Source organism: Cygnus atratus, chromosome 3, assembly GCF_013377495.2.
Source record: "Cygnus atratus isolate AKBS03 ecotype Queensland, Australia chromosome 3, CAtr_DNAZoo_HiC_assembly, whole genome shotgun sequence".
Taxonomy (NCBI): Eukaryota; Metazoa; Chordata; class Aves; order Anseriformes; family Anatidae; genus Cygnus; species Cygnus atratus.
In genome coordinates, this window is record NC_066364.1 from 87,174,808 (window position 1) to 87,463,165 (window position 288,358).

Genomic DNA, 288,358 nt, shown 5'->3' on the forward strand with positions numbered 1-288,358 from the left:
GGTTTGGGTCTGCGTTTTGTTCCTCAGGCACGTGTCCCGCTTTACAAACATAAAGCCCCAAGCGAGCAGGCTCCCTCCTGCTGCTGCCGGGCTCTCTGCCGAGACCTCCCCTCGCAGGGGCTGCGGGACACGCTCGCCTTTAACCCCTGTCAGCACTTTCACGCCTTCCCACCCGCGAAGCCGAGCGCGAAAACCCCAAAACGGGGGCTCGGGGCCTCGCCTCCACCTGCCGCCGGCGGCCATTCGGGGCCCCCCGCCGCTGGCGTAGCCCTGCCGCGACGCCAACGCAACAGGTACGGCGGCCCCGCTACGCCGTCTGCGTAGCGCCCGCACGGGCGGCGCCCCCCGCCCCGTTACCTGGCGCCGGCCCCCGCCCTGACGTCACGGCGGCCCCGCATTGGCTGCGCGGGGCCGGGACTGCGGGGCCGGGGCTGCGGCGCCCCCTCCCCTCTCCTCCCCTCCCCTCCCCTCCCCTCCCCTCCCCTCTCCTCTCCTCCCCTCCCCTCCCGTCCCGTCCCCTCCCTCCTCCCCCTCCGGCAGCGCTCCCTCTCCCAGAAACTCTTAAAAAGCGTTTTTTCAGCCCGGGCCGGCTCCGAGAGCGCTCCTTGCTCGCTCTTACAGCCCTCTCCTGGCCCCACGGACATCTGCTCGCCACCGCGACCCCCCCCCCCCCCCGAAAACACCCCCTACCCTTCCCCTGCTCCTCCTCCTCCGCTCCCCCGGCGATGCTCCGGTGCCCGGCGGGGCAGGCAGCGCGCTGAGCTCCGCCAGCGGCTCGGGGGGCGGGAGGGGGCAGCCCCGGCAGCGGGCCGGGGGCAGCGGCAGGAGGGCGGCTCTTTTTCCCCCCCCTCCTTCCCCTCCCCTCACCCCCTCGGGCTGCGGGGATCCGCGCAGCGGGGGGCTCGGAGCTCACCGCCCGTGGAAAAAAAAAAAAAAAATGGCTCGGCTCGGCTGGGGCTTCCTCCTGTGCGCCTGGGCGCTCTGCTCGCCGGCGCTCGGCGCTCCGGAGAAGGGCAGGCTGAGGAGGATCGCCTACGTGCTGCACCCCGGCCAGGCGGGCTCCTCGGGCAGCCGGCACCAGCGCCCGGCCCTGCTGGGGGGCCGGCAGCAGCAACAGCAGCAGCAGCGCACGTTTAACGTCCAGCTCAACGCCCGGTACAGCGGCGGCACCGGCAGCCTGGAGCGCAGCCGGCGGATGAGCAAGCCGCCCGTCCCGCTCCGCCTGAGCCCCGCCGGACCGCACGTCCCCCCCAACCCCGCCGCCTCCTTCGCCAAGCCGGCCCGCTTCAGCCCGCGGCCCAAAGCTCCGCCGAGCCCCCACGCTAACAGCAGCAGCAGCGGTGCCGGCCTGCCGCTCCGCCAGAAGCACCAGCTGCCGGGGTAAGGCGCCCCCCACCGCCGCCGCCCTGAGGGACGGGGCACGGCGGCGCTCCCCGTCGCCCTCAGCCCCGTTAAGCGACCCCCGTCCCTCAGGAGCTCGCCCCGGCGCTTTGAATCCTTCCCGCCCTCTCCCTCCCGGCCCAGCGCCCGCCCCGCCGCCCTCCTGGGGCTGCGGAGCGGGGCCGGGGCTGAGGTGGCCCCTGCGGACCCTCTCCCCGCTGTGCTCTCCCCGCAGGGTGAACGTGTGCGGGGGGCAGTGCTGCCACGGCTGGAGCAAGGCCACGGGCTCCCAGAGGTGCATCAAACGTGAGTAGTTTGTGATGCTCTTCCTCGGCGTCGCGCAGGGTGCTGGTCCTAAGTCCCTGCTGTCTAACCCTCTGCTGAGGATGGACAGCATCCCTCTTGGGTCTGTCCTCGGCACAAATGGAGAAGGAGCTCGGCAGAAGGTAGTGTTTGGGGGGGGGGGAAGCCCCGAGCTGATGCTTTGGAAGGAATTTTTGTTGAGCAGGGGCGTAATAGGGTAAGTAACCTGCTGGAGAAGCAAAGGTGGGGAGCGGGGAATTGCCATGTGCACACGCTGTCCCGTTGCCAGCAGTGTCTGGTAATCCCGTGTCTAGGCTGTATGTAGTTTTTGAAGCGATGATCAAGGCAAAGGAGATGGGTTTGCTCCTGTATGGGAGCGTGCTGTTACTGGGATGTTTAGAAATGCAACACGTGTCCATAAAATAGCCCTGTGTAGCTAGTGCTGTCGTTACCAGGTTGTACTTTCTGATGCAAAACAGGAAGGATCTCTGCTAATTTGGGCAGGGTTCAGGGCTGACTGCAAATGGCTAAACTGGAGTTATGTTGCCATGGGAAGAGCTGGAGAAGGCAAGAGTGGCATCCCTCTCCAGGAAGCCCCGTTAGGTGTCAGCGAGATCCTGCAGGTCTTGGCACGTTGCTGTAGTCCAGCAGGACAAACTTCTGTTCCTGAGAGAGCTCAGTGCTTTCAAGATGCAAACTGTGTTTGGGAGCTTTTACAGGGGTTTTTGTCTCTGTGTGGGATTTTTCACAATAGGGAGCAATCACATTTGTAATCCTCAGAAAGGTCAAGTACCTTTGACCTGCATGGAGCTGTTGCTGAGGGCTTTATTACAGTAGGCTGTTAAAGACAAAACTTCACAATTTCCATGACCAACCTAAGTACGTATTTAAGGTAGTCCTCAAAATTTACCTCTCTTTTTCTTTTGCTTAACACACCTGACAAGTGCTAGAATTATTTCCTTCAGCTTACATTGCTTGAGACATTACTTTGAGGCTAGTTGCAGAGCTTAATGAACACCTACATTGGATGAAAGACTAACAAAAGTGGGAGAAAACAATGTAACTTTAGGATATTAAAAGTCAAAAGCTATTTAAACTACAATGTTATTGTCAATCAATTTTATTTTTGCTATCTTGAGCAAAAAACAAATCTCCATCTTTGGCTTTGAATCAATCTGTCTTCCAGTAACTTTTCTTTCTAGATAATTTCAATGCATCCTTTTAAACCTTTGCTTACAAGTTAAGTAGTTTTCTTTGCTTTCTCTTATTTAAGTTCCATGTTTTCAACTTTCCCCCCATTGTCATCCAGCTGTTCTTTCTGTCTTCTTTCTTTATTCTTTATTATTTATATTATTTATTATTTCTTAGTCCTTATCAGGACTAAGGCAATTGGATTTTTGTGGGATAGCCCATTTAAATCCATCAGTAACTATGGGAATTAAAGTAGTTCGAGGAATCAGGCTGCAGATAAAGAGTTAAAAGAAAGCTGGGGGGATTTTCTGTTTGACCTTTGTTTCTCATTTTGTGTCTCTGCTATTGGGCCCTCCTTTGCATTAAATACTTTTGCTGCCTGCTCTGATGCCTCCCAGCAGTGGTAAAACACACTTGGCTTGAATCTTCTTGGTTTTACCCCTATTTTGGCAGCCAAGGGAAGCACTAAATGGCCTGAAGTCGTCTGTTTTGTAACTTAGGAAAACCATGAGATAGCATTGACTTGATTTAGCTGTGGAAGATTAGTCTCCCAGTCATAAAAGCCAGACACCTCTTTTTCTTGAACCTCCTGATGTTTTGTTCAGGAGAACAAAAACCCTATAACCAAACAAATGTTAACCCCTTTGTCTCCTATAAAAATAAGTGATTTTTTTTCAAGTCAGATAGCAAACTGTCAGTTTTTGAGGGGATCGTTCCAGTTGTGGATTAATTGTGCCACAAATGCAGGCACACCTGAGCTGACTTCATGCAGAGTCAGTTTGGATCTGTCAGGGTTTATTAGCTCAGGCTCAGTATCGTTTTAATAAGCTATTTGGCCTCTAGGGCCAGCTTATATTCTTTTGCATGGTGCAAAGCCTGAGCTAATAAACCCCAGACCTGTACTGGCTCTTTCCAGGGCCAGCCTCCATTTGTCTGCATCAGGCTTCCAGCACCAGAGTGCTGAGAGCTAGCTCTGATCAGGAGGCTTATTAGCTCAGGTGTGATCCCAGGCCGCAGCAACCACTGCGTGTTTTTGGTCTGCTGCACCTGTGTCAGTAAGCCTGCCTGTAACCCACGGAAATAGGGGGCGGACTGAAGAGGCATGGTCTTGCAGCCCAGGCATTGTTCACCTTCCCAATTCCCTTCCTCTTGCCGGAGGTGTTTGCTGGATCTGTTTCCTCATGCATGGAGCTAGGGTTGCGGCTGCTGTTCCCTGGGGACTCCTGTCCCAGGCGGGTGGCTGCCTGGCTGCTTGTAGCGGCAGCCATGTTGTGTTCCCTGGTCCTGGTATGTGAGATATTTCTGTGCGGGTCACAGCGCAGCATGGAGGAGAAACGTGGACTTTTCAAGTCCCTTTTCTAACTTGTAGTTCAAAGCTGAACTGCTTGTTGTGTTGACAGTCCTCATGTTGAAGTCTTGTGGTCTGTCCTCAGAAGGTGAGCTTCTGTGTTCCTGTTAGCAACCTGGTGAGAGTACCTACCTTACCCAATTCTAGGCATGTAGATTTTCTCCACTCTGTGCTTAATATTTCAGTTTTACGTTGTAAAGCTTTATCATGAGAACTTTTTCAAACTTGGTGTGACTTTGCTTGTGAAGAACTGCGTAATTTTAACTACAGACACGAAATCATATAGCTCAGTCTTCAGAGTATTCAGAATTGCTTTACCCTGGGAAAATGACTTCAAGCCTTCCAAGAAGACCTTTTTGAAATGTTCAGAACATCCACCTTTGGGTAAAGATGAAGGCGGCAAAAATTCAACCATGGCATTCAACACTTTGGAAGGTTTTAGGCACGTGAAAGGGTTTATGACTGATTGTCTTACAGCCGTAGTTATCAGAGGTTATGATCTGTGTAAGAGCAATAATAAGATACCACCAAGGCTGGAGACGCTGTGTTTTGTTAATACTTGTTGCATTACTAGAGCATTATACAGACGTTAATCAGCTCTCCAACATGGCTGTAAGGCAAGTAAAACCTAGAGCGTGGGTTTTAAATTATTTATTTCATTTATGAAAATTGAACCATAGGTTAAATGCGGCCTTGGACAAGTTATAACAACTAACTGGAAGACCTAAGCTGGAAATTAGGAGTTCCTGTCTCTCGACTGCATGCTTATCCTATTCAAACCTCTTGTCTATTTACTTGCTACTAGATTTGTATTGGTTAATATTACTTCCTACGAAATATGCTCTTCTGTTTGTCTTTCTCTTAATGATTACAAAGAATCGTATTTCATGTTGGGAAGTCAAGAAAGAAATTGTCTGTTGTATGCAGGACCTGATATCTCCAAAGAAGTTTTAACAGGACTGCCCCTTGTTGTACCTCATCTTCTGAGGTCTGTAATGTTTTGTCTGGAGTATTAATGTGAAATGTTTGTGAGCATTCGCAATGTAAACTGGATAGTTTAAAAAATAGCACTGCCTGGAGGAGTTCTAACTTCTGCTAAAATAATGCTGTAAATTAATGAATGTTAGTGGGAAGGAATGAGCTGGTTGTTAAAGGAATGCTGAAATGTGTGAGCTCCTGTGCAGAAGAGTAAGGAAGGCTCATATGGGTGAGAAAGTGGGCTTGGCAGGGTTATGTTCAGTGTGAAGCTCATATAGGGAGAGGAATGACTAACTGCAGATACAGAATCCACATGCATCAGCCTTGTCAATTAAGAAAGGAAAAAGGCTCCCATCTTTGTTAGCTGAGGGGGTTGTGTGTGGGCATGCGTGTATTCTATGGATGGGCATGTGGTGAGGATTTGGGAGCTGGAGCCGGCCTAGGTTCTCTGAATGGGGCCGTGGGGTTCTTTCCTTTCCTTGTGTGCCCAGACACCGTGGAAAGGTCATCAGAAAATAAGACAATCTGCTGTCTCTTTAATATTAAAAGATTATTTTGTTTATTCTCTATTCTTCTGAAAGGCTTCCTGACAATGTTAAATAAATGTGCTAGATAAGCAAGACTTGATTTATTTTTTGGAATAAGAAAATATACAACAGTAGAGTCTCCCTTCTGCAGGAGACCAGAAAGCTGTGCTAATACTCGCTCTGAGGAAGGTCCCCTTTGTTCACTTCCCAAATCTGCATGGCCTCTGCTGTGTATTGCTGTTCAGCTGTCCTGTCCCTAAACCTTCAGAGCTATGCTTTGGGCTGTCATGGAGTTCACAAGCGACAGCTCCATTTCTCCTTCAGGGCGAGGGCACGTCGGCTTAGCCGCTGCTTCCAGAGGCCAGTTGTGCGGGGCCTGGCTGCAGTATGCACGAGGCTGCTTCTAGCTTGTGCTCCTGTCTTTTCTTGGGGGAGCTGAGGGAAAGGTTGCATGCTTAGGTCTTGTTCTGACCTAGGGCTTTGATCCACACCTGGGAACTGAGGAGCATACGTGGGTCCCACCCAGTTTAGATGTAAAACTGCGTGCCACTCAGTATTTGCATATTGGTGGCTGAGAATCTCCTCTGTCTTCAGTTCAGCTCTGAGAAGTGGTGGTATCCAGGAGAGCTGTACTTCTGATGACAGCAGCGAGTACTTCAAATGCTTGCAGCTGTGTTTCTTGGAGGTTTTCTGGTCATAAATGGTTCCCAAGGCTTGTTCTTAATCAGTGTTGTGGCTTAGAGTTTTACCAAGTTCTGTTTATTTACGTTGTGTATACAAAGCCCAACTACAACGTACTCTTCCCAAATGTTTCTTCTTCACATTTGGAGATCATCATCTCAGTAAAAACAGTATCGATCTCCTTCAAGTTATGTCTAAAGTTATGTCAAAATTGAATGTTTGAATTTTAAAGAGACATAATGTCTGTGACCTCATGTGACTCACCTATGCATTAGTCACTTATGTTCTTAGATGTTGCTTTAAAAGACCCTGAAATTGAAAAACTGAAAGCCATTACTCGAGTAGCTTATTTTTTTGCCTGTGCTGTGGCTGCTACTATAATATGTAAATAAAACTTTTAGATCTCGTATATGAGGAATAGCCTGGCTTGCGTAGTGAGTCAGCCCGTCGTGGCAGTTCCATGTCACTTTATTGTCACTTACTGTCCTTGGGAAGGAGGAAAGAAAGGGAGGTTCCAGGTTCTTGCCATCGCTGACTTTGTCTACGTGCCAGCGTGGACTAATGGGAGCAGATCTACAGGCTGGAACCCTTGCTTTTGATGACCTGAGGCCCATGGTATACCTGTTTCTGGGTTTAGTATTTATTTTGAAGTAGGTGTAGTCTGTTCTCATGGAGTGAGCACCGCTATGAGGCTGAATTCCATTAGGTGCATTCTTGGAGCATTCACTCTTTTGATGTAGCTGTTTAGATTTCTTTTTCCAAGTATATTTTGTCAGGATCTAAAATATACATAGTGCCTGTGCCTTAAGAAGGCCCCACAATGTGAGTAAAACCTCAGCAAGTGTGACTGATTGGAATTGCTTCAAGAGAGGATCCCGGTGCAAGCTAAAGCCTGGCGCAGGCATGGGGCTCCCAGCCACATGCAGGAGTGGGAGGAGAAACCCACCTACTGTTTTCTTCGTGACCCAGGTGTTATTTTACTGGGAGCAAAGGAGGTTATGATGATATTATGGCTTCTATCTTTTTTTATACAAGTACTATGTGTGTGTAGATTAAAAGGAAACCAAACCCACAACAAAAAATGCACAGAAAAAAGTCTTCAAAGACATTTCTGTAGGGTTTGTACTGCCGTACTGGAGCAGACAACAGATTTGTTGACACGAACTGCTACAGCCAGCTATCAAAGAAGCAGAACATACGGTACAGCTGTGGTAAATCTGCAGTGGACAAAAAGCCTTGAACGCTTTCTCTGTTAAGATATTATCAGAGGGAGCCCAGAAAACTGGTTATGTTTCTTTTTTCCCCTCTTTCCCCCTTCAGATTTGTCAGCTGTGTTTACTTTCAGTGTGTCTGTAGTTTGGAAGTGATGCAGAAAGCTGTGCGGGCTCTGGGTGAGCGCTGTGGTGGACGCAGCGATGCTGCAGTGCTCTCCTGGCTCTGCTCGAAGCAGGGACAGCATCAGTGCTGGCAGCCAAGTGACCCTTATAGTACTCACCTCACCCTCGCATGGTACAGCCTGGACTGTTCCTGCCTTCAACACCTGTGTCTCTTTCGTCCCATTTCCCAGACAGTGGCACTTGTACCGTAGGGCTGCTCTTCCTGGCAGCAGCGTGCATTCTCCTCAGTGTCCCCCCTCTCCCATGCAGGTGGGAGCACAGCGAAGCCTGTGGGATCAGCAAGCCTCCTGGCCTTCAGAAAAGAGTGGATGCAGCAAGCTGTAGGGTTCTGCACTCCATCAGGTCTTGGGAAGAGGTTGGGTGCAGCACCCCTAGTCCCTTCGCAGGCTCCACTGTGAAGTGCTGCATTTTAGAGACTGATCCTGCCTCAAAGCAGGCGCAGATCCCCTAGGAGTTAGGAGGCTGGTGGAGAAGGATGCAGCTGGCCCTCAGCTGACTCCTTGTTCAGATATTGCCCTGCCCAGTGTTAGCAGACTGTGGCTGGTTCATGTTGGCAGGTGAGGCTGTCCAGTAACTGATGTGGACTGATACTGGCATGGGTTTGTTTTTTTCTGCCTTAGTTTTTTTGTTCTGCTTTTAAAAGCATCTGTATTTCCCTTGTGTAGCTTAACTGACTCCCAGAAAACAGATCCTCTCCGTTGACTACAAAAAGAGCCACTATCTCTCCATGTTTGTCACTGCACACAAGAGAACAAGGATTTTGAGTTAGCAAGTTGAGATGTTTGTTTAAATACAGAGCTAATAGTAGTTCTGCTCAGCTGTGCTCTCTTTGTGAAAAGCAGGCAGTAATGTCTGTATCAGTCCAAGGTTCTGGAGAGCTGCTCCCTGATAGAGGGGCATTGATTTGTCCTTTATTAAGACTTGTTTTTTCCATAATCCAAGTCAATTATTTTATTATTTCTAGGTGGCAGTTCAGACCTGGATTTCTGAAGAAGCTCAACTTCACAGTGAACTTGTATTGAGAATTGGTTGGGTTTACAAAAACTTTATTGTTCTTAACATCTTAATTACTCCATTATGATTAATAGTCTTTTCTGGTATTTCTTTTCTGTAACACTTGAGTTGTCTGAATCCTGCATCCAGTTAAAATTTTTCAATTGTTTCTTTATTGAGTTTCTGTTGGTTCATTCAAATTCCAGTGTATTTCTTACAAAGTATTTTGTAACAAATTGAATAAACAGTGTAATGAGAGAGAGGTTAAAACAATTAAAAGGATTGCAGGCTGGAGCATTAACCACTCCAGCAGGCAAGAACAGCATCTAACATGTGAATCTTCTGTTTTCCTTAGCTTAGTCCACTCTGTAGTGAATTATCTTTTGCTGTTGTTGATGTAGAAATTAAAGAAGGATGTATATAGCATGTGAGAAATTAAATTTTGTTTCTAGTGTCAGAATATGTATAATTCCAATCTCAAAATATTGAATATTTAAAATGATCTCCTAGATTTTGCAGTCTAACTTAATTTATACTATATAAACCCCAGTAAACACAATGAAAATGCCAAGTACCAACTAGCAGAATGTGTTCTTATGATTGATAAAATGTGCCCTTTTTCAAAGGCCTAGCTCCAGCAGTATTTGAGTATAGTTGCCATAAATTTCTGATGTATTGTAGCATTTAAAGGTAATTGTATGAAGATATATAGAAAGTAATAGTACGTTATGTGGTCATTGTGCTAGGAGAGAAACTTGATTTTTTAAAAGCACTATTTATGCCAGAGGCATTTTTTTTGTTTCCCTCCTTTCATGGAGTTCATGTTTATATAGTCATCCATGTCAATATAGGAATGCTTCAGATGTTTGAAGTGGACCAGTGAAAAATTCCTATGTGATGCATGCTTTTATTTGAAGTATTTTTAGGGAAAGAATTTCTCTAAGACCATGTAGTTATGATAAGAACAGAGTTCCTGTGTAGGAAGACACAGATGGTCATAATGTTTCCTACATTAGTCATGTAGAGGTCGTGCAGGCTTTTTGAAGCTAAATAATCAGTAGAAATGGCATTAAGTAATTTCAGCTTTTCACAGGGTGCTCTCACAACACTGTCTCACCCTTGGTCACAAGTGCCTCTCTCCTCTGTCTTCCACGACTGTGTAGACATGTTAGATGTATTCCAGCTAAAATTCAGATGTTGAAAAAAGTTTGAAGAGAGATACTCAGATGCAGAAGTAGATCCCTGGAAAAGCACTAGGTGGTGAGCACCAAATGTTTCTTCAGTTAGCTTTTGGGTTTCTAGTTTCCAGTGTTGCATCCTCAATCCTGAGTTTTGCAACACTTACAAAGACTTAAGACTCAACGAGGTATCCAGAATAAAAGCCTAGAGGTATGTGGTGAGCTAATCAGTAGGGCGACTGGGGGAACAGGAAACCATTACAAACTTTGCCCTTCTCCAGGATGTCAGCACCATATTCAGATTTCTCTGAGGGAGCCAGGAAAATGCCTCTTCCCATTCAGAACCCCCAGCTCGTAGCCTCTCAGGAGAGAAGGGGCCCTTCCCTGCCTTTCTTTTGGTATCGGTAGGGGGGTCATCGCTCTGTCTTTCAACACAGCGGGAGTTGGAGGTGCCTTTGTACCATGAATTTTTATTTAGGATGCTCACTCAACCAAGATCTACTTAGGTTTGGTTTTCTTGTGTGCTTGAGGAATAGTAATCTTGAATTAATGAAATAAGAGACAGTATTTGCTATGCCTTTAACAGCCTATTCCTATGTTGAACGTAACCATAAAGGATTAGCAATATGTCATGGGCGGCATGGACCATGATACATACAGAACCAGTGTTTGCAGCAATTTAAGCTGTTGGAAGCTGGTGCTTTCTGCTTAAATTGATGCTTAACTATGTGTGGCTAAGAAGGGGAGAAAAACAACAACCATACATTAAAATTTATGTTCAAACAGAAAGGAAGGATCTACTGGATGGGCTCACTAGACGTGCAACACTGTTCGTTGTAGTGTAAACATTGTATGAAATTATTAGATACTCAGGAGTGATCACGACAAATGTTTTAAGTACAAACCAACAGTACTTGCTTGATAAAGGAGATCCTTAAAGGTGGAGCTGAGGCAAAAAGTTAGATCTGCAAGAAGCTTTTGGGACCATTTAACTTGTTTATTGCGAGTTTCTCATTAGAAAGTACTTTTCTCTAAATTTAGTTCTCCAAATGACTAATTCTTCCAAAATTCTTCTTCTTTAATTCTTCCAAATGAAGAAGATGACGAAATTAATGTGAAATCCAAGTGATGAGCATCTATATGGGAAGGCTTAATGATCTCAATCTGAGAATTGTCAGGAATTCCATATAGAAGTTTCTTCATGGCAAATGGACTTGTACCTTTGTTTTGATTATCTAGAAAGATATTAAAAAGATTTGGATAAAATATTATAACATGTTGAAGTTTTTATACTTACTGACTTAGTATACAAAATTTTGCTTAATTTATTAAGTTTTAGTACATTCCATGACAATGTATTTTCAAGCTGTTACAAACCTTACATTTTAGGTCTTGGTCCTGCAAATATTTATTTTTTTTAACCAAAATGATGTGAATGCATGCCCTGAGAAGTGCATACGTGTAAATCGGTACAAAATACTACATGCAGATGTGTTGGAAAGGTCTTCTAAACTTGAAGCCTCAGGGTAGCGTTGTTGTTTTATGCTTGTTTTTCTCAGAGAATGTCATAAATACAGCCATACCAGGCCTGATAGGTGCCCCTATAGCCCAGTATGCTGTCTGTGATGGCAGCAAGCAGTAGGTCATTAGGGAGAAATGCACAAAGGGATGAGCGTTTTGGGATAATTTCACAGAAAAATGCTTCCAGCATCTGGTGATTCAGGAACTTCAAAGTGATCCTAGTACCCAGGGTTAATCGCCCCCCCCCCTCTCTGCCACGTGTGCCACATTGAACCTGTTGCTAGCTGTGTCTGCGTGGTGCTGTCAAGACAGAAGAGTTGATGTTCACTTTTTTTTTCTGTTACTTAAGAGTTTGCAGCATTTTGCCATACTTTGTTTTCTGTACTGAAGAGCTCTGGGGAACCTTGGCATGGCTCACACAAAAAAGCTGTTTCCCACCTTTGATCATCCCAGTTGCCCTTCCAACAACCTTTCCTGGATTCTCCTGCCAGGAAATCCTTTTCAAGATGAAAGCACCAGGATGGTATGCAGCTGCCCAGGTAGGGGGAGCTATGGGTGCGTGTGTACAAAGGGGCGTTAACAGTGCTGTCCTGCGTTGTTACTCCTGACTCCTTATCCAGCAATTCTTAATACTTGTGGTTTTTTTCATTGTGTCTGAGCAATGAGCTGATGTTTTTATGGAGCTACTGACAACAGTTCATTTGAGAGTGGTAGTGGTCTGCTTGAAGATCAGCAATTTAGTGTGAAGTTAGGATTGCTTTTCCCCAGTGTGTTCACATTTATCTACACTGAATGTTATCTGCAATTTTACCACCTAATTGCTTGAGGTGTAAAGTCTTTCTGCAGTTTTTCACAGTTCATCTGCATCCTTACTGACTCAAACAGCTTGCTACCTGATAAACTCAATACAGCTCACAACTTAGACTTGGTTTGTATTTGCATAGCACTCTTTGTATTGAGGAAGAGCTGGAAGAGCTTTGGCCCCATCAGGGATGGTCAAGACACAGGGATGGGCAATTCCTAAATGGCCTCTGGGACTTCACATCTCTAACTCAAGTTTTGCTGTTGTAGAAACTCTGAGAACAAATGAAATGCAATGGTGTATCAAAGATAATAATGAAATGCAATGATGGATAAAAGCTTTGTTCAGAGAACAATCATAGCTTATAATAAAACCATCCATGGGGGAGCAGGATGAGTATAGTGCAACTCTGAGAGAGAGCTGAGCAATATGAAATGGGCTGGTTAAACAACAGCAGCCTGTTAGTCACTGTTGATTGCTGTGTGCATGACTCAGTCACGTTATGAAGGGATTTAGAACAGGGTGTCTCTGCAGGTATGATTTCCCCTAAAAAAATAAAGAAGTCCTTGATACATATCTAAAAGGTGTTACATGCACAAGAGTATATGCGATGTTGGACGTGTGCTACTCTTCTGAAATTGCTCTGGATCATTTTCTGTTTATCGGAAAAGATCCCTACACAAGTCTCTTCTAGAAGTGCCATTGGGGTAACTTAAAGTAATCGTTGTACTGTTGCACTATTACCTTTGCTGATGTTTTTGCCAGGAACTGTTGGTTAGTGCTGTTTCCAGATGAAAAAGAAGGCAAAACTCCATAACTACACTCTGTGGAGAGTCGCTTGCTGATCCATGGGTGTGCTCCCGTGGTGCAGCAGTTGCTGCGATGTAACCACACAACGAGAAGTCTGTTGTCCATGACCATACCATGGCAGGCAGGTGGGGCTTGCTGCACTGGGAGAAGAAAAAGCAAGGATGTTAACAAGCAGGCATTTATTAATTCTGCTGTGTATGGGTCAAACTTCCTTTATTTTTAGTAGGTACAAATTGCATGGCCTTAAAACTCCTGAGGAAAAAAAAAAGAAAAAAAAGAACAACCCAAAGAAGCCCTGTGTTCCTTCACCAAGTTACGCCTATGGGAGGTGAGGTGAGGTTAGTTATGTCGCCTGTGCCCAGCCTTCTGAAGTGGCCAACTTCCTTGGCACAAGAAGTTTTGGCTGCTGAAACTAACAGGTTCAAAAAGCAGATCAGTGAATTCCTGGCAGAAAATTCTGTTGAGGGCTGTTAAACACAAAAACAGTGCTCTTGCTCAGAAATTGCTGAGCCTCTCATCGAAGGCTGTAATGGTAGAGGCTTTTACTGCTTCTCATCCAGTTCTTATACACGTCCTTAAGTAGCCACCTTAACCATGGGGGAGAGAGATGAAGTGCATCTTTGATCTGACTCAGTAAGGCCAGTCTCATTGCTTGCATCTTGCCAAGCTTCAGTTTTGAATTTGTAGTTGTGACCACAGCACTAAGCCTATTACTTTTTAACAGGGGCGTATCAGCCCATTTTTCAGTTTTCAGCTTAATTCTTCCATACGCCAGCTTTTGGAAGCTTAGCTTTATGGAAAATAATGGTGTTTTGAGTTGGATGTGCCATTATTGTTGTCTTCAAACAAAATAATTAGGTCATGCATTTGGCACATTACAGCTGTCTTGAACGTTTTTAAAAATAAACTGCTGTATTGTATCAATTAAATGTTCATTTTAATTCTTTCCTAAAAATGTGATCCTCTTCTTGATTTTGTGATCTTCCGTTATACAATGTTCATGAAGAACTTTGATCAAAGGGTTGATTGTTGTGAAGAACTAATGGGTCGCTTTTCCAACCTGCTGTCACTGATCACATCATTTGAGACAAACTGAGTCTAACATATTTGCTGGACCTGCTGATGCTTGTTTTGTTATAATGCCAGATGTTAGAGTAATGCAGTTCGTCCTGCAGAGCTTTGTATGCTTTATATATCTAAATAAGAGAAACTCTGCTTATGTTGCTGTCAGTGAAGTAAAACTCTTTGAGTCTGATTTAAAAAAAAATTAAAAAATTAAAAAGTCATTCCAAAACAGGTTCTACTTTCACCTGCATAGTTTTAAACTCATTAGGTTCACTTTATAAGTGATTAAGAAGTTTTGTTAGGCTTCTGCAGCATAACTTTGGTTCCTAACCACAGTTTAAAAAAAAAAAAAAAAAAAAAAAGCCCTGCGTTTTTCTCAGAATTGTCTTTTATGCAGTTATAAATTTTTTTCACATGTTTTGAGAATTAGGAGATAGCAGACTGGATATTTTGTTCCAATTCATCTGCAATTGACACTGTCCATTGCAGATGGACTCACAAGCTTAATCGTATGTTTAATTTCAAGAAACTTGTTGAGAAGCCTGTAGGCTTTATGGATGCACGTCCTTAAACCTCAAGAAATATCCTTTCAATATGAACTTTTTTCATGTTGTAAAAATAGGACTTTTAAAACTATTTTTTTTGCAGAAACATTTCTTTCTTTCTGAAGCACTGCAGACTGTGCCCAAACTGTTTCCCTGTGATCTCGACGCTGTTCCTACAGATGACCAGGGTGATGGGGTCACAGTTCTGGTATCAGAGTCCCTCCAGAGCCTCTTATCATAGTGCTGTCCTCAATGAGGAATAATTCTTTATGAACACGTCTCTTAGATTTCTATTACCTGGTTATTTCTGTTTGAAGATATATATCTGTGTTGTCACTATCTGGTAGCATGTTTCTCTCCAGACTGAGAAAGAGAAAGTCGCATCAAAAACCTGGCAGATGAAATGACCTAAAATGTGGTGCAGATTGTTGTTTTCACTGTATAGCTGTCAGATTTAGCAGCCTGTTTTCAATGTTTTGCACTGCAGTAGAGAAAAAAGTTGCTGATGCAGCTATTTTCATAGTACATGGAGTAGGAGATGCCACGTTCTTTGCTTCCTTTTTATCTAGGCACCAGGAGTAGCAGAGACCTGTTAGCCAGCAGCAATGAGATCTTGTGTGCTCTCTTCCAGTGATGAACATTTTCCTTTTTTTCCTTTTGTCTTTTTTTTTTTTTCAGAGCAATCCTGAAAGGGGACCTCATGCATAGTTGTGGAGGAGGTGTGTTGGAGTGGCCTGGTTGGCCTTCAGTCATACATAACTAGAAATACAGGTGTTCCCTTCAAAGAGCCACATTAAAAAGGGTTTTGAAGTTTTGAAGAGGTCCTGCTGAATGTGTGCTTTCTTTTTCCGCATGTAAAAAGAAATCTTTCAAAGGATCTTGTGATTTTACATATTTAGTTATCCTGAAGTATTTCCTTTCAACAATTACCAGTAGATTGGGATAAGGGAAATCCAAGGGGTGTCCAAGGCTGTGTTCAACAGTTGTGTGGTTCCAAGCCCTGGAAAGGTTGCACTCTGGCTTTCCCAGCTTCCGTGGCTTTCTGGTGCATCACAATGCTTAGGGTAGCTAGTTTCCTCTTTTTTGTTGGCTTTTTTGCTTTTGTTTTCCCCAGGTAGGTTTTTCAGTAGTTACCATTCAATTGCGGCTCATGAAAAATTCCCTTTTGCTCCACTTCTTTGGTCAATGAAACTTCATTAGAATTTAAGGTCTCAGAATCTGTTTTCCAAAGATATAATCCATTTCAGTCATGTGTGAATTTTTACTGTTCGTAGCAAAATCTAGGTCTTAAAGGCAAGATGCAAGGAAGAGTTTGTTTATATATTATAACATATGCTCGTTGTAAATCCCTTCTCACGTTTACAGTGAAAATTTTCAGCCTTCTGGCAGTCGAAGGCAATACACACTTTCCAAATAATCAGAAATATAAAAAAGCAAACGACCACTTCTTGTTCCCAGGGAGACGTGCAACATGTAATTCAGCTAGTTCAGTCAAGTAGCGTTCAAGAGGAGATAAATTGCTGAACAGCACATGGAAGGGGGGTTTACATGTGAGGAGCACACCGTGTAAATGAAGTTGTGTGTACGTAACTCTAGTGCCCTGTGCACAGATGGTATACATGATACATCTGTACCAGCTGGTATTATCAGCTGACAAGTTGCACCAAGTTAACACAGTTCCACCCTAGCAAGTTTTTTCTAATGTGTGCTTGTATGTGTACTTTGTATATAAATGCATGTATAAAAACTTGATTAAAGTTCCAAGTGCTCCAGTTTGACTTTATTTGTAACAGGGCTGTGTACTTTTTTCTAAATTACTTTGAAATTGGATATACCTGAGTATGGTATAGTATCATATGTTATGGCTTATGATATGGTGTTACTTATTTTAGTAAAACCTTTAGCTTTTGATCTGGCATATTGTTTTGTCTATGTAAAAAGATCTGTAACAACAGTAGAGGTATGCTCAGTTTGAAGAGGCAAAGTGTGTTGCTCAGCAGCGTATCTTCTCATAAAAGCTTCATTGTATACCATCTTTAAGAGAAATGAAAAAAAAATTTGATATTTTAATTCAAATTGTATTTTGATATTAAATTTAATCCTCTGGATAAGAAGATACTGGTTTTGCCATCTTTGTTATTTTAACATTATCTAAATATAATAGCATTGTAAAATTAAACATCCAAAATAAATCCTGAAATGAGGCACATACCTTTGTAGTATTATGTATACATATGATCAGCAGCTGCTTTTACGTTTTTTCATTTTGTCTGTAAGGTTTGCTTCTTCTCAATATTTCTTGCTCATCCAGAATGGAACTGATCCTGTTTTAACTAGATCTAGGAGATGGCTGTTGAGAGTAGGCTAATTATTCAGACTCCCTCTGTAGCCAGTGGATAGAGCAACACAAACAGAGCGTAACTAATCCTGTGTGAAGCTGGGTATCTGAAAGTGAATTGTCTTTTGAAGAAACTTATCCCTCTGCACTGGTGGTACAAAAGAGCATACAGCAGCTAGTGCAAGATAATCACAAACACCTGTCTGTCGCAGCCCCTAGGTATAGCTATGTCTTTGTAGGATCAGCTTGTGTGTCTGCTTTTTCTTTTCCTCTTCCTTTTTTTTTTTGTTATTATGGTGTTAATTTCAGAGGGAATTGCATCTTGGCTTTAGAGGGGGAAGGGTTGAATCGTTTCATGCCTCTGCATCATTTTGGTCATCTCTGATGTGACTGTAATGATTCATTCTGGGTGCATATAAGGGATCTGTGATTTTAAATAGTAGAATGAATCCAATCCTGGATCTGCAGTAAAATTGTATAATATGCCTATTTTTTATTTTTCATCAGTATGCATTTTGGTTGTCATAGTATAGGGAGGCAGCATGTAGGGAAAGAGTACAGAAGACTAACAGATTTTAAACAGTGCTGTATTTCTTGATGTTAACTTGCACATTTCCTATTTTTTAGCTCACCAACATTTTACTTTATTAAACTGTTCAAATGTTGTGCATGTATTATGTAGGAGAGCAGTAAAAGCTGTTCCAACTTACAAACTCTTTTGTGAAGCTTAGCAATGTTAATATTACTGCAATTAACACTAGCAATTAACACTTTTTTTTAATTGTGGGGTGGGTTTGCATTTCCCATCATCCTTTGTTTCACAGGTACTTTTTAAAATGTTTTTTCATAGCTAACTGTGCACCACCATGCCAAAATGGAGGGATGTGCCTGCGACCTCAGCTTTGTGTGTGCAAGCCAGGAACAAAAGGCAATTCCTGTGAGGACACGGTCATGCAAGACACGTCTTCCACTGAAGGCCGGAGCCCTGTTGCTCCCCCATGGCCCATACCCCAGCAAGCTGCCCAGCAGACCTTCTCTCGAAAGGTGCAGGTCCCACCAAAGGTTGGCCCTATGACTCAGATGGCTTTCACCATTAAGCAGAAGCCTCCTGTTGGATTACCTCAGCAAATGCAACCACAGTAAGTGCTTCGTGTTTGTTTTCGCTTTTCAAGAAGCCCAATATATTGGATTTATAAAATATTGTTCCTTGCAAATGTTTTCATATAGTCACACTTGGAACCTTTCACTGATTTTTAAAGAACATTTTAACTCTAAGACTTAAGTGGCTCCTTGTGAGCCAGATCTTCTCACCTGAATAGATTATCCCTTAATATCATTCAGCCTTATTTTTCTTAGAATAACAGTGCTATATTAACTTCACAGGAGTTATTCTTAATTTATGCTGCTGACTTCCTGAGTTTAACCAACAACAAATTCCCAACACTGCATCCAACACTGCATAAATGGGGAGAGTAAGCTTTTGTGCATGTGTTCTGGGTTCTCCCTTCTGCTATCAATACACTTGTCCCTCCCCCCCCCCCCCCTTTTTTTCCTAGTTATGTTTTTAGTTTTATTACAATGGATACTTCTGTTTGCTTGCATTTGAGGTTTAGGTCTGTAGCTGCCTGTCATAGGAAGCAAAGAAACACACCTATTGTCAGAGATTTTTTCCTCTGCCTCCAGGCTTCAGTATTACTTTCATTAGATGAAATACTTCAAATCAATCTGAAATTTCTCTAACTGTAATGTTGCTTATTTTAATGTCTGACCTTAACTTGTTCCAGGGTTGCACATAATGTGGGGGGAGAGAGGTGCACAGAAGCCTGGTGATCAAATTGAGTGGACAGTTTTAAGGTGTCTGCAGCAGCTGCTGTACTTCCAGATTCAGGTGAAGTCAGGCAAAATGTGTTGCCCTCTGAAGATGTCACTTTTGGATAGCTGTAAGCAGGATATAGTCCATCTTGCTTCCAGCCTCAAGAGCAAGATTATTGCGACTGGGAGATAAACTGTTATTTCACTTGCCCAGAATTATAAAAAGTGAAGCCAGAAGGGTAATGTGAGATTATACGAGACTGCACCTAAGTAGTTATACGCTCCTGGTGACAAAGTACATCTTGCCACAACTCTCCAAGCTGCTTCTGAGAATAGAAATCACTGGGCACTGCCAGTGATATCTGGTGCTTACCTCTGTTGGGTTCCTTCCTCCTAAACCCTTCTGATTCCTTCTAGTGGTGTCCTAGTTTGTCTAAGTGTGAGGTTATAAGTAAAAACAGGTTCACGCATCTTGTGTGTAATAGGAAGAGGAACTTAAATATTTAGAGTTCCATTGGAGTTCTTAACCCCAAGCCAATAGGTTCTTTGAGAAATGTAGAAGATGAAGGAGAGGGGGCTTTAAGAACAAATACACTTAAAGTCTTGAAGGACAGAGAAATTGCCACCCAGTTTTAGTATTTTGAAGTACTCTGAGCCCACAGTGAGCAGGGTTATTAGAGTGATTAATATGAAAGGGAAATTACCAGTAAAATAATCAGATTGCTCTGCTCCCTCCCATACAGGCCAGCAGGACTACTAATCCTCAGCACCTGGCTTCTGTGCTTAGCCCCACAAAGTGCAATAGAGCAAATCATTACAATGAGGCCAGGCAATTCCTATCTCTTCAGTTCTGATTCCTGTGGAGTATACTGTATGTCTTTCTGCCTCTTTCTTCCTTCCCCCACACAAAAGCATTCCCAAGGAGCTCTTCCTCCTATTGCAAGAAACACTAGTTTTCCAAATTGGGTAGTAAAACTTTTTTTTTTTAGAAAGAAAAAGGCCGTTCTTGCTTGGGGAAAAAAAATCTGTCCTCTTTCACCCACTCAAACTGTCCTTAGAAGGAAGGGGCTTGTGGATGGTTCCAGGGAAGACTTGTTTGTTTTCCGTTATTCCTGGAAAAGCTGGGTTCATGGGTAAAGGGTTCCCTTCATATGAAAAAAGACAATAAACTGGTATTTTTCCATGCTACTGTGGGTCGCCAGGCTTTGATGCTCAAAGTGTTTCTAAAGGGTACTTGCAAGGGTGCCATGCTTTACCGAAGTCTGTTTCTGATTGCATGGGACAATGTCCCATATGTAGAGGAACTGACTTCAGACTGAAAAAAGTCATGTTGTCTACTATCCAATGAGCCTCTGCATGCTTTCGCAAACACTGCAAACCCAGGTGGGCTTTGTTAATGTGACCCTTCTTAGCCTAAGGATTTTCTCCTAGATTTAAGGAGGCTTTTTAAGGTAAATGGGATTGCTAGTCTTTGAGATCACATGAAGATAAATCACTTTCAGACAGTTCAATAATAGAGTGGGAGAAAGGGTAACTGAGTCTTTGTAGTCACGAGAAATCCAGCTTATAGCCTTAGCAAGAGCCAGACACAGGAGCCAGGAGATGGAGAGAAAATGAGCTGTTTGACAAACCTAAGTGGTTGTATAAAACAAGAAGAAGGTGCATGTTTAGATGTAACTATTGAAATTAGTGCTAGCAGTAGTTCTCATGGACTACCAGGGTAATTTACAGGGCTAAAGGATCCTTGTGAGGTCAGGGCTCTACCATTTGTGCAGAGCAAACAGGCTAGTTCCTGTTTCAGTTCCTCCTTTGAATGTCTCGTAATCTCATGTGTTGTATAAGGCTGCTCAAATCTTGTAGGAATGACTTTTTCCTGTTCCCACTCCTAGAAACCTAGGAAAGGTTATGGTAGGAATGGAATTATCCGCTGTTGGTGCAGTTGATACGCTAATATGGGTGCTAAAGTGGGCGCTGCTGCTATGCTAAGCTGTCAAGGACTGGTGAGAGCCAGTGCAGGACCCAACCTGGAACACCAAAATAAGCTCCTATGAGAAGGTCCTTGTCTCTACAGTGCTTCTCTTTTGCCATCCTCTAACTTTTATGTTTTGTTTATGAATGCGGCTTTGCTAACTTCAGTCACTGAGATGTGTTCTTATGTGTTTTCGTGGGATTGTGGTAGCAATGATATTTAGGGAAGGAGGAAGTTTACGTATTTCTTCCCAGAGATCTCTTTTTGAGGAACAGGGTGCTGAACAGAAGGAAACCTGGAGAGAGATTCATTTCCTGGAATATCTTGGATTTAGAACACCCAGACACTGTCATAGCCCAGAGCTGGGGATGGATGTTGTCAGGTACAAGGCCTCATCTTGGAAGAATGTTAGCAAAAGATGTAGATGGCTGTAATTGAAAACAAGTGATGTCTTGGAAACAAAAATCTGCTTCTTATTGGAACCTGTTGGTAATTCTGATCTCAGTAACAGATGTGTTTTCTGGTCCTGAGTTGCTGTGATAGCTCTCCAGGAACTCCAAGTGTTCCATTCGCATCTCATTCTCTCACATGTTGGCAACAGCATAGCACCAACGGCTTGATTTTCTGCATTTACCAGCTGTGGGAGTAGAAAATAATGCCTTTTTTTTTCTTTTGAAGTAAGCTTTCCATTACGGTTTTGAAAATGGTCACCAGAAAGTATAGCATCAACCAGCCAAAGTTCAGTAATATGCTTAAATGCCACAGCAGTGCTCCTTCAGGCAATAGCAGCAGTTTCAGGAGGCAATTGTTGATGAAATGTGAAAGTTTGTTTTTGTACTGGGCAAAGCGAAGGTCATCAAAGGAGGAGAGGTGGATTCACAGCCTTTAGGTGACAGAATTGGGATTACCAGTGTGTCTAATGCACCTGTCAATGCTTCCTAGGAGCTCCCCTCCAAAACTGTGTTCTTGGCCATGTTTTTACAGGCAAGCAGATCACTTGTTAACTTTAGTGAATCTGATCAACCTGTGTATTACTTTTTTCCTTCTGTTCAAGAACGTAATATTTTCTTCCAATAGTTCCTTAATTCTTACTAATTGAATAGGGATAAATGTGAGATTAGTGTGAATTTAGATTAAAAAAAAAACAACTGAGAGGAGAATTGGCCATGCTGTTGTGACCCTACTGAAATCAATGCAGCAATGAACAAATGCAGCTCATGCAGTGTGCTGGACTCGCCTCACTATGTCGGTATCTTTCTTAATTTGGGAAGCCTGAAACTGGATATAGTACTTGAGATGCAGTCTCAAAAAGACCAAATAGAGGGGAATAACAAGTCCCTTGACCTGCTAGCTATGCTGTTGCTATCACAGCCCAATATATGATTGGTGTTCTTTGCTTCAGGGGTGTGCTGATGACTTGTTGAGCTTGTTGAACAGAACCTCAGATTGTTTTCTTTGGGGATGCTTTCCAGTCATTTCAACACCAAACCTGTGCTTTTACACATGGTTGATGCATTTCAGATACAGGACTTTGTGTTTGCTTTTGAGCTTGCAAGCCCATTTTTCCAACCCGTCAAAATCCTTCAGCCCTCTGGTATAACAGCCAACTCCTCCACACTGGAATTGTCTGCATACTTGCTGAGACTATTCATTTCCCCTAGACAAGGGGGAAAAAAAAAGTTGAACAATATCAGTCCCAGTATTGATCTTTTCAGGAAAATGCCTAGTTACTCACTTAACCTCCTGCAAGTTGGACTTCATATGACTGATTACCATCCATACAGCCAGGCAGTCCGGGCAGTTTTTCACCTGCTTTATAATCCAATTATCCGTGTTTCACCAATTTTTCTCCAAGAAAAATAGTTAGAAAGTAAGAAAGATTCTACAATCTAACAGAAGGCTATTAAAGCCCTTGCTAATGTCTGGCTTAAAAGCATCCATCACACTTCTTCCGTGCACTGAACTAGCCATCTCATCATAGAAGTCAAACAAAACCTAAGTAAACAAACCAAAATAACCCAACTTTAAGCTAAGCTAAAACTAGAAAATCTGTGATGGCTTCTTAACTTCTGGAAGTTGTACTTCGGTTGTTTTTATTCTCTGTTGGTGACCCTGATTCCCTTCAAAGCCAAGAAATTGTATGATACCCTACCTTCTTTCTTCAGGAGACGAGACCATCTCTTCTCTCAGGGAACACAGAGGATCTGGAAGGAACTGAACTGTAATTCCAATGATAACATCTTGGAAAATCAATTTTTTTCCTTCTAGGCAAGATATTCCATATGAATATTCTTAAAGCTGCTTTTTTTCCTTTTCTTGGTGCAACTTGGGTTTTAATCTGTGTACTTAAGCACGTTCATGTGTGTGTGCACTTAGGACTGATACACCTAAGCACATACTTGAGGATATTGAGTATACAGAAGGGCCTGAACAAATCCTTGGTTAAGAGTAAGCCACGGCTATGCTGTTTGAGATGCAATTACAGACTTTTACCTTTTGCCTTCAGAGCCAGGCTACTAGGTTCTGCGCTCCTACAGCCCAGTCCTGTAGGTTTTATTCCAAGAAAAGAACATCTAAATGCTGAGATAGGATCAGCACCATGTGCTTTGCAACATCAGGGAACTTCTGCTTCTCAGGCTTCAAAATTTAACTCCAGTGGTCAGAGGTGAGGTTTGTCCATCAGTTCTTGAGCCCACTATTTGCGTCACAGAGAGGTGGAAAACTGGTGGTCTGTCTTCAGTGGTAAGCTGATGGCTGCATCCCTTTAGTGTAGGCTTCTAAAAAGTAATGTACTCCTGCACTTGTTATAGGTTCATTAATGCTAGGTGGCTCCAGGGAGAATCAGGAAAGTTAGTTTTCCATCGTGAGCTATTTGGAATGGATTCTGAGGTGTCTTTGAATAATGCTTGTAACAAGAGGCCTGCCGTAGGGAGCTGCGGTGTACTGAGGTATTCATAGGTCATTAGGTTTTTTTCCTAATCAACTTGAAAAACATATATGCAGGCTGTTTGTCTGTATTGCCCTGTAAGACGCATTGCTTTCGAGAGAGAGTTGTTGTACCCTTCCTTCCCATGATCCCAGCAAATTGAATGCACTCCACAAGGTGGCCTTCACTTTTAAATTAGCTTGTCACTGAGTTACTGTCTTCAAGTGCTACTGGAACATGTTCACATTAATGTTCACAACAGCAAAATACAGACATAACGATGTAGACATGCTCTGTGTGTGTAGAAGTCATTGCCTCTGCTTTTGTAATACAGCTTTTCCGTAAAGATCATTATTTCAAAAACTCTACTGATGCTTTCAGTTTGGTTGAAAACAGGAATATAAGCCACCAATCCAAACATTAGTGTTTTTCAACATTTTTTTCCTAGCTGAAAAACCATGTGCCTGGCCATTCAGTGTCTGCATGAAGATGCATAATAAGTGGATTTAATGAGGAGTTAAATGCTATTTGTTGCTGTGTTGCAAACTGGTGTGTGAGCTTTCAGTGTGGCTTTTCCACTTCATAATTTTTGAAATTGTGCTGCTATTATTCTTTTCTATTTATCGAGGAAGTATTTCAAAAGATGTTGGCAAACAATATGTGGTTTAATGCTTAATAGTCCCTAAAATTGTTGGAGTTTTAATATATGCAGAGCTTCACTTTTTTCCCAGCAGCTTGCTGGGACTAAGGTGCTGCATGGCTTTTCATGGGTAGCATTACAGCACGTTTTCAGTTCCAATAAGGATGGTTTACTTTGTTAAATTTCAGGTTGGGATAATGCTCTTGTCTTTCCAAGACAAAAGTCTTCCCAAGCATTCAAAACACTTGCTTTAAAAAAGGATGGCTCCATTAGCAATGGTTTGTGATACCAAAACATCTATTCAATAATTTTATACTTGCAGGATGCTTTTTAACCTGCTCAGGTAGAAGGAGTGAGACGTTTGTTCCTAAAAGCAAACTACTGCGCAATGACAGTGATATATAGGACACGGATGAACTAAAACCTTTATTTCAACTAGCTGTTACACTTGGAGCATGTAAGAATAATAAGCTAATGGGACTCATTTTCATGTCATTTTCATTCCCTTCTCTACACAGCTGTAGGACTAGATCTCAGGAGGCTGATTTGGAAAACCAATGCCTATTGTTAAAATACATCTGTACCTTTAACATCCAAAGAAAGAAAACCAAATTGAGAATAGGGTTTCTTGCTGGTCTCATATATATGATTTAACAGTATTCTGTGTTCAGAAAAATGTTTTTTTCTTTAGTGTTAAAATAATCAATGAACCAGGAATGTTTTCCTCTGTTTTAGGGATATTAGAGGAAAGGCTTAGTATGTTTGTAGATGTGTCTGCCTTTGTTCTTTGTATCAGCAATTTTGCTTAATATTTAATCTTCAGCCCTTCAAAAATAAGATAAGCTGCAGGTATCATCTGGGGTTTTTTTTGGTCTTGGATATTAGTACAACTTCTGTTGTTGTCTAAACACTTGATCTATATTGAGGGTTCATTCTTAATAACCTTATTAAATAGATAACAAAGACACAAGGAACCCCTCTTGAGGCGTTTACTTAATTTTAGCATTTTGCTTCTGTAGCAGATAACTAGATGGTTCAAGAATCTTTATTCAGAGAATGATGTGGGCTGGCCTTAGACAAAGACAGACATATTTTCAGGATTGGACCTGTCTGATTAATGACAAATGCCTCATTGATATCTCATCTATGAATAGCTTGCTTGGCTCATGACTTAGGATCCCCAAGAGACATATACTTCATCTCTAATAAACTCACTCTTCTTCAGTGCTAGGTCTGAATATTTTTCTTCACTATGAGCCATACTTTTTCCTACTGAAAAGCAGTTTCTATTTTACCTAAGCTCCAAGAAGGTTTGGTATGACATACATCCTTGTACTTCAATAAATTCCTCTCAGGAATCCAAAGCTCTTGGATTCAGTTCAGTGTGTAATCAGTTGTTAATGTAACCACTGTCATGGGGGTTTATTAATCATGTAGTCTTATGTTGGATTTTGAAGGTTACTGCTCATCAGTATACGATGAGTGATTTTTTTGTGTGTGTGACCGTGTATTTAGGACACGAATGCAGACTTTGAAGAAGGCTAGGCAGTTGGAGAAAGTGTAATTTTCTGTGTTACTGTTCAAACATTGGATTTTACCAGCCAGTATTCTGCTAGAGGGAGATCTGCAGTAAATTCTTGTTGATTGCCCGCTCTAGCAAACTTTCCCTGAATTATCTCATAGGGTTTTAACGAGAAAGGTGTTGGAGTACCAGAGGGTGGACTGGTGGTTAATTTGAAATGTCTTGTCCACATCACTACATGTGAAGATGTGTTTTCTAGTGTGCTCAGAAGTTCTGTAAGCAATTGAATACAACTACTTGACTTTAAGTAGCCTCCTATGTTATGCAGAGGACCTACTGCTATTCAGAAAACACCATTCTCCTAAAATACTACATGCAAATAACTGTAGGCCAGTAGTTCACCAAAGCATTGCAATTATTTAAGAGAATTTCCCTGTGCTTGTGAACAAAAAGAGACCCATTTCTTCAGTTGATACATCGAGCTTGCAGGTTGAAGGAAATATTTTGAATAAAGTAGTCTTCGTTACAGCCCTGTTCTCTTACTACTGCAATCTATAGATAAAATAAATCTCCTCTATAGGTGTGTACAGGAAAAATATTTTCTTACAAGTTTTGTCTGTTGTAATATATATATTTTCTATTTGACGTATGCTCTATACAGAAAACCTACCATCCAGCAGAAGACAGTCTTTATTAGAGCCCATACCACCACTGAATGACATTAAAAGGAATTCTCTTTCAGTGTAGGTGCTATGATAAAAGATGCTTCAGACTTCTAAGGGATTTCATAAACAGCTTAAAAACAGTTGAAACAAAATACTGCTTTTGGGTGCTTTGTGTTTTCTGTTATTAAAAAGACGACGGAAGATGAAGTTCTGTACGTATTGTGTCAGGGAAATGAGTTTCAAAAGCAAAGTCTGTTAAAAGGAAGGATAGACAATACTAGTACATACTATTATGTTGTTGGGCAGTAGGTGGCAAGCTTTGCTTTTCCTTCTACTTAGAGTTTATTTTCATGTTGCAGAATGCCAGAATTTTGAAAAGGGTGGTTTGAATTCCCTGGAATATGTCATTTATTGGCAGCACATTTTTTGAACCATCTATGTTGTTCATTGTGCATAATTGTCTTTCTACTGAATGCTGAAGTGAATCCTCTTTTCTTCAAATGGCAGATGGACACAAATCAATACATGAGCTCTATTGTATTCTCTTATGGCTTCAGTAGAAAGATTACTAATACCAAAATTAAAACCAAATGAGATGCAGTCACAGTCAACCCCGAATTATTTGCTTTGTATGCTTCTCCTGTTCTACTTTTATTGCAGAGCACATTGCAGCTAGAGAGGGAATGGTACATGACACCTTCTTTTAAAGAAACGAGTTCCCCAAAAGGGGCTTATACTTCTATTTCTGCAAATAATAACTGAGAAGGAAAATGAACAGAAAATTTAGTTTGCCTTTTTCCTGGTGCATGGTGTCTGTCCCCCCTCCATGAATTGCTGGTCTGGTGTAGCTGTCTTCACAAACTCAGCCTGCAATGCTAACGTGTGGGGTTAGGCTTGGGGGCAGTAAAGCAACAGCAAAGTGCCTGGCTAAAACTGTGTGTGTGTAGAGGAGGAAATGCTCAATGCTCGTCCTTAGGTACTTTCTGTTGTGGGTTGCTGTTAATATCACATCTCTGCTCAGACTTCTTGCCTAGAGCCCATCACCTGACATCCCATGGGTTAGAAGCCAGCTGTCCGTCTATACCAAGGATACTGGGGCACAGCACCTTTCCTCTTGTGTAGTTCCTCACAGCTGTTGTCCAGCTGAGACATCCTGTGCTGCTCTCCAGAAAAGATCTTTATCTGTTAGACAAGTTAATTTTTGCTGTTTTCCCACTGTGGGTGAGTTGGAGTTCTCAGTGCTTTGCTATTAAAGTTTTTTAAAAGTTTATTCTGGATTAAAAAAAAAAGTGACGCCTCTCTCATTCTCCTTCTATATCTGCTGCACATAATCATTCTTCTGAGAAAAATCAGCTGTGTTGGATCTTGATATCAAACTTAAACGTAGTAATATAGATGGTTGTTTAATTAAGTCATGCTAGAAATTACAAAACAGTAATTTACATTTTTTCTTAATATGTCAGGGCATTCTGCACAGGGGTCTCCTTATGTAAATAGAGGCTCTGTATGAGTTTACATTTTCACTGAGAGGCTTTGTGTCCTCACGTGTTCTGATGAAGATCAGAAGCATTTGAGGACTAGTAAGGTGGTGCTGAGAAGTTAGTTGAAGGCATGATTGATTTTAATTGCCGCAGCAGCCCTAGGCATATGTCAAGGATCTCTGGCATCAACCAAAGTTGAAACAAAGTCTTTTGAGACCATTCTGATACTGCAGCTATTTTCGCTTCTGTAGTCTTTGGCAGTACTATTGATGTATGTGTGCTAGAACAAAAACTGGTTCAAAGGTAGTTACTCATCTCTTCCCACTGCCAGGCACTGAGTCAGCCCTCAAGAGCACCTCCATTCATCATTCTAGGGGAATGCAGTCATCGGGCTGCAGGAGCTGAATTCACTGTTTAGCTGGGATAGCTGGTCACCATCAAGACTGGGATCATTTGCGTTGGCAGCGAACATGGAGATGATTTTGTGATGACGGTGATATCAGTCTGAGTCGTGGTGTATTTTTTGAGCTGCATTGGCATCCATTTCAATGCTCCTGGCCACAAGGAGTGAGAATGCTTATGAAGGTAACTGCAAGTTCCTATCGTGATCTTCAGACCTCTTTGGCTTTCTCACCACTGCAGCACAAAGACACGGGGTCTCTTGTTCAGCTTCCTGAATTAGAGAACCTTACTCCAATGAGGTAGATCCTCTCTGTGCACTTCAGTTAATTGCCTTTAGTGGTTTTAGGCCTGGAGTGAGTCTGTAAGCTGGTGGGTAATTTGTAGTTACCTGTGTTGGACTGAGTATTCTTGCTGCCAGTTAGACTGTAACGGACCCAGGTCTGAAGCAGAGTAGTGGACCATAACCTTCCTTAAGTGTTGTGTGAAAGGTAAACAGATCTAAATTTGCTAGAAAATAGACTAGCCATTTGATAGGTTTACTTAGCTCACGGTGGTAGAAGTGCGCAGATCATTTCTGCAAATTGTTTTGAGGGAAGCCTCCGGGTGTTTTGGTGGACAAAGTCCAGTGTGTTGCTCTGGCTTGTTTATAAGACCTTTTAGATCTGAACATTTGTGATTTTTACCACACCTTTATCCTTTCAAAATTCCTTTAAGTATATCTTTGTGTTTTTCTGGTGAATAGAAGCCAACGTGCTGCTGAAAGGTCACTCGCTGCATGTGCAGAGTACTTCACGTGGCCAGATGCTTTCTAGCTCCAGTCCATCAAAAGGAGTCTCTGCTGAACTCAACAACATATGTAAGCTTTCAGACAAAAAAAATTCAGTCTCTATCCACCAGAAAAACAAACATCTTGGAAGGGATTTTGAAAGGATCAAGTATCACCACCACCACACAAGACATTAATGAGTTTGAGTTGTACAGTCATACAGTTTGGATTATTACTGTTCTTGAGATGGTGCAGCCTATTGGTAAGGGAACACATTGTTTTATCCAGACTTGAGCAATCATCTAGTGATGTGAAGGTCTTACAAACAGGTGTTAGAGGATGTTCAGTGTTTTCATTACTATCTTTAACAGGAAGAGTTCTCAGAAAGAGAATCTCATTTTGATGCAGAGGCTTAAATTATAGGGAGCGACTGGAATCCCAAACCACCTTTAATCTGGAGGTTTATCTGTAGCATGAGGTTAATGTGTGTGATGGCAGTAGCTAGTTGGTTTATGGGTTCACGTGGCTTTGTGCCACCACTTGCCTGAGGAGAACTTTGGTGCAAGAAATGGCTGGCCAGTCCTGGTGTAATATCGAGGAAATTGTTGTCTGGCTCTTCAGTTCTCCTCTACTGATACTGTCTTCAGTGGGATGGAAGGATCAACTGAATGGGTTAAGGGGCATCCTCCAGCCCCTGCCTTGTTGTTCAGCCATGTCTCAGCTAAGCTAGGAAGCCAACTGAGTCAGTCTTCATTACAATGAGGGGGAAAACAGCTTGAGTCAAGATCTGCATCAGTCTTGAAGAGCTCACTGTTTGATTTGCCTCTTCAGGCATTGTGCATGGATTGTGACAAGCAGTGTTAAAAACATGTCCCATACCAATAGTAAGGCAAATAAAACCCTGTCCGATGCTTTTTTTATACAGTGGACGAAAGTTACTGTATTCAATATATATACAATAGAGAACTATTGGCTTCTGTTGTGCCTGAGTACAGCGTTAGTAGATGGGTAGAATTTGGCTTAAATTTTAGAAGTTTGGGGTGAAAATTTTCAGGTTTAATGACCTCTTGGTGTTGACTGACTGTTCCACGACCAGCTCTGTGCTGCAATTTGAATTGGATTGTGAGAATCCCTCATAAAGAAAGGCATAGGAACCTTTCTAAGCTTCTTTATGACGAACATAGATGGGAAGAATTGAGATTTTCTTCTCTGGCCTTTTCTCTGCGTGTTCCTTTAATACATAGCTTATTGGGTTGAAAGACTTTTGGGCAGGCTTTCAGCTCATTGATTTTTTTTAGTTAGCTTCCATTTTATGTTCATTCTTTTTGAAACTAAGAACTGCTGTAGTGAATCTTTTGCCTTTTGTTCCCCCTTCAGGAATGTTAACTGTAAGCAAGTTTTGCTCACTCTTGGAGCATCTCTTCTTTGGTAACACTTGAATTGGATTCTATACACAAATTTGGCTAAACCAAGACTTTGTTCTCTTCTGGGTTCCTGACTAGGTGATCCATGAAGATGTTGTTAATCCCATCTAAAAACTTAGTTTTCGTGCTTTTGCTTGGGTGTAACTGGAATTTCATATTATCACTTCCTGTCTTTACAGCTTCAGTGATATGATAGCTGTTGCTGTCTTAAGCAGCTGCTAATACAGTCTTAATGCTGTGTTTTCTCCATAGGAAATTACAGTCTACAGAGATGCTCTGTTAGTGATTGATGTTTTTAATTTGCTGACCTATTTTGGGAGGCTACTCCTTAATAGGTAACATCAGTCTTACAGCTTCCACTGATTTTTCCTAGTCCTCCTGTTTTCCTAGGTAGTGATACTTCCTTCCTAATATGCCTATATAATGCTGGTCAGTCTTGACCACTCACTGACTTGAACTTGTGCTGTTTCATGCAGAAGCACAGGTACTTACGTTTTGGTTGCCTGCTCTATACCTGTTTAAAACATACTGCTTGTTCTAGCTCTTCTTCACTGTTACCTGTTTGACTGGTACCAACTTTTGCTTTCTTCTTTGAGTACACTGGCTTCACTAAAAGTATGACTGTGTTCAGAGCTGTATACTTTCTTTCCCATTCTTCAATTTAAAAATTCTACTATGATATTCTTAGACTATGATAAGCCATCGACCTAGTTCTGTTAAGCTTGAAATGAAGTCTGTCTCTTCTGTAGAGCTTCCTCCATTCCCGTTCCTGACAAATATCCCTCATGTTTATACCACTTAGAGCCACACAGTGAAACAAACAGTCTACGTCTCTGGCTCCTTGTTTTTGCATTCTGTTAGCAAAAAGTTTCAGACTTTAGGGCATAAGACAAATACATAAGACAAACTTGCTGCTTTTGTAATAATCTTCAGTGATTACCTCTGGACAGCAGTATCTGACTCTAGAATCCCTTTAAGTACTTCTAGAGTGCGACAGTTCTGGGGAGTAAAAAGTTTAATTACCTATCTTTCTCTGTATGGGTTTTGTACTGGGAGAGCTCTTTCCTTAGACTATTTTAATGTTTTATAGCCTGTATATGCTTCCGAAAAAAGTATCAATCAGATGTACAACCTGTACAACTGATGAATGATCTTAATGACCTCTTTGATATGGATTTTGTTCTGGATTCTGTGTGATGGGTGAGGATGGTTGTAGAATTGATGCTACTGGCAAATTAATAATTACTGTGAGGCTCAGCATGTGTGCATTTTGTACTTAAATTGTGATAATCTATTACTGCAGCAAAAGCTCAAGTGTGTCTCTTGCTTCCTGCACTAGAACCTTGAAGCTCTAAAGCAGAGGACAACTGCTGATTGCAGTCCCAGCTGTGCCTCCTTATTGCTTTGAACAGCTTTTGCTTTTTGTTATTATATAATGCTTGTTTGGGAATTCCAGCTGTTGCACACATGCAGGTCCTTAACAAGAAGTCAGCTTCCCCTCATCTCCTCTTTCACTGTCCCAGAGGCTTTTTGCTGCAGGGAATACTTTGCATCCTGAAATGTTTTTCTTCTGTTGTACACTGGAGGGCTGTATCTATCACTTTTTTGATGGACTATTTAGAAATCCAGTGAATTCATAGATTGGATTGTCTTTTGATCTGCTTCTGGAAGTAAGATTAGAAAGAGATGTAACCCATAGCTGTACACTCAGAACATTTCTAATGGGAATTCAGGTGATGGAGACTGAAGAGAATGAGTTTGTATAAGGAAAAAGGTGTATAAACTTAGTATTTTTTCCCATTCCCATTCAGTGCCAAATTTTGCTATTATTAAAAAAGCAAAGAGGAGGAACAGCTAATTCTGTGTGCAGTGTCCCTGTAAGGAGATCCTCTGAGGCTGATTCCAGAGTAGTCAGTCTGTCATTGCTTTCTGTAATAGCTTGTCTTTTGAGGAGTGACATTTTACCCCCTTTTTTAGTTCCCAATGGAGAAGGGAGATGCACATTCTACCTAGCTGGGTGGTTGTTTTGTTGGGGAGCAGACTTTCTTTCTAGCTGCTTAGGTGATTAAATGCTGCATCCAGGTCTGGAGCCCCCAGCACAAGAAGGACGTGGAGCTGTTAGAGCAGGTCCGGAGGAGGGCTACCAAGATGATCAAGGGGCTGGAGCACCTCTCCTGTGAAGAAAGGCTGAGAGGGCTGGGGCTGTTCAGCCTACAGAAGAGAAGGCTCTGGGGTGACCTCATTGCAACATTTCAGTACTTAAAGGGGTCTTGTAAAAAAAATAAAATAAAAAAAAATAAAAAAATAAAAAGATGGAGAGCAACTCCTTTGTTCAATCAGATAATGACAGGATGAGGGGGAATGGCTTTAAACTAAAAGAGGGGAGATTTAGATTAGAGGTTAGGAGGAAATTTTTCACTCACAGGGTGGTGAGGCACTGGAACAGGTTGCCCAGAGTTTGTGGATGCTCCATCCCTGACGGTGTTCAAGGCCAGGTTAGATGAGGCCCTGAGCAACCTGATCTAGTGGGAGGGTGTCCCTGCCCATGGCAGGGAGTTGGAACTAGATGGTCTTTGAGGTCCTTTCCAACCCAAGCCCATCTGTGATTCTACGATCAAGGTCTTACAGGAAGAGGATGTATGTACTTCTTCACAGTCTTCTTGACATTTCACTGTCAAGCAGTTACCAACACTTCTTTGGAGAACTGTTGCAGGTGTACATTGCTGTTTGTTCTTGAGTGCTATGGTATTAGAGTGCTTTGAATAATCTGTGGTTGCAGGTGGAGTCTTCCACCCCAGATCTGGGCCCACTGTTACAAATGCAGTTATTCCTGCAATGCTTGCATGTTTTGCTCCTTTTGGAGATGTCATTGGGGTTAATCTTCAGGCTTCTGGATTCTCCTCTGGGTCATGAAATGAACCAGGGTAACTGTATAAATACAATCTAGCTTCTCTAACAAGTGCTTTAACTTTACCCAAAGGTAAGATGCAGCTTGGCCTTGGATGTATGGACAGAGACCTAGAGTTCCTTTAGCTTTCACAACATCCAGATTGCTCTGTATGTGGCAGAGCCGCCACCAGGATGTTGCTGTATTACCCTTCTCTGTAACATGAACTGCACCTTCTTTTTGTATGAGGTACATTGTTTGTTCATACTAGGATGAGGTGATGCAGCTGCTGTCTACTTAACTGATATTTACTTATATTGTGTTGTCATTGGTGAAAATGGAAGAAGTTACTTATAAAAATGACCTGGGGGAGATCTGCTGACTAATTGTTGCTCATCTTCTCTTTTGCTTTGGGAAGTCTGTTCCTCTATTGGAGCTCTTCTTTCACTCCAACTTCTTTCTGTATTTGGCCTGTGTTATCCTTGCACTGTAATTTCGCCTTGCTGTGTATTTCTGAAGTGTTTCGCATGGCAAGACTGGAATCCTGTTTGGGTTATCTAAGGGTTATGCTATATTCAGTAGTAATATTTTAAAAAAGGTAAATGTTAAAATATAAGCAAACAGCAGATAATACACGGCTTTTCTTTTTAAAAAGTTTAGAACAGCAGCCACTGTTAATCATTGTACTTGCTTGTAAATGCTTTCAAGTAGCTTTTTCTTAGAACACCTATTTTAGTTATTCATAGTAAACAAGGTTGTTCTAAGAAATGATCAAGCTTACAGTTGTTTAAAAAGTAGCTATGGAAACTAGCTGATGATTCCCAATTTAAAAAGCATTCTTTGCTTTCATTGGCTAAGCTCCCTTCTTGAAAATGTTATTCTTCATGTGCACTCTGCAACATTTTAAATTAATTTAATTTTCTTTATATGGGCAAAATATTCATCCTTATTAAGATTATGTTAGAGTATTAAAACATAAAGCTGCTGTGGGTTTTTTTGTTTCTTTTAATTTAAGGTATGCAATCATAAAAATAATCTTTTTTTCTTTTCCAAGCTGGAAATGCTAAAATCCACTCCTTTTCAAGTTTGGCAAAAGAAAGCTTCCTTCTTGAAACAAGACCAAGTTTGCCAAGTTTTGGCTTGACTCTTTTAAACTGAAGGATTCTTCTCAGCAACTGTTACAAAACATGTCCTGAATGCTGTAAGAGTTGTGAACCTGGGCTTTGAGGTGCAGAGCTTGGCAGGCATAATCTTCAGCTTGTTAGACTACACTGTAGACAATGCATCTCTATAGCAAATGATTACACACTGCCATTTTATTTAGATTATGGCCATTTAAATATACTTGAATAGTCTGTTATTTTCTCTTTAAATAAAAAAAATGGGGGAAGCTATCCAGCCTAAAAGAATGAAACCAAAGAGGCAATAAAAGCTGGTGATTGCCACATGTTTCTGTTCAGTCTTTGGTGGCTGCACTGTTGTAGATACAAAATTCTGTGGGAATGCTTGTGAAGTGTTTCTCTTCCCACAAGTACAGTTCAAAGTCAAAGTCCCTTTTTGATGCTGAGAGGGATATGTTATAAGTCTACATAATAGTTGTCAAGTTGCTTTAGATACTGAACTCGATGTGACTTTACTAAGTTTGTGTCTCTTGATAATATACATAAAGTTCTAAAGTACCAGTGACTCATGTCGGAAGTAGTTCATATTCTGATTAAGCGTCTTCCTGGTACACTGAGTACCATACAGCTGTAGTAATCAAAAATATTTTGAAACTTTTCTATCTGTATAGAATACACTGCCCATGTGTTTTTTAAAATCTTCAGCTTCTTAAAATGATATTTAGTTTCTTGCTATAGAGCACTTATTTTTAGAGCTTTTTAGCATGCTTGGCACAAGCTTTCAGAACTTCTTTCAGTTGTATGTTTAAACACAAGCAGTTGGTTATAGGGAGCCATAGCTGGTTTTGACCTTGTTTTTGTGCCTCAGGTATTGGTATGAAACTATTAGTTTCAGTTTGAGTTACACTGAGTATTACTGTGATGTTCTGCTGAAAATATATCAGTTTAATTGTTGAAGTTATTACATAGAGTTGAATTTTATAATGCACTCATTTCTTCAAGTGTCAGCTCCTGGCTTTTCTGTTCCTTCCTGCTTCTCTTTTTCCTGCTTTACTGGGGAAAAAAACGAACCAGTTTCAATCAACTGTAGTTGTTTGTACAGTCTATTTGTTATCATCTTTGTCTCAATTAATTTAGAGAGCAGGCCTGAGTTAAATGAAATCAGAGTTTGCAGGCAAACTAAAAAAGAAGTCAGTTTGCTACAAAAAGTCTTCATAGAAGCTACAGTTGAGAAATCAAGTGATCAGTAGTCAGGAAAAATAGTTGTGGCTAAAAGCTCAGCCTGAACTTTGTCTTTTTGAATGTTGTTTTTAAAATGTTTTTCTTTTTGATTATTATGCATTATTTTACAAATAATAATAAAGCACTTGGAACTGTGGCACTACGAAGTTTCATGCAGCACACTGTAGAATGGAGAACTGCAGGCCTTCACACAGTAAGAAGCAGAATAATGCAAAAATTTTTAAAGTTATTCTTTAAAATCTGAATATTCTCAAGATCCACCTGATTCATTTTCATTTTAGTAGGAAATTGGGCTTCTGAAATTGGGTAAGCTTTTCAGATGCTTGTGGATTTTTGTCTTCGGTTTTATGAGGGAAGAGACTTGCTATAGTTTTTTACTCAACAAAGTGCTTTAGTGTGCTTCTGCTGCACTGAAAGTTATGCTAAACTGGAGAAAAAAAAAGCTGCTCTTTAAGAATAACTGTGTGTGGAAGATGATATTTTGGTGTAAGTAGATTGCTTTAGGTATGAAAAAAAGCCTTTATACTGTAACAGTTTCTATCTACCTGTATGCAGAAGTGAGGAAAAAGCTTTTCATAAGTTAAGAAGCAGCAAGGCTGTAAGGATTATAGAAGGCTTGCCTGTCTGTTCTGCTCGTGGCCATCCTTGGCCCATAGCATAAGTGTACAGTGGCTCCTGTGTATGTTATTTTTTCTTTTTGTCTTTTTTTTTCCTCACAGTCTGGTCTCCCTCTCCCCATTTGTTCAGTTATGAAGTTAATATCAGCAACAGAGCCTCCATCCTCTGCTCACTAACACCGTTGGTACAGCTGCCTCTCATCTTCCTGCCTACTCAGGCAAATGCCTGATGTGAGCTCATGCTCATGGTGTTCCCCCTGTCCTAGTATTGTTTCTCTCAGTGAACAATGACTGAGGTTTTATCTTCTCAGAATTTTCACATTCGGAGCAGATGTGTTGGTTCTCCTTGCTCTGTTGTGTGAAGCCAAACCAGCTGCTCACATAAGATATCCAGAGAAGTTGTAGATGCCCCATCCCTGGAGGTGTTCAAGGCCAGGCTGGATGGGACCTTGGCCAGCCTGATCTAGTGGGTGGCATCCCTGCCCATGGCAGGGGGGTTGGAATGAGATGATCTTTAAGGCCCCTTCCAACCTGAGTCATTCTATGATGCAGACATCTTGCAGGCCCTTGTTTGCAAGCACACAGCAGTCCGGTAGCCGCTCTGACATGGCTGGCTGACAAAATTGCAGACCCAGGGCCTGCAAGATGTCCGTATATCCAAGATGTCCAGTCTGGTATTTGTGGGTGCTGTGCTATTCAACACCTTTCTCAAGGCTTCTCCTTCTCTCAAAGATGCAAATGAGGAAGGAGAAGAAAAAAGTACAGAGCCTCCTTCACAACTTCATAAATCTCAGTTTGAAAGCTCCACACGCAGATCAGGTATATGTTGAATCTCATTTGTAGTCCCTTCTTCAGAAGACCAGAGATAATTGTCTGTGATGTTACAAACTAGCTGCGAGGAAAGTATTAGTTGGCCTTCAAGGAAATAGCAGCAGGAAGGAAAATCCATGTCCATTGTCCTTCTCTTCCGTTTCTTCCCAGTGATAATGTCTTTTGGACACAGATATGAGAGCTGCAGGCTGGAGAAGCCAGACCTAGCAGTATTATGCAAGGATTCAGCTGATGTGGTCTATCACATGATGGCTCTATCCCAGCGTGAGAAAAAATGAGGAGTGATTGTAACACAAGTATAACGTTTTCTGCAATTGGAGGCATGGGTTGAAATAGAGGATTTTCTGTGTTTACAGTGTCGCTGATCTGTGCTTCTCTCTGGTATAATGGTGGTTTCTCGCCTAAGCTCAGTGGCAAAAAGCAGCGAGTGTTAAGCTTTCAAGTATTTCTTGAAGTTGAACTTAGTATTTTTTTTCAGTGTCATGCTTCATGTCATGTATATGATATAGATACTGGTGGGGGTGGGAGTAAGTGTGTGTGTGTGTGTGTATATATATATATGTATATGTTGCCCTTAGGAGCCAAGACTGCCCATTGTTTCATGGTAGACATTTGCTGGCTGAAACCGAAGGGAAGTTGATTGCTGTACTAGTCCAACTTTACACATCTCCCTTGGAAGGCAGGCTACAGATTTAGAAAATCCCTATGGATGATTCAGCAATTTTCCCCATCAGAATGGGAACCTATCTCAAGATGGAAGGCTGCCTGACCAGCAAGTACCAAGGAGAGATCGTAGGACTTCTGCATCCTCTAGTTAGCCAGAAGGGGTCAGATCCAGGGTCTTGCATCACTCAGACCTTTTCTTCGTGTAGTGCAAAATGGAAGGTCCACCATGTACTCTTTCCTGGTTACATGGTACATGATCTTGTGTGCTTGAGCCTAAGTCAGCAGCAAAGGGCGGAGGCATTTAAATAAGCTAAACACAAAGCAGCTTTGAAAGAATTGGAGATGAGCAGTGACTGCTCCATCTTTTACCTTTCTTTCAAAAGTAGTACGTTAAGCCCTGGGGTTCCACGCTGCTATTCCTTTTCATCATTAAATGGTGTGTAAAGGTAGGTACCTACACTGTTGTTGGAGTTGCTAAAAATACCTTCGAGCAGTGAGCACTGCCAAAGGACTCTAAAAGTATTGAGAAATACCAGGCAGCTACAGGAGTGTTTCAGTGCTGGAAACAGGAAGAATGTCTTCTGCATCATCATGATTCAAGGTGGCTAAGTGACCTGGAAACATAACTGTGAATCTGACAACACCTTGTGTCCACAACTTTCTGAAATCTTTGTTTTACTAAGGTAAATTGTCAGTTGCTTCCTGTAGAACCAAAGGACCGCAGAGTTTCTAGAGGCTGTTTGGAAGTGGTGCTAGGCACCAGCCTCAGGAAGGTCTATTTGGCAGGAGTGCCAGTTTCCAAAAGTTCAGTGGAACGAGTTCTTCAGGGCTGCTGAAGATGTGTAATTCACAAACCAGCTGACGCTACAGAATTAGATGTGATTCATGGTTTTCAACATGCATGCTTTTATCAGAGTGGTCCTGAGGTGGTGCAGATTTATCTTGTTTATATTTCTACCATGACAAATTATCTCAGCAGATTGTTTGCAAGATGTGTATTTTCTAGTATGTGTATAAGGTCATTTGATTTGGTTGTGCTTCAACATATATTAGCCAATACAAAAAAACAGATCGTTTACAGTATTTGTGTAGTTGTTTACAATATTTGTGTAGTTTCTGATAGTAGGTTGTCAGTGTCAATTATTTGATTTGAAAATGTGTGTTTAGATTTGGTTTATAATTAAGCCCAAAATTTAGCTGTATCAAGGATGTTTTTTTAGTTGTGTATAATTTTCTTTAAACGTTAAAACAACAGCAGTTTGAAATCTTGTTTTTAAATTTCCAAAAATTCTACAACAGGACTCATCCTTGTAGATGGAAATTCTGTGCTTAGATTTTGTTTTTAGTTAAACTAACAAATCCAGATATACCAGATGCTAGTTAAAAATGATACTCAGAACTGATGAGGTTGTAATTTGAATTGCACTTCTGAATTGCTTCATAACAATTTCCATAAATGCTTGTTTTTTAACTTTATTTTTTTCCCAGGAAATACGAGAGCATAAATAGTATGCCATGAAAAAATGTTTTGGGTAGTTTTAGGTATTTTTTAATTTAGTTTCACGCTTCTAGATTACAGTGGGTCTGTAGCAACTTTTAACAAACTCATACATATATGTATGGATGGTATTGTTTAATTAACATTTTATTTTTAATTGTGCATGTAGTTCACTAACTAAATAGTATTTTTTTTTTCCAGATACAGTCTGCTTTTTCTGGTTTGCTGAGCAGTCACTGGGTGTTTAAAGATAATTTAAATTAGTTTAATGTATTTAGGAGTTCAAGCATGTATTTCTTTGAAGTTATTAATGAGGAAAGAGAAAAAGAACTCTAGCAGACATTTCAATACTGAAGCACATAAATTAAAAGAATGTGAAGAGAAACTGCTAAACTGAGCCCCAAGGAAGTAATTTCAAACACCTTATAACCTGCCTTTTTACAGTTTAGACTTGTTGGAATGACAGTATTCAGCTTACATTTAAAAAAAAAAAAATACTTATGCAACAGAGGGGGGGGGAAAAAGTTTAAGTACTGTGAAATGTGGTTTGCCTTATGCCTCTGTATAACATAACCTGTAAGTCAAACTTCAGCGCCACAGAATGTATGCAGAAATAAGGCCTGGGACCAAAATTAAGGACTGGGATGGGATTGGAAAGAAGGCATGGACAACAACTGCAGATTTGCAAAAATTCACACTGAAAAATATTTCTTATAACTTGTAGTTCTAGGGAAAGCAAAATTTTAAATGTAGAGGAAAAGAAGCAAAGTGAATTTTTGAGGAGAAATCGGAGACATCCTTAAAAACCAGAGGAATGCCTCACAGACTTCAAATTTACCTACTGCAAATAGGAAAACAAGCTATTCCTAGACCTCTGGAATGCAGTCTGGGCTTTTGGTCACAGTATTTTTTTTATTTTTTTTTTAAGTAGGCAAAGTGGTTTGGAATAGGAGATCAAGTTCTTCCAGACACTGTTGGTTCAGCCGTATGTCAGAAATTCTTCATAGCTGCTTTCTTGCAAGCTGAACTGAACTGTAGTTGGGCTTCTTTTTATAATAAGGAATTAGATCATTTTCACATACTTTATCCGTGTTGATCATGGGCTGAAGTGAGGGATATAGTGTTAAGTTTGTTTGCATTTCACTGCATTCCAGGGTGACAAATGTGAGTTTCAGGGACTAAAACGAGGAACCAAGAGGAATCTCTACTTCGGATTTGAAGGCTGGCTAAAGGCAGCCGAACGTAGCATCTACAGGTTTTAAGTCTAAAGGTGCAAAGTTGCGTTTGACAACTAGCAAAGTCCTGGGGTGAAATCACAGCCAGCAATGAAGTAAATGAGTTCTGCTGTTGACTTCAGTGGAATCAGGATTTTATACAAGCGTCTGGGCAACAGATTATATTAAAAACAGTTTAACTGTTTCATATTCCTTTACATGTGTATAGACCACTGTACAGTCTTAAAACCTTTCACTGTTAAATACTTTGCAACATCGTACTGAGTTGTGATGTAGGTCATTGTTTTACAGATACAGAAGTGGAGATGAGGAAAAAATGCATACCTGTCCTAACCTTTTTATCCGAGCTTCTCTGTCTCTGGTGTAAACTGCATTTCACGGGTAGTGAGATCACTATTCAAATTGAGATATGAGACAGTTAAGTTTTCATCACTGACCTCAGTGCACAAGATAAGCTTACATTCTACCGAATTATTTTAGAAATAAGAACAATGCATGATTATATTGTTAATTGTAACATTTATTGGATTCATGACCAGTGTAACAGTGAGTCACTGTTCAGTTGAAATCTATGGTCAACTTTAGCCATATAATTTTTGCTAAAAATCATGAGCCTTTCTCAGAAATATTGCTGTCTTTGTATTATTTAGGTTTGCTTTCTGAAACAAATTTAACGCTGTTCTCAAGCAAACTATTTTTTCTAGTATAAAATTAAGCAAGTAAATGAGAAAAAGACAGTCTATATTTAAATAAAGATTTTCATATTTTTTTATTTACTTGCCATATGAAATGTAGATCTATATACATGCTGGGTTAATGTTGATGTACTAAACTTTTTTTCTTCCTTTAATATCTGAAGTTAAAAGGCATATATTGTGCATTTCCTGGTTCTGGAATGCTAATCCAATAGAAATAGTCTTTAAGTGCTGCTCCTGCTAAGCCTCAAAGTAATTAGCTATGTAGGTAAAATCAGCTATATCTGGTCTTCATTATTAAATAAGCTGATAATAGATATTTGGTAGATTTTGATATAATTAAAATCCACCAAAATATATTTGGTTTGGTATTTCTAGTAGAAAAATCAGCATGCCTTATTTATACTTTTTAATCTGTTGTCAAAGTTCTTTGTCAAGATTCTTTCTGCAGAGGAATTTTCCAGGTCGTGACAGTGAATAAATCTTTATTAGTTCCTGTAGCTTTAGTCGGATAGCACTGCTTTAGTTGGTTCTTTTGCTCTGCTCAAGTGACCTTTCTGTATCAGGGATCACGTACCAACACAAACAAGATTAAAGCTACCTCTTATTTGTCTTTTAAAGACACAATACCATGTAGTATCAAGCACAATTTCCCCAAATGTTATTCATCTGAAAATCCATGATAATGAAAACAGTTATACTGCATAACATGCATGCACTTCGATCAAACAAAGTTATATGACAATGTCAAGAAATAACTAAAATTCATTAATAACTTTTGGAAATTGTTGTCATCTTGTCTTGCATGAGTTTACGACCTTGATTGCTTAGAAAATATATTTGTGTGATTTTTGTACTCAAACTATTTGTAGATGTCACAAATTTTTGGAAGCTACATATCCCTAGAGTTAGACTTCCCAGTAAGTGTAACTGCTTGTTGTTGTCTCCCCTTTCCCTGTTTCTTACTGCAAATAGAAACATTCCGTTTTTGTGATGAGTTTAAACAAAGATAATCTTTGTTACTCAATTTTGTGGTATAAAAAAAATACACGGTCTGAGTTGTTTATCTAGTTCAGCTAAGAAAGTAGTTGTACATTTTGAAAGTTTAGATGTTAAAAATGTTCTTGGCCTAATATAAATGTTACTTTTACCTCCAAAGCTTTTCATCACTTATCTTTTCACAATCAGGACATATACTTTTTTTCTTCCTTCCTTTCCAGACTTCCCAGATGTGGCTAGCAGCATGCTGTTGCATCACTTGACTTGAGGTGGCCACTCTGGAGGAGAACTTGTACAAAGATTTTGATTCTGCTCTTCCCCCTCCTTCCTTCTCCCCGCCGTCGGCCTCTCCGTCTTTAGGATTGCTAAATTCTGTGGCATTATTTAGTAAGAGCAGTCCCTGGGGAACTGCAGGGAGTGTATCCTTTAGCCAGTACAGTCTGTCAGAGCTTCTTGCTGCTGATATAATATGCCAAAAAGAGCTTCTGCTGAGAAATACGCATACTGAAGCTGGAGTCTGGATTTAATCTTGAAATTTTCTAAGCTTGCCTGCCATAAAGTACTATGCATTTTTTACTCTTTTTTTCCTTGTCTATTTAGAAAGCCTTCAGTAAATGTGGTTCAGATGGTTGTCGCACAATAACATCTCACTGTTCAAACACATGAAGGCAGAGTTTATTCTCATATAATGAGCACATCGCGCTTTCTGTGTATAACACTTGAGAAAAGTCAGTGTCTTACTACATCTGTTAGTAGTTGCATACATCTGAAGTCAATGTGCCTTACAGAGGGATAAAATGCTCTGACTTGCACATTCGTTGGCACATCCTTACAAGGAGAAAATTAAGGGTTATTTACATTGTCTATTATTTAGGAAACTCATTTCCTTAAGCATAGGAATTTCTGTGTTTTTTCTGCAATCTTTTCATAATAAAATTCTAGCTGTGCTCATCATCCATTTATATTTGTTTCATCCTCATAAGCAATTGCGATCTGTATCTTGTGATAGTTCTTTCCACAAATTGTGCAGTATGTCAATGCAATTCCTTTTTAGTCTTGTTTATTGCATTTTATTTGGAATTAAGGGTTATTTTATATTTTTATCATACCTTCTGTGAGGAATTTTATCTGTAACCGAACAGTCAGAGTCTGGCTTTCCTCTGCATGGGTTCTTCATTGCCTTTGTTTTAACTTTACTGGTATAGATGCCTTTGAAGTCGTTTCTTATTTTCTCTCAGCCCTTTATATATAGTAATGTTTTGAGTTTTATCTTTTCATCCAGTTTTGTACACTGGAAACTTTCACCACACTGATGTTGGAGACTCTTGGTTGGTTGCAGTCAATGTAAGTGTCAGTAAAGCACATGACAAGTTTTCATCGTTTCTGATGATTGTGGTTCTGATTTTCGTGATCACCAGTGCTTAATTTCATCTACAGTCCATGTACCCAGACTGAGTTCTTCTCTGTTCCTGTTTAACTACTAGTAATTGCCTTGTCTTTTGTGCATTTTTCTATTTGTACACAAGTCTACTTTATAAACAGGTAATAAACCTATAAAGTGTTCTCTTTTCTGACCTCTTCCGAGAAGCTGTGCTTACACCTGTGAGATCATACTTCTGAAATAGTTTCCTTAACATAAGCTGTAGTGACAAAACTTTGATAGCACATCTGTATCTACACAAAATCCTGATGGTATAGTTACTTGCTCATTGCATTATTTTTTTCATAATCATGACTCAAACTATCAGAATCTCAAGGGTAGACAAAGTTTTTTCATTATTGGCGTATTTACTTTTATGTAGTTGTTGTATTCCTATATGACAGACTTCTGCTTAATTTAGACAAGGCCATAAGCATATTCTCAGAATCAATTTCTCTTGCTTAAATGAATGTTATATGTAAGACCAAATTAGATTTGAGGATTTTCTGAAGTACTGTAACAAAACTTCATATACTTCTAAATGACTTATTTAACTGAAGTGGGGCGATACCAAACCATGTATGTGGTGGCAGACTTCAAAAGGGCATACCATAATGTATATCCAAGAAAAAAAATGTGCATCTGTTCTGTCCCATCTTTTTGCCCATTTTAAGCTTGCAACACTGTTTTATAATTTGGTGTTTCTTACTAGCCTCTTGTAAAATAAGTCTTTTAAGTGTTTTCAAATTTCAAGTAAATTATATCAACCGACTGAGCTCTTTGTCTGCTGTTTTATTTAATATGCTAAAGAATTTGAGTAGATTAGCGATGCATGGTTTTCCTTTGCAGCAGCTGTGCTCATTTGCCTTTATTGTATAACATCCATCGTGGGAGTTTGCATTTCTATTTTTAATTGTCATTTCAGCATACTTTTCTAATATTTAAGTCTGTCTGATGGGTGGGTAGATTAGAAATTGTCACTAATTAATGCATCTTTCTCAGAGTAAATTTTTTTATTACCTATAACGTCAGCATAACATTCAATAACGTGCCACTAGCACTATGATAACAAAAGCAATTTTCCAATAGAAAATGAAATGTGTATCAGGGAAAAGATATCATACATTCATTTAACTGAAGATTGTGTATTGAACTTGCAGTAAAGAAGCTCTCAATCTGGTTAAGTATGTTTGCCATTAACTACTGAACTTCATATTGAATCACTATTGCAACATAGCATTGAAGGACAAATTTTTAATGCAGATATTTGTGCAAATGCAAATCAATACAAATCTTTTAAAATCCGAATTAATAATGAGCTTGATACCCTCCCAGATTACCAAAAAAAAAAAAAAAAAAAAAACCACTCACAAAACATCTTATGTGAATGTAGTATCATCAAACTTAGTGCTCTGGGGGAAGTAAGTAAATAAATCAACCAGAACAAGTCAGCAAGACACCTAGGTGGTGTTTTTTTCCTTTTTTTGTCTTCTTGGATTTTGCTGGTAAGAGATGCCTGGCAGGATGAATATATATGTATGGCTGAGAAACTGTATAAAATCATTTGGATATTGAATTAATTCATACAGAATCATGAATAGTTTCACTGGTTAAATGTTTGTGAATGTATGCATAAGATAATGAGTCATTCATAGCTTCTAGTTAACCATTTGGTATGTGAAGAGGGAAGTTTGCAAGTTGTTAGTGTGAGACCATGTACTCACGTCTATTTCTTGTTTATCTTTGTATCATAACTGATTTTTCTGAACTTCGCACATACTGTTACCTTATGCATTCATTTCCTTTGAGGGTAGTTAATACTCTATGAAGATTTTGTAGATTTGCCGGAGTTGTATCTTGATGACACTTTGGGAAGGAGGTAGACCAAACTTTCCATGCTCATTCTGATGAAAAGATCTAGTAGACAAACTTTTTTTTCTCCAATGATAAATTTAACATCTATATAATTTAATGCCTTTTCAGAAGGATTGTTCTCCAAGTTTAATATTTGCTTTTATTTTTGTGAGAACTGTTACCTGCTGTTGCATAACCTGTTTGCAAGAATGGTAGCTTCCATTGTGTTGTGTGAATATGCATATCTATTTTTATTTTGTATATGAATATTCAACCAACGTTTCTTTTGCTTTAAGACCTTTTTCTGATTTTTGACATTTAGAAATCATTGCTTATGATTCTGGAAAACTCAGTATACTACCTCTGTTTAGAAACCTGGAGGAATGTTTGTAAATCTACATGTTTCAGTTTATCGTGTTGTGTGCAGAAGACGTGATGAATCAATGGAGTCATAATTTCCTAGCTTAGTTTGAAAACAGTTAGGTCATAGAGCTTTCGTTTGGCTACTACACCAGTTCATGCTAACAAAAGGGTTCTAACCTATGAGCAATTCAGGTGAGTCTCCAAATACAGGACTAGCCTTATTAGTCAACACTTAAGAGTAGGTAATCCCTGCAAGAGTCTTCAACAAGGATTTGACTGCTGAAGTTATGTTTAACTAAGTTGAGCAAAGCTTGTAGTTATGGATGAAAATTCATGTTTTACAATGTTTGTGTGGGAATTTTAAAATAATTGTGATTCCGTGCTTACCTCTCTTGGTGTAGATGAAGTGTCTTTATTAATCTCTAGTAAGATTTGTAGTATCGTTGTGTTCAAGTAAAATCTAGCAGGTGATGTAAATAACACCTTAGCCTATTTAGTCGAGGCGGGGGGAGCATCCAACCAACTAGAAACTATACATAATTTGAAGGTGTTGTTTGAAAACAAGTTAAACAAGTTGGTCATATCCAAACAATGATCTCTGCAAATTTTAGCCTGGGGAGAACTTTATTACAAAGACATAAAGCTAAGGCAGGTTTATAACGAAAATGCAAATGTAACCCAAGTTATTCTTGGACAGGTAGTTTTCAGTGCCAGCTTTTCAATGCTCAGCCTATATTTTATTGACAAGATTTTGATTATGCATTAAAATACATTTTTGTACATAAAATCAACTTTTGCAGAATCTTTGAGATGGTGAGAAGAAAAAGCTTGAACGCTTCCTCTCTTTCATCTTTTGTGACTGGTAGTACATTGTGAAATAGGCCACGCTTGATTAATGTTGGGTATGATAATGTAAAGGGCTTTGAAGAAATCCCATATGTTCATCATCAACTGGGAAGTTAAACTTTTTCTTGCATCTTTAAAAAAGGAAAAAAAAATCAGACAAGAAACCTAAGGAGGAAACAGCTGGCAAAGGTCAGGCTGAACTAGCAACTGAATTTTAATAATTTACGGGGCAGGGGGGATTTTGTTTTATTTTCATGCCTTTTAAACTGTCCTGCATATTTTCTTTATTATCTCATAATTTTAGAAAATGCTAGGTTTTCTTCTCCATTTGGCTGTTCATTCTGAATTTGAGAAGAGGTAAAGAAGGAATTTCTAGGTTTGTATAAAAACAGTATGCTAGCAATTCAGATTTTTTTTTTTTTTAAGTATTGCTAGCTAGGAGCCAGGAAAGGAGCATCAGACTTACAGTAAATAAAATGAAGAAAGCAGCCTGAGACAGGCTTGTCTTATTTAGTCTAGACAGTACTTTTCATGCCAAACGTTGCTGGTCTCATTTCTGCTTGCCAGAGTTACTCTGATACATAGCATTCCAGGTCTGCTTGTATCAACCAGAGAGCTTTCTCTTTGCATGATGGCTAGTTGCAAAAGTTTGTTCTCCTTTTGCAATGCTGTTATTAGTGTCTGTAATTTTGTTTGTTGAAAATGTGATTAGACATTTATCTGCCTTTTGTATACTTCAGCTATGGAAAGTTTTTGTTAAGTTTATTGAAGTTAAAGTCAGTTTGGACCATCAAATTACAAACTACCAGATAATTTAGTGACACAAGCCTATGTAATACAAAAATCTTGTTTAGTTTTGGCTGTTTTGTGCAAAATGTAAAGATTGGAGCTAACCATTGCATCTTTTTAATCTGTGTGACACAGGGAACGTTAGTACTACTTCAATATTTTGTATTGCAACGAACAGGGGCTCAAATTAGTTGTGTAGTATTCAAGTGTGCAGTAAGCAACATGGTAAAGCTGGGAAGTATTAAAATTCATTTGCTTGTGGTGGTGTTGTTAATAGATGAGAGCTATTTCTCACTTAACGTTAAGTGTAGTATCTCTAAGTCGATGAGTATGCCTTTCATTTCTCTGTTTTAAATTATAAAAGTCTAGTGGGGAGTGTCTGTGACCTACTTTGAATATCTTCTTGTTGGTTGTAGTAACGTAGAACCACCTATTCCTGGTGGCCTTGAACCTGGAGGAGTTGTAAAGAAATCCTTCTATCGTGCTACTTTTTCTTTAATTTGGGGTATTCAAACAATGGCACAGCTAGTGCCTGGCATTGCTACTCAATGAGCATAGCAGCAGGCTTGGATTTTGCTTTGGACCAGGGGTTCCTGGTGCAGCAGATGTGAGCATGGATACAGCGCCTGGGCCCCCACACAAAGACAGGACCCCTGTGAGGCGCTCAGGCAGAGCTCCAGAACTTGGCAGAGGCTACCCTTTGGGAAAGGGAAAGAAGCGTTTGTACTTGAGGCTGGGAGGAGAGTTATTTGGCAAGCTGGCACCAATGGTCATGGCACCAAATGCTTCTTCAGAGGGTTGTAGTAGAGCTGCTAAGATCTTTTCTGTAATAGGTGGTGGGGTGATATTTGTTACCAAACTAGGCCTGAAATGTTTCCTTGTGGCATCTTATATTTGTATTAATCTTTTTCAGTGTTAACATTACGTGCCTTCTCTCTGAACCAGCAAATCTCTCCTCTGTCTTCTGAAGTCAATTAGAAGGGATAGTTCTGAAGGCTTCTTTCACAGGGATCGATACAAGGAAAAACGTGCTCTCACTGTGTTCCTGAGCCCACCAGAAATCACAGTGTCTTACTTAGAAGTTCTGCAACACTGAAGGATCCCCTCTGTGCTGCTCTAAGAAGAAGAAAACTGGTTTCTCCACTAGCATCTGTACCCAAGCCGTTGATACCAGAGCTATGTGCTTGGTCTCATATGGCTCTCATGATGTAGTTGAAAAATAGTGTCCTTGATTCTAGGGGAAGATGCAGCATCACAGTTAGCTATGCAATGTTCTTTTCATTATAAACTTAACATCTTTAGGAACTAGGTCATGTTGAGAAGAATTTGAATATCAAAAGAGCAGTCAGAACAGAGGGATCTCATAAATGCTTTGATGTTTGACCCCATCAATCTTCTACTGGAATTGCACTTGAGCAAAACTAGTTGAGATGGTCAGATGACTGGCGAAAACATGCTGCCAGTTAGCTTGCATCCACACTAGTAGTGGATGCCCAAGACTGAGTTGTTTTTAAACATGTGGAGTACTTTTATGCATACCCGAAGATCCTTGGTAGTTATACACCAAGAAGGTCAAAACTGAGAGAAAATGTTCAAGGGTCTAGACAACTCTTAACTGAAGTGAAATGAAAACTTGGCATCATCTTCTGCTTTTCAGTTTTATGCTGCAAACTGTTGTAAGCATGCACCTTAATATATGAGTAGGGGATTTACTCCTTGCTGAAACTAACAGTACCAACTCACACATGAGGCAAAGGCATTTCCTTTAAAGAACAAGAATTTCTGGAGCAGGGATTACAGCTTTCTTAAGTACTTCTAAGTAAACCACTCTTTGCAGAGCAAGGCATACTCTTCTACTGCCTCAGTATTAATTAGCTAATAATTAATATAAGCTAAATCAAGGAAGAAAATTGCAATACCTAGGAAGGAAGGACGAGGCAACATTTTTAGATTCTGACAGTAGATCTCAGCCTCTGAGATCTGTGGCATTCCTTTGGTACGGTGCATGGGCTCTTTGTTTCAAGTGTCACGATGGACTCTGTAGGTTGATAGGATTGGGCTACAGTGTGGCTGTATATGTGATAAAAGGTGATATTTTTCATGTTATAGCCTTAACAGAAGACAAGCAGGCATTCAAATGGCAGTGTCTGTGTACAGTCAAGCAAGGAACATCATACAACATAAAACACATATAAGTAACTTTTAACAGGTTGCTGTAATGTGGACTTCTGTACTATCTTGACTTCTGCTGTCAAGTGGTGCTTACACATCCCATCGGAAAGATTCAGCGTAAGCCCTCTAATGTCTGGGTACAGAACTAGATGTTCTTATACACAGGCCTCAAACTAGATCTGTAGAGACACCAGGTTGTGCAGGAAGGATTGTAGTGACTCTTCAAGGAAATTCAAGTCATTAGGTAAACAGTATTGAAGGTGGTGTCTTCAGCTTTCTCTCCAGCTGAGGTATTCTTGCTGAGAGTGTCAGCTTGTTTTGAGTTCTGAGCCTGACCTCCAACATTGCTGATGCCTCTCTTTGATCTGGTATGTAGGAAGCCTAAAGACAACACTGAAAGTATTCTGTCTTAATTTGGGAACGGACTTTCACTGAATATAATGAGACTGTGTAAGTACTGTATTAAAAAAATTTGGTTTGGAGATAGTCTGAGGATTTTATGTTTCTGTTGCATGTGAGTGTCATAGAATTTCTGTACTAACAAATGCACTTTTCTAAAACTGATCCAACTTAATAAGAGTCTGTGTAGGACAAAACCCTATTGTCTGTTCTAACCACAAATCCACTGGCTACAGCAGTTACTAAGCATCCTCAAATAACATAACTAAGGAATCAGGCTTTGCTTTGGAGATAGGGTCTGGCTCCGGCTCCAGATGTAGGAAAACAATACTGTAGTCATCTGTCTTCTTGCTCAGCTGAAACTTCTTTAGTCTCATCACTGTGGGGAAGTGCTGCCCAGCATCTTCTATGATTTAGGGCCCATGCCTTATTCTGAGGACAGCTATTTGCTCTACAGAGCTCTGACTTTTTTGAGGGATCTGTTAAAAAGCCGTAATTTTCCCATGTTTCCACTTCTGCTGACCAAACATACTACAGACCCTCAGTTGAGAAGAGCATGAGGGATCACAGCATCCAACTCCTTGTGCCTTCAGTTCAGCAAAGGACAGTGTAATCCTAAATAGCCACTGCTACTAGGTTAGTGATTGATAATATTATCTTGAGGAATGCGTATCTCTGCAGTGTGATCTACACTAGCTACAACTTCTTGATGACTTGCTCTCACTCAATTTGTTAATTGAAGACCTGTTATGACTACTTGCTCGGCAGTGGCACCATGCAACCCAGTGCCCCAAAATAGCTTGCGGTTTCATTGTCTGTGACTAACAACTATGTGATTTGCTCCCTTGCTTGTTCATCGTTGGGTGGTACTGTGGAGGGTGGGAAAGACAGCTTTTAGGTTAGAAAAGAAATGGTTCCTACTTCTAGTAGTGTATGGGTAAATAACATCGGTTTTGGGGAATAGGAGGGGGGAATTTCTACTGAAAGTTGGCAAGGTCTTGTGCAGTGAGAAGCTAACAACAAAAATAAGGAACTGGTAATGTCAATGAATCAGTGAGCTTGAAGGAATAATCTTGTTTGACACGAAGGGGAAAGAGTTTTGCTGTAAAGGGAAGTCATGTGGTTGTGGGACATCTGTCAGATGTTCAATAGTGCAGGCAAGGAGAAAGTGGATGGGGGAAGTAAAGTGGAGCTGGGAAACAGGGATGGACCTTCTGAGGAGATGGGGAAAAGACTGAAGAAGGGGAGGAGTAGCAGTGTTCTTATGGCTAGCGGGGTATGGTGGGGAACGGAACAAGGTTTCTGGGAACAGAGGGAAAGTCATCTGGGCATAGATTTTACTTTCTGTATTTAGTGTAAAATAATTTGAAAAAATTTGTAGGAAACGGGTTTAAATGCACTGCTGCTTTTCTGACCAGTACGGAAAGCTATGTGTCTAACAAAGCTGAGCTCCAACTCATGATTTTGAGGAGGGCTTTTTCCCATTCCTCCCTGTTTTCTGAGCTGGTACTTCTTATCAGAAAAGAGTTATCATAATCCCTGTAGTCTGTATCGGGTTACGTGTTTGTTGAGCTGACACAACAATGAAAATGCTAAATGCATGGAAAATCACATGCTTAATCTGAAACTAGTAAACTTCCCAAATCATCTTTTGAGAACTTGGAGTACAGATGAATGTCTTTATTTTTTTACCAGTTTTTTTAAAGTCTAATTTATTAATTCTTACATCATTCTGTCTCTTCTGTTTTTTTCCTAAAACAGGATGATACCCCTTTCATCTCAGACGTTGATGATGAATCTTCATCATGGCCAAACACAGGAATATGTGATCAAACCCAAATATTATCCAGTAAAAAAAGTGATTTCAGGAGAGCAATCCACTGAGGGCTCATTACCACTGAGACTGGGCCAGGATCAACTTGCATCACCTTTTCAATGTGAGTACAACTGCAGAAAGCGTACTGTAAGCTTCTTTTTTTTTTTTTTTTAAGATCTTGAAAACTTCTGTTCATCTGATCTGAATTGCAGTAACGCTTCAAAAAAAAAGTCTAAATAATTAAACAATATAATTTTCAGATTAGCAAATACGCTTACGTTCTGTATCCCGTTGAGATGCAAAACAGATTTCCTGTATGGGGAAAAAAAAAAAAAGCAACCTGATTCACTGCTGGACTGTCATAAAGCTATTTCTAGATGATAGCTTTTCCTTCAGATAAAAGACGCTTTGTGAACACTTGTTGAAGTAGGCATAGTTGAGAGTGTATTCCACTTAAGGTGACAGCTTCCCTTACTTCAATATGATGGATACCCTTCTAGGAAAGCTGGAGTCCAGGACTGTGGTCTTACTGGCGACTATTTTTCTCTATATTTAATTTATTACGTGTTTATGAACTTGTGCACAGTATGGAGGCTGCACTAGCATTTCTGCTTCATATTTATTAAAAAAAAGATTGTGAAGGTGCCCAGCTTGTGGCCTTGGCTCATGCTCCATTGTACGGGGAGCTTGAGGACAAGTTTTGGCTTAAAGATGAAGAGCTTGATGAATTATGGGTTAGGTATTACAGAGCGTCTGCTGGCTTGATTTGGAGAAAAGTTGCTGTACTAAAATAATGGACTGATTAAGATGGAGAGCTAAGGTACTCACAATCTCCTGACAGACTTCTGCTACAGCACAGAATCCTCATGCTCCACTGAGGATTTAGGGAAGAGGGTTTTCTTTTAAATTCATAAATAAAGTTTCCTTTTGTAAGTTTGCATCTCCGTATTGCACATCTTTATGGTCTGTCCATTTATATTTAAATGTAACCCTCTGCTTGCTTTTCTGAAACAGTAAATGCATCGATGTACCCATGTACCCAAGAAGAATCTTGGCCATAATGGGAAGAACAGTGGGCAGCCTTGGGCCTTTAGATTAACCTTTTCAGAGCAGTGACGTATCATGCTTGCAAAGCCTGACATCCTTTTCTCAGAACCTTCAGAGAGATGTTTAATTGTATTGTCAACATCAACCAATAGTTCCTTTTGTCAAGAAGGTGCCATTGCTTTTCTTCCAGCCAGCTGTAATTTTCCAAATAAGATATTAGTAGCCACTAGTATTGGATTGTGTCCTATTCTGACTCTTGCTAGCCAGTGAGCATATAAATTCCAGGCTGCATAGTTTTCCAAGTACTTGGAGTGACTGCTGCTGGTTGGACTCTGGTCAAAAAAAAAAAAGTCTTGCTTTTGTCCTTGTCCTTTCAGGCTGTTTGACTGAGTCAATTTATCTTAGATATAGTCAGTGTTACTTGCAAGTACCAAACTGCCTCTAAATAGCAAATGAGTTGCGTGAGACTTATCTTCTATGATAAAACAAGGAAATAACTATGTGCAGCTATATGATGGAGGAGCCAGTCAGGAGCTTCTAACTTATTGGACCTCCTCTGTTAATTTCAGTACTCAGAGGGACATGACTGGGAGAAGGACAGCCAGGAGCCGAAGACAGAGTATTTGTTATAAAATCCTAATAAACCCCTCTGTGAGTGGTGGGTTAATAAAATATTCTACCTTTATTGAAAAGGCTATGATTCTTAAACACTGAAGGGATAGGTAATTAAACAGATTTTGTGGCCTGATAAGATCAGTCACAACTTAAATGTTGCTTTGGAGATAAAATGCAGGATTAAGTCTAAGGCTATTGTTGTGGTGGTGAAATTTCTGATAATGGGCTTTTGAGCAGTCTCAAAAAGGTGACTTAACCAGATTTGCTTCTCACTTCTACATTTGTAAGTTGGGAGTTGGTGACTGCAACTTCTGACAAAATGGCTTAAATATCTGCTAGTACAGAGAGCAGTTTGATCTTTGTTGATAGAATTTAAACCTGTATTTCCTTTTTTTTTTCAGGGAAGAGATGAAATAGCCAGATAATCACTCTTGAGTGATGTCACCAAGTCTTTAATTGATATCTATAAATTAAATAGGGTGCAAAACAAGTGATTCAGTTATTTTTCACCATTTCTAAGCATTTTATTTTGAAATGTTAACACAGTGACATCTGCTCAAGGTGCACTCCATAGAACATATCTATTTTTTCTATCCGTAGCTTCAGTTGATGTTGATTTTTCTGAACCTCTGCAGGTGATTTTAATCGTGTGACCTGAAATGGATAGACTTGAAACTGGAACAAGTGTTAGTCCTGAAATGCCTTTAGAGATTGGTGTGTTCTGGTGGAGGGGGATGAGGTGTAGGCTAATGGTGCTTTGGGAGCAAAACTGCCAAATGTGAGCCAGGTGCTTCTGGGCATTTTCTGATTCACAGACTGGCAGTCATGTTTGAATTACCTGTGACAGTGTTGCCAGACCACCATTTGGAGATACTACAAAGAAAGCATTAAAAAGTAGTCATGTTTAGGTATTTTTCAATTCAAATTTGTTGGGGTTTGTCCTGGAACGTTTACTTTGGTGTATTTCAACAGTTTCATATTTCTGATGCGCAATATAGTAGACTTAAAAAAGACAGCAGAATGGTCTGTTCTTTTTTGTCATTTAAACTGAATTCTACTGTAAAATGATGTATCATATCAATGGAGCTTGAAAATTCAGTAAGCCATCAGAGTTTCAATAAGTCAAATATGATAAAACAGCCATAAATATATTATAATTTTAAAACACTTTGTATTTAGATCTCAAATACGGTTATGACCTATAATTTGCCTGAACATTTGAAACCTTAGGAGTAAAAGTCATCTATGATTCCAACAGTAGCAATGACATCAGCACAGAAACTTTAGATGTAAATTCTATTTGCAACCTAGTAGTCTGTAAACCAACAGGAAGATGATACTTTTAGTAAATCAGGTACATCTACTTCAGACGCTTTTAAAGGCACTGTTAAATAATAACCACCAGTCAGCTTGAGCTGAGCATAGATCCTATAAATATTAGTGCTGGTCTCCCTGGCTTTATAAATGTAGTTAAAAAAAAATCAGTTAAAGAAATTGTTGTTTCTAACAGTCTAAAGTGTATAAATATATGATTATAAGCAAATTCTAAACGAAACGTGCAATTTCTGAATTTCTCCTCAACACAGTTGTGAGAACTGTTTATTAGACTAGTAAGACAGTAGGCCACTCACAGCTTCACTCTGTCCACTTCTGGTGTTAAATAATTTTAAAATATTTTTCCCAGGAAAGTTATGTTATATATTTTTCTCTTAAATTTGAATATTTTATTATTGTCAAGTTCTTATTATTTAAGAGTATGAATAAAAGTAAGTTAAGTATCTTGGGAATACAATGTTAGGTTTTCACTTACTGTTGAGTTATTCTTCATTTGAAATCCTTTTTTAAAACTTATTTTAATACAGGGTGAGGTAGAATTAGTTGAGGAAGGCTGTTGAGAATTCCAAAAACACTGTCTATTACTACTTAGGGAAGAAATCTGTTTTGAACCATTCATTCCAAATAGACAATACACGTTTTTTCTACGTTGGGAATATGAATAGTGACAAAGCCAAATTTGATTGTCTTTTTTAATGCATTTTGAAAAATACAGTGAGCCTGTATGGGGGAGATTTTCAACTTAGGTGTAAATTTGGATGTTTATAAAGGATTGTAACTGAGGAGCTTCTGCTTTTCTTAGAGTATCCAAAAAAAAAAAAAAAAACTGAGACTGTCAGAGTAGTGTTAAGCCACCTATATATATATTTTCCTTCTGCCAAAATTAGTTCATGTTTTCTGGGTAAGGCTGGTGCATATACATATTCCTGCTCTGAAGACTGCTGAATCCCATACAAGCCATGGTTATTCCTCAAAGGATTTTGAAAGAGCTATATGATGTGATTGCAAAGCCACTGTCAACCACTCCTGAGAAATTCTGTCAATGTGTCTCGTCTCCAAGGCCAGGTTAGGAGTATGGGAGATCAAGGACAGCTATAATGCAGCTCTATGTTGCAACAGAATACTCTAAAATGTCTTGGGCTTCACGGTTCAAGAGGGATGTGGACAATATACTTCGTTTTCCAGCTCAAGATAGTTTTGTAGAGGCATTGTACATCTTGCCCTTTCTTCTGGAAGAAGTGGAATTTCTAAGTTTGAAATCACTTGCCTGGTGTTGCTGGAGTTAGTGTTGCTTTCATGTATTGAACACTTTTGCAAGCCCGCACAGGGCTCCAGTTCCACACGTGTAAAATGATGATGCCACCATGATGATCCCTACATTACAGGCATGTTGTGAAAATATATTAGTTAGCACCTGAGGTGATCAGAAATGACACTAAAAACAAAATTTGAGAGGAAGTGTAAGGCATACCTTACCCACAGCCAGAACTGCGTTCTGTGAAGTAAATAAAACATGTTTATATAACAAAGTTATTCCAAGGATAAATATATATTTAAGAAGGAAAATTATTCTTATCTGGCCTGTTTATTCAGGAAGATGATAGGAAATGCCTGTGAATTTTGCAATTGAAACTGGATGTTAAGTTTACACAATTAAATATGATTGAAGATTTTTCTTTTTAGCCAGATGAAGTTTTTCTTGGTCTTCACTAAAACTCCTTATACGGTAAGGAGACTTGTCTGTGCAAGAAAAAATAAAGAATGATTTTAGATAAAATTAAGTCTGGAATTTAAGTAGCATGGGTTACATAATGTTTAGAGAGTACAGAATTATACTTCTTACTTTGACTTAATTGTGAGTGTTCTGGCTTGAAGTTGGTAAGTCTGCATGTATGGATACCAGAATTTTAACAGTCTGCCTGTGATTCTGTGGGCAGCACCTAGATTTTTGTGTAAAGATGAAGCAGAAACAATCACGTTGCCCAGAGAAGCTGTGGATGCCCCATCCCTGGAGGTGTTCAAGACCAGGTTGGACGAGGCCCTGGGCAACCTGATCTTGTGAGTGACAACCCTGCCAATGGGAGTGGGGTTAGAGATAGATTGTCTTTAAGGTCCCTTCCAACCCAAGCCTTTCTATGATTCTATGATATTAAAGTCATGTATCATGTGTAAAGTCATGTGTTTTTCTGTTAAAGAAGTGGGTTCAGAGATATGACACGTTCCATGTAAATGCCTCTGTGTGATCAGATGTTCTACCATGGTTCGGTATATGTTACTTTAGGGGAGAAGCACCATCAGTTCTTTAGAGGATCAGATTTTCTTTCCATCCTTCTTGGTATTTGTTTGTGGAACAGCTCTACATAAACTACAAAATTCTCTCAGTGGCTTGTTTTAACTAGAGCACTGCATTTTCTGAAACTTCTGCCTACACATATGTGTGTATATTAGGGTTGAACTCTGGTAACTTTCCCTAAATGGAGGTTTTGAGAAAGTGGAAGGTAAGGGAGGAATGTTATGGCTATGCTGTGATTAAATAAGGTATAGCCAGGAGCATGAGGTGGGTAAAAAGAGAATAAACAGAAGACTAACAGACAGAAGAGAAATATTTCAGTAACTGAAGAATCACAACACAGCCTATTTGAAGGGAATGCGGAATTAAATTCACTCCGGTTACTCATGGGAACTGACATTTGCGTGTGTTGCTCCTGAGGTTGTACATAATCAAATACAAATAGGGGGATGGGAATACAAATAGGGGAATGGGGTGCTGTTTAAATGTCAGGGTTTTTTTTCCTCACATGAAAAGCATTTTCATATGTGTGCAGAGCATCTGCTCCCCTTCAAGAGGCTGGGGGGGATTTTTCAGGGACATTTTAAAATGTTTAAGCAAAATTTTGGTGCAGTCAGCATCAGGGTCAAACAACAGTGTAGCTTTTTATGATAAAAGCCAAGCAATCTCAGTAAAGCATAGTTTTCCTCTCTCCCATTTAAGAGCATTAGCCATACTGCTATTCGAAGGCATAGCAATTCATAACAGCCTTTTAAAGTTTGTATTTGATTCCAGTGGGACTTGGAAACAAGAGGCTGAACTCCAAATATAAATTAAGTGCTTTAGCTGGGTTGACACTAATGCAGTTACCTCTGTAGACTCCAGCAGCACATTTACTTTGCTTTTGCTTCATAAAGTAAGGTGACAAAATCTGGGGGAAAAAAAGTTTAACCAATAACATAGTTTATTTAGCAATTATAAAGAACTATGGAGTTCTTTGAAATCCTTGGAAATAGAATAACTGTATAAATGTAAACTACTTCTTTAAATGTACTAGAGCAGCAGGCATTTTAACAATACTCTTTTGTGTGTGTCCATACAGGGTGCATAATTGAGGAGGCCAGTAAATCAGCAAACCACCCCCCCCCCCCCCCCCCCAAAAAAAAAAAAAAAAAGTACTGTATTTTTCTGTTTGGACTCAGAAAAGATTTTATGGCTCTGAGCTCACCAATAATTGAATGTCTGCGTGACAGGCAAGGGCTGCTGGTGCTTTTACAGGAATTAATTTAAATGTTAAATTCACCCCCCAAAAATGGATGGTCATCTATCTAGGCTTTAAAATATGGAGGCCAAGACTGATAAACAGCAGTGTGGGGAAAAATGTTGGAAAAGCAGATTGGTGATCTGGCAAACGGAATTAAAATCAGTTCAAAATGTGTTATAGCTGGGGAAAAACACAGACTGAGACAAATGCTTCTCAACTGCTGTGATGAAAGAGAATTGGCTCCAAATCCAAAGATTTCTCAAGAAGAAAGACAGAAGAGACTTTCCAGAAAATTCTGTAGGGGAAAACCTCTATGACATGTTTCAAAATTGTAACTTAGCTGGGTAATATAGACAGGTTGAACCCACACAAACATTAAAAGTCCCTTAGCCAGGCTAACACCAGCGTTGTTGTGATACCACTTGGATACGAAGAATTAGTTCTGACTGTTGCAAGTAGCTAAGTCTGGTTTTACTCATAGGAGATGTGAAAGTGTTCTTGTCTGATGTCAGTGCTGTCGCCCACGCCAGAAAGAATGAACAAACCTAGACAAGAAAGTACTGTAAGAAGGCCCTTTCGTATCCAGTGAGATTTCTGAATCAGCGACATCCTTATTTCTGTGAACATATTTTTGCCTCTTCTGAAAATTTAAAGAAGAAAGATCTTGGCTTCATGCAGTGCTGAGAGATGACTTTTAATGTTGATTCAGCATGCAGAGAGGGTTGTGTTCATTTATAACTTAATTCCATGACGTTATGTCCTTTTATCAGTGTTTACAGTTTGTTGACTTCCTTAGTGCTTTTCTGTTGCTTCCCTTCAGGAAATTGGATGTTAAATGAATATACTTAGTGAGGCAATATTCATTTATTTTTTATTTTCTATTCTTCCTGGAAATGGTAAACACTTTCAGAGTGTTACACCTAACATTTGGTTTCTTATGTAAATGAATCGCATACCCTGGGAAGGGAAAATTACGTGTCTATCTCAAGAATTTATTTAATGTTTTTCAACTGAAGACTTGTAATTCTATTATAGGACAGCGTAAAGTCTGCTGTCTTGATTGTAGAAAGAGCCTAGATAATATCCTTAGGTGAAATGCATAATTTCTTCTGAAGGAGATCGGGTGGTTGAGACTTCTTTAAAGAGTTCTCTTGATAAGGTAGTCAGTTGTTTTATTTCTGAAATTCTGAAGTGTCAACAATGATGATGTGTGCTTATCTGTGCCCACCTGAACTGTAATGTATAGCTGTAAGTTTGCAGTGGAAGATGCTGAATTCACTGTCTGAGTGTGCAGCTCCTGCAGTATTCCCTGCAGTAGCCTCCATCGGGGAAGATTGAGGTGGACAATAAGGTTGTTGCTGCTTCATTAAAGCTGAGATGAAAGTTGTGCAGAATGGCTTTCTGTCCTAGACATTAAGATGATTATCTGCTCCTTAATGTAGTTTGGGGGCTTTTGTTCCTATATCCCTCAAGTGAATGTTCCCATATCCCTGAAGTGAATACCCATTGGGCCCAGATACCTAAACATGTTGATATCTTGAATGGGAGTTAAACAAGACTTCCATGCCTCGATCTCATGCTGGGTTGCTTACTGTTGATGTCTCCAGTCCCAAATGTGAAGCACAGTTGTGAACTTCGAAGCCTGAAGCTCTTGAGGAACTTGAAGTTCTGTTTCAGAAATGCTTCATGCTGAAGAAGACAGGCCTTCTGAGTGCTGGTCTCTTAATTTCCACCTAGGCCTGCAGCTGGAAGCATTCATCTGCCTGCCTGTCCTTAGCAGGGCAGTCATCTACGCCTTGTTAAAACTATTCCACTGTATTAAAGTTCTTAAGGAATGTTTTGGTGTAGTCATGGTGGTGTTTGGAACCACAGCTGTAATGAAGGTCCTCCAGTTCCTCAAAGAAAAGTGTCTAAGCCCTAAAAGGATTTCAGCCAGATACAGTCTTTTGTCCTTAGCATATCCTGTTTAATGGGTTGGGCACGTTCCTGTTCAGTGTGCTGGTTAGGTTGCTTACCTCTATGAGATTAACTTCTCTCATCTCTTGTACAAAAGGCCTAGGACTGATCAGAGGCATGACTCAAGGCTAAAATTTAAGCTTTTTAGCATTACATTCCTTTGTGAATCTAGTCTGTGTAATACCTTTAAAACAAATAAACATAAACCAATAAAATTAATCAAACAGAATTGAGGCCATCCTGTCAGACATCTCAAACCGCATTGCAGTCTGTTAATTTACTTGCATTGGTATGTTTTTCTGGAACATCTTAAGCTATGTAAAGGGAAATGATAGATATATTTTTCACTATAAACTATTGATCAGAGGTGGTTTTTTTTGTTTATTTTGTTTAACATCATTTTAAACATGGAAAATGGATGTAAGCCAAGTTAGGTTGTTTCCTGCCTGAGGATTGCATGTAGAGAATCATTGCAGGGGGAAAAGAGACAAGGAAGAAAAAAGGTGATTCATTATGCCTGCTGACAGAAATCAGATTTCCAATCCATGCATGAATCATTTGTTATGCACCAGGACAGAAGAAAAATTATTCTAATTGCTGTGAATTCCTCTGACTGCTCTGAAAAGACAATGTCAGTGAGAAGATTTGACAACAAAGGGCTCCTGGATGGGAACATGTAAATACAGCTATGAATGCTCTTCAAAACTATCTCAGCACTTGTGCTTGCATGTGCTCCTTTGATGTCTAAATGACAGCTGTCTATGGTAAAGAAAACACAATGTGCCTGTGTTGCAGACATCAGAGTTTATCAGAATCTGCTGAAGTTGATGAAGAAAGTCTGTTTGAATGAAGCAAGTTTTGCTGTAGCAAATCATTTTAAGTAATGCATTGTGTACCTTTACGTCTATCTTAAACTGAGGTTAAGAGAACTGAAGAATGGTTTACTTGCCTCTCCTTGAATCAACCAAAAATTATTGCTGGGGACTGAAATCATAGAATCACAGAATGGGTGGGGTTGGAAGGGACCTCTGAAGATCACCCAGTCCACCCTCCCTGCCAAGCAGGATCACCTAGTGCACGTTGTGCAGGATGGCAGCCAAGCAGGTTTTGAGTATCTCCAGAGTTTTGAGTATCTCCAGAGAAGGAGACTCCACCACCTCTCTGGGCAGCCTGTCCCAGTGCTCTGTCACTCTCACAGTAGGCAAGTGCCCCCTCAGGTTGAGCCAGAACCTCCTGCGCTTCAGTTTGTGCCCGTTGCTTCTCAGCCTGTTGCTGGGCACAGCTGAAACAAGACCATCTCCATCCTCTTGACACCTTCCCCTCAGATATTTATATACATTAATGAGCTCTCCCCTCAGCCTTTTCCTTTCTGGGCTAAACAGACCCAGTTCTTTCAGCTTGCCCTCGTACAACAGGTGCTCCAGTCCTTTACTTGTCTTTGTAGCCTTCCTCTGGACTTGTTCCAGTAGTTCTGTGTCCCTCTTGTACTGGGGAGCCCAGAACTGGACACAGTACTCCGTATCTATATGGACACAATATCTATATATAGAAGTGTGTAACAGCAGTGGTGACAAGATGACAATAAGAGCAGGGGGGCTGGAAAGGAGCTGTGGAGGCCACTGTTCAGTTACCACCATAACAGATAGCCAGATAGTGTTTTGCTTTTTGAATAGGCCCATTGGTTTTCACAAAGGCAATAGAACTGAATACTTGAAAAGTGACAATATCACAAGTTCATCTGTAATGACCAATTAAATACTTGTAAGATCATACAAATACAAAAAAAAAAAAAGTTACAGAAATAACAAAGTAGAAGGAATGCTGAAATTAATTACATGTCAGTAATATGTAGCATATATATATATCAATGTGTAGCTATCAAAAAAACAGCTTGAAATATTCGTTTCTTGCTCAAAATGTGTGGCTGAGCAGGTGTGTGTAAGTACACCTCACCTTGTGCAGAATCGGGAGAAGTACTGTTAGCTTTCCTAGACAGCGTTGGATCTTGGATGAAATAAAGCTGGGTCATCTTATTTTTAGTTTCATTGCCGTATCTGATTACTGCCAATGCTTGGGAAAAGAGAATCAGGTATGAAGTGTGTAATGTAATGCAACAACATTTCTGATGAGCACAGATGCACTGCCATACGTAAAGGCAGACGTTGTAAATAGAAACTGAAAATGAAGTTACCCAGCAGCTGTGCCTTGCGTTTTTGAATCCATGCGTTTTCCAGACTTTGGCTTGTACTCATGGCTGTTAAATAGAATAAAGCTCATATTCTGACTGGTTTTTAGATAGGCTGAGTTCAGCCTTGCTAATGTCATGTAGGAAAATGGTCCACATTAACATCACGGGGATGACATCCTTTTCCAACCTGTCAGAAGAGGATTCAGGATGTCTGTGCCCCTTTGACTATCATGCAGGCTGGGGCTGAGTATGAAGGATCAATATTGCACTGTTGGGGGAGAGAAATAAGTTATACCAACGTGAGCATTTCAGTAAAGATGTATTAAGTAATCCTGCTTCACTCTCCAGCATCGATCAGAGCTCAGCTGCAATCGTGTCTAGTTTTGGACAGTTGATTTGAAGGAAGACAAGAACCAACTGAGGGAAAATAAAAGCAAAGCAAGAAACAATGGCAAACTGCAAAATATGGCTTGTTAGACTGAAAAACGTGAGATGGTTTTGGTTTGGAGAAAATGAGACTGAGGGGGACTCACAGTAGCAGTCTTCAAGTATGGTAGAGATAGATTTACAGAGGAATAAGATTTTCTCGGAGTTCGCCATAGATAAGACAGGGCATAATACATTTGAATTGCAACAGGGGAAATGTGGGTTAGGTATTACGAATATTCTTTATAGTAAGAAGAGAGACTGAAGCACAGGAATGTGTTCCTTAGGGAGACTGTGAAATCTGTGTAATAGAAGGGTTTTAAGAATAGACTGGACAAAGTTTTTGTGTAGTGCTGTTTTTTTAGCCTGTGAAAAGAAGGGAGAAGAGGTAGGAAAGATTACAGATCTGTCAGTCTCTTTTGGTCCTTTCTGTGCCTGGTAAGGGCTGTATTCCTCTCAAGGTGCAATCAGAAATTTAGGGAAGATTTGCCTCTAGTCTGTATGTGGATCTAGTGTCTTTATCTCTTTTTCTTTTGTTCTTTTTTTTATTCTTTTTTTTTTTATTCCTTAGTTACAGTAAGAGCTTTAAGTATAGGTATCTTCCAGATTTTGGAATACCCAAGGTGTATGGTAGCTATGTTTCAACTTGTTCTGATATTTGCAAAACTTATTTTGTTGTTTTAAACTGATGATTAAGTGATGGTAAAAAAAGAACATCCTCACATACTGCAAGTAAATAAATATAAAAAGGTAATTCAACGATAGTTCTGAAAGCTTATCTATTTTATTTACATGGTTGATTTTTATACTATGTCAGCTTTCCTTTTGGGTGAACAAGCATATCTAGTAGTAAGGACTAAACCAGGTGTAGTGGTAAAATAACTGGGAGACACGTGTTTTAGGAAGTAATTTCCTCTCGTTTCTTTCCTTTTATCCTGTCAGCATTTAATTAAGAAAACAAGAGAGGGGAGGGTAAGGGAGTTGGTCATCTGAGAATTTAAAACACTGAATCGATTTGCCATGTGAAAACTTACTGGCTTTGATATAAGAAGATAGATTTGCATTCCAAAGTTCTCATGCATCATGGCTATTGTTTGAAAACATACGAAACTGTCTTAGATTAAACCCATCATAAATTGTTGTCTTTGGGAATAGGCGAGTGCAATTTTATTTATTTTTAAATAGAATCTTCAGGCTTTATGAGATGCTGTGTAGATACACACAAAAACATACTGGTTTCAGTGCAGAAGTGGGTTGACACACTGAGTTTGTGTAATTTTTGGAGGTATTAATGAAAAGCCTCCAGTTTACTTAATTGTTTCCTCAGGAGATTTTTCATGGGATATTTGTCATAACTGAAGGTATGTTAAAATAAATAAACACCAAACCCCTCCATAATACTAAAAGTAGTTGGAAGAAATTTTTTTTGCAAGGGTTCTAGGAGAGTTATGTGTAAGCTCCACCAGCCGACTCTGCAGTATAAACTACTGCTTTATTGTGAATAAATGCATCCCTTTGATTAGGTCACTATGACGCAGGAGAACATTATACCCACAATAACATATTTTTTTCAACACATTAAAATAGTTTCTTCTTTTTGCCCCACTTGACCTGTGAGACAGTACAGTGTAGTCATCTTTTTAACAGAACAACAGTTCTGCTTTCACTCGTGCTGCTAGCCCATTGTCTTCCCTCAAAACAGGGACATGCCACAAATCTTCCGAGATCCACTACAGCTATTGAATACTGTCTAGTTCAGTCTCTGCAGAATGCTGGAGCTGTGAGGGCAGCCATAAAACTGAGAAAAAAATGTGTTTATAGAAATTCTTCTAGAAAGAAGCGAAGACTGAGCAGCCTTGCAAACAAAGGCACCCAGGAGATTCATAAGGAAACCTTCCCCTTGTATAACTCTGCCCAGGAGTGGTTGCATGAGCCACTGTGGCCACCTGGACCTAAAACCTTCCAGCTGCCTCTCTTAACCCATTCACCTTTCATGCTGATGCAGAAAAAAATGAGTTTGTTGTGATGGGCAGTGGGGATGGAAGGGATTCTATGAAGAAATCCTCTTGCTTATATTTTCCACTTCTCCTGCAGTTGTTGTTGTTGTTAGATCATAAATTTATCTCAGCAGGAGCTTGCCATGCTTGTAATATTATATCATACTTACAGAGATGGAAAGAAAATCATATAAAGGTGGTGCCAATTTTCAGCTAAACTCTCATCAGTTTATCCAGGCATCTTTCTTTTTGAGTCTAGCCCAGAGAATTTCACAGGTTTTGGAAATTATGGGTACATTCTTCCACTGATCTCCTTGGACAGATGTATCTAAGGGTCCTTAGGCGTGAGTGAACCTAGACCAGGAGGCAGGGTGATGGTGCAGTTGGCTGATCCCCCCCCATTACAAGTTTGCTGCCTGCTTCAGGGATGAAGATTAGCTACTACAAGTAATCCTGATTGTCCCATCTTTAGTAAGCCAACAATCTGAATTTATCTCCAGTTACGCCTTTTTTTTTCCAGTCGTTTTTCTGTTGGCTTGGTGTTTATATCTTCTGCTTGTGTTTTCTTTCATTAAGCTCATTTATTTATCTGCTCTCACATTTGTATTTTGTCAAAATCTGGTGTTATACTTAAGAGCACAGTGAGGTGTTTCATTTCCACATGTTTAAAATTGGTTTTGAAGATTTTATGATACATTCTCTCTATATAAAAATAATGATTTCAGGTATGTCGTGGTGCTGTAGCACCATAGTTTTTCTCCAGAACTGAATTTGAGATAATCTATGTTGCAGATCTGTTCATGTCTATGTCACAGTGGCATCATCAGTAAAGCTTCTGGAGTTTAAAGATGAAAATAACCTGTATGCAACCTTAAAATTGTGGTGTCCTTCTTTATATAAACTAGCCCAAGTGCAAAAGAGGTTGAGGCTATGGCAGTAAAGGGCATTTTCTATGGGCTTTCAACGTTCATGCTGCCAAACCATCCAAGAAGTATGGAAGGATATAGTTTCCCATTTGGATTAAATCTTTCCCTCTTTATAGAAGATAAAACACACACATGCATGCACATATACACACACAACAAATACAAACAAACAAAACAAAAATAAATTAAAAAAACCCACAGAAGTCAAGGAGATGATTCAAGGATCCAAGATGCTAACCTTGCAGAGTTTCTGCCGAGTGCTTCCTTTCAGGAGAAGGGTCCGCAGTCTCTTTTTGACTGAAATCTGCATGTGTTATGCTCACTGTGAAGGTCTCTGAGCCTTGGGCTAGGTGAGGATAGTCCTGTCTCCTGAGGTATGGCTACAGAGAACGATAAAGACAGCATCTGTGCCTTGGATCACCTAAGTCCTTCTCATACACTGATCAACTTTCAGCTCAGATTCTTTCCTAAATGCCTTCAGAAGAATTGAGGAAGTTAAAAGCAGTGACCTGCTAGGCGAGGAAAAGAAAATAAGTTTTGTTTTTTTTTGTAAATCTGAAAAAAAAAAAAAAGCAGATCTAATGTCAAAAGAATAAGAAGTTGTCTTATACCTGGCTCTTTGTAACTGATATAGCAAGAATATCCATGAGAATTGAACTGGTTCTCTAGCAAGGGCATCAGTGGATGATGATTCAAGTATTTGTAGGGGCTAGGCCCTGCATCGCATGGTTTTCAGACTTCTTGCTTCCCTAAAAACCTGCATTTAAATACTGTTTCATGGATACTCTTTACCTCTGTAGATACAGGCCAGTGTTTTCAAAGGAGCAGTTCAACTGCTGCTCCTATATTCTTACTCCCGAACTTACATGCAGACGTCTGTTCATGAAAAATGGGTGAGAGGCAAATTTACAATTTCCATTCAGTCTCACATTAAAGCATATCTTCTAGCAAAAACTTAGGGTACAGATTTTTTCTGATAAAATGTGAACTATGTAATGAAAATTATTTTTTTTAAAGAGTTTTTTTTATTAGCATCATGCCTAAATTCTCCTACAGCTTTAGACTCAACAACATAATACAAAGTATTATGAAGGAGAATTAAGTCATGGTATAATTCCAGTTATACTGGCAAAGCCAATTTTTTTTTCAACTAGGCTGGAAAACTTGTGTGGGTCCCCCAATACAGTAGTTTTTGCAGTGTAGGCAGGACTGACTTTTTTGACTCAGCTAACCATGTTTTTTTATTACATCACATCCTAAAGGAAAAATGTTACTAATACATCTGAAGTATAAAAGAGAAAATGGATTGGGCTTTTCTAGGAAAACAATATATCTAGATACATAGATACCATATATACGTGTATGTGTATATATATATATATAAAGATGCAAATAACATACAAGCGTGGTAGTATTGCTTGTGAAGCTTTGTTTGACAAAGGGAAAGCTTAGAAATTCTAGCCTCAGCAATTCACAAGGCACTAGATCTCTGTTCATTGAGAAACGTGTAGTAAGACTTTTATAAGAAATGCTTGACAACCAAGATTCTGGGGTCTCTAAATGAACTGAAATCACAATACTAGCCTTTAATTGAAGTATTTATTTCTGTGTGTTTCTGTGTTGTGCTGCTTCAAAGTATTGTTAGGGAGAATAAGGTGGGAGCATCTGTCATACAGCTACTGTTCAAATAGAGTGATGCCTTTACTGTAGACAAAACAGTTGGCACAATTGTTTTAATTTGTTTATGAAGAGCTAGAAATAAGAGGCTTCATATTCTTTTGAAGTGGGAAGTTCATCTGCATTTCTTGAGATTTAAAAAAAAAATGTCTGGAGGGTATTCTGTAGCTAGGTTGGATGGCGGCTCTCCAGCAACTTTTTTATTTCTATGACAGGAGGAGGAAGGAGATTCTTCTCTTTCTGTGCGTCATTTCTTGGGACTTTTAGGTTTGTTATGAAAGTATTTATGGATAGTTTTCACAGAGATGCTGTAATATATTTACAAGAACTTGCTAAAGTTATTAGTAAGTGTGCAGAGGGCAAAGTGTTTTCTTTTTAAATACTTGCAACTACCATCTGTTCTTTCCCCCTAATTTTACTGATTAGTAGTTTTAATCTTTTTTGGCTTCAGTTGTTAGATGTCTGTTAGGATTAAATACATCTGGTTTTAAATCAAATTCTATAACAAGAAGTATTTCTTCTAATGAGCTTAATTGAAAATTAGTGCTTGCTCAGTCTTCTTTACATTGAAGTTTTTTAAATGACTGTAAGGAAGTACATTAAAATATATATATATATATATATAGCTTTTTTCAACTTTGAGCTCAGAACTAGTATTTTCAGCTATTGATATTTCCTCACCCCTTTCTCTGTCTGAGCTACTTATTACTTAAACAAAGGCTGACAGCAAAGCTCAGTCTATAATATGTAAATCCGTGTGGAAAAACGGTTCCAAAAAACTGTGAAAAAATGGGTCCAGGCAGCTGCGTCACAAGGTTTGACCACTTCGGGCTGGGGTGCCAGGAGATTTGAGACAGATGTTTTCAGACATGCCGCATGCCTAAAACATTTCCAGGGGTCGAGCTACAAATAGTGACTTAATAAGTGCAGAAACAGGAAAAGTATGCAGGAGGACACAAGAGTTTATTCACCCCTAGGTGCACAGCCAGGCTCTTTACATTACATCTGCCTGTCAGGGTTGGCTATTTAAGCTGTCATGCCCTTGGTATTGCTCTTTGTCTGACTGTGAATAAAGTGCAGCATTGTGATTACTAATCCCACTCCAGTGACTTGACTTTAAATGTGGTTTTGGAGCGTATCCCGGAGCTCTGTTTGCTAAGCTTCCTACTCCTGTTTCAGAGACACCACTGGAGATCTATGAGAGAGAGCACTGCAGACTGCCCTCCTCCTGGAGACCTGTCGCCTTTTTCTCCCCCCCCGCCTTTTTTTTTTCAAAACTTTTTGAAGGAAATCAATGGATACCAAAGTGTTCTGTTTATTTTTCTTTTTTTCTTTGCCTCCGCTGACAGTGGGAAATCATACTGGTCGCATCAAGGTGGTCTTTACACCCAGCATCTGCAAAGTGACTTGCACCAAGGGCAACTGTCAGAACAACTGTGAGAAGGGAAATACCACCACCCTCATCAGTGAGAATGGCCATGCTGCTGACACTCTGACAGCCACTAACTTCCGAGTAGGTAAGTACCCTGAAACTGTATTTGTCCTTAGCTGTCCTCTCTTGACTAACAGAGGGAGGGGATATTTTGTTATTAATACCAGTTGTGCATCTGCTGCTCTTTGTTTGGAGGGCTGTGCTGAGAAGGAGCCATTGTATCTTAGACAAGCTTTCTGGTATCCTTTTGAAATTATCCCAAAAGTTCCTTTTGTGTTACAGAAAAAAAAAAAAAAAGAAAAAAAAAAACACTTATTTTTCATTTGAGTTTTCAGCTGCAGGGCTACAATTTGCTAAGCTGAAGCTTTTGGTAAAATCAGTCCCTCAGAGGTTGTGTTGCTAAATAGAGGAAATGTCAGATTCCACAAAAAGTTCTGCGTTTCCTCCTCTTATTTGTTGAATAGGTATCAAATGTACATGAAAACTTAGCTAACACAGTGAATGTCTTCAAAAAATTGTTCAAGAGTTCCTTAAGATTGCAGTCCTTTTTAGAAAAAATTAAAAAGGGTATAATTTTCTTCTTTACTGCTGAGAATAAGTCAGATTTCATATTTGCCATTTTTAAAAATTGAGCTAATATTAAGTCCAATTATTGAAGCTAGTAATTTTTCTGTTAGTGTTTAGTCTGTTTGCTCAATAAACAGTACCAACAGTATGCCAGTCTAAACCCTGTAACTGTTCGATTGTACTAAAACAAACCCTGAAAGCTGAGTTAATGGATTAGCATATTTTAACTGTACAATTTATGATGTTCATAGGAATTTGTGTGCAAATATTAGTCTGGTAAGCTAAATGAAATTCAGATATATGGATGCATACTTACACACTTTATTCTTAACTGCTTGTGAAAATAATTTTATTGTAATCATGAAAATATTGTAAAATATCTTTAGAGAAAATAACTTTAAAAATTAATTATTTTGCCAATATGTACTCAAAGAATGCCAGATATGAACATTGTAATTTTAGTCTCCTTCTAGTATAAACATAATGTCAGGCAGTGCTGATGCTGGCCAATACTGCCCTTTTTAAAGTGCACTATATTTCAGGCTCTGAGGGGGAAAAAAGCTATTCCAAATTATTATTCTTTTCATCCAGACAGACGATACAAAGAGCAGTTCCCTTTCTTAAGACTCCTACTAGACTAGACTGGGGATGAAAGCTCCTGAAATGAATAACACATTCCTTGATAACATCCATATTTGTAATATATAAATGCTTTGGAGTAGAAATAATAAAAAAAACTTTTCAAAAGAGCAATAGAGCACATTTTATTTATGGTTGTTTTGGTGCATTAAAAAAGAAAAGTTTTTTTAGAAAGGAATGGTAAATTAAATATTTTAAACTTGTGTTTACTGTTAAAACAGTTGTTTTATTTTTTTAATCAGTGTTTTGGCAAGAACCCCAGTTAAGTAAGTTTTTGGTTTAATTTTTCAGACTTCTGTGAAAGGATAGATAGGGTTATTTCCCCCTTCTTTTCTTCCTTCCCCACACTTCATATGACCTAATTTTTTACTGAAATTATGAAATGTTGAGAACGGGCGGTCATGTAATTTTTCTGCTATGTAAATCTGTGTTGTAACACGACCTTCCCTCAAATACAAACTTGGAGAGTGGAAATTGACCTGTAAAGGCACGTTCCACACCTTCCTTCCTGGCCTTGGGCCATGCAGGTTGTGATTCACTGTGTACAATAGCCTGCTAGAAGTATTCAACAAAAGCAGTTCATAATAGTTTGATGGAAAGTTAAGGGAGCATTATGTTTAAAAATGTATCAAAACAAGTCACTACACATCTAGTGGCATTTTTAATCTGTCTGTACCTATCTATCTTCCATGTAGCCTTTAAAAGACTAGAAGTATTTACCGTATCTCTGAGTATCATGATTTTAATAGAAAAGGAATAAGAAAGAGATCTGAACTGTGACTCCAAAGCTCTCCAGTTAAAAATGCTGAGTGAACTGAACTTCTTAATATTGGGAGAGGAGAGATCCCACTCCTCTAGGTCGAGTTCTGTTATTGGTCACAGATTTTCAGGAGCTTTTGAATCAGGGTTTAAAATGTCAATTATTGAAATTATTTTTATGTCCTTTCTTGTCCTTTCTTTTAACTAGTATCTCATTAGCTCAGACTTGTCCTGATCAAGATATCTTGTGATACCTAAAGCAGAAGTAATTTGGGTCTTATGAGATAATTTATTTTTATTATATTTTTAACATCTGCGTTATGCTTTGCTTGTGCTTTTTCTTTCAAGACCCAGTTCTAAACTTGTTTACTTACTGTTTATCCAAAATGAATGGAAATTCTTCTTCTGAGCTTTTGACATTTTAAAAGTGCAACCATGAAAACAGAAGGTTGTGTCAGAAAATGCATACTTAAAGCAGTGAGCAGCACGGTTTCGGTAGTTCTTTTAAAGTATTTCTTCTTCCTAAACTCAGAAAAGTTAAGTTCACATGCCCTATTTGGAAAACTAACTCCTATTACTAATAATAGACATCTCCTTTGAATGGGAAATTAGGAAACAGCTTTAGATAGTTAGATTGTTGTTAGGTCAAAATGCATTTCCTTACCAGGAGCAGCTCTCTAGCACAAAAGATTTAATTCAGATTCTCTGATGACAGATTGCAGTTAGCCGTCATTTTGCTTGGTTCTTAAAATTCATTATTTCTAATAGTGAACAGAGTAAAAATTCATGTTTAGCTTTTAAACTTTCTACTGAACTTCAAAAACATTTTTTATTTTTGAAGAAAACAAGCTGCATTGCCTGCACTAAAGCTCCTGAAGTTTTTCCATGGGTTGTTTCAGATTCTTAAGACTTGTTCAGTTGGTCATTTCAGCTGAAACGTGGTACCAGTGAAGCCAGGCAAGGAACTAATCCTGTTTCCTGAAAATTTTACTAGATATGGATAAACCATTAAAAATAAAAACCCACAAGAAGAAACAGATTGGGGAAAATGTAGCTTTTCAGGTAGTTGAGATTTTGCCTGTTTTCATAAAGAGCTCTAGCATTTCAATTGAAGGTGATGAAAACTTGGTATTTAAAAAGGAAGGATCTCCTTGATTGCCAGTATGCTTCAGTGAAACAGTTTTTTTCTTTTATGGTTTCATTTTGTGAATGGGCTATGTTGCACAGTTAAACTAACCAACCTCCCATATTTCATTGGCTTGGAGAATGAAAGCATTTAATCTGACTGGAAACTTCTGCTGAATAGATGATCCTCGTTACTCTATTGGATTGGTGCATGTGAAGGTTGTATGGTATTTCAGTTCCGATATATCTACGGAGGCTTGTAAAACAGGGTCAGTATATGTGCATAGGAAAGGATGCATATAGAATAACACATGAGCTTCCTGTCTCATTCACTGTTGAAGTTACTCAGTGACGTGTCCTGTTTCTCCTCAGAATGATTCCACATTCCAAAATACCCTATTTTTGAAATGAATTTTCTCTCTGTAGGGAGTGGGAGGACAGTGACTAATTTGTAACTGTGAAATGAAGCAGTAAGAAATTAGGAAATGCCCAAGCTAATGTTCTTCATACGCTTTAATTTTTGCCGTATTGTGCATATGTATTTAATTATAGGTTTACACTATTTTTTTTCCACAGTATCCTTACCTCTTTCATTGCATAGGAATGACAGAACTTAGTAAGGGAAGCAGTCATTTAATACTTAGGTTTTTATTCACTGTTCATTTGCAGCTCTGTCTCTCATTTAAAGCAGTTCATTTAAGTTGTTATGAATGGGAAGTTAAAAAAGAATTACATATTATTCAGTGGAAGTGCGTATATTTCTGCAGAAATTTCATGTCTGAGCACTTGGCAGTATTTGCCTCAAAGAGGGAAATAACAGCACTCTGCAGGTGCAGACCAAGAAGAGTTCAAGATTTTTTTTTCCCCCAAGACCATAGATGTAGAAAGATAAGAACTTTGTGGCAGAGGTGGCGATAGCGTTAGTGCTCTCCCCCCCACCCCTGTAGGTCACCCTTCAAGTCTCTCTCTCTCCTTTTAGCATTCCCTTCCTCTCTTCTTCTGATCCCTTTTTGTCCCTTTATAATTGTCAAGATGAAAATGTGTCTGGTCCTTTGTATTTTGGAGACACTTCAATCATAAATTTTAGAACTCTCAGCATGGATCACAGTGATCTGCATATCCTGTGCCCTATTGCAATAATGCTAGAATGATATTGCTTCTCAAATTTTGTCACTTTCCCTACTGGAATAGTATATCAAAGATTTTTCCTGTTCTACTGTGTTCAATCTGTACAAATGTTTTTGAATGGTTGAGGTTGTCCAGAAGTTTCCAATTATGTACAGACAGAAACTTCCAAGAAGAAGCATAAACATTTTACTCAAATTTTATTTGGTCTACCATTGAAAGCAATGAAAGAAAATTTGCCCAATATATTTTAAAACAATAAGTTATTTGAAGGTAGTTTAGTAAAAGAAAGTCACTATATAATTATTATTCTAAGAGGATTTCCTATCTAGGAAACACTCTAGGGAGCATAATTACTCAGAACTTTAAAAAGGTAAAGTGGTTATTGTTTTATGAAAAGTTGATTGAATTTCTGAATTTATGATCATTAATTTCTATCGATACTTTAGAAGTTACTGTGCAACTCCTTATGTGCACTTTCGGTCTTATAAAAAATGACGGAAACCTCGTAGTGTTGGTTAAAACAGGTGATGATCTGTGAGTACGCCAACAAATTATCAGCTGTAGTTTGTGTATGACAGGAGATCCAAGAATGGAATGACTGGAATTTACCTTTTTTTTAAGGGAATTGATTTTGAACTCAGTGTTGGTGTAACCAGGTTTCATTGCTAAAAAAACAGGATGCAAACTGTACTTTTTCTTGTTGCCATTTGTTGTGTAATAAAGTTGTTTCTCTGCTCAGTGTGTTACATACGAGCCTACTGCATTTAACAGGTACTGTAAGGCTATGACATTTGAGGAAGATTCATCAATATTGATTGGCATTAAAAACATTTATTGTAAATAATATTGGAGGGAAAAAATGATGACATGTAAAGGTTTGTGTGCCAGGAAAGGCAGATTGAAAGATCAATGGCTTGTAGAAGCATTTGCATTGATTTGAGAGAATTTACAGTCTCCTCTGGCAGCTTGCGAGGTGTTCACTGTTCAGTTTTCTACCTATTGTAGTTTCACGTTTGTTATCTTACTGTCCTATTATATTGGGTTTAGAGGTGCTAAAATGGCAACATGTTAGAAGAGATGCTTTCTTTTCTGTTATGAAGTGGTATTTACTATTCAGTGAATGGTGTCACCTTGGGCTGATGACCCATGTCTGATCTATGCAGCTTGTCCCCTAGCAAATCACTATCCCAGTGGCTTCAGCTGAGACTTAGCAGATGTAGATGTAGCTTCTCAAACGGCGGATTTAAAATAATTGACAACAAATGTCATGCAAGGTTTTTTGAATTCCTTTTAGTAACATAGCTATGGAGAATTGATTTTTTTTAAATGCTTTGGTTTTGTACTTGATTACATTCCATCAGATATCGTAATTGATGAGGAGGTTATCTCTGGAATAGGTGCTTAGCTCAAGAACAGTTCAATAATTCACAATCTGGTTTTGGTATTGTATTCTCTGTGGGGAAGAGTGAAGTGTTACTTTGAAATTTCCTTGGTTATTGTACTTGAGCTTGCCATAATATCATGCTTTTCTGAAGTAGTTATGATGTAAGAACTTAGCTATTCCCCCTGCATTATCAGTTTGTCTTGTTACTCTCTGTAGAGCGGCTACCTTGTAGCCTTATTTGGTAAAAGCTTTGTTTCTACTGTTCCTGCAATAATTATCATTTCTGGACTGTCAGGCTTTATTGTTTTATGCTCTTTTTGCTGCCAGATGAAATATTTTTTTTCTTTTAACAGACACTGGCAGACACTTGAAAAGTTCAGAATTCTTGGATAACTTGGTTTAAAGATTAGCTTTTAAATTCTCTGCAACAGTAATCGAGCAAGTTGGTCAGCCTGTCAGAGCTGCTCTCGCATTCTCTTTCAGGATCAAGACATTAGAGTTTTTATTCACTGCTTTAGCTGGTAATTTGAAATATAATCTGTATAAATGATTGCCATGCTTGGAATATTTATTCATGCAGCAGCATTGTAACAGCTGTAGCAAAATGAAAGCCAAGTATTTATCCTCAGACACTGGACCAAGTAGGTAAAATAGAAAGACAGATAATGGTGGAACTATTTCATGAATTGTTTACATCCTCTGCCTTATAAAAGATGCTATAAAAAAAGGTATTTCCCAGTTTGCAGAGCCAAAGCAAAACATCTGCAAGTTGATTCTGGGAGGAACCACTTACGAGCGTCAATTTAACAGGTATTCATTTTTCCAACCTCTGTTTGTTCTATAACGTAAACTTGAGCAGACAAGAGAATGAATTCATTTACTTACAATCCAGGTAGTGTAGTGTAGGCTTTCCGAATCTGAACTGCTAGTGGACTTAAGTTCTAGTCTGTAATGCAAATGTACCACTGCAGTTTGGTCAGTGGCTTTTAAGGCAATTTTTGGCCACCTACGCTCAAATTACAAAGAGAAATGCTATCTTAAGGGCTTTGTTGTTGTTGATAACCACATCTGCTCAGAAGAAATGCTTTCTTTCCCCCATATATTTATCAGTACTTGTCATCAACAAATAGCTCTGATATCTACCATACAGTTAACAGCATCTGTGAGCTCTTTCTTCATAATCTTAAACTAATTACTCAAATTTGACGTCTTCCCCTCTGATTCTAACGGAAGCCAGATGCTAATTTAAAGAAAATATATTGTTCAGCCAGATGATCCTAATGAGGTTGAACTTAGACAAGCCTGTTAGCAACCCATTTCCACTCCCTTGCTCACCTTAAGGACTTCAGGCCATCACTGTGAAGCACAAGGCCATCTGCTTTCAAAGCACTCACCAAACTGTATATTATAGAGAACACAGTTTTTTGGATGTGCAGTCATAGGAAAAACCACAAATGGAAATGGTACAAAATCCACACCTGCAGCCATTCAAAAACACATGGAGTATGTTTCCCTCAAACTTAAAGCAAAACAGAACACAAAGTTAAAACGCATAATGCTTTATTTTACTGTATATGGTTTTAATTTATAGGGATTAGTTTATGTACATCTGACTTGAAGTACTGTAAAAAGAGAACTAAGAGTGCATTTATTTGAATGATTACATTGTTGCATATCCAAATAAACACACTACCTTGTACAGCTATAATTTTGTTATTGCTAAACCAAATGTCTTTGCACATACCTCACTGAAGATCAAGTATATGCCAACTGGCATAAAAAAAGAAGTAAGTTCCCTGTGAATTATGCAAGCACAGAAGAGTCTGACAGACTTCTCTCCTGGTAAAAATGTGCCATGTATTGTGGATGTTTTTTTTGTTTTTAATCAAGTGGGTTTGTATTTAATGTGTCCTTTTGGATATGACACAATCAGAAGGAAACAAGCAGTTATCACTGCTCTTTAGTGATCACAGTCCTTCCCAGTTCAGCCTCTCTCCACCATCTTTTTTGTGTTTGTTCTCCTCCAGATAATTCCCCTGTCTCTGCTCAGCGTAGTATAACTTTCACCTACCCATTGCTACCTATAATTAGCTCTTAGGTTTGAGTAGCACTCTGCAACTGAGAGGCCTGGTTTGTAGTACAAACGTGCAGAGAGTTCTGGATCTTTCTTTGGGAACATGAAATACATCTTCACTACGCACACGTTTAAATTCCTTGAGATTGGTATCTGTCTAAAAAAATCTGAACTGTGAAAAGGGAACTGGGAACTTTCAGGCAGGCATATAAAAATGTGAATTAAATTGAAGTCCATGGGAATTTTCAACTTGTTTTAAGTAAACCTCTTACAAAGTCTTAAGGTCAGGTCAATGAATAGAAGGAAAATGGGTGTTTGCTTCTCACACAGGAAGGGGTTTGAGCTCTAAGAAGCCCAGTCACAGAGAGCATTCTCATCTGTATCTTATTTGGCCAAATATTTTGTTAATATGTCACGATGATTATATTTTAGTTTAATTTAAAGATGATAAGCTGAGCTATGAAGTTAAATTTTGTATTTGACATTATTCATATACTTCAAGTTCGGGGAAATGTGCAGCAACTTTTCATTTCATAATTCAGGAATTTAGGTTCTCCAACTCCTCCCTGAGAGGGATTATCTCTGTCTATAGATTGAGTGGGGCAGTGGCCTCCAAACTTTTTTTTTTTTTTCTGATAGGCGTGTGCCATCAAAACAGTTGAGCATGCTTCCCCGATATACATTTGTTTATTTATAATTTATATGCCTGTGCTACTGCACTAATATATTATGTGCATTATAAAGCACACAAAAATGGAAATTAAGAAAGTGATAAGATTTTAAAAACAGTGTTTATTTCATCTTTATTAATGGTAGGGAAAAAGAACATTTTTTCCAGCACCTCCATGCATGGTATTCTATACTGTGTGGGGTGTGTGCACCCCAATCTGGAAACCACTGGTGCAAGGAACCAAATGAGACCAGCTCCATAACATAGCTCTAGTGTTAGTCTCCTGCAGTCAGTATGTGTCCATCGTGTCTGTTTTACTTATTGGTGATTATATTAAATTCAGCCTGTTATGTTGGATGTTATATATGTAGGTGCTGAAACACTGTTTTTCTATATAATTAGAAGATACTTAGGTCCAAGAATGCCTGTTGTGGCAGTTGGGGCAGAGGGATTTTTTGTACTTGCAGGCATTTTAGTGCACTCTGGACCCTTATAGTACTGCGGCATGAAGCTTGGTGAGGGGGCTGCATACAGCTCAGGAGATTGAGGTGCACATTTCATTCCTTGGGACTGTAAGTGACCAGTCAGTGCTGACTGTATTTAGGATTGTGCAGCTTGTGCAGTAATTTATACAACTCTTACATGTCGTTAAAAGAACCACAATGATAAGCGTTGAAGGTGTATGGGTTTTAGTCCAGCTACTTTCTCTGCAGAGTAACTTTCAGCCTTCCTACTCATTAGCACTGCCTATGCTCCTTTTCTCCTTCAGAACTCCAGGATTTGAGTCTCTTGCTTTTCACTGGTCTCCTATGACCTAATTTATTACTCAAGCTCTGAATAATATCCTTCCCAATATTCTCATATTGTGTCACCTCCTCAAGGTCAACTCCCTAGAAAACTTTCCAATTTTTTGTGATGTAGACAGTGCCAGAAAATCTTAGATAGCTTATGTTTTTTTAACTAGTCCAGGAAGGTCTGGATTATGAGCTATTATTTTATGTTAATGGGTATCCACTTGAAAGAGCCTATTCCTACTTTTTTCTTCTTATAAACTTTTTCACACAAAAATGAGCACTATGGTAATGTTACGGTAATTGGAGAGCAGTCTGCTGACATTAGAAATATATTTGTTTGTTTTTTAATGACTGCATTTTTTGTGGCTTTTCTTTTTTCTCTTTGAAACTTAAAGCTGTCTTGTGGTGTGGGGTGCAGTAGATCAGTGCTCCTAGACCTTTGGATCTAAGGCTGGGGGTTCACCCCACTCACCAAGCCATATGGAGGTTCCTGGGTCAAGACATACCTGTATGGCAGATTGTCCCACTGGTGACCCGAATAGCCTTCTGGTTGAGCCTCTCTTCACAGACAAGAGTGGGAAATCTCAGGTATAAACACTCCTGACTTAGTTGGCTCAAAAAGGCACAGGTTAAATGGGATGGATCTCAGCTTACATATCTATTGCTCGGTTGCCAGAAATTGTAATGAAGCTGACATCCCTGGCTAGTGTCAGCTCTACTACTTCTGTGGTCTTCAGAGCCGTTGCATAACAGAGGTGTGGCCACATAGTTTAAATGTTTCTCAAGACATTTTTCCATTCTGTCTGATAGTATCCAAGTAGCTTGATGTCTAAGAGTATCTCTTTTCTCTGCCTTGTGCTACTGTCTGTTACTATTTTTTTTTTACTCCAAGAGTCCAGTACATCTTTTAGAAACAGCCTAATATTCTGTTATCAGAGCAGAGGATCCATTCAGTGACATCAACAGGTTGTACCAGTGCAGAAGCACTAACAGCTTAGTGCCATTATGGTCCAGTAACTCATTAATCTTGTAGTGCTTCAAGGTGGCTACGGCTGCTCAGCTGGCACCAGAAGGGAAGAGTGCATGCTGGTAGGATCCTGTAGCAATGAAGATGCCTGTTAGATATCTGTCCTGTTGAAATCTTTCTCAGTTTATTGAAAACAGATGTATTAAGATTAACTAATACACGTTATATTATGCATGCTCAGGCACACATACGCTCTACAGACTAGCAAGAGCCTTAAAAGTATGGGGAACATAGGAACCATTAGTTTTCATCAGACACAGGGTACGCTGATTTCAGTATTCTCTTTGACAATGGTAATTTATTCTGGACTGCTCAAAATGATACCTGTGAAATATTTATACTGCAGCATACCGTTTTGCAATATATATATACACATTTGTATTCTGCAGGAAAGTTTTAAGAATGATGGTTTTAAACCATGTTGCTAACTTGCTATGTTTTCAAGCCTGGCCTCACTAGAGATTTTAGTTCAGTTGCATGTCTTTAACAAAAAGGAAAATTCATACCAGCATATTGTAGAAATCTGAAGAAATGACTAAAGTACCTTGTCTGTATCTGTTGGCATCTTTATCGAAGGTCTGATACTGGCCATTTGCAATGCATTAATTCCCAATAAACAGCAACTCATGTTTTTTCCTTAGTACCCAGATTCTAGGCATGTCTTTGTCATATTCAACATATCAGCATCAGCGCTAATAAAATGAATAGATTCTACAAGTGTAATCAGGATAGGAGTAAGTCATCCCTTAACACTCTATCCACTTCCCTCCAAAAATAGCGTCTGAGTCATCTCAGATGTTGAAAATATTGGAAGCAGATTTAGCAAAGAGTGACTGTGAGCATCATGGATGTTAGTGAGCCAGAATCCTCCTGTCAATTATTTCTCAACTACCATTTTTGCTATACCCTTTTTATGTTTGGTAACCAGAACTTTAGGCCATTTTCCATGACAGAGCATGCCTTTAATTTTTCTGATAGCATTTGAATAATCTAATACTATTTTCCATCCATCCTATTTCTTCCACGCTGTAATAGCATTGTGGGGAGCTGTTGGTCAGATGGTGTTCATTTCAGTCACCTACACACAGGCCCATGATAGCATTTGACATGCCTCAGGGTAGCAGGCTCCTCATCCAATGATCTTGGAGGTGATACAGGTCCTATGAGAGAGTCAACTTTTGGACCCACATCGAGAGATGGTTGGAACACCTGGGTGCACATCTGTTGCCTCTTGGTTTGCTTTGTGTATATATCTTCACCAAGTCACTAACATCCAGCTTTTCTGCATGAGTTTTTCATAGTACTTGGTTTAAAACTGTGGAAGACCTGTCAGTCGTACAGCGAAATTATATTGTGTGTTAGTTTTAGGTTTCTTCATGATCATGATGCTCACTCAACACATGTTTATTTCTCTAAAATGTTTTGCTACCTTGTCCTTCATGATCTACAACTCCCTCCTCAGTTTTCAGTGGCAGGATCTCCTGATACGTGACAATGTAGTCTCCATTGAAGAACGACTGATAGTCCACTACTGTTATGCTTTTATAATGAAAAATGGACACACAGTGGGACTCAGCTTATAGACTGAGACAGCCTAAACATCAGCATCCACATGTGAGGTGCATGCTGAAACTTTCATTACCATCTGTGGAGGTTTAGAAATTTGTTCAGCTCGCTCTGATAAAGCCACTTAAAATTGGTCAGTTGAGCAGCTCTCTTGGGTACATTGACTGTATTGACTACCCTGGGAGAATTTGTTGTTAACAGTGGGGATTTAGACACACAGCTCCATTAGTAAACACCCAAGACTTACTTTCGTTTTCTGTTCCTTAACTGGCTTCTGCCAGTTCCTTAACTGGCTTCATGCCTTGGCCTCATGCATCTAATATTACTTAATTTCTAGGTGTAAGGCCCTTTCTGAGGACTGGGACCCCCATTCCAGTCCTGCAGTCTGATGTGCAGGTTACTTCCCTCACTCTCTCAGAGCCACACTGCCTTCAAGAGTGGGGAGCTCCAGGGAAGGTGACTGTCCTTCATGTGGATGGTTTGGGGGTCATTGTTAGAGAGCTCGTAAGACAGCTGAGCCAAGCATGCTCCGTGGGAGCAGCCTCTCTGGAATTCATGAGATTGTTCATGTCAATAAGCAATCCCATAAAATAGTAGAAAGAACTAAGGCAACAGAGTCCTAATGGACTCTGACTTTATCCTTGGATAGAATCTCAATGCTTTTCATTTCCAGTAATGACAGCATCCCTTCCCTTTTTTCATATATAGAAACTTCTAGTGTATACCTAATTTGTTACACATACTGCACCTTGTTTACAGTGAGTTGACACAACCACTAAGTGATGCTAATTGTTAGACAGCCTTTCAGCAGCTCACAGAAAGCTCAATTACTCATGGAGATAATGATCATCCCAGAAGCTGAGCCTGTACTTCCCAACTGAGAGAATGGATTTTAAATGGAGAGTTTGCTGTTGGGAGATAGAAATGCATAAAATGCCTGAAGATATAGGTAATCTGATTTTGTGAAATTTTCTTCCACTTGCTTTCCTTGGTAATTGCCATGTAGTAGTGCTGCATTAAGTAGCATCATAGATATTCCTCTAATTAGGCTTTAATGCACTGCATGATTTATTAAATCTTAATGCTGATAGTGGTACATGGAGGAGTTTGAAAAGATCTAGGAAAGTACAATTAATTTAAAGAAATGTATCTTATTATTTAAATATTTCTTATTTTTTCTGTTTAATTTAAATGTATTATTGTAGATCTGTAGTAGAATTTAAAAAATCCAACCGTTATAGTTCTTGGTTGTGGAACTAAGTTTTCAGTGCAAGGAAAATGGAGGTTTGTCTGTGAAAGAATGTAGAAAGTTTATTTTGCAGAATGGTATAACTGCAGCCTGAAAATTGTCATGTCTGCAACAGCGACATAGTGTATCAGTAAGGTTTTTCTGCACCAATGTAAACACTCAGCAATTTTAAAATCTCTAGCCAAAGGCATCATGGCAGCTATTGAGCTTCCTTACTGCAATGTCTTTTTTTTTTTTTTTTTTTTTTCAAGTATGTGCAATGTGGCATTTCATGGAGTAGAGAGAATGACAGAAAGAGAAGGCTGTTTGGGAGCTTGTTTATTTTATCTGTTGAGCAGACAAATCCTTCCAGAGCAAGAGCAATTCCCTAGGATCCTTGGCAGCATATTTTAAAATCTAAAATCATGCCTGTCCAGGCGTCTTAAGCAACTACTATTTGTTATTAGCGACTCACAGCTCTATCAACTTCACGAGACTAGACTGAAGCTAAGAACAGTGCTTTGAATTCAACCCTCAAAGATTCTGGGGTATTTTGGAGGCAGCCTGCTGCTTTGGTCTTCCTAACAGGAAGGAATGTGGTTGCAGCTGGATTAGAGGGAAGTAAAGACAGTTGTCCTTACCGAGTGTGATTCATTCTTTCTCAAGAATTCCCTAATAGTCAGGTATATCCTTTGAATCTAACGTTTGCTTACATCTTTAATGTTAACAATCTTGAAATGTCATGTGTAGTTAGCAATAAACCAATGAAAAGACCCTGCTAATTAGCTTAGCATTAATATTATTTTGTGTGAGGGGGGCATATTAATAGTATGTGAATGGGATATCATTCCTGAGCTATGTCATAATTCTGCATATATCCCTAAGTGGTTTTTTTAATTATTTTAGTAGTGCAAATGTAAGATAATATTTTTACATGCTGAAAATAACATTTATGTACAGAAAAGATTGGTTTGGGAAATGGTGAACTTCAGGACTGTTCTTTGTGGCTAACTTGATTTTCTTTGAGAGAGTCTTTTTTTCTTTTTCTGAACATGCCTGATCCAGACAGGAATAACACCACAAAGCTTGTTTATTTTGGCAATAATTTGGTTTCCTTGTCTGGATGAACTGCAGTACTTAAGACCCTATTCCCAACTGTTAGTTTCTGAAACATCCCTTTGTAATAATAGTTGAAAGATAAAAGACTGATCAACAGAGGCTGTAAACAGATTAATTCTAAAAAAGTCAGTGATCACATTAATTCATGATAGCTGAGAACCCAGCTTAATGGCTGCATATTTTTGCTTATGCAGATAAGTTTGAAGTAGGTTGCTGTTTTGTTTTTCCATCCAGTGTTGCAGATCTTAACTTTCTTTCCAGAGGAAGCTTCTGAAGTTCCTTCAGTATCACATTCAGCTTTTTAGGTCAATTTCTGTTCTTGCATTGCAGCATTCAGAGTAAAAATTTATTTGATAAGATTCTTATTAGAATTTTCACACATCTGTTATAATAGGCAGTATGAAGGTGACAGTATAAGGGAGCGCATTCAATATAGTTCCTCTATCGTTATCTGGCCAAGTCTGGCATAAAGGAAAATACTACCTTGTAACATTCCTCTTGTAAACATTTTTAGTTGATTTACTTCTCTCTCAATAAATGTGAATGTTAAAATGCAGTAGTCGCTTCAGTGAGTGCATGTAGTTTCTTGTACAAAGATTAAAAATTGATGGGATTTTACATGTGGAGGAACACGAGTAACAAATTTGAATGTAGTTTGTTGACAGTAATTATAACTGCAGAAGCTCAGAATAAGGAGAAAGAAAATCCTGGGAGTATGTAAACTAGGTTTTGGTGTTCTTATTCACAAATGGTATCCAGGAAGTCTGATAAAAAACAGACTGATATAAAGAAACTTACTTCAGCAGGGACATTCTTGGAAGTACGCCCTCTACCTATGCTATTTTATTTTCTATCATTCCTACTAGTTTACAATTAGTCATTGTAAACATCTTGCATGTTTAAAGCCATGCCATTTCAGGCGAATCTACATTTATGTAAGCTTATATCTAATTAAACTAGTAATGAACTAATTCAAGTTATTTACTACAGAGATTTCTATATGACAACTCTCATTATATTTCTTTTACTTAACTGAGGAAGCCTGTGCTGTCATTCTACCCACATTTTATGCACTGATTTTCCAGGAACATTTTTATTTTGAAATATGCTTTTAAAAAAGCATAACTGCATGTTATTATGCAAATTATAGTATATTAATCTACTTTATCCTTAGGTCATTGAATACAATCTTGTTTATAAACAACAAAGGAAAACAGAGGAGACCCTCAAAACCAGTTTTCATCCCCTTGTCATTGCTTGAATAATAGCGATTTCATTAACAAGTCCTGTGACAGGGAGAATTCACCCTTCACATGACACTCATTTGTCACTTATCCTGACTCCTCTCTCAGCAGTAGCAGAAGAGTTGGGGCTCAACCCACCCATCACCAGTTCTACAGGTTTGTTTATGCCCAGCACCAAATATGGTGCTGGCCTCACTATTTCAGTGAATTGTGGTGGTGTTTTACCACCACAGGGATTTGTGGATGGTAAACAGGCTATTCATGTGAGCAGGACATCACTTCCCCTTTTATCGATGGTGAGCAGGAAAGAGCATTTTTCACCTGCTGCTGGATCCCCAGCCATCAGTGCTTCTTTGGATTTCTGTTAGTTTCTGCACTTAGGTCTGGAGTGATTGCACAGAACTTTATATAAGACCTCAGCGTTTGGACTTTTTCCTAAGCACCATGTTGCAAGAATATCATTTTATATGGTAGTGCTTCCCTTCAGTGAATATAATGGCTTCTTTCCTATAAAAAGTTGCTTGGAAGATCTGTGTGCTAGTTCTTTTACTTTTTGTATACTTAGTTAACAGGAGGGAAGAAAGATGCACGAACTGCTGTGAGATGTGTAGTGTAATGTTGGATAGCTTTGTAGTACTCAGACAAAATTAATCTATTAATTCATGGAAATATTGTGATCTAATGAGCAGTATTAAAGTTTTCCTTGCAGAGCCTGTTGATGTAATTGAATAGTGCTTACACTTAAACAGTTGATAGCATGTAAGTAGAAAAGGCAGAGTGGTGAGGGGAAGTTAGAGAGAGACTTGCGTGTTCTCTGAAGTGCATATGAAAAGGAATTTGGAAAGCTAGATGAGGAACATTTCAAAAGTTATCTTCATTTTCTTCAACACTTTGGTTACAGGAAGGGAGTTGTCATACATCCTCAGGGTTCAGGGTTCGTTTGGGTACGTATGGGCTTGTTTCTAAGGATTAGGAGGATTTAGGTCCTTGAAATTTGTTTTGTTACACATTATTTTGATTAAACAAAAACATTCAGACTTGATTAAATTAGTTTATTTGGAGCTGTTCAAGGTCGTCTGAGTATCTTGAAAACAAGTGATGTAATTACAGTTGCAAATGGAGTATCAGTGGTTTCAGTTTCTTTGTTCATGATTTGCGCCCTGTTCTTGTGTTTCCAATCCATAGCCATGGCAACTTTATCGGGATTCGTGTTGCAAAGTTTCTCCTTTTTCTCTGCATCTAGCCTTTCAGAGACTCTATATGGGGGCATCTCAACACGGCACCCCACCAAACTGTGCCAGATGTGGGTAATCAAGGCCTTGGGATACCAGAAAAATCAAAGCTTGTTATTATCAATTAATTGCTCAAGAATGAGGAGAAAACTTAAAATGTTTGTAGCTCCTTAAACCAGTCTCCGTATCTCTAGAGGGTGGGTGTTCATTTATATAAACAAACTGTTAAATTTGTTCATTCAAATGTTGGCAGATCCTTAATACACAGCTGAGAGATTTGGTTTACAAGTGTTCACTTGTGTAAAGTGAAGAATCTGTTACCTTTCATAGGTCCATTAATGCTTATTGTTTTGTTTGTAAGATACCCACATGTGAACTGAAATTTCTTGTTGTCTTGTGCAGGCCTATCTCCCATGTTTTTTTTATCAGGCTTCAGGCAGCTATTTCACACCGTAATGGATATTGTTACCCCTCCCACACACATACACACTTCAGAGGAGAAGAGGAGCAGCCCAATGAAAATCTGGCTCCAATGGGCCTTTTGTCTGAATGCCAGTTGTTAACATACGTGCAAGACCAGCATATTCTAATGGTCTCTCCCAGCACCTGGCCTGTGTTTTGCTGAGAATGTCCTCTATGCCTGCTGGCAGCGTTGACCTGTTCTGTTTAAGTTCTTTAAGCTCAATGACTAAAAGCAAAATTTTTTTTTTCAGAAGTTGAGCTGTTCAAACATCCACTGGCTTTGTATCCAGTTCCTGTCTTAAGTGGTCCTTTCCCCAAGGCTCTTTGCCCTTTGTTGACCTGTGATTCCCAGAGCCTTGTCAAAGAAAAGTAGCATTTCCTCTCTCTGCCTTTTCGGAGGCTTACTCCCTTTCAGCTCACTTTTCTTGATTTGTCTGCATTATAATCCTAGCTCTGGTGAAATTACCTGCCTGTGATTTCTAACACCAGCGTTATAATTAAATGTAGTCCTTTCCCCTGTACATAGACTTCTGAGGAAACATCACAATTAACATGTATATGCCTATTATGCCTATTTAAAATTACCAAATATTTTATTTCAATGTGTTTCAGTCTTCAATCTTTTGACAAAGTTCTGCATTACTCATAATGTTTGCAATTCGAGATTATCAAGTTTAGTCTGGACATAACCACATAAGAACAAATAGAATGTATGCATTAGAATTGTATAATTAAGATTTTTTTTTTATTGTATAATTTTATATTTTCAGAATCTATTTCATATATTCCCATTTAAAGTTCATTTCTCATGCGCTAGGCCAGACCCTCAGGAGGTGTAAATCAACACATTAATCAGTTGACTTAGTGATTTTTTTTTTCTGTTGATATGGTAATACAGAGAAATTAAACATTTTTCACTATTTACCTCATACTTGGCCTTTCAGTAGTGTTTGTTTGCACTTAATTGCACAAGTTACTTGTGTGAATAACCACAGCAAACCATTCTGAAGAGGACATGAAGGAACCCTTTTCTGTTGATATCTTCCTACTCAGTATGTTTAGCACAACCCTTTGCTTTGAAGCAAAGCTTTTGGTGCCGCTTCGGGGGAGGAGCACTTGGTCAAGGAGAGGTACCCAGCTACACTGCCTTCCACAAACCAACCGCTTTACAGGAATGGGAGCTCAGAAGAAAAAAAATGGTTTTGGTGGAAATACTGAGTACATTTGTATTATTTTTTAAAGGCTGTATTTCATGTTACCTTGTTGCCTCAGGGCTGGGAAGAGAGGGAAGAAAGTTGATGGGTTAGGCTTTTTAAAGGCTTCCTCAGTGAGACCCTTTGTTTGCCTTTTTTTCACCATACTTCTTTCAAATGCCAAATTGCTATCATCATGATGCTACTTGACGCTGTTTCATTGTGCAATATTACTTCTGCAGGAAATCCAATAGTTTTCCCTGTTTGCTTTCAGCCTTGCTCAGACAGATCTTTACAAGCACCTGAAAATCTTTGTGCATTGTCGCCAATGTGGTAAACCTGCTCATTTGTGGCAGTTCAGGGAGAAATGATGTGTGAGTGAGAGAGAGATCTTGCTTTCATTACTGACGGGATCAAACACCTTTCTTTTTGCCCTGAAGTAATGGCTGTTCTGCAAGGCCATCTTTCATAAGCCTGGATCAACAACGGCCTTCTCCTGGAGAGGATGGTCTTCTCAAGGTGACTAGGCCTCTCACTGCCAATTTGCAGTGCTGCAGCTTGAAGTACTTTTAGTCAGTTTATATGAAATGAAAATATGAGATAAGATGATAAAAATATTAAGCGCACATTTGCAGAATAGAATGGAAAAACATTTTTGGTTGTTTACACATATGTGCCAACCTATCTGGTGATGAGGCGTGCACATCCCACATCTTGTCAGGGCAATCTGATGGTGCTCTGCTCCAAGCCAGTCTGGTCGCTGCATTGCTGTAGCACTTCTCCTGGGCCAAGTGAATTACACAGCTGGCTTGGAGCTCCATGGGCTGCTTTGTCTTCTTGCGACACTTAACACACAGGTTCTTTTTCCAATGCTGATATTTAATAGTGTTAATAATGGCCATAGGCTGTGGTTGTCCAGAGATTACACCACTTGGACTGTACTCCAAGCTCTAGGTTCATAATTACCTTGCATTATCTCATTTTTATTGTAATTCAATATAAACTGAGCAATACCAATTCAGCAAATTGTCAGAATTACTGCAAAGTCTAGATTTTTAAAAAATATATATTTTTACAACCAAAATCTTATCTTTAAACTGAGAACTGGTGAATAGATACTTTGTTATTTTTCTGAAAAAAATGACCGTAGTTTGTCTTTAACAGATATTAAGGTATTTTTTCTGTTGCTTTTGTATCATTTAATTCTTGAAAACGTTGACAGCTCAGCTAGATTGTAGTTGCTTATGAAGTCCCAAATCATATTTTTAGGTTGTGCTGAACCATGTCTATTACTGTTTGTATACGAGTTAAGAAATATTTTTCATTTAATGTTGATAATTTTAATGTTTCATCTGGTAATTTACATTGCTGTAAGTGTGCAAGTAGTGACTGAAACAGAAGTAATAACCCTTCTCTTTATATTGGAGTTAAAGTATCTCTGAAATCGTTTGAGTAGAATTTTTATTTTTACAGTTTTTATAGGCAGGTATACAAAATCTTTTATCTGAGAGAGAAATGTTGAGCAAAAATTTGGACACTCAGTAAGACATGGTTTTTCAGAGAACAGCTAAGGCTTACAGTGAAAATGGAAGATTTATTTCCAGTACTATATATTCTCCAGTGAGGCTTTTTCCCTGTCTTCCTGAGGTGGTCCAAGCTTTACAGAAATGGGAGGATGACTAAATAGGAATACCTGTACAGAAGCGTGAATAAGAGGCCCAGCCAGGCACAGCATTCATTTAGTGTCTTGTAACAGCATAATGAAATAAAATAGCTGGGATCTCTAATAGAAGAATGTACTTGCTGTGTTTGTCATGGAGAGAAGATGTGAACCAGGCAGAGGTCACAAGGAGGGGAAGGGAAGTGGTTCTACCACAAGGCAATCAAAAGCGTGTGTCAGAGGGATAGTTGTTCCTCAGATGTCAGAAGAATAAAGGGCTCCAGCCCTTTTCCCTTCTTCCTCAACTGCTGTGTCAAATGTAGTCAGATAATATTAACTGTAATTACAGCTGAAGTAATTAACTAGATTTTTCTTTCTGTTTCCATTTCAGTTATTTGCCACCTTCCATGCATGAATGGAGGCCAGTGCAGTTCTAGAGATAAATGCCAGTGCCCTCCTAATTACACTGGTAAACTTTGTCAGATCCCTGTGCAGAGTGCCAATACTCCAAAACTGTATCACCACCCACAACAGGTGAACAAGGCTGTAGGATCTCAAGTTATCCACTCGACTCATACTTTACCACTGACAATGTCTGGACAACAAGGTGTAAAAGGTAACTTTTTTCTTGTTGTTTTTTTTTTTTCATTTGGAATTGAGGTTATTTACATTTCAATTTAGTAAAATTTAAATCTAATGTAAAACTAAATATGTAATCTATGTTTATATTTGTTATATCATTTGGTACAGTCCTTAAGTTAATTCTGTGGTCAGCTTTTTAATGTAGGATGGCCATGATATGATTCAATTAAACAGAACAGTGTTTCCATGTAATATAACAATATCATAGAAAAAAAAAAGAGGTTTTCCTACTGCTACATAAATGCTGTGAAGAAGGGTAGATAAAATATTTTCCTCAGCCATGTTGTAGTGTTAGTCCCTACAGATCCCTAAAACTTTTCCAACTTAAAAAAAAAAAAAAAAAATGGGGGTTGGAAAGGGAGAATAAGAGAATATGTTTGTCTAAACAGTTAGCAGAGCAGAAATTTATTTTTGTGGCTATTTGATTCCAGTTCAAATTATTTTAGACAAAATGGTGGACAATAAAAATATTCTTTAACCAGCAAAAACAGTCCTCTCTAATAGCCATGAAGAGCCTTACTTCTTATTCTGTGTCTTTTCCCTGTACATTTACCTGCAATAGAACTTAATTAGCAGAACTTAATTAATCTTCTCCCCTCAAGTATTCAATTGAGTTGCATGTTTTAAGGGCATTTTATGCTTCCATGAAAAGGGGTTTGAGGCTCATAAACAGAAGTACACATTAATTGACCGGAGGTTCTCAATCTATATAGTCATACTTAAAGCTACAACTGTATTTAAAAACAGAAGTATATGAAAAAACATTTCCTCCCTTTTTATCTGCCAAATCCTGAACTCAAAGTTCAGTGAAGGGAGTGGTGGTTTTAGATGGTTGAGATGCTGGCAACTGTTACAGGGGCAAACTCAGGACTTGGCAGGTATATAAAGGTGAAGGAATGAAATCTGAAGCTTTTTCTGTGTTCCAGAGAAAGATGATGGATCTGAAAAAGACAATAAAACTTACTATATATCCAAAAATAACCCAGTAGAGTTTGAGTTTTGGAACTTTGAATGGGATTCTTTTCACAAAGTACGACCACAAATATTAATGTCACACCAGCCAATTTGGACACCCATGTTTATATAGCAGTCTTTACAATCCTATAATGTCTTTCTTTCCTATGTGAAGAGTTTTCATTTTCTTGGTTTCAAGAAATCAGACTCTGTGTTCTTTCAGCTTTCCCTCTAACCCCAAATTTGGGTGTTGTCTGTATTTTTGTCAGTTTGAGGCAATTTATCCAAATTCTAATGTGCAAAAAAGAAGCATCTTAAAGGTACCTGGGATCTCTTGATGTGTTTTATTACTAATTTTTCTTATGTGTTTTTCTTTCAATTACTTTAGTGAAGTTCCCTCCTAACATAGTGAATATCCACGTGAAACATCCCCCTGAAGCCTCAGTTCAGATACATCAAGTTTCAAGAATTGACAGCGCATCAACAGGACAAAAAACGAAAGTACCTCAGCCAGGACATCCACAGGTCTCTTACCAAGGTCTTCCATATCAGAAGACCCAGAAAGGACATACTACTTACACAAATCAACAACCCATTCCTCATGTGTTTCCTGTTTCAGTTAAAACTCAGCTTGGACGCTGCTTCCAGGAGACTATTGGAACACAGGTAAGAAATGTTGGCTTAGATTTTTCAGACAGGTACCTTTAAAACAATATTATGAAAGATTGAAATAATTTTTCACCAATCACAGGGAAAAGATGTATTTGACATTCTTTTCCAAAGAAAATTTTTTTGAGAATGGATTTTAGAATGTTTTAGCAAGTAATATTCTGCTGAACCTTCTTCTTCTTAAAGCTAATCTGTTTATTTTCTGTAAACTTGTATCTCTGATGTTTTTATTTCAGGTATTCTAGCTATAATTTCTCCGTTTATAAGCTATTTCTCCAAATAAAAACACGACTCATGTTGTAGCTTCATCTCCTGATCAAACTACTAAGGTTACACCATCTTCCACAGCTTGGACTGTCCTTTACTTTAATGAACATCTTTGCTTGTGCTTTTCAACAGCCATGGGGGTTTCAAAGAGTTGCAGTTTTCTCCAAAATTCCTATTCAACAACTTTGTATGTTTGACCGTATTGTAGGCTAATGGTTTGAATCTGTTGAAATGTGACCACTGAATGGGGTAGAAAAATCGTGAAAGCCAACTGAGGGTTTGCTAAAGCATTAAAACCTTAGTTCATTTTAAAATAGCGTGTTCTCACCAGTGTCTTATATATGACTATTAAAAATTGTGTATTCTTTCAGCTGTTGAAAACACTTCAAGCAATACAGCATTATCATTTTTCCGTATTTTCATATTTATGTAGCTATACAGAGAGGGAAAATATACATATGAATAGATTGCAAAAAAGTTAGTCAGACCCTATCATCTATCGCTTTACCACCTTGCCAAAATTGTATTTTTCAGACTGAATTACACTCAATGTGTGCCTCAGTCTGAAATTTGTGGGGAGATTTAAAAAAAAAACACTCATCTGTTTTGAGGGTTGATGCTAGAGAATGAATATGTTGTTTTACTCAGGCAAAAAAAAAAAAAAAAAAAGGTGACTGTTACATTGAAGATTTGTATTATCTATATGATGTGAAGCAGAAACTTAAATTCATCAGGAAGGTCAGTTAGCTTTTGGTCTTTCAAGTAGCATGCACATAAAGTTGTCCAACTTACAAACATCTACAAATATATCTATTTCCGATATATTCTGCAGGCAATTGTTAGACATTGGCAGCTAAATTTTCTAATTGTCATAGCATTCTTACTAGTGAAAAAATTAAACCTAGTTTCAGAAGCCATTTTTGTGGAATTAAAAATCCCAAAACCTACTGATGCAATACCATCACGTGATTTTTTTTTAAATAATTAATTCTGAAAAATGCTATGAAATTAACATCATCATGCCCCCCCAATTTTATTTTTTTTAATTTAACTTTAAAATTTTAAAATTTAAAAAAATCACAATTAAGCTAGCAAATGGAGCATTAAAGGTTATTGTTCATTAATTGTTGAATTCTTGATTTGGAATCCACAGTATTAATTTATACTGATGAAATCTTCATGCTTGTCTGTTTCAGGAATAGTAAAAACTTTAACATTTTCTTTGGGAACCTGATTCTGGCAAGTGTTGAAGCATATGTTTAACTGCAAGTTTATGGGTTTTACTTAAAGAAGCTGTGCCTGTGTCAAACACACTTTCTGTTTCCTACGAGTGAGAGCTCTAACAAATATGGCATTATCATGTGGAATCTTAAAATGCTGGAAATAATTTATCATACTTAGTGGTTTATTATTATTTATTCATACTTGTATTTGTGCTCATATATAGAGGAAGACAAAATTCCTTCCTCAGAATGTTAGACTTGGCAATGAGTGCTTCATCTTTTATTTCTTACTTATTACAGTGAATAAATTTAATGTCTGTTCTTTCTGCCACATGGTTGAGTGGGATATTTCAAATGTTGTATCCCAAATGATCAGTGTGCTATGCTTGCCCCTCACATTACACTGGTTTTAAAACTAAAGCTTAATCTGCACTCACTAGAAGACAGTAATTTGCTCCCTTTTTAAAAGGAGAGGAAAGGGGAGATATATTTGTATTTTCTTCATGTTTGATTCAGAATCCTACTAAAATACTTAGTCTCCAATTTTTGTAATGTTTTTTACACTATTCCTGAAAAACTATGCCTTTGCAGTGCTCTCAAGGAGTAGTGCCTCCTAGATTAGAATAATGCATTCCTTTTTTTTAAAAAAAAACTTCATTCATCCATTCAGCATTAGTTTTGGAGAAAAGCTTAGTAAGGTTTTTTAGAGGCCTTTGGTATTTAATTTAATAGTTCCATGTAGAGTTAGAGTTGTAGGGTGGCATTTTGTAGAGCTTTTATTTAAGACCTTCCCATAAATGTAGATTCAAGTGACTCATTCACCTTTCAAATTTGGAACTGAAATACGTTTTTCCTACAGTCAGGCAATGAATATTGTTTATTTGCATATTGTAAATATACCTTGAGCTGGGAAAGACACCTATTTTTCTTTAATCCTGTTCTAAAATAATTTGGTTTTCTGGTTTTTTGATATTTGCTTTGCTAAATATGAGCGTTCTCTAATTTGTTCAGACAAGCTGCTGAACTGTGCTTTCCTTCTAGTGGCAATGTGTTGCAAGTTGTTTCTGGAGTTTAGGCTGGATAATTTTGGTATCCTTACTGTTTTCAACGATCATCAGTGTTTATACATTTTTTTGCAGGGTGGGTTGTATATTTGGCTTCAGTAATGTTATATTAAATATCCTGGGACCAGAGGTGACTTTACTGTCTATAGAACAGAATGATGGGAGGACGTGTGTGTGGCCTCTTGTAGGCAAATCAACCAAGTTAATAAAGACTTGGCAGAACTTGATGTTTTTATCCTGTGTTTTTAGCCTGGACCGAACATATCAGAATCTTTACTACTTGTGTGTGTGTAACCTCTATCATTTTATGTTTCTCTACTTCAATTTATTTATTTTTATTACTCTTTGTTCTCTCCATCTTTTTCCTTGAATTTCTTTAAAATCAGATCATTTGTTTCTAATTGCTTTGTCTTTTTTTTCCACAACCTTCTGTGGAATATTTGTAGTCTCCCAACGCATTCTTCCTCACCCCACCTTAGTTAAATTCCTTTAATTTGTCTTATTCAAAAACAGTAGTCCTGCAAAAACAGTAAGGTAGTTGCTATACTCAAATCCCAAGGCAGCCAGGGCGTGTTTTCTGCAGTTTAGTCAGTGCATACTGTTCAGTTTAGCAGCTGGAGCCATCCTGAAACAAAGCTTGGAGGACATTATGCTACAGACAGTTGAAGAGCCCGGTCATATTCTCAAGCCTCAGTTCACTCCGAATTCAGAACACAGAAATTCTTCTAGGCCTCTTGTTTGCTCACTTGTGTTATAAGTGACTAATAACCAAAGGCAGTTACCATGAGAAAAGGATACTAAAAGATAAGTGAAAATATGGCAGTCTCAAAACTGAGAGGACAGAGGAAGAGGAAGAGAGTGAGTAAGAGGGGCTAGAGGAATGATACTTCCTATTTTAAGTAGGATAGATAAATGAAAACCTATGTTTTCATAAATACAAACACACACATGTATGCGTTGCTTGATTGTGACTGTTTTCTGGAGTGTCCTCAGCATTGGGAAATATAGTGGAAAGAGGAGCTATAGAAGTAGTACTAATATTACAATTTTTTTAAAAATGTAGGAAGAAAAAATAATGTTCTGGATGGCTCTTTTTCTACTCGAGTAAATTCACTTATCCTGGCTGCCTCTCTTCTCTGATTGGCACACTTAACAAGTATTTACCCTCTGGGAGATGTTACAATGATTGCTCCAGGGTTGCTTTCCATGTTACGTGATAGCTTACTATGATACGTCGCATACAAAAGTAGTGGTTCATCAAATATTTTCCTAATATCAAGAAGATTTTTACAGAGTGTATCACGAACTGGTGGTTAACCTGCCGACCAGAAACTGAGTGTTGTCTTAGAAATACAGGGATCAAACTCTTTATACAAAACAAGATATGGTTTTTGTAACTGATGTTGAGAAAATAGAGACCTGAAGTCAGAAAACAGATACAGTGGGAGCAGTAGGACAAAAATCCTACTTCAGGTAAAGGGCAATATATTTGTAGACACCACTGTATGCTACAGTGCCTTCCAAAGCTAGACATTGGGCATGATGTTTTGAAAGGTCCTCTACAGCCATGTTATGTCTGTGTTTCTGAAATCCAAGGAGTTGGTCATCTTAGAGCACTGATTCTATGAGTCCTATTTAAAAAGCAAGCGAATAAGGATGATTCATTTTTTTTCTTTTCAATTCCTCCTCTTCAGCTGCTTTTCATTGTAATTCTAATAAAAATGCCTTTATTATGATACAGAATATCTTGTTATTTCCCAAAATACTTTTACAGTGTCAGTGGTGCACCTAGTAACAATTATGGTTTAATCTCAAGTCCTGTTAAATTTACTTTATTATTACCTTGCATTTAAATTGAGAAAAGAATGTAGATGCCTACTACCTGGCAAAATTCATATGAAGGGAATTAAGCACCAGGGTTTTCTCAAAGTTGTTTGTTTTTAGCTCCCCCTCAGAATTGGTTTGGTCTCTCTTTTGCATAACTGTAAAGAGCAAGGCATTTTTTGCAAAGCATCAAGGAATTGGCAAAGCTCTTTAACTTTTTTTCTCTTTAGCAGATATTTTTAAATATCAGTTTTACTGAAGGAGACTTCTGGTGATCTCAGCATCTATAACTTAAAGACAAAATCAGAAAGACTTCTCATTTTAAGGAGAGACAGATTTGAAGTTGCTTACCTGGCTGGAGGTGACATAGACCAAATGTCTGGAAGAGATGCTGGCTAGGAGTCACATTTGCCTGTGCTTGTTCATTCCTTTTCACTGTCTCGGTTGTGCTGGTGCAACTGCTAAGAGTGGGTGGTCTGCTCTCTGAAATGATCACTGTTGTAACTTCAGTTAAAAGTGCTCTCTTCTGACCCGCTTATTGGAGGTTTCTTTAATTTCACACCAGTTCCACGCCACAGTGTTCAGGGGATGATATGTTCACTTGTCAGTTGTTTGCTGAGTGATGCTTTGTGTTTCCCTTGCAAAAGGCTTTGAGAGGTGGTGTAGAAAAGCTCTACACTTGTTACAGCTCCATTGAGAAGGACGCTTGGATTGGAGTTGTGCTGGTATTGTGAAGTGTGAGACCCCCTCCTCTCTGCTGTTAAACTTGATAGAAAATGAAATAAGCCAAGTGATAGATGGCAGCCAGAAAAGTTCAGAAATTGTCGGTTTTATCATGATAAAGATTCTGACCTCAAGTCATTAGGCGTTTACTTATCTGGATTCACACAAGGACATATATTGACTGTGTACTTAAATTACAGAAAATACATAAAATGTTTAGGAACTGGGCTTAGATCACTGCTGATTTTTGTTTTCCCAATAGGGAATATAAAACAAAGGCATTAAACTCTTGGAGTTAGAAATCAGAGCAGCAAAGTGTGTTGATAGCTCTTAATGCATAACCTAATCTATCTATCCTACTGTATGTAATATGATCATAGTGTCTGTAGTCTGGAGGTGATGACAATAGCAATATGCCAACTGAAGCTACTCCTTCAACCACAGAGATATCCCTGATGAACTTCAGATTGAATAAAACATTTCCTATGGAGTTAAATTTCTTTTTTTTTTTTTTTTTGACAGCTCTATGAAATGAACTTCCATATTCATATTCTTAATGCAAGAAAAATGATACAAGTAAAATTCTGTGCTTCATACTGGTCCTTTTCCCTTAGAGCACTTCTAAAGAACTTTTTTTTCTTTAGAATAGTCTTAAAAATACCATCTCATAAAATAAAATAACTGTCTGGAATTCCTTGAAGCTCATGGTTTGGCTTCTGAAGTTTTTAAACAAATAGACTGTCAGAAATCAGTGTGGATTCATTTACAGGATTAATGTTTCATTCACAATAGGTTCTTTGCAAAATCAATACCCTGAAATATCAGAAGATTAAAGATGTATCAGATACCAAAAACACTAAACATTGTTTTAATTACTCAAATAAAAGAAAGCTGGGTAATTTTTGCTTGCCTAAGAAGAATGTTCTACTTAAGCCAAAACAAATTCTTTACCAGTTCTTTTAGAAAGTCTGGAAGTATTTAAGTTTCTCTCCTCTGGTTATGAGACAATGCCTGTTAGTGCGCCAGTGTTGCAGTGGATAATGCTCTTCATTTGTAACAACCTGTCAGTCAGCCCTGGTCACTGAGCTAATTAAGTGTGTTTGTTAATTGTTTCACTAATAGGGTTTATTAAGTTTGAGGTTTCCTACCCTGTTTGTGGTGCCTATAGGGGAAAGAAAAAAGAAGGAACAATCCAAGGTCTGTGCCTGTTGAATAGTTTACAGAAAGTTAAACAGTATATCCATTCACTTCTGCTATTGTGGTATGTGAAATGCAGCCTTTTGAGCTGAATCCCAGAGTCATTAACTATTAACTCAGGCAAAGCACCTATCGATTTCAGTCATAGTTAATCATGTGACACTCCTTTATTTATGCCTGTATTGTGGTTTTAACTAATAGCTCGTGACAGGGATTTGTAGATGGGTCACGCAGGAGTGGGGGTCCCAGGAAACCTTCTGGTCCCTCAGCCAGAGTCCTTTGTGGTTGCCCTGAGACTAATTGCCAGGCTGGCTCTCTGCTGCACTTCAATGGGGAGCTGAATACATTCCTCCTACTGCCTTAGCAGAGGAATTTTGAGGATATAATCCTTCCTTTTCCCTGGCATTGGAAAATCTTAAATCCTGGTGGCAGTGCCCAACTCAAGGGCTGTTAGCACTGTGGAGATGGGACAGAGGCTGGACAGAAGGAACGAAGAGGTGATGTGGCTTGGGATGGCCTTTGTGCACCAGCACAGGGTCAGCCAAAATTTCAGTCTACCAGTGGGAATATTCAGTACTTCCTCCAGTTATATAAAATATTGGCATAGAAGCCCAGGCACGCATGGGGAAAATATGTGGACTCAAAACAATGCTTTCAGTGTCTGTGAGTGCTTTACCCAGGAAGAACTTAGTTTTATAGCAGTACCATGTGTGCCTCACAGTGCTGCTACTGCTGAGACACTTTCAGCACAGTTCAGCTCTTTTATACCAATCCTTCATGGCTTCTTTGCCTTCTGGACCAATCAGAATCATCTCAAAATTGAGATGATTTCTTGTGACAGATGTATCATTCATGAAAATCTGTTCTCCCTCTGTAAGGAGTTTTCCAGAAGCCCTCAGGAATACCAGCCGGATTAGTTTAAAATGCGTGTGGATGATGGATAGAAAATTGTAAACCTATGCTTAGAAAATGGCATCATCTTCGTGCATAGTGCAAGCTGTGTGCAAGTGTTTAGCTTCACTGCTTATTTTAAGCTCATGCTTATGTGTTGGAGTTGTGTTGAATAGTGAGACAAACTAAAAATAGCTATGGATTCCCCCAAGTGACTTTTCCAGTCACTTGTGACTCAGAGACTGGAACAAACTGTCTGAAGAACTAATGAGTTCTTCTCGGAGGTAGGAAGTGGATAAGACTTGTGAAGAGGAAAGAAATTACCTAAAAGTTTTTGAGACCTGTAGAAACAGAGCTTCAATTCATTGATGCTTAGGGGCTGAGAATAGGAGGAGCGTCTTAAGAAATTGTAGCTGGCTAGTAAAAGCTTGTGCAGTGCCACGAGTGTTGGAAATATCTGAAGCATTATTAGATGTACCAGAGAAATCAGGGTTTATTAGCCATAGAAGAACTCTGTTTCTGCTTGGCTTAGGACTTTGCAGAGCAGTCATTTTTTCTGGTGCATAGCTCCAAAATTACACAGATCTTACACCACGAGGAGCCCCATGTGGCAGTTGCTTTGCCTCGCTGGCCAGTTTCTACAATGATCTGGACACTAACCAAATTATCATTGATTCTTCAAGCTTTAATTCACCATAGAGGCAGTGGGAGCAGCAGCTTTAATCATTGCCAGTTTTTACTGACAGGACTACAAACCACAGTTGCCAGATGACTCAGAATTTGGCATCCTTATTTTTGCTCATGGTTTTTATATGGAAATTTGAAAAAGTTATGACCACAGAGATCATGATTTTCAGTAGAGTGCAAATGCTGTAGCACCACACCTAAACTCGAAGTGGGCTTTAGGCCATCTTCCTCCTCCTTTCTTTTTTACTTTTCTATTTTTTAAAGCTTTGTTTTATTTTCCTTTTAATTTCCTACTATTAAATGACACCTATTCTAGGAAGAGAAAAAAAGGCTAGTTAATGATGGCATGTTGGCTCCCAGTTAGTAGAGTCTTGCCTCTACACATGCACGCTGCTGCAATGTGTCCTTGAGGCCTGTGACCTTGTGAGGAGCACTGGGTGTTAGTTATGTGCCTTGCTGCCCAAATGCTCAGTTTCTGAGATCATAGGGGGAGGTGCAGCATCAGCCTTGATTCCTCCCACTTCTTTTCAGAGCGAGAAGAGTTGTAAAACTGAGGTACAAGGCGGGAAAGGAGAGTTGAATGGAAAATGGTTTAGCTGACTCTCACAAGCTACCACACTATATGACTTTAGTCAGTGGCTTCCCCTTTGGAGAAGCAGTACCAGTTCTAGAAAAGTAGTTGAGCGGCTGTAATTATAAAATAAAATGGTCCTCCTTAGAGCATGCTCACTTGAGATGCAGGTGGAGAAACCAATGTTGTGTACCATGAATTCTGTAAGTTTTTTGAGCAGCCAACTTGAGGAGACGTCATGAGTACTCCTGAGCTGAAAGATTTGGGGATTCTCGGAATTGCAGCAAGATGTAGCATAGTTCACTGTACTTCGTCTAGCTGGAGTTAGTTGAAAAATCTAGTTCCTGTAAACAGCTCAGGTGCTGCAGCATACTGAAGGTGAGCAGAATTCCCTGGTCTTGTACCTTGCTTGCTTTTGTGCTAGATTGAGAGTTGCTTCTGAAAACAGAGCAGAGCGTAACTGAATGATCAGGAATGGTCAGTCATGTGCTAATCCTGCCAGTGCCCACACCAGTGGAGAGCAAGACAGCCTAAAAGATGTGTTCAGCCAGCGTAGGCCTGGGCTTGCATCTAAAAGGTGGTCCTTGTTTAGATTCTTTACTGTTTTAACATAGCCAACTACAGTCCAGGGCAGGACTGTTTCTAACCCATTGGAATATGGGAAAATTGGACACAAGACCCTGTGCAGATGGTAGTGTGAAAACAGACTCCTCAAGTTACACAATAAGTGAGTGGTGACTTCTAACCTGTTTGGGTGCTCTGTTCTTTATACTGTCCGTGTCTCACCCTAAAATGTGGCTCAAGGCACAAGTAGTGCTACCACATATAGGGCTGATGTTTAGAGGCACACGGTAACTTTGCTAAACTGCCCTGGTGCTAAAAGGTCCATTTCATGTATGAGGCTGGTATTCACTGGGGCAGAGGATGCCCCTGGCTGCTTCAGACATGGCGTATTTGACAAATACATGCAGCAAGGGCTAAACTGCTGCAAGTTGCATGTTTGCTTATATGGTGGCGCTTTTGATTTGTTGCTGAGATCTTTCAGGGTGCGCCTGGGGAGTATTTTTGAAAAAGGGGCAGAGAAGGTGGCTGGAATGATGCCTTGCCATCCCTCCCCATGGAAAGAGGGGACCTGCTAATGAGTCAGAGGCCTGGATAGAGAGAACAGTAGTCACACTGTGAGGCCACACAGAGTAACTTTGTACTTTAGAAACATCACTGACCCATGGATGTCAGCACACCCAGAAAAAATTGGTGAAGGTCAGAGGATGCTGTCAGTGCCTGTATATTCAGCACACATCCCCCTGTGGGGTGACCGGGTTATCAGCATAAATGAAAGCAACAACAAGGCCGCAGCCTGTGCTGTAGGACAGGCCAGCTATCTTGAGTTGAAAGAATGATAAGCAGGGGTGAGCGTTTGGTTCAGAGGTTTTCTATGTGGTCAGGAAGAAAAGTTAGATCAGGGAAGGTCTATTCACTCCGTAGTGAGGATTCACACTTGAGCACATTTGAATTATTTACTTGAGTGCCTATTTATATCAGTATTTGCTTTGAAAGTGCACCTGTTGTGCATTTCTCTTGTGCTCTGTACACTTCCATTTTATACCTAGTTCACAGGTTAAGATATACTTTATGAATGTCTGCATCACACGTAGAGAAATATATTTAAACATTGTTAACCACACAAAATGGAAAAAAAGTTGTAAAAGTCAAAAATGCAAAATTATATGCTTCCAAGTGTTAATATTCTTGTTAACAAAAAGCATGATCAGAATATTCTTAATCATGAAATATAGGCAGTATCTGCCTCAGACATGGTTGTAAAATCAATTTAAATATTTGCGTGGAATACTCGGAATAACACAGATATCACTAACTTTGGCTTGAGTCATCTTACATGTTCCTTACTCCTTCAGTATCCAGACAGCAGAATCTTTCATAATAATTTGGCAGTTTTCAGTAACCAGTCATAAACATTAAACATAAGTTGGCAGAAAGTTGTCTTACTAATAGATAGGAAATAACATTATAGAAATCACTCATACTTTTTGTTTATTTCTTTAAGAGAGTGATTTATTTAAGATAATTTATTTGGCTTTTGAAAAAGCAGACAGATATTTTTATGGGGGAGAATGACATACTGTTTGTTCTCTTCTGTTTCTTTTGCCTTCTTTTCAAGTTGAAGCAAAGGAAGATGATAATGTAACCTAACCTGCTCATTCCTGTGCAGAGAGCCATTGCAATGCTTGGGCACTATTTAAGTTCAGCTAAGAGCTCCAGTGAATTTTCGGTATCTCAGTTACACTGGGAAGAGGTTGACCCAGGATGACTGAAAAAGAATATACTAGAGATGAGCATCATACAACAGCACTAACCTGAGTATTCTTTACCTAACTATTCCAGTGTGGCAAAGCACTTCCTGGCCTTTCCAAGCAAGAAGACTGCTGTGGAACCGTGGGTACTTCCTGGGGTTTTAACAAATGCCAGAAATGTCCTAAGAAGCCGTGTAAGTGTTATTTTGTTGTTATTCTCTGAATCAGTTTATAACTTTTTTTCTCAAATCGTATTTTGCTTTTTTGAAAAAAGAAACATGGGAGAAAGAATACACCATGGTTTGATTAGGGGCAGGTTGCAGAAACTGGAATTCTCCTGCATGCCAGCAGAGTTACAGTATGCAGGCACTCAGTAAAGCCAGCAGAGTTAATGTGGTTGTTTTTGTTTTGTTTTGTTTTTTCTTGCTTCCTCCACCTCTAAGGCAGTGATGCACTGTTGCATTTTCTCAGGAAGGATAATGACACTGAATCATGTTGCCTCTTCCAGCTGGATTTATTTTAATTTTTTTTCTTTTTAAGTCTGTGCAGAAATGTTAAATTATAGAGGCGCCAGTTACTGCTTGGAGAGAATGTAGTGACCTCTTGAGACTGCAGATGAACTTTCAAATTTGGAGCCAAAGTTTTCCAGGCTCTAAATTGTCTGTTTTATTTATTTATTTATTTCTGCTCTGTTTTTGAAATATCTTCCTTGACAATTAGGCTACTCAGAGACTTTCCTCACCAATTTATTGTGAGTTGACATTATGTTATAATGAGAGAGAAATTTCAGATAAGTGAAGATAGTCTCTTAAACTTCTGTGAATGAAATAATTATTGCACGGAAATAGTAATACTTCTCTGTCATTTAATATTTTCATCACTAAATGAAAGAATAAAGAAATAAACAATGGGATCTCTGCTTTGCAGATGGAGTAGGCCCCTATTTAATGAGCCAAGAGTAGTGCAAGGAGTTGCAGTCAGTCTTATCGAGGTCTCCTAGGCCATTGTTATTCCAACAGATAGCAATCCTTCAAGCCTGTTCAGTGTTTGGCTTTTGGAAACATTATTGTTCACAGGTCTAATATAGTACATCAAATATAATTCCAGCAGAAAATCTACTTTGGCTTCTACTTCTTTCTCTTTCCACAGTAGAGTTTGCACCAGTTTATATACTGACTCAGTCTGATCTGCTCATTTATGAAGCATTAAAATTTTGTGTTTGGGAGTATGTTTATCTTCTGCTTTGCTTCCAAAAGAGAGTGTACTTAGCATCTTTGAGGGCTGTAGTTAATAGAAGACTTGAATAACTAAGTTTTAATTTCTGTAGCACATAAATATAGTTTACAAGGGACATTCCTTCTGTATTAATGTACCTCCATGAATTGGGAAATGTGTTCTGAATTTATAGCTTTCTCCAAATAAGTAGCAATTTAACTACACTTGAAAGTTTTGTTCATCAGCACTATGTGGGTGTGCAGAATATATTGCTTAGTAGATGCAGGTGTGCAGGGGATAATCATGAAAGCCTCAAATGTGCTTCTACCAAAAACTAGTTGGAACAACTAGGAAGAAATGCTTTACTCTGAGGGTGATGAGGCACAGGCACAGGTTGCCCAGAGAAGCTGTGGATGCCCCATCCCTGGAGGTGTTCAAGACTAGGTTGGATGGGGCCTTGGGCAACCTGGTCTGGTGGGAGGTGTCCCTGCCCATGGCAGAGGGGTTGGAATTAGATGGTCTTTAAGGTCCCTTCCAACCCAAGCCATTCTATGATTCTATGAAGTAATACAAATTTTTGGTGCCTGGTTCCAAGGGAAGCCCATGTGAGGGTTCATTGTAGTCAGGTAAAACACCAGCCTCCTCCACCTGGAATCCACTACAGGCCATGTGTTGATCAGGCAGCAACTTAATGCCAACATGCTCTGTACGCTCTCTTAAGGGCAGACCAATTGGGAAATACTGGGGCAAACCATGTCTTAAATCCTGGTCCCCAGGTGCTTGGTAGGGGGGTACAGAGAAATGCCTTTAAACACACTTGGGATGCGCAGTCCTAAAACCTCTCCTGGAGGGAAGTCCACCACCCTTTTTCAGTGCACTGAGTAGAATCATTTTTTGTAAATGCTAATGAGAGGAGCACTGTCCTTTTAATATAACAGCTTAATGACTAGCACATTTGCTCAAGATGAGGCAATTCATAGTTCCTTTAGCTACCAGGAGAGTTTTTCAAATCTGCATTTTATAACTATGAGGAGATGCCCTAACCCATAAAATGAAGAAACAATTCTTGGAATAGGAATGGGAACCCAGTCTCCTTCCTGGTGTCGTTAATTGCTAATGGTATGAGTCATGCTCACTTCTGCTTTCTGCCTCAATTAATTTGGAATTGTCTTTTCAATGTAACTGTACAGTTTCAAGAGGAGACAATATTGCCCTGCTCTTCTGGTTAAGGTACTCCTGGAAAGTAGTAAGGGTTTGAGATGAAGCAGGATGTATTTCTCGTCTTCCTAGGTGGGAGTTCTCACTGTACATTAACTTTCTCCCCTTCTTAGGGAGGAGGAGGTGTGTGTACTGTCTGTTTTCTCTGGATTAAAATACAGTGTTATCTGCCACAACATTATATCAAGAATGTGATTTGGTAGGGGCTTGCTTTAAGAACATTCACTGACTGAATCTGTCAGGAAGTTTTGATGGAGATATATGCAATTTCTCCATCTGCATTTAATTTAGGAATGAGTTAAGCATGATGCTATTCAGTCATGCCATGACTTAGGGCAATTCTGCATGGGTGCAAATGGTGAATTTTCACGTTTCTAGGGACTTAAGGTGATCTAATTTGGAGTGTTGCAGTAGCCTATGATTTTACAGCATTTTAGAGTTTTATAGATGTCCAGCTTGAACTTAAATCTGGATCCGAGCCTAAGTGTCCTTTGGGCAAACGTGCCTTAAGCTTTACATCAGTATGAAAGTGTTATGCTTCTGTACAGCAAACAATTTCCAAACACAAATGTAAGCTTATGATGAGATGTAAAGAAAGTGTAGAGTCCCTGCTTAAGGATTTATATTTCACCAAGTATTCTTACTTTTTCTTTCCTCCCCCCCCCCCCCCTTTTTTTTTTGGTATTAATGGGAATGTTTTAGTGGTGCAAGGAGTATGCATAGGTATAAAAGAAATTGAACAGACAAACATGGGAGTCAAGTAAATTAATAGTGAGGTACTGGTTAAGTGGGGTCCGTGGTTCCTTCTCACCAGGCAGAGTTCCTGCCATGCTAGTCCTATGTCATTTTTACATATTCTGAGACTTCACTAAATCAGTATTGTCCTTTTTATTGTAGACTTAGGAGGCTTCCTTTTGCTTTTATGGTTCCTAAACTTCATTTAAGTTTGACCTATTATTACAGTAATACTTAAACAGTTTGCATTTAACCTGGGAACTGTAGTTAAGCAAAATACTTAAGCACGTACTTCAGTCTCATTAGCAGGCACTTAACCAGTGTGGTTTCTTGACTTCTGTCTTCAGCCTAATGCTTAAGGATGTACTTAACTTTGTGCCTGCCTTGTTCCCATGGACTTATGTAGGGCTTTGTCACTTTCTAAAGATGTACTAAAGTATTTTGGGTAATAGCCACTGCTCAGTCAGGGCTTCTGTCTTGTTGCAAGGTTGAGTGCCTTGGCCTGAGACAGCTTCTGTGTCTGTAAGTGTATGGGTTAGTCAGTGTTACTGAAAAATAAAGGAGGAATTTTTGGAACAGGTCTCCATTTCTGTGGGCTTCTACAGAAGACGACCTCTAAGACAAACTGTATTTCAATGGTGTATGGGGAACGTTACGATAGTTCAGGTTTCTTGCTAGCAATTAATAAACAGGTTGAGTAAAGGGTAAGTAATGTAGGACTCCATCCAGCTCTCACACTGATGACTAGCCATCACTGCACAACCTCCTTACTCTTCTGTGACCTACCGATGTTGCTGCTCTTTATACAAGGAAGAAAACAGCTGCTAGTAAGCCACTATTTCCTGTTCAGTGTGGGAGCAGGCGAATGAGTAGGGAGGGAGAGGCTGAAGTCTCTGACCTCACTCCACCATTACTCTTTCTAGAGCAGCTGAGTCACCATGGAAGGGAAAATGCATTGTGGCACTGGAAAAGGCCTGGCACAGCTTATGGGCTGGCCTCTATGTACAACTGGAAGAGCTCTGCCCTTCCTCTCTTTTCCCTCTGCTAGACCGTGCTACAGATTACCAATTCTTCCCACAAAAATTATGGAGAAACTGTCTCGGGTTTAGTGTGAATTGAATAAGGTCTGCAATGGGAAATGCAGACAAGTTAGGACATAGTGCAGTTATGAATCTGACCCTGCCAACATTAACATTTCTAAATGTTAAATGTTTTGACTTTTTAGGTCCAATAATAGGTCTAGTGCATTGCACTTCTGAAGATCTCATCTTAAGTTTAAGCTGATTTTACTATGAACATTGTGAAAAGATTGGAGCTGCCTTGAAAATAAATGCATAGCTGCCACATATGTGGTGACAGAGAACATTTTCAAATTTTAATTTGTGTTTAAAAGTTTGTAGCCTGTGGAAAGACGGAAAATGTATTTGTTAGAACTGTAAGAATATTGTTACTGTATTTGTACCCAATTTTATTTTAGTGTTTAACCATTTTATCACATCACTTCAAGCAATCTTCAAAGAGAGTCTTTATGTTCTAATTAAGCAATTACTTGAAATAATTCACAGCAGCTTAAAATAAAACTACCTCACTCCAAAAGCTGCTACTCAGCTCATCACTTAAACTTTTCCAATGTATAGGAAAAGCTTTAAAAAAAGTTGGGGAAAAAAAAAACAACACCTTTGTTGTTTATCCTTATAGTGAACTGGTTACCAATTTGGAACTAAGCTACAGGGATAAGCGTGCAGTTCCAGCATCAGTTGTGAAGCAAAGCCAAAGTTATCTCACTCTGTTCTAATTTGACAGTTTATATACAGTAAAGTTGGAAAATAATGCTTTTTTTTTTTTTTTTGGCCAGCTAAACATTTAAAACACTTTTAAAGGAAAACAAAAGATCTGACCAAATGTTATATGAACAAATGTCTCTGGTGTAGCGCTCAAATTATGAAAAACTCTCTTGACTCTTTGTTAAGGGCACTTTTATGATCACTGTGCTGGAAGTTTTGTTCTGTATATTTAATAAAGTATTGGGCTTTGCCAAGAGGTTAGCTTTTAGTGCATAACGTACAAAGAAGTTACTGGTCTCATTTAAGATGTTAGAACAATTTAAGAATCAATAAACAGCTTTCTGTAGTCTCAAAGGCAACCTTAAGTGGAGGAAAGAAACAATAAACGGAAATAAAAATCTAGTTAACTGAACACTTTCTATTTTTGCAAAATTGAGCTCAGTCTGTATTTTGCAGTGCTGTAATGCCCTTGGCAGATTACACTGATCAGCCAATAAGTGACACAGTCCTCCAAAATTTGGAAACTTTGTTAGCTAAATCACAGATGTAACTTCTACTTTTTCTTTGCTTTGGAGGTTTAGTTGCTTCTGTTTCCTATGTGTTTCCAACAATTTTAATTCATTGTGGTGGGAAAAATGATACACAACAATTTCGCTTAATATTGCATATATTTTTTGCTTTCTAAATCTGCTTTCAGTTTTAAAACCATCATAAATCTTCAACTTTATTTTTTCCCCAACATGGTATTTTTAGCTGGTTTGTGAAAGTAATTATTTGAATATTTGAGAACAATTAGGATCATTTCAAGGATGTCTTCTTTTGAATCAAAAATTCCATTTTGAATGGATAACTGAAGATCTCAGTGGTATACATGCAGGAAGAGATGGAAGTAAGGTGACTCGTATTTGAATTTCTTGACCTTTTATGCTTAAACATACATCACAAAAACTTACGCTTTTTTAACAGTTACATAATAATTTGTCTGTCAAGTTCTCTAAATAAGCAAATAAATCAGCAGTGTTTAATATGTAATTTTTTCTTCAGCATACCATGGATACAGCCCTATGATGGAATGCCCCCAAGGCTACAAGAGGATCAATGCTACATTTTGTCAAGGTACGATAGTGTACACAATTGATTGTGTTTATTGTGAGTTCCAGTTTTGTGTGATCGATTCTGTGATACTTATGACTTAGGTGAATGAATCTGGTCCACTTATCTGGGGAAAAAGTGTTGAGGCTATAAATATATATATGTATGTTTTATTTAACTCTTTCAAAATATTGGCAACTCTATAGGGTGCTTTTTGTTCCGGGGCAAAAAAACTTTTAGAACTTTTATGCATATTCTCATTATCTTTGATGTATAAAGATGACTTCGTACAGATTTGCTTACTTTATTTTTCAGTAGAAATGCATTGTTCTGTCAGTTCTTCTGCTAAACGGTGAGCCTGGAGACTTTATTGGTTAAGTCAGAGATGAAACTCGCAAAAGAGGATAATTTTGATAATCATCCTCTGTATACTCTATGCTATAATGATTATTTTGGACTTCAGTGACGAGGCACTACAGTACTGACTACAGCCAGATAATGTCACTGGCAAGTGGATGTGAAAGTCCATGTATTGCTGGCTCCTGTATAAAGAGGTGAACCACAAACTTGAAGAATGTACATAGTGCAGGTGAGGATCTATGGAGTTAGGGTGCATAGGCAGTGTTACTTCTAAGATCATGCCCTGTATCTTCTGCCTGTAAGCACTAAAGTTATCAAAGCTTCAATGGCTGTGGGAGCTGCGTGATCATGCAGCTAAGCTGAAAAGCCCCAGGGTATTTAGATTCTCCCAGCCAATGGCATCTCTGCCTGAGGAAGCTGAGCAGATGATTGTGGATGTATACTCCTTCTTTCTGCATTTCTTGGAGTGTTGAATGGAAGTGCAAGATCAGGATGTAGAAAAAAAGTTAAACCACTTGTCCAAATTGCTTGGCACAGCTCAAGTAAATAAGAGAAAGGAGCTCTGAGAACATGTGAGCAGTCCTGCAGCACTCTACAAGTAGTTGTGGAGGGAGAGAGAAAAAGTAGTTGGCGTTAAAGGATATATGTAGGCACTTTGGAGATAAAAGATAATCGTATTTAACTGAAAACTGTTAGCATGTAGATGAAAAAATGTATGTCAGCCTGCCACAAAAATGATTTTACCAACCAAAAAAATATGGTTTGTAGATCACTAAACACAAATAACTGTTTTGCTGCTTCCATTGCTGAGGGAGATGTGAGCTGCTGTCTGAAAGTTTCTCTGTCAGGCTTGTTAGCTTACCTAATGCTCAGCTCCCTACCTAGTGGTTTACCAGTTTGCAGGGTAGGGGCATCTTGGAGGATTGTGAGAGAAAATTGGATTAGATTAAAATACTAAAAAACTAAATGGAAGAGAACTGCAAATTGCATCTCAAGAGCTTGTTCTCTGATCTGCAGAGAGAGATTGTAGCATCATCCTAATTAACAAAAGGGTTGGGGAGATTTTGATGGCAACTTACTGATTAGGACCGTGAAGTGAAAAAGTGGAGGTGAATATAAGGCATATATGGACCACCTTTTCACATGTCAGATGAAACACACAGGTGATGCATATATTTCAGCCATTTCAAAAGAGATTGTCTCATTCTGCATATTAGCTACACAGTTTTTCAGAATATGCAAAAGAGAGGATTTCTAACTTAGAGCCCATGAAGTGTCTGAAGATAACATCGTGCATCCCTCTGAACACAGTGTGGGAGAGACAGGAGCTTTTGATATCTCCAGTAGTTGAGCACAAACCTGACAGTATATACAATGCATTCCTAGAGAGCAGCAACCCAGCAGGCATTGAAAGGAGAGTAGGACATTCAGTTTGTTTCAAGATTCTTGTACCTAGGTGTTGGCAAACCTTATTACATGGAAACTAAGATCCCAAGTCAGGGGCTACAGATGGCTAGAAAATGGTCTGATTCCTGTGAAGGTTGCCAGAAGTAGTTTGCCAGGAAGAAGAATATTGCCAGAAAGTTATTTCGCTGAGCAGTGGCAAGGCCGACTGAGAGGGACAGCATATGTTTCTGGGTAGGAGTTCAGTCCTGCCATGGTAGTGTGCAGAAATAGAACAGTACCTGGTAGGCTAGGAGTCGTTTGTTCTATTGGGTTTGATAGTTTTTCCCCTGACACGTTTCTGTACTGCATAACTAATACTGCAAGAAACATTACGATTTAAAGAGTTTCTTTTAATACTGCTATCATCATCTTGGAAGAGAGAGAGCTGTAGACTCTAAATGTAACTAGCAGTTGATAATGGAAACTCATAATCTCGAGTTTAATCGAAGAGAGGGAGTCAAATTATCCCACCAGGACAAAGACTGTTGATGAATTGAGGATGCAAACAATTTCCTACCTTTCTGGAGAGGGCAGAGGTGGTGACTGCTGAAGGTTTCTCCTATGAAGACAGGCTGAGGAAGTTGGTGTTGTTCAGCCTGGAGAAGAGAAGGCTCCAGGGAGACCTTAAAGCAGCTTTCCAGTGCCTAAAGGGGGCCTACAGGAAAGCTGGGGAGGGACTCTGTCAGAGAGTGCAGTGATAGGGCAAGGGGGAATGTCTTTAAAGTAACAGAGGGCAGATTTAGACTGGATATTAGGAAGAAATGCTTTACTCTGAGGGTGATGAGGCACAGGCACAGGTTACCCAGAGAAGATGTGGATGTCCCATCCCTGGAGGTGTTCAAGGCCAGGCTGGATGGGGCTTTGGGCAACCTGGTCTGGTGGGAGGTGTCCCTGCCCATGGCAGAGGGGTTGGAATTAGATGGTCTTTAAAGTCCCTTCCAACCCAAACCATTCTATGATTCTGTGATTCCCGTATTGCCTTCTTGAGGCTTGGGTGGCTTCTCAGTAATATACTCACCAACACACTCCAAAAATGAGGTGCAAATAAGGATGGAACTGAGAGAAGGAATACCCATAAAGCAAAGGATAAATTTAGTCCCATTGAAATATGTAATGGGATTACAGTTTTCTCTCAGAGAATCAGGATTTTGACCTGTGTTTGAGCAGTCATCACAAAAGCTAGCTTCACATGTGAAAGAGCTGCTTGCAGGGTGTATTTCAGTCCTGTAATGGCCATTAGAATGTGCTTCTCAGTGGGTGAAGCAAAAGTGTCCTATTTGTGTTTATCTAAAGCAGACTCACATTTCTAGAAAAGGAAAGGGTTGCTGAAGAAACAGCTATCCATATCAAAAATCTGAACAAAGCAGTAGCAATAACTATGAAAACTGTTTAAGCTACTCAGAGGTGGGTGTTTGTTTTTGTAATAACTGCTACAATTAAATTGGAAAGTTGTGGTGCAGCATGTCCATACGCAAGTATACATTTTAATTAGATTATTTTTTGCTGAAAGGGTATGTGTGCTGTGTCCGTGCTCAGAAAGGGTGAGCATTGCCAGACTAAATCATAATGGGGATAAATACCTGAATCCCTGCCTGCAGCTTACTGTGTGCTGTTTTCACCTAGATATCATCCAGCTTTCACTGCCTTTGAAAACTCAGGCCTAAAAGCCTAATTAACTGTTTGTTCTGTATTGTTTTTGCAGTCAAAAGCCTTCTTAGTTTACAAAGCCTATGTGGTATTAGCATGATTAATAACCAGATCCTGATTTTTTTTCTTTTCAATTGAGTTAGCTAATGCGAATCATTCTTTTCTCTGATGTATATATAGGACAACAAAGAACCATCTGTGGGTATGTTAATTTGAACAGTTTAATATAATTGCTATCAAGAAAGCTTTTTTCCCCTGGTAATTATCTTTTCAATGGGATGATTTATTACATGTACATGCCTGGATGCCCTAAGGCTGTCATTAAAGACAAAATGCAGTTTATCAGAGTTGCAGCTTCTTTGTCAGAGTACATATGCAGTGCTAATTTCTGGTTCCCTGTTTAGAATTATACTTAGTTTCCTTTTTCTGCTAATGGTTTTCTTGGAAAACTAAAACAGAATGAAAAAAACAGCTGGTAAAAAAAGTTTGGATTCATTTTTCAGGAAACTAACATATGCCAGTAGAGCACTTTAAAGATCTTATCTTGAAGAACTGGAAAAATACCTGAAAATTTGTTGTTTTTCAATGAAGAAGAAAGTCGTGCATTAAAGTTGTTGAGAAGTTCCCATTTGCTTAAAATTAAATGTAAATGAGCTCAAAGAGATAGGTACTTATATGTTAATGGATCAAGTTCTGTAATTGTGTGTACTGGGGGCTTGAAGCTTTTTTCTTTAGATTTCACCGTGATTTAAAATATATTTTGAAGGTGTATTCTGTCCTCCTACAATTGTCTCTAAAATACAGTAATAAATTTGCTTTTTTTCTATTTCGTAAATATTTTATTACTTAAAGGAGCTTAGCTTCATAAAAATGCTAATTGTTGTAGCTTAGTTACTAAGTTAACAAACTTCTTTCAAAAAAGTTATTTGATGATGATCATACCATGAAATAAATATATCTCCAGAAACTGGGCTGGGTTGCTGTTTGGACATTGATTATGTGTTTGAAAAGTGTGGCTCTGCAAATTTGCGTTCCAGTAAATTCCACACAGAAGCACAAAATGATTTGGATTGATTTCTCCTGCTGTTGCTTTGTTAGCACACAGAAATCAATAGGTCATTTCTCAGAATAAGAAACATTTTTTTTTCTGTGATTTTAAAAATATATTGCAATAGTTTCATTAGCAACCAAACCTTGTTTTTTTGTTTCTGTTCCCCCATCTTGTTCTCACTAATCAGATTATTATTGAAACAATCAGCTATAGTGGAGGCAGTAAATCCTGGTTGTTACGTATTTCTTAGAATTGAAGATTTTATAGCGGATAACAACACAGCTACAGCAGAAACAGTTGGAGTGGTATTTTCTGAGATGTAGTAGGTACAGTTGTAACTGCAAGTGAATTAAAAAATATGCCTGCGTATTGAGTGTATTTGGAGATGATTCAGTCAGATGGCACTCCCAAAGAAGCTTAAAGTGCACCTACCAAAGTGAGTAGTACTTTCACAAATGAGCCCTAAATTATGTATTCCACTCCTCATTTGCAATATGAGATACTGAACATATTAAAGACCTTACTACATGAAAATCTGCCTGGGCAGATATTACTAAATAACATTCAATGGCAGACAACCAAGTAATTTTTAATTAAGAAGTTGCCCAGTACTTTGACAAATGCTAATTGGTATATAATTGAACTAGACAGTTTGCTTTGCTTAAATGCAGCGAAGTTTCTTAAGTGTCTGAGGTTCTTTTTGAAAGGCAAGTTGCTCACTTTGCATCAAATGCAGATAAACATTTTCCATTCAGTTTTATTACTTAGTTATTTAAACAAAGTCAGTCTGGTTACCTCCTAAAGGTTTTGAAAAATACAGAAATCTGATTTCAGAGCTAAGTGCAGAGGTCCCACTTCAGAAATTTACTTTTCCACAGTGGTTAAGCCTGGAATCAGATGTGGGCAGCAGATGTTATGATTGCTTGTGTCCTCTGGCACCCAGCACTTGTGACAGAGGATATGAGAAAGCCTGCAGTACTTGTTGGCTCCTTCCTAGCCACAAGTTTGTCTGAATATTTCGATACAGCTATCAGGTCTGTGGTGGCCTAACAAGGCTTTCTGCTTTTACAAGTTCCCTTTCTTGGCCCAGTATTTATAAGAACGTTCTTGATATCACGACTGTCCTAACTGGAGTCTGAGTCTCAGGCAAAAAAATAAAATAAAAATCCAACTCAGGACTGTTTGAAAAAGGTAGCAAGAAATTTTTTGCTCTTCTGAAATCTGTGGCCAGTTGACATGCGTTCTGCCAGCTGCTATGCCAACTCACTAACTTTGCATCTTGAAATCTTTTTTTTAATAATTTTCCTTATTCTGGATTCCATAGTAAAAGAAAAATGGTATTTTATGTTAAATGTTTATGGAAAGCTGATTGTTTGTTCAGCTTTTAAATCTCTCTGGGATTTCCTGGGTACCAGCAGAAGGAAGTACATTAAGTACATCCTTTTTAAAAAAAAAAAAAAAACAACTGATTTTCAAACTGTGATCCGGAGTTTTGTTGCCTACAATGGTAGAAGGAGGGAACAGTGGAAGCCAGTGTTCAGAGAAGTGGGAACCCATTCTGTAGTTGAGGAAAGTCTTAAAAATTGTGAAGATTGTAGTTTCCTTCTATTTATGCATACAATGTGACTTTGAAAATCTGAAATTTTCATTATCTTGTGAGGTGATTTGTTCAGGTTGTTACCAAAGTTGCCTACCAAACATGTGAAATAGAAAAAGTATAAAAACGAGATCTACTGTTTCAAAAGGGAAGTTGTTTAAAATAATATTAAATCATTTCATAGTGTTCTTGTCTTGTTTCTGAAAATTTTAAATGCCTTTTAATTCAATATATTATAGATTTTTTAAAAGTCTAGTTGTGATAGCTGGCACTATTGTGCTGAAGTTATCAGTGCTTCTGAAAGTCGACTTCATTCTTGACATGAATGATAGCAATGATTTCTTTCAAAACAAAGACTATTTCAGTTTACATTTGCATTATTCTAAATTTGTGTAGTGTGCTCTGATTGGTTTTTGAACTTGTAGACTCTTTTTCTTGAGTAAAAATATTTTCCTTAAAATGAATGCAGTAGTTTTAAATACATACTGTTACATGATTGCTGCTTTGACCAGAACACATTAATAAACGTGCATTCGGTTCTGGAATTTTTGTTTTTAAGTTAAATGCTTAAATGTGGTTAAATGTTTCAAGCTGTGATGATTTTGATGAGCATAAATTCAGTGCATTAAGCATGGAGATGAAAGAATGAATTTCATTTTCTAGGAAAGAATGTTTCATTCCATTATGTGTGTGACCAAGTCTGGGCCTCTCCTTATCTGAACAGGGGAGAGTGGCCTTGCTCCAGGTGTCCAAACGAGCTACAAGGCTGGAGAGGGAGAAGACAGCTTTACACCACAGTAGTGTTTCCTGTGATTCTGCATTAGGCCAGCTGGGCCTGGGTGGTCTGAAGAGCTGTTATAATGGTTAACACAGCCAAAAGTCAGTGAAGTCCTTTTCCTAAATACTCTTCCAGCTGGAGGCTGCCAAAGAGAAACACTACAGGGCTGATATTCCAACCATCAGCTCATGTATGTTGGTGTCCAGCAGAACAGTTCTCTGCTGATCAACTAATCTCTTTGCATGACCTCTCTTGGCTATAACGGGCATCAAACTCTTTAGGTTGTGTTGAGCTGTTAACATGTTGAAGACAGTAGGCTGTGAAGCATTTTCATATTTGTTTGCAGAAGAATCCAAGTCAAGTATTTCAGTAAAGGGACAAATTATAATGGAGGTTACTGTAGCTTTATGATGCACCCTGTAAATTACTCAGCGTGTCTTACAGTAACCATGTGAAGCATATTGTTTCAGCAATAAGCGGCAGGTATCTTCGTGTAAGTAGGCACAGGAATGTTTCCTAGGGCTGGATGTTTACACTTGGCATGGTTTGTTATCCTTGGAATAGGGATACTCAGGCTACATTATGGTGTCACTAATCCTGGAATACAGCTGAAATGATTCACTTCCTGAAAGTGATTGAGTTAGGCATACCATTGCTCAAGGAAAGGTAGGAGAACTTTGCACGGAGGTTTCCAGTAAAGAATCAAAGTAGTGTCAAACAACAGCTATTGCAGCCCCAGATTGCTTTAACCTACTTTAAAAACCATTTTAACAATTGGAGAATGCAAGCAGAGAATTGGAAGGTAGTACCTATTGCAGCATTTCCTCACTTCCAGCACAAGTTTGTTCCATGCAACAGAGGGGATACCCTTTTGTTCACAAATACCTATACATTAGCCAGAGTAAAACCTTCCATTATAACTGCTTTGTCACTTAAAATTTAAGTACTTAAAATTTAAGTACTGCAGGACAGAACTTGGTCAAATGTCTAACCTCCTATCCTTTTAAAGTTTTGTTCCATGGATTTCCTTCTCAGTTGCCAGATTTCCCCAGTGTGCAATGCATGTAAGAGGGCTGAATAAATAAATCATCCAATTACATACTTGAGTAAAAGAGACTGACCTTCATAATATAGACTGAGGTGTTGAAAAGCCACTGAGCTTTTGAATCTTTAGGCAAGGAAGAACTGTTTGGAGAAAAGTAACAAACAAGGACTAAGTTATTTTTGAACAGGCCTGGTTTTGCTTTCTTCTGGACTATTCAGTCCTTCCCTAAATCACAGTTATTGGGGAAAAAAATAGTTTGTTGTGTTACATGCTGCCTGCACTTAGACTAATTAATTTTCATTTACTGTTGTGAAATTCACAACACGTAATTCCAAACGTGTGTGATCATGGCTAAAAACAGGGCGGTTCTTCACCTGAATGTTATCTGTTTGTGGAACGGGTTTCTGGTAATGTGCTTTCAAAAAACAGTTGTGTTTTGCAGTATTTTTAATATGAATACTTGAAAATTGACTTACTGTGAACAGGAATGAAAATAAAATTTCTTCTTGAACCTTTTTAAAAATCAAGGAGCAAAAGCCATGAGTAAAGTAAATTACGTTTCATTATTTTCAATCCAAGGAAATTTTCAATTTGCTATCTTATCCATACATTTTATCTTCCAGTTACTAATCAATATATGTAAAGGTTTTTGAAGATGAAACTATTTTTAGACTTGGTAAAGCTATATATGACAATTACCATGCTTTATAAGAAGTTCAATGTTGGTAGTTGTTTACACAAGCACATGCTGCCTTAAACCATTCCCATCATCCTCCTTTACTTCTGTCTGTTGTTTTTTTTTCTTTTTTTTTTCCTGAAGTCATGAAGATTACTCTCTTCATATAAGCAGGCAAATAGTTAAGAAAAGGCTGTTTTAGCTTTTTATTTTTTTCCCCGGGAAATTCAGTAGGAAAGAAAGTCATTAATGCATTGCATTTTCTGAGAGCAGGTTCACCTGACACCCAGTAGACGTCAGTAGATACATAAAAATCTGTGGGAAGGTGTCAAACGCTGTCATTGAGAGAGTTTTAAGTTTTTAGTGTGAAATATTGTGGGATAAATCAGCAGTGGTCTGAGTGATGTAGTTGCCGTGTCTGGCCAGGAACACTGCAGTGGCTCTAGAGGAGAGAATGGTCACTGCCATCACTGTATATCAAGGTGTGTGCTTAGGCGAGGGTATAGAAGGAGCTGGGACACCACAACCTAACCTTTATGCTCCTACAGCACCACTGTTAAGACCTGGGTTATGGCAAAGCTGCTGTGCATTTGCATGAATACATGAGAGCAGAGTCACCAGCAAATGCTCTGGGATGGCACATGGCTTCCACTGCCACCTCAACAGATTCAAAGTAAAGCTTTCATTTCTTGTCAAGCTTTCAGAGAGAGGGACTACTAAAGAATAACAGCAAAGGGTAAGGCTGTCCGTGCAAAATGCCATTGCTTCTTTGTGGCCGATGGAGTCATGCCAGTTTATACCCATTGAGCAGGGTCAAATCATTCACATTATCGAGCAGCAACTCTAACAAAATCAACACTTTATCAATTCATTAATTATAAATAACAGCACCTACTGTGAGAGTTTGTGTTAGAGCCACGCCAGGTGCTATGTGGAAAAGCTCCTTGCATAACCTTTTTTTCTATTTCACTAACAGACTTTTCACCAGAAGAACTTTGTTGCTCTATTTTCCTTGAAAACTGAAAATTAGTATTTAGTTTGTCTTTAGAAACCTTTATTTACATATGCATAGTCTTATAGTAGTGCTACAGAGCTCCTTAAAATATTTCCACTGTGTAGACGAGTTTTGATCAAATCACTCTACAAATGTGCTGTCAGTTTGTACTTGAGCACAAAACATTATGAATGGTATGACAACATTCATACCAAATGAATTGGCATTGCAATACAATTTTTAAAATGAAACATTTTAAGTCCATATACAGAAAAAAAGGAGAGGGATTAAAAAAATCTATTAATTTTGAACCAGATTTCTTTTCCAGCTGCCTGAACAAGTTGATTCCGATGCAATTTGCACAGCTGGGCAGGCTGGCAGGTGGTAGGAAACATTTTGGGTAGATGACCTTTTACCACAGTCTGAAATGAAATGATAGTCCATCTGGAAGGGATTTTTCTGCACAAAGTTTTTAAAGACTATTCTCACCTGTTTTTATGTTTCTTTTGAAAGTTTGAAGTTTGTTATCAATTTGTGGCTTGTTTCTGTTGGATCCCTCAATAGACTTGTGAAATTCAACATAGAACGTCAGGTCAGTAATTCTATGAGCTCATTTAGAAAACATGAACTTGGCAAAGAAGCATTAAAGATACACTATAATTAAGTTACACCAAGACATCAGAACATCAAAAATTGGACAAATTTATCAAGAGTAATATCCATATCAGGAACTGTGGAAAACTGCAGAACGAACATTCGTTGGTATTTGCATACATTTTAAGCTAGTGATTGCAGGTGGCAGTGCCCACATTAAATACAGAGTGCATGTGAATGGGGTCTCTGTACTGTAGACAATACAAGACAATATTTTTAAATACTAGACATACAAGAACATTTCATCAAGAGAGTCCTAAAGCAGAGATTGCAAGAGCAGCATCTGTGAATGTTTTCTGTAGAATAGCTGAATCATTTGGAAAGGAAGATGATTGTGTTTTTATGAATTATAGGAAGATCACCATCTATCTGCAGTTTATCCACTTCAGTAAATAATGCTATGAAACCTTAACTATTAGTAGGCAAAACTCCAAAACACAACTATCACAGAGTTGCGACCACTAAATGGATTTGATACATTCCAATGCCAGCTTTTCTCAGCAGTGATAAGGAATAAAGTTCTGGGCTGTTAAAAAAAAAAAAAAAAAAAAAAAAAAAAAAAAAAAAGCATGTCATTTCTACTTAGATGTTATTTAAACTCGATTTACTTTAAAATTCATAATTACAGTTTGTGTGTATAAAGACTTAAATGCAAGCTATGTTAATAACATTTTCATTACAAAATTTAAACAGCACAGTTTTGCCACTAGGTATTCAAGATCACTCAGCTAGTTGGTCTGTGACCTGTAACTGGATTTTACTTAAGTACGAGGCTGGATTATGTGCCCGTTTCTGCAGGACAAATTGTTGTTTTTTTTTTATATCACTGTATATACATGTATTCCAGTTCAGTAGCTAAGTTATTCAGAGTTTAAAAACTTCTTGAGAATTGGAAAAACACCTTTCCTTCTACAACATACCAATAATTATACAAAATTAAAGGACGTGGTTCATCTGAGTAGTGCAGGTAATGTTAATATGAAAATGATAGAAATTCAAGTTAGAAAGCAGTAGAAAGCAGGACTCATAACTTTTTTTTCCCCTCTTATCTATCTGTGTCTTTATAGGTTTTTCTTATTATTTTTTACATGCCCATGACCTTTCAGTATTCAAATAATAAAATTTATCCATGTATAATTTTTGACTGAGTTCCAGATTCCTTCAAGTAAAGTTTGATGCAAACATTGAGTAAAATCATCATCTAGTAAACGAAAAATGCATCATCACTGATTTTAAATATTGAAACCATGAATGTACTCACGTAAAGCCATATAATCACATTACAGTTATACATGTATTTAAGTAAAGTTATACTCATAGATAGGCAGGAAAAGAACCAAATTTTGCATAATGATAACATATAAGCAGATAGCAATGTATTTTAATGGTAAGCAACCAAGTGACTAGGTTTTTCCTTGAAAATAAGAACTTTAAATTTGAAATCAAATTAGTATTATTTAAAATCAGTTGTCTTTTTCACTGATTTAAAATTTAAATGTTGTCTTCACTAGGCAAAGCATTCCTGCCAAGTCTGCATTCATAAAGTGACAAGAAAAAGCAGTATGATTTGTATGTCTTCGGGGAGATATCTTACATTTTTTCCATGTAATAATAGACTAATTTTACTATAAATAAAAATGTATACTTAGAATTGGTAGAATGATATTGCGAGTTTTCCTTTCTTTCAGAATAAATCGGTCTCTTCTTCTAACTTGTTTCCAAGGACATAGTGCTTCATCAAAGCAAGTAGAATTTTTCCTTTGCTTAGTATTTGAGGACTGATCTAAAAACCCAAATTGTCAATAAGTAGAAATTTCAATAGTGGATTCTGAGTGTTACAGTATTTGCTTTATGTTAACTTCTAGGTATTTCATAATAATCTCTTTATGTTCATTGTTTTATCTGATGTTTTGATAATACAGAGTTGGCAATATGTCCATTCCTCCCAACAACTCTACAGCAGTGTCAATATGCTTCTATTTAGGAATGTTTCAATGGTTTTTGTTTGTGAGCTGTTAAGATTTGTGAAATTAATTTCCTCTCAGTAGTCACAAAAAAATATGGAATTGAAACAATGATGGTATTTCCTTCTGGAATCAGTTGGCACTCTATAGATTCCTTCAGTCCTATTTTGAGATTTCAGGACAAAAGAACAAACCTAGTTAGACTAATCAATTAAAGAAGCTGTCTAAAAGATGTCAAGTACATCAGAAGTCCAGCTTACTAAATCTTCTGTATTAGTGAAATCCATAAATAAGGTACTGCTGTGCTTATATGGGACACCTTCCTGCTCAAAGATTGGATGAGTTAAAGGTAGACTGCTGCAGGAAAAGACCTTGAGAGTATTTCAGCATTTTTGTGCTCTTTCTCTTATACCATTCTCCTTTTTCAATAGTCTACTCCCTCTGAAGTCAGAAAGTCACATAGTCTGGGAATTTCACTGAAAAATTCCTTTGCGGCAGAACTGATCTTTTATAATTCATGTGGTTTCCATCATATTTCATCCAAATTTATAGGATATAAATTATCACTCTTTGTCACATGTGGCTACATCTGTAGAGGTGAAGTTGATCCAGGTGGTATCAAGATCAGATTGGGTACAGTAATGGAAGAGCTGAAGGATAAGATCAGCACAATATTTGGAAAAAATCACAGCTGACGTGGCAACTTCAAGTCCACTGTACTGTGAATTTAAGTTGTACAGCACTGCATAGGGACAGGTAGCTAAACTTCTGGAGGAAAATGAAGATAGTAATGTGAAAGATTCTTCAGTTTTCCAAAAGCTAACACCAGAATATCTGTTACATTTAATATATTCAATTTGTCATCATCATTGATTGTGATGAATCAGGCAGCAGCCTACAATGTAGTCAAATAAAGCTGTGAAGGGTTTATAAAAACTAAGATGAAAGGTTATATATATATATATATATATATTTGATAAAATGAACACTAATACTTGATTTCCAAGAAGCCGGCTGAAATGTCTGACTTTTGCTTGAAGCTTGTTTGCACAGCAGTGTAGGCATTTTTCCTAGCTTAGAGTTAGGGAGGAAAAGTCTTATGTAGGATTAATGTGCATAAACATTTTAAAGTAGGCCTATTTCAATGTGCTGCTGCTATTTTTTCTGAAAGATGAGACAGGATAGAGACAAATTAAGGGTTTGTGCTTTTTTACCTAGTTATTTATTTTAAGGATTTTCATTATCGGTGCAAACCTACATTGTTACTGTCTCCTGGCATAAGATCCTAGTTTGGCTGACTTGGTTGCAGCTGGTATCCAGATGATTGTCAGACAGGGCCTATTCAAAGAGTAAGTGAATTATAAATACCACACCAGGTATGATTAAAGGCCTTAATCCCCGTGTGTGGGGTGTGAGGAGAATGATTCACTGGAACCCTAAAAGGGACAACGATACAGCTAGCCTAGTAACTATCAAACAGGTCTTTGCAGTCATTAATTATTACAGACTTGTGTTCCTATTAATACAATCCTTTTCCTTGCCCAGATCTGTGTTCTTTATTCCGTGAAGAATATTCTTGCTGTTTAGGTGGTAAGCTTTTAAGGTCAGAGATGGTCTTTTTGTGCTCAATGGACCTTCAGGCACTACCACAATACGAATAATAAATACTGTATTAAGTGTGTCAAGCAATGTTCCATTCTTTATGAAATGTACCACATCGATTAAAACATGTCTCTGTGAATATTCTTGCAAGTTGTTTGCATTATCTGCAACCCATGTATTGGGTGTAAGAGGCAAGGTTTTGGTAATGGTGGGGCTGCAGGGGTGGCCTCTCTGAGCAGAGCCCACCAGCTGCCCTGTGTCAGATCAGAGCCAGGATCTGGGGAGATCTGAGGATCTGGGGGGAGCTGCTGCCCGTGGGGGACCTGTCCTGGAGCAGTTTGCTCCTGGGGGATGGACCCCATGGTACGGAGCCATGGGGGAGCAGTGCTTGAGGAGCTGCTGCCTGTGGGCAGCCCCTGCAGGATCAGTTCGGGAAGGATGGCATCCTGTGGGAGGGACCCCACGTGGAGCAGGGGAAGAGCATGAGGAGAAAGGCGGAACAGAGATAAGCATTAAGGATTGATATTAAAAAGATATATTTTTTTTGGTTCTCACTGTTCTATTCTGTTATTAATTGTGAATAAATTTAATTAATTTTTCCCAAGTTGTCTGTTTTTCCCGTGACTGTAATCAATGAGCAATCTCTTTGTCCTTATTTCAACCCATGAGTTTTTTTCATTGTATTTTCTCTCCTTGTCCCACAGAGGACTGGCGTGAGAGAATGCTGTGGTGGGCACCTGATGACCAGCCAAGGCTAAGGGAGGGGGTGGTTGTTAGCATACAGTCAAAGCATATTTGTTTTTTAATTCAGAGTACTTGTCAATGGTATATAATGGAAAAACAATCATATTATTTTCTCAGCAATATTTTAAAAGGTAATAAATTTTCAGTATGGAAAAAAATGTTGCTCAGTGTGTTAGCTGGTAATAAATAGTTCTCCTGCACGTGTTTGAAAATAGATCAGGTAACTTCTGAAGAAAGAAGAATATTCATGTGCATTTCAGTATCAGATTATTTGCAATTTTTCCACAGATATCAATGAATGTCAGTTACAGGGAGTATGCCCTAATGGTGAGTGTTTGAATACCATGGGCAGCTACAGATGTACCTGCAAAATGGGATTTGTGCCAGATCCTACCCTCTCAAGATGCATAGGTGAGTAATAGTGCCGATCAAAGATACTTAGTTCTAATTCATATGAGGATTCATAAAAATGGCCACAACTTCCAAGCTGTCCTTGTCCTTTTTGCTGCCCCTGCCTCTTCATCTCAGTTTATTTGCTTTATCTAGTCAGAGTGTTCATGCTTCTTTGCTGTTCCTGTCCTGGAAGCCTTGGACTCCACCAGTCGCCATCCAGGCTCCTTGCCATCTTTTCCTGTTTTTACTTGATCAAAACCTTCAAGGCCCCATCCAGCCTCTTCCTACACTCTTGAGTTGTTCTCACCAGTGTGTAGTTCTCTTTTCCAAAATTTTTCTTTCCCCTCTCTGCTATATCCCCAGCCCAAATCGCCTTTGTGACCTACCCTCCTCTCTTCCACTTCTGCAACTTTATCCTGGGTAGTTTCCATTGTGGTTTTATAGAAGGATGAAAGGCACCTCCCTCACATACCTCCTTTTTCCTTCCTCACTGGAAATTTTGAAATCCCTGCCATAAGAGCACCAGAACTTTTAGGGATGGAAGACTGCTACACAAAATGTTGATGTTAGCAAAACATCATTTTCCCAGGTCTAAGCTATGCGACAGTCTGTACAGTATTGCCTTAGATTTATGAAGTGTAGCAAAATCAGCTTGAAGCAAAGAAATGGTTTGCAAAATACATTTCAAATGGTTTAAGTTCAATGAAGTTTAAGTAAGAGAAAGAAATTCTTACAGTGTTAAGTGTCAAGGAAACTGATAGGTATTGCTCATGCCACTACTTATTGTCAATAAAATGAAATTTCTTCAAATGTAAACCTCATGATATGACCAAAAGAACATAAATTTTATTAGATGTCATTTTATCATTTTTGTCTTTTTCAAAAGGGATAGATATGTCTCAATAATCTGATATTTTCTTACAGTGGGATTTTATGTGGTAGAGAAAATAAGTAAACTTGACCAATTTCCAAGAGAAGAACCTCTGATTTCTTTATAGTGTAAGATAAATTCCTGTGTTCCTGTAGCAAGACAAAATGATATAATGAAATGGCTCCATTACCGTGGCACAATGCCTGCTTTTAACCAGTGTTTTAGGATGCAGTGCAAAATTATATATGGATAGTGTGCCCAGTGGAGCACTGCACAGAGTTCTTGGTTAGCATTGTCTGGAGCTTGAAGAAGTGCATGCTATGAGATTTAACCAGAAGTTAACACAGACAACATTAGGAAGGAAAAGTAAGACAGAAGAACAATGAAAAAATACTATGTTTTTACGTATCTGTAAGTCATGGGGCATAAAAAAAAAAAAAAGATGAACAAGAAAAAGCAATGTGTATGATTCAGCAGCTGTGTAGTTTAGACTTATACTGGAAAAATGCATATGTGTGAGGGAAAAACCTTTTCCACTACAGTCTCGCCCTCTGATTTTAACCAACTCTCCAGTGGCCTTTGTTGCCCCTCTCTCATGTTTTGTTTTTCCAGAGGTGCAGATATTTCTGAGAAACTACTTAAAAGCAGAGTAGCACTTGAGTTTACATATTTTGCACAAAATCTCTTGAATATCCATGGAAGAATTATGACCCTGGTAAGACAGCACTGGAATTTCAGTGCTTGCACATAGTCTAAATTCAGCTGTTCTGGAATCAGGAAGATTGAGCATTTCATCCTTTTTGCATCCATTTCCAAGTATGCATATCTGTGTTATGCTATCAGCATCCTTCATGAAACTATGATCTTACAGCTGTTTTACTCTGTTTCAAATATTACTTTTTCCTTCTAAAGGTAGGTAGGTAATATCTGAATATTACCAGGTAGTTTAGGTAAGATTAGATATCCAGGTAATAAGATAAATAATATAATAATATACACCTTTCATTATTTTTTTGGTAAAATTATTCCATTGTTTATTATATTATAATATAATAAGTAATAATAAAAAATATTTTATTCATCTCCAAAAGTTGTAATCTCTTGCACTTGGCTTAGGGGAAATGTAATCAAGCTTGGAATAAATATTTAAGAAACTTTATTTAGTTGCTTGTAGAACTGAAAAACTAAAGCCTAAAAGTAAATGAATTGTTGTAAAGATGAAGGAAACACCCTTTAGGGCACCAGGGAGCTAGAGAAGAAGTACTATATAGTCATGCTGACAATTAACAGATTTCTATGCTTGTGTGTTTTTCCTGCTACGTTTACTAAACATTCAGTCAAGGATGATCTTTGGTGCATTTTTCTCCTGATTAAGAAGGATTAGAAATTCAGAAAGAATTAGGTGAAGGAAAAAGTTGTGAACAGCATGAATGCAAATATTTTCCTCTGTTAATCAGTTTTTACTTGGTTTGAGATCAACTACCTCTGCAAAAAGAAAAGAAGGCCTAGAGAACAAGTGAATTTCTTTAAGTTTTTTTGGAAGAGTATAAGTAAAAAATACAACATTTCCTAAGCTCCTTACCTACCTCTAGATTTATAAAATAGTATAACCTGAAACCATAGGTGAATTCTTCCTTTTTTCACATAATAATGTTATTCTAGAGGTTAATGGCATTCAACTGCTGAGAAAGTTTTTCATCATTTGAAGAATTAAGCACCACTTAATTTAATCCAGAAAAAAGGAGCTGGTTTTCATTTTTCCTTTTGCACGTCATGTTGAAAATCAAATATTCTTTGTACTTTGAGGGTTAAGAGAGAGGTTGAGACTGTGATATCCAGGACTGTTAACTGTATGTGAATGTGGATGCATACATTAGAAAGCTGGATGGATGTTAGCTTCCCAATTACCACATACTAGTCATAGTTTATAGCCTTTGTCTCTTCCACGCTAAACTAAATGTTAAAAAAAAATATGTAATTGTCTCTTTTATAAAAGGTATAATGTCTGAGACTTAATCCTTTTGCAGACGTGTATATACATACATATATAGTTATAGCAGAATTTTCCAGAGGCTCTGTAGGTTGTCGCCACTGTATATTGCCAGTTACTGACCTTTATCGTAAGCAGTTGTATTTGTGTGCAGGTGAAGAAGCTGATTCTGGTTCTTTGTTGTGGCAGCATAGCAACTGGTGGTTTGGATTTTTTTTTCCTTTTTTTCTTTAAAATGCATTTTGGTCTAGGATGGCTTGGAATCTAGGAGTGTTTGATGCCAAATGTATTTTATAGTACGATTATGGCTTGAGATAGGTGTTTGAAATAAAGCTTTTGTAGAGGACAATATTAATGCATTTAACTGGTGTTGGAAATCCCGTGGTGATTCTCTGTTTTGCTTTTCATGTGACCAGCACCATCCTCTCTTCTACTTTCATTTCAGCTGATAGTCCTATGGTTGCTGAAGAGAAAGGACCCTGCTACCGATTTGTTAGTGCAGGAAAACAATGCATGCATCCTCTTTCTGTTCAGCTCAGCAAGCAGCTTTGCTGTTGCAGTGTTGGCAAAGCCTGGGGCCCACACTGTGAGAAGTGTCCCCTCCCAGGAACAGGTAAGAACTGCCCATTAAAATTATAAGCTCATGCCCACCCCATGTTTGTTACACATGCTTTAAAAAAATATCCAAGAATTTATTTAAAAATAAACCAGAAGTGTTCATCAGTAAATTATGACAGTTCTACTGTCATGATTACTATGTGATAATAGAATAATAAAATGTATACTGTCTTTGTTCACAAGGATTCATAATTTTAAAAAGTGATTAGATCAGTATTATATTTTGTCCAAATATCTGGTCAAATTAATCTTTTTTTAAAAGCATGATTGATCGTTGTTTATTGTAATACATATGATGTCTAGCTTGTTCAGTATTTTAACACAGGTGCTTGTAATGTAATCCCCTCTTACTGAAGTTGCTGCTGCAGATATCACTCATAATACAAATTATGTATTTTTGTGGAGTATTGTATAAAAATTCAGATTTTCAAAAGTAACTAGTTGCTTTGGGAAATCCACAGCAAACATAAGCAGCATGATGAGAGTAGTGGATGTCTTACTTTTTAAAGCTGGGCATACAGAAATGGAAGTGACCAAAGTTTTTGAGCATTTCAATTGATATTTAAAGCCATTATATCCTGTGAGACTGCTAGGTTGCTAGCTCACTGATTAGGATTTTAAAATTCCAGTTCACTTTCAGGTAAATAATATTTCCATGGCTTTTTAATGCAGCAAGAACATATTCTCATCAGATGACTAGCAATTTAAATGCAGATGCTTTATGTCTATGAGAATATTGCGTGAAACTTTATGCCCAACTCCATATATACATTCTGAAGCTGAGAATATATCTTTTTTGCCAAGATAACTGCTCTCTTGTTATAAAAAAAAAAACAAAACACTAAATATTATGTGCAATTGATTGTTTTAGTTACTTTTCTTAATGAAAAGACTTAAGAGAAAATCTGGGAGTAGAAAATTCTGATGAGCTATGTGGGAAAAACTTTTCCCATTTCATGGCAAATTTCATGATTTAAAAACATGTTCCTTTCTATAACAGGTTAAATTCATAATGATCTTTCAGAGTTTTCAATGAAAAATGTGTGAAAGTGGGATATTCCAGAATGGGGTAATGTATTTACTGCAGCATCCCATGTTAATTTAAGTCGTTGGATTAAAGAGTCAACATCTCTCTCTCTGATAGCTTTTAAAGTAGTATGAAGTAGATCAGCTCTGAAAGACTAAGAAATGTCAGATATATATGCAGCTGTTTACAACACTTAAGTGAGCTATCTTAGAACAAGGCTCACATATCTATTCTGCATTTGAGAGAATATGACCCAAGTGAAGATTTCCTACATCCTGGGTATGCATCTGAAGGGACCAGATTTCTTACCCTCAATTAGGTGTTTTTGTGGCAAGTTTTGATATTAGCATTTTCCATTAAAAACTGTTTTGTTGATCTGAATCCAATCAATCAATTTCACCCTTCATCTTCTCTATTGCTAAGGCACCATCTGAACACACTCCAAGAAGTGTAGTATCTATAGTAGAAAATCTCTAATGTATAATTCAGTGACTTCATTTGTGGGGTATCTGTAGCTAGTATTTTGTGGTTTTAGTTTAGACGCCAATTCATTTTAGAACATTGATGTGTTTTCACAGTAGAATTTGGTGAACCTACCAATGTCCCACTCTGCACATCTCTTAAGAAGCTATAAGATATCTCATTAGGCACTTGTGAGACTAGATCTATGGTATTTCATCCTGACATAGCTTTACCTAGAGCAATGAGGACAATGAAGCCCTGCCCCCTCAAGACTTCTGAAGGCTCCCTGTCCATGACAGGAGTATAGCTACTGTCTTTGATGGGAACGAAGGCTGATCTGTGTTTCTTTTTCATTCTTGTCTTCCACTAGGACTGCAAAGACTGATGCTCATGTAGAGCAGCTACAGAGATCAGAGCAGGTGCTGCTGCCTGACTTTCATTACCTTTTAATGTAGCAGCCTTCTAAATGAGATTTTTTCCCTTACAAATGAGATTATTTCCTTTCTCTTCCAGTGTTGATTTGTTTTTTTATGATCCCTATCTTGTTTTTATCCAGCTCATTAAGGTCTTTGGAAGTAGAATTTGCATCAGGGCTGGTACGAGACCTCTGGTGTAGTCAAATGGGATCCTGTGAATGAATGTTGTTTCTGATTGATATTATTCTGTTCCTCTAGTGCAGGAGTGGTGAGACTTTCTTCTTTGGTTTCTGCAAAAAGGAAATGATAGAAATAGTAATTTTCATTCCTTCCGCAATGTAAATGATGATGACAATTTGCATATTTAAATTTGTACTCAGAAAGCATATACTGTGTGAAGAGGATTAATAAAAAAAATTGATCTTGATAGATCATAATGATAGAGTAAACGTAACTGAACAAAGATGTTAAACTTCAGGGAAACCTTCAGGCAGAACATGCTTTTGAGAGAATGTTCAGTTATATAGTATGCGATGCATAGTTTGTCTAAATATCTTTTATAAAAATGTGTATACAATAGCAGATGAAATTTATTAGTGGTTTTCATTATATTTTCCACTATGTCAACATATTGCACTTTTAGACTCCTAAAAGGAATATTTTCCCATCCCAAATCTAGCTGCTTTTAAGGAAATCTGCCCTGGTGGAATGGGTTATACGGTTTCTGGCCCTCACAGAAACAAGCTATATCATCACCCTGCAGTTAGAGTACAGCCACCTGTCATTGGCAAGACCCCGATTACTCAACCTGTTGCTAAAGGTACTTCTCCTCCACCTCTCCCAGCAAAGGAAGAGCCAGTGGAGGCACTGACCTTCTCACAGAAAAGTGAGCCTGAGATGGCTGTGCAAGAAGGTGAGAGTGGGAAAATTTAGTCTTTCTATATTTCTGTGCATGTGTCTTCGATGGTATGTTTCTTTGCACAGTAGCTGTGTACAACACAAAGAGGAGTCACTTCCCACAGAAGAGCAGTCCATGTCACAGAGTGTATTGTGTTACATGCTTTATTTCTGAAGTTTTACGTATAGCTCCCAGCAGTTGCAGAGAACACCATGGAGAGAGAGAAAATGCTTTAGCCTGATTAATTTTTGTGATAAGAAATAGTAAATATTTTTATGAAGATGTTTCTGAAATATAACAAAGGGTCCAACTCAGGCTTTGATTTACTAGTATTTGGGGTGGTAGGGATGAAGGGGTTATCAGCATCTTCCTTCTACACACTCCTGTAGATTAGCACCACCTGATGTGGGCGTCCTTCACTAGCTTGTGGTCTGGTTTCATCCCTGCAGCTGTGCACTCCCTCAGCTGGACCATGCCAGATCAGCCCCCCTATGCTGGGCTGTTTAATAATCAGTTGATTCCTCTACAGTATTTCTCCAAGGCTTCGTGTGGTTTTCTACAACCCCCTCAAAGAACTTTTAGCAGCTGCAGTTGTCCTGAGTTTAAAACAAATGCAGAAACAAAGACATGCCGAAAGCAGCGCTATTGTAAATGCATTGCCAGCAAACTTGGCATGATCTAACTGTAGGCAAGCAGATATATGTTATATATGTTCCTGAAGAACCTTGTGATGATACTGAGTGCATAGTAAGCTGTTTCCAAGTAGCGCCTATGACACATATGTCTGGCTGTCATTAGAAAGAGTTTCAGTCAGTTGACTTTGCAGAATTCTGTGTGATTTGGGTTACTTTCTTGTTAAAATTAATACTCTAGTTTTGCTTTCAAAACAAAAATGGAGCTAAACTGAAGCTGGTGAGAAAATAACCCATTCAAATATACCTACAGTCAATGCAGGTTTATATTATCTCACATAAACCTCTGGGTTTTTCTGTGTTACAAAGTGGTATGTCATTTACTAAAATATCAGTTGAGTAATTAGAAGGGTTGCCACGTTCTGGTAAATCTTAGAACGCAGAGAAACTGAAGAAAAAAAGTGTTAGTTTAAAAAAACAAACACCTGCCCTTACAAATGCTTGCTCTAAGTCAGTAATGACACTCATAAATGTTTGAATTTTATATTCCACTTTTGGATACGTTAGAATTTTGAATTTTTAAAATTTTATTAGATCTAATCAGCCCCCCTGCTAATACTAAAGAAACTGAAGTGAGAAAGTGAGAAGAGAGAGGTTTTTCCATTTCCCTTCTGTGAAAAAAGTTGATTTTGAAAAGAAAGACATTCCTACAAGATTTTACAGAAATATATAGATTTCCATCCGTAAAAGACAAATTTAAAAAAATGCAATCTGCGGTGGAAAATGAAAACGTGTATGAAATTTCTACCCCTCCTTCCTGGGGGGGAAAAAAAAAAAAAACAATATTTTTTGTGGGAAAAAGAAAACAAAAGTACTTCTGCTTGCATAAAGAAAAGGCAAATTTTAAGCCTTTTTTAACAATAAATTTTAAAAAATGTTTGTTTATATACCATTATGATATTAATTTACCTTTAAAGTAAATACAAATGTTGATACTCTGTGGAAGGAATTTTAGGAGTTTAATCAGTTAGTAAGTTGTTAACCAGTGAGTTTTTTGAATTGTTTCAAAGGAAAAAGATTAGAAACCTATAATAAAGGTGAATATTAAAGTAAATAATGATAAGCGTTGGTTGGTGCATGGAATCTTAGTATGGTTTCAGGTTAGCTTTTACATTTTCTTCAGGAACACTATTTCAAGTTTACATGATTTTGGGATAAGGTCAGAACCTGAAAGCTTTCTTTGATGGCAACAACCACTTTCCAACGTGATAGTAGTTTTAAATTGAATGTGTAAATAAGTGTTATGTGAAGACTAATTAATTTTCTTTTTTTCTTTCTGGTTTTAGTGGCAACTGCAGCCCCTGATCAGGTAAAACATAATGTGATATATCAAGGAATTAGACTGCAGGTCATGTGTACAAGATGTGATATGGTAACTCTGAAAAGGGTTTAGGGTTCATGAGGAACAAACAACTCACTGTGGACTTACAGTGCAAATCCTGAGGCAGAAAGAGCTTATGTTATTATATACAAAAACAGGCAGATAGAAATTAATCTCCCTTTGGTATTGGTAAAGGATCTAGTGCTGTATTGTTCTATCCAGTTCTGGAGCCTGTATTTTAAGGAGGATGTTTGAAATTGCAGACAGTATGAAGGAGAGCCACTGGTACTGACAGCTAGAGAAAATGAGTTGGAGTGAAACAATATGAAGCTTTAAAGACTATTTGCAACACCTGCTTAAGAGACTCATATTAATGCCTGATTTGGTTTCAGTAGTTTTTTTAGGATTGCTGTATATTCAGTGGAGAAGAGCAGGTACTTATCTGTTTTTAATTCCTCCATTCTGGAGGTTTTTGATCATCTCCACTCAAGATAACAGGATTCATTAGGAGTAACTGCAGCTGTGCTTCATTTAATTTTCCTGAAGTCTTACAAGCATCTAATGCTCATGAAAATAAGGTATTCAGTGGAATAGCTAAGAGAAAACGTTTCACAGTGTTCAAAGACTTACAGACATGTGACTCTATACTTGTGTGATGCTGTACTGCAGCTAAATACTGTTTATAAGCAATTAAAGACCAGACGATGGGAGAGCTATGGAGTGACAAAGCCAAGAAGCTCCATGACATGGCTCCTTCAAATAAAATCAATGTTGAATTGTATGACATTGTTTAAGAATAGTATTCTGTGTTCTTTCATGCTTAAATTGGTGATGATTAATGATCTCCTATATGAAACCACTCATGGGAGAATGTTAGCAGTTTCTCAAGCCAAGAGTTTGTGCGTTGTTATGATAGCCAAATTAAAACAATGCTTTCAGAATGTAAATTTCTAATTATTCTTTTAGGAATTAGTTTCACTCGATCAAGAAAAGCAAATCCTAGAGCCTGGACAGCCCCAGCTCTCTCCTGGAATTTCAACAATTAACCTGCATCCACAGTTTCCAGGTAACTTGTTCTGTCTGTTCTGACACACAGAAAGTGTTTGCAGCTCTTCAAAGAGCGGAAAGATAGCAACGGTAACAGATTAATGAAAAAATTGACTGCAGTTTAATGAGCAATTTTTCCATGAGCAGAAAAAAAAAAAAGAAATCTGAAGTGGGAGGAATTGAGAGGTTGCCATTGGTTGGGTGACATGTAAGTCACATAAAGCAAAGATATATTATGGACAAAAATAATATCCTGGAGTATGTACATGAGAATTTTAATGTCAGCAGAGTTGAAGCTTTTATAACCCGTTCAAGAGGAAACTTTACGTAGGTGCCTTCTTGTAGATTTATGCATAGCTTTAGATGCAGAAATGTTACTATTGTTCTTGCTTTCTTCAGCATCTCATTTTTTTCAGAAGTGGTAAAATGATGGAAAACCCAATTATACTGCTTTTTTCTTTTCTACTCCAGATCTAAGCAGAATAAACTAGTGAAAAGCTCCATAGTGTCTGGCTAGATCGATATCATGTGTGGATGCTCTGAGTTTGTTGTTGTTGTTTGTTTGTTTTTTGATGCAATTGATTTCCATTCCATGTCACACAGTAGTGATTGAGAAAACATCTCCTCCTCTGCCTGTTGAAGTTGCTCCTGAAGTCTCTACTTCGAGTGCAAGTCAAGTAATTGCACCTACTCAAGTTACAGGTATTGTACTTCCTTTTTAGTGCTAAAATAAGTTAAGAAATGACTGTGAATTCCTGACACTGTAACTTGTTCCACATTACTTCAGAATTAGAATAGCCAAGACAGTATTGCTGTGGACAGAAAGGAGTACTCTGTGGAAAGGTAGAGAGTACAGAAAAACACAGGAATGAGTGTACTATTACCAGAGCCAGGACTTGGACGTTCCCAGGATGTACCTGCCATTTTTGTGCCCACAGATAAATGGTAGAATCAAAAATGAGTCATTCTACCTCAGATTACCTGATCTGGAACTGAAATCCAATAGTTGATGTTCATATTTGCAATCTCGTATGAATTGCAAAGACAAATATGCAGGTACAGTATTTTCAATGGTTTAAAAAGATGCACAACACTATTTTGGTGCATTCAAAATGCGTAATTCAGAGGGCCTCTGTTTTATAACTGGGGTTTCTAGGCACCACCACATTTCAGAAAATAGCAGTAAGTTAAGACTGAACAGTCAGTGAAGTTAATATTATCAAGCAGAACAGGTACAGTTCAGTCTAGTGGATGTAGTCTCTGCTAGAATACAGACTAGGTATGCTGTTGGAGGGGAGTGCTTCAAATAGTGACAAGACAAAAGGAACACCCTGATGCAAGCTGTGCTGTCAGAAAAGTAGTCAGCAGCAGCTAAATAGAAGAGACGGTGGATGAAGTAGCAAAGTTCACTGTTATGTTGTTCAAGGGAGCAGCAGTAGAAAATGTGAAAGACAGGAAAATGGGATAGAGGAAGTATATACTTTTTTTTTTCCTTCATGACCACAAAGAGGCCTCTGCAGGTAGAGAATGTAACAGACATTAGTTATCAGTGGAGGTGTTGAGTGATCTGGGTGAAAGAAATGCTGAAAAGCAATATCCTACTATATTCTGAGCTACTAAATCAAGGGTTGTGGACTAAATAAATTCCAAGTCAAGACAGCAACAGCAAGACAGAGAGATTATGCCAGACTCCAGATGGGATGATGGATGGTGAGTTTTACCCACAGTCTGTCTCCCTTCTAGAAAACTGTGGTAGAAGTCATTTTTGGCAATGACAAAGCAGGATTATAGGTGAACTAAAATTCATGTCATTTTCCCCATTTCATCCCTTGACACAGAAAGCAGCAGTTAGAGAGCATCACAAACCATTTTGGATATCTGGAGCAGAAACTCTCCCAAGTAAAGTGAATTACAAAGACCCTTTCTCTTTGAAACTGAAGGGTATTATTTCTGATGTGATTCTGCTAGAATTGAAGCAGAAGCAAGCAGACTGGACTGTTCCTTCAAAGTTCCAGCTTTTTCTTTCTCTCTGTACTCATTTTTTCCACACATGAAAGCTGTGTGAATGAAGGCCTTCCTTTTGAAATCTTTCGTCTTGTCTGTGCAGCTAATGCTGTCCTTCAGAGGTTCATTGCATTTTAAAATTGAAATTATGATAAGCCAGGAAAAAACTTTGTTGTTTGTTTTTTTTTTTAAAGCAATCCACTTAAGATCTTCTGTGGAAATTCCTAGAATTTCGTGTGTGACATACATGGATGGGAGATGATTTCTCCACAGTTCATTTACAGCTTATATAACTGTAGGATTTTTCTCATCCATTTTTTATGCCAGAGAGTGCTTGCCAGTATGAGAGATTCTAGGCTATTCAAAGAATTATGTCATAGTTTTGTAGTTCAGTAATTTGTATGTATTTTAAGTTTCTTTTTTCACAATGCTCAACTGAGTGCTCTGTGGCATAAAGTTGAAAGGCATTAACTTTGAAACAGCAAGTGCATAGGGAAATCTGTACTGCAATAATCATGGCCTCCCTTTGTGCATAATTTTTTCTGCTGCTATTTTTGTCTTGTAAATTAAAGATGGTTCTACGTTTTTATATCAGTACCTCTCACAGTGCTAATTCTGGAGCACCTGTGGAAAAATTGTTCCATTTCAGTCATATATATTGCAGTACGGGTCTTTGTATCTCTGTTTGCTCCAGACCTGTGAACTTTCATGCTTTGGCATTCAAGCCCCATTTTAGCCCTTGTGCAGATATTTTAATATATATGTTGTTTGAACTTCATAATCATGTGAGAGCATGCTGATCTAGTTCAGAATGCTCTGCTGTCTCTGCATTCCTGTTTTATCTTTGTGTCTCTGTACATAGTGTTTTATCTGAGTACTAGGAGCTTTGACTGTTCCTCCCCTTGTAATATACTTGCGTTGGGAGTAACTGATTCCAGTTGCCTGACAGTTGGCCTAGCCCACTAAGGCTTATGGAGAATTCTGAAGTTTTTCTTCCTGTAGGATCTGATACAATCTGTAGTTATCTCTGTGATTGTATATCAGTGTTGTTCCCAGCTACCATGACATCAACGTACGTGTTTACCCTCTAGACATTTTGTTATCTAGACTGCCTTGTGAAGTACTTCCACGTCCCCTTCTGCATACGCTCTCAAAGGCAAGCAGTATGTTCCAAATGGTGTACTGAACATACAAGTCCTAGAACTTGTTTTGTGTATGGGAAACTGACAAATCTCTGCAACGCATCTGATTTGCTTGAGGAATTTGACTCCTGCCATGTCAGTAGATATTTCATGTTTTGTGGTTGAGAGGAAATATTCCTCCTGAATTTTCTGCTTTAGCTCTTTGAGATCAGTGCAATGCCTGAGACTGCACCTTTTATCTCTGAGATTACCAGGGAGTAAACCTAGAACTTAGTTCTTCAGGAGAATACCCTGTGCTGTTGTGTTTTAAAGCACTCCAGTCTTTTTTGAAGGCTTCCGAGTGAATAACTGGTTATTTTCACCCCTAATTCTGTCTCTTAAGAAATGAAAGTCTCCTGTTTGCAGAAAATAAATCTTCATACAGTGTAAGTAGATTAGTTTTGAGATGAGTTACAAGAGTTGCTTTTCTGACTGCCCTTGGCAAACATTACCTAGAAGGCTGAGCCCTTGATTGTGTGCTTTCCTTGGTGCCTTTCACAATCCTGTTTTACATTTTCACTTGAAGTGAGTTCTGTACTTTTTTACTTCAAGACTTCAGTCTTACATATCTTCTGAGCTACTCTGTTTCCATTTTTATTATGAAAATTCTGTGCTTTGTTGCCTCTTGTGTGTACAATATTTCTGGATTTTATATTTTCTTTCATGTCCTAAAAAAAATTATAGAGCTTGAGTCCTATGTTGAAATTTCATTTTGCCCTTTCGCTTAGCATATGGATTTACAATGTATATTTGGACAATACAGTATTTATATATTACGAAATAATGACTATTTATTAGCAAACAAAAAGGTGGCTCATCAAATAGGTTGCATAATAATTTTTCACTCTTTACATTTCTATTTTTCTTATTCAAAATCAAAATATTTGTGGGTTATTTTAATAGATGCTATGTACACCTCCAATATCCTTACTGAAAAAAATAAAGAAAAACACATCAGGTTATTCACAAATAAAACTTTTCTGAAAGAAATTCTCATGATCCACCCTTTCCAGAAGGATTTCAAAAGTATTCATTCTTCTCACCCTTAATACAGAACATGTTGTAAATATATAGTATATGATAAGTGTGCTTTGAAAGGTTTACTTCTGGACAGTCAATACCCTGAATGCTACAATAGGAAAAGTAGTGAAAGATGCTTTAAACTAAGAATTTAGAGAGGTAGAATGTTTTTAAGTTTAAAAATGGAATTGATAAATGAGAATTTTAGGAGTTTTCCCTTTATATAAGTTATCTTACTTCCCATAATAAAAGAACTCCGTGTTTTTTTAAATGTTTTTCTACATTAGCTTGACAACCACTCCCTTGTACATTCTTGTCCACAAGTGAGGTCTGTAGACAGTGCACACAGTCTACTGTGTATGAGAAGTGTACATGACTATGGTCTTTGAAGGGTGTAAATTTCATGGGATGTTGATCAACATGTTTTACAAAAAGCAGATGCAGAGTTACTGTAAGATCTGTTTTGAAGCATTCTTTTAAACATTTTTGTTTCTTCCTTTTTGATGTATTAAAGTTGTCTTTTCTACATACATCCACGTGTCAAGAAGTAAAAATAACAGAAATGCAAATAATACTCCTGTCATAGCTGAAACTTGTCTAATTCATGGTTCTGTGTCCAAAGGGCCTGAAAATTTCACTTGCTATAAATCTGAAAACAAAAAAAGTTAATGTACTATATATACGTGAGAGCATTGCAGTGTCAGATTGGCTAGTCTCAGAATTAACACAGGTTTTGAAGTAATTGCAATGTCCAGGTAAGTACTTTAAGATGCAGTATTGTATATGGTAGACATATCTACCGTGTAGTTCCTTGATTGGCATTCACAGAGTGAAATTGCATGTTTTAGTAAAAATTTCTCTCTTAAAAGATGGCTTTCTTGCTTTCTTTTTCTTTTTTCTTGCTTTCTTTTTCTTTTTTCATGGCCAGTGTAGATGTTTGAGTCTGAATCACCCTGCTGTTGGAGGTACAATTCTGTCCCCAGTTAAACCCTCCTGAATGTATGGCAAGAATAGAGATATTATCCTGTCCTTCTGCAAGCATTGAGCTGCCTCCTTCAATTACCTCTAATTAGTTTGTCAATCCCATATGAAAGCTTTACTAATTAGTAATGGTCAATGAGAATTTGGAAGTCAGCACTGCTGTGACTTTGCCCCTTCTGACAGTCTGCTCCCTGCTTCCTTATGGGGGGAGGAAGTTACTACTCTGTTGTGAACTAACATCAGTTGAGAAAAAATGGTAGCTTTCCGTGTTCTTCTGGGTTTTGTTTCCTCAGGAAAAAGAGTGGAACTACAAATTGCTGTGTTCTATGAAGGAAATTAATTAGGTTATTATTTAATATAATAATTACTAAATAAAATAATCTGTTGTTCATATACGGTTTCAAATGTTCAGCTATATAAGACATAGTAAATGCAAGTGAGGTAAGATTTGCAAGATAAAATTCTAGACTGGGTAAAATAAACTGAATACAGTTAATTGAGGTGGTTTTGAGTGCCTTAGTTCTGCACCTTCAGGTTTAGTTAAATTTAAATGTAATCTGTTTCTAAATAGTCTGAATAAATGATTCTTCTCTACAAATTATAACTTCTTAAGAAGTTACCATTTCATGCTGCTATATAACCTTAATTTACTTTGCAATCAAATATATTCATTAATATTCTTAGCAGTAACACATTTACTTTGAGAATTTCCAAAACAACTCTAAGGACTTAGCATCCAATGCTGCCCTATCTGAATCTCCTTATCTTACAAAATATGTTCAAGCTGTTAGCTGATGTGTATTCTGTAAAAATAACACAAAACCTACCACAGTTATTTTCATAACCTTTGCTGCAAAGATTAAATGGTGTATATATATATATATTTAGATTGACTTCATTTTATTTTTTTGTGTACTCATTTATAGATTTTGGATGGGACATGAAAATATGTCACTAGGAAAAGCCTAGATGGTTTCTAGATCTTCCAGATAAGTTATCTATTACAGAAACCCAGGATTTACAAACTTACAGTTGCTTTCAGGCACAATTTTTACTTGGATTACAGAATATTGTGCACATAAACAACTATGTGGGAGAGTTTAATGTTAAGCTTTGTTTTGTTTGCTTAGAAATCAACGAGTGCACAGTTAATCCTGATATCTGTGGAGCAGGACACTGCGTTAATTTGCCTGTGGGATACACATGCATCTGCTACGAGGGATACAAACTTAATGATCAGCAGACAAAATGCTCTGGTATGAATGGATGCTTTCAAAACTTTGAAATAGTCACATTATGAAATGTTTGAAATGTAGAGTCTGATCAGGAGGAATATGCTACAGAGCAGTCAGGAGCTGATTCCTCTACTGGATGTTTCCAAACTACACAGAAGCTAGTTTTTGTATGTCAAATAAAATTTGCCAGCTTGTCTCTGATATAGCCTTTCACCACTCAGAACTGAATGTAAATTTAATTAAAGTTGAATGAAAGCCATTCCCTTTGTGAGATGAGAGAAAAAGTGATTAGACAGCCCATTTCTTCGCGGTTTTGTATTAGGTATCTAAAATTGTCAGACTGCTAGGAAGAAATACACTTCTGTTTGGAGAAGGAATGACAGAAGTAATGCCTGTTTCTCAGAACAATTTGACCAGCTACCAGCTCTGCAGCTGAACTAAATCCGGTCACTTTGTTAGGCCTTTCCTTTCAACCACTTGCTGGAAAAAAAAGAGAATACTGTAAGCATCCCAGAAGCACATTAAGAGATCTGTAAGTGAGGTCTTTGTCCGCTCAAAGCCCAGACAGGCTCTGAATAAGCCATTTCAGATCTGGAAGCAGCCTATCAATCCCTTTCCTTGATTCAGAGTATGCTGGTTCCTCTGTAACTTGGATCAGGAAGACTTTATTATATCATGTTTCAAGACTATATACTATCAACTTTTCACACTACCTAAAATTCAGTAACTTCAAATTGATGCACAGGCTATCAGGTGCGACTGCCATATTAAAAAAAATAATTTGCATGCATATACATAGCCAAATGGCAACTTAAAAGCCTTCTATTTCATACAAATTGTATTAATGTACTATGCTTGCAGCTTCTGCTCAGCTTACACTCAGGGTAGTGATTTGAATAGTAATCATGTCACATTCTTCAGGCCAATGCAATATTCATATAGTCTATGCCAGTAAGAGCATTTTTTTTCCAACCAAAACTATTTAATGCATCTTTTTTGAAGCTTTAAGGGAGAGGAGCGCATATACTTTTTCAAATAGTTAAAATAATTGCAAGATCAGTCCTTTCAAAAGCATGGCACAGAATGAACAAAAAGAATCACAACTAAATATGTTATTCTACAGTCTTACATTTTTATTTCTTTTATAGATATTAATGAGTGTAATCAGACACCTCATCTCTGTTCCCTTGGACGCTGTGAAAATACAGAAGGAAGTTTCCTATGTATTTGCCAAGCTGGATTCATGGCCAGTGAAGATGGAACTGACTGCGTTGGTAATTACTGCTCTACTTTATAAAAAAAAAAAAAAAAAAAAAAAAGCTTCTTGATTAATTTTCGTATTTTTATCCAACCCCCCCCCCCCCCCCCGAAAGTCCCCTTTTCAACTTTTTTTCTAAATGTCATCGGTACTGGTCTGATGTCTGGAAGTGTTTTAACTGTCTCTCTCCAGGTATTGTGGAGAGGAAAGTATGTGAGTGGTTTCTCCTACTTTTCAAAATGATCATTTGTTGAAAAGCAAGAATTTATTCAGTATCATATTTGTTTAGGAAAACTACCATTTAGTAAAAACACTTTCTGTGGTGGGAAATACAAATATTCAAAACTCTTTCAATCTCTAGCTGCTTTAACAAACCATATTTTTAAGCATAGCTGCAAACATCTGTGGACTTTACATAGTAACAGAAACACAGAAACACTTTTGAAGAAACTGTGATCTTCCTTAGGTTAGCGCTCCCGTGAGCACAGCATGCACTCAGTGACGAGCAATGTGCTTGCAACCACAGAGGCGCTCACTGTACCTCTTCCAACAGCCTGATTGTTTCTAGACTTTATTCTCCAGTCACATGCAATGAAGTAAAGATGAAACTGCTCAATAAGAAGTGCTTTAAGTCTGTGGCTTACAAACAGCTTGAAAATTTGAGCTTTTTTATTTGTTTAATTAAAGAAAAGGTTAGGGGAGATGCAAGCATTTGGTAATTTTGTGGTGGAACAAAGTTTCTCTTAACTTCTCTTTTTCATCTCTGCAGATTTTGATGAATGTTCAAGACCTGATACTTGTGGGGAAGGCTTCTGTATAAATACTGTTGGCTCGTATAGGTGTGAATATTGTGACAGTGGATACCAAATGAACAGGAGAGGGGAATGTGAAGGTAAGCTTGGACTCTTCACCGGTAGTAACACAGTAACGGTTGCCAAACCAAACAACTGCAATAGGAGGAGCCATTTCTTCATGATGACTGTTTTCTTATGGACTGCTCTTTCTGATCTCAGCAGTAAACTTTACACCTGTTTGTTTTTAAAGAAAGCTGGTCATTAGAAATATTAAAACTATGCCACAGCGAATTTGCATGCTTATTATTTTTCTACTTGATACATTTCTTTTAAGTAATTTCTATCTCTATTTGCTATTTCTTTTCAGATGGAATCTCTTGGCACAGTAGTTTTATATCTATTGCGTTCAGAGTTCCTTTCCCCATTCCACTCTGTGCTTATTTCCATTGGTAATTTCTCTATCTTAATCTTACTGTTGGATTTCTGTCACGTTTCTTCATTTAATTTGCCTTCAGGTCATTTCACTTCCCCACGTACAACAGCAAAAAATGACAATGTTTAGAAGGATATTGGTTGTTTTATCTGCAGTATGTCTGGGACAATGAAGTGAAGTTACAATTTATTCATATCATAAAAAGTGCCAAATGTTACCACTGTTTGGAAAGATTAACATTGCCTGCTGTTCAAGGGAGGCTCTGCACAGAGGCTTGAGCTGCAAAGGGAGAATTCTCAGAGGGAGCAATCTTAAACAAGAAACCTTTTGAGTACTCTCCAACCTTTTCAGTTATTTGATTTCTGCAACTGTAATTCAATTCCTATTATTCAGATTTAAGATGCTGCAAAGGAATTCCCCTGCTGAGGACAGAACCTGAAGTAGCTCATACCGTTTCATCTCAGGACAGCTATTTTAGCAGCTCTTGACATGGAATCTGTTAACTTTATTACTATTCCCTCCTTACCTGTCTACTTTACGAAGTCTTTTGTTTCCAAAAGGATCCATTGTTTTTCCTAATAAAAGTAAATAAATAAATAAAAAGAACAGGCAGCAAATGATAAAATGAACTTTTCTCTTTTCCTTTTTCCCCTTTCCTCTTTCTTTTTCTTGTTTGGAAATAAATACTTAGCAGATATTTCATGTTGCAGGAGATCCTATGATGTCTGACCTTCAAAACTACACATTATTTTCCAGTGTGCCGTTTTTGCCTATTTTGTTGTTCTTTTTTCATTTTCAACAGGAATTGTGAACTAAAAACCACAAGCAGCTATTTATTTTTAAACATAGTTTTGTACATGCATTTTTCTAAGGTACTTATGACAGAATAAAATTGCTAACATGTTAGGTTGCCTAACAAATGATCAATGTAAAGCTGCTGTGGGTATATTTGCTGCTCTGAGCATTGCTAAGAGATTCCACTTTCTACTCAGACAATTTTTTTTTTCTGTTTAATAAATGCTTTACCCACTCTGCTCTTACAACTGCTTTTGCAAATCTTCTCTGTCAGACAGGAATGTATTGGACTCTAAAACAAGCTAAAAATCAGAATATCACAGTGCATCGAATTTCTTATTAGCTTGTATTTTAAGTAGTGTGGTGTAGTCCTCTATTATTTAGCTTAAAAATATGTAATCTCCAAAATCACATTTTCTGCTGGAAGTTATTTAAGGTTGCTTTGGGGAAAAACCCTCCTACACTAAATCCATCAAACCAAGGAAATGACACATTCAGGGAATCATTTCACCATGTCATTACACCTACACATTATAGTCACACTACTGACAGATTCCAAATTCCACAAATAACTTCTTTCCACCTCCTCCACACATCAAAAACAAAGGTAAGAATCCTCCAAGCTGCACACAATACACACTGTTCATTTACATTTCCTCACCCTATCATAATTCTGCCTTCAAGCTATATCCACGCAAGCTGTGTTGTGAGCCCAGCTGGGGAGACAGAGTTTGCATACATGTTCTTCTCGCTAAGTTCATTGTTCATGTAGAACAGTGTTACAGGCGTAGTGAAACGTTATTACATACAATTAATTATTCCTACAAAAACTTCTGGTGATTTCTTTAAGCTTTGAGCATTTAGACTTTATTTTGACTGAAAATTTCTGTACAAAATGCATAATTCATGTTGTGTGTTTTGAAGGTGAATACAGTCCAGGCAGTTCTGAGAGCAGGTTTCAGAGGAAGGTTGTTTGTTATTTAAAATAAATAAATTTTAAAAATCTCATAGCTGCTTCACTGAGAAGCATTTGCAGGGCTGCATTGTAGAGGCTCAGGAGGCCTGCTGCTGTTTTTATGAGAAAGTACTCTGTTGGATTGTCATGTTTCTATACAAAAATGTGATTTGCACAGATCCAGTGTCTAGTTTGGAGCTGGGATGTCCAATTCTCTGAAGGTTGGAGCATTATCCAGTTAAAGTACAAGTGTTGGGGGCAAATTTCCCTCTGTGAAGCTTGTTCCCAAAACTAGGAGTAAATTGCTACCCTTAACACTCTGTGGTGGAGTAGCAGTCCTTAACTGCTGAAGACACAACATCTAGGCTTGGAGCAGAGATGTTAACTTAGGGAGCTGGTGTTAGAGATAACTAAGGCTCTGAGTATTTCATTAGCTGCATGCACTGTGTGAAGCAAGTCTTAGGTAGAAAATATTATAATTGTATCATTACAGACCATGTCATAAAATGATGGTCAAGTCTGCAAGCAGGCTAGATTGAGGCTGCCCATGCAATTTTAATTCCGTTATCATCTAATCACAGGTCACTCAACAGCAGCTTGTCTTTGAATGACAATTTTTGTATGCAGTCTCTTTTAGATTGAAAATATTGGATGTACTGGAATTTTCTTCAGTGCAGGATAAGAAGTTATTGGTAGATGCTCAGAGCCTGATCATGAGATATTTGAGCTTTTCAGGACCTATCTTGGTGCTTTGTCATGGGTAAACTGCAATCTCTTGTGATGCAACAAGTCCCTCTGTCACCCTAAATGCTGCCAGCCTCACAGAGATGTGTATGTTGCCTGTGCCTTCTTTCGGACATAATTAATTCCCTATTCCCTATAAGTAACTTGTCTGATTACCATTCACACGATTAAATTCATAGTCCCCATACTACTTTTCTGCATAACTCTAGGGGATAGGAGACTACCAAATTTCTCTTTGCATTGAGAAGCCAGTAATTTTGTTGTTACTGCAGTGCACTTACAAACACTCCTGAGAGAGACAATAGGAGGTAGGTACCTGAGGACATTTCGACATGGTAGAAGGGTGACACAAACAATGGTATTTATTCCCATCTAAGCCAGAAATTTGATCTGCTGTATGTTATACAGGGCCTACCAAGAAGTGGCAGTATAACAGAAAATTCAGATTCTGTTGTATGCACTGTTGTCTAATTTATTTCTCATAGATGCCCCTTCACTGGTACAAATCTGTACGAACTTGTACCTTCCTGGGTATCTTACAGAAAGTACAAAACTCTTTAAATTTATGAGTATAACATGAACTCAGTTGGAATAACCAGATTGGCTTATTGTTCAGTGTTCTGTTACGGTTTTGACCTATATTTTCTTTTATCTTCTCTTTTGAAGACATTGATGAATGCATGACCCCAACTACTTGTCCAGATGCACAGTGTATTAATGCTCCTGGCTCTTACCAGTGCATTCCTTGCAGAGTGGGATTCAGAGGCTGGAATGGACAGTGCCATGGTATGTTCAGTACTGTTTGTATCTCTGGTTATAGTTCTTGTTCCAAGATGCTGTATTTCCTATTCTATCAATGTTAAAACCTGATGATAGCACTTGTGCCATGGTTCCCCATTTCATTCAATAATACTTGAAAATAAGAGAAAATGAATTTGAAATTATTTTAAGTTCTCAGACACAGGATGAATGAGGAAATATAGTTTTACTGTAGATAAATGAACATTAAATCTACACTGTAAATCATACAATTTTAGTTTTAAAAAAAATGAAATAGAAAATACAGGTCTGAAAGGGATGTATCATCAATGAAATGCTATTAAGCCATTTTTTGGAGGTATTTTGCAAATAGAAAAGTCATGAGAGCGCTAACACATCACTGTGACTGGCAGGCTCTTCAACAGGATATGGGAGTTTGCTCATAGCACATGTTAGTAATACCTTAATTATCTGTACTTCCAGCAAACCTTGTGTTATTAAGCACATCTTTTAACAGCTTGTCTTTCTCACTTTTGTTTAGGTTTTTTAGGACAGATTTTTCACATTGTTTTTGTCTATTTGTTTTTAATAGTTAGATTTTTTTTTTCAAATCAATTTTTAGCTATTTGAAATAAGTAGAATTAATCTGAGAAAAGTGAATTAATGCGCAAAAAGAAATTAAATCTTTTGCAATTTTGAGTGTCATTTCCTGTGGCACTGCTGGAAACTTGAATTTGACCTCAGTTGTGAAAGATCTGTCTGTTGTGAATATTCCTGTCTGCAATGTGTGCATATACACATGTGCACTATAATTTGTGACAGTTGTTTGAGTAACCATGTTACTTAAACATAGAATGATAATACCCTACATAGGTAGTCTTTTCATTATTATTGTTGTTCAGATTGGCAGTGTACTTCAACAGTTTATTTCCTAATTGCTCCCCATTGCTGTGATTTGTTTCAGCTCATGAAGCAGTCTAAGAGCGTTAAAGTAACACTGGGAGGTGGGCATCTACTCTGCTCCAACCACAAATGGGCTTTTGATCTTTGCAGCAAGACTAGAGCTAGGTTGCAGTGAAGCACCTGAAATATGTATGGTGTGGCTGTCAGAACCCGCCACTGTTTTTGTTGTACAGATTTTATCTTTTCATTCACTCTGTTGGCCAATGAAGGCATATTGTAGCACAGCATTTCTGTCTGAACATCCCTCTAACAATTTATCAGCATGCCTTAGCTGCATTATTTGGTCTTATCATTTGAGTTATTGTGCAGGAAAGTATTTCTCAGGTAATTTCATAGGTTTTAATTGAGTTATATCAAGCTATAAAATGTTTAAAAGAGATTGATGTTTTTCTCTTAGCACACATTTGTTGATACACATCTTTGTTTTGCTTCTTCCCACCTGCCTGGATTCCTGCAGTCCTTGCAAGGAATGTGGCACGTTCATTCTGTTACAAACATTCAAAGATTTCCTTTTATTTAATTCTTTTTTCTTTTTTTTTTAATGTAAACTTACCTTCATTTTGTGTTCTTTTCTGATACCAAGTTTGATATCTATGCCTGTTTGTGAAAACAGCCTTGTTGAAAATTCCATGGTATACCTTTCTCTTGTTCCATTCTTGTTAACCAACTTAGTAGGAGTAGATTTGAAGGCAAGAAATCATTGCTTTGCTCAGATTTACAAACAAATCTAATTCACATAAGGGATAAGTATTTGTTCCAAGATACAGATGCTTCTTTTCCTTTTATCACTGCATATAGTTTCCCTTTGTTTTGTGGAATGTTCTAAGCCTAGACGTCTCACTCACATCATTAGTGATGTGATCAGTGTTCATTTTCTGTTTATCGTAGACTTACATCATGTTGGAGATGAGCCATATGCATTTTAGAAAATGTAATGCAGACAGAGTTTGTCTTACAGCCTTTCAATATGGTATCATTTAAATACACTGCAAAGGAAAATATATGCCAAGTTATCTATGATGGGAATTTAAGTCCATTGTTCCGTAAATTCAGTTGTTTCTGCTGTTAGTTTAGGTCAGTTGAAGCTCTGCTGTTTTTCCCCAGGGCTGTTTTCAGTATTTTATTTATTTATTTTTTTTTTACCTCAGCTCATTCTTCTGCTGGCACTTGATGCCCTAGAAAGTATAGCATAACAATTCTACAGGTCTTTAGTGGTGTTTATATTTTAGCCTTACAGGATTTAAATCCAAGAACATATCTCCTGTCATTTAATGAAGGCAAGTCTATCACTTCAGACTTATATAGAATATATTTAACTGCAGTTTAATTAGGAATATCCAATGTGAGATGCATAGCGGAAGAAATAAAAATGACACCAGCACACCCTGCCTCCTTACTGTCTTGCAATTGCTGCTACTGTCCAAGATCCCATCATGTGTTCGTGTTGTGCAGGGACTATTTGAAATAATTATTTTTAAGTTTACATGCAATCCCTATTTTTTTAAATTATTCTCTCTCCAAATACATACGTTCTAATACAGTAATGTATCATGACATATAATGAAAATAAATAGTATCTGAATTTAGAGCACACTTCTGTGTATTAAGGAATAAATGGAAAAATAATAAAAAGGCTTACAAAAATTTCTAGACCACTTCATCCTCATTGTTATTACTGTGGTGAATTTTGCAGCTACACAGTTAACTAAGAACATTCTGCTTGCAAAGTGTTAGGAATCTGGTCAAGAGGTTTCAAAACTAATACAGAGGTCAGCAGAGCTGATCCATATACTCCTAGCCCTGCTGCAAGGAACTTTGAGAGAGTCAGGTACAGCTCTGGACTTCACTTTCGAAGACCTAGATTCCTGGCTTTTTTGCTGGTTTTACGGGGAAGTCTCTTGATCTTTTAGTCCCACCTAAAAAAACAGAAATTATATGGCCAACTTTGTTTTCAAGTAGCTTGGAGAAAAGCAGATGACAAGCAATCTGTAAGAAGCAGGTTTGTTATTCATTTGGAAGGTTTTTTGCCTACCTGCTGAGTTAGGTTCTCTGTGTTCTCCATTTTGTTCAGTGAGGTCATTTTGAAATGGTAGGAAGGAATCTTAGAAATTAGTCTTGCAGAAGGATGGAAGTAGTATTGCCTACTGAACTGCCATAGCAGAAGACCTGCAGATCTGTGCTGTCATCAGGGTGGAGGCCACTTCATATTCTTAGCCAGCCTCTAACAAAGGGGCTTTATTGACAGAGACAGATCATTTGAAATATGGATAAAAATGGTGGTTTCATTTGTGTCTGAGCATGGATGGGCTTTGTCAAAAGTTGGATTGTACAGTACCATGTGAAGAGCTATGAGTGGTAAATAAATGAAAAGAAAATACTCGCTGCAGATTTTCAGAATAGCTAATAAGAGTTATGAGATGAATTAAAGATTTTTAATCTTTTTCCATCTCTCCCTGTTCTACAGCTGCCTAAATAGCTCAAGTGCCTCAAATAATCAGTAGTTTTACTTTATGTTGACAGATTTTGTGTACTTTATGGTGGCAAAAGACAGTATAATTGAGAGTAATATGATTTCTGACATAAAAGCAAATAAGGTTTAATTTTTTCTGTTTCACTAGAGCTGAAAAATACATTTTTTTCCATAGAAAGAGGGGCACCTGTTTGCTGCTAACTACACCCTCAAAATAAATCAAATTTGGAAGTTTAACTTTTATTTTGTTTAAATGAAAACCACCGCTAGAAAAAAGACAATACTGATTAGTTTAGAATTCTGAATTAATTCTGGCTGGGTTTATAAGAAAGTTGTTATTTATCTGTTTGTTTTAGTGTTTGTTTGTTCTTTTCTACAAATTGCATTCAGAAGGAATACCTGAAAATGATGAAGTAGTAACACAGCAATTTTCATGTCGACTGAACAGAGTGGTCCATCTAGTTAATATTCTCCTTTCAGAGAAAGATGAAAATGTGTCTGTGCAATAGTTAAAAGGGAAAAAGAGTTCTTTTTGAGTCTTCCTGTAAATAAAGGTTGGCTTGCAACTGGATTGAGAGGTTTTGCTTCTAAAACTTTAATTATAAAGTCTTAGTTGATTAGAGTTCTTTGTTGCCTGTATAGACTAGCCTTACAAGGGATCTGCATGAAGTGCAGAAATCCTCTTGAAATTCCTCATGTGTTAGCTATGTCTTTTAGAACCTACCTCCCTTAAGTGCATTTGAAAAACATTATCTAGTAATGTGTAACATGCACGTGTTTTGTATATAGTCTTTATCTATGCACTGGAGAACTCTTAACTCCTGTACATTAATTGACCTAGCTTTAAAAAACAGCAAAAACTCAACAGCAGAAAGTGTGGTTGAGTTCGGAACTTACTCCAAGGAGAACCTTCCTGTTCCCTCACTCCACGTAAATGAGCAGAGGCAGCAGGTGGGAGCTGTGACGAGAGCAAATGTTTCAAAAGTGATTTCAGTGAGAACGGTTTCCAACACAGCCCTGCCAGCTTGAGCTGTGTTTGCAACTGGGGTTATCTGGACTGTTTCTTGCAATAGCAGGATTAGTGATGATGGTTACAAGGTATTGGCAGCTGCTTGTGCTTTTATCATAGTTATGTATACTTCCTAAGAGTAAATCAATGCAATGCAAGAATAAGTGTGCCAGCACATGCTGACCTCTTTTCTACTCTAAAGCCACAGTGGTCAGGCTTAAGCCTCTGTGGGAAAATTATGGGCAAAAATGATCTTATTTAGGTAAGGATGATGTAGACACACAGTTCATAGTACAAACCCTATTAAAAAGCAAAACAAATGAGATTTGTTAACCTGAACTACAGTACTAGGATTAACGCATTGTTTTAGTCATGTGGTTTGTGAGTATACTTTGAGCACAGGCCAGCTCAAATTCAAATCCTTTGGTGTTTTTTTTTGTTTTTTTTTTTTGTTTTTTTAATCAGAATTGCTACAGAATTGACAAGGTCAAAAAGACAGGAAAACTGGTTGTGATTATGCTTATGACAGAACTTGAATCAATTCCCACACCCACCTGAGAGATATTTGTAACCAAGTTAATTATACATTTATGCTTTGTTTGTATTCACAGATATAAATGAATGTCAGTATGGCAATCTCTGTACAAATGGACGTTGTGAAAATACTGAGGGGTCTTTCAGATGTATTTGTGGTCAAGGTTTCAAACTCTCTGCATCAGAGGATCAGTGTGAAGGTAGGAAGGAATACGATTAAAATTCTATAAGGTTGCAATTCTAGATAACATTTCTCATCTAATAGTATTCTTCCTCATGGAGACAACAAAAGTACAACACTGAGGCTAAATTACCAAAAATGTAAGAAGAATGTGTTTTTCTATTTTATGGCTTACATAGTCACATTATACATTTTGTGATTTGTTATAAAACATTTGGGGTTATAAAGCCAATCAACAATGTTTAGTAATATTTATGTTACTTGGTTGGAATTTCTGCAAAATGCTTGACGTTTGTCATTTTTGAGGTTTGGAGACAGTGGCTTTTGCTGTCTTAACCTTTTAGTGTGGCATTTGCTTTTCTTTTCATCTTTTTTTCTTTCGTGTGGGAGTGGAATCACAAAACCCAAGCTACGTTCTCTTGGAACTCAGTAGTGTCAGTTAAATGCTGAGCTGATGCCTGCTTTGGTATCGCTGCTTTTCAAGCAACATACTCAGTAGAAAGTGAGTGTGGTATCATATTTCTACGAACAAGTACCTGTATCTCCAGAGTGTCAGGTCCTGCATTTCTTCCACATCTAAAATTCCCATTGGTACTGCTCCAGTGGAACAAAATTGGCTATGAAGCCAGAGCACAGCAGTCTGAGAAGAGAGCACAGAGTGCATATATAAAGTATGAGTATCCTTCTCCTCCTTGAACAGCAGGCATTAGGGACTCCTTGCAACCTGTCCACCAGAAGTGAAAATCTGGGATAATGTCTCCAAAGTGCGGAAGCACACAGAAACTTGAGTTTCTTGTCAGCTGTTTTTTTTCTTTATTTTCCCTTCCCATAAGTGTCTGCATATAGCACTAAACACATTCAGCCTTCTGAGAGGTAAAATAATACAATAAAACTAAATAATCATTCATTTAACTTTGTCAGGAAATTTGAAACAAAACATCACTGTACGTTAAGTGGCTTGAGTGAGTTAAATGTGCTGTCCAGGACACAGAGCAGACCAGTCTTGGGGAAAGTATGTAGACAAAGTTTGACTGCTTCCTCTGAGCCTTTCATGGAAAAGAGCCTTTGCCAAGCTGTGCTGGCATGTGCAGACAGTTCTTCTTAAAGTGCACCCTTCTGAAGTCAGGATCAGTACACGTGCCCAGATACTTCGTGCAGCCCCACAGAATTCAGTGATCCTTAAATTCAAAACTTCTCTGGTCACAAGGGACCATTATTCCAGAGGTCAGACTACATAGCCATAACACAGACCAGAAAAAACTCACTGAGTAACTTTCTCCTGTTTGAATTGCAGTATATTTTCAGAACAACATGCAGCCGTGCCTAAATCCTAGAAGTGACTTAACAACCTGCCATATAGATTTAATTACCGTTTCTTCACAAACTTTTTATAAGTAAGAGAGTGAAAACAGGTTTCCTAGCTCATAGAGGATGTGCTGTGTTCTGAATTCAAAGTGCTGCTACCCTCCACTATTTTGACATTTTCATATGAAAATTTAAGTTCAGTGTTCAAGTCCATCTGGTAACCCAGGCTGACCCCAGTTTATGAGAACTGAAGCACTGAGGGATTAGCAGTAGTTGTGGAAGCAGAGACATTTCCCCATACTTAGAGGATTAATACTTTTACAAGGCAAGTATTTAAAGGAGCCTCAATGTACAGCTGAATAGGAGAAGAGCCTGTCAGTGTGTATCTGAAAACCATACCCTGTTAAAAGGTGGTGATCCCGCTGGAAAGTATTTTGTGGGTTTTGCTGACTCACTGGAGCAGCTGGCTTGTTACATTCGCCAGATACAAGAGAAACAAAAAGAATTCACAAGCAGCGTGTCTGTCTGTGGGTACCTGTTTGTGTATTGACGGATATTGACACTATGGGAGAGAATTGTGAATGCAGTCACCTTGAGGAAAACATCCAATCTGCAATTTCATATATTTTTATGCATTATGTTGACTGTCTGTGTTTGTTAATAAATATAAGACCAAGAGAAACAGTACTTCATATTGACACACTCCTTTGCTGTTTTGTTCAAAGATGGTTTTTGCACTATTTGCTCAGTAATCTGTGTTTTCAGATGTGTTATGTCATCACTGTCTTTTCTGCTACAGATATAGATGAATGCCAGCACAGGTCACTTTGTGTGAATGGACACTGCAGGAACACAGAAGGGTCTTTTAGATGTGTTTGTAGCCAAGGTTACGCATTATCTTCTACCGGAGATCAGTGTGAAGGTAAGCTTGTGGACTTAAGCTACTGATTCATTTTTTTCAGTAAGATCTTGTGTATTTCAGCTGTAGGCATGAACTCTTTTGCAAGTGGGGTAGAAAGATATATTGCTCCTCTTTCTTTTGCAGTACTTTGCTGTCAACCGTTCAACAGTCCCCTCCTGCACAGCCACATATTTATTGTTTCTTAGAAATAGTGCCTGTCATCTTTTCACATACAAGAAATCAGCACGTGGATTTCCAACAGTAAGACTGAAAGAGCAGTTGACATTGTTACCCAAAACACTTAAGCTTTTCCAAATCTTGTTGCTCAAATTCTGTTGCAGAGCTCTATGTTGGTTCTGTATTACAAAAGCTTCTGCCAGCATACTCTGTTCACATGGGATCCTGCTAAGAGAAAATTTCTTCAACTGGTTTGGGGAAGCTTGAATCCCACATGTGCACTGGCAAGAGGAAATACACAATATATGATGAGCTTTAAGGGGATCTGGTGGAGCTCACAGCTTTCACTGTCTCAGAAAGCAATCTGTGTACTGAGCTTTTAAAAACAAAAGAGGTGAAAGAACTATAGCAAATTTAGGGAGAAATGCTATGTTATACAAAACAGCCACGTTCTATTATCTCTCAAGTAGAACAGCTTAATGTCCAGTAATTGGCAAGCAGATACTTTTTTCTAATGAATTATTTCAAACCTGCTCCCTCTTCTCCATTGTTGTATCATATCAGGTCATATAGCCTTTTGCTGCACTACTCACAGTCATCCTGAGCATGTGAGGTTTCTCATAAGTGAGCTCCAGAAACAATTCTACCTCAGTTGTTTCCTTATCTCCTACCCTACAGGAAAAAACTCTCAGTTAGGCTGTTACTGTAGGTGTGGTATTAGCATAAATAAACTTTCTGGTCTCTGGTGTGCTTCCTGTAGCTGCTAATACCATGCAAAAGACAGAGCTCCTTACTGTTGTTCTCCCTGCTGTGTGTTCTGCTGTTAGGTTATCATGCACACAGCACTCTAGGAGGCTGTTACCACCCTCTCACCCAGAGCAATACGTCAGGAATCCTCCTCTTCAGTTGATCCAGGCAAAAGAGCAGTTCCCCCAAGCTGTGACACAGTGCTGTCTTCTCAAGACAAATCTATGATATCAGACCAGAGTTTATCAGTGCTGATGGTATGGGATTGTCCACATTTAATGAGTGACAACATATCTTGAAGTTCTCACCAACGAGGCAATAAGGATATCTTATAATCTCTTTGGTACTGATCGGTTGGGAGAATATAGTCACAGAAGAACTTAAGATCATCTCAGCATTCCTGGTGAATACCAGTATCACTTGCATCAGCTGCAAGAAATGTGGGCTGACGATGCAAGGCACTAGAAACTTGTGTCAAAGAATTTTGTTTTCATTTGGCTTCACATGTTCATGAGTTGTGACAGATGCGGAGATGCACTGTCAAGAATCAAAGATTCTTGGTCCAATCAAGGTCAAGCCTGCCTCCTAAAGACAGAACAGACTGTGTGGTGTCATTCCTGACAGATACTCATCTCACCTCCTCTTAACAGACTTCAACAGATGAGATTCCAAATATCTCTTCAAGCAGCCTGCACTAGTACTTTGCTGTTCTTACCTTAGACTTTCTTTTTCCCTAATGTGTGATGGTAATTTTTTATTGCTTCAGTTTAATTTATGACTTTTTAGCCTGTCAGCCTTCGACAAGAAACAGTCTTCTTTATTGAAACGGTCTTCTTTATTTCCTCTGTGCATAGCAGATATGGGCAGGCTGGATGAGAGGGATGCATAACCATTTCAAGCATTTAGATTGCTTCAGCGAGAGGCCTTACAAACCACTAAGTCCGCAGAGAAAGATTTTGAACTAGTAAATGCTGTCAAAAGAGTGTAAGCTTGGAAAATTGTTCGTTAAACAATCTTGTAGTGAGGAAGAGCAAATGAAATATAGAAATTAATTTAAATCCATTCTAGTTTCCAGAACTTCTCTTCAGTCTGCTTTGGCGCATTTCATACAGCCCAGGAAGTCACAGTAACTGTTGCTGCTTTCCATCACTGTGATGTGGGCTGTCAGGAGAGGTCCATGTTTTACTTTATCTTCATCTCTTCCTTGTTCCCATTCAAGGGCAATTTTCAAGAAAAAACAATTTCAGAAGCTCTCAAGGCAAAAGAGGAGGAATTGGATCATACAGGGAAAACAGGTAAAGCTGTTCCCTTACCCCACGGCCTTTGTCTCATTCACAAGAGTCTGTAGCCAAGTCTACAGCTGCTCCATCCAGTGACAAAGTGGTTAATTTCTGCAGAGACAATTTGTTCACTTAAGATTTTCATAAGTATTAAAAGTTCTCCACAAAATCTGTCCATCTCTTGAAGTAGAAGAAATTCTTCAGTACTTGCACTATATCCCTTCAGTATTTTCTGAAGTACATGACATTATGGACTGCTTTTTGCACCTTGGAAACCAAGTGTGAACGCACCGTGCTAGTTCCGCTCTCTGTAAGAATGCTTTATGCAACTACTTTATCTGCTGTAAGTTCAACTCTTCTGATTTTCTTCACCTTCAGAAATATGTATATGCACTAGCTGAACTTACATATAGACTGTACATCTCAAAGAACTTGGGCTGCTGGAAAAGAGTCTTGTCTAAAGCATACGAGAGGCTCCAGTGCTCCCCTAGCAGCTTTCAGAGATTTTGCTAGCCCAAATGCTCTAGATGTACACCTGTGAAGGGTGATTAAAAAGTACTGAACACTTCAAGAATGAATTATTGTCTCTGCTTTTCCTCGAGATTCTTATGCAGTAACCATAGGAGCTGTGACGATTTCCATGAGAGAAAGGGAGGTTTTTGTCCTATATGGAAAATAATGAATTTTGACTGAGTTTGGCAGAAAACGCCTTCTTGTTGTGAGGCTTGGCATTAACTCGGCGCAGGGGAGTCGTTAATTTTTTCTCATGCTCCCAGTCAAAATTAATTGCTGTTTTTCAAATAAACCACAATTTATTTCTCAGTCGAAAATGATTATAAAACATGTGGTTATCAAAAGGTCACAACTTTGTCAGCATTAAGTGCAGTTTTATCTGCAATAACATTCATATATGTAAGAAAGCAATCACTATTTCTTATTTTAATCAAATAGATTAAATCCCAAGGTTAGTTGCACTTTGATGTACAGTGTAGGCCTTCCAGAGATAAATGTAGAAATGAGGTCATATACTCTTTTTTAATTACAATTGTTATTATTCCTGAAATGCATGAAAAGGTTACAATTCTAGTTATATCAAATCTGTGGTTAAGAAGTCAGAATATTCCAGGGCAGTGGAAAAACTTTGTCGACTTTTTCAGGAGAAACTCTGTCCCATCAAAGCAATAGACTCGATTAATTACAAGGTAGATCACTGAGGAGAAAAGGGCAAGTTACTTCTGAGATTTTTCTTTTATTTTCTGTTTGCTTTTAAAACCAGAGACCCAGTCATGAAGTACTTTGTGATCTTTAGTTGTAGTGAAACAAAACTGTGTAATATCACTGGAATGTAGGCACTTGCTGAGTTAATCCTGTACCTGTGCTCTGTTTCCTCTGTTGGGCTGCCATTGCCTTTGAATGGTAATGGAAAGAAAAGACTTTTGGTAAAGACAATGCCAATATCCTGTTCTTGAAATATTTGGTTGTTTTGTTACCTAGTTTCTGTCTTGAATCTTTCTCAGCTATGTGTCAGTATGTTTACCCCATCGACGTCAAGACTCTAGGGCAGTCTATAGACTGAGGACTTGGCACTGGGAATGTGGTGGATAGGCAGCTGGGAGCTGGACCCTGCATGCCCTGCCTCTTCATCTGGATTTATGGCTTAGGTGCAGCACTACGCAAAAGCAACTATTCAGCTTTGTAATGAAGCTGCTAAGCCTGCAAAATAGCTGTATTGCATCACATAAACTGCCTCTGCGAAAACAACCATTAGCACAGCTGTACACACAGTGTGGTCTGTGTGCTACAAGCCTTCTGTCCACGTGGCTCTCTTGTGAGTAGTCTCCATAGGCATGTCTTGTCTGGTGTGGCACACCAGCTATGCCCGGTCTTGCACATGCTCTGGACAACATCTGAGTCAGGTCAGTTCAGGCTCAGGGATCTTTGTGCAGCGGTCTAAACATGTCTGAAGATATATCTTTCAAAACACAAGTTTGTATCACTGGGCATTTTTTGTGTCTGTCTTGGAAGACAAACACAGCTGGTTGGCTTTTCTTGATAATTGTACTATAATGCCACAGTCACCATTATAGTAAGATAGAGATTGATACAAAGGTCTGTTATGATATTTTTCATTAAAAATTAAAATGACACATATTCAGTATGCTTGCTAAGAAGAAATGATCCACAAACTCAAATTTTAAAGCTTTCTAGAAATACAAGAAATTTGATAATACGGTGAAAGAAATGAAGAGGACATCCTCACATAGTTACTAAAGGACACTGTAGCTTCAAGTTGCTACATTAGTGTTGAAGTATCACTTAAGAATTCATCAGTTTTACATCATTTGATTATTCAGTTACATTTTTATTTCAGATATTGATGAATGCCTTCAAGACAGTGATGTTTGCCTTCGAGGAAACTGCATGAATACTGATGGGTCTTACAAATGCACTTGTCCAGATGGTTTCCAGCAGATAGCGAATAGGGGATGTCAAGGTATGAAATAGCTATTAAAAGTACCTGGATCATTTTTATAAGTATGTAAGTTTATAATCATAACTTGTGAAGGTCACAGATCACGATAATGAGGATAAACTCATTTTATTTATGATTGATAGTACTTTCTTACTCTTCTGACTTAATATCATTGTCTCTAAATATAAGTTGAGAAATGAGTTCAAGAGGCTTAAATTTCAGCCTACATAACTCGAAAGAGAATCTATATTAGCACTCACAGAGATTCAGTACTGCATTTTCCCAAATCCTTGTAGCATTTATTTTGACAGTACCTTGTATATTTGTGAACTGATGTTGTAACAAAGCAGTATAGCTATTCTCAATTCATGTTAGGTAAACCTGTCATCTCTAAAACATTTTGCAGTACTTTGTGGAGAATGGGGAGGAAGAGAATGTGTTACCTGAGGCTAAGTCAACACTGCCAAATCCAGAAAAAGTACTTCCCAACTTTTGGGTCTGAAGAATGCTATCTCTGTGTTGGCACAACACCCAGGCATGCCTCAGCACTCCCTTTTACCATCCATTTTTATGAGACAAGAAATGGTCTCAGAGCTGGAAAGTGGTACCATCTTCATGCTCTAAATGATTGGAGGACCAGGAGTTTGGACTCTGCTTTGGCGCCTCTCATGCACAGTTTAGACTTGAGCTGAGACTACATTCCAACTGATCTTTGTTGAAGATCTTATGCAACCGACAGTAAATTCCTTGCAAAACTTCTAAGTATTACATGTGACTGCTTTCTAATGCTGAAAACATTACATTCAACTTAGAGAAGTACTGTATTAGACCTTACTTCAGCAGATAAAGGGGAATTGACCACAAGCTATAAATCAGTGCCAGCTTTCCTACCATCTAATTCACTTCACTCCATTATGTTAAGGAGAAGTATATAGGCTACATGAATGAATATCACAAAACTGAAAGCGCTTAGGTGCCAGCTAAGGGGTAGACAGTATTGTAAACAGAAAAATGTGAATGAATATTGGAAATCATTTCAGGTAAGAGTGCCACACTTGAGAAAAAAGACCACCAATGTTGAAAAATAAGAATTTGTTGTAGAAGGGGAGTGAAACTGCTTGAGAAGTAGCCAAATGAGTATCAGAACAAATGGAAGAAAAGGGGAGCTGATACAATGAATACAGACAAGTTAGAATAGCAAAGAACCGGACACAGTGAAAGAATATAAAGGGAGGTCTATGACTAACAGAATTAAGTATGTTTAGAGGGTTATTACTGTGTAAGTTACCTGTTGAGCTGTTACATGATCTAATAGTAGAATTTTCATTAGTCAGAGATTGAAATCTTGAATATATTTTTCTTGTCCTGTATTTTGGACTGGACAAAACTAGCCATATTTATATTGTAAATGACTTTTTTGTCTCAGTAGTACCTTCAAAATACTTTACACAGCAGTGAAACAGGGACATCTTTAAATGACTGAAAGTTAATGCTTATATCAGAATTCTGTAACAGCAAGAAAAAAGACAAAAACATTTTTGACAGAATTTGTGTGGAGAGATTAGGGGTGTGGTAGAAGATGAAGATAATAGGACACTAGTGCAGAGTGATCTTGAACACATTGTAAACTGGGTATGAGCAAACAATATGTATTTTAATATAGCCAGTTACATACTGAAGAAGGAATCTCAATCATACGTGTAGGATAGTGGGTTTCCTTCTGGGACACAGTGATTGAAAAGGATTTAGGGGTCAGAGATAGGTAGCTAAATATGAGCTTCCAGTGCAACCCTGTGGCCAGTAGGACTAATGCACTGTCTGGAAGATAGAAAAAGCATAATATGCATCAGGAGTATGCAAGGCTTTTTTTACCTCTATTTTGCACTTATGCAGCTGCTCTTGGCACATGGTTGTACTTGGACATTTGGGTGCCCAAAATTCAAAATGGATGCTGATCAGTTGAAAAGAGTTCAGAGATGAACTCAAAAAAAATGATGGCCTGGAAGAGAAAAGATTGAATAATTTTAAGCTGTGTATTTTGGTAACAAAAAAAAAATAGGGGAAATTTAATCATAGCATTCTTACCATCAAAAGAAATGATAATTGAAAGTAGAGAACTCTTGAATTAAACTGGCAAATCTGTCACAATGCAGTATCTGCAAAGTTGAATCTGGACTAAAATTTAGGCTAGAAATTAAGAACATGTATTTTGGTTAGGAGCAAAGCTGAAAAGAGTCCAAAATATCATAAAGTATGTAGTGTTCTCTTTCAGACAAATTAAACTCTATTTCCCTGACATTATTAATTTTGTTTTCTTGTCTTTTAAATGTCATTCTACCCTTGTGTAATCAGCTGTTATGGTTTCCAGTATTTTTCTGGCAGTTTTAAAAAACTGGCTTAGTTTCAAGAACAGTGTGCATGCTGAGAAGGTACTGTACTGCATCTGTCTTTGCTGATGTCCCAACTTACCTGTCTTGGACACCAAGAGCTTTCCAGAGTATGCCATAGGTCTACATTTGCCTTGATTTCATAGAAGACTTCATATATGTAGGTGTTGTGTGAAATGCAGCACGCTGACTTTTCCCTTAGCACCTTATACAGATATTACCTTCCCCAGGCTGCCTTTGTTCTTTCCACATGTGCAATGTCTTCAGGACACTGGCCTAGAAGGTTTATATACACAAGATACAATCAGTCTGCATTTAAAGAAAATTCTATTATGGTGTTATGGGACTTGAAATAATAGTGCCGAAATCATAGTTTGTCTAGTCTATCAAAATTATTGTCTACTTTTATGCATTTTGTAAGGCTCTAAGGATGGCTGGAATCTAAACAATAAAAGACACAGTTAAGAGTAAGAAATTCTGCTGTCTGTTATGATGGATGAAAACATCTTGAGTAAATTTTTTTTTTCTAATTTTGTGTTTGATCTCAGTGTGATATTGAAAACTTCTTAAAGGTTTCAGTAAAGCAAAATACCACAAATTAAATTTTATTTTATTTTATTTCATTTTATTGTATTTTATTTTATTTTTTACAATTCTTGTAAATGTACCTCTTGAAAAAAAAATGAAAGAATGAATGCATGTGATCTTTGAGTTCTGATGGCAGGTTTTGTTGGTAAGAATACATCAGTCAGAAAGAAATGCTTGTTTTTTAGATACAAAAGTAAGTTTGAAAGGCAGTATTTGAAAAATGCTTTCTAAATTCCAGAAAAAGAACAATGATTACGAACACTTATATACCAAACGTTTGGGACCACTCCCCATAAGAAAAAAAGAAAAATGAGTATTTGGCTTTAAGTTGTATAAAATCAATTTGCTGGAAAAGATGCAACTCCAGACCTGCTGGTAACACAAACACATGGAGCCAGATGGACAAAGTTGACAAGCATACAGCAATCAAGAAGCAGTGAGATGGAGCCATCTGAGAATTCCCCTAATGCAGAAGAAATGTTGGCTTGTGTAGAGCTTATCCTGACATCTCACAAATCACTCTCATCTGCTCATCCTCGTTGCAGAGAGTGATATAGAGGGAGTATGATAAATCAGAACATACTGATGCTTATACAGAGTTTAAAAAAGATCCCACAAGATTTGGTTACTCCTGAAAAAGAGCCTGATATGCCTAGCTAGTAGATACAAAAGCTTCTTTTAAGACTAATTGAACTTAGGCTTAATATTAAGGGAATGATTATTTGCAAAGCTATTAATGTCTCTGTTTGCAGATATCAATGAATGTGAGAGATCTGACCTCTGTTCACCTCACGGGGAGTGTCTGAACACAGATGGGTCCTACCAGTGCATATGTGAGCAGGGCTTTTCTGTGTCTGCAGATGGCAGAACATGCGAAGGTGAGACAAGTCATAGTAATGCATGAGCTTCCCCCTGCATTCCCATTGCTTTGCTGTTACTAGTTGGGTAAGAAAAGCAGTTTGGGTGTAATACTGCAAAAATAATATTAACTTATCAATCTGCCACGTAAAGATCTCTTTTTTTTTTTTCTTCTTAAATGCATGGCATGATATGTTGCTGTTTGTGTCATAAGAAGTATAACAGGAACTGTACAAAATGGGCGACACAATAGAGTTAATGTTTGTTAGAAGCTGTTTTACTTCTCTTGACTTTTAAAAAAGATGCCATCTGAACATTGGATTATATTTTTGTAAGCAAAAGAAATTAGTGAAAAAGAAGGAATACTGACATAACTATGGCAAATGATGACAAAGATGGGAATTATGTCCTTATAATAAGATACGTGAAACCAGTGGACGCCTGTAATAACATGAAAGTCTGTATATTCAGAGATGAAAAATTATTTCTGTCCTATAGCATAGGTGAAAGAAGAAATATTTATAAAATGCAAATAAAGTGAGATTGGAATTTGGACTTCTAAGAGGTTTCAGATGGGTAGCCCTTCTGCCATATGTATTTAGCGTCATTTAATTTACAGTGTCTTATGTGCATTAGCAGCAAGCCTGAGCTGCATAAATGTTCTTATTGCTGGATGTGAGACAGCAGAACTTGCCTTGTCAAGACCTTGACAACCAGATGAAGCATCCATGCAACTTAGCTCCAGTGAGAAATTGTAAAATGCTGACAATGATAGCACCTCAGACATTTCGAAATGTCAGAAATTGAGTAAATCTTAGTAATTAGATCTTTGCAGTGGTAAAGTCATCTTACACTTCATATACAAGTATGCTCATACAGGTATTTTTCTTATAAGAAATGCTTATAAGTTGCTACAGTAGTAATGCTGGTGAGAAACATCAAGAAGCCTGGAATTTAGGTCCACCTAAGGTTTTTATTTGGTTATAGCACGAGGAAATGTCCCGTTGCTAATGGAAAGCACACGCTTGCTCATGATGTTGCTCTCCTGCACTTAATTTAAAACAGGAGACTTATGGTCAATGATACCAAGAAGATATGTGGCTTTATGTAGTCAGTGATGCTGACAGAAAACATAAATTCCCCTGACTGGATGAAGAATGGCTGTTCTTATGGATGAGAGGACTTTTCAAGGCAAGAAGCCTTGTGGGAAAAGTAATGGTATTGAAGAGGAAAAAGTTATGCTGTAGTAGTTCAGCAGGATGCATGCAGAAGAGAAGACCTGGGCAGAGATAGCTCAGTGTTAAAATCTATGGGTGGTGGATCTCAAGTGTTCAAGAAGTAAGCAAGCTGTTCTATTCCAAATTATAAGCCAGTAAATCCTCATGTAACTGGTTTTCACAGGCCAGCTCTTCTCATCAGTTCACTTAGGACTAGTGAAAAGGTTCTTCCTTCAGTAGAGAAGATGTGTGGAAACCTCCGTAGCATTTACTTCCCCTACTTTTACCAGAGGAAAAACAGCATTATTATTTCACCTGACGTATAACTTGATATGTAATAAGTAATATAATAACTAAGGACATGAAATACACTATTGGCAAGGGTATTACTGTTATGCTGATGTAAGAGAATGTGTGTTCTATATTTAGATATGGTATGGCATTAAACACAATATTTGTGTTTTAATTATTGTTGGTAACTAAAAAATCCTACAGATATTTTGTTGCTTATTCATCTCTAAACATTTACTTTTTATTGTGATCATGGTATAAATTGTAAGAAACATTTTCTTACTGTAATAGAAGAGCATGGTCAAGTAGACTAGAGAGAATGAATCTGAATAGCGATTGGTGGAGAAGCCAGCATTTTATGATCCCAGGTAATGAGGACAATTCCAAGTTTTTTGGTAATCAATTGCTAAAAGCATGTTCGTGGACTCTCTTGGCAGCATGTATACATCTCACTCAGTCTTTACAAAGGATATGGTTAAATATCTTCAGTTTCTCGGCAAGAAAAGTAGTAGCAGGTGTTTTGCCTCACTGTTGAACATAGTTTTTAAAAATAAAAAATAAAAAGTGTAGCCTGCTATTAGTAGAAACCAAACACTTTATTCCAAACCAAATTTAGAGGAAGACTTTCTAACCTTGTGAAATAAAACTCTCAGAAATTAAAAAGGCAAAACTGAACAGAAACACAACTTAAAAAAAAAAAAAATGTTAGCAGCATCTAATTTTAGGAGATATACCATAAATAGTGAATCCTCTCTGTCTGGATCTCTGACAGTTAATAAGTAGCACAGTTTCCAGGGACGGGTTACCGTCACGTATGATAAAGTAGTACAAAGTTAATCTTCATTAGAAAAAAAAGCCACAGTTTTACTAAGTAGAAAAGGATGAAATCATAAGATCTGTTTCTAGGATTGTGAGTAGTTTTGGAACTTTTTTAATGAAGAATAAAACAACAAGTACAAAACCAGTTGACCGTGCTTCACAAGTAATTGGTGGTGAGTATGGAATACAGATCAGACTTCATCTTCAGCACTTGGAAAAGTATTTTAATAGCTTGGCGAAGCAAGGGTACTTCTAGTCTTCTGCAGCAGCAGCACTCCTTTTCTACCATGACTAGTTTCTCCATTCTGTCATTTTAATAAAAACAATTATATAGTTGAAGAAAATCATTTAAAGGGAGCACTGATGACTTCAGTGTTAGTATTTGTACTGGTGTTAGTTTCAGGAGTCAGCTTCATGCAAAAAGACAAGATGAAACAAAAGGATCAAAAACAAAAGGAATGTGTGACATTCCAGGTACTGGAGAAAGGATGTGGCTCCCAGCCGCAGAAGCTACTGTTCTTTACACGAAGTTTCTCTGTGAATTTAATTCTAGTTAAGTGAGTGAGAATAACTGTTTATACCATCAGAGAAAGAACCTGAGGAAATTTTGCTGGATTCAGACGCCTTTCTGTGCCTGGGGAACAGATTTTCCGTATCTCCAGACTGTTTTTGTATGAGTTTGAATCGTGTTTTGTTTTTTTTTTTGAAAAGTCAGAAACAACAACAACATGAAACGTTTAAGAACCCCATGTGGTTCAGTTCTGGTATGGAGCTTTTATGGCGATTGGCCAAAGAAAACTGAACAGCTGCAGAGACTGTCTTCTTCCAAGGTGCAGACAAACTTTTGTTGTGGCAGTGACATTCCACTGCTGCCTGGCCCCATGTTCAGCAATTTGGCTGCGCCAGGCTCTCTGAACAGGAGGCTCTCGGAGCACTCCCTAGCTCCTTGTTGAGCTCTCAGGGGTTCCTGTAAAGGCAGGGTCGTACCCAGTTGGCTGCAAGTCAACTGTGTTGGCAAAAACTCAGTTTAGAGATTCTCTGATGCTTAGTCAATATCCTGCCCCAAGCACCTCTTCTGTCTGTGTCCAATCCCATCTGTCTCTCAGTCGCTCCCTCACTTTTCCTGTCTGCTGCAAGCCCCTAGCTTCACTGCCTGCCTCAAGAGGCACTCCAAAAGAACTTATTCATCCCATCAGTGCTCAGCAACCTCTGCTTCTTCCTTGTCCCTCATTTGCTGTCTCATATCCTCTTCTCCTTTCCTTGTCCACTCAGTATCTGTCATCCCTCTGAGCCTTTGTATGCTTGTATGAAGCATCCACAGATCAGTCTGTGATCAAAGAATAAATTGGAAATCTCAACATGAAGATGCTATATCGTCCATCATTTAAGGTGTCTGCATACCTAAGAAGTCTGAAAATCAAGGAATCAAAGAGCAGAGCTTTGAACAGTGTATAACTGTTACGTCTACCACCAAAGACATTTTAAGAGAGTACATGTTTGCTGTAACCACACATCACAATTGTAATTTTACCCTTGCAGGGAAGACAAGGCAATTTTAAGAAAAGGGTATTGTAAAATTCTATGACTCCTTTTGAGGCAGAGTGTCATTCTATGTTAAATGGAATAAATTTTATGCAGTAGACAACTTGAGTTTCACCAAATCTCTGGTTAAATACCAAGGCAAGAAAGCTCAAGCTTCTGCCAAGCATGGATTCAAGCATGCATCTCCAGATCATGCCCCGGTGATCTACCTTCTTGTTTCACAATGGATAATGAATAAACTTCACCAACTTTCTCACATTTCCTGATAGAGATGTTTTAGGACAACAGCTACTTCTTATCTGCACAGCAGCTAAAGAAATAAGAACACAAAGGGAAAAACAAGAGTTTCTTTCTTACCCACATCATTGCAATGTTTGAACAACCATCCAGAATCGTTGTCTCTAGATGGCCAAAATCTGTATTCAAATATTCATTGCCCTGATACTCTCATAACAGTGATTTTTGTACGTCAGAAGCACAGCTCTGTTCTCCTAAGCACTGTACAGAGCTGTCCTAGCAATAGTTCATCTTCCAGATGCTTTGCAGTGTAAATTTTTGCAATTTTTAAATATCATGCCTGAGGTTAAGTATATGTTCACCTTGTTCACATTGGCAGAAAACAAGAATGTGGTGTTGAGCTGAATAGAAGTAAGCTTGAGTGCACACATGTTGCCTTTCTTTAGATCTTGATGACATTAGATTAAAGGAGTTTTGATTAAACCAGGCAGCACCAAGTCATGGATTCTAAAGCAGGTCATAATTAGAGAGCTGCTTTACTTGCTGTATAGACACAGGATATGTTAGTTTCACATTTAGTTTTTTCCCCTTGCTTTGTCTCTGTATAGCATGAGAATTGCCGATTACAGGGTTCATGCTTTACAGCACGATTAAAGAAACAAATGCCCTATCCGGCTGTAAAACAGGAGTCCTTTGAGTGAGCTGTCTAGACAAGGAAAAATATTTGGTGCTTGGACCTTCTCTGTAATTTCCCAAGCACTGAAAGATCCAGTCATATTCAGACTGTGTACTTTTTAAAAACAAAGCCATCTTCTATGCATATTATATACTAAATTAGGGTACTTGCTATGATCACAAATTTTGTCTCTGCAGCTTTTCAGTCAGTGACCTTAGTTTACTTTTGGAGACCATGATCCATTCCCCTATTTGTTTTCTTTAATATTTAGCTATTAAATAAAAGCAAAACTGTAATTCATGTAATTCTAAAATCCCCAGTTGTCTCTTCTGTCTAGGCTTTTAACAGTGTAAGTGTCCTGTGGCTCAGGAACTTCTGTTATTAAGCTATAGCTGGCCACTGAAAATACAAACACTGTATTATTGTCTGTTTTCTTAAATTCCTGGCTGTCAGTTCACCACTGCTTACTCAGTTTGAATTCCCTTCTTAACTGGGCCCTCTGAATAAGAGAGACAGTATTAAGATTTTTTGCCCAGATATGTGAAACTCCAGATTGTGAGAGACTAAAAATTAATCTACGATGTCATGCAGGTCTAATACTCAGTAGCAAAAGCGAAGGATGAAAAAAAAACCACAATGATAGCTGCTGATGTGGTAGTTTTATCTTTCTCCCAGTAACTCCATATCCATCTTTTTATAATTCTGTCATCATGGTGATTGGAAAAAGAAAGGGTATCAAATGGAATACTTAACCTTTCACATTTGACAGTGTTTTTAATACAGGTATATATTGTTTTCTCTTACTGCTGAATTAATTCTGCTTGGGAGGGTTTGTGGTAGATTTCATAAACTTCATTATTCAGAAAGCACTCATGTTTTTATATACAGTTCCTTCAGAATAAACACAGTAGCTGTTATATTCTTTGCCAAATAAAAAATAACCCTTTATAAAATTAATTCCTTTAATATTTTTCTTTGTTTAATAAATCAAGATAAAACGATTATTGGAACTTCTGACAAAACCAACAAACTAAATAAAATATTCTGCAAGTTCCATCTACAAGTACTTTTTAAAAATAATTATATTCATAAATGTCTCCTAGATTTCAGTGTATTTAGTACATACAGTTTTTGCATGAATTTTGTGTTTTAGCTGAACATTATTAACCAGTGAATCAGTTCAATGAGAGGTGAGTTTTCCATCACTTAAACAACCTTAAAATGATATTAGATGCCTTTATGAAAAAGATGTTACAATTCCACAATTCACTTGGTTAAAAAAAATGTGGAGGTGGTTGGTTTGGGTTGGTTTGGTTTGTTTTTTTTTTAAAACTTATTTCAGTGGTCAGGCTACATTATGCGGATAGCCTCTTCTGGTCTTGAGTGTCTATATGCAGTTCTAAACCTGTCTCAACCCCAACCACAGCAAATAGAAAAGGCTGTTTTTCAGGACTCCAAAAAAGTCTCAGCCTGAGGCAGGCAGAAGCATGTTTGGATGAATTTGGGTGCTTAAGGAGTGAGAGGGAAGCACAACAGGCAACCTGTTAGGAAATCTGTGGATGGTAATGCGGATAGCATGGGGATTTGTGACCACGTGGTTCACATAGAACCAATTCCCTTTCAACTGAGCTTCAGACATGGTTAAAAAATGAAAATGTCCTTACACATTGAGTGCTGCCAGGAGAAGAAGAAGGAGTTGCATCTTTGCTGACTTTTCTAAACCTTTGACACAGCTGTGAACAGTTGGAGGGAGCAGGCAGGACTGCATTTCAGCCCTCCTCCTTCAGAAAGACACCAAACAGCAGTGTTGCTCACCTGTTCAAAGGTGCCCTCTCTGTGTCAGTGCAGGATTCAGTCCCATCGGCCCTTTAGTTCAGTGAGCGCTTAAGGCCTTCGCTGGTGAGATCTGTCACATGAAGGTCTACCCTAATGTGCAGAATTAATGACCTAGCTAGTACCCAGGTAAATCAAAAGCAGGTCACTTTCTTCACCATTTAAAATGTAATTACGCCTGAGGCACAGCACAGAATATAATTACAAGTGAATACCAACCTTACTTTACAGTCGTAATGGTTCCTAGGAAAGAAATACAGCAATAACTTCTCTGCTTCAAACTGCATAGGAATTCAGAAGGCAGAAGGTACTAATCCTAGTATCCTGGCAGGTTCCCAGTTTTCTGAGTTAATGTTCTTCCTCCTGAAAAAGCACACCTTAACATCTTAAACAATGGTCAAGGCCTTGGTTTTAGGTCTTAATTCAAGTGAAGATAAAAATAATATATTCCTCACACTTGTAATACACTTACAAAAATAAACCATGTTCTGCCACAAAGCAGCTCTGCTTTGTTATCATTCTGTGATTATAGGCTGGTGGGCAGCTGAGTCACAGAACAGACTTACGCAGTGACTTTTACTTGTAAGACCAGCAAACCACAAATGGGAACTACAAATGAAAGGATGAGTATGGAAAGTATACAAGCATTGTAGTTTCTTTGCCTACATGAATAACATTATTCGTATGTGTAAACCTAAAGGATTAAAGCCAGAATTTTTGGTCTGTAGCTACTTACCACTTACCACATGCACCATGAAATTCTCTTCTCTTTCAGGAGCCAGAACGAGATCTGTGCAAGCACTTCTAAGCACCACATAAACTCTTTTACCCATGTTCAGCACTTCTACACAAGGGATGTTAACTGTACTCTTAAACTCTTCTTGCACAGGGGGTTCAGTTTCATGCATGTTGTTGACTATGTAATGCTCCACTGGCAGAACCTGTAGGAAATTTGGAGGGAGAGATGGTCACATTTAAATTATGTCTTATTCTGTGGCACATAGCATCACGCTATGATTGGGCAGGTTGATGAAACAGGTGGAAGGTAGTTGACAAAAATCATTGTCTGACATGAGATATTTCCTGTGAAATTAACACTGAAACTATCATCAAAATTGTACATGCTCTTTATTTTTTTGTCTGTCCTTTGTGTGTTCCTTTCCAGTGTATAGAGAGAGATCACTGTGTCTGTTAGCAAGAACAGCCCATCTGTTGTTTTTCTGCACTCTTCATGAGTGTCTGCCTTTGATTGTCACATCGACATTGCCTGTCTGATGTTAAATTCTTCTTTGCAGATGTTGATGAATGTGTGAACGGCACACTGTGTGGCAGTCATGGGTTCTGTGAAAATACGGATGGCTCCTATCGCTGCCTCTGTTACCAGGGGTATCAGGATGCACAGGATGGGCAAGGTTGTACAGGTGAGTTTCTACATGTAATTGGTCACTCCTGCAAGGTTCTAGTGAGCAAAAAGCAGCTTATAAGCAAAATGCATTTCTTCACAAGAACATTTTTGGTTTTGTTCAAGTTGGGCCACTTAGTAGTGAAGTTGAGCTGTGCTTTATTCGCTGAACTCTGTGCCAGGTGGAAACTTAACTGTGTAGCCACTTAATGAAAACCTGTTATTAGGATTGAACGGAAATCAACAGCAAATAAGCTGAGCCACTCATTTTCTCTCTTTAAAAAAAAAAAAAAGTAACACAAGAAAACCCACTACTTCTGCATGTCAGAACCATTCGCAAACATAAATTGTAACAGATTGAATTTAATGCTTTAGCCTACTTAAATGCAACATCTGTTTAGTCTCTTAACGGAATAACCAGAAGTCTGTACTACCTCCTACAGGAAATAAAGTCTGGCATGCGGTACAGCCAGTCTGAATTAGACGGCACACCTCCCTGTGCACATTGTATTTGAACACATTTTAACATTGGCTTCAAACTCCAAGAAAGATACCTAGCACTGTGAAAAGACATGAGATTTTTGTAAATGTATAAATAGTGCATGGTTTTTTTGTAAGTAATAGGCTTCCATATTTGTTGTTAATAGTGATGGTTGGACCTGAGAACAATCTGAGGCAGCACAAGTTTCTAATATAAAATTAGTACCAGATCAAGGAAAGGTATTCATTAAGCAATTTCTTCAACTCAGAATCAGGATGAAACACATTTACCAGGAGCACAGGCCTACATGGAATACTGAGCAGAAGGGAGTTAGAAGTTGTACAGGAGAGTTTATATCTGTTTTCTAATATATTAAATAGTTTTATTACTATTTTTTTCCTGCCATTTAGCACTTAGTTTACAACATACCAATGCATATGTGATTTTTCACAGGTGAAAACCAATTAAGCAAAGAAAGAAAAAAAAAGTAAAAGCTGGTGTAAAACTAAATTTTGAGTCATAATCTCTCAGTTTTTCTTTTATTTAATACACATGATCTCAAGAATATGGTGGGAAATTATAAAATGGTCTTATAAATTTTGATGCCAGTTATCCAGCAAAACAGTTTTAGGAGAAAGATAAGTATTTATAATTCCTGGCCAGGCAACATTCTTCAAAGATGACTTCTTCCTTCTAGATAGAAATCTAACAAAAAGATAAAGAAAAACCTAAATACATTTTCTGAGCAAACCATGAATTAAATATAAAAACACACAAAAATCAACATTCAGTCATATAACTAGGTTTTCATTATTTCTGGATAAGAGGTAAAAAGGATAAAACATTGCCTCACAAGTTACACTTTAAACCCTACTCAAAGATATTTCTGATTTGTGATATACAAATTATGATTTTCATATTCTGGCATTAGTAAAAAGACTAAGTATAGATTTTCAAAGGTAAAGAAGGTTCAAAACTTTAGCAACCTAAAATGTAGTAAAGTTAAGTCATCCTAAGAATATTTCATAACCATTATTTAAACAGCAGACAACTCTCCCATCAATTGAAAGCATTTTCAGGGTAGACTAATTAGCAGTTATATAGAATCCAAGTTAAAAAATGTGTTTTTTTTTTTCCTTTTCTACTTTTTTTTTCTTTTTGTACTTGGCCAGTCACAGTTATGAGTAGTTTGGAGCTTCTAAATGTGGAATAGGAAATTTGCACTGTTCTGCAGGGGCTCTCTCAGGAATAACCTTTGTGGGTTGCAAAGCAGCCTGTGAGGACTTGCATAAAGGGAGGCATGCAGTGGAGGTGTGAGTGGAGAGTTCACTATTCAGTGAATGTTCATGAGAAAAATGGAATTTTGAGGGGAAAAAAGGGGTTCTCTTTTCATAGTGCAGTCTGAATCACACCAAAGCGTACTCATTTCGCTCCCTGAATTTAGTGGAAGTTTGATAATAAAGAGAACAAGTTTGGCTAAAGTAGCTCTTAAGAAAACAAATGAAATGAGCTTGAATCTTAAATCCCAAGAAAACAGTACAAAGAAAAGCAAGTATTTAAAAATGAAAAAGAAACCCAAAGAAAAAGGGGGGAAAAAAGAAAGAAAGGAAGAAAGAAAGAAAGCTGGTGTTCCAGTCTACAAGCAGCACCTAATCAGCACCAATATTTTTATGAAGTGTACTGTGGCTTTCAGGTACCTGTATTTCAAAGGGCCTAACTACTTGTTTATGAATCCACTTAGGCATTAGTGAGTTTTTAGTCTTTCCCCAGGGATCACATCTGTAATCTGGCAGACAATATTGGCACAGATACAGCAGATAAAAGAAAAAACTGTCAGCAGTGGGTCTGAATCGATTTATGTTTTGGCCTTTTTCCCCAGATGTGAATGAATGTGAAATGCTGAGTGGGGTATGTGGCGAAGCCCTCTGTGAAAACGTCGATGGTTCTTTCCTCTGCCTGTGTTCTGATGAAAACCAGGAGTATGATCCGATGACCGGACAGTGTCGCTTCCGTACCTCACCAGGTAAAATACCAGCAGATTTTTTTTGCATGCTTGTCATGATTTCTTCTGAACATGTAACCTATGCAAAGGTAAAGTCGGTGGAAATGCTCATGTAGTGGTCTTCTCATAGCATTATGTAGTACTAATATGACTCCTCAGAAACGGTAGTTTGGAAAACCAAAAGACAAAACACTGAGTTGTCGGTCACTGTGTGTGCTCCCCCTTCCTTTTTTACTCCATCTTTTGTGCTGTTTTTCTGAGTAATTCATTGTAAAGATTTTCTGAGGTTTCATTCAGGTGTTTTGGACGTTGCAAATACTACCAGAAATACATTAATTAAAAATGAATTTAGAACTCTCAAAGTTGCCTCTAGATTTTTACACTGATCCAGTCTGGAGAGAACAAGACTATGATAAGGACCAGCAGAGTACAAGAAATGAAGGAATTAATGTGCACAGTTGTTTTTTTTTTCCTCTCTGGAATGCAAATCTTGGTATTTTCTTAATTTGTTCTTACACTGCAGACAGATCTAGCCTCTGGAAAACTTTAGAAAAAAACTGTCTCTTCTGCCAGGATGCAGACTCTAGAGCTTAAGTAGCTGTGGCTATTTTCTCCTCTCACTTGTGGTCTTTCAGTTTGTTTACAAGGCTAAAACATCTGTGACCCAAGTATTTAGATTGTTGAATGTAGCACTCAGCAGCACTCCAGGTGTTGCCTGTGAAATATCATTAACAGCTGACTGACAAACTGAAACTTATGCAAAATCTTATGAGAATAATTTGGGCTTACAGGAATGAAAAATAAAAATCAGATGGCTGAGGCAGAAAAGCAATGCCCAGTGGCACTGCCTCCATTCCTGTTTGCAAGTAGTGCTTGCAGTGTTGCAGTACCTTTCCATCATGAAGCAGATTAGCTTAGGTGGGAACTGATGATAACTGAAGTAGTAGCATTTGCAATTCTTCCAGAGTATTTGAATTATATTCTCAAGATTTGCAGATATGAATGACATCATTGTTTTGGTACTGTGAGGGGGTGGTTCTTGGGAGAATTCAGCTACTGGTTGAAACAAAACCAAAGACAAAGTTAGCAGAGCACCTGAGCATGGTAAAAAGAAGTCAGGTTCTGGGAGCATTAAAGGACATACCCAACTGTTACTAGTGAGAGGGAGGGGATGAAATAACCTACAGTGTGGCTGATTGCACTGTGAACAGATGAGTACTCTACTGTCAGTACTAGCTCTATTTTGTTCTCATCAGCGTAGCTTTGCTGCAATTGGTTTGGAAGAAGCTATTCTTCCTTCCCCTCCAGCATTGATTGGGCCCTAACAGAGCATGTGGTTCAGCTTTGTCTCTTCTCTGATTAGATCATCAAGGAGGAAGATCTCACATAGGAGACTGGAAGGCATGCAAATTAGGACTCAGTGGGATATTCTTCATACCATATGCTCTTGAACTAGAATAAGGAAAAGTGACAGTACTACAGAGCTGTTACTACTTGCCTTCCAAAGTAAAAGGAGGAAAGGACTGCCATTAGTTCAAAAAGCATTTGCTTTCCTGTACATCCTACAGCCTTGCTTGTTGTTTTTTTCTTTTTTTTTTCTTTTTTTTTTTTTCTTTTTCCTCTTATAAATTGGTTTCTGCTTCTGAAGATCTCAGGGACTGAGTCAAGTGGTGACACTGCCCCGTGTTTCTCTTTATTAGATATTTCAGGAGCTGACAATTTGCTCTTCATTCTCCTACATCTGCTCATTTAACTTGTTCCTGTCTCATTCTGGGAACAAATGGGTGGCCCTTGTGCAGCTGCCAACTGAAGAGGAAATAAAAACATTTTTCTCCCCATTTGTAAGTGGGCAGGAGTTCCGTGTGGTCACTGCAGGATAGGCAACAACAGCTATGTTGGTTTGCCCAACAGTGAATACTTCAACCCTTCCCAATTAACCAGCTGCAGCACAATCATATAGCAATAGCTTGCTACCTCCCTGCAAATAGTGATGGAAGAGCAACGCATCCCAAAGTGTTGACAAACCACATACTCAAATTATGTGCAGTGCTTTGAGAGCTCTTATAGTGCATGTGGGCATCATCTGTCAGCACTAGGTTGCATCATGCCTATTTTGAGAAAGGAGGAATTTTATCTGTTATCCTGTTGCAGATATCTGTAGTTCAATGTGTTTTACTCAGCTTTTGCTTATTTCTCATTTTGCAATTTTGTGCATAAAGAAATGTCTGTGCATCTCATTCCAGGTGGAAATAGGATGCCATTTCTAAAAATGTGTGAAAATTGTTCAAATGTTACTTTAGTTTGGGAACTTATTTTTTGCATGTGGTTCCTTTGTGGAATAGCGTGTTCATGTTTTTTCTTTACTTACCTTTAGGGGTCTAGGTACTTCCTTCTGTTTAGATTTCACTTGATAGAAATTCATCTGTTAGCTGTGTCCTGAAGCAATCCTCTCAGTGTATGTATTGGGAAATCTACCCCATATTGTCACGTACAAAGAAGAGTAATTGTGCTAGGTTTGATTGTGTTATTCCCCTCCTGTGTGCCCTGCCATTCACAAAATGTAACAAACAGTTAAGAAGGAAGAAAAGAAAAAGGAGGAAAGAACTAGTTATTGTGTACTTCTGTACCTCATTGTGCCTAAAAAAAGAAGATGCTTGTTTTGGATTACTGAGTCTTCTGATTTATTCTTTAACAAGATTTCTAAGGCCATTTATTATGAACTTATAGCAAGTACCAAGCTGAATGCAGTTAGAGTAATAATCCTTATTAACATTTTTAATTATTTCTGAATAAGCATATGTGTAAGCATAAGTACATCAGCAGGAATCTGGCCTACATACAGAAAGGTCAGTAAGATCAGAAGGTTGGATTACAGTTTAGGCTATCAAAGGATTCCAGCGAGAGAACTCCTCTAAGCTACTCAGGCACACTTAGGGGCCCGCCTACAGCTTATTTAGACATTTTCTCATGGTTACATGAAATGTGATCAGTTATTTAGGGCAAGATGGTTAACAGTATTTTACTAAGATTTATAGATGAAAATCATAGATTTGGTGTCCAAACATGGTATGAATCCTTCCTAGACTGTTTTGTGTTAAAACAAAATAAATCCCCTCCAGTCTAACCAACAGCCACTGCAAAAAAAAAGAAGAAAAAAAAAACACGCTACCAATAAATCTGATCCTGAAGCTTCCTCAAAGCTAGAAATTTTTTGCCTGAATACAAATTCTAACCTTCCTAAATTCTAATGTTCTGCTTTAAGACTTTAAGGGAAACTCTTCATGCTTCTGTTATTTTTTTACAGTGGTATGTGCATGTTTTTCTAAGTTAAATCACAATCTGAATTTGTCATGTATGAACGTGGTCTTAGATAATGTTTTTAAACATGTAATTCCTGAATTGTGTGTATACTTGTCGCTGGACATACACCACACACGTTACATGTTGTAGCTTGCAACATGTGGATCCAGTTGAGAGATCTATAAGAGTGCCCCCTGACTCTTAGGCACATACCAATGTATTTTTATTGTGTTTTATAGAGTCAAGTTCAGAAAGTATGTTACTGAAGCCGTTTGCTCAGTCACCAGAGTATTTGCTGAGGTTTTAGAAGTCATAAACTTGTTATGGTGATTTTCACTTTAGAAACCACCTTACTGATTCCAACAGTGAACAAGAAGCAGTGGTACAGGGTTGCAATATTCAAGGTCCCATCAGCTCTCTATATGTGGTAATTTTTGTTTGTTTGTTTGTTGTTTTGTTTTTGACAGATCACTGTCATTCGGGCCATTACTTAGGCAAATATATGGGTGTGCCGAAGTCTAAGCCTATACTAATATCCTGATCATCCACTGAATCCTATGACACTAATGCACATTTTTGCATCAGTCACGTTCTGAAATACATTGTTGGATCAAAGTTATATTAAGGCATATAAATCTATTTCTAATTAGTACTTCATAGTGCAGTCTAGTAGCAGCTATATAGAACCTCTCTTCTAGGCTGTTAATATAACAGTCATATCAATAACCTGATAAAATTATGTTACTTTACCAGAGTGCCTGAAGTAGAGGGATATTTTACATTTTCTAACAACCACAAAATACCTGAAAGAACCAATTATATGAAAAAATAAGTATCGATTCCTTATCATATTTGGTCAAAATATTTAGTAAAACTGCTTTCAAAAACAACCAGTTAGCTAAATGGTTAATAGTGTATGAAAGAAATTATAAGCTTGTAGACACAGACTGGTCTTGGTTAAAAAAAAAAATAATAAAGATTTGTGTCTCATTTGCTTTCCAAACATTCATGACGCCTGCTTGACTAACCCTCAGTCCCAGCTGTGTAAACAACAGAGTTTTAAGCCGCTGAACAGATAAATGGGAGGAGAAACGGACACATCATATGTAAAATGGGAATAAACAATCACACAAGGAGATTTCTCTCTTCCTCCTGAGGCAGCTTCTGCTGTTCTCTCGCTGGTAAACAGCGTGAAAATTGCCATGCTCTTTCTCCTGTTTAAACTTTTGGCTTTGATTCAGTTAGACAGATGGCAAATGGCCAAGGAAAATGTATAATTTGGTGGCTCGAGTACCACTCTCTCACCTTGGAATAACAGATTTAGTTCAGTTGAGTTTCTGTGACACACGATAGCCTTAACTTAGTTCCTATTGGATAGCAGCTGATACCACAAAACCACCATACTTTATGAAATTCAGCACATTATGGAAAATTGTAATTATCTGATGAGGGGGGACCACAGACTAAACTAACAACGATGAAAAAACCACTCAGCTGGGTGTTTCCTTTAATGTACAGCTTAGTTATACTGGCAAAAGAGCAAAGGAAAATTTGCCTTGTAGGTGGCAACATTGTACTAAATTTGAATGGAGGTGTCTGCCAGCCCCTCAATCTCCAAAAACAGACACAGTCACTTTTCTGAGGAAAATAGAAATAAATCCAATTGTCTGTTTGGAATGAGAAGCCAAAAGAACTATTACACACGTTCATACTATTAAAGTGCAATAATAGGCAATCATACTGGCATTTTTAAACCTGCTTTTCTCAAAACGAATCTAGTATTTGCATGTTCAGTAAAGTTGCCTTGCCTCATCAGCTCGGGGAAATGAGGGTGGGCAGGGATAACAGGCTTGAGATAATGAGCTGGAGTTCATTTAATTCCTTCCGCATCTGTTGGACAATCACAATCACTACCTTCAAGTACCCACCTCACAGCCTTTATTTTTAATGTGGATGGGACTAGAGAAAAGACCCGTTCTGTATCTGGCATAGAGAGCCTGAGCTTTACCTCCATGAGACAGCCAGATGGAGGAGCAGATGCAGTGGTCTGCTGAACTTGGTACTCCCAGCTATGCAACAACTTGTAAGCTGGCCAGCCTCAAATATTTCCTTAAAAAGAGCTGCAAGGCAAAGGTGGAGCATGTACTACAACTGTTCAGGTCTTACTACTACTCTAGCATTTTGAAACATGCTGTCACTCAGGTGTAAAATAGCTTTAATTCCCACCTGGACACGTGTTACTGTCTGCTGCTTGCTATATTGTGCAGCAGGCTGAGAAGAAATGAACGAATCTCAAACAATGGAAAATCAGCCAACATGCAATAATCTGTAGTAGGTTTTTATGAATATTTCTCAATATTTGTTAAGTGCTAGACATAAAGAATTTCCCAAAAGAAAAGGAAATGAATCAGTCACCTCAAAATGTATCTAAAGCTCCTGAACAAAGTTTTGGTTTTGATTAACAAATGTAAGCAACTCTGTTACCTCATGGATGGCTTATGAAAAGTTTTTCATATTCATTAGGTTTGAATAACAATCCTATGTGATAGTTTCTACTTCTGAGGTCTTGAGGAGAATTTTTGTGGAAGTGCAAGGTTAGATTGGCAGGATTCTGCACATATAGAATCTTTAACTATGTATTTATTTTCAAACTCACTCCTTCATGTACTTAAGGAGTACCTTGCTTTAGAAAGGTCTTTGACTATTAATAGGGTTTGTTTGTTTGTTGTTTGGATCTATGGGAAAAGAGTATTTTACCTCCAGTCCTTGCATTTACCATCAGAGGACCCACTAACTGCAAAAAGCAGAAAATACTATTTCTTGGCTGTATGCCTGTAAAGCCTATTTTAAAATAAAGCACAGAGTCGGTTAACATCTGCATTATATTCCTCTACTTACGATGGAGTTTCACAGTTACTTTTGTGAAAATCATAAAAGACCTTGTTTTCAAGTGTGGACTGTGCTTTCTTCCCAGTTAAATTAAAAGGAAATATTAATTCTTTTGAGAATCCATCTTTTTCAGTTTGTGCCTTAGCTCCTTTATCTGTAAAATGAGGTTGTAAGGTTTGCTCACCTCTGTGAAGGGCTTCAAGATTCATACATGGAAAGCACCATGTTGGACACGATAGTTAGGTACTTAAGCGTGCTAGCAGGTAGTTCATGCATCACTTGAAAGTGAAAGAAGTGCAAATGTGAAGAATTCCATTTTCCGTCAAGTTGGAGAATAAGTCTGGAAAAGAACTGTTATAAATTCCCATCATTCTTACTAAGAACAAAAAGGTTAAACCAAAATTTGTGCTAAACTATTTTCTTAACTAGACAATGCTGCTCTCCACTGTGGTGAACTTAAGGGGTATTATGGCTCTCCTAATTCTTCTATAAAAAGGATGTATTTCACATGTTATCTTATGTAGTTGTTCTCTTTTCTCTTTTAGAATTGCCAATAGAGGCCGATCAACATGAAGATGGAAAGAAGGAGTGCTACTACAATCTGAATGATGCTAATTTCTGTGACAACGTGCTTACGTCTAATGTAACCAAACAGGAATGCTGCTGTACTTTGGGTGCTGGCTGGGGTGACAACTGTGAAATCTTCCCATGCCCTGTCTTTGGAACTGGTAAGAGGAGGCTGTCTATCCATTTGTAAAATTTTGAAGCATTGTGTTTATGCTAACATTAGTGTGCTTTGCCATCAGAGGCTTACCCATTAAATCCCATATTTTGTAAAATATAGACATGACTTATCCGGTGGAGACTTTCACAGAGGAAAAGTCAGTAGGAATACTTCGTATCTGGTGTAAATCCATTGGCTTCACTGCAGTTACCCTAGGGATAAAAGTGGCCTGTTACAGGGCAGCGTTATCTCCAACTGATTTTAAGCAAAGATGGATTGTCACAAAAGTTTTTTCCAGATGCTTTAGTGACATTTTAGTTAGATTTTTCCCACAAGCTGGGAAACAAAGGTAACCATTACAATGTTCTTGAGTCTGCAGTTATTCTTTGTAATGTTGTTTCTACACCACTATGAATTACTGATGTATATTATGACATTAGTTTTACATTTTGCTACTTACTGAACAATACAATTAATCATGTTGTCTGTGGACCATTGTTTAACCTCTAAATATTAAATTAGAAAAACATAGCCATAATATAGTTGTCACAAATATTGAAAACAGTACTTGAAACATAAACAATGATGGCTGAAATTCAGTATCCAGCTGGAAAAAATCATGTAAGAGAGAACATGTGTAAACTTTTTGAGATTAAACACTAAAGATTACTTTTCACATATATGTATCATCTTGTTTAGTTCCTGTTGTAACTGTAGTTTAAAATCACTAAAACTGTAGTGAAATGTGTTAAGAAAAGATTCTCTCTGCTTGGTTAGGATTACTTGATTCTGTAGAACCTCCAAAATGCTTTAAATAATTTCCCTCTGTAATCGACACCATGTTCTCCTGTTGCAATTAATTAGTGTTTTCCCTGTTTAAGGCCTGAAGAATGTGCACAGGGGGTTGTATCTCAGTTGGGGTACGTCTAGATTGCAGCTTGCAGTATAGCTCAGAAAGGCCCATGCTAGCTTTGGTTAAGATAATTTGGCTACTGGTATTGTTATAACTGCAGAGCACCATGAAACACAGCAAGGATTATATTCTCCTGCCGTGAAGCAAGGGAAACTAGTTTCCTTGGAGCTCTGTGATGTTTGGGTTCCCTAACTCTTCTTTTAAAGGCTACCTCTGCAAACTCAGGGGAGGGCAAAGTTGGGTGGTAAGTGGATGGTTGGACCAGATGATCTTGGAGGTCTTTTCCAACCTTTATGATTCTATGACCAACATCCCCCATTTATCTAAAGGTGTGCATGATTGCCTGATAGATGTGAATAAGGCAAAAGATTGCCTCAGATTTATCAGACTACCCTGAAACACACATGTGATTCTGTGATGTAACACATGTACACGAGTAACTTTCTGAACAGCATATGTTTTTGCTCTCCTTCTCTTCTAGCTGAATTTACTGATTTGTGTCCTGAAGGGAAAGGTTTCATTCCTTCTGGAGAATCATCTTACGGGCTTCTTGCTGAGAATTACAAAGGTCAGTACTGACTTGTATTAAGTTTAATTATTTCAGACGTTCTGGTAGTTGATTGACTAGAAATGTGAGCCAGCAAAGTAAACATATTAATTCAAATTTTATAAGGTGACAAAACCAGCTTGTGATATGAAACATTACTGAAAATCACTTTGATGGACAGTTAGAATATTAATTGTACAATCTCTGTAATATTCTGGTTTATTTTATGTTAAGTGCTACAGACCGTAAGAATAGGTGCTGATTCTACAAACCTCAAATACTCATTTCCATATGAAAATCTATGAATGCAAATTTGTAGATAAATGAGTTGGGAGGGAGAAAGTGTTGTTAAAAATTAGACCTACAAGTGAGGATGAATATAAAAACTGAAGAGAATTGCAGCAATGACATTTTCATTACAGAACTTCATGAAATAATTACTGAACAAAAGACTAGGGAAACGTGAGTGACAGAGTCTGTGGGTGTGGACAAAGGGGAGTTGGCATCACTAAGAGGAAGAGTTAGATCAGTGAAATTCCTTTTTAAGTTTGAGACGTAGCCATCCATATCAATAATTGGCGAAATTAATTTTCCTCAACATATGGTGTAAATACACTGCATTTATTAGCTGAAATGAAATCAAAATATTGTCTTTGGGTTACATAGTAGTTACAGTATCTTAAAAATATATACAGATTTTATATATTTGTACCTACTAGAATCACTGTTTTACAAATCAAAAACTTTAAGTAGAAGTTACTGTGTATTCACATCACATAAATATGCAGTAAAAATTGCTATTTTAAAAAGTGTAATATTAGTAGAGGCATGTTATCACGTGGCTGATAGATAAACATTTTTCAGAGTTGCTTCAAGCTAAATGATTGCTCTGTCAGACCTAATTCTGAGAGATGACAAAAACTGGTAGGACTGAAAAGATTTTTTTCCTAATGATTTTTATGTGTACTTTTTTTGAACTACTCTTCCTCGCTGACTAGGATACTGCTAGGTCAGTTTTCCTATCCAGTTACTGAGTTGACCATGGCTAAGTTCAGTTCTCAGCCCTACTTGTATCTTTCTGTGTTATTCTCATCAAGTATTTCTTTATTCCTTGCCTTGCTTTTCACAAAATGAGGAAAATTCTACCTCTTTACCTCGCAGGAACTTGAAAAAGATATTTAAGATTATAAGGCACTAATACACAAATTCATTCAAACTCATGTGGGTGTTTAAATAGGGTGCTCGTGTAAGACCTCCACTATCTGGAGGCGTCTTGTTTGTCCTCCAGCTTAGATGGGGTAAAAGAAAATGTGTCATGGGATGAAAGCAGACCTGAGATGGATGGCAGCAGGGGCGAGTGTTTGCTAGGCTGATGGTTTACATCGAGACGAGTCAGGACACTGTCACAGAGCTGCTCTTGAGGGACCTAATATTCTCTGAGAGTATTTTTATTTGGGGATTGTTTAAGTGTGTTATTTATCTCTATAGAGATTTCTGTATAATCTTTGCAATGGGGATTTGGTACATGCTGTGTGCGCAGGATGGGATGTTCAAATGTATCTCAGACAAAATCTGCATTGTTTTTGTTGTGCTACCTCAGGGTTGATAATATCTCTAGCTACCGTAAATACTGAAGTGTGGAAATACTGCATCTGGAAATATCTTCAACAAATCCTTGCCATAATAAGACTTTTTCTGTTTTCAATACGTTTCTTTTGTAATAACCTTAGGAACGGCAGAGGACAGACAATAAATGGACAAGTACTTTAGTAATTTGATATTTCTCTGTTACTCTAACTCATGTTTCTGTTGCTTTTGTCCGTAAGCTTCTGCTTGTAGGACCAACTCCAATTTTCTTATTTGACATTATCTATCAGAAGTGAATACAGTCAGCTAGCCTTCCTTGAATTTACTCGCAGGTTCTCCCACATTTCCCCAGACACATACCCTTGTTCCATAGCAAAAAGACATGCAACAAATAACATTTCTAATTAATCTTTGCATTGTTCTTGCTGTTAAAAGGTCAAACTTAACAAACAAAAAATATTTAATGTTTGAAGCCACTTAGTGGCTGGAAGAGTGACTATAAAGATAAATAGCTTTATAGCTCTTTCAGTTCTGGGGAAGTAAGCATTTGAATAATTCACCTTTAAAACTTCTGTGGAGCTGGAAATGACAGTTTGGGGCTAAAATCTATACTGCCCCAGAGTAAATGGTGAATAGTCTATAGAAGGCTGTGGAATGAGACAGTTGGTATTGAGAGGAGAATCACACTTTGCTTTTTTTTTTTTTTTTTTTTTTTTTTTCCATTTTTAATACCAGCCTAGTTTTAGCAGGCTATTCTAGCAAATAGGTCTAGCAAATGAAAGTAGGTTGGAAAAAAGGAAGTGAATGGAATTCCAGCAGTAACAAATACATAAATATAAGGCTGGGAAAAAATGTGTACAACTGTGAAAAGGTATGTATGAGCTGGCATACAGTTGATGTGAAACCTCCCTGAAAACGTTTAGCCTCATTTGAAACTGACAGATTGTCAGCTGTCACTTGGTGGCTCTAGTAGCTGCAGCCTTACATTTAGCAACAGACACAATTATTCCTATCTGTTGGGAAGCCTCCACTGAACTATTTTACACAGGTCTGAAAAACTAAGTCACAAGCAGTGCATATTTGAGGATTCTCCACCATGCACAGCAGTCGCCAAACTGCATGGAGAGAGGAAAGCAGTCACAAAGTCCCTAAGCATAACTGCTTAGTTAGTTTTGTAGTTAGATGATGTGATTTGGTTAGATTCATGGTGGGAATCCCGTGGGTAAAGCAAATAATACTGGAAGGTAGAGGCCAGGCCATGGTCTTAAATCTGTTTTGCTTGGAGCTAAGAGTGATGTGGTACCAAAGGGAAGATGAGACCTGTAGGCTCTCTCAGTGGCACAGGCTTTGCTCTGTCCTGTAGGCAATTTATCTACTGTGTGTATGCCACAAGAGTGATTCTGACAATGGAAAGGGAAAGTCATGGTCCACCAGTTTTCCCTTTTGCATGCTGGCCATCTGCACACCATTGCCTCTTCCATACCATGTTTGTTTTTCCTATGGATATCGGTTCTGCTGGGGCCCTCTGTTTACAGTGTTGTTTGCTTGAACAAAGACATGTACAGGCTTTATTCCATCTTGCTCCTCTGCACGGCCTCATGCTGATTATAATAATGCAGCTTTTAATGTTTTCTTCACAGATGCTGATGAATGCCAGCTCTTTGGACAAGAAATCTGTAAAAATGGCTTCTGTTTGAATACGCAGCCAGGTTATGAGTGCTACTGCAAACAGGGCACGTACTATGACCCTGTTAAGCTCCAGTGCTTTGGTAAGTTTATTTAAAGTGGTCTTGTCACTGTAATGGTATGCAGATGGGCAAAACAAGCAGATTTGTACAGTAGAATTCCCATCAGAACTGCGGTACTCCCAGTAAGGGGAGGAACACAGGGCCTCCAAACTCCTGTAGTAGTAGTTTTTTAAGAGGCACTGGGTCACTTCCCTTTCCATCTGCTTGGCTGGGCAGCAATTCAGGCTGACATGGCAATGGCATGTAGAGCAGAGTTTGCTTTATTTGCTTCCTTTTTCAGAAAATTGTTCCCAGGAGTTTGCATCTCCAGAGCAGTCCCTTGTGCTCTCTTGCGTGCAAAGGGTGGAGCTGCTACCAGCCTTTAGGCAGGCAGCACAGAGTGATTGGAGGTGGCTCCCTCCTTATATACATACTGCTGCTTCACTCTGACAGCTACAGTTTAGTCTTCTGTTCTTTGTACATGGGGTGAGCAGTGAAAGACAGTGTGTTGTGAGCCTACCTTACACTTGCTAAGTGTGCTGGTTTTAGTATAATACATCAAATTAACACAGGTATTTTTTTCAAGGACAGATTGTTTTCCACAAGGAGTTAATATGCAATGTGAAATTACAGTTCAGGTCACTGATAAGCTCAATTTAGTCTGCAGAACCTTGTACTCCTTTGGTTCAGGTATTCAACTGAAAATTGCTTGTAACTGTGACCCTGGCTTTTGCTTTGTAAGCAGAAAACCATGCATAATGTGCACAATAGCATAATAAAAGGAAGTAGTTTTTGCAACCACAATAAAAGTTTAAGGTTACTGGGTTTAAGACTATTCTTTACAAAGGTTGGTTGGTTTTGTTTTTGTTTTCTGATTTAATGTAATTTATTTTAAGTAAAATGGTCTGCTATTCCCTTTGGGCTAAATCTCTGCTTTTCTTCTCCAACCCAAACTAAGGAATAGAATTATTGTAGCCAGATAAGTCAATCCTTTCTCCCATTGAGCTCATGAAAGCTCTCAGAGATCATGCCTACCTCTAATGCCTGCTGGTACTGTCCTAAGGGGATAGGAACTTGGGAATCAGCTGCAGCTGTGCTGGATGCAGGATATGCCTGGCACTACTACCACAGCAAGCCTCCTCATCCAGATGCTCCCTAGTTTTTGAGGATTAGAAGTCAGCATCCTGCTGATCTGTCTGTCCTTCTCCATGGGCACAGGCAGGAGTTTGCTGCCAGCAATTGATATTTGTGATAATTAACAGAAGACATGCAGGGAAATCTGCTCCTAATATAAGAAAATATAAACACTGATTAACACAATGGGACTGCTTTGTGCTGGCTTTCCTTGATACATTTCCTTCCATTTTAAAGACACGGATGAATGTCAGGACCCAAACAGCTGTATTGATGGCCAGTGCATTAACACAGAAGGATCTTACAACTGTTTCTGTACACACCCAATGGTTTTGGACGCAACAGAAAAGCGGTGCATCAGACCAGCAGATTCAAGTGGTATGACCCCATTATATATATTCCTGGAGTGAGTACACCTCTACGAGGTGGTGCTGACATGGCTACAGAACCCAGTAAGCTTAGACTGGGTTGTTTTGGATGAGCCTACTCTTTTTTTCCCAAGAGGATTTTGGAAGGCAATGCTTGAACCATCACCTGTTGATCCAGAAAGCATCATGATGTAGGACTCCACAGGGTCCCACCTTGCCAATAGAGACAGGAGATTGTTGGAAGTATTAATTGAGATTAGGCTTGTGCTGGGGAGTCTTCAATTGCTGATTCACCAGCTCTGCATCTGCCTCTTCCAGCCTTGTAGGTAAAGAGGTGTAGCCTGCCTGCTGTCTCCTGGGGTTTGGCTGTGGGCTAGCTCTGGAGATTCAATTCAGAGTAAGTGCATGCTTTTTAGGGAAGGAATAAAACCAGGAATAACAGGGTATAGAAAAAAATAGCTCGAATTATGTCTGTGCTATCAATTGATTAATATTTCATGTATATCAAGCTCATATTTTCAAGCTGTGAGCTGCAACGACGCTATTTAAATAAAGTTATTTCTGTTTCTTTTTATTTCAGCAGATGTTGATTTCAGGAAAAAAAAAAAAAGATAAATATTCTGAGAATCTTAGAAACGTTTCAGAAATCCAGAGCATTTCACAGTCTGCACAGCTTAGTCTATGCCGCACTTAACTCTGGAAGAAACATTATAATGTGTTTGATAAATGTTGGCATTGTATAGCCATAATCCAGACCTCTGCTACCCTCTTTGCATTTTCCTCAGATGCTTCTGTGAAAAGAACTGCGAATACAGACCAAATGCTGCTTTAGTCACTCCAAATTATAGAATTATAGAATTTTGAGGAGCAATATGGTCATCCTCTTGCCCAAAATGGTGAAAGAATTACAGCACTTTTATTGTTCAATCTTCAGTTAAACAAAGCAAGAGCAAAATTGTTCTTTGGTTTCGTCTAGGATTTGAAGAAGAATGTAAGGGCCCAAAGGGTCTTCCATCATGCTACACTGGGGCCAATACAGCACTGATCTTCTCACCCAGCTCAAAGCACTCAAACCCTGTAGCACCACTGGCACTGTCCTCCCTACCACAGAAGAGGACGCAGGCTGGTTCCTTTGCTGCCAGCAGAATTTGGAGTTGGCTGCAGGGAACCGCTGCTGCTCATCACTGTGTGTTCTGGCAAGTTCTTAGCAGAATATCTATCTACATTCTGGTAACCTTTGCACTTGCAGAACAACACACTGTGGGTTTCAATTCTCTATATACCCATGCTCCACTGCATCTTGTTGAAGCATCGTGTAAAAACGCAGTTAATACATTTGGCCAGACAAAACAGACTCCTGGTTTGTGACAACACTTATTTTTCATTGCATGTTGGAACAAAATCAAAACCTTTTAGATGTTTTTACAAAACAATTGTGCTGCGGTGTTTACTTCCCAAGTAGAAGATTAAGTTTTCAGTTCCTCTCTCTCTGATCAGCAGTGATCAGAGAGTGCTGGGACTGGGAATTGTTCCTACTGAGAAATTTGTCAGAACTAGTATGCCTCTGAAATATTCCAGCTTTGACAAAAATACATGTTTTTGTTAATGTTTGTAAGAATGTGACAGTAGTTCACAGCAGTATTCTGTCTCTAACAATAGCTATAAGCGGCCGATTAGGGACCAGCACAGCAGATAAACAATGCTCCCCCTCACCCTCCCCAGCACTCTCCCACCCTCCAGCTGTTTTCAGCTGAGGGGATTTCCTGAGTCTGAGGCAGTTTGTGTGTTCAGTTAATGGGAGTCTCTTCCAAGTATTTGTCCAGTCTCCTCTTGAGCCCATGTAAGATTTTTCAGCTCTGCCCCACCAGTAACAGCTCCTTCTGTTGCCATTGCCAGCCATATAAGAAAGGTAAAATAACAATTTTAAAGGGTTATTCGCTGGATGGAGTTTCCCAAATATCTACCTCTGTCCTAACACTGTTTTTATAGCGCTGTGCAAAGCTTCCATGAGAGCAGAGCTGAGTCAGTGTTAAGCGTTCGGCAGTTTTCATTTTTGGGTATCCAACCTAATGTGCTTTTAAATTGACCTAATAGTGCCACTGAAAAATCAGAACGTTTTAAGATTTTTGCAACACTGAACACTCAAGGGATGAGTCACGAAGCATTTAGAAATGGTCATGACTTCCAAGCTTAAATTTGTATTTAATGAAATTTGTCTAGTCTTGGATTCATGAGAAGTTACAGCTAGGTTAATCTGTAACCTCTATTTAGAAAATTTTGTGTTACCCAGTATCTTTTTAAATAACAGTGCTGCAAAGATGATGTAATGCTGTCTTCTCCATCAGAACAAACTGAAGAAACTGAGGTCTACCAGGATCTTTGCTGGCAGCATCTAAGTGATGATTTTGTTTGTAGTCGACCTCTGGTTGGAAAGCAGACTACCTATACTGAGTGCTGTTGCTTGTATGGTGAAGCCTGGGGCATGCAGTGCGCGTTGTGTCCTATGAAAGAGTCAGGTAAGGAAACGGACATTTCAATTCTTGGTATGAATTCTGAAATACTTAATCAGTTTAATCCCTTGAATTTATACTTAAGCTAATAGCATAAGAAAGAATAAAAAACTCCAAACCCTTCAAGAAGTAATGGAAATTGTTCTCACTAGTTAAGGGAAGTCATTACAGTTCAGATTTTTAAAATGTAGCTACTTTTATTTTTTGGCATTTATGGGACCCATTTCTTTCAGGTGGATCTGTCAGTGATTGAAAATTAGGACCCTGGTGAAAATAAGAGGTCATTTTAAGGGTAGCACAATTCCTTACTGTGACTGACAAATTAAAAACTACCTCTGAAAACACAGACACAGTTCACATGCACACACACTAATAACTCAACAGGCTAAATAAACATTTCCTATTTTTGTTGCTGGCATTATACATACAGATGCATTTTCAGTGTGATGTTCTGCCAGGCTGGCTGCAAATAGATGTGTTTGCTTGATAAGGATTTGCTGAGCTGTGGTTTAGAATCACTAAATCAAAGAAATAGTTGTTATTATATGGTTATATGCTCAATTATTGTGAAATGTATAGATGAGCAGTTTAAGATGAAGGAAATGGAGTACTAGTAAGGACTGAATATTTTGGAGCACAAGCTGACTAACAGTCATATTTTTAGATGATTACATTTTGTTTTAGCGTTTAGAAATCAGACATTGTTCCAAGATACTTCAAGGAGAAGCTGTTTCTCGTGGTGACTACAAAAGCTAAATAGACACAGAGAGAAATGTTGTTATTGACACCTGGACTCTTTTCTGTGAGCTGCAGAAAGGAGAAGAGACCAGTTGTTTGTCACTGTGCCTGAGATGATGCTTCAGTTCCTTTAACAGCCCTGGTATACAGAGTCTGGTACCATACTAACTTGTGTGCAAGCAGTGTAACTTCATCGCCCATATAAACTATTTCAAGGCCTAGTTTGGATGTAGCTTTCTAAATACAGGGGTGTCTTTCAGGAATACAGCTTTCTGGGTAGGAATAGCGTGCTGTACAAGTAAAGCATTTTATTCTGATCATACTGGATTTTTATTTGGGCACATGTAACCATCATGTCATGGCTATAGCTCTACGTGTTTCACTTGTAGCGAGAACCCTGGAGTTAAAACTGCATGGAGAAGCTCAGCAAAGTATTAATACAGCTGTGCTTGTGTCTGCTTGGGTTTTATGTTTTTATAATTTACTTGCAAGGTCCTTGAACCTGCTCATATATGTCTTTGCTTGTTTGAGTTTGCTTTGGAAGTACAGCAGCCGAAAAAAGTCTGATTTTGATGATGTTGGCTGGTGTAACTGGTTAATGCTCACCCCTGAAAGAGACTGAAGAATAAAAACAGCATGACAATAGCTGGATTTATAAGATATGGAAATCTCTGAAATGTGTTTGTCAGAACAAATCTTACAGGAGGACATTTGCAGACATGGAATTACTACACCTAACAGAATAACAATTGAAATGGAATGAAATGTTAAATATCCTGAGAGAAGTACAAGAAGCTGTTTCTAGTAGAGAGAGTTCAAGTAGGTACTTGATGTGGTTCTGAAGATTTCTAGCTAGTTAAATGTAAATTAGGATAAATCTGAAAAAGAGCAGAGAAGGACTACCAGGATAGTCAAGTTCAGTCTGAACACATTTAGGCTTGACATTAGATGGGTTTTGATCCATTCAGAATCTACATGATTCTGGAGCAGCAGCTCTGTGACAACAGTGGGGTGCAGATCCCAACTAGTTCTATGAAGGAACTTAAGCAATTTGTATAAAAAAAGGTGTGAAGGATCATGATGGGTAACATGATGCTAAATATCACTTGGAGGATCCTCAAAGCTGAAGAGCGTTATGTTGGGCATTAAATTCTTCATCCTCCAGACTTGATCATTTTTATGCGAAGCTTTAATGCACATTGAAAAATATCTGCTTTAAATGAAACTATAAGGCATATTTTGATCCCAGATAATTTAAGTCATTATTACAAATTGGAATATAGAGGGTTAAAAAGAACAAAAACATATTGAATCTTCAGTATGTCAGAAAAAGCATGTATAAGCTTACATCTCTTAGTATAAGTGGTGTATGCTCATGTGTCCTCTCACATATTTGCATGCGCACACACAGAAACCTGGAAACTTTTCTGTGTTTTCAGGACCATTTACCAAGAAATATTTGAAGCTGACTGAACTGAATAAATGATTCATTTGACATGTCTTCAGTTCGTAGCACTTAAAGTGATATCATTGGCTCAAAAGAGCGCTTTCACACCTCCAGGCCAGCAGGTCACAGGTTCAAGTCCTGGCTGGGGAACCTGGAATTTCTCCATTTTCAAATACTTGTGTATTGTGTTGGCCAGATTTACTACCGAAGGTGTTTGCTTACTTCCCAAGTTAGGGGCATTCTGAAGATTTGTGACACATGTTAAAGAAGACCTGAGGATGCAGAAAGTGTTATCACTGGAAGAGTTTCACCATGAAATGGGTTAGACCGTAAAAGAAATCATTCACTGATCTGTGGTTTCTTTTTACCTTGTCTATACTCTGTCCATGTAAGATAATTAAGATGTTGCAGTTAGAAAGATACAAATAAGATATCTTAATCTTGTGTGTGAGGATCTAGATGTTACATTTAGAAGGAAATACAGTGCTACAGCCATGAGTGATACATCTTCAAGTCCCTTCTAAAACAAATTAATGTTTTAATAACTTGTGTCCCAGCTTTTTTTGAATGCGCTTTCATATCTCATTGCAAGATCTCAATGTCCTGTTTGAATAGTATCCAGCATAAAATGGGTGGGAAGATAAAGGGCTTATATAAGAGTTGATCCATATAAATGAAAAAGAAATCCAGCTATTCATCAGCATGAAAATTGAATTTATGTATTGCTTGCATTTCTGAAAAATACTAACGGGAATTCTACCTTCTGGTGCTTAATCAAACAAATCCCCTTGAAAATTACACTAAATATGCAGAGCCTGAGACAAGAATTAGCACCAGTTTAAGTATTGGAACTGAACAGCAACATCTTTCCAACAGTAAGGCCAGTAAGTGTTTTGGTGACACCATCAAGGAACAAACTCAAAATGCTAGTTCAAAATCCTGATCAAAATAGTGCAAACATCAACTGTAGTGATGTGATTGAGTACATCTTACTTGTACTAACAATTTTGCAGGGTAGGCCTTCTTGTCGTTAGAAGAAGGAAGCAAGGACAGATTTCAGTTACATTGGTTCTAACATTGCAATCTTATGATATCATTATATTATCGATAAAGGCTTTCACGGATCGCATCCAATACCTAAAAGTTAGGTACTGAGAAGTACTCTTTCTGGGATTACTGTGTTCTTAGGCTGTACTTGCCCAAAGAACTTTTAGTAATTATTTTTAAAGAAATCTCTGGGTTTCTCAAAAACCCATTTGGGGTTTTTAGTGGCATTTGCAGTCTCTGATAATTGACAGATTGAAGAAGCTTGGAAACTTGGATGTTTTTTGTTCTAGATAACAAAAGCAAAGCATCCTTTCTTCATTGCAACCACCCTCAAAAAAAATCCTGTTGGCCAACCTGCCTTCAGAAGTTCTGCTTCCTTGCTCAATCTACTGTTAGCATTGTGAGACCCAACAGTCTCCATATGGAGTCCATGCTCTAGTAACTGGCAGCAGGACAGGCTCCAATGGGTTTAGCAGCTGAGTCAAAGTATACATGCCAAAAAACAGAGCAACTGGCCAAGACTGAAAAAATCTGGAATCTAGAATTAGGCCATACACATCTCATGTTAACCTGAACATGTAACACCTGCATTAAATACCTGCTGAGCATCCCAAAGCTCCTGCGACACCTTTAGGGGAATGGATTTTATGCAAGGTGTATTGCTGCAGGGTACAGTAAATTTGAAGGGAGGAAGATACAAGTGAGAGTTAGAAAATGTTGAGCAAGGTAGTGTGCCAGGGTCAGTGTTTAATTTATGGAGACTGTCTGTTTTTATATTTGTAAAATGATCTTCAGAAACCTGTCTTGGAGTTTGTTTTTGCAGTGCAGTACCACCTTTGTTTCAGTAGATCCCTTAGGATGCAAAGAAGGTGGAATTAGTGCCTATGATCTAAAGATTTCCCAGTCTGTTAAGGGGGATGTCGTCATCTTCCCTCCCCATAGGTAGCTGCCCGGAGAAGTTCTGATATGGAAAAAAAGTGGTAGGACTGGGGTTCTGCATTTCTTACAGACATTTGAATAGCTATTTAGTGAGGATGAGGGTACACTGCTACGTCTATAACTAAGAACTTTGTGGTCTGACTACTAAAGTAATGTCATGTAGACATTCTTGGGCAACTGTAGACGACACCACTGTTCAGTTTCAGTGTGTTTACTTTTTTAACCTTATACATACATTTTACTCTAAATTTTAAGTTCTAGTAGTTTGTGGTTGCATGTTTTTATTGGAACCATTTTATGTCTAGACGATCTGCAGAAATGACAGCAGTAGAACTCCCGTCAGTAGATGTTACAGGAGATGATACCTTCCTGGTTGAAAGTATCTGTGCCCATGGCAGGAGGGTTGGAACTGGATTATCTTTAAGGTCCCTTCCTACTCAAACTATTCTCTGATTCTATGTTTTCTGTGACCAGGAATCACAGAATGAACTGCCGCATACTCATGCTGCACTTAAAAGTTTCTCTTTATCTCCACCCTAGCATTTGCAGAGCCCAGACCAGGAGTACTACTGAGGGTAGTGGGTAATGTGAGTTGTCTGGGTTGTTACATAATGTAGGATTTCTCTTGGCCAACTTCACATTTTCTTATACAGAAACCTGCATGTATGTTGGCCGTACCAGTTTCCTCTTCCATCAGAGAAGAGAAATAGGCACCCTGAGGGTTAGATTCCTCTGACCTATTGTAGACATCATCTACTTCAGGGTGAAGTGGAGTCTAGACATAGTTGTGTCTTTCAATGGACTAAGAAGGAGCACTGGATGATGAACTCAGGTGCAGACCCTTGGAGGTGCCTGCGTGTGGTGGTTGAACTTTACCACTTCTGGCGGAACAGATTGTTTGGGTTGCATTCTTGTTGCATGGAACTTTGTGTATCCTTTGTAAACACTGTGAGTTAGTTCTGGGCTGAGCTTCCATATTATGAGAACATGTTGTTCCCTCTGAGTTCTGGCTAATGTCACTCATGAAGATCTTGAAGTACAGGGAAAATCGATGTGTGTAAATGATGAGTTTCCATCTGTACTTTTTCACGATGGTAAAGATCAGCAGGGAGGCACTGAACTGATTTCTGGAGACCATTGTTCATCTTTCCATTTAGGATGGCATTGTGCCTGCTTCCTTTCTGGTAAGGATCCTGGACAAATGAATTACCTTTTGGGCACAGAAATAACAGCGATCGGGTCTTGAATATTTAAAGTCTATACTCAGTTGTGCAGATTTTTGGCTGCTTTCATTTCCGTTGATGATTTTTGATGCTTTTTCTGAGGTCTAGCAGGGATACACAGAATAGCTTTGGAAGGGTTTTTCTCATGGAACCTCACATTCCAAGCACACATTTGAATCAGCGAGGAGTTGGAAAGCCATTTGCAAAGCCATGGAGCTTGACTCGTACTACAACTTTTAACCATCTCCCACAAGCAGTAGGAGAAGAACTTGTTTTAAAGAAATTTGCGCAGCCTCAGTTGAAGAACATAAGGTGACTTCCAAAAGGTTTTGAAATAATCAGGTTGGTACTTCCTCCACTTTTAACAAGAATTTTATATCCATTGTGAGCTTTCCTCAGCAATTTCATTTAGAGTTTCTCCATGCAAAGACATGAATATCCATCCTATCTCATGAAAAAGTCCTGTAAGACTGGTACCTTCCCTTTTTTTTGAGTACCAAGCATTGTAGTATATGTATGAATGCTGTCCACCACAAACCTCATCATGTTTTATGAAGGATATTGATGAAATTACCTAATTTATCAAAAAGCACAATCTAAAAGTAGAGCAGAAATATTTCAGCTGTGGTTCACAGATGATGCAATCTCCTAAGAGAGCAGAAACTCAGCCTATTCAGACTGATGTCCAGAACCTCTGATTGGGAAGGGACATATATTACATGTCATAAATGCTTTCTTGGCTTTGTCTTTCTCTCCAGTGATTTCTTACATAGCAAAACTGTTGCATTTTTAAATAATTTGAAGGAACTGCCACGGTGTTGATAGCCTTGGCTCCTTTTTTGTATGTGTGATGGTGACAGTTCTGAGGAGCTGGAACAGAAATAAAGCTTGCTTTATAGGCAGGAGGGAGGATTGGCAGTGGTGCATTTTTTTCACGGTTTTGTCAGGAAAAGCTTTTTAGTGTAATATTTCATTGCAGATGCATGAAATGCAGAATATTTTTTCCAACTAGAGGGTTTAGAATTTTTAGGCCTCCAGGTGAGAATAAGGGCCACACAGGCCTGTGCAGTTACAACTATATGCAAATTAGGTGCACATTTGCACAGCTGCACTTGTGCTAACAAGCACCTAAGAGCGGTCAGTCCTTCCAATTTATGTTTTGTCATCTCATCAGCCTAGCTTTCACCACCAATTATGGCTAACATCTGTGCCAGTACGCATGTGCATCTAGCTGTAATCCCATAACACACTTGTTTTATGCGTATACATCTGCCTTAGAAAATGTCCTTTACATTTTTGGAAGCCTACATCAGCTTCCTTGTATAATAACTGTCCTAAATTATACAATAAACTGTCTCAGTGCTTCATTTGCAAGTTATGAGAAAAACACCGAAACACATGGGGTAACATAGACTAAATCATATTAAAAACAGCCTTTTTCCTTCTATAACTGCAGTTGTATTATTACTGATCACAGCCCAGAGATGAGCTAGCAGAGAAAATGAATACGTGTAAGAAAAGGTCATACCATTGACTGTCATTACAGAAGACGCTTTATTATTTTTCATGAAAGGCTATTTTGAAAGTCAACATTAATTTCTGTGACAGCTCAAATGTTTTTGTCATTCAGGGGTAGGTACAGATTTTTCTGTGCTCGCTGCCCCCTTACTGCCTTCTTGATGCACGTCTCCTGTTGTCATCTCCCTAGGGCAGCGTTGGACTGCTCTGTCTTTTGTATACTTGCTGCAACTTTCTGTGCACTAGTCGGGCTTTTACCCATAAATCCAGCACTCTGTTCATTTAATTCTCTTCCCTGGAAAACTGTGACCAGTGTAGCGCAGTGACCCAAAATGTACTATTTTTAATTTGAACTGTAGGAACATAGGACAGCAAGGGTAAAAGTTTAAAACAACAAAAATTATATGTACACATCTGTTTTGCCATAATTTGTTCTATCATCCAGAGGGGGAATCTAACAGGTTTGTTTTTACCACCATCCAAGTCTCTAGCTGACCTTAGTTCAAAACACTGGTTCTTGTGATTTTTCCAGAATGCATCCCTCCTAGTGCCTTTCAGTCTTTGTACTCTCCTCTCTGCCCACTCTTTTCTTTGCTGAAAAAAAAAGAAAAAAAGAGAGAGAGAGAGAAACACAACAAGGTGGCACGTTGTTATTGGTCCTGAATTTATTCTGCTCATGATTTCTGCTGTTGCTCTCCATGGGTTTATCTCCTGAGCACCTAGGAGCGGAATCAATGCATTATAAAAGACAAGAGATAAAGTTTACACTACATGCACAACTAAAAAGAACATAGTGTATTCAAAGCCTATTATAACTTCAAAATCATCACAGTATGTATCAAAACAAGCACATAAATTATAAATAGGTAGTATAGGCATATACATTGTAAAGCAACTTAAGACTAATTAAATGCTTTGTGAGCTTCTGTGTGAAAGCTACATGTACAGATAATGTATAATTTATTAAAGGATCAGATTGCATTAACAAATAGTTAATTAAGCATAACAGGCTCCAAGGGGTTAACAGACCATTACAGTTACAACAAATACAAAGTTTACAGTATGCACTAAAACAGCTCTTCATCATTTTGTAGCCACTAATTTACTTATAATGAGACATGAAAATGCAGACATTCAGAATGTGACTGGCAAAGGACTGGTGTGGCAGGAAACAAGCTTCTTTTGTCAACATTTCTTTGTTCTTCTTTAGATAATAAACAACATTCCATGGGCAAACACGCAAGATAAAACAGTCTTGCACAATCTTCAAATTATCCTACTATCATGTACATGAGATATCCAGCACTATAGATTTTCAGATGTTCTCTGACTGCTTCCTTCAGGAGAAAAACATTGTTTCCACTATTGTTTTTTACAAAGAGCAAACCAAGCGGAGAGTAATCTGAAAAGCCAGTTTCCAGCTTCTGTGCAATCCTTTCCATAAGGTCACGTTCACCTGGAAGAAGTAGCGATCCCTCAGACCCACTTGCCTTGTCCTCTTGCTGTTCGCTGACCAGTTTCATTTGGTCATTTCTTTCACATAGGCCAGTTGAATTAATATTTTGTAGTAGTGCATCTGTGAGAATGTACTTTTACACTTTTGCACAGCTTTTGACTGTGTACATGTCAAAATTCCTGAGCACGCCAAGTAGCTCAACACAAAACAGTGGAAGAGTCAGTCTGAGATGATAACCTCGCTGTCCCCATATACGGATGTGATTTGGGATCAGATGAGAGGATGTAAAAATACCGGTGTTTCTGGTGCTATTAGACAGCTGCTAGAACTGTTTGTGATCATAGTAACTCAGTGGGAAGCTATGCATTCAGGGAAGTAGGCAATACATGTTATAGGTTATTTTCTGATGATGGCTTTGTTTCATTTGAGTGTCTCTGTTTGCAGTGTACTTTTTCACCTGGGAGAGGGGAGGGTTGTCTAGATAGTGTATACATATATTCTGGAGGGGCAAAACAGAGGAAATCACCTTGCACTTGAAGCAGAAGGTGGTGAGATGTACAAGGATTTCTAACTTTTGTGGCAAGTTCATTTTGTAGACTTGGACAGGCACCCGTGACAGTTTTGCAAAATGCAGACAAGCTTTGCCCGTAGAGCACAGGGTTTTGCTCTCAAAAGAGCCAAGTTGTTGGCCACAGAATTCAAACAGACTTTTTGAGCACCTCGTTCTTTTTGGTACAAAATGAAACCATCCCAGGTGAAGGAGATACGACCTGTGAAAACAAAAAAAACAATGCTGGGCAGCAAGTGGGGCTGTCCTCTGGACTGTCTAGAGGCAGTCTGGATTTATCCGACTATTTGCTGTCTGGGACAGTTCAACACAGCGTGAGGTTTCTGGCTCTGTAACCATCTGTAATTCTTGGATTTTGTATCTGCTTAGGGCTTTTTTTCCTCTCTCTCTTTCGGTGGTTTTCTTTCCCGTCCATGCTCTGCCTGATTCTCAGAACACCAGGCAATCTTCACAGAATCAGATGCTAAGTAGTCTGTAGCAAGTGTAAAGAAGCACCTGGATTGCTGTATTTTCATAAAGTTTCTATTTTCAGATAAATTGTCTTGTATATTCTTTAGTAAATGGTAATGGATTTTTTAAAAAAATCAAGCTCCATACACCAGCATTTCAGACATGGGCTCTGACACCTCAAGTGAAGAGTTTGGTACGTTTTAACTTGTGTAGTCTAGAACTATAGGGGAGAGGCAGAAAATCAGAGTGTAACTATTTCATCTGTGCTTTTCCCCTTGCCCTGATGGGTTTGCAGCCAAGGAGACTTTGAACAGCATTAACACTTAAGCCTGCGGTTTGAAGAAAGTTTGCAGAGGAGCGTGTGCTATTTTGGAAGGGTTTTTATTCTGTGATTTCTTCAGGTTGGCTGGCTGTGCCAGAAATGCGGCCCCACCTGCTCCAGTTTGCTTCCTTTGGGGTGGCTTCTGCCAGCATCCGCAATGATCTGGGGGAGCCTTTATTATACCAGCGAGGGCTGTAACCACAGCTAGCCCTGGGCCAGGGGTGCACTGGTGGTGGGATACACGGCATCCCTCTCCTCAAAGCAAGAGCAGACCAGAAGAACATGACCCATAACTTTTGGTACGGTTATTGACTCAAATCTATCTCTGGTGTTATCCCTATTATGACTTAATAGTCTGTATTTGGCTCGTTACATTTTAATGACATCCTTCTTGCAGAGAGACTGCTTTGTGGAAATTGCAGATTTATGGTGTTTCTAGGAAGATAAGTTTATTTCCAGCTAATATGAGCCACAACACACTGGGACTAATGCAATGCAGCCTGTGTTACAAGTGTGATTAGTTTTATATCCTATTTTCTTTCTCCCCTCAGAGGATTATGCCCAGCTGTGCAACATTCCTGTTCCAGGATCTCGACGTCCATATGGACAAGACGCTTTGGTTGACTTCGAGGAGCACTACACTCCAGAAACTAATCCATACTTTGTTGAAGACCGTAAGCAAGTTTCTCTGTTATGTAAAATACTTGAATTGAGGGTTGTAACTTGGATTATTTGCCTGTAGCTGGCTTCATTCTTCTGTTTGCTTCTGAGTAATGTGGCCTATTTATGTTTTAGTTATTCCTATGACATTAGCTTTCGGTCAGGTGTTCTGGTTCAAGAGCCAGTGTTGTATAAGAGTCCAGTTGGGCTCGGAGTACAACATTAATTTTTAATACAGTGGAATAGTTTGTGCCAAGTGTACTAAATTTATATTTACCAACAGATTTACAGCTGAAGGTCAAAAGGATTGCCAGTTTTCCTTCTCACAAATTAATTTTCCGTTGGAGCATGGGACAGATTTCTTTGGAGTACATTTAGTTGAACAGACAAAAACAAAAAGGGGAAGAAGAAAAAAAAAAAAACCTCCCTCCATCTCCATGCCAGTTTTCCATGATTTTCCAGCAGAATTTATATGGGAGAAGTAGAGAGTATGCAAGTTGTTCTCGCTCAGCAGAGAAACTACAGAACAAAGCATGACTGGAGAGTATGCATGCATATAGTCTTTAGGCTGGAAGGGTCTGCCAGGCAGGATGTAGGAGTCATGTACAGCATCTCAGGTGTACTTCAGGAATATCAGGGTTCTTGATGGATCTGGCCCAGCTCACTGTTAAGGCTTGAGGGAGAGGAATCCTTGCAAATCTCAGTATCTTCCTCAAAATCAGCCACGCTGTGCACATGCGGCATATTCCATCACAGCTTCAGAGAAGAAAAGTGGGGGTATCAGAAGGAACTGGTAACTTCCAGTGCTTTACACACGTGGCCGACGAGTTACCACTACAATCTTTCCCAAAGTGCTTCTCCTGTGCAAGGAGATACTTACAAAGTAAAGGTAACAGATCAAAACAGAGGAGGAGGATTACGGCACACTACTGGAAGAGTGATAGGCATTTCTTGTGCGCATTGCACCTTTATACAAAGCTATACAAATCATAATAATGAGCTCTTTTCTATTCAGCATCTAAATGACCTTTCAGCTCTACACAGAATTGTAAAATGTCTTATTGTTTTATATCCAGATGATTTTAATTAAACAGCACTGAGTGTTGATATCTAATTAAAATGTCACACGGATGAAAATTACCATGCATAATGAAAAGCCCAGATAGATGACTGGGTAACCAGTGTAACAGATAATACACTGAGTGGTAAACAAGTTCTTTACAAGTAAGTTATAAGCAATGGTGAATAGATACAGTAAAATTGTAGACAGTTTTGAATCCACAGTTGAGTCTTCCGTGCTAAGGAGATAAGAGCTCGTGTCTCTTGCTCCCATCCTATCACTGAACCAGGTACGGTGGTAAGTAAATGCATAAGAAACTCCCAAACACATAACTGTGTGATTGTCCTCATCAGAGGCATGTTACCCGACAAATACAATTCAGTCATGTATTTATCATCAAAGGCTTCGTGGCCATGATCCTGCTGCAGTCTGTACAAGGAATATGACAATACTTGCCCAGCCCATGGCAGGGCCATGCATGTCAATGTATTTGTCAGCTGTGTGCAATCAATTTCTACAGAACCAAATACGCATTATTAGAATTGCAACATGTACCCCATCCAGCTTTTTTGATGAAAAACTTTTGTACAACTAGAACTTGCTCTATGTGATAGATATTTTAGATATGTCTATGTACATGCACGTACATATATGTACATATACTGTATATGTAAAATATGTATTGGGAGGACTTTTCCCTTTCTTGGCAGTTTGTTATTTAAATTAGCAAAGCTCTTTGTTTTAAGGGACCCTCATGAGCCCTCTGCAGCTCTACTAGAGGGCTGAAAACATAATGAAAAATGGACAGATTTCTTACTACTCTGTAACCATACATCCTGACAGTCTGGTCAACACCCTCAGTACTACTGCATTTCATTGCAGTAGTACTGAGGGTGTTGACCAGATTGTCAGGATGTCAGTCATGACAGATTGTCATGGAAAAAATTGTAATGTTTCCCACTTAATGTACACTTGTATACATGCTATGTATTGTACACATTCTTGAGATGTGGCTTAAGTCAGCAAGTGCTTCTTATGTCACATATCTGTTCAGTGTCTCCAGAATTTATTAAGTGCATCACTGACCAGAATGATCCCTATGAAGAAGCCCCACCACAGTGGAGCAAGTCCAGGCTGGATGACAAGTTATGTAGCCAAAGAAGGTGGGGGAGTGGATACAACTGTACGGAAGTTAAACAGAGGATGATACAGAAAGGGCAGGGTAGGAACAGCAAAGCAAGAGAAAAGAGGGACTAAAGAACAAAGACAGGGTGACAGGGTAGGGTAAATATAAAAAGACAGGACAGCAAGCAAAGGGAAAGGGAGAAATTTATATTCCTAGGTAGCTTTGCAATTGTAACATATAAATAGGTAAACACATTTTAGATAAGCCAATGATTTGTTTGTGGAATTACTGCATTAGTCATATGTTATGGGGCAGATGGGGAGATGTATCCTACTCAATTCCACTCCAGCTCCAATTTCCCCTCCACTTCTATGCTATGTATTCATTATGCTGGTAAACCAACAGACTCTCAAGGGCTCTGCACTTTTTCCTCAAAAGTCTTTTGGATGTGATGGGCTGCCATCTGCAGTCCTGTTACATCACTGCTCAGTGACTGGGAAGCTAGCTGAAAAACTTGTGCAGAACTAAGAGGAGCAATTCAGTCCTACAGAGATTCTCTGAATGTGTAAAAATGTCAAATAATTTTTAAATACATATTCCTCTTTATACACAAATTCAGAACTGTCAAATAAATAATAAAATGGGGAGCCTTTGAATAATCACTATCGAGAATTATGACATGGAACGATCAGTAAATTATAAGTGTTTGTACTGGCACTAATCAGTGAAGTACCAGTCAAAGGGTTATTAACCAAGCCCACAATAGTAAAGCAGTATCTAATTTCTTCTTACTTTCCATAAAGCAGTTGAGACTGAATTTTTTAAGATGTATTTCTTGTAGATAAATTAGAGTGTATCTCTTCCCCCATATACAGACATCTCACTTCTCTAGAATACCATTTTAAAATACTTTTGCCCCAAACAGCGCTACTGCTGTTTACCCTTTTTTTTACATAAAGGTTGATATGCTTAAAAATTAAAATAAAATGTGCTATTTAGAAAACACAGATTTATCCTTTAAAAAATGCAGTGTGCAGTGTCATTTATTTAAAAAAAAAAATCACATTTTTAACACAAAAATGTAGAGTTCACAAAGTTAGACAGTTTTCATCTTGAAACATATCTCAGTGCTTTTCTAGTGCATTTAAAACTCCAGATGGTGCAGATCTGCTAAAGCTGACCTATGTTCTGCAAAGTCAAGTCACATTTCAGTAAACCTCTGAGAGAATTTCAGGGTCTTGCTATACATTTGGGTATATATATATTCAGCAACCCTGTAACTTATTTGTTTGTAATTCTTTCTTCATTCAGGTTTTCTGAACAGCTTTGAGGAGTTACAAGCAGAGGAATGTGGTATTCTGAATGGATGTGAAAATGGCCGATGTGTAAGAGTCCAGGAAGGCTACACCTGTGACTGCTTTGATGGTTATCACCTGGACATGGCCAAAATGACCTGTGTTGGTGAGGACGGCGTGTTTACTTCTTACTCTTCTGCTAGCCTGTCAGTTTAGCCACTTGACTTAAGGAGGGGCTAAAAAAAAAGAGGTTACAGATGATGACCCGAATTCTATTACAGTTGCCAAATTTATATCTGATTTACTGCAAAGGCTAATAAATATTGTTACAGAAATAACTATGGTGATGTTCCTCAGTGCATTACAGCTCTGTTCAGCTGAGAACCTAGAAATGAACAGACACACCATTGTGCAATGAAGCTTAAACTTGTATCAATAATGTCACACTGTAACATGAGCAAAGCTTTTTCAAAGGGTTTAGTGAACTGAGAGGATGGATCTGGATCCAGAGTGGAAGAGTAATTTTAGGAGCAGATTTTTAGAGCAGTTGGGCCACCTAAATATTCAGATATCCACTTGGTGGGGCTTGGCCCCCTAATTCTTACTGATTTCAGTGGTGAAGAAGCCAGACTATCTCTCACCCTCAAACCAATACATCTGCACAACAGCTAACCAGAACATCTAGAGACTATATCAGCAATTAAAATAATGAAATACAGGGAAGGCAAGTGGCAGGGCAAAGACGAAGCAAAACAACCAACATCCCTCAGTGTAGAGCCTAGTATAGACCGCACGTGCGTATTTCAGTTTAAGGTGTCTGTACTAACCTTGCCTAGCACTACACTTCATAACCCACAGCTGCAGTCTCCTAGCTGTATCATGAAAAGCTACCTGCACGCCTTGTAATCTTCAGGACTCTACAACAAGCTGCTCTCCCTAGCTGTGCTGTATTGAGTACAGGTAGTTTGCTTTTTGTAAGTGTTTAGTTGGCAACACCAAGAAAGCCTAAAATACTTGATTTTTTTTTCATAAAGATATTATACTAAGAACTCGCAGAACCTCTCTTATAAACCACTTCTAAGCCGTCAGATAAAAACCTGTAAGTGGTTATTAAATTTTTGTTTCATAGCTTAAGAGGAGTTTGAACTTGGTGGTCTAACAGCTTAATGCCTTTTAAGACACTATTGATTTGTCACAATAACTTTGTCTTCTTCCCAATAAAATATTTATCTGTCACAGCTTTTGAACTGCCCTAATTCCACCTGATCTGAACTGAATATACAGTTCTCAGTGTATTCCTACAGTATGTTCTACTCCTGACAATGCTGGAAACAAATGAGTTTTACCTACACAATGTGTTTTGATGTTCCCTTTTTGCAGATGTGAATGAGTGCAATGAGCTGAACAACAGGATGTCTCTCTGCAAGAATGCCAAATGCATTAACACAGAAGGTTCGTACAAGTGTTTGTGTCTCCCTGGGTATGTACCTTCAGACAAGCCAAACTACTGCACACCACTGAACTCAGAACTAGACAGTGAACTGGAGTAGAGGAAAATCTCCATATCCTAAGCCCATATACTCTGCACTGTATAAAGAAAAGGAAGAAAAGTATTTAACTTGAGAAGAGAAGGCACCAGAGTAGTGAACATAAGGGGAAAAACACATTAAAATGTGTCAAAGGTGAGACATGATGGGCTGATTGTATGTCAGCTTCACTGAAGTGACAGACCAAATGGACACATTACTCTGTATGAGAGAAACAATCAAGTATATAGTGTGTTCATAAGAAAAAAAAATCATTGAAAATAAGCAAAAACAGTGCTGTTATTTTAAACAGAAGAGCTTTGGTTTTCTGTTTTGTTTTGTTTTGTTTGTTTTGTTTTTGTTTTTTTGTTTTGTTTTACTATTGCTTGATTAATTTGGCATTTAAATAGTGATGGAAATATTTTATATTACTATGTCATTTTTTTGATTGTTCAGTTCCTTGCCTACTGTTTCTTTTCAGACCTTTTTTCTGATCAGTACAAATTATTTGATACAGATATTCTTAGGATATTTTATAAGAACTGTTACACAGGGTAATGCTCCTCCTACTCTGGAACATTGGTCAGTGACGTTTTTAATTTGCTAGTTGTCTGCCCTGTGGAGCAGGCACCATTTGTTTTCAAATGTTTATATACCTTGGCGAAAAGTCTTTGTATTCATTTTGTATTCTGTATGGTTGTTACTGCACTTAAAGTCTCTAGAACCTTTCTTGCCAAGTTCAAAGCTGCTAGTGGACAACATTGGATTCCTTTTGTACATTAAAACAAAAGATTTTAGCTCACGTCTGTATTGTAATGTGTAAATTGAACACAAGAGAGATCTTGTATGATTACCCTAACATATTAAAGCTGTATATTAAAACTCAATAAAATCACCTTTTTTTAGAAAAAGCTATTTACTAATTGTAGGCTTTTTTTTTTCCTTTATTGATATTTATGTTACAAGAATGTAACCCTAGGGTGTTCACAGTACTAGAATTAATTTACATTACAACAGTTATACAGAGTTGTCTGGCTGGTTTTTCCTTCTCATGCTGTTTTAATAAGACCAGAAACTGAATTAGCTGATGCCTAAACTTAGGCTTCCAGGGGGAAGATTTCAAACACAGACCTACAGAAACTGTTTGACTTGGAAGTTGATTTCCATGGAATTTTTCTTCTTGCCTGGTTTAGGCATGTTTCCCACTAAATCTGCGAATCATGCTCTTCAGTATGATGGCCTGGTTTTCAGAAATAGTAAAGAAAAGGGGGCGAATTTCCTTTTCTTAATGAACTGTACCTTCCCATAAACTCCATTTCTCAGTGGAAGGAGAGAAAGAGATTACGAGACTGACAGATGTTTTACTTCGACCTCCTCCAGAATGAGTTTACTTTGGAAATCCTGAAACAGGTCCTTTTGATATTTTCCAAATGAAACATTTTTGTTGTGTCTTTGAGACCTGCCCTGCATTAAGAGGAAAAGCATAAAATGAGACTTTAAAAAATAGGTCAAATTGGGTCCAATTGTCTGAAAAATTTTATTTCTAATTTCACACACACAAAAAAGGAATACTTGTTTTGGTTCTGACTATTTTCCAATATTTAAGTCAGTCAGAACCAAAAATCCAAAAATCCTGTAAGCTGTATTCCTTGAAGTACTGAGCACTTGGTAGATCTCATTAAGACCCATGTGCCTGTTAACTGTGGCAGCATGTGTCCTTCTCAGGGCCCCTCCTCTGTACGTGCTGAAATTTGACACAAGGACTACTGAAGATATGGTACATTTAAAGTCCGATTGTATGTTAAAATGCAAGAACATTTTCTGAATACAAATGTCGGGGGAGAAATCTTCAAGGAAGAGACTTTTTGCAAAGTACTCTACATGCTTGACTTTTCTGAAATTAAGCAGGAGACGGATGGAGGGCCAGTCTCTCTTCTCAGTCAAACGAGGTACAAACACTACAGCTCATATATAATTACAAAAAAACCTACTTCTTGCTTACTTGCTGTGATTGAGGAAAAAGATGGAAGGTCTGGTCTTACTAGGGAATTCCATAACTGCAGGGCTCTTAGTTGTCCTGCTTAAGGTTAATTCTCCTGTGGTTTTAGAAAAAATAAACCTTTCACTGGTGAAGCCACAGGGAAGGGAGCATAATCATCACTCTAACTGAACTTGGATTCTGCGGTTACATCTCCTCCCCACGCCAACACTGGATGTTCTCTTCCTTCCAGTATGGTAGTTCTGAAGACTAAGTAGATCTGCTTCCAAGGTCACCAAACCTTCCTTTGGTTAAAAGGAGTGGGTTTTTTTTTCCTCTTTTTTTCTTCTTTTTTTTTCTTTTTTTGTGAAAATCCACATTGCCTCGGGAAGGCGAGAAATGCCTGAGTCAGATGGAGAACTTACAGAAACTGAAAGCCCTGAATGCACAGGGACAACAGAAAATTGTACTTCTGAGAACAGAGTACCTCCTTCATCCGTGGAGAAGCTACCTGCTTCTGAAGATCTGTAGCTTTTCCTCAAACTTTTATAAGCTTCCCATCATCACTGTGTTATGGAGTGGTGCTGCAAAGGGCTAAGTACTTTTACATTGGGTTATTTTTTCATAGTTGGAAGTCCTTGGTAAAAGGAGTTCTTCCTGAAAGGTGTTACTATCCTGAAATCTGGATTAAAGGGGAACTCTGTTCTGTGTTCAGATGTCATGAAAACTCACAGATGAGACAGCGCTCCCCACTCTCCTTCCTCTGGACGGCCTCTTTCTGCTTCAGCAATGGTCTGGGCTCAGCTGCCATGGTTTACGCCCCAAAGCTGCCTCCCCAAAGCTGCCGTGGTGGTCAGCACCACAGCCTGAAGCTTTCCACATCTCAGGACTGCTCCAGTCCTCCCCCAGCTAGCAAATTTGTATGGCAGTGAGTCCCCACTTTTCCTGGGCGTACAGCAGTATGACAGCTGAGGAAATAACAGTCAAACTGCAGTACCCGTAGAAGACTTCGCTGGGAGACAAACACTGTGCTGAACATGTAATTCTGAGCCACAAGACTGACTCCTTGCTGATTTATTACATCTTTTTAAAACAACAAGTTTAGAATACCCTGGGAGTTTGCCATTCTCAGACAATGAACACTCCAACTCACTTTTAGTTATTTCAGACAAAAAAAAAAAAGACAAACTCAATCTGTTCTGTGAGCAACAACACTAAAACAAAGCCTGCTTTCCTACAACCTCTCCCCATAGCTCTCTCCTGAGCAGACCAACTCCAGACCCAGCTCCTTGCACCTCTCCCACTCAGCAGGCGCACGTGGTTGAAATCAGTCATGGGGTTAAAAGCCACCGGCAGGCTCGGGCAGATGCACACACTGGCTCTGGATCCAAACAAACAAACAGAGCAGCCAACCCAAGCCTAAATGGCCTCTTGGCCTATCAGTTTCTGTCACCAGCAATACACAGAAGAGGTTCTAGTGTGATCCTGCCACCTTCCATCTCCCCTGCCCGAATCAAGGGGCAACAGCTGACCCAAAAAGCTTGAAAACATTCTGGTTCAGCAGCCGTGTCCTCATCACAGCCACACTGGTCTATTAGACAATTCATAAGCAAACAACGTACTTTTTGCGTGCTTCTGTCTCTCCCTTTTGCCTCTTCTTACCTTTGATATGCCTTAAAGCACATACAAAGAGGGAGCCAAAAGCAGCCTAAATTCCATTTAGATCCCAGTGCTCAGTATTTCAGGTTGACTGGCCCCAGGCCTTCAGAAATGCCTTAAAGGAAACACAATTGAGCGAATTAAGTGAAATTCAGCCCATCTGAACTCAGGCCCTGGAGCCCACCTACTTTGCCCCAGTGTAGCAAGGCTGGTTCTGTCACTTCACCTGAAAAGCTGCAGGGCTCAGAATACAATTTCAATTCATAGTTAAACAAACATTTTCTTAACATCATTAAGATGAGGGATTGGACACCACAGATCTAGCCACTTACTTGTTACAAGAGCTGTGGTTTAGGTGAGAACCCTAAAAATACAGAAACCACCAAATACAATCCCATGATTCAAGTTTCTGAGTGCGGCAGAGTCTGGAACCGATTACAGTTTATACCAAATGGCACCAATACTTTTTACATCCATATGGACCCTTTAAAAAAAAAAATATATATATATATATATATTAGTCTTTTTTCAGCCAGCCGTACCCTTGCTACAAAAGTGGTGTTACGGGATTGCTGACGTGGTAGAACTGAATCCTGCTGGTTCCATTATAATGGGAGTGTGCTAAGGAGAACAAAGATACCACAGCACCGAAGTGACACATGCATTTGGGTTAGAAAGACATTTGATAACAATAGATACTTTCATGTCGGGATGCTATTCAGTGAATAATTAGCCAACATTAAAACAGCATTCAAAGTGAGCACTAACATTCCTTGGGAAAAATGCTGTCACAGCAGGACAGACCATTTGAATCCAAGAGACAAAATTGGCAGTCATGAAAATATTCAGCTGGTCAGCGGCAACTGACAAATAAATTCCTGCCTAAGACAAGTCCTAAAACACTAAGGGCTCCGACGCAGTTGTCATGAACTATTAGCTCACAGTGATCCAGTTTCGAGGTCCTCGCTGCCCCCTGAGTGATGTCCACATGGCAGCAGAGGGCCTTCTGGCTCTGGCACTGTCTGCTGGCCTCTCAGAAGGAAAGGTGACAGGCCCCATTTCAGCATGCCATGGGCCAGACCTGGCCAGCAGCTGAACCACAGCACATTCCTTCAAAGCACACAGTGAACTTAAAAACCCTGCTGCTGCCTCTAGAAGAGACTGCAGCATTGTTCTTTAATAACGCCACCCACTTTGAAGAGCGGTTTGTTCTTGCTGGGGACTCCAACACCAAGCAGGCCAAGGGAGCTATTAAGGAGCCATTCAAGCAAAGAAAAGAGGTGAATTGCTGCATGTCACAGAGGCGACTGCTCATGTCTGAACTCATTATGTGGTATTTATGGAGCTTTTCCTATTGGAAGATCTGATATTTACCTAGGAAAGCTAAGTGAAATGTCCAAAAGAGAAGCAGAAAATGTAAGAGTGAGCAAATGAGGAAAACCAGCTGTTTGCTGAAGATGAGTCCCATCGAGGGACAATGTCAGCTTGTGAGCGAGCAACAGCAGTCTTCTGGGAAATGCCAAGGGCTGAGCTACAGCCACTGCATTGGCCTGCAGGGGTGGCCTCACAGCAGGAGACCCAGAAAACCTGGAGCCTCCTGGGCCACCACCTCTATTGCTGGCAAAGGCTGTGCTTGTTTGCCAAGCTGTGAGAGATCTTGGACCTCCTCCTCACCCCCCTCGCCTCCACCCCTTACCATGTTAGAGCCCAGGCAGCACGACACGAACATCTGTTGACACAAGATTATCCTGTAGGGACCTGCATTCAGAATTTGTTCCACTATCTGATGGGGGAAAAATTATGTAAACCAGCGAAATGCAGAGTGTCAGCTACCTGAGATTTCATTACAGACCTCCGAATCACACCAGATGAGTGTTTTGGCTCAGAGACTCCTAATGGCAGTCTTCAGGCTGCATGTTCTGTCCCAGGTAAGAGCCTGGGGCCTGTGATTGCTCTGCTCTTCTCCCGCTCGAGCTGCAGGGCTGGGAAGACACCTCTGCACCTCAGCAGCTGTGCAATCTCACCAGAGTTTGAAGTTTGCCCTGCCTGAAGCAGGAGACTGCAGGAGGGGCCTGCAGAGGTCTCTTCTGAACTACAGATTTCATTACAACAGGCTGTGATCTGAGGCAGCAGCCTCTGAGACTTACCCTTATATAAGGCAGGGAGCTTGACAGAGAGGACATGACCCCCCCCTTCCTCTTTCCCTTCTTCTTTCATACTTGAGCAAGTGCCAGGAGTGTGCCTTTTGCTTTGGAGAAAACAAACACAAGTCTTCTTGCCTTCAACCAGCATGTTCCTGAGGAGTTATGCACCAACCTCAGGTAGAAGAAAAGTTCTGCAGTGGTGTTTCTGTCCTGACAAAAGACACAGAGGAAGGAGGAAATCAGGAGATTTTTATTTCGTTCTATGCTGATTTTCACTTCCCCTCAGGTCATGCTTCTCCACATGCTGCTTTCCATTAGCTCTAAACCAAGGGGGATGGAGAGGATACTGCTAGCCAGCATGGAAAATTTCTACGTGACAATTTCAGCATTACCTCCGATCCCTATCTAGTCATGCTGCCAGCATCCATTCTGGGCTGGATTTTCCAAAGCACTCCGTACTGATTTAGTTTTCCTCCCACTGAAACCTGTGGCACCTCCACGGATTCCAGTGGCAGCAGAGCAAAGTCTGTGCCAAACTCTTTTGAAAAATCCCACCATGTGTGTTTGATGAGGAATGTCTCTGGCAGGAAAGTTTTGAGTACGGCTAAGCAGGTTTTTTATTTCCTTCACGTTAAAAGCTTCATTTCTGCCACATCTCATCCAGGAGGTAACTGTCCTGAAGGGTGCGTGGGACCTATTCCAAGGTCCCCAGCAGAAGGTAATCTGTTTCCACCTACAAATGAATTCAACTTTGGTCCCTGTCACTTTGCAAGTGGGCACCATTCTTCAGATCTACACTTGCCCCCCTGCTGCAGGCAGCCATTCAGCTCAGCTCCAGTCACCAAGGCATTCCCCTTTTTCTGTCCCATTTACTATCCCTTTCCAGGGTCACTCCTCTCTGCGGTCCTGCTTCTGCTTTTTGCCCTCTGGCATTCTCTGTCATTTGCTCGTGACCAAAGCCTCATGCACTGATTCCTCCCTGCTCATTGGTCTTGGCCTCCACAAAGTCGCTTTCAGTCTTTAAATACTGGTGTGGCATGTGATGAAACTGATAGCTGTTATCCGGTACTTAGAAAAACCTTCCGCCAAAGTAAATCCATCACATCCGTCACAAGTATCGCATGATCTCACAGCGTCCCCTCACCTCACAGAAATCTAAGACACCACCATCAAGTCAACTTTGTATTCACCCCAAAACCACCCAGAGGGATGCAACATGCATGTTTTCCTTCTTTTACCATGACCAATGAACTTCAGGCATGCTTTTAGCAATGCATGTATTCTTCTCTGACCTGCAGCATCAACAAACTGAGCTGAATAGCAAACATGGAATAAGGAAGTTTCAAAAATAAAACAAGAAAGGAAAGGGAAATCCTCTGATTTGCACAACAGTGAGCTGAATGAACATGGAATTTTCATTCACGTTCACTCATGCTTAAATGTCATTTTTCCAAACACTAGAGACTTGTAGAAAAAAATAGAGAAATATTAATTTTAAATTCCCTTAAGCTGAAAAGAAAAAAAGGAACTACATTAACTATATTACTCATTGCAGTGCTAGCTTATGTCAGTACACTGAATATAAAACAAAGCAGATTGATGGGGAGCTTTTGAAGGTTTCACTATTGAAGGAAACAATACATAGTACATCCAGACATATATATTAATTTAACATCTGGTAATAGTTCTGGTATTGGGTTATTCCACCAGAAGGCAGCAATAACTATTTTCAGCCAAGCTGGCCCTTACTTCATCCCATAAAAGTTGGTTTATGTTTGAGTGTTAGCTAAAAACATTACCTCTACCACATACTAGACTAAAACAAAACACTTGCAAACATGCACCACGAGGAAGATAGGTTAAAATCTAACACTGTATGTATTTTCCCTGTTTAAATACCTAACCCAAAACTGCTCCAAGATACTCGGTGGCACACAGGGCTCAAGCATGAGGACCTTGAGGAAGGGCTCCTTGCACAGGGGCTCACCATCCTCCAGAGCAGACCAAACAAAAGGCTGCAGCAGCTCTCTCTCACTAATCCCTTATACTTTTAATTTCTCTGTTTCAGTTCTTTGTCATTTCCACTGCCATCCCTTCTCTTTATTCTTCTTTATAACTGTAATTGACAGTATCTGTTACTCGAACTATATTAACATTTTCCCATCTAATTTCAGTGCAGCTCCACTGACTTCAGGGGACTTATGCAGGGAGTAACTGTGCTCATAACATAGAAAGAAAAACACACATTTGTCTAACACTTCAAAATTTCAAAAACTAAAACTATTCAAATCTGAGAGGAATAAATTGTTTAAAACCTTTTGAAAGAGATCTAGCAGCATGCATTGGAACAATTTGCTAATCTAAATTTCTTCTGTGTTTCAAAACAAGTAGTATCTCACTGAGACCTTCCAATTCCCTGGTTGGCAATATGAAACATGAATTAAGATACCTGTAATTAAAGGACAAATAGTAAGAGTCAAAACAAAATTTTTAAACTCTGAGTTTTGGTGTTTAAGTTATCTTTACATAAAGCATTTTTTGTAGCACCAAAAATGGGATGAAGCGTCAGCAGCTTGTAAAACTGATTAATTTTATAGGTAATAAAATAGATATTAATAAAAGTTCACAGAAGTCTCCTATTGCAAAACTAGCAAAAGATCTGAATACAGCACCAGCTGTTCAACAACTGGACAGAAATATGGGGAACTATCATAAGAACCTGGAGAAACATGAGGAGAGACCAAACCCTTATGATTCATTTGGGCTGAAAAACTGCAGAAAAGAGGAGAGCTATGAGGAAGCTTTGGCATTCACAGGTTTTAAGAGCAAAGGTACTTCTGCCTTTGTCACTAGAGGTCAGCACAGCATCTGAACGGCCACATTGCTCACGTTTGAGGAATGATGATAAAATCTGCAGCCCTGAGAGGGAAACTGTGTCTCAAGAAGGAGCTCCAGGAAGACACCGTCTGTGTGTCCACGCTGGGAGTTCAGAGCCAACTGCGAACGTGAAGCCTCAGATGCAGAACACAGCTGATGGCAGCAACTGAAGAGCCTGGACTCCAAACCAGAATAAAAGCATGTGAGAAGTTTAAAGGTTCCAGCAGAGCAATTAGTGTCTAACCACGGCTATTTTTAAAACATCCATTAGCCTAAGGTAAAACCTGTCACCTAAGAAGCCCAGCTGACTGGCGGTCTGAGGACTCCTCCTGATGGATGAGAAATAAACTATTTAATCTCCCTGCACAACAAAATTCCTACCCCAGCCTGTCAGCAGCTGGTCTAGCTCATGTAAAGCTCCCTCATACAGGCGGGTCAAGCTGATAGAGAAAGCATTAACTGCACTGGAACAATTCCTAGGAATGGAGAGGGGAAAAAAAAATAACACAGGCAGACACTGATCTGCCCAGCACAACGCAGCAGATATCCACCATGAAATCCTTGCCCCTTTGAAGTACTGGAGAAACCTCATGGGCAGGGAGTGTGACTGTGCATGCTGCTGTTCCTGTCCTCGGGGTCTCCCAAGGGTCCCACTGCTGCCAGCCAGGAGGTGACACGCCACCACAGCACCTGACAGGAACCACGAAGGAACCGCTCTTCCTCTTCCTTTTAGAACAACTAGATCGTGGGGGACCGCGCCAGTCAGCTGCTCTCAAGACAGGTGCAGGCAACAGAAATTTGGCACTAAAGAGATGTCACCTTGGGGCTCGACAAACCCCCTTCAAGAGCATGTGCCAGGAAGAGGTCCCTGTCCTGGTGTGATTTATGGCGTTTGACTTACTGCTCCAGCAGATGAGCACGTTTGCCAGTATGGCCCAGACTCCAGCAGAGAGCTGTTGCTGTAGCTATGCCTCAAAAAGCAAATTAGGACAGACTGCCCTACCTCAAATGGCAGCAAAGGGGGTTGTGCTGCAATGTCTTTCATAGGCTGGCACAACGGTGTTCAGCACAGCTGAACCTATTTATTTCCCATGTCCTGGCACCTGTAAGAAGGCAAACACCTTGAAATCTAGAAAAAATTGGTCAGCAAATGGAAACCCTTTGAATAGTGGCAAAGGAAGCAAGAGGAAAATAAACTGACGCTGGCATAAACGGCAAGGAACTCATCTTGCTCAATGAATTACAGCAAGGGGAAACTAGTGCACATGAAAACCTAACTCTGTCAGCCTAAGAGCAAAGCAGGCAATCCTTGGCCATTGAACAATACTTTTCTTTCTCAATCTACACCTGGTTACAAGGGGGAAACACAATAGTGTGACCCAGCTGCTGGCTGCCAGGAAAAGATAACAGAATGCTGTAGGGAAGTCTTTTTGCTACAGATCCATCACCTGCCAAATGCATTCTTGCTCTTTTATTAGTACATTATACACAAAGGTGGAAGCAATTTGTCACTGCTACATGTTTTCTCAATTTTTCCTTGGAAATTTCAATTTTAAATTGCACACATTCAAATAAATACAAGGGTAGAAAAATGGGCTTTTGAGATCCAACAGGCTGTAGTCCAGGACTATAACGCTTGAGGTCTTCTATCCATCCTTAATGCCTTTGAGTCACAGTGCACAGGAGTCAGAATTGGGCACCTTGTTGTGGCAGGTGCTGTAAAAAAGGCTTCCTGTCAGCTGATGTATAAAATGAGACAATAAGATGGATACGGATGGAAGAAGTATACAAGCAAATGATGAGATAACACCACTAATGCTGAGGGCAGCTGCCCACACTGTATCAGCAAGGGATGCAGTCAGGAAGGGGGGCTTCTGACACAGCATCCTGAGCACCCACCTGCAAAGATACACAGCACAGGCTTTCAGAAGAATTTGTTGGAGGTAATTTCTGACAGTGTAGGACCCTGATGAACTTTTCTGTAGCCCCTTTTACCTTCCTGGAACAACTACCACCACCTGCCCTGCCTCAGCACTGCTGACATTTCCAGAGGGTGGTGGGACAAAGGAGTTTTGCACAATAGGATTGCAGTGCTGCAGTTGTTTGGAGTAGCTTTACGCAAGTGAGGGAGAAAGCATGAGGGTACTTGCAGGAAAATTTTACAGGTGGGAACGTAAAATGAAATTGTGAGAAGGCTGGAAGCAAAGATCAACTCTGCTAGAGTAAATTAAGCACACACCAAGCAGGACAGAGGTAGAATGCAAAGAACCTTGAATACAAAGATGTGACTGAAAAGGGAACAGGAGACAAATAAAATACAAGGAAAAAAAAAAAAAAACAGATGAAAAGCAGGAACAACCAACAGAATAAGTGTTCCGGACAAACGTATTACTTCCTGTGAGGCCTTTGGCAAGCTACTCTATTTCCTCATCAATAACATGGAGATAATGTTTCTGCTGTCACCATCTCCCTGAAAGCTTTAAAGTCCTGGTTATTTGAACAGAAATCTCTCACAGGGAAAATATGGGATGTACATAATGTTTAGGCCCAAATAACTTTAATATTTCCTAAATAAAGCTTTAACTTTAATCTTTGCTATTATACTGCCATCATGCTTTTTGTTCAAGACACGGAGAAAAAAAATATACATGTTTTGGTAAGCAAGAAGGTAAAAAATAAATTAGTCTTCTATTCATGTTCTTCCCTCATAACCACATGACATTTTCTAAAACACACACACACATAGCTTATAGCACGATGGATTACAGACAGCAGCTGTGCTAACCTCATGAGGCCACAAACACAGGACAGACGACGAGCACCCTATCTTCTACGTGTATGTCGACTCACAGCTTGAGTCTGACCTGCAGCTTTCCCTGACTCCTTTCTTAAGATCACAATGAACTGTTCTTCAGCTTGCCCCACAGCTGGAAGCAGCAGGACTGTCAGGATATTTTTATGTTTTGTTGGCTTTTTTGAATGGTGGAGGGGAGGAAAACAATACACTTTCTATAGACTGAACACAAGCTATAATTAGAAAGGCCTTTAAATGCACAGATCCTCAGCTGCTATAAACTGTCACAGATCCATGAAAACCAATTGGCCAGATTCCCCAGACAGTTCAAATCAGCTTCGCTACGCTGAAGTTGATGAAGCCACACCAATTTGTAGAAGACAGGGATCTGGCCCACAGCCTGCACTGCAGTCCAGAAAGACCATCTGTGTTTAACAGGATCAGAAATCAAAAGAAAGGTCCGGGACCTTATAATTTACTCAATACTTCTAAGACAAGACATCTCTGTGGTGTTAAATCAGGTAGACTAAACATGAGCTGTAAAAGACAAAAACCTGTTTATTGTTTCTTTCTCGCTATAGCCTGACCAGGGAAAGTTAAGTAATTTCTTGCAATGTATTCCATTAGGTGATGAAACATGCAGACAAGAAGGTGACAACTGAGGACAGAAGAGGGACAGAAACAATACTATAAAGAATTCAAGCTATTTTATGAATTACAGACATGACAAACTAGATTGTGCTGCCATGCTCTCACTGGGCTGGGCTTTATGTCAAACCTATTCCCACTGATGTCAGTGGAAAGAGTGGTGTAACACAATGCTGCTCAGCAGCACAAGGGAGGGGCAGCAGAAAAGCAGAGGAGAAGGTTCAGATATTTCAGCTTTTTGTTTTGGAAGCTGCTCTGATAAGCTCCCATACTCAATTTCATGGGAATTTGGATACTATTGTTACCATTCTGGTTGTGAAAAGCCAGGTGGGGAGCTAAACTAACAGAAATCAGCACTAGACTGGAAAATATTGAAGTATCTTGTGACTCACTGGCAGAAATAAAAATGATTTATGCAAAGCCCCTTTGAGGTGTCCTGCAGTGGTTTTGTCATTCTGCCATAGGATCTCTCACTCATTTTCACCTTCTGTAGTGAAGAATTTATGTCAGGAACAAGCTGACTCTGCACCCAGGAACTCACTGAAAAGAAAAGAGTTTGCTTACATCCTTAACACATGCATGTATTTTCAGTGCATAGAGCGTAAATGAGCTGTGAAGACAAAAGGCTTTGAGTTCAGGGGACCAAAAACCCCACAGTGTATGGAGGTATGGAAACCACAGTGTTGCTCCACATCTGCTCTTGCAGACACTGTTGTCCTACGGTATAGTGTTCTACTAGGCTTAAAAAAGACTAGTAAAAATACATATTTCAGAAAAAATACTTTTTTTTTTTTTTTGCTTTAGCATAGAACAATTTAATTTGACCTTACAAGCATTTGCCTTCAGCAACTCTTTCTCACCCAGGTTTTAGCTCTCTTGTCGCTCCATCAATTACCTGACACCCAAAGGAAACTCTAGAGCGGAAACTCTGAAGACCTCTCAAGGCTCTCACCTCAAGACTGCAAAGTGGGAGTGAAAAATTTGGCCACTGAGTAAGAATTTCTTCCAGTGTGCAAAGTCACACTGGCAGAGGAGAGAACTCCTGCTCCCACCTTTCATTCTGTTTTTAATGCTTTCGAGATGTTTCGACTGACATGGAGAAAAGGTCCATGTGCTTGAGAGAAAGGCTCCCCCCAAAACTGGTGCAAGCAGGGTCCTGCAGCTGGGCGCTGGGCTGACACGGAGGAGGCAGCTATTCTAGACGGAGTCTCTCCAGGGCCCCGGTGGTGCTTGGCACTGGCGGCACCGCAGTGCACAGCGGACATGTGATGCAAATTCACGTCTGTAACCACTAGCAACTCACTGAGCAGATTTAAGATTTAAACTACATTTGAATAAAGGTATGCATGAGTGAAATACTGCTAAGCAGCTTTGCATTTCAGTGCTGTCATACTGGGGAGATCAACATTTCAGAAACAGGTTTAGTTAGGCCTCTTGCACAGCAGTTACGTAATAAACTCAGTCAATTTTGCGCATTGCTAGTTCTTCAGCCTTGGTCTGAGGTCTGAAAGAGGCAGAAAGACTGCAGCTTTCACCTCCATAACAAACCCTTCTCTGCTAAAACTACTTCTGTGCTTACGTTAAAGTCAGTATTTGAGCCACTGTGCGCTATGAAGAATTATATTCATCTTTGTCAGCTTTGTCGTACAAGATCTGCAAAGAAGGACATCTTCCTAAGACTTTAATCCTGTATGCTAATAACTAATATTAACACAAGCAAAAAATATCATAAATATTGTAACTTTCAGACCCTTCTATAGATGAAATCACGGATTTTGAGAGGGTGATATAGTCTTACTTACAGAATCCCATTTTCATTTAACTTTTATATAAAAGTACTTTCAAGGGAAATGTTGACTGTAGTCACCATTAATTTGCAAGAAATCAACATAAATGTTTATTCATCCACTACTTGTTTCTTCTTTTTATGTAAATAATGGCATTCTTGTCATGAGAAACAGGATCTCTAGGAAGTTCTCAACACGGCAGGCACTTTTCTAAAGATGCTCTTGATTTTTATCTGAACTGTGTTGGTGTCATTCTGTTTACCTAAAACTACCCACAGATTTGCAAATTCATTCATAAAGCACCGTACTAGCAAGCAGAAATTATCATTACCTATGTAATATGTATGAAACACAGGGCTTAATATTTTCAAAATTCCTCATATGCCCACAGGTCTTTTACACTCATCACTTTCAGCAAGACTCATATGCGCATATTTCACCCACAAACCTTAAACTGAAAAAAAATTAAAAAAAAATACTCTTACACAGCGCAACATCTCTCTTTTAAGTCTTTACCTTTCTACTAGAGTAATCACCAATTCCAAACCATGCATCATGATCTTAACTAGCTTCAATAAGCACGCTGCTGTGCTAACATGAAACCACCACTATAAAGACCAGCAGAAAGCTTTTGTTACAGCAAATTCCCTAGTTTATATAAATTGAAGGGAATGCATGTATCTCAGATAGCAGAAAAAGTGGCAATGGGGCGAAACAGATAAAGAGACAGGTAAGTACAGTTTTGTATAATCATCTGAACTGAGCATAATGTGAAAATGGTTTGTTTTTTTTTTTAAGCTTGACAGAGCCTTGGAAACAGTATGTATTTTTAAAACCATTACACTGAAAATAATTAACATTGAGGAGCTGCTGATCAGAGAACTGATCCAAAGCCCTTAAAAATCATTCTTTATCTCAAATTAATTCATAAAGTGTATCTGAGGATTCTAACAGAGTTAATATGAGAGCTGTAGTTGCATAGCCTTCCTCATTGAATGTACGCACTGCTTCCCAACCCGTAAACACCCTCAGTTTGCTCAAACACTCCCCACCTCCTAGCCTCTAGCTTGAGGCTGCCAGATAAATTTCTCTGAGGAAGAAATTGGTCGGTGATAATTACTCAGGTTCGCAGACTTTAAACATCAGTCTTAAGTATGCAAAATCTGTACCTCCTATTGTACCACATCCTGCTATCCTAAAACACATCAGCCATCTTTTCTAAGTCAAGGAAGATCTTCGTTCTAACTCTACAGGCTCACACAGTTTCAAACATTTAATCAAAACTAAATGCTTAAGGGAAATAATTAGTCAAGAAAATAGGGTCAAAAGGCCTCATGTTACTGTGTGTCCACATTTTTTGTAGAGCGCAAAAGAGGAGGACATCCACGCATGTTTTGGAACAAATGTTTTCCTCAGCTAAGAGAACTGTGCCTGCAGAGCAATCAAATTCTTCTTCTTATACTGGGGGGAGGGTGGGCAAAAAAAACTAAGATCTTTCCTTTGTTTAAGTGCATTTCCTGCCTTCCTTACTGCTATAGACTGTGTTGTGGCAGGCCTATTTATAGTCCAAAGAAAGGAAAAAGCACCACTGGAGGCAGGAAAACTAAGTTGGGAAAGAATAGAAGGAAGTGTGGCTGCCATTTAGCCAAACAATCTAGAACTAATTGAGCTCAAAAGAGCCCCAGCCTCAGTGAAGCTGCTGGGAGTGAACAGAGCAGAGCCCTGCTCCTCACCAGGGCCCTGCCAAGGCTGAGCGTCAGCGTGGTGCACAGGACGAACAACCTCAGCATCCCAGCACTGTGGCAAAAGAAGAGCTGCTTGAAAAAGGAGTGTGCTGAAGGCTAGACACCTGTCAAATTCAGGTAAGTGTCTCCTGTTGGCATTTCTGCTCGCTGCGTTCTCCGTGTCTTTGGATGTGACCAGACTAGTAAATGAAAGCAGAGTGAGTCCGGGCAAAGGAACTGGATCTGATTTTTAGATAAAGGTTTGGCAGGATGTCTAACTTTTAGATAAAGAACTCTGAATTCAATTACAGATTCCTCAGACTTTTCCTTAAGCAAAAGAGACCTTTGCCATATATTCACAAGATAATTTTGATATTTTCCTCACCTGTGTCTTCCTCATTTTATAATCTGCAATTAAGTACTAGAGAAACTTGGAAATTGTATGCCCCAAAGAAAAGTAATGAAGTCAACTCTGCATTAGGTTTAATATATAAATTTAGAGACAGAGAGAGGGAGGGAGAAGTATATGTAATGTATATTTACACAAGTTGTGTTAATTTAGATTATATAAACATATGAAATGAATACAATTTATAATTAAAATGTTGTGAAAATTCAGTCTCATACCCATAAGGTATATTGAAGATAGGAACTTTGCCAAAATTAAGGCACCTGAAAGTTTCTATAGTCTTAGATTTTATTATGACAGGTAATTATGTGTGCGAATGCATAAAAATATGCTATATATACATTTAAATATCTATTATTCATTGTGGTTTTGTTTTGCAGTACCATGTAGTTACAACTCTGAGTTTTAATTTAAACCTACAGCAAAATGGGAGTGGAATTTTTAATCTGCTTATTTTCAGATACTATACACAGAGATACACTATTATGACTTCATATATTACAAAAATCAATTTTAAGACTACAGAGCATATCAATGAATCACAATTGAATTAGCATCACCTGGACAGTCTTTTAACAGGGCAAGAGGAAAAGTTATTTTAAGATTGTTTGCTTCTTCAATTTCAAATGAGTCCTCTGCTCTTCTAACAAAGGAAGTGTTGTGAGTTGAAAGCAGGAGGATAGATGCTGGAGAACACTGGATTTGGGATTTTATGAAGTGATTTTCATCTTTGAACTAGTTATGAGAATAACCTTCACATTAGTCTCACCTGTGCTAACACATTACCCCTATACATATGCTATTCAGATTATTCATTTGTTATTCAGATGTTGCTTAGGATTAGTAACTCATTGTAAAAAGCTGCTAGTGAGTTAAAAGGAAGTGTGGTGTGTTGTTATTCTACTGTATCCCTGTAGGATGCTATTATGTTTAGAGTCTGTTATTGTGAAGATAGCAAGGCAGGATGTCATCCATGTAGGTGAAAAGCTGCGATAGGGCAATTGTAAACAGCAGCAGTCAGCTGAAAATTGGATCCAGGGAGGTGCCAAGCAGCAATTCCAGTGAAACAGATGTTAGATAATGCTTATAGAAAGGATCACGCTTTTCTTTGTCTGACTTCAAAGTATTCAATTATTTACAGTAATTCTTATTTCCAAGAGGTTATAAACCTGGTCTTGAGAAGAATGAAACATCTGTAATGGGAGTAAAAGGAGCCTCTGCAGATATTTACAAGAGAAAGCTCTTTAGACTACAATTTGAGCTACTAGCGTGGCATGCTCTCATTCAGGTAATGTTCCTTGATTTCAATTTCCATTAGCGATTTGCCCACAAAAAGACAAAGCAGAAACTAAAAAATCTATAATCTGAATTTTAAGGGGATTTAAATAAAATAAAAACTACAAGATTAAGCTGTGAAACCACTTTCATAGCAGTCAAGTGTGATTACTCTGTGGGCACCCTGTATTTCTCAGCTTTCCAGGAAAGTTCAGATTGACTTAAAGAAAAATTACGAGACTTAAAAAATAATGCACTTTGAGTAGCAGATAAACCATGACATACATCGTTCGGGTTTAGCAGGATTTGTTATGCCTCATGCAGTTGTTCCAGTGTAGGAATCTTAATTTCTTCCTAAGCCCTTATTCCACTACACCAGATGCTCTTACAAGGGAGCTCTGTGCTCCAAGTCATAGTGAAGTCCACTAACATTACAGGGAAAAAACAGCAGATGTAGAAGTAGCAGTGTGTCTGTCTAGGGGCAGTGGAAGCAAGATTTTTTTGAAGACACATGTACAGTCTACAGTACAGTCTCACTCAACAAGCAGAAATGGGGGAGAGGGAACATAAAAAGAAACTTATTACATGCATTAAGACATATTAAGAAATCAAAATTAAATACTGGACAGCATCAAGATAGTTCTACAAAGAGAAGCAGCTGCACAGCAGAAATGTCACTGCTCAAAAATAATTTCATTGATAATCCCTGGAAAAACAGTTTATGACTATGTGCTGAATAACATCCTGACTCATGCAAATGTTTATACAGGTGCTTAAATTTAAGCATATGAGTAGACCCATTGATTTCAAGCAAAACTATTTCAACAGGATGATAAAATTTAAAGCCAGGCAGAGTCATTAGATCATCCAGTCTGACTTCAAACACGGCACACTAATTTTACCATTCCTCTTTTACCAAACCCAAAAACTTGCCTGCTTATAACAGAACATATGGATATAGTATGCTCAAGATAAAAGTTTAAGGAGCAGACCATGATGTTCTACATGCAAATGGAGAATCACTACGGTGAGAATTGTTCAAGTTGATGCAAATCCCTTAGCTCAAATGAGAGTTAAAGGGTGCACAGGCTTTGTACCAGCTTACTGCACAAGGGTGAAGGTCAATGTGTGTATGGAAGACAGTTTCTCCCTGAAGGGATATATTCTGTGCCCCATTAGAAAAAGCTATTAACTTCACTTTGCTTGCCTTCCTACTCTTTTAGTGGACTAGAGAAGTATTGTTGCATAAGCAACAGGATGAATGAAAAAGCTGTTTCACAAGTCACTCTTCATGCCAATCTGCAGCTATCTTTTTGTCTTATGTTCTCCCATTTACCACACAGCCATGTGCAAATAGTGCTACAAGATAAAGGAGTCACTGTTCAAAAGCAGATGAGATGTAGCAGCAGTAACCAAACGGAGACATACAGCAAAAATGAAATTATCAAATCTCTTATTATCAGAAACTTAAATACACATACACAATGTAAAAAGAGTTATTTGAACCAAAGACAAGCAAAAGAGGGAAATTTGACCTGGGACTTTCTTTACAAGGATCATCGAGAGTGGATTTATATTCCATGAACACACAACAGCATAGCAAAGTTGTGGAAAGACACAACATACAGTCACAACCAAAAGCAATGTGAGGGGGAACAAGATAGACTGCTGTGCATATAACTGCCACCTTGCCCACAATTAATATTCTGTTCCCAGGATTCGAAGATCCTTTGACCACAGAGGATCTCCAACACTGCAGCAGAACAGAGAAGCTGGAATGCACAGCCTCAGGGGCTACTTTGAAAACGGAGCTGGGGAAAATGGGACAGCCTGCAGTTTATGCAACTAAGAACATAAAAAACCCTAAAGTTCTTATACATCCCAAATTACTGTATTAATAGAATACCTAGAACAAAGCAGAACTCTGCTATACGACATAGTATTACTGATGCTTGTTCATAGCAAAATTTAATGTAAAATACTACAAGATACACTGGCTAACGACTACTCCAAATGGCTTGCAAATTCAGTAACCATGTAGGCATCCTCTGTGTCTTGGGTTAGCACAAAAAAAGACATGCTGGCTGTGAGAAGTATTCTTGTCTTTATCGTCTTCCTATTTCCATTGACTTTCAGGGTTGGCAATCTCACTGTTAATTAGCACAGTCCTTCCTGGGAACCACAATGGTACCATGTGGGGAGAAGAAACCTGTCCCAGCTCTTGATAGCAGGGGAAAATGGCAAACACACCAGTCCACTGCCAGTATTGCAAAGAAGTGATGTCACTTGGTCAGGATAGCAGAGGTGAAATGAAAGCAAGTAAGCAGCCAAGTGTGATGCATAACACTGCGAGTAGTCTACTCTGTCAATATGATTCAGCTACATGCACAATAACTCAGTTTGTGGTGAATTTAATGTTCTGTCAAGCTAGCAGGTCTGGCATTGTCCCACTAGTTAATTCACTATAGATTTTAAATTATAAAGCTGTAGATCACTGTAGCTAGAGAGAACAAAAATTAATGTGTACCAATATCTCTGTTTAGATAGCTTGGCATTCTTAGCATCCTTTATATCCTAACATACTTCATTTTTCCAACATAGTATCATAAAATTTTTCACTGATATTTTGGATTTGGGAAGCCAGAGACAAAGATAAACCTTCAAAGAGCAGACGACATTAATATAGGGAAAAGGAAAAATGAAATAACATTCAAGTTCAACTGAACTACAAAGTAGACTTTGTAATTTCAGAAATGGGAAGAGGGAAGGGAGGGGGTGAACTAACGTTGAGTTCTTCCAAATATCTTGACTTTCCTCACAGTCATGGCTAATCTCTTCTTTCTATCTTAAAACAAGGAACATCCATGCCACCTTTGTAACACTATGGTTTTATACTGCAACGCAGCCTATGTGGAACTCTGGACACAGTACATCATTCTGTTATCTTTAGAGTAGGAGGGTGAGAAAGTGACTTAAGCAATAGTTAAAAGTAGAAATAAGATAAAAAAGCAGGGTAGCATCCTACTTCCATTAACAGACATGAAATGGGAACATTAGCAACAGAGAAAGGCAAACAGATTCAAATAAGTGCAATAAATTCAGTAGTTACACATACAGGTGCCTTGGACCCAAGGGACTCTGGCATACAAAAATACTAAGCTTTGTAACTATAACAGGTAAATTTCATCCCAGCTCATGAGCATGGAAGCAACAGCCTGTCTCACATCTTTGCACTTCATATGTACTTCATAAAACACAGAAGACACAGATGGATCCAAATTCACTCATCTCACAGTAACTTTGGAAACACAGACCCCGAGATGTTTGCATGCAGTGCAGCAGAGCTTATATATATTGATGGATAACATACTAAGTATGATCACAGTGCAGAATTTTCATAGGCAGAAAAGTTTCAAATAGGCATCCTACTGGCAATCTGATTCTGTTGTTCTGTTTTAATTTTATTTCCATCAAAAATGTAAAGAAAATGTCTGTAATTTATACCTTTAGTTATTTCAGATCAGACTAACACAGGTAGTCTCACATTGCATACTGTTGCTCAGTTGGTGCTTTTCAATAGGAATGCCTCATCCTGGTCTATCCAAGCACCTTGGCTGAGCATCAGGAGATATTTTTGAAATGCATGTTTGAAGAAAACACACAGGTTAAAAGACAAACATCAGCTCACCCATATATCACCTAAAATAATTAAATAATACTGATGGACTTATATATGATTTTGAAAACACTCACTTTCTGACACGTCCTCTTCAGTGCAACAGCCCACTAGTGCGCAGTTTACACCGCGGGCTTAGAATAAGGTGTTTCTACTTACAAACACGTTCTGCAACAAGACAAATACAAAACCAAGAATTACAACCACTGTGAAACAGAACCTAGTAAAATGATCTGGAAACAAACAAACAATGTAGTCTTACAGGAACAATAATAATGATGATTTTATAAATTAAGAATTCTTACCTATATTGATATAAGGGGAGAACCAGAAATTTCCTTGTTCTCTGTGAATACTGTGGGCTTTCGGAGGGAATACTGGGGAAGGGAGCTGTTTTGGTAGGTTAGTTTTTTTGTTAGAGTATGTTCTTTTGTTTGTTTGTTTGTTTGTTTTTATGCTGCATGCATAAAAAAAAGAAATCACTTCATTCACACCATTATTTATTCGCATCCCCTTTCTACATCTGAGGACCAAAGGTACAGAAAAATTAAGACTATCCCCTCTTTTTTAATGCCAATTTTGTAGTCCCTAAAATCTTATATCTTCCTATATTACTTCAGAGAAAATATTATATGAGCTAAGACACAATTACTGTTAACTTGCAGCTGTGAGTATACAATATTTCCAAATACTGAGCCACAAATTCAAGCTGGACATCAAGAGTTTGATGTATACATAAGAGCATGAGTAGTATACATATGAGTATTCAGGCTTGTATACAACATATAGAATTTCTGCTTAAATTACCATATTCTCATATACTTAAAAGCAAACGAAAGCATTTCTTTCCAGTGGAAAGCAACCAGCAACCTTAACTTCAGGCATTGCTATAGGCTCCACCTAAGACATGTAATTGCTGTTATAAATAAGGGACTTGTTTCAAGGGCTGGAGTTAACGATGACCTAATCTTATCTTCTCCGCTCTTGATTTCTCAGCCACAACATGGCTAGTGGGTGCACCCTTGGGTATGGAAGGGGATGTACAAATGGCATCTGCAGTACTGCTGTGCCCCCTAGAGCACTGAGAATATCATATTGCCTATAGATGTTTAAAACTGATGGAATGTAGTATAATGCTGAGAAACATAGAATATTTTCAGCAAAATTTATTTTCCTTTATGTCCTTCAGATGCCCTTTAGCTGGCAGCTTATTGTGAGAGCTGCTAGACTATTTATAGCAGATTTTTTAATCGCACTTAGGTATTTATAAAACATCCTGTCTAGTGAAGGCTTCCATGGTCTGCTTTCATTCACTTCTGCTGATAGTGAAGGCTATATAATATCTGAGGCAGGCCCTCAAACCAGGCACTGCTTATTAGCTAAGGATTCCACATATTCTAGAAGACCACAGACAAATAATATGTCAACCACTTAAGAAAAAAATGTAATAATGCAGACTTGCAGTTAGCATAACCTGATTCAGTTTCTCCAAGGGTTCATTTATGTCCACTCAGAATCTCACCTCCTGTTATACAGACTCTGGAAAAACATGCTAACAGAAAAAGAAATTTTCAGGCAACCCAAAAAACCACCCCTCCAAAATTGCCATATTCAGAAAATATTTATATATTCCACATTTTAGCACAGTGTCAAAGCACTGATGCTGAGATACACCATTTATCAGTACTCAATTTTTAAATGAATGCACCTACAATTAATGGAATGACACATAAACAAGACATAGCCAAGTATGCCTAAAAAGATAAGAGAAACAATAGTTAAAAGCCATCCATAAAATAGCCCTTCCTACAGTAGGGAGAGGCTCTGGATCCATTTATCCAGCACCAATAAAAGCAAATGACTTCCTGATCTCAGATTCAATCAAATTGGACAACTGTTCCATTCTTTAGTTCTTTGTGACTTTTCTAAAAGCTATCCACACTATTTGTATTTTCATACTATCACAATTCTGTGCTAACTGTACTCTTTTCTTTGTTGTTATTACTGTTCAAGATTTCTCATGCCATGACTGAGAATTCTATGTTCATTTCTTAGTTTTTGAGTTTCCACAAAGAAAAATATACCTTTTCCAATCAAGTCTTGAGCTGTTTTCTCAACAGGTGGAGAAGCTAATACAAATACACTGTTGTGGAACAAATAGCAAAGTTTTTGTCATGCAGAAGATGCCATCTGATAGATATAAGAACACAACATTATATTCTTTGACTCATTGTGTCTGCACTAGCTACCTTGTCTCTTTGTATGTTGGCATTTCTTCACAAAAGAAAAAAGAAAAAGAAGAAACCCTCACAAAATTCTTGAGAGTTTTATTTTCAGCAATTATACCCAAGCTATTTTTCTATTCTGTTTCATGATGATTTAAATCTGACCATTCAGCATGAGGAACTGACAAACCTTTTTCCACATAAACCACAATGAGTTTACAGCAAGTTTTACTGAACCACATAAAATAATTTATTTGTCTAGTCATTTCAGAAAGTACAAAGACTCCTTTTCTTTTTAGGGAGTGTATCCCAAGTTGTCTGTTGAAAATCGCCATTCACGCACTATTATCAAATTATGTCCCTAAGTGAAATATAACTACCAAATAAAAATAGATAGCTACTCAGTCCAGTGATGACTTTAACTGTTCTCTGTTATATTTTTAATGGTCCATGTACTACCAGCATTTAATCAATGATAAATATCAAAGGGTCTTGATAAATGTAAGAGAGTGCTATGGACATTGCATAATCAAAGAAATGGAAAAAGTAATCCTAAAGTGGTATGTGTGGATTGGTAGACTATTGTGGAACACATTTCAATCATGTTTTCTTAAATATTAGCAGTCATTTTGTTACTAATTTTGTAAGGAAATTTATGTTCCTTTCTTTTTAAAGCTGCACATGAAGTTCTGTTATCCTTGATCTCAAATGAAAACATTGTTTAGGAGAAATGAAATGGCATTTATCAAAGATAACTCATTTGCTCAATGGGCCATGCCCTAAAGCACAAGTGCTTTCACCTTTGTCTCAGGCAGGCCTGATATTTTACACTTGGCTCTGCGAGCAGCCATCCCTGGGACAAAGAGTACAGGAGCCTCCAGCTCAGTTCTGCAAGGGCAGTTCTAATTCCCTCTTTGAAATTATTCTCCTGCCAGTGTCCTAAACTTAAGTGAATTCATTCCTTGTGGACTTATTTCTCATTTTTAAACTCCTAGGTTTTGCAATCTCCTCTGCCCCTCTTTTAAAACGTCCTCAGGAGCTCTGAAGGCCTCAGGGTGGCAAAGCCCCATACATGGGGACACTTTTGTTAGAGGCTAGATGAAAGTTTTCATGGAGTTTCTGAGGAGACCACATCAGCACAGCCTCCCAGGACTACCGAGAGGAACAACTTGTTGACATGTTGCCAAGCCCCTTGTGCACTGGGATAAAGCAGTGCTGCACATCTGTAGCAAACATTTACCCTTTACCTAGACACTAACCTGCCATGCCAGAAGCACTCCTTGTGATGCATTTACTTACTGTGTTTACAAAGGCAAAACTGAGGTCTGGCATCATCTTGCGTTCAAGTGTTTCATGCACAAACCCACATCCCTGTTGTGGGAATTGCCCCAATGGTGCACAACCTTTGGACACTGGACATTCAGAAGACCACCGCCAGCTTCACCCTAGCACCCACATGAGATGGGCCACCCGCGTCCCAGCAGCTACCTAGGGCACTCCAGGGGCGTTATCATGGGGAACGCAGGTGGCGGCAGGGAAATGGGCACTGGGGTGGGCCAGGCTGCACTGGGGACCTCAGGCCACTGGGTGCTGCTGTGGGGCCACCCCTTGGCACCTCTCACTCCCAAGGCTGCAATAGGCCCTGGGGACACCCAGGGCTCCAGTCATAGAATCACAGAATGGTTTACACTGGAAGGAACCTTAAAGATCATTTAATTTCAACCCCCCACCATGGGCAGGTCCATCACCTTTCGGGTCTGGTGTGCTTCCGCCCTTTGAAATGGCTGGCCAAAAGGTTGAAGTCTGATAGAAGCGTTTCCGTGTCTTCTGTGAGGGCCCTAATGGGACTAACAGCCGGTGAGGTGTGCCACAGTGGCGAGGGCAGGGAGGGTGCCACTCAAGGCTTCACCCTGGGTGAATAACTGAGGAGTCTCCCTGGCCATAAACTGAAGAGACTTTGAACTAATGCTTCCTTCTCGTATATCTGTTGTGTTCAGGGTGCAGGTGCAGAGATGAACGAGGACAAACAAGGCACCAAACCCTGCCATATCACCAGGAAAAGGCTGGGGTTTCAGGGGTGCTGGTGGCAGAGGTGTGAGGAGGCCACTACCCAGGGCTGTGGCCAAGGGACTCGAGGGTCCTTCAGCACTGAAACTGCAAAAAAAAAAAAAGGTCCTCTAACAGGCTGGGTTCCCCCTCATTTTCCTGGGTGATAAGAATCAGTGAGGTCTGGGAGGTTTTTTTCATGAAATTTTTTCAAGGAAACCTAGTGGTTTCTCTGTGATACCAAGAAAATGAGAGACCCACAAAGGCATGGATAATTAGCATGAGGGGTTCTTCATTGCTTCAGGCTGTGCTGGCAGCAGTGAGGGTTGCATGCTTTCATAACCATGTGCAAGTTTATATAATATGTAGAGCTGGGTAAGGTCAAAGGAAGCAACCTGAATTGCCTTTTTTTTCCCCCCAGCCCCCACTCATCTTCTGTGATTTGCAGGCACTCATCAATTTCAGACAAATGTGCCAGTTAGATATGCTATTATAATTTAATAATTTAAAAAACAGGCAGCTTTCTGGCTCTGAGCAATTCCTTAAATTTGTTCAAATCTCAGATGCCATACTATTAGTGGAGGTTGTATTTCAGAAAAATGCCCTATAATGCACTTCATAATCCAATGAGACTGTGTGATCTTGCAAGATCTGGTTTGCTTGCAAAACAATAAAGTACCATCCATCTAATGATGGTAACCACATCCTATACTAGGGTACAGCAATTGCCTGTGTACTGTCAGTTTTTTAAATTTAAACTACCACCAGTTTCAGTATAGTATTTCCATGTGGGATGGAAATTAAGCATTTCAGAAAATTGAGTTTTGTGCCTTACCCTCAAAATCCCATTGACAGTATGCTCTTGTCCTCAGATACCTAAATATCTTTAAATATGTGGTCCAGCTGTGGGGAATTAGGCTACAGAGTCTTAGATAAAATTCAGTAATGTATGGCTACACATCTCCATGGAAAATTCCTTCAGAATCTGTTAATTTCTTTACTTCAGTGTTTCTCCTTCATTTGTCCTACATCTGGGAACATGGGGATAAGGATGCTTTTGTTTTCCATTTTATTGTCTCTGTTTAGGCTGGTAGTCCCCACCTCCAAAGAGCTATCCCTGTGTGACTAAGCAATGTCTGGCAGAATGGGGAGCCATCTCTACGCTGCAAAAATACTAGATACTGAAATAGAAATTAACTGCAAGCGCTCATCACTCTACTATGCAAACACAAGAGGTAACAATATTGCCACTTAAGCACGCCTAATCCCCAAAAGTGGGATTGTTCACATATTTTACACGATCTGTGGAGAGGCCAGGTCTTAAAGACACTATGAATGCCACTGTGCTTTAAATTGTTCTGTTTCCAACATTAAGACTAAATTTAAATACAGCAAATTGTGAAGTCAGACACAAAACCAAAGCAATTAACAGGGATGTGTTTAACTTTCCATTTGTACTGCCCCTATTGTTGATTAAGGCTTATCTACTGTTTGGTGTTAGTCATTTAGAAAGAAAAAAAAAAAAGAAAAAAAAAAGTTATGGAACACATAGCACCACGTTCCAGTCAAATGCTTTAGCGAAGGCTGCTGTTATGAAAAGGATTTTCTAATAAGGGGAATAATGATCTTCAGATTCGACCTCCTGGCACAGCAGTGAGATTTATCAGGAGGGGCATGTGACTAGTTAAGACACACAGCCCCAGCTTGAAGGAAACAGCTGCTCATTTCGTGCTTTAGCACTTGGCAGCTGGACAAGGAAGGGTGATGTTTGTGTTGAATACCTCTGCAGAACCAAGTACAGTAAGTGATTTTCCCTGTTTTTATTTTTTTTTTCTAAACTACCATTGCTTTCCTATTTTCATCCGAGACCTTTTGTAAAAACACTTAAGAGTGAGGCGTATTTTTGTCACCTCATTGATAAGCAGTCATTCATACTCTGAATGTCTATATTTTTCTGACCTGTGATTAACAATAGCATTGTTTTTACTGTGCAGGAACTAGACAGGTGCTGTGTTTTGTCCTCATGCTAGCCGGGGAGGCAAAATAATGTTTGTTCACTCAGATGATGGTGTAAAGAGATTGTTTATGGCAAATGTATTTTCCTTTCTCGGTAGAGTGAGTTAATAGGTAATGATGCAAGTTGAGAATACAGCACTTTCAGTATTTGGCTTAAAAATGTTCATGTAAGGAACTGACAAAGGTACCCCACCAAAATAGTGTGATCAGTCTGAAGAAAGTTGCTTGTGACTGGTCAGTTTTTAGGGTTGAAAGAAGAGATTTTTCTTGCAAAGAAGAAGGTAGAAACAGAGATGTATAGGAGAAGAGTGAAGATGCACTGATTAAGATATAATTGATTAATTCTGGATAATAATGCATAATTAGCTTGTAAAGATTAAAAAATCCTTCCTAAAAACAGGGAGTATCCTAAATATCTCCTGGTTTTTAATTCAATTTATTTTTAGATGCTTGCATTTTTGATGTTTATGCTTCATGAATGATTGATTTCCCCATCTGATAATTCTTGACTGTTCCAGTCTGAAGTTTTGCTTAAAAACATAAGAATTAGAATATAAGATATACATAAAGAAACTTTTGATCAATTATTTATGTAGAGATAAATTATTGTGTTTTACTTTTTGGAGGAAGATTTAGAAGGAATTGGAACAAATGAATGGGTAGTAGAGCTTGGTATGTGATGAGACTGAGGAATGCCAGGCGCTTTAGGAAAGGCTGAGAGCAGCAGAGGTGGACAGCAGTGGGATCCTGTTGAGGAAGGTACATCTCAAGGTAAAAGACCTAAATTTCAGAATGGGATTGAGAATAAACACTGGCAGGTTTAGTTTAGTGAATCGTGGTCCCTTCTTTAAAGATGGGCAGAATAATCCCGATTCAGACTTCTCACATAAAAGAGAAACTTCATGTATTTCTCCCTGAAGACTTTTAGTTATCTTTTAAACCATAGTTTATGGCTCTGCCAGTTAACTGGAAATTTTATAGGAAAATGTCAATCAGTTTCAATTGTTCACAAAACCAGAAGTCTGCTTGGTTTCCTGCCTGTTCTAGTCTCTGAGGGTAGACTGCCTTTGAACCACGAGCTCAAGCACTGTCTAGCTGTGGTTGCCTTGCAGCCTCTCCACACAAATGGCCTGCAAAGCCATGAATGTGGCAGCCCTACAGGGCCGCAAGACACCTCCTGGCTTTGCACTCAGGAGCCTGTAGTCCCCAGGGAACCTCGGCTCTGATGGGGCCTCGTGGGCCTGTCCGAGTCTCCATCACACATGGGGCAGGGAGGATAACTGGTTCACTCTCCCTTTTTTCTTTGGACCCCAGAATGGCTCTTTCCTTCTTCAGGTTTGTAGGAGTCCTTAATTTGAGGTAACACTAGTTCACAGTGTGCTCATTTCCAGATGTTGTATTTTATGTCTGTGATGGACATTCTCTGTTGAGCAAGCTACCTAGTCAGATTAAAAGGTCTGTTGAAGGACCATGCTTTGAACCTAAGTTAAACCCCAAATCTACCAGAAAATGGCTAACAGCTCAGACTGTTCCTGCTTTCCTTCTTTGCTAGCTCTGGCACAACCACTGTGCCAGGGCTGGTACCAAAGCCTGATGAAAAGCCGTATGGTCCTGCATCAGCTGGATTACTAACCTGTTGTATATGCACCTCGTGCAACTGATTTTGTTCTCAGGCATCCCTGGGAGGTGACAGTCGTATAAAGGGGAACTAGAGATGATTGGATAGTAAAAATTACATAACTGTAGTGCTGAACTCGCCTTCAGGTAGTATATGTATTGAAACATGCTGTCAAAGCTGTCACTGACTTGTCTCATAGAAATGTGGTGAGGAAAGCTCAGTTTTGTGCCTCTATACTGTTGCGTTTTAAGGTCAGTCACAATAAAGGAGAATAACTCATTGCTTGGATCTGCAAACTTTAAGATAAACAATGCAGTTGTATTTACAGCCTCCAGCTGTCATTACTGTATCTTATTTTGAATAAAATTCAAGGCTACTGACTAGACTTTTAAATCCTCTGTACACAAAGTAAAGAAAACATGAGTGACATTACAAGATTCTCAAGGCCAGGGTTGTTTAAATCCTTATCATCAGCCCACTTTGTTAGGGATAGTTACTGCTAAACACAGACAGGGTACTTTGAGAAATAAGAATATCGTAGTCTTCAAGCTTTCCTCCCTTTATGGCTTTTCTGATGATTCCAACTGCAACCTCCATTATTGGAGTACCAGTCTTAGGACGCCATTGGGACACACATTGATTTTACACTTGAGCAGAAGACACAACCTCTGTACCATCACTCTTTTGTAATTTAATATCCTGATCTCATGAAAATACATGTTCTCAGCTTTTTGAATATAACACTTTCCTGCCCCTCTGATTAAGTTTGTGTAAGTCAAGGCAGTTCTGCATAGGCATAATAAAATACATTAAATGAATTTCTGGGTGCTTTGCTCTGGGATGTGCTTGGCCTTTGCACCTCTCATTGACATAGATATATATCCAGAAAGTCCAATACTTAACATAAATCATTCATCCTGGAATTTCTTGCATACATGGAGATTCAGTAACAGCCTAAACATTGCTGTCCCTCTGCAGAAGTTCATATCACTGAGAACCTCGTAAGGTTCCTGTTAAATTCTTTTCCTGTACTCCAAGGAAATAATTAGGGCAGTCTTACAGTTCTCTGAATGGGCATATTTCTGCTCTACAAGAAAACATCTATCTGAAGAGTAACCACAGTTTTGCCAGCTCCTTTCTGTAGTTGAAAATGCCATTATACGCAGGAGCCACTCCCAGGATGTTCTGAATAAAGAGAGGAAACTACTTATAAAAATACTGAAGGGGTACTTGTGTGGTTTTCTTTTTTGCTCAGCTGTCTGGGCTTGGCTACATAACATTTGTATAGGTACTCTAAACATCTTCCACAGAATGTTTTCTGTTAACATATTTGTGTTATAATCACTTTTCATCGCTAAGTTTGATAGACATGTTTTCATGTTGGCTCCCTATTTTAATCCAAGAATGACAATGTCTAATACCCAAGTGTTTGAATAAAAAAGCTGATACAAATTCTCAGGTCTTCGGATTTTTGCTAATCAGTGCTCTTCTTTGTGGGTTTTCTATTCAATGTGAATAGTCAGTGTAGTAGTGCTTTTTCATTGTTACATTTGCTTGTTGGCGTAACGTGTCTAAAAGCCACCTGGTTATCAGATTAGAGGCACTGGGGCAGGGGTAATGTTTCTCTTATATTGAAGGTAAAAGAACGTCAGCTACAAGCACTGACAATATCAACAGACTGACTTGGCGAGTCCAGTTCAGCTGCAAAGACCAGTCCCCAAGAACACAGGTATTTGCAGAGCTGAACTCATGAGCGTTCCCATCAGAAAGTTCAGCCTACACCTAAGTGTGTGGGGGTCAGGATCAAAGAGTGGGTGTGTGGAAATACCCACACGGCTGATGTTTACAGCTCAGCAGAAAATACAATCTCCCCTGAGAATTACTCTGGTTGTTTTGGTGGCCATCTGCCGTCTCACTTCTCTGAGTAGCCGCTCCCCTTGATGCTGTATCCTCTGACCACATTCAAATGGGTGAAATGGTTTGACTCTCTCTACACTGTACTCTCGCACCTGTGATTTATGCATATTCTCTTTACTAACGATCTGGAATTTCTCAGGCTAGGGGAGAAGGCTTCAACACCTGAAGAGTAACACCAGACACAATAAACTTCGCAAAATTAGTGGCACTTGAGCTAGTCTTGTTCAGATACTTGGTATATTTAGTTCTTGTAAACAGAAAATAACCGTATCATCTTAAATTAACAGATTTAATATGAGTGATTCAGCAGTATGTCTGCTTTAGTCTACCACGTAAGTCATACCAAGCTTAGTATACCGGTAGCTGATACATACTGATATGACCTGTTATGTAAAATATCACTGAATTCCCATATGCATCTCCTTCTGCTACTCTTAAAACTGCTTCTTCTTTCAACCCTTACTATGGAAACAGACGTTTCACACAGAATAGTGGTGGGCTTGTGCAAGAGAGTCTGGAGTGTGGGAAATGTGTGCAGGAACAGGAGCTGCTTGGTGAATAAGAATTTTCCATATACTTTTAAAGTACATTTTTCTCACCATGCCTAAAGAAGGTTGATGGTTTTTAATGTAGAAATCAGTCTTAGAGGCAATTATTTAAGTAATGACAGATGATATGGTCGATCAGTAATGTAATTTATAGTGGGGGTATTTGCATGCTTACTAAACATATTGGTGAAGCTGTCTTTAATAAATGGCCCCAGGTTGCATATTTCCTTTGTCATGATGCTATATTATTCTTTATATTTTTTAAAAAGACATAACATTTCTACAGCATAAAGTCTGGTCTCACCAAGTCAAATCTCCTTAATCTGACATCTGTCATCTTTTCCAACCTTGATGATTCTATGAAATATTGTTATCATAGATGGGCTTCTGTTTATAACCCACCATTCGCTTAGGTCCACCCAATCCATAATCTTGTTGCTGGTTCATAAAACATGCATCAGGGAGTTCTGTTTGCTTTGCAGCAACCCAGTGTTTGAACCCAGAGCTCACTTGGAAATTTCTGGTTTTGCTAGTGGGAAGGAGAAAAAAAAGTTTATGCATATAAAGTTATGATGTAATTGTATGCCAGTGGCGTAAATTACATCAGAAAATCTTTGCTGGACTAGGGCTTGAGTCAATTTACCATCTGGCTATATACTGATTTTTGTTGTCCAAATCAGAATAGCCATGACATTCCAACTTTATCATACTGTTCATGAAATAGCTTCCTAAAAAGACTAATAATAATCTCCTCTGTTAAAGGCGTCTTGCCTACTTTAGCTTGCTTACTCATGCTCTGCTTTACCAAACTCATGAACACATACTTCCTAGAACAGCTGCCACCCTTCCTAAAACTCTTGGTTTCCAGGCCCTGCCCTAATGACTGTCTGTATATTTTTATCTTAAGTAGGCATTGGGGCAGGAAGTAGAATTCACTTTTTTTTTTTTTCCTCTTCTAAAGTGAGTACTCTTCTCCTTAAATTATACAGTCATGCTCTTACTTGCTTTTACTCTGCAGCCCAAAGAAACTTCATTATTTCATTTAATATGGAATTTTGTTGTTTTTCTGGAGCTGGGAAACATACTCTGTAATCTCAGCCAAGACAGTGGTGGATCTTCAGTTCTTTCAGCTAAATGAAATTATTGATCCTGTATTTCTCACAGCTTTAAGGAGTGTTCAGAAGCCTTGGATAAAGACCCTGGGCTTCACTGCTGCACCTTTTAGTAAGAGAGTGACAAGCTAGGTATGGCCAAAGGATGCTTAATACAGGCAAGGCAGAGGAGTGTTTGGTGTACAGATTCCAAAAGGATTTAGGACTGACCTAAGTGGGGAGCTGCTTGGTGTTGATGACTCTGATATGCTTCTGGAAGCCCATTGTTGAGCATTTGGGATCTTTAACAATGAAAATTCAGAAATAGGCTAGAAGCTTGATGTGCTTCGCATGTTAGGCAGTCACATTCTGGGGTGAGGAGGTGAGAAGGGAGAGACCAGGCTAAGAATTGCAGCCCTGGAGTCAGGCCCTGGAAGTGAGAGGGAGACAGGATTTGGGCACTTAATCGTTTTTTTTAGATATAGTTCTCAGCTCAGGGTTTTGAACCAAAATAAGAGAGAAGGTTTTCAGATTAACATCTAGTAAGGAAAGGCTCTTTTGCAGTTTGCTTGATGTCTATGTTTCAAAATCTGCTCCTTTTGGAATGTCTTCTCCAAAGTCTGTTGTGGTAGGCTGTGTAGTGGGGATAGTTGTGTAACTGCAAGCCTGTGTTAAATATTTCTTTGTACAATAAATAGTTAACTACCAAGATATTCTTAGAAAACTAAAGATCAAGGTTACTTATTTAATGTATTACTTATTAAAACAGGATCTGTAAGACGCTTTTCCTCTTTTTTTTTTTTTTGAAACAGACATTCTTTTACACTGCTCCTTCCCCTTTTTCTAATTTTCTTGCTGCTCTGTGTACTTTTATACATAGCTCCTTCTTCAGATGACCTTGTATTTGTGTTTCAGATCTTTTGATGAGAAATTTCTGTGTTGCCACTATTTTATTTTTTTTAAAGAAGTCATTTAACTTGTTGGCTGCAAACTGTCTTATTGTTAGGAAGGTACGTGGTTATTAATAAAACTCCCTCTGTTCCAAAAGCTTGGATATAGCCATTAACCGTGGTGACGCTGTTCTCATATCCTGTGCCCTGTAGACTTCTTGTGTTATCATAAACAGTTTGAGAAGCTTGCTCCTTGTCTTCATAGGATCTAGGATCGTGCTAACCAATGTGTGTTTCTTAGTCAACAGCTTAGTAAGGAGACAAGGTTTAGTCAGCCAACTGACGGTTGCTTTGTTACCTCTGAAAATAAGTTCAAAGTCTGATCAGACACACTAGAAAATGCAAATAGTCTCTCCTCTGCTTTTCTCTTTGGGAGGCTTACTATTTTAAAAACCTGTGAACTGATTTAAGAAACGCTGTATGTCTGTGTTTAAAATATTCTCTCTGCATCACTAAGAAGTCAGAAGCCTGCCATTGTTTACACTTCTTCTCAGGGGAAACTCATTGAAAATACCGAGACGTAAGGAACTGCTTGAGTATTTCTGCTCATGGAATTTGGCAGAGAAAGATGCTGGATCTCTCCTGACCTCCAGGCTGTGTTTTTATTCTACCAGCTTTTTACATGCCTGCTTGCCTGTGAGCTCTGAGTCATCGGCAACTTCTGCAGATGCAAAACCACAGCACTGTGCAAGGCAAGCATCCCTGATTCATGTGAGTGTGCAGTAGTTGGCAATTTTCACGAGTTCCTAGGATGGAGCAGCAACTCTTTCTGCTGTCATGTGTGTCTGTTGCTGTCTTCTAGTGTACCATTTTAACTTGCATTCTCTCTTTAAAAAGCAATTGCTCTCAATCGAATGGGGTGCTGCCACCAGGGAGAAAGAAGGGTTACTGATCATTAGCAACTGGTCCAGTCTTCTCACCTTGTCTGGGACCTATTAGCACATCTGTGTAGAGATAGCAGTTACATGTGAACTGTTTTCTACATTCATCAAAGGGAAAACGAAAGATCATTCCGGTAGAAATACACCATAACAGCCAAATGAGGAAAAGTAGCCAAAGTCCTCTCCTGTCCCTCTATCCTTTTAACTCTGTCTTGCTCCATCCCAGACATCCAGCTTCCCATTACCTAAGTCTCTGAAAGCCTCTTCCTGCCTTTATTGTTTTGCCAGTTTGCCAATTGCCTTCTATTTACTACACTGATAAGTACTTCCCAGGCCATAAACATGTGGTCGAGATATTTCTGAAGTTACCCCATGTTTTGATTGATCTCACACTGGCATGGGTACAGGTTGCGAATTCGTGGGGAGAGATGTAAGGTATGGGATAATGGGGCTGAAGAGGAAAACAAACATGCGCTTAACCACCCCTCTTCACAAGGCATTGCCCTTGCTTTTGTAAAGTAACCGGTTGTTCTTCAGCTGGGGAAATGCCAGAAACCAGAAAGTGTGAGAAATTAGATACAGTCGTTGATGCTGGAAACAATGGCAGATAGGTGGTAGGTGGTGAGGTCTCTCTTCCTTGGTATCTGTGACTATGGGTATCTTTTCTTGATACAACATAGCTGCAGAGGTGGAGGAGGGAAGGGGCAATATGTTTTAACATCTCACTTTCTGGGACACTTAGCAATAATGTCCACATTTTGCATGACCAGCACAATTCTGAGGAGTTTTAAGTGCTTGAGAAACTCCATACATGGCTGTAATTCTTGTGGCAACATAATAATGCATGGGCATTATATGTATATATACAGTCTGCAATGCAGCTGTCAGTGTGGGCCTAGGATGTAGTATGCCTAGGATGTATAGTCTGCAACAGGATATAACCGGAAGTTACAGAATTATATGAAGGGATAAAGCTTCTTCCAAGGGAAAATCAATTTGGAAGCCATGGGTTTATCAAACAAAAGCTTTGATAAGAAAATTACTGGGATATATTAGAAGTTAGAGGCTCTTATAATTCCCTTTGCCTTAAAATTGATTGAAAACTAGTGTGAAACTGGGAGTAGTGTTTACTCTTAAAACTATCGTAAGTCTTGAGGGATTTAACAGCTTCACAAAAGACACTGCTCCAGGACTATACTACTATACAAGAATTTTGGCTTAGTTAAAAATAAGAGAAAAATTAGCTTGTGAAGGAAAAAGGATATCTCCACACTGAGCATGTCAGAAGACCTAGGCAAACAGGGCCTAGGATTTCTTAGTAATCCAATAATAAATGTCTGATTTTTCTAGCTTGGCTTTAAGGGAATAAAGCTAGCAATAGTAAATGATAATAAAATATTAAAATACTTTGCTACAGATATACAGAAATGAATATACTGACTCTGTGTCTTTCAGAACAGAAGAGTTGATTATTTCCCCATGTGTGTTTTAAAATAGCTTTAAAAAATGTTTTCTCTTGGGAAAAGTGAAACCAGTCTCATTAAAAGCATAAAGCAGTATAACCAGTCAAGAGTATATCCTGATAAGGTGTTGTGTTTTTTTTCCCCCTGGTTTGACTAGGTTAACAAACCAGATTCATTCTGTGAAAGACTGTAAAAGAGCTATAAGGAAGTTTGTGAATAATAAAGGTAATTGCCAAGAGTTTCTCTTAAGGCTTACAAGCAGTAGCATAACTCACAAGAATTATTGATAGTTTGATTCATTTTCTGAAAAAAATGAATTAGGATAAAGGAGTATATGAACTCTTATTGCTGTTAGCTGTTCTCTCTTGATGGGTTGTCCTGTGGTGGTGAAGAACTCTAACATGTCTGAAGGGCAAATATTCTCAGAAGGGCTGCTTCCTCTGATGTCATATATGTTGATCTAATGTATTATATTTGTAATTTTATTTTTGCTTTACTGGGAATAACAAAACACTTTTTTTATGACAAATCTACTGAGAAGTGTGACTAGAAGTTTCCCTCTTTGTGAAGATGAACTAAAGTCCTCCTTTGGATCATTCTTTGAACTTGATGCATTCCTGGGTAATTGTATTACCTTGACCTATGTAAAGTGGAAGTAAATACTATAATAATACATTAGATAATTCAGGGATGTATGTTCAGATTTTACTGCCATTATTAGCTGGATTTACAGTTACAGAGACAGACACCAACACAATAAATTGAGGAAGCAAGTATAGAAATGGATGGGAAAAAAGCTGAAGTATGGTAGATAACTAGAATTGATTATACAAGATATCATTGCATAACACTAAAGTTACAATTGAGAATGAAAGCTTTGTTTTTCAGAAATCCATTTATCAAGTTATCTATTATTTTGTGTGTCTTACATATGAGGAAACCTGTTTTTGTTTGTTTGTTTTTTAATTGTCTCAGAAATCTTGGTTATATTTCACAGTAAGAGGTAGGAATGCTGAACAAACACTGCTTAAGCAGCTCAAGCCTTAATCAAGTGACTTTCTGATTACTTAAAGTATTTGGTCGTGTGACTGTCCATTAGCATTCCTCATGATTTCTGGAAGCTTCTCTTTTGTGTTAGGTCAGCATATATTGTACCCCATAATCTAATTTATGAACTTCCACAAGGCATTACGTGAACTAATAGTTTGATAGTGCATATGAGCAGAGCTATATATCTCCTTGGTCTCTTAGCTATGGTCCTGTTCATTTAACTCCTGTTCCTGTAGAAGAGTGGATGTCTAGGCATCTAAATTGTTTACAACACCCATCTGTGTTAATTGGGTGATATGTAATGACTTGAAGTAATTAGCCCAGTGGACTCTTCTCTCGAAATTGAACACAGTGAAATACATCTGGCAATTTGTAACTTTGATACTTTCCTATTAGGGCCACAAGTGCTCATTCCTTAGAGACTGTACTGGATGTCAATGGCAAGGCTTGGCAGCAGAGGGGCTGCAGGTGAGGCCTCTGTGGGAGGAGGCCAGGGGATGCCCTGTGCCAGACACAGGTGCTCCAGCTGTCTTTGCAAGGAACCCACCACAGGCCACCACTGAGCCCATCAGCCAAGCTGGCAGTGCCTCTGTGAAAATGTCTGAGCAAGGGCTGAAAATGTTGAGGGGGAAATAACATGGAGAGTATGAGGGATGAAGGGTGCAGGAAAAATAGAGGGAAGAGCAGAGGGAATAACAGGGTCAGAGGATTAGTAGCTGCCCTGTAGCAGAGCAGGTACTTCCCAAAAGGACTGTGGCCCATGGATAAGCCAGTGATGGAACAGGTACTCCTCTGAAGGGACTGCAGCCCATAGAGGACCCATGCTGGGGCACAGGACAGTAATGAGAAGGAAGGAGCAGCAGAAAGAAACTGCTCTGTTTCCTCCTGACCCTGACCTCCCACAATGCTCATTGCCTCACTAAAGGGACTGTGTGTAATCTGCAGCAATAAAAAGGGAAACGGAGAGGTATCTGGAATGAAGCTGAGTCTGAGAGAGTAGGAGGAAAGGATTTTTAATGTGTGTCTTCTGTTTCCTTATACCCATATCAGTAATTAAATATTTGTGCTAATTGGGAATAAATTAAGTTAAATTCTCCAAATTGAGTCTGTTTGCCTGTGACAGTAATTGGTGAGTGATTTCCCTTTCTTTATTTCAATCCATGAGTTTTCTCACTCCTTTTCCTCCTATTTCACCCCACAATACATAGCAGGGGATGAGGGGTGGGTGAATGGCTGTGTGGGTGCTTGGCTGCTAGCGAGGGACAACCCACCTTGGAGGTTATACTGGTCTGGGGTAGATGAATGAAACTGAGTAGGTGATACTTTATCCCATTGAGCGTCTAGAGGTGTTGAGCCACTAACATCCCTTGTGCAGTGTCTGTTGTTAATACGAGGTTGGTTTTAACCACTCATCAGAAGTATACACTTAGCCATCCCCCTGTCCACTCCCGAACGGAGGCATGGACATCCCACTCTGTTTAGTGCCTTTTGAAGTTCCACTTTGATCCAGATGAAGGGTGAATTAAAGTAAAAGGGTGTAGACAGTTAACAAGGATCTGCCAGTTTATTGGATAACTGCTGCCTGAAGGTGTGTAGCAAAGGTGAGTGAATACTGGTGAGTCACACTGGAAGTACCCAAGACTCATATTTAAATTGTATTCCTCCCCTGCCCCCAGCCAAGCCTCATATCCTGCATGCATGGAGCAGTGCAACAATCTTCCCCTTGTTCTGTGTTCCCATGCCAAATGACAAAGCATCATTGGTAGGCCAGATGTGCCATCCTGCTGCCAGCTGCATATGATGCTTGAGGTCATGGACTGAGACAGAAGCAGTGGCATTAGGCTGCCTGACAGTCCACTGTCACTGCTCTTTCCTGCCTAGCACATCTTCAGCATGTGTCAGCTGGAGAAACTTGACCAAGTAAATTACTTGCTCAGAGTTTTCTAGGGATGGAGTTGTGTGTACTGTAATAAATAAACTGGTACAGATAACCTACAAGAAAATATTAACTGCTTGTGGGGTGGGTAAACTTCAGGAACCATGCATTAGGCAACCTAGGACCCTTATTGAGCCCAAACAGATGTCTGGATTGCACCTGTGTACACAAAGCTGCAGCCATCAAGTGTCCCATCTGGGATTCTTATTATGGTAATTACACTAATATGTGTGGAGACTAAGTGCAAGAAAGCACCTCATGGTGAGATCCTCTTCTGCATCTGTGGGATAGCAGATGAGGTCTGTCCTGAAGAGCTTGTTATGGACATGAACAACACAAGATAAAGCAGAAAAGTATAATAAGGAAGCTCACCCGTAAACGTTCTCATCAGACTCTCAATTTTTTTCTCAGCTTCTTTTTCTGTGTACTGCTACTGATTCAATTTCCCTGTTCAGCTGCTCACATTTAGCAGTTCTTGTCCAGCACCCACATGGTAGAAACCATTTAATGCAAGCATTCACTGATGGGTTGTGTAGGCTTGGAGAAGGGGGAGAAGAGGAGAGTTCTGGTGTACTTAAACCCTCAAGAATGTCCTAATCTTGTAAAGAGTATGAGTCCCCTGCATGCAGGTCTCTGGGAAGTTTATGGATAAACTGAGACCCATAGAGGTGCCTTGGTGTCAAAGTTGAACTGTTCACATGTGGCTCTATTTATTGTCCCTAAGTAGAAGAAAAATAGCCCGCTTTTAATTAACGGGGGAAAATGCTACATCTACATTTACTTTGTCTTGGCTAAAAAGCTGTTTTAGTTCCACTTAGCTAAATAAATATTACCTTGTATGTCAAACATAAGCCTGTTTAAACCCAACTTACTGGTTATGCTCGCACCTGCAACCAATACAACTTATGTGAAACCCCTGTGAAAGTGCCCACACAGGGATTTGTGCTGGCTTGACGTTTTAATATGAAGTTAAACCCCTGTAGCTTCTAGGTGTGGACCTCCCCTTAGTAGCCTCCGGCAGTAAAAGTGATGTCTTCTGGTTATGCAATAACAGTAGCCACCAGTTAAAACTTGACTGCGTGTTGCCCACTGTGTTCTCACCATTTGCTTTTACATGAGACCACATGTTTGCTGGCAGTGTACCCTATTTCTTTTAAAAGATAATGCATTACATCTGACTGCATCTGTCTCAAGAGCTCACAACCTGCACACTCATTTTAAACACATCTCTCAGGACAGCCCACAAGGTCATCTAAAGACTTCCAAAATGTTGAACACAAAATGCAATTACACTGCATGAGAGTGCTAAGGAAAGATATCTGTTCAAAATAACTATCTGTGTGTATGTTAAACATTTTTAATTCTTTCTATGTGTGGTGGTTTCACCCTGATGTGCAGTGAAACTCCACCACAATTTATCTCTTACTCCCCCTCCTCAAAAGAACAGAAGGAGGAAACATGATGAAAAAAGGCTCATGGGTTGAGATAAAGACAGGGCGATCACTCAGCAGTTACTGTCACAGGCAAAACAGACTCAGCATAAGGAAGACTAATGTAATTTATTGTCTGCTAATAACAGACTACAGCAGTGAGAACTAAAAGCAAACTAAAACCACCTCTTCCCTCTCCACTGACCCTCTTCTACATCCTCCTCCTGAGCAGCACAGGAGAACAGGGGATGGGGGCTGTGGTCAGTCCCTGAAGCTTCATCTCCACCTCTCCTTCACGGTCACTCCCTGCCCCGCTCCACGCGGGGTCCCTCCCACGGGATGCCGTCCTTCCCAAACTGAGCCTGCGGGGGCTGCTCACAGGCAGCTGTTCTTCAATAACTGCTCCCACACGGCTCCGTACCACGGGGTCCATCCCCCAGGAGCAAACTGCTCCAGCACAGGTCCCCCACGGACGGCAGCTCCCCCCAGACCCCCTGCTCCTGCGTGGGCTCCTCTCCACGGGCTGCAGCTCTGGCCCGGGGCCTGCTCCTGTGGGGGCTCTCCATGGGCCGCAGCCTCCTCCAGGCCACATCCACCTGCTCCACCGGGGGCTCCTCCACGGGCTGCAGCGTGGAGATCTGCTCCATGTGGGACCCACGGGCTGCAGGGGGACAGCCTGCTCCACCAGGGGCCTCTCCACAGGCCGCAGGGGAACTGCTGCTACGTGCCTGGAGCACCTCCTGCCCTCCTGCTGCACTGACTTGGGGGCTGCAGGGCTGGATCTATTACATTTATTACTCCTCTCTGCCAGCTGCTCTTGCACAACACTTTTCCCTTTCTTCAACCTGCTCTCTCAGAGGTCCAACCAGCATCGCTCCCTGGCTCGGCTCTGGCCAGTGGCAGGTCCATCTGGAGCTGGCTCTGATCTGACATGAGGCAGCTGCTGTGCTCTGATCACAGAGACCACCCCCACAGCCCTGACACTACAAAACCTTTTGGTGTAAACCAAATACAACACGTAGAAAAGCTCTGCTATGATTTTCTTGTCTGTTGTTGTTGTTGTTTTATTTTGTTTTGTTTTTTTTTTTTTTTCCCCCACTTCTCTTGCATTGAACTATTGACTACCAGAATACAATTTATTTAATTTAAGTAGGTGAAACTTATAGTTGTGTTTTACTCATCCATCTCTAGATCTGGTGGGGTGGCTGGATACTGTTATGGCATGATATAGACGAGACTTTTCTCGTTCCAATAGAACAGCAGCGCTTAATCACACAAATAATGATGTAGTTAGTGGTTGTAGTTGTTGGAAGCTACAATCAAGAGATGTGATTTTGGCTCAGCTGTGGATATGTGGCTTAGCCCCAGTCAGCCAGTTCTTCCTCCAGTGGAAATGTTACATCCTTCTTTTAGAAGCGTAAAACCCATTAGTGGTCAGATAGGCTGTTTGTGAGGGGTGTTACTGTAGCATTAGGATCTGAGTATCTACTAGTTAAGTAGCTGTCATAATTAAATAAAAAACAACGCTGCAATTTTACACGGAGCATTACTTGTTAATTGCTATTTGGCTGCTTTAACACTGTTGCCAACAGAAGATAGGAATGATAGTATCCTATGCTATATATTATAGGAGATTGTAATACTAGCAAAAATGAAAAACAAACAAAAAAAAAGAGATCAAATCTCTTCCCTTCCTACATTTCATGCTCATAAGTTTTCAAGGGATAGGCAGAAATTGCAATAGCTTTTCTCAATCCTATTTCTAAAGAGCTGACTAAAAATGTATTTTGAAATAGCAAGTATTAAAATTTGTTTTATTTTTTCTTCTCTTGGAAAAAGCTGTCAGATGCTGTTAGGAAAGAGACAGGCAGCTGGCTTGGTGAAAAATCAAGCCATTAACTTAAGCACTTAGAGAAAGATGCTGGTATGGTCAAAAAGGACAGACATGCCCAAAGTGGGATTCCAGCAAGTTTTAGGTGCCAAAGTGCAAAGTTATGATTTTGAAAAGTACTACTTACCTGCTGGCTAACCCTCAAAGCATGTGAAAGAAGCAAATGTTCTACTTTTTTTTTTTCACTGTTAGTACCAAAACAGTCCTGGGAACAAAAACTGAACCTAGGTAACTATGTGTCGCCTGACCAGCAGATTAGAGAGACATTTAACAACCTGTCTTCTCTCTCTGGCCCACATCAGACAACTCTGTTGCTTGTGTGATGGCACAGCTCTAGCAGGAAGGGTTGAGGCTGCTTGGCTTAGCCCCAGTGCTAGCTGTTAGGACAACTGCTACAATGACAAGCGTCAAAGCCAAGGATCACTCTGAGCTCACATTCCCATTTTTCTTAGGTGACTGCACTGACCTCTGTACTGCTGTGTGAAAGGAGTAGTTTTCCTCCAGTTAGATGCAAATAGGAGTTCTGCTTGACTCCTGGAAAAACAGATGTGTGTTTCTTCGAGTGGGAGTTTGCCACCATTGAACTCCAACAGAAGAAAGTGCATTCTTCCAGCTTGGAGGTAGATTTTGAAGGTCTTCTCAGCAAAATCCCACTTCATGCTTAGAGCAGCCTGAGCTCTGCAGGCCTCTGAAGCTGTGTCTGTGGAGGATTAACCAATGTGGGACACTTGTCTACGTTGTGCTGGGATGCTATAACCTGTGCTGCTAGAGGGTCCCTGACCAGCTAGTGGTCTCCTAAGTAGATCTCAGGTCCAGATGGGAGTTAGTATAGGCCAGCAATGAGTAGTCTGCTTGTGCCAGCTCTCTGGGAGGCTGAGAGATTTCATTGGAGTAGATATGGGACAACCTCTGCTAGTTGGCCTTGGCACCTGAGAGCTGGTCTGGTCATGATCAGTTCAGAAGTATGGACCTAGCCTGCGGGGGGAAAAAAAAAAAAAAAAAGGCATTTTCTTTTCTTTCTGAGAAATTGGATCTTTGGAAGGCTTTGTTGTCCCTGCCTTTGGCACCATAAGTACAAGTTGACCAGCTGAGATGGCACCAGTAGGGCTAGCAAAGCTGCCACTGCCCAGTGGCATCTGGGAGAGGGGCAGGGTGGGTTGGTAAAGAGGTTGAAGGATGCCAGTTGTACCAGGAATGTGTTTGCAGTTACGAGGTCAGTGGTATGGCATGTTTGCAAAACTTGGTATTTATAGGAGAATTAAAGTGGATATATATGGTGCTTCAGTATTTTGCCTGACCAACGTTAAAAAGTTATGTTATTTGCAACAAATTCCCACACAAAAGAAACTTCTGGAAATCCTGTATTGTCTTGCTTCAAGAATTGATTCAGTTCTACTCTTGGATTTTTTTTTTTTGATTTTTTTTTTAATGGAAAAGTTGCTGCATGTACTTTATTACTGTTGGTATTTTTCAAACACTTGTTAAGGGTCAGGAGGCAGTTGGGCTTAGTGACAAGTAGACATCAATTACTGTTTTCTTCAGTTCATAGAATCATAGAATGGTTCTGGTTGGAAGGGACCTTAAAGATACCTAACTCCAAACCCCCCTGCCATAGGCAGGGATGCCACCCACTAGATCAGGTTGGCCAAGGCCCCATCCAGCCTGGCCTTGAACACCTCCAGGGATGGGGCACCCACAGCTTCTCTGGACAACCTGTTCCAGTGCTTCACTACAGTGAAGAATTTCTTCCTAATGTCTAGCCTAAATCTAACTTCTTTTAGTTTAAGACCATTCCCCCTTGTCCTATCAGTTCTTTAAATACAACCTGAAAATTCTGAATTCTAACCTGGAAATTTATGAAATCTAGTAAGAGAGTACTTTGTGCATCATTCAGGTAAACGGATATCTGCTAATTAAATTCATAGTAGATGTATGGTACAGTTTAGGAGTTTCTGTATGCATTCAGCCTTCTGTGTGTGTTCAGCAACTGTAGAAAGATTTATTTTAAAAGCTGTAGTAATCAATCTTCAGGTCCTTTGAAAAATTGCCTCTGAGTTTAGTGCTTGCTATGAACTTCATTAAATGTTTTATGTGGTCTGTGCCAATTAAGAACATTAGCATAAAAAGATATCTACCATGAACCAGTAACCTTAGGAAAAACAAATTGTTATGCTTTGAACATGAAAGCAGGGTTATTAACAAGAAGTGACTTATCAAGTGTACATAAAATGACCTGAACACAGTGTGCGTCATCGTACATGCATGCCCTCATTTACCATCTGGTTTCTGTTTTATGACCCCTGCCATGGATTTATTTTGTGCTAGTGGACAAACAATTGAACAATTGGAAAACACTTAAAAACACAAGCTGGAACGTAAGGAAAGCTTACCGCAGTCTTTCATGTGGTCTGTGTTGTGTGCAGAAAAAAACACTTTACAGAGAAGATGAGCTGAACTGTAAACATTGCATCCTGATAATTCTTTCATATAGTCATATAGTTTTGATTTCTTTTACTTTCTTTTTTCAGATTTTCCTTGAAGAAAGAAAGCTAAGAATGCAACCAACAATAAAGTGAAAAAGCTGTGCAGCCGAAGAAGCATTCTTCCACTTGGTGAAAATGTCTTTTATTTTTTGACAACGATTAAAGAACAATGGGGTCAAACACACTTGGGAAGGCTGCAACATTGGATGAACTTTTGAACGCTTGTATTGAAATGTTTGGTAGGAGTTTTCAATGTTTTGCTTTGTTGTTGTTCTTGAAATTCATCTAATAGCATAACCCCTGCAGTTCTCTGATTTAGCCAGTCTTTCCCTTGGCAAACAACATTTCTTTTCTGTAAAATTTTCCATGTTTCATTTTGTCCCAGAATCATACAGGCCAGAATATGCATATGCATATTTAAGCATATGCATACTGCGTTGCATTTTCTTAATACAGATAAAGCACAGCATTGGGTATAGTGGTTTTAAAAGTGCTGACCTTGATCAGCACAACCATTTAGTTGAATTATTCAAGGAGTTATTTCTGGCATTGTCTTGAGTGGTTACACAGCTGCTTTTCTGACCAGTTGTTATTCTGAAAGGTTTTCCAAATCATCATGCAATAACTGGAAATAATATGACTTAAGGCTCACGTAATCTTTCTACTCTTATTAAAATATGATATACCAGGTCTGAGGGAAAGAAGTGATGAAATGGACTTTGACCCACAGCACCATTAATCATGACATATGTCACCCTGCAGCCAGATGAGTTCATGGATGTGCTTAAATGATTTGAAATGGGGCCTTAATTCACAAAGCTACATTTCAAGTCTCTTGAAATACAGGACAGCTTTTGATTTGAATGAGGTATTTTTTTTCCTTTGTGGAGAGAAACAAGCGTATGAAGGTGAGAAAGATTAAATAATTAAGGGCCAGATCTTGCTACTGAATGTAGTGCATCCCTGTATACCCACTTTTGTAGACCACCATCATGCCTGTTGCCCTAGATAACTAATGAGAAGTAGCAGAGCCCATATACTTGATGTCTGTTGGAAGTCAAGCCTCTCTCCCTTGTATACACACTCTCTTGACAACTGTAAATCTGTGTGTGGTTCCCATCTCATACACACATATTGACTATTGTCTATTGAAAGAGACAGAAAATAGTTTAAGGTTGTGGATGAGGAGCACTGATGGTCAGCCAGCCTGCCAGGAAGTAACTTCCTGTAGTCTCAGTGGCTATGTTGCAGAGATGCAAGGGTCTGTACGGCAGCTGGAGATAGGATCCAGCACCTCCAGACCTGAGATGTTGCTTTGAAATTGAATTCCTTGAGGCAGATCCCCTTTTTAAACAGTCCAATATTTAATTGGACTGTTTAAAGATGCAATAAAACAAATATTGTAAGTTGTTTTCGATAAGCCATCTCCCTGTCCTTTCAGTGGACTAGCTTTGGATTTGTTCTTTGGATTACTGTCAGTCTTCTTGTATGACATCTCATTTAGTGCTGTCCATGCTCCATTTTTCTAGCTATGGTCTGTTATCGTCGCAGATTTTCTTTTCCTTTTAAATACCCAGCAATACAACCTAGCAATATTTATGCCTAAATGAGCATTTGTGTGCTTTGCTTTTGTTTCCTACCTATTTGGTAGATAATCACCTAACATTTTCACTTTTTATACCTTCTATCTCCACTCGAAGAATACCAGCTCCTCTCTGTTCATGAGTAGTTAATTCACTTGTTGCTCTTTTGCAGATGACAAAGGAAATCAGTGCTCCAGCCATTTGCCAAGAACCTTTCTTCTAATGCACCGCTGGTACCTGCCTTCCACAGAGCTTGCTGGCAAGCTTCTGTCCACATATCCTTTCAGGAAGTCTTGCAAGTCAGCATTACAATGTTGAAAGCAGATTGCTTCTGTGAATGCATATAAAAAATGTCAGTTAATTACTGACAAACAGAGCTGGTTTTTTTTGTTTGTTTGTTTTTTTCACACTAGGAGGTGGAAATCTGGGAGCTTTCTTCTGCTATTGGTTGTAGACTTTTTCCATAAGTACAAGTTTGCTGAGGCATGCTTTTTTTGAATAGATGGAAAAATGTTGCCAAGATAACTTTTCAAATATATGCTGGCAGGCTGGCAGTGGAGTAGTATGAACTACAGTGATCACTAAGTGCCCACATGTCTTCAAAACTGTTCAGCAGAGTACTCAGAATAGTGTAATAGAGGCATTTTTGCTAGGGCAAAAACCAAAATAGCAGCCAATAAATGTTCTCTGTCCTAAGATGTTGTGAAAATGAATGAAATATCAGGGTATGCTGTAGTTACCTCTAGAAGTTTAATACCGTTTCTTATTCAGCTAGTGTAGAGTCACAGACTGCTATAGATAAAAACAACACTACCGAATCAAGGCACACAAAGGTTTCTTTAACTAGTCTACATATAGAGATGCCAGTGGGGAGAACTGCAATGAATTCAGATTAAAAATCTGCTATTTCATGAGGTAGGCATGCCTCTGTTTTTATGCTGCTGCAGATACTATTATTGTAATTTGTTTTTTTAAAGTTTAAAACTAAACCATGGAAATATGCTTTTTCTTTCTTTTTCTTTTCTCTTTCTCTTTTCTTTTTCTTTTTGAAGAAAAAGAATGTTCTTTCTTCCTTCCTCTGGACTAAATTATATCACTGCCAAGGAAGGGGAGAAGAGTACTGAAAGCAGGACTGATGAAGCCTTTTTCCCTGCTCTCTTAAACAGCAGAGGAGTGATCTTGTTTGCATGGTTATCATGGTAGAGCTGCCCCTTAAATTCACATTTTAATTTCCCTGGAAAAACTTTTTCTGAGCACAGTGTCTCCCTCTAGATAAGGGATAATTGCAAGTGTCATCTGGGTGCCCTGGCAGTGCGAATCGGGGCACATGTGGGTGCCTTTTGTGTGTGTCACCCCATGCATCACTTTAATCTGGCATTTCAACAGACTGCTGCTGTGTTGTGCTCTGGTGAGTTAGCTGAAGGAAATTAGATGATAAAGTGCCTTTTGCGTGATGCCACCGATCCTTTCATTGGTTGAATATTTTGGAGTTATTTGAGCCTATTGATTCAGCTACTGAGAGAGTTGGAGGTGAAACCTTTTTTACCAGTTTTGTGACTTTTTATTTTTAAAGTCTGGAATCTTTGTCTTCAGTGTCAGAGAGAAGTACAACATCAACAGACTGGGGTAGTCCACCCTCTCTGCCCTAAAGCCAGTGGGTCTCAAATATTCTTAGGTTCTATTGATTAAAATGTGAGTATACCAGCGCAGCCACTGAATATTACACCTAAATCCCTCGGTGTCTAAACCACTTTCTGTTGATTTCAGATACTGGATTTTGGAATTTCCTGCAGAATTTAACTTGGATCTTGGACTGATTCGCTTGACTGAAGAGTTTCGAGAGTTAGCCAGCCAGCTCGGCTACGAGGATCACATCCATCTCATTGATATCTCCAGCATGTAAGGATGTCATGAGCTTCACCATCTTTCTCTCTATTCTCTGTAACAGCAGAATTCCTATTTTGTGCAAAACATAAAAATATTAAGGGCCATCCAACTCTTGAGAGAGTAAATAATCATTTACAAAAACCCTCTCATCTTCTAAATTTGAAGCAATTAAAAATTGAAATTCTAGTTGTAGTGTCACAGTAAAGAGAAGACTTATTTATACATAAGTATTTAATATAAATGATAAAGAAATCATTTTCCTGACTATTGAAAAAGCTAATGCTAATTGAATTACTTTTTTTCTTGTAACTTTTCATATAGAATGACAAGCAATGCAGAGACTGGCACATCACGTAAATTTTGTATTTTCCTATGGAAGCATTTTTATTCTTGCATCTGAAACCTTTTTAATTTTGCCAATGCCTTTCTGTGTTCTTTTTTCTATGATTTAACTGGATAATCTTTAGCATCAACATGTGTGATTTTTTTGCATCAAAGTGATTACACTACTATTTCCATGACTTCCCAAAAGTTACCTTTTAAACATAGCCAGGCAGGTTTCCATATCTCATGTGATATTGTAGATTTTCTTCTAAATAGTGACATATTCAGAATGTTGTGTGTTTTTTTTTCTTTATTAAAAAAAATGTAATAGTAATCTGGAAGGACAACTAATTTCAGTGAGGGTTGCAAGATTTTCTGCAAGAACAATGCCAGTGAAATCACATAAATGCAGGCTCCTAAATCTTCATTTTAAAATATTAAGTTAGCAACCACTTTCCACTCTGTGAAGTGCCTTTACTGTATTTGGGTAGGAAACATTCCATTGCTCGCAAGTAAATGATTAACCTTTTGATGCACAAACTCCATACTGTTTTGGTAGCTGTTTGACGGTGTTTCTGCTGTTATATTGTTTCATGGACTTGTGGTCTTACACAGTAAAAAATAATCTTTGATGTTATTCAAGTCTTCTTTTTCTTAATCAGAGTTTTGTGTTACTTATTTTTATTCTGGTCCCAAGGCACTTTTGAATTACAGCTTCCTGTATCATAGAGAAGAATATGTTGTCCTTTTGTTTCTATAGAAGCCTTCTATCATTTATCATTTGCAGTAGCACCTCTGAGTGCCCTGAGTTCCTTACCCCCTATTGCACACCTGAACGTATCTTACTCTGAGTGTTTGTTATGTGCTGGATGTCACAGCTCAGAAAAGTCATGATCTGTCTCTTGAAAATTTTATGCAAACTGTAGGCTACACTCACTTGTACCCAAAAAGCAATGAGAATTGTGCCTATTTTTCCGTTGCAGTCCTTCCTATGACTGGATGAGAAGAGTTACACAGAGGAAGAAGATTTCCAAGAAAGGAAAAGCCTGCCTGCTGTTTGATCATCTGGAGCCCATTGAGCTGGCTGAACATCTCACTTTTCTGGAGCATAAATCTTTTCGGAGAATTTCTGTAAGAAGCCCACAACTTTGTCACTTGCAATTAGGAGCGTGTCCTTAAAGAGAGTGTTCATATGGTTTAACACGACTTTTTTACATTTCAGTGTCGTTAATCTTTATAATCCTTCATATGATGTACATAGCCACGGCTGCAGCAGCACTTCCTTAATCTTTTTCATGACTGATGATTTTAGTGACAGAATTCAATTTTGTGCAGAAATTCTGGGTGAAAATTGCTGCTAAAAGCTACTGCAGCCATGTGTCACAGTAGTTGATTAAGCTAATGTTATTGCTCAAAATATTCAGGTGCGTTTCTGTTTTTTTTTCCTCTGCAGAAAACAGTTAATTCCCTTTCAGGAAACAGCAGAATCTTTGCACTTCATAATTTTTGAAGAGACCGAAATATGTATATAGCACTTCTCTAGACTCCCTTCACTCCCAACTGCTTCAGAAACTGTCCTTTCATTTTTCAGCTTAGCATCAGAGGATAATTCAAGTTGGAAAGATCTCAGGAGGCCTCTAACTCAATCCCATACCCAAAGCAGGGTCAGCTCTGAGTTGGGTCCACGTTCCTCAGGGCCTTACTGAGTTGGGTCTTGAAAGACTGCACAAATTCCCTTTCCTCCTGTTCTTAGGGCTCGGGTGATCCCCTGTCCTCCCACACTCTCTATTTCCTCATCAATGTATTTCCACGTCTGCTGTTGCATCAGTCTGATGCTCCTGACATTCAAAGACTGCCTGATCACACACCTGATGAGGTGTGTTTGTTACAGAATAGAGCCTGGAATTACTAAATGTGTGTATTACCTCAATATAAATAATGTAGGCATCATTCAGATACATTTAAGATATCTGTGCATGCCTCTACCTTGGGCTCTTTTCTGTGGCCTTTCATTTTCTAGATGATCTCTGTCTTGCATGGCTTGATAAAAATGGTTGTTTGCAACTAGAACAAATCTAGAAGACCTCTACGGTTCCAGTATTGGAGAAGATAGATATTGGTACTGAGGAAAATTCAGATACAATTGCTGCTTTTCCAGACAGGATTGTACATAAGCAAGAGGCAAAAATGGATAAGAATGAAAGCAGTGACTAAGGCAAAACAAATGAGTAGCCTAAATGCCAACAGAAATGCTGATTTCTGCTTGAAAATGTCTATCTGAAAAGGGCACATGATGCTACTGTATCTGGTGGCAAATGGAAGCTGTAAGCTCCCAAGATAAGTTGTCTTCTGCAAAAATATGAGATTTTTTTAAAGTGTTTTCATGAAAGAAATCAAGATCCAAAACTAAGAAAAATATGTTTTTTGTTTATTTGTTAGTTTCAATAGAGGAAGGAAAAAGAAATCAAGGAGGAGTTAAGACCAGTCTAAATAGAATGTCTCTTTTGACATCCTTTAATAATGTTCAAAGGTTTATTACTCGAGGCTTCAAATCATAGGAAAACACCCTATAGTGATCTGTGAAAAGCTAACCTCAAAGGTAAAGGGACAAGAACAAAAGGATTGGATTTCTAAATACATTTAAGATATATTTTAATTCCGGTGGGAATTCCAGAAAGATGACTCAGGCCTGCAATATATTTTGTTTTTTTTTCTTGTTGATTTTTTTCTAATTGTGAGTTAATTTTTCTGCTTGAATTTGCTAGCTCAGATGTTTCTCTGCAACCAGTTAGAGTTAACTAATCTTATACTACCCTGTAATGTGAAGAATTAGTTTGAAGTTGTGTTGCCTATTTGCTTGAGACAGGTAACAAAAATGTTGTAAAAATGGTGCATTTCCAGGAAATAAAGTAAGGGCAGACATCAGAATACAGAGTTTGAAAAACAAGCCCAGGATCTTTGACCCAGTTTGCAGAGCAACTGAGAGCTGCTGCAGAGAAACAACTAGCATTTATGTGGAGGTGTCAATGAGTCCAGGTGATCTGGAATCTGCTTAGAAAAGTAACAGTGCCACTTATTTTTGCAGGGTAGACTAAAGTGTTTTCCAAAAGTTATGTAATTGTAGATGATGATTAGTCTGAATCTTGTCTTTGGGCTTACCTATTAAAAAAAATAATAAATGGACAGGGGTGGGAAGAGAGAAAGGAGAGTGGTAACTATAATAGAATAGGTAGAGCAGAAGTTATACATTAAGTAATAAAAATAAGACGAAAAAATACTTTTAAGAAAGTGTAGCAGGGTCTACTGATCCTGAGTCTCAGTTTCTTTCTAAATAAGTGGAGCTTTAAAGGGAAAAAATAAAGAAATATTAGAGTTTCATTTTGATTCTTAAGTTGTCCATCATTTTACTGAAAATGCCTTTCTTCTGTTAGTTCACAGACTACCAAAGCTATGTGATCCATGGCTGCTTGGAGAACAATCCTACTTTGGAGAGGTCTATCGCTTTATTTAACGGTATCTCCAAATGGGTCCAGCTCATGGTTCTCAGCAAGCCAACACCACAGCAAAGGGCAGAAGTAATCACAAAGTTTATCAATGTTGCACAGGTGAGTCTTGTATATTAGTCTTCTTTCTCCAATATAAAGCAATAATAAAAATAGAGATTGCAGAAAGCTGAACTGATTGCTCTTTGTGCTGTTTCCCCAGTGAATAGCCTGTTCAACATAATTGCTAGGTTTTTATTCAGGTGTGGTATGACTGCATTTTTAAATTAGCAGACTAAACTATAAAATGTATTTTTTCTTTGTTGTTTTCTAGTTGTCAGCTGTCACTATTGTGAGTTTCTTGTGGAGCCGAACCAATTAAATAAATGCTGAACCATTCCCTTACATCCCTTGGTTTAGTCATTTCTGATTTATCCGTGGTAGGATGTCTACTTTAGCTTGTCTTGTGTGATACTGGATAGCTGCCACATGTATTTCTTTTGTTTTTAATTTTTCACGATCAATCTCTCCTGCAGAAGCTCCTTCATCTCCAGAACTTCAACACACTGATGGCAGTTGTGGGAGGTCTCAGCCACAGCTCTATTTCTCGCCTGAAAGAGACTCATTCTCATCTGTCTTCAGAAGTCACAAAGGTATGGTGGACTCCAGAATAAAAAACATATTGAGCAGAACATCCCCTCTTGGAGGTCTGATGGGTTCTGCAGTCCAGGTCTCACCAGCACAATATTTGGATCATGGCAGGGCATCCTAAAAGGCACTTTGGTTGGGTTTCTCTCGGTGGAGAAGGATCAGCTCACAGAGATCTCTGCTTGATTGCCCATGCTGGGGAAGAAATTAACACTGTCAACACCCTGCCATGAGTTATGCTCATTTAAAACAGATTAAGGAAATGCTATGAATGCTTTCACAGGGACTTGCTTCTCTGGCTGTTTGTAGGACTGGAACGAAATGACAGAGCTGGTCTCTTCCAATGGAAACTACTGCAACTACCGCAAGGCTTTTGCTGACTGTGTTGGCTTCAAAATTCCTATTTTAGGAGTTCATTTGAAAGACTTGATTGCTGTCCACGTCATTTTTCCTGACTGGATAGATGAAAATAAAGTAAACATAGTGAAAATGCAGCAGCTTTCCATCACCTTGAGCGAACTGGTTTCCCTGCAAACTGCCTCTCATCACTTAGAGCCTAATATGGATTTAATTAACCTGCTAACAGTAAGTATTGTGCAAGTTCCAATTCACTTCCATTACGCAAGTTCCAATTGACTTCTGTTATTCAGATGTTGAATGTCAGTCCAAGGAAGGTACATGTTGTTATCTCATTTTTGTTTTAAAAAAGGAGACAACACAAAATGGAAAGTAATTCACATGAGATGTGAATAAAGTTGGAGAGAGTTTCACTGATGCAGTATGTGATGGCTGTGTGTAGAAACAGAAGAGGATTGCATCAATTATTTTTTTAAGAATGACAGAAAGAGAGGTGTATGTGTATGAGGAGAAGTAAAACCTAAGTTCTGGCTACTTAGAATTTAGGTTTATATTTCCTATGCAAAGATTAGGTGATGTGTTTGCATGCTCACATAAGGAAAATTCTAACTTGGAAGTAATTCTGTTCTGTCTCACCTGTGCTTTGTATGTGGTACAGTGCTCTTCCTATCCAATAAATAAACATGTTCTTGCATGATGTTGAACTGCTCCTGCAAAACAAAACAAAAACAAAAAAAACAAAACCCACAAAAACAGCAACAAAAACCCACAAGTGATAAGGCTAAAACAGATTGATTATAAGTCCCCGTTTTTAAATATGTAGATGAGTGACATTTGATAATAAATGCTATACTTCATTTCAAAACATACTGAAGCATGCAGCCTGAACCTACAGACCAAATCCTGCTGCTGTTGAAACTTATTCCGCTTAGCACTGGTCTTAACTGTAGAAGCATTTGACCCAGCACTGTGGTTTGTTCAGTTTAGGGGCAAAAAAAATAGCATTTTGGAATTAAAGACAGAACTGGAGAAACTTGAAGACAATAAATGTTTGTTATAAAACAGTTCGTGTTGCACAAAGATAAAAGCAAGCCACCTACTTGTCTGAGAGCAGTCTGAAACATGTCACGTTAGGTAAAGGGCTCTCTTGATATGTGATCATTTTATGCTGCTTCTGTTCTTGTTATTTCAATCTGTCTTTCAGATCCCAAATCCAGACTGAAAGAGAAGCTGTTTGCTGTCATTAAGTCAGTAGAATTCTTTTCTAAGTAAACTTAAGAAGCAAGCAACTAGGACGGATGTATGAACTGGGGCAGATTTGTGAACTTTTAGAGTGATTCTATTTACTTAGTTGGCTAGCATGAATTTCTTAAGACCGTGTTTATCTCCAAATTTCTTTTGTATGGAAGCTCAACCTCTGCTTACATTTTCATTAGTTGCTCTTCTTTCTTTTGGGTGATGGCTTGCATTCCAAAAAGAGCAGAAAGCATCAGATTTTTCTAATACTTCGTAGGTTCATATCCATCATTGTATCAGCCTGAGTTCTTGTATTTTACCTGTTTTCCCATTTTTTAATATTTTTCTTGTTTTGTTTTCAGCAAAATGATAGAGATTCTATTTATACTCACATAATATTTTATTCAGTAGATTTCATTTACCAGGAGAAGTAATTGAGTACAAGATGAGTACTTCTTCAGTTATGATGCTCTTATATATTTGTTCCTCATATAGCTCTGCTGGCTTTGGTGACAATTGAGCTAATCTGACTGTAAATAATCAAAGCTGAATGCCGCAATATTAATTTCAGACCTAATCAAGGGTTAAAATTAACTTGTGACACTTTATATCTTTTATGATTCCATGGCGGTATCTGTTCAGCAGTGATGGAGACAGGTATAGGTCCTAAAACCTTTCCAGGGAAATTCTGTCTACTTGTTTAATCATGTGGGAATTTTGACTTAAGACAGCAATTCCTGGAAGGATAAAAACAAATTTCTACAAGAGACCTCTTGGCCCTGAACTTTGGTAGATCTCATAATATAAATATTCTCACTTTTTTTCCAGCATCTAAGTTTTGTCCTCATTTATACCATACGAATACATTTCAGTGCATTTTTTTTATAGTGGTTTCTTGCACGTTAATAATGAACTTTTACAGAAGAAGAAATGTTTCTGTCAATATTTTTGTTAATAACAAAGTTTTAAATTATAGGCTGGGCTCAGAAGAAGAGGAGAAGAAATGCTAGGGTCGCAGCCCAAAGCTGACAAGAACTGCAGGCTAAAAATACTTGACCTTGCTATGTGCAAATGGTCTTTTAGCAGATCTAGCCTCCCTTGCTGTCAAAGTCATCCCCAGTTTTCAGAGCATGAAGAAAAAAATATTAAATTTATTGCTATATCCTCCCACTCTAATATAAACTCTGTAAAAATTGTCTCATCTTTATGTTACTTAGAGGATCTCCCTTCCAAAACTAGTAAATGTGTATAAATGTGTGCAGTGCTCTGCGTCATTTGTGCGTCAATCAGCTGGCTCAACTATTTGTTCACTTCTTCTGTTTTCCCATTAAGCCGCTTCTATCCCTGCAAGCTTTTAGTAGGTGTTTTGTTCTGATAAGCAATGTGTAAATCTCTTGTCGATCCTGCCTTGCTGTGCTGCATTTTACGCTGCACTTGGCAAGTGCCAACAGCCTGGCCTTTGATGGCTCAACAAGTACATTGCTGGGTGCTGGTCTCCTAGTCCAATAACTTGCACAATAAGATAAAATGGGCATTTCATGGACTAAGAGGGCAGGTGGGAATCTGCTCTGATCTTTCTTTTCCACAGTGAGGGAGCCTTGTCTGTTCCAGGCGAGCTGATCCCTTTCAAGTGTTTTGGAAACAATGTTCGAGGAATCTGTGTTAAGAGCTATGAGGCTATGCTGGCTTAAAAGCTGGGGCATAGGGCTGGGTAGTAAAGCTCAAGCCACTTGGTCAAGGGTTTTACAGGCATTTCCCAGGTGCTATTGTGCACATTGACCGAAAGGGTGAATGGGGGAAAAGAGGACTTAAATCTTTCTGACTTCAGGAGTAGCTGCTGCAAGGTCAGCATTTCGGAAGGTTGGAGCTCTCTCTTATTTTAGATGTCTACATGCAAACTTAGAAGCCTGCTCCCGCCTTTTCCCCCTCTCTACTTAAAGTCAGTATAAAACATCAGCTTCTAGATCAAAGGATTTTAACTTTGATCACACACCTGAAGGAAGCCAATATTTTGCATGGAAGGTAAGATGCCACAAATAAGGCAAAATTTTGTTGTATGGAGGGCAGTGAGACAAACGCCCAGTTTACTGGCACAGGAGGCTGCAGAGACTGAGAGAGAGCTTTAGTGATGTGAGTCCTCACTTGGTCGTGTAAACGAGACTGAGTTACATGGGCAAGAGGCCTGAATATGGCATGGCTCAGCTGCCAGGGAGCCAGAGCGTGTTATACAAAGACAGACTAGCGCCTTCGTGCATGCCTGCTCTAAGCCCATGCTATTCTTCCTCTTGTCCTGAGTTATCACCCACACTTATTCCATCCCCACTGACTGCACCTGGCCCTGGCCCATATCCTGGTATCTGAAATCTGGAGCCACAAAACAGAAGTGATAAAAGCAGAAATAAGCACAGGCTCAGCAGTGTACCCAAGAGAAATAATGGCTCTAGTGACGTTTTCACAATTAGAAAACTTACGTTTGGACACAAAGCTTAGGGGATTTTCTTACCTGCTGTGCAGTATTTCCACTTTTTAAAATTTCACAATGTGAATAAAAGCCTGTGGGTAAATATTTCATCACTTTCTGCGGATTAGGAGTGGATCTCAATCTCTTAACTAGTCTACAGTGCATTTATACTGAGTTACAACTTATTTGGTGCCACCATTTTTTTCCCTGCTATTTTTAGGTCTCCACAGATATTTAACTAACCTGTTCTGAGACTGTATGCAAATGGCTGGAAAGTCCCATTCGTTTGTACAGTCTAGTGAAGAGAATGAGAAATATCTAAACAATCAAATTGAAAGTCACCCTCCCTAATTTTTCTTCAGTAAGTTCCACTTACAAAAATAAGCCATGCCTTTCTGATCCCCCTGCACCCTCCTCACCCCACACCCCAAATTGCTGAGGAAAAGAGGGCAGCAATGAAAGTCGGATTAGAATGGAAACTACCACCTGCTGCGAAGATTGTCCTAGGAAAACTTTTAGTACACTTCATCTGTCAGCACAAAACTGTAGCTGAAAGATAAAAGGACAACTTATTTAACTACCCCGTAGGCACTATGCCTGAATATTTTGTGCTAGTATTTGAAACTTCGCTAGTATTTTGAAACTACACAATACTTGATGCTTACGTTGTGCGTAATTAAGTGACAACTGCTGCTTATTACAAGGTGAGATAATTCAGGCAAGGGACATTAAAACTCGTTCAGTAGATATAAATGTATTTCTATCCCCAGAGGCTCCCAGCCTGATGATAAAACTGTGCTCTTTGGTAGCAGGGTGCAAGGCCTTCTATCAACTTGTTCTGCTGTCAGCCCCGTCTGATCTGACAGTGTCATTTGCTCCAAGTGAGTTGTGATTACTTACACTGCTAAGTAGCCTAAGAACACAGTCACTGAATAAATAATACCTGTACAGTGTTTGTTGCTTGATCTGCATTATGTTTAGGACAGGTCCCCATGTTCCCCTGTGACAACAGTGTGCCAAGTGGCTGGGTGGATCTGCTGAGGGTCGGCTTTCACTGCTGTCCATGACCAAATTACAAAGCACAAAATTCGGTATAGTGTTATTGCTAGAAAGAATGAGTAATGCAAAATCCAGACATCCTTAAAACGATGTGTTCACTCTTGAATGTAAACCTATCTTGGGAAAAAGACACAACCCTGTCTTGCTCATTGCACAAAATTTTGCCCAAGAGAAGGTGGTTCCTGGGACTGGTCCTGTTCCTCACTTAATAACTCAGGTTTCCTAAAAATAACCTTCTGTTATAGTCATTTAGTCAGCAGTAATTCTGTCTGCCTTCTGTAAAATATCCTTTTAACTCAATCTTAGCTTAACTGGAGATTTGCAAGGTGGTTGGTAACTTCAGATCATGTCAATTACTCCAAAGCCAGTTAATGCAGGGAGATGATCACAGGAAACATGTGATGCTCGCTTCCTCTCACTGCATAATGGTGATTACTTTTTATACACCACAGATTACCTTTTTTTACACCACAGTGGTGATTACCTTTCTCCTTCATCACTTCAGCAGGGAGGAATTCACTGCAGACCTGCATCTGCACAAGACCACAGCTGCCGAAGCGAAAGCAAACACAATAATTTTACTTCCACTGTATGCCCCTTCTCTTCTCTCAGCAAATCCTCTAGGGAAAAAAGATGAGTACATGGAAGAAAGATCTTTAGTTTATCTAAAAAAAAAAAAAAAAGAAGCTGAAAATGGCTGGCTGCTGCTCAGGGCTCCCCAGGGAGGCTCCTGCTGCATGGGTTGCTCTCTGTAAAGGGCCGCCGTAGTCCCGCATGTCTTCATGAGTTAGATTTCAGCGCAACATCATCTGCAGTACCTCCAGCCTCGCCCTTTTACAACCTGTTCCCTGCAGTTTTTATATTCACCAAAGTACTTCTCTGTGATCTATCGCGCCCATTGAACTGCTCAAAGAAAGCTCTTTGTGTGAGCATGATCCTTGGTGCCAGTTCTCTTTTGGGAAGGCCAACGCGCAGGCCCACTCACCCAGCATCTTGCACTGCAGGCCGTGACAGCCCTGGAGTACGTGGAGAGAGCCAGCCTCATTTCAGCAGTGCCCAGTGCCAGGGCAAGGGGCAGTGGGCACAAACTTGAGCACAGGAGGATCTCTGTGAGCACCAGGCAGCCCTTCTGTGCTGTGTGGGTGACGGAGCCCTGGCACCAGCTGCCCAGAGAGGCTGTGGGGTCCCCATCCCTGGAGACCTTCAAAAGCCACCCAGTAATGGTCCTGGGCAGCCTGCTCTGGGTGTCCCTGCTTGAGCAGAGCTTGGACCAGGTACCTCCAGAGGGCCCTGCCAACCTTTACCGTCCGGTGATTCTGTGCTCAGCAGCACGGCTGTGCTAGCTCTGTGAAGCTGCAAGCAGCTTCTCCGTGTATCCTAAGTTCCAAGCAGCAAAACTTTTGTTCAGCATCGGTGGGAGGTATCTGTCTGCTAACAGCCCTATTGTATCCAAACCAGTCTAATAAATATTGCTTTTTTTCCCCCTTTTTTTTTTATACATAGCTGTCCTTGGACCTCTATCACACAGAGGATGACATCTACAAGCTCTCATTGGTGCTGGAACCAAGGAACTCCAAATCTGTAGGTCATCTTATACTGCGTTTTGTCGTATCACTTATTTTGTCTGCATGCAATTGCCTGTATTTTTGAATGTCCATTAGTACATTTCATTATTCACCTTCATTTAAAGCCTTTTATTGTGTACGCTTGGACAGTAAAAACAGTCACTACAGGTTTTAATGCACATTAAAAGTAAAGAGTGAAACATGCCAGACTTCATTACTAATTATTTTGCCATAAAGTCTCTGGAAAACATAGTTCTGCTTTATGTGAAAACATCCTTTGTAAGCTTATATCAATTATTTATTGTGTGACCATTACTTCATTTTCTGGATGCTGGTGCAGTTACATAAAACAACACTGAGTCCAAAGATGTGTCTTAGGTAAGCCATAGCACTAGCTGCAATGTTTTGAAAACTGTTTGCTTATGCAGAATTGACAGTATCTTGGGCTCTCAAGCAATGTCTGAACACCTTAGGATAGGTATCTTCTTATCTTTTAGTATGTGCAACTGAAGATAATGCTTCATTGATATATTTTATATTATGCTTTGCAAGTCTGAGGTAAATCTCTTAATTAGTAGTTGAATTTGTCATTTAAAGTATTACTCTCTCCTGTTGTCAATGTTCGGGTCTTACGCTGCCCTGTGAGCATTTATTTCGGTGCACTAACACCCTTATTACATTCAGCACATGGTCCTCTCAGGTCGAGCCCTCCCAGTCTGACACCAGCAGAAACTGAGAGTGACTGGAAATGCTTAGGAGCATGTGAGAGCAGCATCCAGCAATGGGACGTCTTTCTCTTCAGTGTTTTTTACTTTTTTGAAGTTTTTGCAGAAGCAAGCAAGGAAGCAAAACCCCTTAGATTTCAAGTATAAGGCTTCTGTGGCTTTAAGGGTGGTTCATCACTCTTGAGCAGCTTGAGGACTGTGTGCTCTCAGCAGGGGATGAAGAGCAGCACTGAACAGTTCCATAGTCAGCATTAATTCAGTCCGAACACCTGGAATTTCATTACTGAGTCTCCAGTCCTTGTTGGATACAATTTGGCCACAACTGTTCCCATTTATCACAGCCATTCTGGCTCCCTCACTGCTTTCCATCACTGCCAGCAAGATTGCACAGTTACAGCTCCATGCTGTGGAAGGACTAATGAGCCACTACCTTCAGTGAAGAAAATTACCATGTTGCTGCCTTGATCTTAAGCCTCAGCTTAAAGAAGGACAAAAGCAATAGGAACAGTGCTGTGGATTTTAACAGTTCCCAGCAGTTGGTGGAGACTTATGTGATCAATGAATAACCAGGGACATTCAGCTGCTACAGCACCACAATGGGTAAAAAGCTATGGCTGAATCTACAGAAGCCGGACTATTTGAAGCATATGTCTCTGTACTTCAGGTCCCAATGCACACAAAATATTTTGAAGGGGAAAGAAGCTGTAGACCTTTTGTGTGTGGAAAAAAATTGTCAAAGGAATCAGGACAGTGTAATTGTATCATTACAAGCACTCCACAATTTATTGCTTTATGGGTACAGTCCCCACGCTGGTTGCTGCAGTCATTTTCCAGGAGAACTGTATGCTATCCATTAGCACGAGCAAGACTTTTGTTGTGCTAAAACTGGAAAGAGACACTTCAGTCAGTGTGGTGGCCTAAAGAAATTAATTACTGGGGACCGACTGCTGGCTGTAGTGTGGCATCTCCCTCTGCCACACAGCCCTGCTTTTTCCTGTGTTATTTTCTTGTTGGGGTTTTTAACTAGTACAGCTGTTTGCTAGCAGGCAGCTCTGCCCAGCAAAGTTGTGCCACTGAGGACACACTAACATAGGTTTTTTGCTTCTGAATGAGATTTATTTCATTGCCGAAATATTGGCATTGGCACCATAAGTAAATAAATAATGAAAAATACTGAATGAAAGCTCAAATTAAATAGCTCAGAAGAAAGAGGAAGGCAGGAATGCTCCAGTGGATTTGATCTCTTTCTGCCACTGTACACATGGAGCAGCAGTACTTAATGGCTCTCCGTGAGGATGTGGTGGTCTAGCACCACTCTCACACTTCGCTGCTGATGCTTTTAGTCTCATTAGTCTAGGCATTTTTTAAGAAAAGGAACACATCAAATTTCTTCTCTGACCATATTGGCAAGAATGTCACAATATTGGCATGTTAAGTATTACCATGTAACATGCTGTCTTTAAAAAAACTGCTGCATTTCCATGCATTTTTAGAGCAAAAACACTTACCATCAAGTTGATCCATCACTGTGTGGTATCATTCATTTTAGGATTAAAAGGTTCCGTAAGTGCTATTGGGATATAGAGCTGGATGTTCAGGTTCACCATTTTGTTGTTGTTGTTGTTGGAATTGAACTCTGTGGATATAGGGATTTTTTTCTTCCTAAGCTTACCTGAGCAGATGTGTTTAGTGAGTCAAGAGTCACTGAGGAACTAGTAAAAGCTGTAGTGACCACTGAAGAGGGAAAAGCCAAATGAGGAAAGCAAACCATTAACACATCCTTCTTTTTTTTCCTACCAAACACAGTAGAGTATGACCTTGTGACCATTTTTCATCTCAGTGTGAAAGTCTACAGTATCCTTATTATACCCAATAATAGCTATAACATTTTTAGATAGCTTAATTACCTCTCTCTCAATTCACACAAATTAACAGAAGGACATGTGGGACCCAGATTTATGGCTCATCAGCTAACACAGGCAGACTGCAGGCCACCTCCTGCTCTGATCCAGACCAAGCTGAAATTTTCCTGCCTGATGCTGCTTCCTTGGCCAGATACCCAGCAGCAGATGTAGGACAATGCCAGGCTGCCTTGCAGCATTTTTTGTGCTGACTGGCGATTTTTGAAGCCTTACCTGAAACTGAGTTCAGGTTTGTCCTCTATCTTCATCTTGCTGCGTGCCAGAGCTGTTCCCAAAGCACTGTGGCCGCATGGAGTGAGTCAGGCTGCGTGCTCTGTGTATCAGCTGAGCTGACAGCTACCCTCTCATGAGGACAAAGATGTTTTTGAAATAAAATAGCCTGGCTGGTCTTATCATGGCCAGGTGAATCAAGCCATGCCTCCTGGCCTGTTGTAAATTCACTCAAGTCCCCGCCTGGAAACATTTAGCTCTTGTTCCACTGCAGTGCAGTGCCTTGGCTGTAAATCAGTGGTGTTTCTGTGCACCAAGCACTCAGAGATCAGCACTGACATGCAGTCCTTCACACAACTCCTGTGCACCCTCCCTTTGTCCTCATGCTGGCGAGTTCCTTGGGGGCTCTGTCAGGATGGAGAAAAGCAGGTTTCTGTGCTATTTCTGATTCCCATTGTGTCCAGAGACCCTCCTTCCTGCCTGCTTCCTCTGAGTCTTGTTGCTGTTGAAGCTGGTTCCAGCACTGCATATGGTGCTGCTTGTAACAGGAAACTGGATTTCGTAATTCAGATTCAAACATCTTTGTGTTTGGCTTGTCTCCCAGCAGCCTACCTCCCCGACGACCCCAAGCAAGCCAGTGGTGCCTCTGGAGTGGGCATCTGGAGTGGTACCCAAGCCCGACCCGACAGTCATTAACAAGCACATAAGAAAGTTAGTGGACGTAAGTATCTGGAAGAATTTGTTGGCCAAAGGGAACAATAGCTTTGATACTGTCATCATTGCAATTAATTTAATTTGAGGTTTTCAAGGAATTGTTGCAGTTGAGATGAATTTCAGATATCTGATAACGGATTTGAACTTTTGCTGATATCTTCAGAAATATTTCTATTTTAGTTCTAGAATCAGAGGCGGCATAAGTAAGCAGGTTTCCAGATGCAAACAAGCAAACTTTCAGGAACATCCAAACCTGGCTGCTGTGCAATGGGTTCGTTTAGCAAACATAAATTGAAAGGGCAAAGCTGAGTTGTTGCAGCTCTAGCCACTCAGTTAATGTCTGATGACAGACAGCTGGAAGCAAAAACACTCAGAAACAAGGACTCACACATTGCTAGGTCCAGAGAAGGTCTCCAGAAACCCTGCCCTATACCAAGCATTGCACTGTGCTGATCTGCTGGCAAAAGACATGTTTTTTGGTGTCTGTATGTTAGTGCCTGGTGGCCAAGCTGTCCAAAGGGCACAGATCAAATCTACTGCTCAGACCAGTATACCAGAAACAGACTTTATATTTATTTATTTATTTATAACAGAAACCGATTATCCAACATGCCAAGGTTAAAATGACGTCCTTGTTCTCTAAGGAGCCGCCTGGGAGACAACAAATGCTGACTGGCAAATTCACTGTTGGCTGGTGCTTTCCCAAGGGTGATGACTCCTTGGAAGCCCTCCTCTGGTGGAGGTGCTGTGTCTGCCCTGTGGGTAGCTCCTGGCTGGGCAAACACCTACCAGTTTTGCTGCCTTGTTTGGAGCCTCCTCATGAGGCTCACAGTGTGCTCAATGACTTCAGTGAGTGCTTAGGGAGTACATTATTACACCTCACTGACTCCCACTGGATTTTGAAGATCAAATTTTTAAGTGGAGTTGAATTGGAATGACCTGGATTTTTTTCCCTTTATTTACTTCTACACCAGTGCAGTCTCTCTGCCTTTTTCTGGTTTTCAACTTGCTGTCATTTGACTGTCCAGGGCATATTATGCATGGTAAAGATAGTACTGTCTTGTTATCACTTTGAAAATCTGGGCATGAGGTCATGGAGAATTACAGCTGGGATCTTGCAGCTTCAGTTTGGAAGGTGACATGTTAGGTGATGCAAACAAAACCAGGCACCATGAGGGCCCTTTGGAGAGACTGAGCCCTGTTGTGTCACTGTCTAAGGGAGTTTTGGTGAGGAACCAGGAAAGTGTTATAGATAATGAAACAAGATATCCTTTTGCTTTTTACAAATTAATAACTAACTCCGGGAGGAAGTATTAAGTTCTAATCTTGTCTGCGTTACAGGTCATTAATTGGGGCTGTGTAGTTAAGGTAACAAAGTCTTCAGTCTCTCACTCAGACTACAGATGCATTTTGCAATTTCATCTTTGTATGTGTTTTTTAGTTTGTTTTTGTTTGTTTGTTTGTTTTTTGCTTGCTTGCTTGTCCTCCTAATGTGGGATGCCAGAAGTGCATGTGCTATTTCAGTATTGCTTTTGTCAGTGCCATATGTTGTTAAATTCACCCCACGTCCCAAACTGTCTTTGATATAGCTTGTTTAATTCACAAGTCTCTTGGAACTCCTTAATCTTTCCAGAATGTGGTGGGCAAAGGAAATGCATGCCCCCATTCCACAATTTTGGCCTGGTTCAGGACATGTGAGCTTGAGCCTCACAGAATTAAAACATAGTTTGGGGCTGTTAGAGATACAGCTCACCAAAAGGCCCACCACACCATCCTGTACAACTATCTTTGTTTTGCCAGTCTTTGTCATTTACCAGCTGCTTTGAGTTGGGCCTTAATGCATTGTTTTTAATACTAAAAGTGCTGGATACTGCTTGGTTGTGCAAGTTGATTCCTTCTCAACGTATTTTTGAGGTCTGCCAGTCATCAGTTACAGGTCATTCCATGGTTGCTTTGAAATTGGCTTCTTCAAATTCTCATTAAAATAAGGACTCTAGAAGCACCTTTCAGAGGTCTCAGTATACCAAGTTCTTGTCTTTGTCAACCAAATATTAACCTAATGATAGAGTTTGTGTTTCAAAATATCTTTTAGATGCTCATGTTGATTTTGACACATCTTTCCTAACAGATTGATAAAATATGTAGCTTTAATGCCCCTTATGGATCTCCACAATTAGTATAAAATGGAATATACTAACTCCTTAGTAGCTAAGGAGAGCTTTCATCACTTTGTGCAACCTTTTAAATTTGATCCCATGTCTCTTTTTACTTAGCAGTACACTGGGTTGGGTTGATGGGAGGGAGTGTTTGTTAGATACAAAGTGCTTGTGATCTGTTTGTCAAAGTATCAGTAAGCAAATTGGATTGAAACAGCACTGTGGCAGAGCAGCGGTGACCAGCTAAAAGCTAAGTGAAGCCAAAAATATCCAAACTACTCATGAGAAAGCTGCTGTTGAGCTGGTTTTATTTAATTTCTTTTTTTTTCTTTTTCTTTTTTTTTTGATTAAAAAATATACTTAGTGAAACAAAGGGAATATGTCACACGGGGCAGAATTTTAGTGACATTTCAAAAAAAAAAGAAGAAATAAAGCCAGGAATAACAATGTCTGAAGAGGTGTGGAGGAGCTTGAGAAGCTTCACTAGCTAAATACTGAGGTCAAGTTTTCTTAAGAAATTAGCCATTTTCCCCTACAATCAAATAAATATGGATATTGAAGTGCCAAGTAGTATTTATAGGAATAAAACAATGGAGTAGAGCATGTGATTAGTAATCTTGAACGTTCATTTAAATGCAATTAAAAGACTGAAGAGCTGGTACAGATTCAGGACAGACTGGGTGTTATGACAAACATTTCCTTTTGTTTTTCCAGTCTGTCTTTAGGAACTATGATCATGATCATGATGGCTATATTTCTCAGGAAGACTTTGAAAGTATAGCTGCCAACTTCCCCTTTTTGGACTCTTTCTGTGTGCTGGACAAAGACCAGTAAGTTTGGGGGTTTCTTGTTATTTTTGTTTGTTTAGTTGGTTGGTTGTTTTGTTTAGTTTTGTTTTGTTTCCTTAATTGAAAAACTCATTAAAACAAAATGTTGAAGAGACAATGTCTCCCAGTTCTCCAAGCCTCTTGCATTTGGCTTCTCACTCTAGGAACTGAAGATCATTGATGGTTGAATTCTATTTTCATTTAACTTCTTACACTGCATTGCCACCCAGGTAGCAGTCTGGCTTTTCCTGTTACCTTAAAAATCATCTGTTTAATAGCTTAATGAACTTTGTTCCTTCTGGAACTGAACTGAAACCCTTAGAGTACTGTCAAACTACTCTGGAGATCCTTACCCAGACCAGCTATCAGACTGATAAAAAAGTTTTGTGTGGGACAAGAGAAATGAGCATAAGTAGCTGAAAGATGCTAATAAATATTCTGGGAGGTGTTGGTGGTCAGCTAGGGGCATAAGCATTGGGACTGTGTGAGTAGAAAGTGGAGGTATAAATTCTGTAGTGGCGGTTTATTGTAATAAGAGGTTCGCATGATCAGTTAGGCCCTCTGTACATATGCAGTCTTCCTGTGGATTCAGATGTTGGTGAATCCAGCAAAACATTTGAGCACGTGAATTGTGCTCCTGCTGGTTAAGAATTGAGTGGTCTCAAATTCCATTTCAATGAAGCCATCTCCATCTCTACCAGGGAAAAATACACAAATAGTATTTTGCAATGATTTGACTTCCCAGTTGCACCATGTACGTTTTCAGATGAAAATACACAAAAAATGCAGTTCAGCTGAGCACAGCACTAACTGTATGGTTGTCTTGGCTTGTAGCTGGCATTTGTTTTGTAGATGGCTCTTCTCTGTCTTTCGAGATGAAGTGGTAGATTTCACACCCCGCAAAAATTATCACCAAATGTTACTGTTCAGTAACTGCAGGATGTTCCCAATCCCTACTCCTGGTTTGCCTTCGGCTTTCTGAGACTTGGTGAAAACACTGTGCTTTAAAGATCTGTCTGGTTTAGAGCTGTTTGCAGCAAGTGCTTTGCTGTTCATCAGTTCAAACAGACACGCCCCATCTGCCAAGGGAAAGACGGGGTATAGTCACTTGGGATGTAAGGATATGCTCTAAAGAACATCAAGCAGCAGGAGGATGTGTTTTGGGTAGTCCATTCATTTCTAATTCCCCAGACTGTCCAGCTCGTAGCTCCCTTGCAGCGAACCCCAGGGGTACGTCTGGCATCAAAGCCTCCAGCTGAGGCTTTCAGCTTACCTGAACTAGCAATCCTCACAGCTTGGGAAACTGCTAAAAGCTCTGTTTAAGTAATTTGTGAAGTTCTTTGTTTTGCTTATCTGGGTGCAGTAAAACCTTGGACTACTTGGGGATGTGTTTCTCTTTGTCTTTCCCTGTGTCTGTGATGACCTAGTCAGACCCAATGTTTACCATGTAGGTTCTTTCTAGATACATCCCCGATTCTCATCCCGGCCATGCACTGTTTGGTAGGGCTGGTGGCTGACACCAGCCTTAAGCTCTCCTCCAGACCTCGATGTGTAGGAGATTGCAGCCAGCAGAGCATGGCTGTTTCTCTAACATCCCTTTCAAGAGCTTTTCAAACCCAAGTCCAGGAGAGAAGGTGTTTGACCAGGTCTTTAGCTTGCTGTACCATTCTTCAACTGGGACATGGTGCATGGTTGATGGGGAGTGGTGGTGGGTGCCCAGAGCAGGCCCTGACTCTTTTCCAAGCCACCTGTCTCCGTGGCTGGCTGGGCCAGCAGTGGCCATGGGCCTAAGGAGTCTCCTTCACAGGATGGCCTGGTCTGAGCCACCAAATGCTCTGATACCATGAACAGGTGATAAACCAAGGCCTGTGCTATGAGTTCAGTGTCTGCTGTTTAATGAAGAGTGAGAACCACAAAGATGCTAAAGAAAAGCTTGTTTCTTCTGCCAAGACTATCGTAGCTCTTTCAAAGAACACGCTTTGTATGCTGCATGCTTTTTGCAGTGAGAAAGTCCTGACGTGTTTGGTGCCATGAGCAGTGACAGATCTACTCTATTGTTTTTTTCCTAACAGAGATGGTCTTATAAGCAAAGAAGAAATGATGGCTTACTTTCTGAGAGCTAAATCGCAGTTCCAGTGTAAAATGGGACCAGGGTTTATTCACAACTTCCAGGAGATGACCTATCTTAAACCAACTTTCTGCGAGCACTGTGCAGGATTTGTAAGTATGTTTTTAGTAACAGCATACCTCACACGAAATTTCGTATTCTTTAACATAGATGGGGTCAAACTGGTTCAATGTGCTGTTAAAGTTTCTTCGGCTTGGCCAAATGCCTCATTGCACTTCAAAGCACAAAGCATTTCCTCATGTTGTAGCTGTGGTACCCAGTCTTGTTTTGGTGGTTCCTGAATACAGGCATTTGTAAGAATTACTGTTACAGGGAAAAAAAAGTAAAATTATGTTAGCTAAAGGACATTAGAGACTGTATGAATGGCCTTACTTGGTTTATCTTAAGTTCTTTAATTTGGCTTGATTTCCCATGTAAACAAGCTCAAGGGAAAATGGGTGTCTGGAACAGAGGATGTAGATGAAGCAAAAGCCGTTCTTTCTCAGGAAATTGCACATGGCAACATAGCTCTGCTCATAATTCTCTGAACAGCCATAACAGCCTTAATCCTTTCTCTATTGAATTAATAGATCTTCTAATTCAGTCAAGAAATCAGAAGTGCTTCCAACAGTTCTGTAACATGAGAAAGTTTGGCATTTAATTATTTTTTTAAGTTGCTTTTTCTCTCAGTCATAACTTACAAGAAGATGTTTATTAGAGTGCTCTACACAAAGCTGGCAAACCATTGTGTTTGTGAACCTTTGTGTTGCTTGCAAACCTCTTCCATCTTTTCCCACTTCAAACCAAGTAAGGAAAATTAATTATTATGATTTAGATGTCACTTTAACATACACATCTTGCTGAAGTCAAATGCCCACACGTGGCCAGCCACAGGAGTATGCAGGGCTAGGAGTTTCCATCAGGGCAGAGGATCCTGCTCTCTGCCTGCACGTGGCCCATGCTCAAGGTGTAAAGCCAGAGCATTGTCCCTGCTGTCCCATGCTGACCTGCTGCCGGTATCAACGGCAAAATCTTCAGCTTCTACTCTGTGACCTTTCCCACCAAGTAATATTTCTTCATGGCTGAAAGCAATAACTACAGCACCACTGAGCACAAAGACGTGCCTGCTCTCAGGCTGGGGCTGCCGTTCCTGCTCCTGTCCCTTTTCCCACTGATCGAGGCCAGGGGAAGAAGGAATTCCACCTATTTCCGCTGGAACTGCAGAAACCCGAGAGGTGACAGAGTTAATGCTGATTCAGGAGCCTGGTGGCGGACTCTCCAGCCGACAGCTCCAGCAGACCATCGGGGCGCTGGAGGTGACCGGTCTTAGCCTATTGTTTCGGGCTGCCTGCAGCCTCAGGAAGATGTCATTGCGTTCGTGACACTTGGTTCATGCTTGGAAAGCTTCCATGGCCAAGTGGGGCTCAGGAATGTCCTGCAATGTGTTCTCCACCAGATATTTTTCTCCTGTATCAGTTTACTGGCTGGTCATTGTTGTATTTTTCACGTCTCCCCGAATACATCCAGTTCAGGAATAAAAATGAGTAAGGGGTTGTACGGGAAATGGAAATAAGGTCATTTTTCCTGTCAGCTCACTGAATTCATTGGCATTGTCCTGTGGATGAGTTGGGCGGATAGGACAGGAACCAATGACAAAATCTGCTGCGTGCTTGCTGTGCATTTCAGCGCCATCCATCCGCAGGTGGAAACTTACTTTTGCACTGATGCAGTGATTCACCGTCAAAAAAATGTGCACTGACTGTGCAGTAGGATGAACGGGCATGACAGCGCAATGTCCGCTGTACCCAGTAAAATATCTATTATCAAAACGATATGACCTTTAAAGGTCAAGCTAAAATCTAATGCCGTTCACAGTGTGAAATTGATACCACTGCTGCCGGTCTCAGTTCCGACCCACAGCTTGAGTTGCGCCATGTGTCAGGGTGGCTGACCATCCATCCCTTCCAGCTTTGTCATCCGAATTTGCACAGATCCTCTTACCCTGGAGCTGGCTCGAGCCAGCTTTGCTGCAAAGCTGTGTTAGATGGATGCAAAGCTTTAGGTCAGGATCACAACATGGCGCTGCAAGGAGGCTGTGCCAACTGTGTGTGGCCATGAGAGCACTGCCAAAACTGAGTGAGATAAAGGCTTGGAGCTAGGGAGGTGAAAAGGCTCTCCAGTAGGAACAGAACAGAGCTCTAATAAAAGATATAAGTCGTCCCACTTCAGGTGATTCTGGTGTCTCTGTGCTGCTCTCCCAGGAGGGACAAGGGGGCTCCACCACCACCGTGAGACCACAGCACCCACAGTCACTGTGTGCATCCACAGCATTTGCAGGAGAAGGGCAAGCAGCAGGCTTTCTAGGAGCTTTGTTTCCACTGCTGTCCCTTCTGTTATTTTATTCACCTTTCTTCCTCCTTGCCTAATCTGGTTTTCTCTCTTTCCAAGCCCCTGTTTTTCCTCACAAATTCTTTTTTGCAGCATACGATTGTTATGTTTGCAGAATATATAGGATTTTTTTCCCCCATCATCTTCCTATTTTGTCTTATTTTGCTCTTTCCTTTGTCCTCCGAATGTTCTGCAGCTCTTCCTTTTGGATATCTCTTTACTCAGCATATTTACACCCTGCACAATGTGCATCCCCTCTTAAAAGCACAGCGAGGCAGCACGTGCAGTTTTGACTGCCTTGATATGCTCACCCTCCCTGCTAATGTTTTGAATGAGTTCAGGATAAATAAACACTGCAGTCCTTGACCTTTTTTCCTTTAATACTGGGCTAGACTCTCCTCTCTCTGCCTCTTGGAGTGAAAAATGTTTGTTTTCATAATGCCATGGTTGTAGTTATCTCTTTTTTTTAAGTGTAGAGATAAAAAATTACTAGGGATTTTTTTTTCTACTTCCAAGCAATCCTGCTCACATCACGGGCAAAGCTTCCCAAAAGTGGGACCGCACATGCTGCCTCCTGGAAGGCCAGCATTTGCTTGTTTTGTACTTCAGCAAGGACAGCCTCTGGGAGGAGGCAAAGAGGGAATTTATCAGCTTCTCTGCCTGTTTCAGGCTTCAACCATCTCGCAATGGAAAAAGTCAGGTGAATGAATCAGCTTGCTATGGCTGGGTGTGCTAGGGAGCAGTTCAGGAGCCAAGAACCTCATGTTTGTCCCCAGTGGTGTTTTCACCTCCTATTCCTGAATGGCACAGGCCATTTGTGTGTCTGAAGAATGGATGTACAATGGAAGTTACCCCAGAGATGGCACAAAGTGAGCTAGAAGCAGAACACACTCTGCCAGTTTCAGTAAGCTTGGTATGACAGCAATTCCCAACACGTTCCTGGAAGCACACCTCAGCTGTGTCTCCCCTTCTCTGGTAATCCCCCTGTAGGCAGTAGAAATAAGGGGGAAGCCACACAAGCCTTATCACAACTAGAGGGGGAGGTCTGCCCGACAGGAAGGGTGTTAAGAGCAGTTGTATCCTGTTTGTGCTTTTGTAGCCATTGGTACTTCCTCATTGTGACCTTGTTTTCCTTCCGGCTTTCTTTTCTGATTCCTTGATGTTCTTTTGTCTTTCTTTGCAGCTCTGGGGTATAATCAAACAAGGCTACAAATGCAAAGGTAAATAAATATTTTGCATGGATTTTTCATGATATGGGTGCTGGGTTTTAACAGAAGTCAACCGTATTTTTTACTAGAACGGCAGCTTTTCATCCCAATTTTGCTTAAGGACTTGGTACCGGCTGTGACCAGTGGCTGCTGCTACCCCACAAAGCCTCGCTGCAGCAGTGGACGTGGCTGTTCTGGGAGCTGAAGGTCCAAAGCAGCCACTGGCTCCACGAGGTGTCACTTTGTACCAGCAAAAAAATTGCATCTCAGAAGACGAAGTGTCCTCCTGCCAGCAGGGAGACATCCTGAAATATAACTCCTGAGACCTGGGGTCAGGAGAAGGTCTGCTGGCAGTAGTGTCTTTATCGTGTACATCAGTGTACTGAAGGCTAGCTGGCCTTGCAATGCAGCAGTGGCTGAGCTAGAAATAGACAAGCATTTAATTCCTGGACTGCCCAGCAGATCTCATTGCAAGGACTTCTGCAGCAGTTCAGCATAAAAAAATCCTAGAGCTCTTACAGCACTCTCAGTTGCTTTCACTAAATGTTTAACTGCTTATGCAGTACTTGCACCATGTTGAGCAGGTCAGACCAAGAATTACACTGTGCTGGTCCTCTTCGGCTCTAAAGTCCTGGACCAATTTATTTCTCAAGCAGAAGAAGCTGAAGGGCTTTTCACAACTGTAGTTGCACCTCAGTTATTTACAGAGGAATGTTCACATTGGAGCTTCACAGTCATATTTATATGCAATCTCTTTTTCCCTCGGTCTTACCCTGGCACCCAGCAGACTGGTGAAGAATTGGCAGGATTGTTTTTTAGGATACCCCCTATTTTTTAGGATACCCCTATTCCCATCTTCCTCTCCCACCCACAAACATCTCTTCCTCTGAGGGGGTGAGGAAAACGCCCATGACTAAGCCACTGCACACAGCTCAGCTGTTCCTGACCACGGTCATCTGAGCAGCTGCAGCAGGGCCAGTTGTGGTCTGCACTTTTCCTGGTAGGCTGAGGGAAGGAAGGTAGAGTTTTGTCACAGCAGCCCTGTAAACTTGAGATCCGAAAACTGAGCTCTGTCCTGCATCATTGCTTGCAAGCGTGGCCCAGCGGGGAGAGAACAAAAGTGGCTCTGTAGCATCAAAATCACAGGCACTGGAGCATGAGAGTAAGAGAGCCGAGCTTCTCGCTCAGATCTCCACGTGGTCAAGGAGTGCCTGCCCTCTGCGGGTACCAGCTGCTGCACCCATTTGGGTGATTTCTGCCTCTGGGCACAGAACTGTCACCTTCTAGCTGCCACCTCTGGTGCTGCACTAGCAAGGAGGGCAGGATTCATCTGTTCAGCTCTGCTCCTGACCCCAGCGCCATGGCTCAGGAGATGAAGCTGGGCAGTGTGGCAAAGGTTGTTTTGTTTTTATTTTGAACTCCCATCACAGCAAATGATCCATTTTTGTAACTCCCTTCACACCCTCTGTCAAAGTATCTGTTTGGTCAAGGTCCCTCCTCTCAGCTGCCTGCTAACAGCCCTGAGGGATCACCAGGTAGCCGTGAATTTGCTTTCGGTGACTTGACAATTCCCTCCCTTACAGACTGTGGTGCCAACTGCCATAAGCAATGCCGAGACCTGCTTGTGCTTGCCTGCAGAAAATTTTCCAGAGGAACCTCAGTGGGCAGCAACCACGGCTCCCTGCCTAGCAGCCCCTCTCTGCCGCCAGGTGAGAGCACTCTTTTGTTTCTATATTAAACCATTGCTGGCATCCTCTTTAATAACCAGTGTCCTTACTGCCTCTTCTAATTTTTCCTTTGTACCAACACACAGAGCAGCCTGTGTACTTTCCGATGCACTGGCTTGTGTTCAACGCTCTAATTACAAGAGCTCTTTCTGCAGGGAGCTGTGGTGGCCTTAGTCTCCTGCCTGAAACTCCCTGTCCTGCTATGCCAGCTGAAAATATAAAAAATAAAATGAGAATTAGGGAAATTGCACTTTTCCTTGTAGGACAGTTAGTGGCTGGGACTGAGACACACAGAGGCACAATCCTGGCTCTGCCTTGCACCCCCTCAAGCATGCAGATGGAGGGAAGAGAAAATTGTGCACACAAGGCCAGAATCAGCTTCTGAGCAGCATATGGATATTGCTAATTATACCACTGCTTCGTATAGGGGGCTATCTGGAAGAAGGAGCAGCCTTTTTCAGAGCTTTCCTCGGCAAAGTGATGCTGCTGCCTTCTCCTCCATGCACCCTAATGCTGCCTGCACAAAGCACCCCTGAAAGCCATCATGCAGTTATATACAATGGCATATCAAGACCTAGTCCTGAAATAGATTTAACTACTAAAAGACTTGCACAAATCTCCCAGAATAGCCAACTTTTTTTTTCTGAACCTTTAAATCCCTTCCTTCTCTCCCTTTGACCCAGGCTTAAGATATCTTTTTGCAAAGATCTTGAAGAAGAATATTTAAAATAAATAATTCCACTTTTTTCTTTCAGTCCAGGATGAGGTATTCGAATTTCCCAGCGTTGCTACAGAACATCAGGACCTCGATAGCAGGGCTATCACCCTTGTCACTGGCTCCTCGCGGAAAATTTCAGTGCGGCTGCAGCGGGCAACCACCAGCCAAGCAACGCAGACAGAACCACTGTGGCATGAGCCGGGCTGGAGCGATTCAGGATCCCATACTTTCCCCAAAATGAAGTCCAAGTTCCACGGCAAAGCTGGGAAGAACAAAGGGTTTGCAAAATGGGAGAACGAAAAGCCCAGCATGCAGGCCAATGTAGATATAGACACTGAGGCTCCCCAGCACATCCTGGATCACAATGGAATAGAAACGCTCCCCGAAAGACAGGAATCTGAGGTGAGTTGAAGCAGTCACCAGGACAAATTACAATCTGCTAGCCTGCAGTCTCGTAAGGTTATTTCATGAATTTCAAAACACTTTTTCATTCACGTTTCCTGTTACTTCTTAAATGAGGGTCACTTTCAGAAAAACGTCAAATCATCCCTAGATAATTTTCTACACCGCAGTGTGTATTTACTGTAACTCTGTAAACATGGGTTTGGTTCTTGGTGGCAGTAAGCGCTTTTAGGAGCTGGATGTTTTTCTTTTTGAGAATTGTTAAAATACCTGGTTAAATTCTGTTGTACCTTCACACCATATGGCTCTGTGTTAGATTCACAAGAACAAGTCTTTTGGTAAACATGCGAGTCCAGGCTAGGGCACGGCTTCTGTTGCTCTTACCCATAAATTTTACAATCCCAACACCTCATGCTTTTATTGACTGCTTTGGTAAAATGTGCCTATTTTCTTTTGGTTACAGGACAGCTGATTGCTTACCCTGAAACACAGAAAAATGGATGACAACCGTAGTACAGCCAGTTGACAGACCGTCATAGACCACATTTGGCCATGGGACGTTTTCCTGTACCTCATACTTTTAAATTCAACCGTAGCCATTTTTCAAGCTGATAGGTGTTACAGAGCACTATTTATTTTCTTGCATGATTAAGCCATTTGGATGAACATTACACGGACACAGCAGAACAGATCTCTGCGCTCAGTGTTTTTTTCTCTTGTATGACTTTGTGGAAACTTCCCCTACATGCCAGCGAGGATGTATTTGGTCTCCTTTGAATATACTGCATCATTTCAGTATGTCTGCCAGCAACAACAATGGTGAGGACAGAAGCCAACCATCCACGTTCATTTGAAAACACTCCTTTTTCAGAGGCTTGCAATGATTTTTAAGGAAAGAAGTAGGCGTGTATGTTGATTACATCTCAAACAAAAATCTTTCCAAAAAGTCCTCTACACTGAAATCCTTTGCACACCTGGTGGTTTGAATCTGGGGCACGTTTACCTTGCTATAGCGAGTGCAGTGATGTTCAGCACGGTGATAACAGTTCGTAGACTGAGGATCCTTCGAGCACAGAGCCTGTGGCTGGGAGCAAAGGAGTTCCAAGACACTATGCAGATGTCTGGTGATACTGCAAGGGAGAGGAGTCCTCTCTGCCAGCACTGATTATGGTAGAATTAGTATGTAATAAACATCTTAGTTTAAGTGTGTGTCTGTATGTGTATGTAATGTTCCATGTTTTTCTCAGGGTAGCAATCCATACATGTTGAGTAAAATATGACACGAAGTGTACTGATGAGTAACTTTCAAATTAAGTTTGTTAGTGTAGGATCTAACACCCCAATCTGCAATGACTGGAGAAGCAGACTCGAAGTGGGATGTCTCAGAAACATTAACTTACCTAAGGCACACAACCCTCACCTGGAATAAGAGAGAAAAGCAAAACCCAGGGCAAAGCTCAAACCTGAATGACATGGTCCACACTGGTAAACACACTGTCGTCATCTCCTTCCCCCTCCACCTCCCCAGAGAAATAGTAGCTGTGGGGGAGCACACACGCTGAATTAAAGCAACCCTAAATAAAAGATTTCCTACAAAATTCAAGTCATTGCACCCTTCACCAGGTGAAGCCCTGAAGATCAAAGAGCACTTCCATAGACTTCCCTAACCAAAACTGACCAACTCCTCTGTGGAAATCTGACTGTAAACTGCGCTGTGACTACATGAGGCCTGCTCAGAGTTGCAGGTTTCCTTTGTTTTCCAGCCCTAATGGTAATGATGGTAAAAATCCGAGAACAGAAAGAAAAGGTACTCTTAAAAGAAAAGAATTAAGAAATAAGCACTGCAGTGAGCACTGATTTCTGAGCTAGGATGAGAGCCAGAAGCATCCTTCGCTCACACTGCTGTGGGCAAAGAGCAGACACGAGCAGAAATAGAGAAATACAGCCTGTATTTCCTGTGGGGGCCAGGTGACGGGCCGCCACATGCTGACTGCACAGCTACCGTTACAGCACACGGCTCGCACACAATGAAAATGATGTGGTAGAGAATTTGAATAGAAAAATTTGGTTACGATCCAGGCTGTTGATGGATCTGTTGAGATAAGCCTTTTAACGCTTTATAAATGAGGTGTTTGTGTGTAACTTCATTCTTAACATCACGTAAGAGTTTTAACCAGCGCTGGGTCTGTACAGCTCAGGCTATTTCTCACAGGCTTTTGAAAATCAGTTGCAGCTCTTGCTCTGAAAGTTGCCTGCTCTCCTATTTCTGTCAGGCCCACAAACCATGCCTACCTGCATTTCTTTGTCGGAGAAGAATGTTTCTAGCACACAACCTTTACCTATTCCCCAGGATATTTACAGATTTTTGTCTAAGTTATTTAAAAGGCTAGGTGCTCTGTTCTTTTCTTTGAACATATGTTGTCTTTTCCCCATACACCATCATCAAGAGATAGAATCACATTTAAGAGAAAAATGATGTCTTCTACAGAAGCAGCTCCTGCTTTCTGAGGGACCTTTTCTGCTAGCAAGTAGACCGCTTTAGCTTCAACCCACTGCAGAAATCCCATCAATGCATCTCCTGAAAGCCTGGCAGCTTTGGGTAGCTACGTGCTTACCTCAGCAGTAGCTAGAATTAAGTTGTAGATCAAGCATAGACCGTGTGCACACCCAGCTGACCCTTCAAAGCAAAGTATCACCACGTCCAAGAAGGACCCACACTAGGGGAGAGTTTCAAGGAGCTGCTCCTGCTGGAACCCTTTGCTTTAGGCAACCTAGGAAGGGGAGTGATGAGTGTTGCAGGCAGTAAACGTTCACTGCCATTGGAAAATCTGAGGAAAAGATTCTGGGTCGAAACGCAGCCACCCACCAAAAAGGAACAGGCTCATCATAGACAATGTAATAACTCAATTTAAAAAAAATGCATTAGCAGGTTGTTTGCAGCAGAACACTGATCTTTGTTTGACAGCAAGCGACAGAGTGGAGAGAGGTGGCAGGGCAGGAGCAATCACTTTAAGAAGTCGGTGTAAGATGAGCTCCTTACTTTGCAGGACGCCTGAATACATAAAATAAAAAATCCTTTTCTCTCCTTACTTCACAGTTGACGCCTTTTTCTGAACGGGGACAAGACTTTTCCTCAGCTCACAAAAACAAGCTTAGATCCCCAGTCTGAGTAAAGCAACAAAGAATTTGTTTGGCTCTTCTGACTTCACAAAAGGCAAAACCTTCACAGATCCCAACTGAGCTATACACCTCTGCTGTCCTCGGTGAAATCCTGCCTGCTTGTAGAGCAATTCCAGGAGAGTGTTCAGGAAAAGGTGCAAGAGGCTCATGTGTATTGGATTAATGAAGTAGCTACAGTGAGAAACAATCCCAGATGATGCTGGGTACTTCTACCACATCCCTTCTTCCTTCCTCTGGATCTTTAGGAATCTGAGTGGGAAAAAGGGGCATTTTTGTGCTTTGAAGGAGCGGAAAGAAGAAAGATTATGCCAAACCTTATTTACACGCCAAGTCTTATTTACAGCCTTATCTGTGAATGCCAAAGAATAGAAGCAATGACAGTAGGTGAAAAATGCAAATGCTTGGGTAGACCCTGTAAGAGACGGTAGGGCTGTTGAAGCCAAACCCACCAGCACTTTCTGTGCTTCTGCAAATCCTACACAAAGCCTTGGGTTACAAGTAAGCGGGCTGCAGCTCTGCCACCAGATTTACCAAGCAGCTCTGAGCACTATGCAAGTAGCCAAGTGGATATCCATCTGAGCAAGCTGTAAACCGAGGGAGCTGTATTTCAGCACTCTCCCCGAGTCTAGATCTTGCCCTCTCCCGCCGCCAAGTCTTATCCAGCCTTTGGACTTTAAAAGAATAATCCCAGCTCTATAAAGAAACCTTTTCCTAGACAAAGTATCTTCTGAAATGAGATTTCCTCAGCCAGGGTAAGTCAGAAGTTTTTTTGGGGGGGAAACAGGGAAGGAGGAACAGGGTGGGAAAGCAGGGAACAGTACCATGCTTTCTGATCAGAGCCAGTCCAAAGCATGAATTTTCCCTGAGTGGGAAAGGTAATGGCCTTCTCCTCTCAGTACAGGAGAAGATAAAAAGCTAGGCTGCAGAGCAAGGTTAGGGGCAGCTGCTGCCTAAGATTTTACATTTCCTGAACTGGAGTGGGCTGGCTGCAGCCAGCCCCATGGTCTGTTGCTCAGGGATTCCTCTGTGGAAGCCAAAGTGAAAGCAGAGCCTGACATAGCCCCCAAGGCTTTCCCACAGGGCGCTTGGACAGCTCTGCTTGAGGCAGCCTGAGCACCCAGACATGGATCCTTGCAGCTTGGGACCCAAGTTCCCAAAGTTTTGAGCCTCTCTGTAGGAAATAGCTTCATGTGAAGGATCCTGGACACAGGGAAGAAAAACACCACAGTAAACAAAGAACAGACAGATGGGGACTAAGATGGGGACTAAGCGTGGGAAGAGGCATGTTAAGAGAGCTCTCCCTCTCTACGTGACACCAGGACTGGAAGGGACCCCAAGAGAGACCCAGCAGAAAGGGAAGGAAGGAAGGAAGGAAGGAAGGAAGGAAGGAAGATCTGAATGCAGACTTCAAGGAGACAAGGAGGAGAAACAAGGGCTTGTTGTTCTGCGATCATCACAGACAAAAAAATAAATTAACCAAGGTTTGCTTCACTCAGCATCAGCCTAACTGATGGGCATCTGTACAGCACAAAAAACAGCTCCAAGTACTTCTTGAGAGAGTCTTGATAGAGTTGGCCCACACGGGGACACTGGAGGAATAGATGTAACTTTGGAAAAAGTTTTTGAGTTATCAGCACACTGAACTAGATTCTCAAAAAAAGCAGTGCAGCCAACATGTCTCTCTCAGGCTAAGTTCATTGGAAAATCTGTGCTGAACTCCAAATTGCTGTTTACAGCTGCTGACAATCCAGTCCTAAGAGACTGGAAAACCATCAGCAAAAGGCTACTGCTGGGGCACTATGAAATTTAGCCAAAGAGTCTGCTTTTTCCATGAGTTAAGCCAATGCCGGAAAGTTTAAAGAGTCCTTATCACCTTCATCTCTGCTTCATGTGTGAAAACGAGTTATGACCTTCCACCTGCCCACAGCACAGGCAAACTCTCTCTTTCTTTGGTTTTACAATAGTGTTTTCCTACTTTTTGTACTTGTTTTTCTCTCCTCTGTTGTGGGAAAGACCCACGTGGACAAGAGGGGAAATTACTGGACAATAAAGGGGAAACAATGACACTGACAGCACTTGGAGCTGTAAAAATCATAGAGTAAACATGGGAGAAAAAATATTTTTTCCCCTTCTAACCTTGTTTGTTTAGTCATTAGATGTTCTACTTATGTTCAGCCAAGGGAAGAAAGCAATGTTTACAGCTGGTTATAGCGCTTGCTTTTTCAGTTTGTGTCCCTTTCAAAAAACAACCTGAAACAAACAAATTCATAGAATCATAGAATATCCCGAGTTGGAAGGGACCCATAAGGATCATCGAGTCCAACTCCCAGCACCGCACAGGTCTGCCCAAAAGTTTAGACCATGTGACTAAGTGCACAGTCCAATCTCTTCTTAAATTCAGACAGGTTGGGTGCAGTGACTGCTTCACTGGGGAGCCTGTTCCAGTGTGCGACCACCCTCTCGGTGAAGAACCTCTTCCTGATGTCCAGCCTAAACCTCCCCTGCCTCAGCTTCACACCGTTCCCGTGGGTCCTGTCACTGGTGATTATGGAGAATAGGTCACCTGCCCCTCCACTCCCCCTCGCGAGGAAGTTGTAGACCGCGATGAGGTCCCCCCTCAGCCTCCTCCAGGCTGAACAAGCCCAGTGACCTCAGCCGCTCCTCACATGTCTTCCCCTCTAGGCCCTTCACCATCTTCGTCGCCCTCCTCTGGAGGCTCTCCAACAGTTTAATGTCCTTTTTGTACCGTGGTGCCCAGAACTGCACACAGTACTCGAGGTGAGGCCGCACCAGCGCAGAGCAGGGCAGGACAATCACTTCCCCCGACCGACTAGCAATGCCGTGCTTGATGCACCCCAGGGTGTGGTTGGCCCTCCTGGCTGCCAGGGCACACTGCTGGCTCATATTCAACTTGCTGTCAACCACAACCCCCAGATCCCTCTCTGCGGGGCTGCTCTCCAGCATCTCATTGCCCAGTCTGTACGTATAGCCAGGGTTGCCCCGTCCCAGGTGCAGGACCTGGCACTTGCTTTTGTTAAACTTCATGTGGTTGGTGATCGCCCAGCTCTCCAATCTGTCCAGATCTCTCTGCAAGGCCTTTCCACCCTCATCCGAGTCCACAATTCCTCCAAGTTTGGTGTCGTCGGCAAATTTGCTCAAAACACCTTCTAGTCCTACATCCAAATCATTTATAAAAACATTGAAGAGGACTGGCCCTAAAATGGAGCCTTGAGGGACCCCACTGGTGACCATCCGCCAGCCAGATGTGGCCCCATTTACCACAACCCTTTGAGCCCTGCCCGTCAGCCAATTGCTCACCCATCGCATGATGTTTTTGTTTAGCTGTATGCTGGACATTTTGTCCAGTAGGATCCTATGGGAAACCGTGTCAAAAGCTTTGCTGAAGTCCAAAAAGATCACATCGGCTGGTTTCCCTTGATCGACTAGTTTGTTGATCTTATCATAAAAGGAAATCAAATTTGTTAGGCAGGACCTACACCTCATGAACCCCTGTTGGCTGGGTATTTTGAGAGCCTACATAGGAGAAACACTTCCTATTCACGTTACATTCTGCTCTCTGCAGCGCTGATGTGATTCTAACATAAGGGTACACTAGGAGGCTAATAAAGCAAGAGCATCTGGTTTATTAGGCCAGAGGTTGGTTAATATAGAGCCTGTGTTTGGGGCACTCAGATACAAGCAGAATTTTCAAGGAGACACAGTTGAAGTCCTCACCATGTTAGAACAGGTCACCTGCATTCCCTGGCTGAGAAATCCAACCTGTGGATAGAGGAGCCCCTCTTGGGGCCACCACCTGTAATGGCACACCACTGTGAAGCTGCACGCTTCAGGGGTTTGACTAGAAACATGAGCTAAGGACTATCAGCCAACACCAATCCTAAAGATAAACCAGCCAGAGAACAGCTACAAGCAAAAAGGCTCCCTAAGGCGAGTGAATGATGCATGGTGAAAGCTCAGCTTGATGCCCTTTTCCCTTGCTGCATTACTGGTTTGCACACAGTAAGGAATATTCATCTATTCCTTAGAACCTGACTGTGACTACAGTGCAGACAGAGCACAGTATTTTAAGTCACGTACCAACATGCCTGATGCGAGAAGCAAATGTGTGTTCAAGACTATGAGAAACAGGATGCATTTTCCTACAAAGCGACAACACTTAGGATAACTCTCTCAAGAGACAGGATGGAAAAGCAATGCAAATGAAGCTATAGGAGACAAAAGTTGCTGGAGGGAAAGACGCAAAGGGAAAAGCAGAACAAAATGCCCAAAGCTTGTAGAAGAGAGAGTGGCAAGAACAACCAGGCTTTAAATGAAGAACACTGTTTCATTGTATAAATGCCTGCTTACTTAGTTGCCTTCTTGATCTCCTGGAGTTCTGCTTTCCATCACATTGTAAAATGAAATCCAGCACATACATTCAATCCACCACAAGCCTAATAATCTCAACAACCCATCTCTGCTCTCCCAGTTTCCAGTTACAAGATTCCTTTCGGCCCAGCAGGAATCTTGTTTGCAAAACAGTATCAAAGTATCAGGGCATCATACAGACAATAACAAAGCAGTGGCTGTTTGCTTTTATTAATAAAGGCTGCTCTCTACACATATACAAAGCTTGTTTTCTCTGAAAAACAAAGAAGTCACAGCACACTAGGAAGAAACAGAGTAAGGAAAACAACAACAGCTGGCAGAAGCAGTGTTTTCTTTCCTGTAAAGCCTTCTGTTTTGAATTTTTTTTCTCCTTCAAAAAGTCCCCCCTCAAACAGCAATAAAAAAAGGGGTCAGCATACCCTAAATACTGAAAGATGGAGGAGAAGCTGCATATTTTGAGGAGAAAAAGCTACTAAGACAGGGTAAATCTGTTCTCCCCCAACCCCACCATTAGCATTTTACCATGCCACCTCAGCATGCAAAGTTGAGAATATCCACTGCAGCAAAAGACAAAGCCTTGCAGAGAAACTGGCAGCTCTAGCACAGAAAAGTCTCTGAAGGTGCTGTTGCAACTCAACCAGCAGCTCTCTAAACAGCCTCCTAAGTTCTCTCATTAGGGATGGGTTTGCAGCACACAAAATGCACTGACAGAAAACACCAGCCTCTTTACCATGAGGAGCAGCGTGAGGAAAAGCAGAAGCTGTCAGCTTGACACTACTACATTCCCAGACAGAGGCTCTCTGCCTCTGCCTATCCACCTTTATCAGTCTGGGACCGTCCCAGTTGAAAGAATCTTAATTTAAATTTAAAAAAAGCCACTAAAACCCACTGACCCAAGTGGGCAAGGTACTGCCCTCTCACACGGTAGATACCTTTTCTGCAGCACCCCGATACAAGAATCCATCAATACCTTTGCGATGCAGTAACATCCATCTTTAGATGGATGCTTTGTGATTTGAACTGTATTATGCTGAGATAGCTCTATCTGGGTGACCCCCAAAGACCCAGATTCAACATGGAAAACTTTTTCCTTGACAGGCTTGTCAAAATCTGTTCGAAGCATTTAAAAAAAAAAAAAGAAAGAAAACACACCATAACAGACATTATCTCAGATTCTCAAGTGCCTTTCATGGAAAGGCACTTCACTTCTAGCTTGTGAATCACTAGCAGCACCTAGTGGCCCGAACAAATTAAGCAGGAGATTTTCAGATTGATCACATAATGAAATACAGGGAGATAGAGTCTAAACAATGTTTTATCAGCTTATTTACATGATTAGTTTGAATTACAACAAAACTAGCATTACATAGATTCTCTCAAATGTAATGTTATTTCTGTAATCCTTGGATTAATTCTACCTGCATCAATCTGAATTCAGCCCCTAGGGTACTTTACCCAGCCCAACCACTCTGCTGTCAGCACAGTCCCTGCTACAGCTGTGAAAGCATGCACCTAAATTTCCCACAAGATGGGACAGCATCAGGAGAGTCCCCAAAATATATCATGTTCACATGACATGAAGGAGCATAACCAGGAGACTGATGCTGAGGCAGCTTAAGAGGAACTTTGTATAAAGACCCCAGAGAGGGACTATGCTGCTACACCAAATCAGAGGGGAGGAACAGAACAAACTGAAAGCAACAAAACCCATTCCTCCCATCTGCTCCAGTTCTGACAGCTTTTAAGGAGGCAGAATGCACAGTACTTCTGGGACAATCAGAACATATAAAAGAGATTAAAACAAAATAGATGAAGCAGCCAGAAAACCCTAGAGTTCCCAGCTACTGCAGCAACTGCTTTATTTATTACCAAGAAGGAAAAGAAACTAAAGCAAAAGGGAACATACAGATACTTTTATTGCTCACCTTTTATACAACAGCACACCTTCAGCCATTTTCTTTCACAGCTTGACAATGTTTATGTACACAAAAAAACCCAGCAAGAAGCATTATGTGGCTTTCAGTAAAGAAAAAAAAAATGTTAGAACATCAAACTCAGCCAGGCTTTGTTTTCTGCAGCAATAATAAAAGGGCTTCCTCCAGGCAGGAACTAATCTTCCCAGGCCGTAGTGCATTTCTTTAAAAAGACAACCCCCAAAACAAATTGCCCTAGATTTGCTGAGCCAGTGGTATTAACTTGCAAAAAAAATAAATTTCAGTTTGTCATTTTTTTTTAGCTGATTTCAAGTAAAAATTAGGTTTGGAGGAGGAGCAACTTGTTTTGGATGGATGCAGGTCAGTTTGAATTGCTACACCTAACTACAGGCCTACACACACTATCAGTTCACAATTTAGCTTAGTTTTAAATGATCTTTGCAGATTTTGGCGGCGGTCAGTCTTCAGAGTTGAGCAGGTGGGAAAAACCTTTGCTTAGTGGAAGGTAAGGCTACTAAACATGGCATCTACAGTAAAGCTCATATAATAGACAACAAACCTGGTTGTTAAGATAGAATCTGCTGTGTGGGCTCTCACATTTTAGTCAAAGTTACACGCACACACAGGAGGCCAGCCAGCCAAGAGCAATAGTCTGGTTTTTGATCATGTAACTGAACAATGATTGGAGGGTGGGGGAGATGCAGATCTATAGTGTATTGCAATGTACATTTTTGACCAGACGAGTCTTGATATTTCTCTAGCCAAAGTGGAAGGCAAACATAGCAGGTAGCTGCTCAAGACAGATGTGTTTTGAGCAGAAGACATCAGTCCAACATCTAAAAAGCACAGCTATTAATTCATATTTAGGTGAAGTGCAGTGAGTAGTTATGATGCATTTAATTCAGACAGGTTGGGGTGGGAAGGGAAGTCTACAGAAAACTGTACTTTGCTCAGTACAAAACATCCCACCCAACGAGATTCTGCCTGACGCGTACAAATCTGTACTAATTCTAGAAGAGATTAAGCCAGGCCACAAAACCAGGTTTCTATTATTTGAGCTCTGCTGAAGCAAAAGTTTTTAGCAGCCTCAACTCGTAAAGTGTCTTCCTTGTCCAAAACCAGATTGGTTGTATTGATAGCCTCCATGCTGGAAGTGCTGCTCAAATTGCCCGCCTTGATTAAAATTCTGTCCTCCTCTGCCTCCCCAGCCTCCTCCTTGACCTCCGCGGCCACCACGCCCACCGCGGCCACCTCTTCCTCCTCCACGCCCACCCCCTCGGTCACTGTGGGACCCACCATCCTGGTATCTGTTGTCTTGCTGGTAACCACCACCCCCTTGGTAGCCACTTCCTGTGTATGAAGATGACTGGTAGCCACCATAGCCTCCTCCTTGGTAGCCACCACCACCACCGTGGTAGCCACCTGTTTGAAAACCTGCATCTCTGTAGTTGTTCTCCCTGTAGCCGCCATCCTGATAGCCACCACTCCCACCATCTGTCCAGCCTCCTTGGAGCTTGTTTCCTCTTCCACCTCCTCTGCCGCCATGATCGTAACCACCACGTCCTCCTCGCCCACCTCGATCATGACTTCCTTGTTCGTGACCTCCTCGTCCTCCATATGATGAGTCATAGCCTCCTCTTCCTCCTCGGTCGTGACCCCCATGGTCATAGCCTCCTCGCCCTCCATATGAGGATTCGTAGCCACCTCTTCCTCCTCTGCCTCCACTTTGCTGCGGACCAGCCTCTGGTCTTTTCTGCCAGGGTGGCATCTCAGGAGGTGGTGGTTCGATTTCATTGGGCCTTCCTCCTCTGTCAGGTACTCTGCCCATAAGCACCTGCAAAGGGAAAGAGAGAACTTTAGGAGTTGTTACACCTCACAGAAGAGTCACAGGAATTATCTGGTACTCCAAGCACTGCTAACAAGACAAGCCTGGAGACTTGGGTCCCTTGTTCAAACAGCAGGCTCACAAATAAAGGCAGCATCCATACAGTCTTTCACTAAACCATTTAGTGCTGCAGACTGTTCACCTCAGAGTTGCACCATACTCATAGCTTTCTCTTCACTGGTGCTCTGATTTGCTGTATAAGCCATCGGCTATGATGATAGCTTTGGAAAACCACATGCAAAGATTTTTTATTTCTCAGTAAGGACACAGACAAACTTTCTGAACTTCATACACCAACCAACAAGTTTCAGACAGCACCAGAGGTAAGCAAGACTCTAGAAGTCTTCAGCTGTCCAATGATGCTGTGACATTAAGGATATAGCAAGACTACAGATGGGACAGGACATTTGTATCATTTTAAAATGTGAAACAATTCAACAGAAAAAAGCTTCAATGGAAGCAGGTTATTTTGTTAATTTCCGTTACTGTCTTGGAAGACATTTAATACTGATAATGACTAGCAGTTAACAGAGTATGGATCAGCAGCTGGGCAGTACTGCATTCCTAATAAAATGTGTATACAGTCTGATGATACTGTATATATCACACGTGTCTTCATGCCCACTCACTTTCTTTTACATTCTTCACTCAAAGTACGCTAAAA

The 288,358-nt window shown here is 39.4% G+C and overlaps 3 protein-coding genes across 13 annotated transcripts in view; 2 read left to right on the forward strand and 1 right to left on the reverse strand.

The window, feature by feature from the left end:
• The first annotated feature begins 779 nt into the window (after nucleotides 1-779).
• On the forward strand, nucleotides 780-202,886 carry LTBP1 (latent transforming growth factor beta binding protein 1). Of its 11 annotated transcripts, none has more exons than XM_035557280.2 (33): nucleotides 780-1,380; nucleotides 1,616-1,686; nucleotides 17,908-18,196; nucleotides 52,060-52,235; nucleotides 69,164-69,331; nucleotides 89,509-89,733; nucleotides 91,102-91,379; nucleotides 102,233-102,335; nucleotides 108,138-108,209; nucleotides 123,032-123,154; nucleotides 126,443-126,610; nucleotides 129,365-129,433; nucleotides 131,397-131,419; nucleotides 132,398-132,497; nucleotides 133,085-133,180; nucleotides 138,795-138,920; nucleotides 140,048-140,173; nucleotides 140,927-141,049; nucleotides 144,545-144,664; nucleotides 149,691-149,813; nucleotides 151,899-152,021; nucleotides 156,576-156,698; nucleotides 160,405-160,530; nucleotides 168,421-168,546; nucleotides 170,888-171,031; nucleotides 177,745-177,927; nucleotides 179,318-179,404; nucleotides 182,611-182,739; nucleotides 184,069-184,209; nucleotides 186,545-186,715; nucleotides 196,969-197,091; nucleotides 200,575-200,724; nucleotides 201,939-202,886. In XM_035557280.2, exons 1-33 carry the CDS (start codon nucleotides 938-940, stop codon nucleotides 202,106-202,108), a joined length of 4,818 nt encoding a protein of 1,605 aa, XP_035413173.1. In that variant the 5' UTR covers nucleotides 780-937; the 3' UTR covers nucleotides 202,109-202,886. The 11 variants fall into 11 exon arrangements, with proteins under 11 accessions (XP_035413173.1, XP_035413163.1, XP_035413128.1 ...); XM_035557270.2 differs by having other exon boundaries at nucleotides 881-1,380; nucleotides 133,082-133,180; XM_035557235.2 differs by having other exon boundaries at nucleotides 903-1,380; nucleotides 129,200-129,433; nucleotides 133,082-133,180.
• A 43,883-nt stretch (nucleotides 202,887-246,769) lies between these two features.
• RASGRP3 (RAS guanyl releasing protein 3) lies at nucleotides 246,770-276,315 on the forward strand. The gene is made up of 15 exons (XM_035560192.1): nucleotides 246,770-246,839; nucleotides 248,356-248,458; nucleotides 249,036-249,098; nucleotides 249,951-250,082; nucleotides 251,378-251,525; nucleotides 253,826-253,999; nucleotides 254,413-254,529; nucleotides 254,834-255,109; nucleotides 261,141-261,218; nucleotides 264,667-264,780; nucleotides 267,644-267,759; nucleotides 269,829-269,976; nucleotides 273,435-273,471; nucleotides 275,043-275,168; nucleotides 275,942-276,315. Exons 1-15 carry the CDS (start codon nucleotides 246,770-246,772, stop codon nucleotides 276,313-276,315), a joined length of 2,076 nt encoding a protein of 691 aa, XP_035416085.1.
• A 9,458-nt stretch (nucleotides 276,316-285,773) lies between these two features.
• Nucleotides 285,774-288,358, reverse strand: part of FAM98A (family with sequence similarity 98 member A) — a 16,142-nt gene continuing 13,557 nt past the window's right edge. The window contains exon 9 of the mRNA XM_035560786.2: nucleotides 285,774-287,643. Coding sequence (XP_035416679.1) covers nucleotides 286,897-287,643 — 747 coding nt within the window. The 3' untranslated portion in view covers nucleotides 285,774-286,896. The remainder of the gene's footprint in view (nucleotides 287,644-288,358) is intronic.

Bases quoted from the DNA above. Each gene is read 5' to 3' on its own strand.
- LTBP1 (XM_035557235.2), top strand. From the start codon at position 938: ATGGCTCGGCTCGGCTGGGGCTTCCTCCTGTGCGCCTGGGCGCTCTGC. The intron at 1,687-17,907 runs GTGAGTAGTTTG...GTTTTTTCATAG, and splicing joins CTCCCAGAGGTGCATCAAAC to CTAACTGTGCACCACCATGC. The intron at 184,210-186,544 runs GTATGACCCCAT...CTTCTCCATCAG, and splicing joins CAGACCAGCAGATTCAAGTG to AACAAACTGAAGAAACTGAG.
- RASGRP3 (XM_035560192.1), top strand. From the start codon at position 246,770: ATGGGGTCAAACACACTTGGGAAGGCTGCAACATTGGATGAACTTTTG. The intron at 246,840-248,355 runs GTAGGAGTTTTC...GCTCTTTTGCAG, and splicing joins CGCTTGTATTGAAATGTTTG to ATGACAAAGGAAATCAGTGC. The intron at 275,169-275,941 runs GTGAGAGCACTC...TTTTTCTTTCAG, and splicing joins CAGCCCCTCTCTGCCGCCAG to TCCAGGATGAGGTATTCGAA.